Source organism: Ranitomeya variabilis, chromosome 7 (assembly GCF_051348905.1).
Source record: "Ranitomeya variabilis isolate aRanVar5 chromosome 7, aRanVar5.hap1, whole genome shotgun sequence".
NCBI lineage: Eukaryota > Metazoa > Chordata > Amphibia > Anura > Dendrobatidae > Ranitomeya > Ranitomeya variabilis.
The window spans coordinates 126884340-127128132 of record NC_135238.1 but is presented as its reverse complement, the minus strand read 5'-3'; the positions used below and the strand labels follow the sequence as shown (position 1 = coordinate 127128132).

Genomic DNA, 243793 nt, shown 5'->3' with positions numbered 1-243793 from the left:
CTTTCCAGCTGGCGCTTACACAGTGCAGAGAAGCACAGCACCGGGGGACAGACACCTGAATGTAAGTATGTAGTGTTTTTTTTTTTTATGTTTACGCTGGTAACCAGGGTAAACATCGGGTTACTAAGCGCGGCCCTGCGCTTAGTAACCCGATGTTTACCCTGGTTACCAGGGGACTTCGCATAGTTGGTCGCTGGAGAGCTGTCTGTGTGACAGCTCTCCAGCAACCACACAGCGACGCTGCAGCGATCGGGATCGTTGTCTAGATCGCTGCAGCGTCGCTAAATGTGACGGTACCTTTAGAATGTTCTTAAACATTTCCCACTTATTATCTGTATTCTTATTTCTAAAGGTACCTTCACACGAAGCGACGCTGCAGCGATAGCGACAACGATGCCGATCGCTGCAGCGTCGCTGTTTGATCACTGGGGAGCTGTCACACAGACCGCTCTCCAGCGACCAACGATGCCGAGGTCCCCGGGTAACCAGGGTAAACATCGGGTTGCTAAGCGCAGGGCCGCGCTTAGTAACCCGATGTTTACCCTGGTTACCAGCGTAAAAGTAAAAAAAACAAACAGTACATACTCACCTGCGCATCCCCCAGCGTCTGCTTCCTGACACTGACTGAGCTCCGGCCCTAACAGCACAGCGGTGACGTCACCGCTGTGCTTTCACTTTCACTTTAGGGCCGGCGCTCAGTAAGTGTCAGGAAGCAGACGCTGGGGGACGCGCAGGTGAGTATGTACTGTTTGTTTTTTTTACTTTTACGCTGGTAACCAGGGTAAACATCGGGTTACTAAGCGCGGCCCTGCGCTTGGTAACCCGATGTTTACCCTGGTTACCAGTGTAAAACATCGCTGGTATCGTTGCTTTTGCTTTCAAACACAACGATACACAGCGATCGGACGACCAAATAAAGTTCTGGACTTTATTCAGCGACCAGCGACATCACAGCAGGATCCTGATCGCTGCTGCGTGTCAAACTAAATGATATCGCTAGCCAGGATGCTGCAACGTCACGGATCGCTAGCGATATCGTTACAAAGTCGTTTCGTGTGAAGGTACCTTAAGGACATTGTCCCAGTCAACCAGATTAAGGGTATCTCTAAGTTGGTCAAACTTTGCCTTCCTAAAGTTCAGTGTTTTTGTGACTCCCTGACAAGTCTTGTAATTCCCTGACAAGCCCCAAGCCTGGATAATCCCTTTAAGTAAGGCACATCTATATAATTGACATTCATAATGTGTAAATGCAATTAACCTGCATATAAAGGTGTAATCTGCAGGTTAATAGTGTTCTACAGCTGTGCAGCCACATTGAAAGCTCAGCTATGGGAAGAAATGAACTTTAATCCTCCCGGCAACCACAGGCTGAGACACTGCTACAGTCACCACTCAGTACATGGTAAGCGGCAGGTGTAAGCATGTCCCGAAACTTTGACAGCTTGTTTTGCAGCACATCAGTACTCACTTGTCTCTACTGCTTCCATCTGCTGCTCACCATGTACTAAGCAGTGACTGAAGCCGCGTCTCCGACTGAACGTCAGATGCTGCCAGTAGGAATAAAGTTAATTTCTTCCACGTTGCTGGGCTGTCATTGTAGCAGCTGAATGGCTTTCTAAGGGTACGTGCACTGCATACAGCCAGGAATTGCTGCGGGTTTGACGTTGTGTACATCCGCAGCATCAATACCACAGCGGCCAGATGTTACAGCATAGTGGATGGGATTTCAAGAAATCCCATGTTTACTATGTGTCCACAGACACCCGCAGCTCACCTGTGGACACTGACATGTGGCTCATCTTTCAGGACTGCAATACGTCAGTTTATCTTGCGGAGATGCGAGCCTCCATAACAGAAATGACATCAATAGTCCAGTAGATTTTACTATAAAGCTTATTGTAACCTGAATTCTTACCCACATATACATCTAATTAAAACAATAATTTCAAAAACAATAAAATATTAAGCTCAATTAAATTCAGCCAATTGGTTCAGCCCTCCATAACTGTGCCAGCTCCTCATGTGGTCCCTTGAGCAAATTAATTGCCCACCCCTGCTCTACACCAATCTTGCACCATCTGGCCGTACCCTTATTCTGCCTGCTACCACCACTTTTTTGTTACTTCTAAAGGTACCTTCACACTGAACAACTTTACAACGATATCGCTAGCGATCCGTGACGTTGCAGCGTCCTGGATAGCGATATCGTTGTGTTTGACACCCAGCAGCGATCAGGATCCTGCTGTGACATCGTTGGTCGGAGCTAGAAGGCCAGCACCTTATTTCGTCGCTGGATCTCCCACAGACATCGCTGAGTCGGCGTGTGTGACACAGATTCAGCGATGTCTTCACTGGTAACCAGGGTAAACATTGGGTTACTAAGCGCAGGGCCGCGCTTAGTAACCCGATATTTACCCTGGTTACCAGTGTAAATGTAAAAAAAACAAACAGTACATACTTACATTCCGGTGTCTGTCGTGTCCCCCGGCGTTCTGCTTCCCTGCACTGTGTCAGCGCCGGCCGGCCGTAAAGCAAAGCACAGCGGTGATGTCACCACTCTGCTTTAGGGCCGACGCTTACAGTACAGGGAAGCAGAACGCCGGGGAACGTGGCAGACACCGGAATGTAAGTATGTAGTGTTTGTTTTTTTTTACATTTACACTGGTAACCAGGGTAAACATCGGGTAACTAAGCACGGCCCTGCGCTTAGTAACCCAATGTTTACCCTGGTTACCCGGGGACTTCGGCATCGTTGGTCGCTGGAGAGCTTTCTGTGTGACAGCTCTCCAGCAACCACACAGCGACGCTGCAGCGATCGGCATCGTTGTCTAGATCGCTGCAGCGTCGCTAAATGTGACGGTACCTTTACCCTTGTTTATGGGGGGAGTGCAGAGGCCCAGACATCTTGGCTGTATAGGGGCAAAAAAATCCTGATTGCTGGATAAAGCATACTACCCTTTTAAATAAAGTCACAAGTCTCCTTACAGAATATGTACTCTTTTCTTTAGAATTTAGGGATCTAAGGAGCATTTATGCCGATTATGGCTAAACAAGGAAACTTTTGTTGATAAAAAAAATAAAAAAAGTCACATGTTAACAGATTGACTTTTTTTTATTACTCAGCTTAAATTGAAGAGCTCAACCCTAACAATTTGGCAAACAGAGCAGTCAGTTGTTTACATAAACTCATTAAGAATTGCACAACACCCAAGAAGAAGAGGACAGGAAACTTTGCACTGCTGCTTAATTGAAGCTGGTGTATGATCTAACAACATTACTTCAGATACCGTAACTTTTTTTTTTGCTCCATTTTATGCATAAGGAAGTCATTAAACTGAAGGAGAAGAAAACACTGAAGAGATGAAGATTAAACATCTTAAAAATATTATCATTGTTTCATTTGGATTTCTCCTTCTATTTACAGCTTATGGAGGACTGCAAACATTACAGGTAATGTACACATTGTTATATAACTCTTGCTGCTGTTAATATTTTACCAAAGTCATTTATTGCTCTATTAGAAAAGCATTACCAGTATGGTTATGTGTTTGCTTGTCTGTTGCAGAACAATGTGGGAATTTATACTTAGAAACAAAATGATTAAAGGGGTGCTCTGCTTTTAAGCTTTATTAGCCCCAAGATTTGATCTTATAGAAAGTAATAAAAACACCATAACTGGCCTTTTGCCACCCTAGCACCACCTCTGCTGCTTCCCACCAGTTTTTGATGACATGGCAGCTGTAGACATCCCATCAACAAAACCATTACAGCAAAGCCCTAAGTTTGGCAGACATGCCGAGTTAGACGGCATGAGGTTGCCGAGTAGATTGATTAGCTGCTGGCACATGCTGCACACATGATGTCAGCTTGGCATCCAAGTCAGCAACACCCCCGGGGAGCAGTAAAGAGGCGGTATTGGAGTAACAAGTAGTAAGAAATGCTGATTTTGTAATTTTTAGGGAAATAAAGATTTTGGGCACTTTGACTACATTCCCAAGATGTGCTTTACGCACCGGTGTCCTTTGAAAAGCCGGCAATTCATGTGCGGTGTACAGCAAAGTCACACTGACAGGATAGAATAGAATATATATGTACACATAGAATAGATGTGTATATATAGAGAGAGAGTACAGACCAAAAGTTTGGACACATCTTCTCATTTAAAGATTTTTCTGTATTCTCATGACTATGAAAATTGTACCTTCACACTAAAGGCATCAAAACTATAAATTAACACATGTGGAATTATTTACTTAACAAAAAAGTGTGAAACAACTGAAATTATGTCTTATATTCTAGGTTCTTCAAAGTAGCCACCTTTTGTTTTGATGACTGCTTTGCACAATCTTGGCATTCTCTTGATGAGCTTCAAGAGGTAGTCTGCGGGAATGGTTTTCACTTCACAGGTGTGCCCTGTCAGGTTTAATAAGTGGGATTTCTTGCCTTATAAATGGAGTTGGGACCACCAGTTGTGTTGTGCAGAAGTCTGGTGGATACACAGCTGATAGTCCTACTGAATAGACTGTTAGAATTTGTATTATGTCAAGAAAAAAGCAGCTAAGTAAAGAAAAAGGAGTGGCCATCATTACTTTAAGAAATGAAGGTCAGTCAGTTCGAAAAATTGGGAAAACTTTGAAAGTATCCCCAAGTGCAGTGGCAAAAACCATAAAGCACTACAAAGAAACTGGCTCACATGAGGACCGCCCCAGGAAAGGAAGACCAAGAGTCACCTCTGCTTCTGAGGATATGTTTATTCTAGTCACCAGCCTCAGAAATCGCAGGTTAACAGCAGCTCAGATTAGAGACCAGGTCAATGTCACATAGAGTTCTAGCAGCAGACACATCTCTACAACAACTGTTAAGAGGAGACTTTGTGCAACATGCCTTCTTGGTAAAATAGCTGCTAGGAAACCACAGCTAAGGACAGGCAACAAGCAGAAGAGACTTGTTTGGGCTATAGAACACAAGGAATGGACAATAGACCAGTGGAAATCTGTGCTTTGGTCAGATGAGTTGAAATTTGAGGTCTTTGGTTCCACCCACCATGTCTTTGTGCGATGCAGAAAAGGTGAATGGATGGACTCTAAATGCCTGGTTCCCACCATGAGGCATGGAGGAGGAGGTGTGTTGGGGTGGGGATGCTTTGCTGGTGACCCTGTTGGGGATTTATTCAAAATTGAAGGCATACTGAACCAGCATGGCTACCACAGCATCTTGCAGCGGCATTCTATTCCATCTGGTTTGCATTTAGTTGGACCATCATTTATTTTTCAACAGGGCAATAACCCCAAACACACCTCCAGGCTGTGTAAGAGCTATTTGACCAAGAAGGAGAGTGATGGGGTGCTACGCCAGATGACCTAGCCTCCACAGTCACCAGACCTGAACCCAATCGAGATGGTTTGGGGTGAGCTGGATGGCAGAGTGAAGGCAAAAGGGCCAACAAGTGCTGCTAAGCATCTCTGGGAACTCCTTCAAGATTGCTGGAACACCAAGAGTGTGCAAGGCAGTCATCAAAGCAAAAGGTAGCTACTTTCAAGAACCTAGAATATAAGACATAATTTCAGTTGTTTCACACTTTTTTGTTAAGTATATAATTGCACATGTGGTAATTCACAGTTTTGATGCCTCCAGTGTGAATGTACACTTTTCATAGCCATGAAAATACAGAAAAATCTTTAAATGAGGATGTGTGTCCAAACTTTTGGTCTGTACTTTATATATATATATATATATATATATATATATATATATATATATATATACAGTGGGGCAAAAAAGTATTTAGTCAGTCAGCAATAGTGCAAGTTCCACCACTTAAAAAGATGAGAGGCGTCTGTAATTTACATCATAGGTGGACCTCAACTATGGGAGACAAACTGAGACAAAAAAATCCAGAAAATCACATTGTCTGTTTTTTTATCATTTTATTTGCATATTATGGTGGAAAATAAGTATTTGGTCAGAAACAAAATTTCATCTCTATACTTTGTAATAAATCCTTTGTTGGCAATGACAGAGGTCAAACGTTTTCTGTAAGTCTTCACAAGGTTGCCACACACTGTTGTTGGTATGTTGGCCCATTCCTCCATGCAGATCTCCTCTAGAGCAGTGATGTTTTTGGCTTTTCGCTTGGCAACACGGGCTTTCAACTCCCTCCAAAGGTTTTCTATAGGGTTGAGATCTGGAGACTGGCTAGGCCACTCCAGGACCTTGAAATGCTTCTTACGAAGCCACTCCTTCGTTGCCCTGGCGGTGTGCTTTGGATCATTGTCATGTTGAAAGACCCAGCCACGTTTCATCTTCAATGCCCTTGCTGATGGAAGGAGGTTTGCACTCAAAATCTCACGATACATGGCCCCATTCATTCTTTCATGTACCCGGATCAGTCGTCCTGGCCCCTTTGCAGAGAAACAGCCCCAAAGCATGATGTTTCCACCACCATGCTTTACAGTAGGTATGGTGTTTGATGGATGCAACTCAGTATTCTTTTTCCTCCAAACACGACAAGTTGTGTTTCTACCAAACAGTTCCAGTTTGGTTTCATCAGACCATAGGACATTCTCCCAAAACTCCTCTGGATCATCCAAATGCTCTCTAGCAAACTTCAGACGGGCCCGGACATGTACTGGCTTAAGCAGTGGGACACGTCTGGCACTGCAGGATCTGAGTCCATGGTGGCGTAGTGTGTTACTTATGGTAGGCCTTGTTACATTGGTCCCAGCTCTCTGCAGTTCATTCACTAGGTCCCCCCGCGTGGTTCTGGGATTTTTGCTCACCGTTCTTGTGATCATTCTGACACCACGGGTTGGGATTTTGCGTGGAGCCCCAGATCGAGGGAGATTATCAGTGGTCTTGAATGTCTTCCATTTTCTAATTATTGCTCCCACTGTTGATTTCTTCACTCCAAGCTGGTTGCTATTGCAGATTCAGTCTTCCCAGCCTGGTGCAGGGCTACAATTTTGTTTCTGGTGTCCTTTGACAGCTCTTTGGTCTTCACCATAGTGGAGTTTGGAGTCAGACTGTTTGAGGGTGTGCACAGGTGTCTTTTTCTACTGATAACAAGTTTAAACAGGTGCCATTACTACAGGAAATGAGTGGAGGAAAGAGGACATTCTTAACCCCTTCCCGACATGTGACGGTATAGTACGTCACATGTCGGGACCCCCGCTTTGATGTGCGCTCCGGCGGTGAGCGCACATCAAAGTCGCGACATGTCAGCTGTTTTTTACAGCTGACATGTGCGCGCAATAGCGGCGGGTGAAATCGCGATCACCCGCCGCTATTAACTAGTTAAATGCCGCTGTCAAGCGCAGACAGCGGCATTTAACTACCGCATCCGGCCGTGCGGCCGGATATGAGCGCATCGCCGACCCCTGTCACATGATCGGGGGTCGGCGATGCTCCTCCATTGTAACCATAGAGGTCCTTGAGACCTCTATGGTTACTGATTGCCGGTGGCTGTGAGCGCCCCCCTGTGGTCGGCGCTCACAGCACACCTGCATTTTAGCTACATAACAGCGATCTGATGATCGCTGTTATGTAGCAGAGCCGATCGGGCTGTGCCTGCTTCTAGCCTCCCATGGAGGCTATAGAAGCATGGCAAAAGTAAAAAAAAAAAGTTTTTAAAAATGTGAAAAAAATAAAAAAAACATAAAAGTTTAAATCACCCCCCTTTCGCCCCAATCAAAATAAATCAATAAAAAAAAAAAAAAACCTACACATATTTGGTATCGCCGCGTTCAGAATCGCCCGATCTATCAATTAAAAAAAAGCATTAACCTGATCGCTAAATGGCGTAATGAGAAAAAAATTCGAAACGCCAGATTTACGTTTTTTTGGTCGCCACGACATTGCATTAAAATGCAATAACGGGCGATCAAAAGAACGTATCTACACCAAAATGCTATCATTAAAAACGCCAGCTCGGCACGCAAAAAATAAGCCCTCACCTGACCCCAGATCACGAAAAATGGAGACGCTACGAGTATCGGAAAATGGCGCAATTTTGTTTTGTTTTGTTTTTTGCAAAGTTTGGAATTTTTTTTCACCACTTAGGTGAAAAATAACCTAGTCATGTTAGGTGTCTATGAACTCGTAGTGACCTGGAGAATCATAATGGCAGGTCAGTTTTAGCATTTAGTGAACCTAGCAAAATAGGCAAGCAAAAAACAAGTGTGGGATTGCACTTTTTTTGCAATTTCACTGCACTTGGAATTTTTTTCCCGTTTTCTAGTACACGACATGCTAAAACCAATGATGTCGTTCAAAAGTACAACTCGTCCCGCAAAAAATAAGCCCTCACATGGCCAAATTGACGGAAAAATAAAAAAGTTATGGCTCTGGGAAGGAGGGGAGCGAAAAACGAAAACGGAAAAACGGAAAAAGCTCCGGGGGTGAAGGGGTTAAAGAAGAAGTTACAGGTCTGTGAGAGCCAGAAATCTTGATTGTTTGTTTCTGACCAAATACTTATTTTCCACCATAATATGCAAATAAAATGATTAAAAAAACAGACAATGTGATTTTCTGGATTTTTTTTTCTCAGTTTGTCTCCCATAGTTGAGGTCTACCTATGATGTAAATTACAGACGCCTCTCATCTTTTTAAGTTGTGGAACTTGCACTATTTCTGACTGACTAAATACTTTTTTGCCCCACTATATATATATATATATATATATATATATATATATATATATATACAGTGCCTTGCAACAGTATTCGGCTCCCTGGCACTTTTCACCTTTTCATCATTTTACCACATATAATGCTTCAAACGTAAAGATACCAAATGTAAAATTTTGGTGAAGAATCAAAGAATCAACAACAAGTGGAACACAATTGTGAAGTAAGTTGAATGAAATTTATTGGTTCTTTAAAATTTTTGTGGAAAATCAAAAACTGAAAAGTGGAGCATGCAATATTATTCGGCCTCTTTAACTTAATACTTTGTTGTGCCACCTTTTGCTGCAATTACAGCTGTAAGTCGCTTGGGTATGTCTCTATCAGTTGTGTACATTGAGAGACTGAAATTCTTGCCCATTCTTCCTTGGCAAACAGCTCGAGCTCAGTGAGGTTTGATGGAGATCGTTTGTGAACAGCAGTTTTCAGGTCTTTCCACAGATTCTCGATTGGATTGAGGTCTGAACTTTGACTTGGCCATTCTAACACCTGGATACATTTATTTGTGAACGATTCCATTGAAGATTTTGCTTTAAGTTTGGGATCATTGTCATGTTGGAAGACAAATCTCTGTCCCAGTCTCAGGTCTTTTGCAAACTCAAACAGGTTTTCTTCAAGAATGGTCCTGTATTTGGCTCCATCCATCTTCCCATCAATTTTAACCATCTTCCCTGTCCCTGCTGAAGAAAAGCAGGCACAAAACATGATGCTGCCACCACCATGTTTGACAGTGGGGATGGTGTGTTTAGGGTGATGAGCTGTGTTGCCTTTACCCCAAACATATCATTTGGCACTGTTGCCAAAAAGTTCGATTTTGGTTTCATGTGACCAGAGCACCTTCTTCCACATGTTTGGTGTGTCTCCCAGGTGGCTTGTTGCAAACTTTAAACGACACTTTTTATGGATATCTTTGAGAAATGGCTTTCTTCTTGCCACTCTTCCATAAAGGCCAGATTTGTGCAGTGTACAAATGATTGTTGTCCTATGGACAGACTGTCCCACCTCAGCTGTAGATCTCTACAGTTCATCCAGAGTGATCATGGGCCTCTTGGTTGCATCTCTGATCAGTCTTCTCCTTGTTTGAGATGAAAGTTTAGAGGGAAAGCCGGGTCTTGGTAGATTTGCAGTGGTATGACACTGCAGCGCCCTAGAGTCCTGGTCGTTGCAGTACTGATGCTCCACCGCTAAGGGGGGCTATGGTACGTCTGATGGCACTGGAGTTCTTCTGACCAGGTATCACAGTCACCAATACACTTCACAGTCTGGCCTCCAGGGGGAGCTAAGGGTGCTATGTATTAGGCCACTCCTCACAGTCTGGTAAAACTGGGGGTTGGATAGGAAGTTAGAGAGAAGCTGACTGGGAATCGAACAGGCAACATCCTGTGGCAGAGGATGTTGCGGGGAGAGACTCAGGGGGGTCCCTGTCAGGGGTGGGATCCTGACAGAGGCCTATCGAACAGAGAGAACATTACGGGACCGCGCCTGCACTAGATAGCGGCGGTGCCCTAAGAAAGGACAAGAAGCGAGGTATATTGTGCTGAGTGAGAAACGAGATCAATGCAACAAGGAGAAATACCAGTAGGAGTCGTGCTGTAAGACGAGGCAACATTCTACTGAGGCGCGTAGCCGGTGGCCGGAACGCCGAGGAAGTACTAGGCTCCAAGCAATACTTCAAACCTATGGCAGGACAGGCAGCTATAGGCGGGCTGTCTCACACAAATCACCTACGAAGGCACAGGTGGCAACAACAGGAGAAGGGCAACACTAGGGTCCAGGAAGAGCTCCGAGCCTACCCGTCATACGGGTGCGTCCTAGCCATATCATCTGGGGGACGAAGAAGAACATCAGAATCGAGTTGTGAGGGAACACGAGAAACAGACACAACAGTTGTGGGGACTATCCCGTGAGCACAGCAGGGGAGGACCACAACACACAAGCGCTAGAAGGTAGGCACAGATTTCCACCTGCAAAGGGAACTCTGGAGGTGCCATCGGACCGGCCGGACTTGCGCAGCCTGGTTAACCGTATTCCGAACTGAGGATCCTGAAGCCTTCAGTAAAGAGGTAAAGAGACTGCAACCTGGTGTCCTCGTTATTTACTGTGACCAGCACCGCACCGCACTACCACCACCATCCACACCTTTCATTGGGCGCCCCTCAGCAGGGTCACGGACCGGGTCTAGCCACCGTGACAACCCCAGAGCAGAGACTCAGAGGCCCGGTACTGGGTACCCCTCGGCCCTGCGGCAGTGGGGGCGCTACAACTTGGCGTCACGAACAGGATCTACTTAAGCCTGAAGAATCAGGTCATGTGTGCCTTGGAACTGTGATTTATTATACTTGGACTGTGACTTATTGCAAAGACTGTGGATTGCCATTTGCCGCCAAAATCAGCCGCCATTACAGCGCTGAGGAGAGCACAGGAGGAGAAGAGGGGCGTGGAGTAGGCGTGGACCAGCTGAAGAGCGCGAAAGACAATGGCCGCCCAGTCTAAATATTTCTGCACCGTGAGGACGTGTCCGTCAGCAGCCGAGATCCGCCTCCTGATTCTCAATGGTGGGCGGAGACAGAGAAAACAAAACCGCCCACGAAGGAGAGAGCAGGAAAAAGACCAGGAAGCGACCCATGCGGAGGACGCCATGATGAGTCGCTCAGACCAGGAATGCGGGGTTGAAGCTGAAGACTCCCCCAGCCACCCGGATGAGCCCAGCGGCCAACTCTCCGCGATGGGGGCCGGCCTCCTGCAAATGGAGATGGAGGGCCTGATCGAACAATTCCTCCAGCTGCAGACAGAGGTGCCAGCGGAGGACCTTCTAACGTCGGACCCTGTGTTGCTGCCGGAACCCCAGCCGACGCTCCCATTGACCATACCGCCAGCAGAGCCGACCGAGGAGGAAGGGCACGCACCAACTGGTGAGTCCGCCGACCCTGTCCCGCTGGCTGAGGGTCTGTTGATAGGCCCCGTCGCGGCACCCCCTCTCCCTGGGATCCATAGACTCCAGCGCTTGTTACCGTGGGAGGAGACAACAGGTATGGAACACCTCTTGAAAGCCCCGATTCCACCAATTACCCCGCTGAGTGAGGTCCATGCGGAGCGTACAGTGTGCCGCTTGGTGAACCTAGGACCCAACCTCATGGGGTTTCCCGGGGTGAAGACACAGGAAGGGGAGATGGTGCAGGCCCTGAGCTGGGAGGAATACCAGGTCCAGCTGGAACAGCAGTGGGAGGAGAAGGAAAGGGTGTACCAGGCCGGGCTAGAGGCCTACCACCAAAAGAACTTGGCGGTCAAGGACCGGGCCCGCAAGGACCCCATCGCTCACCAGGCCCCGCGCAGGCAGGGCACCGTTGTCGCCTTCAAGCTCCGCAGAGGCTGGGGCTTTATAAAAGAGCCGGGCCTGTACACCGAAGTCTTTGTCAACCGGCGGGATGTGGAGGCTCATCTCAGAGAGGGCCACCCAGACCGGGATCTATACCCGGGGGACGAAGTTACTTATACCAGGCACTTTGGGGAAAAAGGGTGGTTCGCCCTGAATGTCCATAAGGAGCAAAACCTCATGACTAGTGTTGAGCGATACCGTCCGATACTTGAAAGTATCGGTATCGGAAAGTATCGGCCGATACCGGCAAAGTATCGGATCTAATCCTCCGATACCGATACCCGATACCAATACAAGTCAATGGGACTCAAGTATCGGACGGTATCCCTGATGGTTCCCAGGGTCTGAAGGAGAGGAAACTCTCCTTCAGGCCCTGGGATCCATATTACTGTGTAAAATAAAGAATTAAAATAAAAAATATTGCTATGCTCACCTCTCCGACGCAGCCTGCACCTTACCGAGGGAACCGGCAGCCTTCTTTGCTTAAAATGCGCGCATTTACTGCCTTCCGTGACGTCACGGCTTCTTATTGGTCGCGTGCCGCCCATGTGACCGCGACGCGACCAATCACAACAAGCCGTGACGTAATTTCAGGTCCTGAATGCCTAATTCTAGGCATTCAGGATTTGAAAATTACGTCACGACTTCTGATTGGTCGCGTGCCGCCCATGTGACCGCGACGCGACCAATCACAACAAGCCGTGACGTAATTTCAGGTCCTGAATGCCTAATTCTAGGCATTCAGGATTTGAAAATTACGTCACGGCTTGTGATTGGTCGCGTGCCGCCCATGTGACCGCGACGCGACCAATCACAACAAGCCGTGACGTAATTTCAGGTCCTGAATGCCTAATTCTAGGCATTCAGGATTTGAAAATTACGTCACGGCTTGTGATTGGTCGCGTCGCGGTCACATGGGCGGCACGCGACCAATCACAAGCTGTGACGTAATTTTCCAATCCTGAATGCCTAGAATTAGGCATTCAGGACCTGAAATTACGTCACGGCTTGTTGTGATTGGTCGCGTCGCGGTCACATGGGCGGCACGCGACCAATCAGAAGTCGTGACGTAATTTTCAAATCCTGAATGCCTAGAATTAGGCATTCAGGACCTGAAATTACGTCACGGCTTGTTGTGATTGGTCGCGTCGCGGTCACATGGGCGGCACGCGACCAATCAGAAGCCGTGACGTCACGGAAGGCAGTAAACGCGCGCATTTTAAGCAAAGAACGCTGCCGGTTCCATCGGTGAGGTGCAGGCTGCGTCGGACAGGTGAGTATAGCAATATTTTTTATTTTAATTCTTTATTTTACACATTGCTATTAATCCCGATACCGATTCCCGATATCACAAAAGTATCGGATCTCGGTATCGGAATTCCGATACCCGCAAGTATCGGCCGATACCCGATACTTGCGGTATCGGAATGCTCAACACTACTCGTGACACCCCCGACTAAGGTGCCAGTGAAGCTGACCCCCGTGGCAGAGGTGCCCCCTTGTGGTCAGCCCATTATCATCACCAAAACCACCGAGGTCACTCCGACGTACACCGTCATCAAAACCACGACCTGCAACATTGTCACCTCAACCACTGTCGTGGCCAAGGGGGCGTCTTCTCAGGTGGTCAGTGCACCAGCTGCCCCAGAACGGAAGACGGTGGGCATGCAGACCCCCAGATGGGACAGCGCTTCCCCTTACGCAGTACCAGGCGGCGGGCAATATCCAAGGGGGTTGCCTCCGCCGGTGCTGCCTCCTGAGTGGTTCCAGTAAATGTTCTAATCTTCCGAACATGTAAATAGTTAACTGTCCTCTTGCTGCTACAACCCGACCAGGGTAACTCTTAAAGGGATCCCTTTGTTTACCCGGGATCCCTTCTTCTGCTTTTTGTTTTTGTTCCTGTTTTATTATTGATGAAAGAACTGCTGGATCATGAACACTGCATGATTACAAACTCCTTGTAAATAGTTTGCACCTTCTTAAAGGTGCTCTCTACTGGTTTTATAAAATAAAGGACTCTTTGCGAAGAAACTGTTCCTGGAAGCAGTACCGGAGTCCTTGCTGCGTACGGACTTGCAGCTTGAGAAGTTGCACTACCTCATAGAGACTTGGTCCCCTCTTAAAGGGAACGTTCATCCATAGCACTTAAAGTATAAAGATGCCTTACGAGAAATAGTGATAATGCTTATATGTAAAGTTATATGTGATGTGTCAGAGAATGAGGACAGGAAGTGGACCCGTACGGGGTTAGTCGGTGAGTCCTCCTAGGAGCCATACAGAGATGGCTTGGTGATCCTGAACTGAGAGATGGAAGATAAGTTCTATACTGTGTATAGCAGCAGAAAGGCAGTAGGCCCGGGCTGAAAGGGGCGGTCCTGTAACAGAACGAGAGGCAGTAGGCCTGGGGCAGATAGACAGGCGGTCCTGCAGATGTAAAGATGGAAAATGAAGAAAAGTTGATTAGCCTTACAGTGTTTTATAAGGAGGTCTTTAGTGGATTCAGTGTGTATGTCCTTAAAAGCAATGTTAAATTATTGTTCAGAAATTTGCACTTAGTAGAATACCCGATTGGGTAAGAAAAGTTATTTATAATATGCTATTTAAAGTATTTAACCATGTTTGTAACGTTCAAGTGTCCTCACCTCCCATAAAGGGAAGTTCTGTTCAACTTTACTTATTGTTACTGCATTTTCAAAATTGTATGTCTTTTTGCTGACATGTATTGTTGTTTTCTTCCCAGTCCAGGAGTACTGGATTTAACCGGGGGGAGTGCAGCGCCCCAGAGTCCTGGTCGTTGCAGTACTGATGCTCCGCCGCTAAGGGGGGCTATGGTACGTCTGATGGCACTGAAGGAGTTCTTCTGACCAGGTATCACAGTCACCAATACACTTCACAGTCTGGCCTCCAGGGGGAGCTAACGGTGCTATGTATTAGGCCACTCCTCACAGTCTGGTAAAACTGGGGGTTGGATAGGAAGTTAGAGAGAAGCTGACTGGGAATCGAACAGGCAACATCCTGTGGCAGAGGGTGTTGCGGGGAGAGACTCAGGGGGGTCCCTGTCAGGGTTGGGATCCTGACAGAGGCCTAGCGAACAGAGAGAACGTTACGGGACCGTGCCTGCACTAGATAGCGGCGGTGCCCTAAGAAAGGACAAAAAGCGAGGTATATTGTGCTGAGTGAGAAACAAGATCAACGCAACAAGGAGAAATACCAGTAGGAGTTGTGCTGTAAGACGAGGCAACATTCTACAGAGGCGCGTAGCCGGTGGCCGGAACGCCGAGGAAGTACTAGGCTCCAAGCAATACTTCAAACCTACGGCAGGACAGTCAGCTATAGGCGGGCTGTCTCACACAAATCACCTACGAAGACACAGGGGGCAACAACAGGAGAAGGGCGACACTAGGGTCCAGGAAGAGCTCCGAGCCTACCCGTCATACGGGTGCGTCCTAGCCATATCATCTGGGGGACGAAGAAGAACATCAGAATCGAGTTGTGAGGGAACACGAGAAACAGACACAACAGTTGTGGGGTACTATCCCGTAAGCACAGCAGGGGAGGACCACAACACAAGCGCAGGAAGGTAGGCACAGATTTCCACCTGCAAAGGGAACTCTGGAGGTGCCATCGGACCGGCCGGACTTGCGCAGCCTGGTTAACCGTATTCCGGACTGAGGATCCTGAAGCCTTCAGTAAAGAGGTAAAGAGACTTGCAACCTGGTGTCCTCGTTATTTACTGTGACCAGCACCGCACCGCACTACCATCCACACCTTTCATTGGGCGCCCCTCAGCAGGGTCACGGACCGGGTCTAGCCACCGTGACAACCTCAGAGCAGAGACTCAGAGGCCCGGTACCGGGTACCCCTCGGCCCTGCGGCAGTGGGGGCGCTACAATACCCCTTCCATTTCAATATGATCACTTACACAGTGCTCCTTGGGGTGTTTAAAGTTTTGGAAATCATTTTGTGTCCAAATCTGGGTTTAAACTTCTCCACAACAGTATCACGGACCTGCCTGTTGTGTTCCTTGGTCTTCATGCTGCTCTCTGTGCTTCAAACAGAACCCTGAGACTATCACAGAGAAGGTGCATTTATACAGAGACTTGATTACACACAGGTGGATTATATTTATCATCATTAGGCATTTAGGACAACAATGAATCATTCAGAGATCCACAATGAACTTCTAGAGTGAGTTTGCTGCACTGAAAGTAAAGGGGCCGAATAATATTGCACACCCCACTTTTCAGTTTTTGAATTTCCAAAAAAATTTAAAATAACCAATAAATTTCGTTCAACTTCACAATTGTGTTCCACTTGTTGTTGATTCTTCACCAAAAATTTACATTTGGTATCTTTATGTTTGAAGCATGATATGTGGGAAAAGGTTGAAAAGTTCCAGGGAGCCGAATACTTTCGCAAGGCACTTTATGTCAATGACACACACATACTGTATATATGTATTTATATTCCATAGAGAGATAGATAGAAGAAAAGCTGACAATTCATATGCCGCATACAGTATAATCACAAAGTGACAAGTTAGCATTGAACAGATAGAATAGATATATACACATAGAATAGATGTATATCTATATGCCAATGACACACATGCGTCACCCCAGGAGTCCGGTTGCCACAATGGCATTGCCTTCCTCACGGGGGTGATGTCATGCCTGGAAGTAAGGAGTGATCCCCTTAGCAGGTAACACAAACATACAGCACCTTCCTGACTCCAGCCCAGAAGGGGAAGCTCTAAACCTGGTTTCAGGGAAACTTCCCTATAAGTTCTGGTCTGGAAGTGGGGTTAGGGAGTTCAATTTGAGCCAGTAAAGGAGAGGAAGCATCTGAGGAGAGGGACTGGGAGTGGAGCTGTGACTAGCTCAATCCAGGATTAAGTGCAAAAGAAACCGGACACCGGAGTCCGTGGTTGCACGGGTACTAAAGGCCCAGCAAGTAGAACCAGAGGGCAGGAGATTGCAGGTCCCCTGGCCTATCTAACACCTGGAGGCACCACAGCAATTCAGGAGCCTGGGGCTGCCAGTGAGAAAACAGTGCCCATGAAAGGCTCATGCTGTCAACCATACGAGTTAGGAGTAACAGACACTGAGAGGAACTTGTGTGAAGCTTCAGGCAGCAAGGGACAGAGAAGTCAGCGCAGAAGGAAGGCCTCTGAACCCATCTGGCTAGGTGGATCCCAAGTTACTCCCAGGCTGCCTGGACCCCATCAACACCTGCAACCTGTGCCCCGGACTGCACCTGCAATTCACTAGTAAAAGGTAAAGGAAACTGCAATCCCTGTGTCCTCCAATTATTTTCTGCACCCTCAATCCTGCACCCCACAGTCTATCATCCCTTACCAACTTCACTGGTAACCCTGGGGCCCTGCTCCACCTGTGGGAAATAGAACCACCCTCACTGCGTTACCACCTTCCCCAGCGGTCCCTTTAAGCAGCGTCGGCCATTCTGGCCGAATACCACAGGTGGTGTCACGAATTGTCCCCATAGACTTTATTGTCCACTTCCCTTCATCATTTCTGTTGGACACCCAGGGCAACAGACCAGGTCACCGCTTCCCTGACCACCCCATTAAGTACCGCCAGACCTGGCCCGAGTACCCCACGGTCCTAGCGGGTGCTCCACACACACACATATATATATATATATATATATATATATATATATATTGCATAGAGAGAGAGATAGAAGAAAAGCCAGTAAATCATCTGCTATGTTCTGTAAAATCACTGCAGGAGCCAACAGCATAGAATTTATGGATTACATACAGTAAATACAAATAGGATAGGTAGATATATAGATGTCTGTGACAAATACAATTAGTATAGTGTGAGTGCAAATTACTGTACATGTATTTAATTGATAAAATATTATTTTTCTGAAAAAAAAAATGGCGTGGGCTCCCGCGCAATATTCGTAACCACGATGACTGTGGGCAGATGCTTTTAGCCAGGGAAGAGGGTAATACCCATGGAGCTTCCCAGGCTATTAATATCAGCTCACAACTGTATACTTAGCCTTTACTGGATATTAAAATGGGGGACCCCACAGAAAAATGATGTGGAGTCCTCCTAGAATTGATAACCATCAAAGGCTATGCAGACAGCTGCAGGCTGATATTAATAGCCTAGGAAGGGGCCATGGATACTGCCCTCCAGGGCTAAAAATATCAGCTTTCAGCCACGCCAGAAAAGGTGCATCTCAAAGATGCACAAATTCTGGCTCTTAGCCTCGCTCTTCCCGCTTGCCCTGTAGTGGTGGCAAGTGGGGTAATAGTTGGAGGTGTTGATGTCACTGTCAGGTGACATCAAGCCCTGAGGTTAGTAATGGACAGGCATCAATAAGACTCCCCCATTTTAACACCCCATATCTGCAGGTTAATAGTGTTTTTCACGTGACTGGTTCCCTACAAGTTTTTCAAGGCAAAGTTGCTTCTGGAAAAAGCAGCGGCCTTTTTTCTGAATCAGCTTTGCTGGCAGTTTTCCTGTTGTTCTTGCAGTACTTCTTGAGTTGGCTTCCAGGCGGATTCTTCCTGGAAAAAACGCTGTTTGCACATACTCTTGGTTTGAATTTTACGCAGCAAATACAGAACTCTTTTGAGAATTATGTAGCCTGTCGCTAGTGTTTTGTCAGAGCGGGTTTTTAATACTGCTGGGGGTATTATAACCGATATACAAATCCGCTTCTTAACTGAAAATGCTGACAGGCTGACTCTTATCAAAATGAACAAGGGCTGGATTGGGCCAGACATTTCAACACCACCGAATGATAGCAGCGAAACATAAACTCAAATCCAGTGTCTTTTTTATGCCCATTCCCATGCACCCCTTCCCACCTAAACATGGGTATACGCTTCAGGATTTCATCTTTTTTGTGTCCATCTCCTCCACTAGCACCGTACCAACAGGGGGATCATGTTACCCTCGCTATGAATTTTTTAAGGGTGTTTATGATGCCTGCATTTGGAATTTTTAGAGCACTACCTCAAATATTCTTTGAAATAAATGTATACCCCCCAGGGGTAATTGTTTTTAGCCCATGAACTTACTGCATGTGTATGACCAGTCTAGTATACCCACTCCTTAATAATGGGAAAAAATGCTTTCTGAGACCCTCCACTAAGTCTCTTCAAGGGGGTATTGGAGTGCCTCCTTCAAATTTTTGTTACCCATTGCACTTAGTGCATACTTTTTACCAGTGCAGGAGACCCACTCCTTAGTAATGGTAAAAATGCTTTTTTGAGGCTCCACCTTCTAGTTGAGGGAATGTTTCTGGAAACGAAAAGAGCCAATGGGTTCTATTAGTAATGTATGATTCAGTGCCTTGCTCTACCACTAGGTTGAGCATGTGAGCCATGGAAGGCACATGTGTGAGGTTGCCTCGGCATAGGACCGCCACCATGTTTGCACCGTAATCTCACACGGCCTTCCCTGACTCCATGATTACTGGAGACAGCCATTGTTCTTGCAAGAATGGAGTAAGACAATCCACCAAAAGGATAAAAGAAGAGTATTTTTATTAGAATTAATACATAGAAGGGACTTGAAAAACAATTAAAAATCCATATCAATGACAGAGCTATTGAAGAAATGGAGTCCGGTGCAAGAAGAGATCAAGTGCAACACTGGAGGTACTGCATAGTTAGAGCCAAATAATCAGACCCGTAGATTGAGTAAAGTGACAGTGCATCAAGTCTATCCAGGAAAAATCATCAGTGAGACTCATGCGGCTGTGTCAACACAATAATAGTAAATAAGGTATATTCCATAAGCAATCATAGTATTGAAACATATAAGCGTTGTCTACAGAAGCACGAGAATCATACAAGATGGTTGCTCTTACCCATGACTGTCCTGTTACACTGCACACACGGCCCCAGGCAGGTTTAACAATGTAACCTCGTCGTCTTCTTCCACCTCCTCTGCTGAGCTACTCAGCTACGTACCTCTGGGTTCACACCAAGTGGGATCTAAAACCTCGTCGTCATCCACTCTGTTCTCACACTTTTCACCCTAATAATCACCCTCTTCCTCTTCCTGCCTTTCTGGCCTTCTGATTTGTCAATGAAACACAGTTTAATCATAAATTATTTGGATTAGCTAATTGGGCCTCGTTGCTGCACCCCAATATTAGTCTTAAAGGGAACCTGTCACCACGTTTTTGGAAGATGGGATAAAAATATCGTTAAATAGGGGCAGAGGTGGGCGTTACATTAGTGTGTTTGTTATGCGTTTATTACCCACCTAAGTTGCCGAAATACCTTTGCAAAGTCTCCGTTTTCGCCATCTGCGCACGCGCGGCATCCCGCGGCCATTTTCCTGAAGCCGCGGCCAGCAGAGCGCCGCTTCTGCGCACGCGCGGCCAAAGGAAGATGGCCGCGCCCACCGATCACCAATGAAATAACGAACAGCGCGCTCTTTTAAATCCCCTGGCAGAGGATTCGGGACCTTGGGCATGCGCACACCACTACGCCACCAACGGAAAACTACGCAAAATCTGGGGGAAGACAACGCCCTTTTGACCAGACCAGCCTGATTGACAGGCGAAAACGGAGACTTTGCAAAGGTATTTCGGCAACTTAGGTGGGTAATAAACGCATAACAAATACACTAATGTAACGCCCACCTCTGCCCCTATTTAACGCTATTTTTATCCCATCTTCCAAAAACGTGGTGACAGGTTCCCTTTAACGATTTTTAAGTGGAAATCTCACCTTCTGATTTGTCTCTGAAACACAGTTTTATCATAAACGATTCGGAGTAGCAAATGGGACCTGCTGAGGCTGCCATACAGTGTTAGCACAATCTAGTTAGGTGCTGGAAGATCGATTTTACACAGGACAGGATCCCATCTAGCTAACTGACAAGTTTACTTACAGTACTGTCAGGAGTGGTTTCTCTGCATTGTGACATTTAGCAAATGGTGCCAACCGAACAAGATGTCTGCTTTTCCTATGGCCAGGGACATGTGATTTCAGCAGTCAACCACTGCTCTCCTAACTTCTCCACACCCTCTCTCCTCATCAGACATGTCACACTGTCCAACCCCACTTATCATACAGCACCACTATCCTAACCAAAGTAATATCCACAGCATTAGTGGAAACGTGATGAATTAACAAACTGTGACCGAATTTTGCCGGCTTTGAGTAAAAATGCATGTGAAACTGAATACAAATCCGAATGTGCTACGGTCATGCTGAATTTGAAATTGGCGAACATTTTCCAAACTAATTCTCTCATCTCTAACTATAATGCAAACATTTTTGTATCTCTTCAAATCACGTCCTTGTCATGGCCATGCGGAATACTGGTGTGATCTTGTTTTCTGTTTATGCCCAAATGCAGCATGATGTCCCAAAATGTCATTATTTCTGCTCCATTTAGAGGGGTCCATCTGGCATTTGATGACCAGAGGATTTGGGTGAAAAATTGATGGGCATACAAATTTTTCTAGGCCGTTATAAGATTTATTATTTTCGTGCTGAAAAAGAATATGAAAAAGTCAATTTCAGTGATGTCTGTATTGTCAATTTGTGAAACAACACCGTGAGCTCAGCTACGAAGTGGTGCTATAGTTAGGCTCCCATGCCATATACTTAATCAACATAAAACTTAGCACTCAACTTAGGATGCTGGAACAGAAAAATTTATTTTGCAGTATACTCAAAACTATAAAGCAATCATAGTATTGATCACCCTATCTGCAGGGACAGGGGGAGTGGTACTTCATCCCAGGGGGGGTGGCTTCACCCCCTCATGGCTATGATCACTCTGATTGGCTGTTGAAAGTGAAACAGCCAATCAGAGTGATTTGTAATATTTCACCTATGAAAATGGTGAAATACTACAATCCATGATATTGCAGCATCGGCCATGGCTGGAAACCCTGATCTGCCCCCCCCACCGCCACCGATCGCCTCCCCAGTCCTCCGTCCTGTGCTCCGCTCCCCTCTGTCCGCCTGTCCGCTCCCCCGTCCTCCTGTCCGCTCCCCCTGTGCTCCGATCCCACCCCCGTGCTCCGATCCCCCCCTGTGCTCCGATTCCCCCCCCTCATACTTACCGAGCCTCCCGGTGTCCATCCGTCTGCTCCATGGGTGCCGCCATCTTCCAAAATGGCGGGCGCATGCGCAGTGTGCCCGCCGAATCTGCCGGCCAGCAGATTCATTCTAGGTACATTTTGATCAATGTAATAAAACCTATCACAGTGATCAAATAAAAAAAAAGTAAATGAACCCCCTTTATCACCCCCATAGGTAGGGACAATAATAAAATAAAGAAAATAAATTTACTTTTATTTTTACACTAGGGTTAGGGTTAGAACTAGGGTTAGGGTTAGGGCTGGGGTTAGGGCTAGGGTTAGCGCTAGGGCTAGGGTTAGGGTTAGAATTAGGGTTAGAATTAGAATTAGGGATAGGGTTAGAATTAGGCTATGTGCACACGGTGCGGATTTGGCTGCGTATCTGCAGCGTATTGGCGGCTGCGGATTCGTAGCAGTTTTCCATCAGGTTTACAGTACCATGTAAACCTATGGAAAACCAAATCCGCTGTGCCCATGGTGCGGAAACGCTGCATTGTATTTTCCGCAGCATGTCAATTCTTTGTGCGGATTCCACAGCGTTTTACACCTTTTCCTCAACAGGAATCCGCAGGTGAAATCCGCACAAAAAAACCCGCTGGAAATCCACAGTAAATCCACAAGTAAAACGCAGTGCATTTTACCTGCGGATTTTTCAAAAATGGTGCGGAAAAATCTCACACGAATCCGCAACGTGGGCACATAGCCTTAGGGTTAGGGTTGGAATTAGAGTTAGGGTTGGAATTAGGGCTAGCGTTGGAAATAGGGTTAAGATCAGGCTTGTGGTTAGGGTTATGGTTAGGGGTGTGTTGCGGTTAGGGTTGTGGTTAGGGTTGGGATTAGGGTTAGGGATGGGATTAGGGTTAGGATTAGGGTTGGGATTAGGGTTAGGGGTGTGTCGGGGTTAGGGTTGTGGTTAGGAGTGTGTTGTTGGGGTTAGGGTTGTGCTTAGGGTTATGGCTAGAGTTGGGATTAGGGTTAGGGGTGTGTTTGGGTTAGTGTTGGAGTTAGAATTGAGGGGTTTCCACTGTTTAGGCACATCAGGGGTCTCCAAACGCAACATGGCGCCACCATTGATTCCAGCCAATCTTGCGTTCAAAAAGTCAAATGGTGCTCCCTCCCTTCCGAGCCCTGACGTGCGCCCAAACAGTGGTTTACCCCCACAATTGGGGTACCAGCATACTCAGTACAAACTGGGCAACATCTTTTGGGGTCCAATTTATCCTGTTACCCTTGCAAAAATAAAAAATTGCTTGCTAAAACAATTTTTGAGGAAAGAAAAATTATTTTTTATTTTCACGGCTATGTGTTATTAACTTCTGTGAAGCACTTGGGGGTTCAAAGTGCTCACTCCACATCTGGATAAGTTCCTTGGGGGGGTCTAGTTTCCAAAATGGGGTCAATTGTGGGGGGTTGGTACTGTTTAGGCACATCAGGGGCTCTGCAAACGCAACGTGACGCCCGCAGACCATTCCATCAAAGTCTGCATTTCAAAACGTCACTACTTCCCTTCTGAGCCCCGACGTGTGCCAAAACAGTGGTTTACCCCCACAATTGGGGTACCAGCATACTCTGGACAAACTGGGCAGCAACTATTGGGGTCTAATTTCTCCTGTTACCCTTGTGAAAATAAAAAATTGCTTGCTGAAGCATAATTTTTGAGGAAAGAAAAATGATTTATTATTTTCACGGCTCTGCGTTATAAACTTCTGTGAAGCACTTGGGGGTTCAAAGTGCTCACCGCACATCTAGATAAGTTCCTTGGGGGGTCTAGATTCCAAAATGGGGTCACTTGTGGGGGGTTTCTACTGTTTAGGCACATCAGGGGCTCTGCAAATGTAACATGAAGCCTGCAGACCATTCCATCAAAGTCTGCATTCCAAAACGTCACTACTTCCCTTCTGAGCCCCGACGTGTGCCCAAACAGTGGTTCTGGAGCGCCCCCACGTAAGGGCAATGGGGTACTCGGTACCGGGTCCTTCGGTTTGGGGAATGTCACGGTGGCCCGACCCAGTCCGTGGCCCTTTGAGGGGCGTCCAATAAAAGGAAAAGTTTGTTTAGTGTATTAGGGTTGAACAATTAATAAAATGTTCAATTCTCTAGTTGCCTACTCCTGGCCTAATGGATATTGATCATGTGCACTAAAGAAATACACCAGACACAGTCAGCTGTAACTCTCCTTGATCAATGTGAGGCTCAGCTCCAAGAAGGAAAGTTTATTAGTCAAACACAATGTTATATATCTCCTGTAAGGGGGCTCGGTTAGTTCTCAAATGGGAGTGATCGAATGTATTTCATTGGTTAGTGGGTTGGGCAATGAGCAAGTCCATGGGCGGATCCATGAGGTCATCAGGGTGGGTTGGTCCGTGAGGTCATCAGGGTGGGCATCACTGTGGGTGGATCCATGAGGTCATCAGGGTGGGCGTCATCTTGGATACCAGAGCACACGGTCTGCTGATACTGGAAATGGCGGCCATCTTTAGTGTCTTCATTGTTCATCTTGGATACCAGAGCACATGGCTCTGGTACAGGAGATGGCGGCCATCTTTAGTGTCTCACTTTGATCTGAGGAAAACTTTTGTAAGGTTAAACAATACATGTTATGGGTTGCTTCTCTCAATTACCTTATGTCTTGTGGTTAATTAAGTATTTGATCTTATGGATCTTATGGCTCTCCTCAACAGTCCCCCCTAAATACTTTATTAACCACCTTTTTTTTTTTTTATCTTGATCCCATCGTGGTTCCCTAACCCACCGATGTTAAGTGTTATTATGACATCAGAAGCTTCATGACAATATGGATGCTATAGACACCAGAGAATGTGTGACTAATTATGGGTATACCGAGGAGGTATATCGGAGCGCCTTACCCATGTCCTCGGGACTTTACTACCTGCGGGATCTATTACTCTCCAATCTTCCATCTCCATGGTTACATAAAATACACATGTGCGACTAACCCTGATGTACACATCCTAGATCTGACCGTCTTGCCCGGGAGGGGGAATTGGAGTTTTCACCAGTTTGAGACAAGTTTTCCCTTGTGGAAAACCTCCCTTTGTAGCTGGACTTTGACAAGCAGGTCAGATCCTACTCTGTACCTAACTGTCTAAACAAGTTTATAATGTGAGAGATGGATCCAGGAGGCGCTCAGCAACCCTGACCGAAGTAGGAGTAGTCAGGAGCACTTGGTAGGGACTAGGGTTGAGCGAAACGGATCGTTCATTTTCATAAGTCGCCGACTTTTGGCAAAGTCGGCGTCTCATGAAACCGAGCCGATCCCTGTGTGGGGTCTGCCATGCGGTACGCGACTTTCGCGCCAAAGTCGCGTTTCAATGACGCTAAAAGCGCCATTTCTCAGCCAATGAAGGTGGACGCAGAGTGTGGGCAGCGTGATGACGTAGATCTCAGTCCCCACCATCTTAGAGAAGGGCATTGCAGTGATTGGCTTGCTTTCTGCGGCGTCACAGGGGCTATAAAGGGGCGTTCCCACTGACCGCCATCTTACTGCTGCGGATCTGAGCGTAGGGAGAGGTTGCTGCAGCTTCTTCGGAAGCAGGGATAGTGATAGGCAGGGTACATAAAGCTACAAACCGCTTGTGCTGTAGCGATTTCCACTGTCCAACACCACCTTTTGATTGCAGGGACAGTGGAAGCTACATTTTTTTTTCCTCAGCGCTGTAGCTCATTGGGCTGCACTAGAATGCTCCCTGACCCTGATAGCTGTGTTGTTGTGCCTGTGTGTACGCCGCTGTGCAAACCAACTGCTTTTTTCAAAGCACAAATCCTGTTTTTCCTTCCTTTCTGCACAGCTATCTTGTATGTTTGTCCACACTTTTGTGTGCAGCAGTCCTTTTTATAGCTGCCTGCCATACTTTTCTGAGATATCTGCAGGGAGATAAATATTGGCAAGTCTGCCTCCGTGCCATTGCTGTGTGTGGCATCTGTCTCTCATTGTGTGGCACCGAAAACACTGTGTAATACTTGGCCATTTTTTTTTTTGCTAAATTCTCCCTTTTCCAAAAAAAAAATTAGTGGGAGATAAATATTGGCAAGTCTGCCTCCGTGCCATTGCTGTGTGTGGCATCTGTCTCTCATTTTGTGGCACCAAAAACACTGTGTAATACTTGGCCATTTTTTTTTTTTTTTTTTGGTACATTCTCCCTTTTCCCCAAAAAAAATTAGTGGGAGATAAATATTGGCAAGTCTGCCTCCGTGCCATTGCTGTGTGTGGTATCTGTCTCTCATTGTGTGCCACCGAAAACACTGTGTAATACTTGGCCATTTTTTTTTTTTTTTGCTAAATTCTCCCTTTTCCCCAAAAAAAATTAGTGGGAGATAAATATTGGCAAGTCTGCTTCTGTGCCATTTCTGTGTGTGGCATCTGTCTCTCATTGTGTGGCACCGAAAACACTGTGTAATACTTGGCCATCTTTTTTTTTTTTGGAGTACATTCTCCCTTTTCCAAAAAGAAATTAGTGGGAGATAAATATTGGCAAGTCTGCCTCCGTGCCATTGCTGTGTGTGGTATCTGTCTCTCATTGTGTGCCACCGAAAACACTGTGTAATACTTGGCCATTTTTTTTTTTTTTGCTAAATTCTCTCTTTTCCAAAAAAAAAATTAGTGGGAGATAAATATTGGCAAGTCTGCCTCCGTGCCATTGCTGTGTGTGGCATCTGTCTCTCATTGTGTGGCACCGAAAACACTGTGTATTACTTGGCCATTTTTTTTTTGGGGGGTACATTCTCCCTTTTCCCAAAAAAAAAATGAGTGGGAGATAAATATTGGCAAGTCTGCCTCTGTGCCATTGCTGTGTGTGGCATCTGTCTCTCATTGTGTGGCACCGAAAACACTGTGTAATACTTGGCCACTTTTTTTTTTTTTTTTGGGGTACATTCTCCCTTTTCCCAAAAAAAAATTAGTGTGAGATAAATATTGGCAAGTCTGCCTCCGTGCCATTGCTGTGTGTGGCATCTGTCTCTCATTGTGTGGCACCGAAAACACTGTGTAATACTTGGCCATCTTTTTTTTTTTGGAGTACATTCTCCCTTTTCCAAAAAAAAAATTAGTGGGAGATAAATATTGGCAAGTCTGCCTCCGTGCCATTGCTGTGTGTGGCATCTGTCTCTCATTGTGTGGCACCGAAAACACTGTGTATTACTTGGCCATTTTTTTTTGGGGGGGGTACATTCTCCCTTTTCCAAAAAAAAAATGAGTGGGAGATAAATATTGGCAAGTCTGCCTCCGTGCCATTGCTGTGTGTGGCATCTGTCTCTCATTGTGTGGCACCGAAAACACTGTGTAATACTTGGCCATTTTTTTTTTTTTTTTTTGGGTACATTCTCCCTTTTCCCAAAAAAAAATTAGTGGGAGATAAATATTGGCAAGTCTGCCTCTGTGCCATTGTTGTGTGTGGTATCTGTCTCTCATTGTGTGGCACCGAAAACACTGTGTAATACTTGGCCATTTTTTTTTTTTTTTGGGGTACATTCTCCCTTTTCCCAAAAAAAAATTAGTGTGAGATAAATATTGGCAAGTCTGCCTCTGTGCCATTGCTGTGTGTGGCATCTGTCTCTCATTGTGTGGCACCGAAAACACTGTGTAATACTTGGCCTTTTTTTTTTTTTAGGGTACATTCTCCCTTTTCCAAAAAAAAAATTAGTGGGAGATAAATATTGGCAAGTCTGCCTCCGTGCCATTGCTGTGTGTGGCATCTGTCTCTCATTGTGTGGCACCGAAAACACTGTGTAATACTTGGCCTTTTTTTTGGGGGGGGGTACATTCTCCCTTTTCCAAAAAAAAAATTAGTGGGAGATAAATATTGGCAAGTCTGCCTCTGTGCCATTGCTGTGTGTGGCATCTGTCTCTCATTGTGTGGCACCAAAAACACTGTGTAATACTTGGCCATCTTTTTTTTTTTGGAGTACATTCTCACTTTTCCAAAAAAAAAAATTAGTGGGAGATAAATATTGGCAAGTCTGCCTCCGTGCCATTGCTGTGTGTGGCATCTGTCTCTCATTGTGTGTCACCGAAAACACTGTGTAATACTTGGCCATTTTTTTTTTTTTAGGGTACATTCTCCCTTTTCCAAAAAAAAAATTAGTGGGAGATAAATATTGGCAAGTCTGCCTCCATGCCATTGCTGTGTGTGGCATCTGTCTCTCATTGTGTGGCACCGAAAACACTGTGTAATACTTGGCCTTTTTTTTTTTTTGAGGTACATTCTCCCTTTTCCCAAAAAAAAATTAGTGGGAGATAAATATTGGCAAGTCTGCTTCTGTGCCATTTCTGTGTGTGGCATCTGTCTCTCATTGTGTGGCACCGAAAACACTGTGTAATACTTGGCCATCTTTTTTTTTTTGGAGTACATTCTCCCTTTTCCCAAAAAAAATTAGTGGAAGATAAATATTGGCAAGTCTGCCTCCGTGCCATTGCTGTGTGTGGTATCTGTCTCTCATTGTGTGCCACCGAAAACACTGTGTAATACTTGGCCATTTTTTTTTTTTTTTGCTAAATTCTCTCTTTTCCCCCAAAAAAATTAGTGTGAGATAAATATTGGCAAGTCTGCCTCCGTGCCATTGCTGTGTGTGGCATCTGTCTCTCATTGTGTGGCACCGAAAACACTGTGTAATACTTGGCCATCTTTTTTTTTTTGGAGTACATTCTCCCTTTTCCAAAAAAAAAATTAGTGGGAGATAAATATTGGCAAGTCTGCCTCCGTGCCATTGCTGTGTGTGGCATCTGTCTCTCATTGTGTGGCACCGAAAACACTGTGTATTACTTGGCCATTTTTTTGGGGGGGGTACATTCTCCCTTTTCCAAAAAAAAATGAGTGGGAGATAAATATTGGCAAGTCTGCCTCTGTGCCATTGCTGTGTGTGGCATCTGTCTCTCATTGTGTGGCACCGAAAACACTGTGTAATACTTGGCCTTTTTTTTTTTTTAGGGTACATTCTCCCTTTTCCAAAAAAAAAATTAGTGGGAGATAAATATTGGCAAGTCTGCCTCCGTGCCATTGCTGTGTGTGGCATCTGTCTCTCATTGTGTGGCACCGAAAACACTGTGTAATACTTGGCCTTTTTTTTTTTTTTTGGGTACATTCTCCCTTTTCCCCAAAAAAAATTAGTGGGAGATAAATATTGGCAAGTCTGCTTCTGTGCCATTTCTGTGTGTGGCATCTGTCTCTCATTGTGTGGCACCGAAAACACTGTGTAATACTTGGCCATCTTTTTTTTTTTGGAGTACATTCTCCCTTTTCCAAAAAAAAATTAGTGGGAGATAAATATTGGCAAGTCTGCCTCCGTGCCATTGCTGTGTGTGGTATCTGTCTCTCATTGTGTGCCACCGAAAACACTGTGTAATACTTGGCCATTTATTTTTTTTTTTGCTAAATTCTCTCTTTTCCAAAAAAAAAATTAGTGGGAGATATATATTGGCAAGTCTGCCTCCGTGCCATTGCTGTGTGTGGCATCTGTCTCTCATTGTGTGGCACCGAAAACACTGTGTATTACTTGGCCATATTTTTTTGGGGGGTACATTCTCCCTTTTCCCCAAAAAAAATGAGTGGGAGATAAATATTGGCAAGTCTGCCTCTGTGCCATTGCTGTGTGTGGCATCTGTCTCTCATTGTGTGGCACCGAAAACACTGTGTAATACTTGGCCACTTTTTTTTTTTTTTTGGGGTACATTCTCCCTTTTCCCCAAAAAAAATTAGTGTGAGATAAATATTGGCAAGTCTGCCTCCGTGCCATTGCTGTGTGTGGCATCTGTCTCTCATTGTGTGGCACCGAAAACACTGTGTAATACTTGGCCATCTTTTTTTTTTTGGAGTACATTCTCCCTTTTCCAAAAAAAAAATTAGTGGGAGATAAATATTGGCAAGTCTGCCTCCGTGCCATTGCTGTGTGTGGCATCTGTCTCTCATTGTGTGGCACCGAAAACACTGTGTATTACTTGGCCATTTTTTTTTCGGGGGGTACATTCTCCCTTTTCCAAAAAAAAATGAGTGGGAGATAAATATTGGCAAGTCTGCCTCTGTGCCATTGCTGTGTGTGGCATCTGTCTCTCATTGTGTGGCACCGAAAACACTGTGTAATACTTGGCCTTTTTTTTTTTTTAGGGTACATTCTCCCTTTTCCAAAAAAAAAATTAGTGGGAGATAAATATTGGCAAGTCTGCCTCCGTGCCATTGCTGTGTGTGGCATCTGTCTCTCATTGTGTGGCACCGAAAACACTGTGTAATACTTGGCCTTTTTTTTGGGGGGGTACATTCTCCCTTTTCCAAAAAAAAAATTAATGGGAGATAAATATTGGCAAGTCTGCCTCCGTGCCATTGCTGTGTGTGATATCTGTCTCTCATTGTGTGCCACCGAAAACACTGTGTAATACTTGGCCATTTTTTTTTTTTTTGCTAAATTCTCCCTTTTCCCTAAAAAAAATTAGTGGGAGATAAATATTGGCAAGTCTGCCTCCGTGCCATTGCTGTGTGTGGCATCTGTCTCTCATTGTGTGGCACCGAAAACACTGTGTAATACTTGGCCTTTTTTTTGGGGGGGGGTACATTCTCCCTTTTCCAAAAAAAAAATTAGTGGGAGATAAATATTGGCAAGTCTGCCTCCGTGCCATTGCTGTGTGTGGTATCTGTCTCTCATTGTGTGCCACCGAAAACACTGTGTAATACTTGGCCATTTTTTTTTTTTTGCTAAATTCTCCCTTTTCCCCAAAAAAAATTAGTGGGAGATAAATATTGGCAAGTCTGCCTCCGTGCCATTGCTGTGTGTGGCATCTGTCTCTCATTGTGTGGCACCGAAAACACTGTGTAATACTTGGCCTTTTTTTTTTTTTGGGGTACATTCTCCCTTTTCCAAAAAAAAAATTAGTGGGAGATAAATATTGGCAAGTCTGCCTCCGTGCCATTGCTGTGTGTGGTATCTGTCTCTCATTGTGTGCCACCGAAAACACTGTGTAATACTTGGCCATTTTTTTTTTTTTGCTAAATTCTCCCTTTTCCCCAAAAAAAATTAGTGGGAGATAAATATTGGCAAGTCTGCTTCTGTGCCATTTCTGTGTGTGGCATCTGTCTCTCATTGTGTGGCACCGAAAACACTGTGTAATACTTGGCCATCTTTTTTTTTTTTGGAGTACATTCTCCCTTTTCCAAAAAAAAAATTAGTGGGAGAAAAATATTGGCAAGTCTGCCTCCGTGCCATTGCTGTGTGTGGTATCTGTCTCTCATTGTGTGCCACCGAAAACACTGTGTATTACTTGGCCATTTTTTTGGGGGGGGTACATTCTCCCTTTTCCAAAAAAAAAATGAGTGGGAGATAAATATTGGCAAGTCTGCCTCCGTGCCATTGCTGTGTGTGGCATCTGTCTCTCATTGTGTGGCACCGAAAACACTGTGTAATACTTGGCCATTTTTTTTTTTTTTTTTTGGGTACATTCTCCCTTTTCCCAAAAAAAAATTAGTGGGAGATAAATATTGGCAAGTCTGCCTCTGTGCCATTGCTGTGTGTGGTATCTGTCTCTCATTGTGTGGCACCGAAAACACTGTGTAATACTTGGCCATTTTTTTTTTTTTTTTTGGGTACATTCTCCCTTTTCCAAAAAAAAAATTAGTGGGAGATAAATATTGGCAAGTCTGCCTCCATGCCATTGCTGTGTGTGGCATCTGTCTCTCATTGTGTGGCACCGAAAACACTGTGTAATACTTGGCCTTTTTTTTTTTTTGAGGTACATTCTCCCTTTTCCCAAAAAAAAATTAGTGGGAGATAAATATTGGCAAGTCTGCTTCTGTGCCATTTCTGTGTGTGGCATCTGTCTCTCATTGTGTGGCACCGAAAACACTGTGTAATACTTGGCCATCTTTTTTTTTTTGGAGTACATTCTCCCTTTTCCAAAAAAAAATTAGTGGAAGATAAATATTGGCAAGTCTGCCTCCGTGCCATTGCTGTGTGTGGTATCTGTCTCTCATTGTGTGCCACCGAAAACACTGTAATACGTGGCCATTTTTTTTTTTTTTTGCTAAATTCTCTCTTTTCCCCCAAAAAAATTAGTGTGAGATAAATATTGGCAAGTCTGCCTCCGTGCCATTGCTGTGTGTGGCATCTGTCTCTCATTGTGTGGCACCGAAAACACTGTGTAATACTTGGCCATCTTTTTTTTTTTGGAGTACATTCTCCCTTTTCCAAAAAAAAAATTAGTGGGAGATAAATATTGGCAAGTCTGCCTCCGTGCCATTGCTGTGTGTGGCATCTGTCTCTCATTGTGTGGCACCGAAAACACTGTGTATTACTTGGCCATTTTTTTTGGGGGGGGTACATTCTCCCTTTTCCCAAAAAAAATGAGTGGGAGATAAATATTGGCAAGTCTGCCTCTGTGCCATTGCTGTGTGTGGCATCTGTCTCTCATTGTGTGGCACCGAAAACACTGTGTAATACTTGGCCTTTTTTTTTTTTTAGGGTACATTCTCCCTTTTCCAAAAAAAAAATTAGTGGGAGATAAATATTGGCAAGTCTGCCTCCGTGCCATTGCTGTGTGTGGCATCTGTCTCTCATTGTGTGGCACCGAAAACACTGTGTAATACTTGGCCTTTTTTTTTTTTTTTGGGTACATTCTCCCTTTTCCCCAAAAAAAATTAGTGGGAGATAAATATTGGCAAGTCTGCTTCTGTGCCATTTCTGTGTGTGGCATCTGTCTCTCATTGTGTGGCACCGAAAACACTGTGTAATACTTGGCCATCTTTTTTTTTTTGGAGTACATTCTCCCTTTTCCAAAAAAAAATTAGTGGGAGATAAATATTGGCAAGTCTGCCTCCGTGCCATTGCTGTGTGTGGTATCTGTCTCTCATTGTGTGCCACCGAAAACACTGTGTAATACTTGGCCATTTATTTTTTTTTTTGCTAAATTCTCTCTTTTCCCAAAAAAAAATTAGTGGGAGATATATATTGGCAAGTCTGCCTCCGTGCCATTGCTGTGTGTGGCATCTGTCTCTCATTGTGTGGCACCGAAAACACTGTGTATTACTTGGCCATATTTTTTGGGGGGGTACATTCTCCCTTTTCCCCAAAAAAAATGAGTGGGAGATAAATATTGGCAAGTCTGCCTCTGTGCCATTGCTGTGTGTGGCATCTGTCTCTCATTGTGTGGCACCGAAAACACTGTGTAATACTTGGCCACTTTTTTTTTTTTTTTGGGGTACATTCTCCCTTTTCCCCAAAAAAAATTAGTGTGAGATAAATATTGGCAAGTCTGCCTCCGTGCCATTGCTGTGTGTGGCATCTGTCTCTCATTGTGTGGCACCGAAAACACTGTGTAATACTTGGCCATCTTTTTTTTTTTGGAGTACATTCTCCCTTTTCCAAAAAAAAAATTAGTGGGAGATAAATATTGGCAAGTCTGCCTCCGTGCCATTGCTGTGTGTGGCATCTGTCTCTCATTGTGTGGCACCGAAAACACTGTGTAATACTTGGCCTTTTTTTGGGGGGGGTACATTCTCCCTTTTCCAAAAAAAAAATTAGTGGGAGATAAATATTGGCAAGTCTGCCTCCGTGCCATTGCTGTGTGTGATATCTGTCTCTCATTGTGTGCCACCGAAAACACTGTGTAATACTTGGCCATTTTTTTTTTTTTTGCTAAATTCTCCCTTTTCCCCCAAAAAAATTAGTGGGAGATAAATATTGGCAAGTCTGCCTCCGTGCCATTGCTGTGTGTGGCATCTGTCTCTCATTGTGTGGCACCGAAAACACTGTGTAATACTTGGCCTTTTTTTTTTGGGGGGGTACATTCTCCCTTTTCCAAAAAAAAAATTAGTGGGAGATAAATATTGGCAAGTCTGCCTCCGTGCCATTGCTGTGTGTGGTATCTGTCTCTCATTGTGTGCCACCGAAAACACTGTAATACTTGGCCATTTTTTTTTTTTTTGCTAAATTCTCCCTTTTCCCCAAAAAAAATTAGTGGGAGATAAATATTGGCAAGTCTGCCTCCGTGCCATTGCTGTGTGTGGCATCTGTCTCTCATTGTGTGGCACCGAAAACACTGTGTAATACTTGGCCTTTTTTTTTTTTTTGGGGTACATTCTCCCTTTTCCAAAAAAAAAATTAGTGGGAGATAAATATTGGCAAGTCTGCCTCCGTGCCATTGCTGTGTGTGGTATCTGTCTCTCATTGTGTGCCACCGAAAACACTGTGTAATACTTGGCCATTTTTTTTTTTTTGCTAAATTCTCCCTTTTCCCCAAAAAAAATTAGTGGGAGATAAATATTGGCAAGTCTGCTTCTGTGCCATTTCTGTGTGTGGCATCTGTCTCTCATTGTGTGGCACCGAAAACACTGTGTAATACTTGGCCATCTTTTTTTTTTTTGGAGTACATTCTCCCTTTTCCAAAAAAAAAATTAGTGGGAGATAAATATTGGCAAGTCTGCCTCCGTGCCATTGCTGTGTGTGGTATCTGTCTCTCATTGTGTGCCACCGAAAACACTGTGTATTACTTGGCCATTTTTTTTGGGGGGGGTACATTCTCCCTTTTCCAAAAAAAAAATGAGTGGGAGATAAATATTGGCAAGTCTGCCTCCGTGCCATTGCTGTGTGTGGCATCTGTCTCTCATTGTGTGGCACCGAAAACACTGTGTAATACTTGGCCATTTTTTTTTTTTTTTTTTTGGGTACATTCTCCCTTTTCCCAAAAAAAAATTAGTGGGAGATAAATATTGGCAAGTCTGCCTCTGTGCCATTGCTGTGTGTGGTATCTGTCTCTCATTGTGTGGCACCGAAAACACTGTGTAATACTTGGCCATTTTTTTTTTTTTTTTGGGTACATTCTCCCTTTTCCAAAAAAAAAATTAGTGGGAGATAAATATTGGCAAGTCTGCCTCCATGCCATTGCTGTGTGTGGCATCTGTCTCTCATTGTGTGGCACCGAAAACACTGTGTAATACTTGGCCTTTTTTTTTTTTTGAGGTACATTCTCCCTTTTCCCAAAAAAAAATTAGTGGGAGATAAATATTGGCAAGTCTGCTTCTGTGCCATTTCTGTGTGTGGCATCTGTCTCTCATTGTGTGGCACCGAAAACACTGTGTAATACTTGGCCATCTTTTTTTTTTTGGAGTACATTCTCCCTTTTCCAAAAAAAAATTAGTGGAAGATAAATATTGGCAAGTCTGCCTCCGTGCCATTGCTGTGTGTGGTATCTGTCTCTCATTGTGTGCCACCGAAAACACTGTGTAATACTTGGCCATTTTTTTTTTTTTTTGCTAAATTCTCTCTTTTCCCCAAAAAAAATTAGTGTGAGATAAATATTGGCAAGTCTGCCTCCGTGCCATTGCTGTGTGTGGCATCTGTCTCTCATTGTGTGGCACCGAAAACACTGTGTAATACTTGGCCATCTTTTTTTTTTTGGAGTACATTCTCCCTTTTCCAAAAAAAAAATTAGTGGGAGATAAATATTGGCAAGTCTGCCTCCGTGCCATTGCTGTGTGTGGCATCTGTCTCTCATTGTGTGGCACCGAAAACACTGTGTATTACTTGGCCATTTTTTTTGGGGGGGGTACATTCTCCCTTTTCCCAAAAAAAATGAGTGGGAGATAAATATTGGCAAGTCTGCCTCTGTGCCATTGCTGTGTGTGGCATCTGTCTCTCATTGTGTGGCACCGAAAACACTGTGTAATACTTGGCCTTTTTTTTTTTTTAGGGTACATTCTCCCTTTTCCAAAAAAAAAATTAGTGGGAGATAAATATTGGCAAGTCTGCCTCCGTGCCATTGCTGTGTGTGGCATCTGTCTCTCATTGTGTGGCACCGAAAACACTGTGTAATACTTGGCCTTTTTTTTTTTTTTTGGGTACATTCTCCCTTTTCCCCAAAAAAAATTAGTGGGAGATAAATATTGGCAAGTCTGCTTCTGTGCCATTTCTGTGTGTGGCATCTGTCTCTCATTGTGTGGCACCGAAAACACTGTGTAATACTTGGCCATCTTTTTTTTTTTGGAGTACATTCTCCCTTTTCCAAAAAAAAATTAGTGGGAGATAAATATTGGCAAGTCTGCCTCCGTGCCATTGCTGTGTGTGGTATCTGTCTCTCATTGTGTGCCACCGAAAACACTGTGTAATACTTGGCCATTTATTTTTTTTTTTGCTAAATTCTCTCTTTTCCCAAAAAAAAATTAGTGGGAGATATATATTGGCAAGTCTGCCTCCGTGCCATTGCTGTGTGTGGCATCTGTCTCTCATTGTGTGGCACCGAAAACACTGTGTATTACTTGGCCATATTTTTTGGGGGGGTACATTCTCCCTTTTCCCCAAAAAAAATGAGTGGGAGATAAATATTGGCAAGTCTGCCTCTGTGCCATTGCTGTGTGTGGCATCTGTCTCTCATTGTGTGGCACCGAAAACACTGTGTAATACTTGGCCACTTTTTTTTTTTTTTTGGGGTACATTCTCCCTTTTCCCCAAAAAAAATTAGTGTGAGATAAATATTGGCAAGTCTGCCTCCGTGCCATTGCTGTGTGTGGCATCTGTCTCTCATTGTGTGGCACCGAAAACACTGTGTAATACTTGGCCATCTTTTTTTTTTTGGAGTACATTCTCCCTTTTCCAAAAAAAAAATTAGTGGGAGATAAATATTGGCAAGTCTGCCTCCGTGCCATTGCTGTGTGTGGCATCTGTCTCTCATTGTGTGGCACCGAAAACACTGTGTAATACTTGGCCTTTTTTTGGGGGGGGTACATTCTCCCTTTTCCAAAAAAAAAATTAGTGGGAGATAAATATTGGCAAGTCTGCCTCCGTGCCATTGCTGTGTGTGATATCTGTCTCTCATTGTGTGCCACCGAAAACACTGTGTAATACTTGGCCATTTTTTTTTTTTTTGCTAAATTCTCCCTTTTCCCCAAAAAAAATTAGTGGGAGATAAATATTGGCAAGTCTGCCTCCGTGCCATTGCTGTGTGTGGCATCTGTCTCTCATTGTGTGGCACCGAAAACACTGTGTAATACTTGGCCTTTTTTTTTTGGGGGGGTACATTCTCCCTTTTCCAAAAAAAAAATTAGTGGGAGATAAATATTGGCAAGTCTGCCTCCGTGCCATTGCTGTGTGTGGTATCTGTCTCTCATTGTGTGCCACCGAAAACACTGTAATACTTGGCCATTTTTTTTTTTTTGCTAAATTCTCCCTTTTCCCCAAAAAAAATTAGTGGGAGATAAATATTGGCAAGTCTGCCTCCGTGCCATTGCTGTGTGTGGCATCTGTCTCTCATTGTGTGGCACCGAAAACACTGTGTAATACTTGGCCTTTTTTTTTTTTTGGGGTACATTCTCCCTTTTCCAAAAAAAAAATTAGTGGGAGATAAATATTGGCAAGTCTGCCTCCGTGCCATTGCTGTGTGTGGTATCTGTCTCTCATTGTGTGCCACCGAAAACACTGTGTAATACTTGGCCATTTTTTTTTTTTTGCTAAATTCTCCCTTTTCCCCAAAAAAAATTAGTGGGAGATAAATATTGGCAAGTCTGCTTCTGTGCCATTTCTGTGTGTGGCATCTGTCTCTCATTGTGTGGCACCGAAAACACTGTGTAATACTTGGCCATCTTTTTTTTTTTTGGAGTACATTCTCCCTTTTCCAAAAAAAAAATTAGTGGGAGATAAATATTGGCAAGTCTGCCTCCGTGCCATTGCTGTGTGTGGTATCTGTCTCTCATTGTGTGCCACCGAAAACACTGTGTATTACTTGGCCATTTTTTTTGGGGGGGGTACATTCTCCCTTTTCCAAAAAAAAAATGAGTGGGAGATAAATATTGGCAAGTCTGCCTCCGTGCCATTGCTGTGTGTGGCATCTGTCTCTCATTGTGTGGCACCGAAAACACTGTGTAATACTTGGCCATTTTTTTTTTTTTTTTTTTGGGTACATTCTCCCTTTTCCCAAAAAAAAATTAGTGGGAGATAAATATTGGCAAGTCTGCCTCTGTGCCATTGCTGTGTGTGGTATCTGTCTCTCATTGTGTGGCACCGAAAACACTGTGTAATACTTGGCCATTTTTTTTTTTTTTTTGGGTACATTCTCCCTTTTCCAAAAAAAAAATTAGTGGGAGATAAATATTGGCAAGTCTGCCTCCATGCCATTGCTGTGTGTGGCATCTGTCTCTCATTGTGTGGCACCGAAAACACTGTGTAATACTTGGCCTTTTTTTTTTTTTGAGGTACATTCTCCCTTTTCCCAAAAAAAAATTAGTGGGAGATAAATATTGGCAAGTCTGCTTCTGTGCCATTTCTGTGTGTGGCATCTGTCTCTCATTGTGTGGCACCGAAAACACTGTGTAATACTTGGCCATCTTTTTTTTTTTGGAGTACATTCTCCCTTTTCCAAAAAAAAATTAGTGGAAGATAAATATTGGCAAGTCTGCCTCCGTGCCATTGCTGTGTGTGGTATCTGTCTCTCATTGTGTGCCACCGAAAACACTGTGTAATACTTGGCCATTTTTTTTTTTTTTTGCTAAATTCTCTCTTTTCCCCAAAAAAAATTAGTGTGAGATAAATATTGGCAAGTCTGCCTCCGTGCCATTGCTGTGTGTGGCATCTGTCTCTCATTGTGTGGCACCGAAAACACTGTGTAATACTTGGCCATCTTTTTTTTTTTGGAGTACATTCTCCCTTTTCCAAAAAAAAAATTAGTGGGAGATAAATATTGGCAAGTCTGCCTCCGTGCCATTGCTGTGTGTGGCATCTGTCTCTCATTGTGTGGCACCGAAAACACTGTGTATTACTTGGCCATTTTTTTTGGGGGGGGTACATTCTCCCTTTTCCCAAAAAAAATGAGTGGGAGATAAATATTGGCAAGTCTGCCTCTGTGCCATTGCTGTGTGTGGCATCTGTCTCTCATTGTGTGGCACCGAAAACACTGTGTAATACTTGGCCTTTTTTTTTTTTTAGGGTACATTCTCCCTTTTCCAAAAAAAAAATTAGTGGGAGATAAATATTGGCAAGTCTGCCTCCGTGCCATTGCTGTGTGTGGCATCTGTCTCTCATTGTGTGGCACCGAAAACACTGTGTAATACTTGGCCTTTTTTTTTTTTTTTGGGTACATTCTCCCTTTTCCCCAAAAAAAATTAGTGGGAGATAAATATTGGCAAGTCTGCTTCTGTGCCATTTCTGTGTGTGGCATCTGTCTCTCATTGTGTGGCACCGAAAACACTGTGTAATACTTGGCCATCTTTTTTTTTTTGGAGTACATTCTCCCTTTTCCAAAAAAAAATTAGTGGGAGATAAATATTGGCAAGTCTGCCTCCGTGCCATTGCTGTGTGTGGTATCTGTCTCTCATTGTGTGCCACCGAAAACACTGTGTAATACTTGGCCATTTATTTTTTTTTTTGCTAAATTCTCTCTTTTCCAAAAAAAAAATTAGTGGGAGATATATATTGGCAAGTCTGCCTCCGTGCCATTGCTGTGTGTGGCATCTGTCTCTCATTGTGTGGCACCGAAAACACTGTGTATTACTTGGCCATATTTTTTTGGGGGGTACATTCTCCCTTTTCCCCAAAAAAAATGAGTGGGAGATAAATATTGGCAAGTCTGCCTCTGTGCCATTGCTGTGTGTGGCATCTGTCTCTCATTGTGTGGCACCGAAAACACTGTGTAATACTTGGCCACTTTTTTTTTTTTTTTGGGGTACATTCTCCCTTTTCCCCCAAAAAAATTAGTGTGAGATAAATATTGGCAAGTCTGCCTCCGTGCCATTGCTGTGTGTGGCATCTGTCTCTCATTGTGTGGCACCGAAAACACTGTGTAATACTTGGCCATCTTTTTTTTTTTGGAGTACATTCTCCCTTTTCCAAAAAAAAAATTAGTGGGAGATAAATATTGGCAAGTCTGCCTCCGTGCCATTGCTGTGTGTGGCATCTGTCTCTCATTGTGTGGCACCGAAAACACTGTGTATTACTTGGCCATTTTTTTTTGGGGGGGTACATTCTCCCTTTTCCAAAAAAAAATGAGTGGGAGATAAATATTGGCAAGTCTGCCTCTGTGCCATTGCTGTGTGTGGCATCTGTCTCTCATTGTGTGGCACCGAAAACACTGTGTAATACTTGGCCTTTTTTTTTTTTTAGGGTACATTCTCCCTTTTCCAAAAAAAAAATTAGTGGGAGATAAATATTGGCAAGTCTGCCTCCGTGCCATTGCTGTGTGTGGCATCTGTCTCTCATTGTGTGGCACCGAAAACACTGTGTAATACTTGGCCTTTTTTTTGGGGGGGTACATTCTCCCTTTTCCAAAAAAAAAATTAGTGGGAGATAAATATTGGCAAGTCTGCCTCCGTGCCATTGCTGTGTGTGATATCTGTCTCTCATTGTGTGCCACCGAAAACACTGTGTAATACTTGGCCATTTTTTTTTTTTTGCTAAATTCTCCCTTTTCCCCAAAAAAAATTAGTGGGAGATAAATATTGGCAAGTCTGCCTCCGTGCCATTGCTGTGTGTGGCATCTGTCTCTCATTGTGTGGCACCGAAAACACTGTGTAATACTTGGCCTTTTTTTTGGGGGGGGGTACATTCTCCCTTTTCCAAAAAAAAAATTAGTGGGAGATAAATATTGGCAAGTCTGCCTCCGTGCCATTGCTGTGTGTGGTATCTGTCTCTCATTGTGTGCCACCGAAAACACTGTGTAATACTTGGCCATTTTTTTTTTTTTGCTAAATTCTCCCTTTTCCCCCAAAAAAATTAGTGGGAGATAAATATTGGCAAGTCTGCCTCCGTGCCATTGCTGTGTGTGGCATCTGTCTCTCATTGTGTGGCACCGAAAACACTGTGTAATACTTGGCCTTTTTTTTTTTTTGGGGTACATTCTCCCTTTTCCAAAAAAAAAATTAGTGGGAGATAAATATTGGCAAGTCTGCCTCCGTGCCATTGCTGTGTGTGGTATCTGTCTCTCATTGTGTGCCACCGAAAACACTGTGTAATACTTGGCCATTTTTTTTTTTTTGCTAAATTCTCCCTTTTCCCCAAAAAAAATTAGTGGGAGATAAATATTGGCAAGTCTGCTTCTGTGCCATTTCTGTGTGTGGCATCTGTCTCTCATTGTGTGGCACCGAAAACACTGTGTAATACTTGGCATCTTTTTTTTTTTTGGAGTACATTCTCCCTTTTCCAAAAAAAAAATTAGTGGGAGATAAATATTGGCAAGTCTGCCTCCGTGCCATTGCTGTGTGTGGTATCTGTCTCTCATTGTGTGCCACCGAAAACACTGTGTATTACTTGGCCATTTTTTTGGGGGGGGTACATTCTCCCTTTTCCCAAAAAAAAATGAGTGGGAGATAAATATTGGCAAGTCTGCCTCCGTGCCATTGCTGTGTGTGGCATCTGTCTCTCATTGTGTGGCACCGAAAACACTGTGTAATACTTGGTCATTTTTTTTTTTTTTTTTTTGGGTACATTCTCCCTTTTCCCAAAAAAAAATTAGTGGGAGATAAATATTGGCAAGTCTGCCTCTGTGCCATTGCTGTGTGTGGTATCTGTCTCTCATTGTGTGGCACCGAAAACACTGTGTAATACTTGGCCATTTTTTTTTTTTTTTTTGGGTACATTCTCCCTTTTCCAAAAAAAAAATTAGTGTGAGATAAATATTGGCAAGTCTGCCTCTGTGCCATTGCTGTGTGTGGCATCTGTCTCTCATTGTGTGGCACCGAAAACACTGTGTAATACTTGGCCATCTTTTTTTTTTTGGAGTACATTCTCCCTTTTCCCAAAAAAAAATTAGTGAGAGATAAATATTGGCAAGTCTGCCTCCGTGCCATTGCTGTGTGTGGCATCTGTCTCTCATTGTGTGGCACCGAAAACACTGTGTATTACTTGGCCATTTTTTTTGGGGGGGTACATTCTCCCTTTTCCAAAAAAAAATGAGTGGGAGATAAATATTGGCAAGTCTGCCTCTGTGCCATTGCTGTGTGTGGCATCTGTCTCTCATTGTGTGGCACCGAAAACACTGTGTAATACTTGGCCTTTTTTTTTTTTAGGGTACATTCTCCCTTTTCCAAAAAAAAAATTAGTGGGAGATAAATATTGGCAAGTCTGCCTCCGTGCCATTGCTGTGTGTGGCATCTGTCTCTCATTGTGTGGCACCGAAAACACTGTGTAATACTTGGCCTTTTTTTGGGGGGGGGGTACATTCTCCCTTTTCCAAAAAAAAAATTAGTGGGAGATAAATATTGGCAAGTCTGCCTCTGTGCCATTGCTGTGTGTGGCATCTGTCTCTCATTGTGTGGCACCAAAAACACTGTGTAATACTTGGCCATCTTTTTTTTTTTGGAGTACATTCTCACTTTTCCAAAAAAAAAATTAGTGGGAGATAAATATTGGCAAGTCTGCCTCCGTGCCATTGCTGTGTGTGGTATCTGTCTCTCATTGTGTGCCACCGAAAACACTGTGTAATACTTGGCCATTTTTTTTTTTTTTTGCTAAATTCTCCCTTTTCCAAAGAAAAAAATTAGTGGGAGATAAATATTGGCAAGTCTGCCTCCGTGCCATTGCTGTGTGTGGCATCTGTCTCTCATTGTGTGTCACCGAAAACACTGTGTAACACTTGGCCATTTTTTTTTTTTTTAGGGTACATTCTCCCTTTTCCAAAAAAAAAATTAGTGGGAGATAAATATTGGCAAGTCTGCCTCCGTGCCATTGCTGTGTGTGGCATCTGTCTCTCATTGTGTGGCACCGAAAACACTGTGTAATACTTGGCCTTTTTTTTTTTTTTGGGTACATTCTCCCTTTTCCCCAAAAAAAATTAGTGGGAGATAAATATTGGCAAGTCTGCTTCTGTGCCATTTCTGTGTGTGGCATCTGTCTCTCATTGTGTGGCACCGAAAACACTGTGTAATACTTGGCCACCTTTTTTTTTTTGGAGTACATTCTCCCTTTTCCAAAAAAAAATTAGTGGGAGATAAATATTGGCAAGTCTGCCTCCGTGCCATTGCTGTGTGTGGTATCTGTCTCTCATTGTGTGCCACCGAAAACACTGTGTAATACTTGGCCATTTTTTTTTTTTTTTGCTAAATTCTCTCTTTTCCAAAAAAAAAATTAGTGGGAGATAAATATTGGCAAGTCTGCCTCCGTGCCATTGCTGTGTGTGGCATCTGTCTCTCATTGTGTGGCACCGAAAACACTGTGTATTACTTGGCCACTTTTTTTGGGGGGGGTACATTCTCCCTTTTCCCAAAAAAAAATTAGTGTGAGATAAATATTGGCAAGTCTGCCTCCGTGCCATTGCTGTGTGTGGCATCTGTCTCTCATTGTGTGCCACCGAAAACACTGTGTAATACTTGGCCATTTTTTTTTTTTTTTTGCTAAATTCTCTCTTTTCCCAAAAAAAAATTAGTGGGAGATAAATATTGGCAAGTCTGCCTCCGTGCCACTGCTGTGTGTGGCATCTGTCTCTCATTGTGTGGCACCGAAAACACTGTGTATTACTTGGCCATTTTTTTTGGGGGGGGTACATTCTCCCTTTTCCAAAAAAAAAATGAGTGGGAGATAAATATTGGCAAGTCTGCCTCCGTGCCATTGCTGTGTGTGGCATCTGTCTCTCATTGTGTGGCACCGAAAACACTGTGTAATACTTGGCCATTTTTTTATTTTTTTTGGGGGTACATTCTCCCCTTTCCCCAAAAAAAATTAGTGGGAGATAAATATTGGCAAGTCTGCCTCTGTGCCATTGCTGTGTGTGGTATCGGTCTCTCATTGTGTGGCACCGAAAACACTGTGTAATACTTGGCCATTTTTTTTTTTTTTTGGGTACATTCTCCCTTTTCCCAAAAAAAAATTAGTGTGAGATAAATATTGGCAAGTCTGCCTCTGTGCCATTGCTGTGTGTGGCATCTGTCTCTCATTGTGTGGCACCGAAAACACTGTGTAATACTTGGCCATCTTTTTTTTTTTGGAGTACATTCTCCCTTTTCCCAAAAAAAAATTAGTGGGAGATAAATATTGGCAAGTCTGCCTCCGTGCCATTGCTGTGTGTGGCATCTGTCTCTCATTGTGTGGCACCGAAAACACTGTGTATTACTTGGCCATTTTTTTTGGGGGGGTACATTCTCCCTTTTCCAAAAAAAAATGAGTGGGAGATAAATATTGGCAAGTCTGCCTCTGTGCCATTGCTGTGTGTGGCATCTGTCTCTCATTGTGTGGCACCGAAAACACTGTGTAATACTTGGCCTTTTTTTTTTTTTAGGGTACATTCTCCCTTTTCCAAAAAAAAAATTAGTGGGAGATAAATATTGGCAAGTCTGCCTCCGTGCCATTGCTGTGTGTGGCATCTGTCTCTCATTGTGTGGCACCGAAAACACTGTGTAATACTTGGCCTTTTTTTTGGGGGGGGGTACATTCTCCCTTTTCCAAAAAAAAAATTAGTGGGAGATAAATATTGGCAAGTCTGCCTCTGTGCCATTGCTGTGTGTGGCATCTGTCTCTCATTGTGTGGCACCAAAAACACTGTGTAATACTTGGCCATCTTTTTTTTTTTGGAGTACATTCTCACTTTTCCAAAAAAAAAATTAGTGGGAGATAAATATTGGCAAGTCTGCCTCCGTGCCATTGCTGTGTGTGGTATCTGTCTCTCATTGTGTGCCACCGAAAACACTGTGTAATACTTGGCCATTTTTTTTTTTTTTTGCTAAATTCTCCCTTTTCCAAAGAAAAAAATTAGTGGGAGATAAATATTGGCAAGTCTGCCTCCGTGCCATTGCTGTGTGTGGCATCTGTCTCTCATTGTGTGGCACCGAAAACACTGTGTAACACTTGGCCATTTTTTTTTTTTTTAGGGTACATTCTCCCTTTTCCAAAAAAAAAATTAGTGGGAGATAAATATTGGCAAGTCTGCCTCCGTGCCATTGCTGTGTGTGGCATCTGTCTCTCATTGTGTGGCACCGAAAACACTGTGTAATACTTGGCCTTTTTTTTTTTTTGGGTACATTCTCCCTTTTCCCCCAAAAAAATTAGTGGGAGATAAATATTGGCAAGTCTGCTTCTGTGCCATTTCTGTGTGTGGCATCTGTCTCTCATTGTGTGGCACCGAAAACACTGTGTAATACTTGGCCACCTTTTTTTTTTTGGAGTACATTCTCCCTTTTCCAAAAAAAAATTAGTGGGAGATAAATATTGGCAAGTCTGCCTCCGTGCCATTGCTGTGTGTGGTATCTGTCTCTCATTGTGTGCCACCGAAAACACTGTGTAATACTTGGCCATTTTTTTTTTTTTTTGCTAAATTCTCTCTTTTCCAAAAAAAAAATTAGTGGGAGATAAATATTGGCAAGTCTGCCTCCGTGCCATTGCTGTGTGTGGCATCTGTCTCTCATTGTGTGGCACCGAAAACACTGTGTATTACTTGGCCACTTTTTTTGGGGGGGGTACATTCTCCCTTTTCCCAAAAAAAAATTAGTGTGAGATAAATATTGGCAAGTCTGCCTCCGTGCCATTGCTGTGTGTGGCATCTGTCTCTCATTGTGTGCCACCGAAAACACTGTGTAATACTTGGCCATTTTTTTATTTTTTTTTGGGGTACATTCTCCCCTTTCCCCCAAAAAAATTAGTGGGAGATAAATATTGGCAAGTCTGCCTCTGTGCCATTGCTGTGTGTGGTATCTGTCTCTCATTGTGTGGCACCGAAAACACTGTGTAATACTTGGCCATTTTTTTTTTTTTTTGGGTACATTCTCCCTTTTCCCAAAAAAAAATTAGTGTGAGATAAATATTGGCAAGTCTGCCTCTGTGCCATTGCTGTGTGTGGCATCTGTCTCTCATTGTGTGGCACCGAAAACACTGTGTAATACTTGGCCATCTTTTTTTTTTTGGAGTACATTCTCCCTTTTCCAAAAAAAAAATTAGTGGGAGATAAATATTGGCAAGTCTGCCTCCATGCCATTGCTGTGTGTGGCATCTGTCTCTCATTGTGTGGCACCGAAAACACTGTGTATTACTTGGCCATTTTTTTTGGGGGGGGTACATTCTCCCTTTTCCAAAAAAAAAATGAGTGGGAGATAAATATTGGCAAGTCTGCCTCTGTGCCATTGCTGTGTGTGGCATCTGTCTCTCATTGTGTGGCACCGAAAACACTGTGTAATACTTGGCCTTTTTTTTTTTTAGGGTACATTCTCCCTTTTCCAAAAAAAAAATTAGTGGGAGATAAATATTGGCAAGTCTGCCTCCGTGCCATTGCTGTGTGTGGCATCTGTCTCTCATTGTGTGGCACCGAAAACACTGTGTAATACTTGGCCTTTTTTTTGGGGGGGGGTACATTCTCCCTTTTCCAAAAAAAAAATTAGTGGGAGATAAATATTGGCAAATCTGCCTCTGTGCCATTGCTGTGTGTGGCATCTGTCTCTCATTGTGTGGCACCAAAAACACTGTGTAATACTTGGCCATCTTTTTTTTTTTGGAGTACATTCTCACTTTTCCAAAAAAAAAATTAGTGGGAGATAAATATTGGCAAGTCTGCCTCCGTGCCATTGCTGTGTGTGGTATCTGTCTCTCATTGTGTGCCACCGAAAACACTGTGTAATACTTGGCCATTTTTTTTTTTTTTGCTAAATTCTCCCTTTTCCAAAGAAAAAAATTAGTGGGAGATAAATATTGGCAAGTCTGCCTCCGTGCCATTGCTGTGTGTGGCATCTGTCTCTCATTGTGTGTCACCGAAAACACTGTGTAATACTTGGCCTTTTTTTTTTTTAGGGTACATTCTCCCTTTTCCAAAAAAAAAATTAGTGGGAGATAAATATTGGCAAGTCTGCCTCCGTGCCATTGCTGTGTGTGGCATCTGTCTCTCATTGTGTGGCACCGAAAACACTGTGTAATACTTGGCCTTTTTTTTTTTTTTTGGGTACATTCTCCCTTTTCCAAAAAAAAAATTAGTGGGAGATAAATATTGGCAAGTCTGCCTCCGTGCCATTGCTGTGTGTGGTATCTGTCTCTCATTGTGTGCCACCGAAAACACTGTGTAATACTAGGCCATTTTTCTTTTTTTGCTAAATTCTCCCTTTTCCAAAAAAAAAATTTGTGGGAGATAAATATTGGCAAGTCTGCCTCTGTGCCTTTGCTGTGTGTGGCATCTGTCTCTCATTGTGTGGCACCGAAAACACTGTGTAATACTTGGCCATTTTTTTTTTTTTTTATTTGGGTACATTCTCCCTTTTCCCCAAAAAAAATTAGTGGGAGATAAATATTGGCAAGACTGCCTCCGTGCCATTGCTGTGTGTGGTATCTGTCTCTCATTGTGTGCCACCGAAAACACTGTGTAATACTAGGCCATTTTTTTTTTTTTGCTAAATTCTCCCTTTTCCAAAAAAAAAATTAGTGGGAGATAAATATTGGCATGTCTGCCTCCGTGCCATTGCTGTGTGTGGCATCTGTCTCCCATTGTGTGGCACCGAAAACACTGTGTAATACTTGGCCATTTTTTTTTGGGGGGGGGTACATTCTCCCTTTTCCAAAAAAAAATGAGTGGGAGATAAATATTGGCAAGTCTGCCTCCGTGCCATTGCTGTGCGTGGCATCTGTCTCTCATTGTGTGTCACCGAAAACACTGTGTAATACTTGGCCTTTTTTTTTTTTTTTAGGGTACATTCTCCCTTTTCCAAAAAAAAAATTAGTGGGAGATAAATATTGGCAAGTCTGCCTCCGTGCCATTGCTGTGTGTGGTATCTGTCTCTCATTGTGTGCCACCGAAAACACTGTGTAATACTTGGCCATTTTTCTTTTTTTGCTAAATTCTCCCTTTTCCCAAAAAAAAATTAGTAGGAGATAAATATTGGCAAGTCTGCCTCTGTGCCATTGCTGTGTGTGGCATCTGTCTCTCATTGTGTGGCACCGAAAACACTGTGTAATACTTGGCCATTTTTTTATTTTTATTTGGGTACATTCTCCCTTTTCCCCCCAAAAAATTAGTGGGAGATAAATATTGGCAAGTCTGCCTCTGTGCCATTGCTGTGTGTGGTATCTGTCTCTCATTGTGTGCCACCGAAAACACTGTGTAATACTTGGCCGTTTTTTTTTTTTTGCTAAATTCTCCCTTTTCCCCAAAAAAAATTAGTGGGAGATAAATATTGGCAAGTGTGCCTCCGTGCCATTGCTGTGTGTGGTATCTGTCTCTCATTGTGTGCCACCGAAAACACTGTGTAATACTTGGCCATTTTTTTTTTTTTGCTAAATTCTCCCTTTTCCAAAAAAAAAATTAATGTGAGATAAATATTGGCAAGTCTGCCTCCGTGCCATTGCTGTGTGTGGTATCTGTCTCTCATTGTGTGCCACCAAAAACACTGTGTAATACTTGGCCATTTTTTTTTGGGGGGGGGTACATTCTCCCTTTTCCAAAAAAAAAATTAGTGGGAGATAAATATTGGCAAGTCTGCCTCCGTGCCATTGCTGTGTGTGGTATCTGTCTCTCATTGTGTGCCACCGAAAACACTGTGTAATACTTGGCCATTTTTTTTTTTTGCTAAATTCTCCCTTTTCCAAAAAAAAAATTAGTGTGAGATAAATATTGGCAAGTCTGCCTCTGTGCCATTGCTGTGTGTGGCATCTGTCTCTCATTGTGTGGCACCGAAAACACTGTGTAATACTTGGCCATCTTTTTTTTTTTGGAGTAAATTCTCCTTTTTCCAAAAAAAAAATTAGTGGGAGATTAATATTGGCAAGTCTGCCTCCGTGCCATTGCTGTGTGTGGTATCCGTCTCTCATTGTGTGCCACCGAAAACACTGTGTAATACTTGGCCATTTTTTTTTTTTTGCTAAATTCTCCCTTTTCCAAAAAAAAAATTAGTGGGAGATAAATATTGGCAAGTCTGCCTCCGTGCCATTGCTGTGTGTGGCATCTGTCTCTCATTGTGTGGCACCAAAAACACTGTGTAATACTTGGCCATTTTTTGGGGGGGGGGGTACATTCTCCCTTTTCAAAAAAAAAAATTAGTGGGAGATAAATATTGGCAAGTCTGCCTCCGTGCCATTGCTGTGTGTGGCATCTGTCTCTCATTGTGTGGCACCGAAAACACTGTGTAATACTTGGCCTTTTTTTGGGGGGGGGGTACATTCTCCCTTTTCCAAAAAAAAAATTAGTGGGAGATAAATATTGGCAAGTCTGCCTCCGTGCCATTGCTGTGTGTGGTATCTGTCTCTCATTGTGTGCCACAGAAAACACTGTGTAATACTTGGCCATTTTTTTTTTTTTTAGGGTACATTCTCCCTTTTCCAAAAAAAAAATTAGTGGGAGATAAATATTGGCAAGTCTGCCTCCGTGCTATTGCTGTGTATGGCATCTGTCTCTCATTGTGTGGCACCGAAAACACTGTGTAATACTTGGCCATCTTTTTTTTTTTGGAGTACATTCTCCCTTTTCCCCAAAAAAAATTAGTGGGAGATAAATATTGGCAAGTCTGCCTCTGTGCCTTTGCTGTGTGTGGCATCTGTCTCTCATTGTGTGGCACCGAAAACACTGTGTAATACTTGGCCATTTTTTTTTTTTTTTATTTGGGTACATTCTCCCTTTTCCCCAAAAAAAATTAGTGGGAGATAAATATTGGCAAGTCTGCCTCCGTGCCATTGCTGTGTGTGGTATCTGTCTCTCATTGTGTGCCACCGAAAACACTGTGTAATACTAGGCCATTTTTTTTTTTTTGCTAAATTCTCCGTTTTCCAAAAAAAAAATTAGTGGGAGATAAATATTGGCATGTCTGCCTCCGTGCCATTGCTGTGTGTGGCATCTGTCTCCCATTGTGTGGCACCGAAAACACTGTGTAATACTTGGCCATTTTTTTTTGGGGGGGGGTACATTCTCCCTTTTCCAAAAAAAATATGAGTGGGAGATAAATATTGGCAAGTCTGCCTCCGTGCCATTGCTGTGCGTGGCATCTGTCTCTCATTGTGTGTCACCGAAAACACTGTGTAATACTTGGCCTTTTTTTTTTTTTTTAGGGTACATTCTCCCTTTTCCAAAAAAAAATTAGTGGGAGATAAATATTGGCAAGTCTGCCTCCGTGCCATTGCTGTGTGTGGCATCTGTCTCTCATTGTGTGGCACCGAAAACACTGTGTAATACTTGGCCTTTTTTTGGGGGGGGGTACATTCTCCCTTTTCCAAAAAAAAAATTAGTGGGAGATAAATATTGGCAAGTCTGCCTCCGTGCCATTGCTGTGTGTGGTATCTGTCTCTCATTGTGTGCCACCGAAAACACTGTGTAATACTTGGCCATTTTTCTTTTTTTGCTAAATTCTCCCTTTTCCAAAAAAAAAATTAGTGTGAGATAAATATTGGCAAGTCTGCCTCCGTGCCATTGCTGTGTGTGGTATCTGTCTCTCATTGTGTGCCACCAAAAACACTGTGTAATACTTGGCCATTTTTTTTTTGGGGGGGGTACATTCTCCCTTTTCCAAAAAAAAATTAGTGGGAGATAAATATTGGCAAGTCTGCCTCCGTGCCATTGCTGTGTGTGGTATCTGTCTCTCATTGTGTGCCACCGAAAACACTGTGTAATACTTGGCCATTTTTTTTTTTTGCTAAATTCTCCCTTTTCCAAAAAAAAAATTAGTGTGAGATAAATATTGGCAAGTCTGCCTCTGTGCCATTGCTGTGTGTGGCATCTGTCTCTCATTGTGTGGCACCGAAAACACTGTGTAATACTTGGCCATCTTTTTTTTTTTTGGAGTACATTCTCCCTTTTCCAAAAAAAAAATTAGTGGGAGATTAATATTGGCAAGTCTGCCTCCGTGCCATTGCTGTGTGTGGTATCCGTCTCTCATTGTGTGCCATCGAAAACACTGTGTAATACTTGGCCATTTTTTTTTTTTTGCTAAATTCTCCCTTTTCCAAAAAAAAAATTAGTGGGAGATAAATATTGGCAAGTCTGCCTCCGTGCCATTGCTGTGTGTGGCATCTGTCTCTCATTGTGTGGCACCAAAAACACTGTGTAATACTTGGCCATTTTTTTTGGGGGGGGTACATTCTCCCTTTTCAAAAAAAAAAATTAGTGGGAGATAAATATTGGCAAGTCTGCCTCCGTGCCATTGCTGTGTGTGGCATCTGTCTCTCATTGTGTGGCACCGAAAACACTGTGTAATACTTGGCCTTTTTTTTGGGGGGGGTACATTCTCCCTTTTCCAAAAAAAAAATTAGTGGGAGATAAATATTGGCAAGTCTGCCTCCGTGCCATTGCTGTGTGTGGTATCTGTCTCTCATTGTGTGCCACCGAAAACACTGTGTAATACTTGGCCATTTTTTTTTTTTGCTAAATTCTCCCTTTTCCAAAAAAAAAATTTGTGTGAGATAAATATTGGCAAGTCTGCCTCTGTGCCATTGCTGTGTGTGGCATCTGTCTCTCATTGTGTGGCACCGAAAACACTGTGTAATACTTGGCCATCTTTTTTTTTTTTTGGAGTACATTCTCCCTTTTCCCAAAAAAAAAATAGTGGGAGATAAATATTGGCAAGTCTGCCTCCGTGCCATTGCTGTGTGTGGCATCTGTCTCTCATTGTGTGGCACCGAAAACACTGTGTAATACTTGGCCTTTTTTTTGGGGGGGGGGTACATTCTCCCTTTTCCAAAAAAAAAATTAGTGGGAGATAAATATTGGCAAGTCTGCCTCCGTGCCATTGCTGTGTGTGGTATCTGTCTCTCATTGTGTGCCACCGAAAACACTGTGTAATACTTGCCTTTTTTTTGGGGGGGGGGTACATTCTCCCTTTTCCAAAAAAAAAATTAGTGGGAGATAAATATTGGCAAGTCTGCCTCCGTGCCATTGCTGTGTGTGGTATCTGTCTCTCATTGTGTGCCACCGAAAACACTGTGTAATACTTGGCCTTTTTTTTTTTTTTTTGGTACATTCTCCCTTTTCCAAAAAAAAAAATTAGTGGGAGATAAATATTGGCAAGTCTGCCTCCGTGCCATTGCTGTGTGTGGTATCTGTCTCTCATTGTGTGCCACCGAAAACCACTGTGTAATACTGGGCCTTTTTTTTTTTTAGGGTAAATTCTCCCAGAAAAAAAAAAAAAAATATTGGGAGATTAAGATTGGCATTTCTGCTTGAGTGCTGGTCCTGTGTGTGCCATCTGTCTCAAATTATTGGGGCACAGAAAACCTAGTGTGTAACATTGGGCCTGATTTTCCTTTCAGTGTCAGGCACCTATAAAGGTATATATAAATCCTACAGAAGTTTGAGTTCACCTGATAAGTTGTTTTACAGCAACAAATAGCGTTACTTTGGTTACATTTTGCAAACAATGAGGAAGTCTAGTGGAAGAGGTCGTGGCCGTGGGCGGTCATTGTCAGCTGGTAATGATGGTAGTGGTGGTGAAGCATCAGGTGGTCATGGTAAAAGCAGTACAGCACCTAAGTCTCGAGTTGTTGAGCCAGGTTCGTTGTCTGGGTACACAAGGCCTCGAACGCTCTCTTTTCTGGGAGTAGGAAAACCACTTTTGAAGCCGAAGCAGGAGGAAAAAGTATTGGCTTTCATTGCTGACTCTGCCTCTAACTCTTTTGCCTCCTCCTCGGAAAGTGCCAAATGTCAGAGCAGTGCATCGTCAGTGGATGCTCCCGGTCAGGAACAAGTCGCTTCCTTGTGTCCTTCACTAAAAACAACAGTTAAGGATGCGTCAGTCGACACAACAGGTTACTCCATGGAGCTCTTTACACATACCGTTCCTGGGTTAGACAGTGAAACAGTTAACAGGCCATGCCCATTAGAAGTTGAATTGGACATGGAGTGCACAGATGCACAGCCACAGCCATATTACTATGCTGTTCCTTTGACTCAGACCAGAACATTGCCCTCGCAGTGTACTGAGGCAGAATCAAACCCAGCGGAGACTATAGTGCCCCGTCACGAACGCTATACCACCGGCTTACATGGTGACACAGACGAAATTGCACACGACGTAGAAGAGGAGGTCATAGATGACCCAGTTGTGGACCCCGATTGGCAGCCATTGGGGGAACAGGGTGCAGGCGGCAGTAGTTCTGAAGCGGAGGAGGAGGAGCCACAGCAGGCATCAACATCACAACAGGTTCCATCTACCGGGCCCGTATCTGGCCAAAAACGCGTGGCAAAAACAAAACCAGGTGGAGGACAGCGTGGCCATCCGGTTAAAGAAGCTCAGTCTGCAATGCCTGAAAAGGTATCCGATAGTAGAAAGAGTGCAGTCTGGCATTTTTTTAAACATCATCCAAATGATCAGCGCAAAGTCATCTGTCAAAAATGTTCAACTACCTTAAGCAGAGGTCAGAATCTTAAAAGTCTAAATACAAGTTGCATGCATAGACATTTATCCACCATGCATTTGCAAGCCTGGACTAACTACCAAACGTCCCTAAAGGTTGCAGCACCCTCGGCCAATGAAGCTAGTCAGAAACGCTACATCCCTTCCCTCCCTGTAAGCCCACCATTTCCCGCGCCAACTGCAGTATCTGTGCAGCTTTCGTCGCCAGGCCAAAGCAGTCAGGGAATCACCAGGTTAGTAGTAGGAAACACTGCATGTAGGGCACCGGCAAGAATACCATCTCCAACCCTCTCTCACTCACCCATGTCCACCGGCACCACCGCTAGTTCCACGATCTCCAGCTCTCCAGTCCAGCTCACCCTACATGAGACTCTTGTTAGGAAAAGGAAGTACTCATCCTCGCATCCGCGTACACAGGGTTTGAACGCCCACATTGCTAGACTAATCTTATTAGAGATGATGCCATACCAGTTAGTTGAAAGCGAAGCTTTCAAAGCGCTGATGGACTACGCTGTATTACGCTACGAGCTACCAAGTCGGCACTTCTTTTCTAGAAAAGCCATCCCAGCCCTCCAACAGCATGTTAAAGACCGCATCGTCCATGCACTCAGGCAGTCTGTGACTACAAAGGTGCACCTGACAACAGATGCATGGACCAGTAGGCATGGCCAGGGACGTTACGTGTCCATCACGGCACACTGGGTGAATGTGGTAGATGCAGGGTCCACAGGGGACAGCAATATTGGGACAGTTCTGCCTAGCCCACGGTCAAGGAAAGAGTTGGCTGTAGGCGTTCGCCCCCCCTCCTCCTCTTCCTCCTCCTTCTCCTGCAGAAGCGAGAGCTCGTCCACAGACCGCAGTCGCACATCCACTCCATCCGCAGCTGCCACTGTTGCACACCAGGTGTGCCATTATCGGACAGCTAGTGGCAAGCGTCAGCAGGCTGTATTGGCAATGAAGTGTTTGGGCGACAACAGACACACCGCGGAAGTTCTGTCCGAGTTCTTGCAGAAAGAAACTCAGTCATGGCTGGGCACTGTACATCTTGAGGCAGGCAAGGTAGTGAGTGATAACGGAAGGAATTTCAATGCTGCCATAGCCCTTTCCCAACTGAAACACATTCCTTGCCTGGCTCACACCTTAAACCTGGTGGTGCAGTGCTTCCTGAAAAGTTATCCGGGGTTACCCGACCTGCTCCTCAAAGTGCGCAGACTTTGCTCGCATATCCGCCATTCGCCTGTACACTCCAGCCGTATGCAGAACTATCAGCGTTCTTTGAACCTTCCTCAGCATCGCCTAATCATTGACGTTGCAACAAGGTGGAACTCCACACTGCACATGCTTCAGAGAGTGTGCGAACAGAGGCGTGCTGTTATGTATTTGTGGGAAGATACACGGGCAGGCAGTTGGATGGCAGACATGGAGTTGTCAGGTGTGCAGTGGTCGAAGCTACAAGACCTGTGTCAAGTCCTTCAGTGTTTTGAGGAATGCACATGGCTGGTTAGTGCAGACAACGCAATAATAAGCATGAGCATCCCCCTAATGCGTCTGCTGATGCAAAGTTTGACGCACATAAAGGAGCAGGCGTCTGCAGCCGAGGAAGAGGAAAGCCTTGATGACAGTCAGCCATTGTCTGGTCATGGCCGTGTAGAGGACGCGGTAGCGGGCGAAGAGGAGGAGGAGGACGAGGAGGATGATGGGGATGAGTACTTTTTTAATGAGGAAGCTTCTCCTGGGCCAACAGAAATTAGTGGCGTTGCAAGGCCGGGTTCTGTTTTTGTAAGGGAGACAAGTGACGTAGATTTGCCTGTAACTGCCCCTCAAACCAGCTCAACCGCAGATTTGCCAACTGGAACTTTGGCCCACATGGCGGATTATGCCTTACGTATCCTCAAAAAGGACCCACGCATTATTAAAATGATGAGCGATGACGATTACTGGTTGGCCTGCATCCTTGACCCTCGCTATAAAGGCAAATTGCAAAATATTATGCCACATGAGAACCTCGAACAAATATTAGCAACCAAACAAGCTACTCTTGTAGACCGTTTGATTCAGGCATTCCCAGCACACAGCGCCGGTGATGGTTCTCACACGAGCTGCAGGGGGCTACAGGGCAGAGGTGTTAGAGGTGCACAGATCAGAAGTGGCGTTGGACAGATGGGTTTTCTGACCAGGTTGTGGAGTGATTTCGCAATGACCGCAGACAGGACAGGTACTGCAGCATCTATTCAAAGTGACAGGAGACAACATTTGTCCAGTATGGTTACTAACTATTTTTCAGCCCTTATTGATGTTCTCCCTCAACCGTCATTCCCATTTGATTACTGGGCATCCAAATTAGACACCTGGCCTGAATTGGCAGAATATGCGTTGCAGGAGCTTGCTTGCCCAGCAGCTAGTGTGCTATCAGAAAGAGTATTCAGTGCTGCTGGTTCAATATTAACCGAAAAAAGGACTCGTCTGGCAAAATTATCTCGCACAGCTCCACCAATGTTTAGTCTATGCGCTGACATCATTCAATGCCTGGCACTGACAAACAATACCAATTTGTTGACATCTATGATGCTAGTTAAAGTAGTCTGGGTCAGTGTCCTATATTGACACCAGTAAATACTAATTTACTGCCAAATTACTTTGTCATAAACTCTGCAGATGAGCCCACCCCTGTACCTAAGCATGCCACCCTTTTTTTTATTTGTAGTTGTTTTGCGAGACATTAACATCTATTTATTTTTTGGGAGTACTAACTGTGTCAGACACTTCTTGCAATACTCCTCCACTGACCACAATGCTGCCTGCCTGTGTATCCATGTAACCGATATAAAACTGCCATGCCTGCCTATTGTTTGTTATTTTAGGCCTTTGATAGCCTGTCTGCGGCCCCTACTTGCAATACTCCTCCACTGACCACAATGCTGCCTGCCTGTGTATCCATGTAACCGATTTAAAACTGCCATGCCTGCCTATTGTTTGTTATTTTAGGCCTTTGATAGCCTGTCTGCAGCCCCTACTTGCAATACTCCTCCACTGACCACAATGCTGCCTGGAGTGCCTGCCTGTGTATCCATGTAACCGATTTAAAACTGCCATGCCTGCCTATTGTTTGTTATTTAAGGCCTTTGATAGCCTGTCTGCGGCCCCTACTTGCAATACTCCTCCACTGACCACAATGCTGCCTGCCTGTGTATCCATGTAACCGATTTAAAACTGCCATGCCTGCCTATTGTTTGTTATTTTAGGCCTTTGTTAGCCTGTCTGCGGCCCCTACTTGCAATACTCCTCCACTGACCACAATGCTGCCTGCCTGTGTATCCATGTAACCGATTTAAAACTGCCATGCCTGCCTATTGTTTGTTATTTTAGGCCTTTGTTAGCCTGTCTGCGGCCCCTACTTGCAATACTCCTCCACTGACCACAATGCTGCCTGCCTGTGTATCCATGTAACCGATTTAAAACTGCCATGCCTGCCTATTGTTTGTTATTTTAGGCCTTTGATAGCCTGTCTGTGTCCCCTACTTGCAATACTCCTACACTGACCACAATGCTGCCTGGAGTGCCTGCCTGTGTATCCATGTAACCGATTTAAAACTGCCATGCCTGCCTATTGTTTGTTATTTAAGGCCTTTGATAGCCTGTCTGCGGCCCCTACTTGCAATACTCCTACACTGACCACAATGCTGCCTGGAGTGCCTGCCTGTGTATCCATGTAACCGATTTAAAACTGCCATGCCTGCCTATTGTTTGTTATTTAAGGCCTTTGATAGCCTGTCTGCGGCCCCTACTTGCAATACTCCTACACTGACCACAATGCTGCCTGGAGTGCCTGCCTGTGTATCCATGTAACCGATTTAAAACTGCCATGCCTGCCTATTGTTTGTTATTTTAGGCCTTTGTTAGCCTGTCTGCGGCCCCTACTTGCAATACTCCTCCACTGACCACACCAATGCTGCCCGTGTACCCCTGGAACCTATTTAAAAGTTCATAGAGCCTAGTTATATATTTTATTTACTATTAATAAGGCCATGATGGACTACGCTGTACCACGCTACAATCTAACCAGTCGACACTTCTTTTGCGAGAAAAGCCATCCCAACCCTCCACCAGCATGTAAAAGACCGCATTGTCCATGCACTCTGGCAATCTGTGAGTACAAAGGTGCACCTGACAACAGACTCATGGACCTGTAGGCATGGCCACGGAAGATTACGTGTCCATTACGGCGCAATGGGTTAATGTGGTGGATGCATGGTCCACAGGGGACAGCCTACTAAGTCTGTCTGCAGTCCCTAATTCAAATTGTCCTCCACTGTCTAAATCGGAGCTTCCACCTTCTGGCTTTCGGCCTATAGTATCAGAAATTAAACTGCATTTGGCCTTCAACTTTGGTTACGGCCTACTAATGGTGTCTGCCCCTCCCTGGTGTTTGCCCTCAACTGAATAAAGCTGAGCTTCCACCTTCTGGCTTTCGGCTTATAGTATCAGATATTAAACTGCATTTGGCTTTCAACTTTGGTTACGGCCTACTAACGGTGTCTGCCCCTGCCTGGTGTTCTTCCTCAACTGAATAAAGCTGAGCTTCAACCTTCTGGCTCTCATTAAGTGCTGTGTTTTAAAAAATTGGTGGTTAGGGCCTACTAACGGTGTCTGCCCCTCCCTGGTGTTTGCCCTCAACTGAATAAAGCTGAGCTTCCACCTTCTGGCTTTCGGCCTATAGTATCAGATATTAAACTGCATTTGGCCTTCAACTTTGGTTACGGCCTACTAACGGTGTCTGCCCCTGCCTGGTGTTTTTCCTCAACTGAATAAAGCTGAGCTTCAACCTTCTGGCTCTCATTAAGTGCTGTGTTTTAAAAAATTGGTGGTTAGGGCCTACTAACGGTGTCTGCCCCTCCCTGGTGTTTGCCCTCAACTGAATAAAGCTGAGCTTCCACCTTCTGGCTTTCGGCCTATAGTATCAGATATTAAACTGCATTTGGCCTTCAACTTTGGTTACGGCCTACTAACGGTGTCTGCCCCTGCCTGGTGTTTTTCCTCAACTGAATAAAGCTGAGCTTCAACCTTCTGGCTCTCATTAAGTGCTGTGATTTTAAAAATTGGTGGTTAGGGCCTACTAACGGTGTCTGCCCCTCCCTGGTGTTTGCCCTCAACTGAATAAAACTGAGCTTCAGTCTTTAGGCTTTTGGCCTAAAGTATCAGATATTAAACTGCATTTGGCCTATCAGTGTGTTTGGGCCCTTAAAACAGTGTGTGCTGCTCCTGGGTTTGCTACTCCACTGAACAAAGCAATGCCGCCTGTTTAGTCCTGTTACCAATTTTGAACTGCATTTAGCCTACTTTATTCTTTGGCCCTATATCTGTTTCCTCCTCATCCTGCCCATTGCCCAGCCACTGCTAGATGAGTCTGCTGGTACATTGACCTAGACCACTACATTCCCCTTGCACTCTACACAGCCAGAATCTGACCCTGCTGAAAGTAAGGTTCCCCTTCCCGCATGTTATACCACCTTACACAGGGACAAAGAGGAAGGTGCAGATGAAAGTGCAGGTTCCTTCATCAGGTGGGGGGGCATACTCGTTGGCGACGTCACTGGCACAGGGCCCCTCAGAGTACGCAAAAGTGTCGCTGCTGGTGGGAGGCGCCCCAGCCATGCAAACACACCGCTGTACTTTGAGGGGCCCTGTGCCAGTGCCAATGCGAACGAGTGTGCCCCCCTGCTTGCTCAGGATCACAGCACTTGCAACGTTGAAATACTTACCTCTCCCTGCTCCACCGCCGTGACCTAGTCCACGATTCCTGGGCCCACTAAAACCTTGAACCAGCCCTACCCCCCACAACTTTTGCCAAATGACCCCCAAGTTCCATTGAACAACTATTATTATAAAGTTAATTAAGATTGACAAGCTTCAGAAACAAGAATGGATGTTTTTGGCATTAAAATGGGCACTGTAGGTGTTTTCCTGGCCTCCACTCACTGCCGACTATGCTTCCCCATTGACTTGCATTGGGTTTCGTGTTTCGGTCGATCCCCGACTTTTAGCGATAATCGGCCGACTGCACTCGACTCGACTCTGGACAAAGTCGGGTTTCACAAAACCCGACTCGATCTTTAAAAAATGAAAGTCGCTCAACCCTAGTAGGGACCCTCAAATCTCGACTCCAGGGATGCCTTTCTGATGAACTTCTTTGCAAGCACGTAGTCACCAGGTTGGAGAGCATGGGTACCTTCACTGGAATCTGGACCTGGAATGGATGATAAAACTCGTACATGTGTTACTGACAGTTCTTTAGTAACAACAATTACATATTTTACCAGAGTATCACTTCCTAAGGCTAGCTGTTGTGGAAAATATTGACCCAATCTTGGAGGCCCCCCAAAAAGAATCTCGTATGGTGTGAGTTTAGTGGGACCCCTTGGAGTGTTTCTGACTGAGTATAAGGCAACGGGCAAAATGTCTGTCCAAGTCTGACCTCCTAACTGGCTTTCAGTATTTTATTTTTGAAGGTGCCATTCAGTGTTTCTACTTTCCCACTGCTGTGTGGGTGATATGGAGTATGTAAACCCAAATAACCAATGTCCATAGTTCCTTAGACAGTGCTGCAATGAATACTACTACTACTTGGTCACTCTCAATTACCTCTGGGACCCCATATCTGCAGACTACTTCTGTCATCAGTCTCTTAACAGTCACTCTGGCAGTCATGTTTGTTACTGGATAGGCTTCGGGCCATCCTGAGAACATGTCAGTCACTACCAGTACATACTCGTACTTCCCTACTTTTGGCATTTGAATGCGATCAATCTGAATCCTCTGAAAGGGATAAAGTGGTTTAGCCAAATGTTTCTGAGTAACTTTCTAAGTCGGTGCTGGATTGCATGTTGCACACACAAGGCAGGATTTGCAATATTTTTGGGTGATAGTAGAGATTCCAGGTGCCATATAAGTCTTCCAAATTAGGTCATTCATCTGATTCTTGCCTCTGTGGGTGATACCGTGTGCCCATTCTGTCACTGAGGGGTACATATTACGGGGTAGACCTTTGTGTTCACCCTCCAGACTCCATCTTCATCCTTTTTTAGCTCCTCCTTCTTGCCATGACTTCTTTTCATCATCTGATGTCTTGTCTTGATGTAGATGGATAATCCTCATAAGAGAGGCTTTAGTCCCTTCTTCAGTGTCTTGTGACACATACACCGCTGCTTTCTCTTTCCTAAATGGATCCACAGCATAGGTCTTTGCTGTTTTGTCAGCAAAGAAGTTCCCCCTTGCTTCTGGAGAATCCAGTCTCCCGTGAGCTTTGATCTTGATCACTGCAACCTTTGAAGGTAGATCCAGAGTGACCACAAGTTCTTGCATGGTAGCAGCATGTTTTAGAGGAGTTCCACTGGACGTTGGGTATCCTCTGGTTGCCCAGATACTGCCGAAGTCACGAGCCACTCCAAAAGCGTATCTTGAATCCGTGTAGATGTTGACCACCTTCTCCGTCGCTTCCTGACAAGCCAACGTCAAAGCTTTAAGTTCCGCTTCTTGTGCAGATGTGCGGTGGTAGGGATCCGGCTGAGATGACCTGGTCATGTGTAACCATGGCATATCCCGTAGGGAACCTTCCTGTTTCATCTGCAAATCTGGAACCATCAGTGAAGAACGTCAGGTCAGCATGTGGGAATGGGTCTTCAGACACGTTTTTCTTGGAGGCTACTTCTTCCTGCATTTGTTCAAGACAGTCATGATCCTCCTTTGAGTGTGTAGAGGCATCTTCTCCTAGAGCATCAGTATCATCATCCACATCCCCCCTGGAAAAAGGAAGCAGCGTGGACGGGTTGAGGATGGTGCAGCGGACAAGAGTGACATTATCTGGAACCAAGAGTGAACATTGGAGTCTCATATAACGCTGCACCAACAGTTTAGGTTCCAAGAATAGCCATTATGTCATGTGGAGCCATTAAGAGAACTGGATGTCCTCAGATGATATCAGGATTTGGGATTCCAAGAGCTGGTGCAAACTGTATGGCCTGTTTAAGAGCGTAGAAAGCTTCCACGGATTTGGTACATAGTGGAAACTCTGACGTCTTGAGGTCATCGTACAATGGCTGCATCAGCTTGGAGGCATCTGGAATCCTTTGGCGACAATAAGTGATAGGTCAGCCAGCTCATCCGAGGCCCTTGTCTTAGGTTCTTGGCAGAACTCAACACCAGAGTCTCATGTCTCGTCACTGGCAAGTGAGTCATCATTGAACACGATATCCATAACAGGCCAATATGCATCGCCTGCTTTAAGATTTGGCAAGGAAATGAGATCTTGCCACGTGGCTGAGTGATTCCTTTGGATTTGAAGCATGCTCCTGTAGAAAGGCATCGGCTGTTTTTCTGGATCTGGAAGTTGGTTCAACAGAGTAGCAGCTTGCTGGGGTGTAAACTTGACATAGATGGTGGGCTCCTCAGACATGAGCATTAGCACTGTCGGTGGTGGCACCTGAGGCAGGAGTAGAGATGGCACCGGGAGTGCAGATGTAGTCCCTTGTATATGAGGAGCAGGAGGAGGTAACAGTCCTGGAATGAGGGGCTCTATTTGGGCAGCTCCAGTACCATGGTGTGGGGTCCAGGTGATGCAGGCAGTCTTAAAAGCTTTAACAGTCCTGTCCTCATTACTAATTAACCTGACTTCAGAATAGGGTCATAAGTAGGGGTCACAGCGTGTATGATCATTCTACACAGAGGATTGCCAGCTTTAGTCACCGCTATGTCCCCAACCGCTATCTGACCACATGACTCAACAATGATTTGACTGTCAGCTTGAATAGACGCCCCTCCTGCTTCCACTATAGCTCTAGCTACACCTCCATTGTGCTCTGACCGAGAATTGGCAGCATTAACAATAGTGTCTGCCTCCACTGTTGTTATATCACCCTTTCCCACCACTAACAAGGGTCCCTCAGGAAGTTCTTTTTCAAAAATAGGTTGCCAACATTCCCTTCCCTTTGTGCTTCCTGGGCTATTGGTATCCTCCTCCCAGATTGAGCCCCCTTGATACAGTCGCCACCGTCCCATACAGGTGTGCGCTTGGCTGCGAGACAGCCTGTGAGGTACTGGGTATAGGGTTATGTAGACTGCGTGAGAGTGCTGTTGTAGTGGAAGCATTGGGAGGAGAGACCGCTGCTTGGAGCATCTCATGTAGGTATGCGGCTAGATTGGCAGTGGAAGTGACAGTAGAAAGGGTAGGTGCCGGGGACGATCCAGGTGGGAGGATTGCTGGATTCACAACAGGAGTGATAGGGGAAAGGGTTGGTGCCCCATTGGAAACCACTGAGATAGGAAATACAGAATTACATTTGCCATCCACAAAATGGCCGCCGTCAGAATTACATTTGCCATCCACAAAATGGCCGCTATTAGATTTACATTTGCCATCCACAAAATGTCCGCCATCAGATTTACATTTGCCATCCACAAAATGGCCACCGTCAGAATTACATTTGCCATCCACAAAATGGCCGCCGTCAGAATTACATTTGCCATCCACAAAATGGCCGCCGTCAGAATTACATTTGCCATCCACAAAATGGCTGCTGCCAGAATTTACCATTTTTGCCATCCACAAAATGGCTGCTGTTAGCATCAACAATTTTTGCCATCCACAAAATGGCCGCCGTTAGAATTACATTTGCCATCCACAAAATGGCTGCTGCCAGCATCAACACTTTTGCCATCCACAAAATGGCCGCCGTTAGAATTACATTTGCCATCCACAAAATGGCTGCTGCCAGAATTAACAATTTTTGCCATCCACAAAATGGCTGCCGTCAGATTTAGCACATGGCTCTGGGCCACCATTATGGCTGCTATTACATTTAACACATTTGCCATCAACAAAATGGCCGCTATTACATTTAGCACATGGCTCTGGGCCACCATTATAGCTGCTATTACATTTAACACATTTGCCATCAACAAAATGGCCGCTATTACATTTAGCACATGGCTCTGGGCCACCATTATACGGTGGTGGCCGCTCACAGGATATATTTTTGTAATACACATAAGTCAAAACTCTATTCTTTCTATTCCTTTCCTCTTCTACCCAATTTCCAAATTTTTTTTTTCTCTATACAGACTTTCAGAGACTCTTTCTTCTGCCCTAGCAATACACAACAATCCATTATCTTCTAGGATACCTTTTCTTTCTTTTAAGACAATCTTCTACTCCAGGGGCTGTAACCATCCCCCCTTCTGGCATTCCACACAACTTCCACTAATTTACACGAGTCTAACTTGCCATCTGAATTTGGCTTAGTGCCCATACGGCAGAACTGCATTAATTTCTCCATCTTTCTATAGATACACAGTATATATATCTATCTATCAAGATAACAAACACCAAACAAACAATAAGACGGGGGAGATGACTCAAACCTGAGATTCTAAAGGGAACTGAGTCTGCAGTACTCAGTTCCTATTGCTTCTTGTCACGTGGTCCCTGCCTGACTTCCGTGCTCCGTACTTTACAAACCAATTATTCCCTACTTTGTCAAATTGCTCCCTAACTTACCGGTCCCCATGCAGAGTCACTCACTCGATGTCACGAGGCAAAAACTATAAATTTATTTATTTGGCTCAAACTGAGTCATTCACTCCAAGTTTTTAATGAGCCGCTACACAATTTATTATGCCCGAACTGAGTCAATCACTCCAAGCTTTACCGGGCCCCCCTAGGCCGAGTCAATCACTCCAGGTCCTAGTCTCTCTTATACAGAACTGAAAATCTTATCACAGGCGACAACCGTATACCACAGACAAAAATTTATTTTATTTTTTCTACACTTGCTTGCTTATCCTTCTCTAAAAAACCTGCTTTTCCTGTTTTAACACACATTGCTTAACTTGCTCATCCTGTTCCAAACACAATACTTTTCCTTCTGTAAACACTTGCTTCTTTTCTTTTCTAAAAACCTGCTTTTCCTGTTCCAAACACAATGCTTTTCCTTCTGTAAACACTTGCTTCTTTTCTTTTCTAAAAATCTGCTCTTCCTGTTCCAAACACAATGCTTTTCCTTCTGTAAACACTTACTTCTCTTAACTACCAGTCATCTCCCCTCTTCACAACATGCAACAGGCAGTAGGCAACTAAAACATGTGACGGTTCTTGCAATTAAATGACCAGCAGCGGAGAGACCTTTCTGCCGTCTTACAGATACCAAGAAAACCGGACACGGTCAGGCAATCTGCACAGGATACCCCGAAGGACAAAGGTAAAGACTGCAGATTATAAAAATCAGCAGACTTACCGTGTTCTGTTAAGGAGGTGATCAGTCTCCAGGTTCGGGGTATTCAGTGCTTCCAGCCATTCCACTCGCCAGTCCTCAGGGTTTAGGGCTCTCCTCTGCTGGCCCCAGGTTGGGCGGCCAAATATTAGGGTTGAACAATTAATAAAATGTTCAATTCTCTAGTTGCCTACTCCTGGCCTAATGGATATTGATCATGTGCACTAAAGAAATACACCAGACACAGTCAGCTGTAACTCTCCTTGATCAATGTGAGGCTCAGCTCCAAGAAGGGAAGTTTATTAGTCAAACACAATGTTATACACTCACTGGCCACTTTATTAGGTACACCATGCTAGTAACGGGTTGGACCCCTTTTGCCTTCAGAACTGCCTCAATTCTTCGTGGCATAGATTCAACAAGGTGCTGGAAGCATTCCTCAGAGATTTTGGTCCATATTGACATGATGGCATCACACAGTTGCTGCAGATTTGTCGGCTGCACATCCCTGATGCGAATCTCCCGTTCCACCACATCCCAAAGATTTCATGTTGTTTACGCCAAATTCTGACCCTACCATCCGAATGTCGCAGCAGAAATCGAGACTCATCAGACCAAGCAACGTTTTTCCAATCTTCTACTGTCCAATTTCGATGAGCTTGTGCAAATTGTAGCCTCAGTTTCCTGTTCTTAGCTGAAAGGAGTGGTACCCGGTGTGGTCTTCTGCTGCTGTAGCCCATCTGCCTCAAAGTTCGACGCACTGTGCATTCAGAGATGCTCTAGGCCTACCTTGGTTGTAACGGGTGGCAATTTGAGTCACTGTTGCCTTTCTATACGCTCGAACCAGTCTGCCCATTCTCCTCTGACCTCTGGCATCAACAAGGCATTTCCGCCCACAGAACTGCCGCTCACTGGATTTTTTTTCTTTTTCGGACCATTCTCTGTAAACCCTAGAGATGGTTGTGCGTGAAAATCCCAGTAGATCAGCAGTTTCTGAAATACTCAGACGAGCCCTTCTGGCACCAACAACCATGCCACGTTCAAAGGCACTCAAATCACCTTTCTTCCCCATACTGATGCTCGGTTTGAACTGCAGGAGATTGTCTTGACCATGTCTACATGCCTAAATGCACTGAGTTGCCGCCATGTGATTGGCTGATTAGAAATTAAGTGTTAACAAGAAGTTGGACAGGTGTACCTAATAAAGTGGCCAGTGAGTGTATATCTCCTGTAAGGGGGCTCGGTTAGTTCTCAAATGGGAGTGATCGAATGTATTTCATTGGTTAGTGGGTTGGGCAATGAGCAAGTCCATGGGCGGATCCATGAGGTCATCAGGGTGGGTTGGTCCGTGAGGTCATCAGGGTGGGCGTCACTGTGGGTGGATCCATGAGGTCATCAGGGTGGGCGTCATCTTGGATACCAGAGCACACGGTCTGCTGATACAGGAAATGGCGGCCATCTTTAGTGTCTTCATTGTTCATCTTGGATACCAGAGCACATGGCTCTGGTACAGGAGATGGCGGCCATCTTTAGTGTCTCACTTTGATCTGAGGAAAACTTATGTAAGGTTAAACAATACATGTTATGGGTTGCTTCTCTCAATTACCTTATGTCTTGTGGTTAATTAAGTATTTGATCTTATTGCTCTCCTCAACAAGTGTTCGTGACACCATCTGTGGTATTCGGTCAGGGTGACTGACGCTGCTTAGGGGTCTGCTGGGGTGATGTAATGGAAGCTTGATGGTATACCTTCCCACAGGTGAAGTGTATCCCCAGGGCTTCCTAAAGTGTAGATGGTGGATGGTGTGAGGCGCAGTGAATAACGAGGACACAAGGTTGCAGTCTCTTTACCTTTACTGAAGGCTTCAGTGTCCTCAGTCCAGGGCACCGGATCACAGGGTTGGCAGTCCGGCCGGTCTGAAGGCAAATCCAGAGTCCCCTTATCCAGGTGGAATGCAATAGCCTTCCTATGTGCACAGTAACACAGTAGGTCCTCACTTGCTTAAGCTCCAATAAGGTCCTCACTGTTATTACTCCTCTCTCTGTTCCCCGTGGTCGGATAGAACAAAACCCCTATGACTGATGGCCTGAGGCTTGTTTATAGGGACCCTAGAGATGCCCCGACCCCCGCAAGTTGCCACCGTGTCTTCTTAGGTATTTAGGTCAGGCAGCCAATTTGGAATTGACTGTCCTGCCAGTCTCTGAAGCAAGGCGTAGAGCACTTTACTCCCTCGGTAATCTGGCTACTGGATCATGCACCAGAAGGATGCCGCTTCTCTTCGGTCACTGTCCTCTCTGGTATCTACTTGTCCATTTCCTTTTAATGTCTCTTTCCTAGGATGCTGCCTCATGTGGGGCAGGTGCAGCTCTGTGGACCCTTGTCCTCCTCAGACCGCAGTCTGGATCTGACTGGACCTTGCTACAGCCAGCTCGGTCTGGAGACCTTTCTCTCTCGGCCTCCAGCCAGGAACTCTCTAACTTTCTAACCAACCCACCAGTTTTACCTATCTGTGAGGAGTGGCCTAATAGATAGAACCTTTGCTCCCCCTGGTGAACTGGAGTGTGAAGTGTGTGGTGTGGTTGTGATACCTGGACAGGAGATCTCCTTTATTGCCTCCAGACATAATATCACCCCTCCTGGTGGAGGAATAATACTGCTGCAGCAGCCAGGACTCTGGGGCGCTGCACTTCCCCCCCACATATGGGGTATCAGCGTACTCAGGACAAACTGGACAACAAAGTTTGGGGTCCAATTTCTCCTGCTACTCTTGTGAAAATAAAAAATTGAGGGCTAAAAAATATTTTTTGAGTAAAGAAAAATGATTTTTTATTTTCACGGCTCTGCGTTATAAACTTCTGTGAAGCACTTGGGGGTTTAAAGTGGTCACCGTTCATCTAGATTAGTTCCATGGGAGGTCTAGTTTCCAAAATGGGGTCAAATGTGAAGGAGCTCCAATGTTTAGGCACACTGGGGCTCTCCAAACACGACATGGTGTCCGCTAACGATTGGAGCTAATTTTTCATTCAAAAAGTCAAATGGCGCTCTTTCCCTTCCAAGCCCTACCGTGTGCCCAAACAGTGGTTTACCCCCACATGTGAGGTATCAGTGTACTCAGGAGAAATTGCCCAATAAATTTTAGGATCCATTTTATCAGGTTGCCCATGTGGAAATGAACAAATTGAGGCTAAAATAATTTTTTTGTGAAAAAAAAGTACTTTTTCATTTTTACGAATCAATTTGTGAAGCACCTGGGGGTTTAAAGTGCTCACTATGCATCTAGATCGGTTCCTTGAGGGGTCTAGTTTCCAAAATGGGGTCACTTGTGGGGGAGCTCCAATCTTTAGGTACACAGGGGCTCTCCAAACGCGACATGGTGTCCGCTAACGATTGGAGCTAATTTTTAATTCAAAAGTCAAATGGTGCTCCTTCCCTTCCAAGCCTTGCCGTGTGCACAAACAGTAGTTTGTGACCACATATGAGGTATCAGTGTACTCAGGAGAAATTGATCAACACATTTTAGGATCCATTTTAACCTGCTGCCCATGTAAAAATGAAAAAATTGAGGCTAAAAGAATTTTTTTGTGAAAAAAAGTACTATTTCTTTTTTACGGATCAATTTGTGAATAACCAGGGGGTTCAAAGTGCTCACTATGCATCTAGATAAGCTCCTTGGGGTGTCTAGTTTCCATAATGGGGTCAATTGTGGGGGAGCTCCAAAGTTTAGGCACACAGGGGCTCTCCAAATGCGACATGGTGTCCGCTAAAGATTGGAGCCAATTTTTCACTGAATAAGTCAAATGGTGCTCCTTCCCTTCTGAGCCTTGCCGTGTGCCCAAACAGTGGTTCCCCCCCATATGGGGTATCGGCGTACTCAGGACATATTGTACAATAACTTTTGGGTTCCAGTTTCTCTTTTTACCCTTGGGAAAATAAAAAAATTGTTGATAAAAGATCATTTTTGTGACTAAAAAATTAAATGTTCATTTTTTCCTTCCATGTTGCTTCTGCTGCTGTGAAGCACCTGAAGGGTTAATAAACTTTTTGAATGTGGTTTTGAGCACCTTGAGGGGTGCAGTTTTTAGAATGGTGTCACTTTTGGGTATTTTCAGCCATATAGACCCTTCAAACTGACTTCAAATGTGAGGTGGTCCCTAAAAAAAGTGGTTTTGTAAATTTTGTTGTAAAAATGAGAAACCGCTGGTCAAATTTTAACCCTTATAACTTCCTAGCAAAAAAAATTTTGTTTCCAAAATTGTGCTGATGTAAAGTAGACATGTGGGTAATGTTATTTATTAACTATTTTGTGCCACATAACTCTCTCGTTTAACAAAATAAAAATTCAAAATTTGAAAATTGCAAAATTTTCAAATTTTTCGCTAAATTTCCATTTTTTTTCACAAATAAATGCAAAAATTATCGACCTAAATTTGCCACTAACATGAAGCCCAATATGTCACGAAAAAACAATCTCAGAACCGCTAGGATCCATTGAAGCGTTCCTGAGTTATTACCTCATAAAGGGACACTGGTCAGAATTGCAAAAAATGGTCAGGTCATTAAGGTCAAAATAGGCTGGGTCATGAAGGGGTTAAAAACACTGGGAGTGTGTGTGTAAGTTGTGCTTTTACACATGTATTGTGTGGGGCTTGTCTAAAGGGTACTATTTATTATAAAAAGTAGAGAAAAAAGTGAAAAGTAAAAATTTAGACGAAACACTTAGAAGAAAAAAATGAAAAGAACAAGCAGGAGGTGTTAAAAAAATAAAGTTTGTATAAAAAATTTACAGTGACATTCACTACAATAATTGCCTACCTATAAAGTTAATTGGCGATAACTTTTTTTGAAAAAGAGAAACGGAGGACACTAACACTGTGACGTATGCTAGCTACTCTAATGCACTAGCTAAAAATTTACTCGCCGCTCTCTATTCTTTTTGTTTGCAAAAGAAAAACGGATGGCATTGAGACTGCGAGGTATGCTCCCCTAATGCACTATCTAAGAAATTACCAGGCGATAGCAATTCTTAGGCAGGGGTAACACTCACCGTATGGAAAATCGATCCGAGTCTACTTGCTGAGAGTGGCACAAATGTTCTCCGTATGATCATCTGTGTGTAATGCGTTTGCAATGCGATGATGCAATTTTCTCGCACCTATGTATCCGTATGACATTCGTATGCAGTGCCATTGCTATGCGATTTTAACATGAGCTTTTACATACAGAAATATTAGTCAAAACACACACACATATATGTATATATATACAGAATATATATATATATATATATATATATATATATATATACAGTATATATATACATATATATATATAATAGATAGATTAAAAGCTTAGAGATACAGTTAGGTCCATATATATTTGGACAGAGACAACATTTTTCTTATTTTGGTTATAGACATTACCACAATGAATTTTAAACAAAACAATTCAGATGCAGTTGAAGTTCAGACTTTCAGCTTTCATTTAAGGGTATCCACATTTAAATTGGATGAAGGGTTTTAAAGTTTCAGCTTCTTAACATGTGCCACCCTGTTTTTAAAGTGACCAAAAGTAATTGGACAGATTCAATAATTTTAAATAAAATGTTTATTTTTAGTGCTTGGTTGAAAACCCTTTGTTGGCAATGACTGCCTGAAGTCTTGAACTCATGGACATCACCAGACTCTGTGTTTCCTCCTTTTTGATGCTCTGCCAGGCCTTCACTGCAGTGGTTTTCAGTTGCTGTTTGTTTGTGGGCCTTTCTGTCTGAAGTTTAGTCTTTAACAAGTGAAATGCATGCTCAATTGGGTTGAGATCAGGTGACTGACTTGGCCATTCAGGAAAATTCCACTTCTTTGCTTTAATAAACTCCTGGGTTTCTTTGGCTTTATGTTTTGGGTCATTGTTAGTGTTGAGCGATACCGTCCGATACTTGAAAGTATCGGTATCAGAAAGTATCGGCCGATACCGGCAAAGTATCGGATCCAATCCGATACCGATACCCGATACCAATACAAGTCAATGGGACTCATGTATCGGACGGTATTCCTGATGGTTCCCAGGGTCTGAAGGAGAGGAAACTCTCCTTCAGGCCCTGGGAACCATATTAATGTGTAAAAGAAAGAATTAAAATAAAAAATATTGCTATACTCACCTCTCCGACGCAGCCTGCACCTTACCGAGGGAAGCGGCAGCGTTCTTTGTTTAAAATTCGCGCTTTTCTTTCCTTTACTGAAGTCCCGGCTTGTGATTGGTCGCGTGCCGACCATGTGGCCGGGACGCAACCAATCACAGCAAGCCGTGACGTAATTTCAGGTCCTTCAGGATTTTAAAATTACGTTCCGGCGTTGTGATTGGTTGCGTCGCAGTCACATGGGCAACGCAACCAATCACAGCAAGCCGTGACGTAATTTCAGGTCCTTAAGGATTTTAAAATTACGTCCCGGCTTTGTGATTGGTTGCGTCGCAGTCACATGGGAGACGCAACCAATCACAAGCCGTGACGTCACGGGAGGCTGGACACGCGCGCATTTTAAAATGAGCGCGTGTCCAGCCTCCCGTGACGTCCCGGCTTGTGATTGGTTGCCTCGCGGTCAACCAATCACAAGCCGGGAGGCTGGACACGCGCGCATTTTAAAATGAGCGCGTGTCCAGCCTCCCGTGACGTCCCGGCTTGTGATTGGTTGCCTCGCGGTCAACCAATCACAAGCCGGGAGGCTGGACACGCGCGCATTTTAAAATGAGCGCGTGTCCAGCCTCCCGTGACGTCCCGGCTAGGGTTGAGCGAAACGGGTCGATCATTTTCAAAAGTCGCCGACTTTTGGCTAAGTCGGCGTCTCATGAAACCCGATCCGACCCCTGTGCTTGTCGGCCATGCGGTACGCGACTTTCGCGCCAAAGTCGCGTTTCAATGACGCGAAAAGCGCCATTTCTCAGCCAATGAAGGTGAACGCAGAGTGTGGGCAGCGTGATGACATAGATCCTGGTCCCCACCATCTTAGAGAAGGGCATTGCAGTGATTGGCTTGCTGTCTGCGGCGTCACAGGGGCTATAAAGGGGCGTTCCCGCCGACCGCCATCTTACTGCTGCTGATCTGAGCTTAGGGACAGGTTGCTGCCGCTTCATCAGAAGCAGGGAGAGCGTTAGGCAGGGTCCACTAACCACCAAACCGCTTGTGCTGCAGCGATTTCCACTGTCCAACACCACCTTCGGTGTGCAGGGACTGTGGAAGCTATTTTTTTTTTTTTTTCCCCTCAGCGCTGTAGCTCATTGGGCTGCCCTAGAAGGCTCCGTGATAGCTGTATTGCTGTGTGTACGCCACTGTGGAAACCAACTGCTTTTTTCAAAGCACATATCCTCTTGTTCCTTCCTTTCTGCACAGCTATCTTTTCTGTTTTTCCACACTTTTTATTTAATTTGTGCATCAGTCCACTCCTATTGCTGCCTGCCATACCTGGCTTACATTACTGCAGGGAGATAGTAATTGTAGGACAGTTTTTTTTTTTTTTTTGTTTTTTTTTTTTGTGGGAGATTAAGATTGGCATTTCTGCTACAGTGCCATCCCTGTGTGTGCCATCTCTCACTGAGTGGGCCATAGAAAGCCTATTTATTTTTTCCGTGATTTGTGTTCTAAAATCTACCTCAACACAAAAACAGTACATCAATCAGTGGGAGAAAAATATTGGCCTCAGTCAGGGCTTGTGTGCCACTGCTGTGTGTGCTATCTCTCATTCAGTGGGCTATAGCAAGCCTATTTTTTTTTTTTTTTTTTAATATTATTTGGTTTCTAATTCTCCCTGAAAAAAAAAAAAAAAACCTAAAAAAACAGTGGGAGAATAATATTGCCCTTTCAGCTTGTGTGCCAGTCTTGACTCCTGGGTGTGCCACCTCTCTCCCTCTCATTCAGTGGGCCATAGAAAGCCTATTTATTTTTTTTTTTAAATATTATTGGGTTTCTAAAGTCTCCCTGAAAAAACAAAAAATACATAAAAAAACAGTGGGAGAGTAATATTGCCCTTTCAGCTTGTGTGCCAGTCTTGACTCCTGGGTGTGCCACCTCTCTCCCTTTCATTCAGTGGGCCATAGAAAGCCTATTTATTTTTTCCGTGATTTGTGTTCTAAAATCTACCTCAACACAAAAACACTACATCAATCAGTGGGAGAAAAATATTGGCCTCAGTCAGGGCTTGTGTGCCACTGCTGTGTGTGCTATCTCTCATTCAGTGGGCTATAGCAAGCCTATTTTTTTTTTTTTTTTTTTTTTTAATATTATTTGGTTTCTAAAGTCTCCCTGAAAAAAAAAAAAAAACATAAAAAAACAGTGGGAGAGTAATATTGCCCTTTCAGCTTGTGTGCCAGTCTTGACTCCTGGGTGTGCCACCTCTCTCCCTTTCATTCAGTGGGCCATAGAAAGCCTATTTATTTTTTGGTTTTTTTAATATTATTTGGTTTCTAAAGTCTCCCTGAAAATAAAAAAAAAAAATACATAAAAAAACAGTGGGAGAGTAATATTGCCATTTCAGCTTGTGTGCCAGTCTTGACTCCTGGGTGTGCCACCTCTCTCCCTCTCATTCAGTGGGCCATAGAAAGCCTTGTTTTTTTGTTTTTTTTTTAATATTATTTGGTTTCTAAAGTCTCCCTGAAAATAAAAAAAAAAAACATAAAAAAACAGTGGGAGAGTAATATTGCCATTTCAGCTTGTGTGCCAGTCTTGACTCCTGGGTGTGCCACCTCTCTCTCTAATTGTGGGCCATAGAAAGCCTATTTATTTTTTGGTTTTTTTAATATTATTTGGTTTCTAAAGTCTCCCTGAAAATAAAAAAAAAAAATACATAAAAAAACAGTGGGAGAGTAATATTGCCCTTTCAGCTTGTGTGCCAGTCTTGACTCCTGGGTGTGCCACCTCTCTCCCTTTCATTCAGTGGGCCATAGAAAGCCTATTTATTTTTTGTTTTTTTTAATATTATTTGGTTTCTAAAGTCTCCCTGAAAATAAAAAAAAAAAATACATAAAAAAACAGTGGGAGAGTAATATTGCCATTTCAGCTTGTGTGCCAGTCTTGACTCCTGGGTGTGCCACCTCTCTCCCTCTCATTCAGTGGGCCATAGAAAGCCTTGTTTTTTTGTTTTTTTTTTAATATTATTTGGTTTCTAAAGTCTCCCTGAAAATAAAAAAAAAAAATACATAAAAAAACAGTGGGAGAGTAATATTGCCCTTTCAGCTTGTGTGCCAGTCTTGACTCCTGGGTGTGCCACCTCTCTCCCTTTCATTCAGTGGGCCATAGAAAGCCTATTTATTTTTTGGTTTTTTTAATATTATTTGGTTTCTAAAGTCTCCCTGAAAATAAAAAAAAAAAATACATAAAAAAACAGTGGGAGAGTAATATTGCCATTTCAGCTTGTGTGCCAGTCTTGACTCCTGGGTGTGCCACCTCTCTCCCTCTCATTCAGTGGGCCACAGAAAGCCTTGTTTTTTTGTTTTTTTTTTAATATTATTTGGTTTCTAAAGTCTCCCTGAAAATAAAAAAAAAAAACATAAAAAAACAGTGGGAGAGTAATATTGCCATTTCAGCTTGTGTGCCAGTCTTGACTCCTGGGTGTGCCACCTCTCTCCCTCTCATTCAGTGGGCCATAGAAAGCCTTGTTTTTTTGTTTTTTTTTTAATATTATTTGGTTTCTAAAGTCTCCCTGAAAATAAAAAAAAAAAACATAAAAAAACAGTGGGAGAGTAATATTGCCATTTCAGCTTGTGTGCCAGTCTTGACTCCTGGGTGTGCCACCTCTCTCCCTTTCATTCAGTGGGCCATAGAAAGCCTATTTATTTTTTGGTTTTTTTAATATTATTTGGTTTCTAAAGTCTCCCTGAAAATAAAAAAAAAAAATACATAAAAAAACAGTGGGAGAGTAATATTGCCATTTCAGCTTGTGTGCCAGTCTTGACTCCTGGGTGTGCCACCTCTCTCCCTCTCATTCAGTGGGCCATAGAAAGCCTTGTTTTTTTGTTTTTTTTTTAATATTATTTGGTTTCTAAAGTCTCCCTGAAAATAAAAAAAAAAAACATAAAAAAACAGTGGGAGAGTAATATTGCCATTTCAGCTTGTGTGCCAGTCTTGACTCCTGGGTGTGCCACCTCTCTCCCTCTCATTCAGTGGGCCATAGAAAGCCTTGTTTTTTTGTTTTTTTTTTAATATTATTTGGTTTCTAAAGTCTCCCTGAAAATAAAAAAAAAAAACATAAAAAAACAGTGGGAGAGTAATATTGCCATTTCAGCTTGTGTGCCAGTCTTGACTCCTGGGTGTGCCACCTCTCTCCCTTTCATTCAGTGGGCCATAGAAAGCCTATTTATTTTTTGGTTTTTTTAATATTATTTGGTTTCTAAAGTCTCCCTGAAAATAAAAAAAAAAAATACATAAAAAAACAGTGGGAGAGTAATATTGCCATTTCAGCTTGTGTGCCAGTCTTGACTCCTGGGTTTGCCACCTCTCTCTCTAATTGTGGGCCATAGAAAGCCTATTTATTTTTTGGTTTTTTTAATATTATTTGGTTTCTAAAGTCTCCCTGAAAATAAAAAAAAAAAATACATAAAAAAACAGTGGGAGAGTAATATTGCCATTTCAGCTTGTGTGCCAGTCTTGACTCCTGGGTTTGCCACCTCTCTCTCTAATTGTGGGCCATAGAAAGCCTATTTATTTTTTGGTTTTTTTAATATTATTTGGTTTCTAAAGTCTCCCTGAAAATAAAAAAAAAAATACATAAAAAAACAGTGGGAGAGTAATATTGCCCTTTCAGCTTGTGTGCCAGTCTTGACTCCTGGGTGTGCCACCTCTCTCCCTTTCATTCAGTGGGCCATAGAAAGCCTATTTATTTTTTGGTTTTTTTAATATTATTTGGTTTCTAAAGTCTCCCTGAAAATAAAAAAAAAAAATACATAAAAAAACAGTGGGAGAGTAATATTGCCATTTCAGCTTGTGTGCCAGTCTTGACTCCTGGGTGTGCCACCTCTGTCCCTCTCATTCAGTGGGCCATAGAAAGCCTTGTTTTTTTTTTTTTTTTTAAATATTATTTGGTTTCTAAAGTCTCCCTGAAAATAAAAAAAAAATACATAAAAAAACAGTGGGAGAGTAATATTGCCATTTCAGCTTGTGTGCCAGTCTTGACTCCTGGGTGTGCCACCTCTCTCTCTAATTGTGGGCCATAGAAAGCCTTTTTATTTTTTTCCTTCATTTGTGTTTTAAAATCAACCTCAACACAAAAACACTACATCAATCAGTGGGAGAAAAATATTGGCCTCAGTCAGGGCTTGTGTGCCACTCCTGTGCGTGCCATCTCTCATTCAGTGGGCCATAGAAAGCCTTGTTTTTTTGTTTTTTTTTTAAATATTATTTGGTTTCTAAAGTCTCACAGAGAAAAAAAAAAAAATAAATTAGGTGGGAGATTAATATTGACATTAGTGCTTGAGTGACAGTCCTGCGTGTGTGTCATCTCTGTGATTTGGTGTCACAGAAAACAGAGTGTGTAACATTGTGCCTGATTTTCCTTGTGGTCTCACCAACCTGTTAAGGGATATTGAAATCATACTGAAGTTATAGCTCACCGTGTAAGTTGTTTGACAGCAACAAATAAAGTTAGTTTGGTTACGATTTTTAAACAATGAGGAAGTCTGGTGCAAGAGGTCGTCGTGGGCGTTCATTGTCAGCTGGTAATGATGGTAGTGGTAGTGGAGCATCAGGTGGTCGTGGGGATAAAAATATTCCACCTAAGTCTGGAGCTGTGGAGCCAGTTTCGTCGTCAGGCTACACAAGGCCTCGAACGCTCTCTTTTCTGGGAGTAGGAAAACCGCTTTTAAAGGCTGAGCAGCAACAGCAAGTTTTGGCTTACATTGCAGACTCAGCCTCTAGCTCTTTTGCCTCCTCTTCCGAAACTGGTAAATGTAAAAGCAGCGCGTCGCTTGTGGATGTTCACGGTCAGGGACAAGTCGCTTCCTTGTCCTCCTCAGCAAAAACTACAACAAGAGAGAAGGATGCAGCAGGCGACACAACGGGTCACTCCATGGAGCTCTTTACACATACCGTCCCTGGCTTAGAAAGTGAAACATTTAACAGGCCATGCCCATTACAAGTAGATTCTGACATGGAGTGCACTGATGCACAGCCACAGCCAGAGTACTATGCTGCTCCTTTGACTCAGACCACCACATTGCCCTCTCAGGGTACAGATCCACAATCAGACCCTGATGAGACTATGTTGCCCCGCCACGAACGCTATACCACCGACCGACACAGTGACACAGACGAAGTTGCACACGAGCTCGAAGAGGAGGTAATAGATGACCCAGTTATTGACCCCGATTGGCAGCCATTGGGGGAACAGGGTGCAGGCGGCAGTAGTTCAGAAGCGGAGGTGGAGGAGGGGCCGCAGCAGGCATCAACATCGCAACAGGTTCCATCTGCCGGGCCCGTATCTGGCCCAAAACGCGTGTCAAAGCCAAAACCTGTTGGAGGACAGCGTGGCCATCCGGTTAAAGCTCAGTCTGCAATCCCTGAAAAGGGATCCGAGTCTAGGAAGAGTGCAGTCTGGCATTTTTTTAAACAACATCCAACTGATCAGCGCAAAGTCATCTGTCAAAAATGTTCAACTAGCTTAAGCAGAGGTCAGAATCTGAAAAGTCTAAATACTAGTTGCATGCATAGACACTTAACCACCATGCATTTTCAAGCCTGGACTAACTACCAAACGTCCCTTAAGGTTGTAGCACCCTCGGCCAATGAAGCTAGTCAGCAACGCAACATCCCTTCCGTCACTGTAAGGCCACCATTTTCCGCACCACCGGCAGTATCTGTGCAGGTTTCTTTGCCAGCCAAAAGCAGTCAGGGTCAGGGAATCACCAGTTTAGTAGGAGGAAATATTGCATCTAGGGCACCGGCGGAAACAATACCGTCTCCAACCGTCTCTCAGTCTGCCATGTACACCGGCACACCCGAAAGTTCCACGATCTCCTGCTCTCCAGTCCAGCTCACCCTACATGAGACTCTGGTTAGAAAAAGGAAGTACTTATCCTCGCATCCGCGTACACAGGGTTTTAACGCCCACATAGCTAGACTAATCTCGTTAGAGATGATGCCCTACCGTTTAGTTGAAAGCGAAGCTTTTAAAGCCCTGATGGAGTACGCTGAACCACGATACGAGCTACCTAGTCGACACTTTTTTTCCAGAAAAGCCATCCCAGCCCTGCACCAGCATGTTAAACAGCGCATCGTCCATGCACTTAGGCAATCTGTGAGTACAAAGGTGCACCTGACTACAGATGCATGGACCAGTAGGCATGGCCAGGGACGTTATGTGTCCATCACGGCACACTGGGTGAATGTGGTGGATGCAGGGTCCACAGGCGACATCAATTTAGGGACAGTTGTGCCTAGCCCACGGTCTAGGAAACAGTTGGCTGTAGGCGTTCGCACCCCCTCCTCCTCCTCCTCGTCCTCCTGCAGAAGCTACAGCTCTTCCACAGAACGCAGTCGGCCAACCACTCCATCGGCAGATGACACTGTTGCACACCAGTTGTCCCATTATGGGCCAGCTACTGCCAAGCGTCAGCAGGCTGTATTGGCTATGAAGTGTTTGGGCGACAACAGACACACCGCGGAAGTTCTGTCCGAGTTCTTGCAACAAGAAACGCAGTCGTGGCTGGGCACAGTAGATCTTGAGGCAGGCAAGGTAGTGAGTGATAACGGAAGGAATTTCATGGCTGCCATCTCCCTTTCCCAACTGAAACACATTCCTTGCCTGGCTCACACCTTAAACCTGGTGGTGCAGTGCTTATTGAAAACTTATCCTGGGTTCTCCGACCTGCTCCTCAAAGTGCGTGCACTTTGCTCACATATCCGACGTTCGCCTGTACACGCCAGCCGTATGCAGACCTATCAGCGGTCTTTGAACCTTCCCCAGCATCGCCTAATCATAGACGTTGCAACAAGGTGGAACTCAACACTGCACATGCTTCAGAGACTGTGCGAACAGAGGCGTGCTGTTATTTATTTGTGGGAGGATACACGGGCAGGCAGTAGGATGGCAGACATGGAGTTGTCAGGTGTGCAGTGGTCGAAGATACAAGACATGTGTCAAGTCCTTCAGTGTTTTGAGGAATGCACACGGCTGGTTAGTGCAGACAACGCCGTAATAAGCATGAGCATCCCCCTAATGCGTCTGCTGATGCAAAGTTTGACGCACATAAAGGAGCAGGCGTCTGCACCAGAGGAAGAGGGAAGCCTTGATGACAGTCAGCCATTGTCTGGTCAGGGCAGTGTACAGGACGAGGTAGCGGGCGAAGAGGAGGTGGAGGACGAGGAGGATGATGGGGATGAGTATATTTTTAATGCCGAACCTTTCCCGGGGGCACAGGAAATTGGTTGCGTGTCACGGCCGGGTTCTGGTTTTTTGAGGGACACAAGTGACGTAGATTTGCCTGCAACTGCCCCTCAACCAATCACAACCGGAGATTTGACAACTGGAACTTTGGCCCACATGGCGGATTATGCCTTACGTATCCTAAAAAGGGACACACGCATTACGAAAATGATGAACGATGACGATTACTGGTTGGCCTGCCTCCTTGATCCACGCTATAAAGGCAAATTGCAAAATATTATGCCACATGAGAACTTGGAACTAATATTAGCAACCAAACAATCAACTCTTGTTGACCGTTTGCTTCAGGCATTCCCAGCACACAGCGCACGTGATCGTTCTCACACAAGCTCCAGGGGGCAGCAGACTAGGAGTGTTAGGGGTGCACACATCAGAAGTGGCGTTGGACAGAGGGGTTTTCTGACCAGGTTGTGGAGTGATTTTGCTATGACCGCAGACAGGACAGGTACTGCTGCATCAATTGAAAGTGACAGGAGACAACATTTGTCCAGTATGGTTACTAACTATTTTTCATCCCTTATCGATGTTCTCCCTCAACCGTCATTCCCATTTGATTACTGGGCCTCCAAATTAGACACCTGGCCAGAATTGGCAGAATATGCATTGCAGGAGCTTGCTTGCCCGGCAGCAAGTGTCCTATCAGAAAGAGTATTCAGTGCTGCAGGTTCAATATTAACCGAAAAAAGGACTCGTCTGGCTACCCAAAATGTTGACGATCTAACATTCATTAAAATGAACCACAACTGGATTTCGAAATCTTTTGCCCCACCTTGCCCGGCCGACACCTAGCTTTCCTATGAAAAGCTCTTGCCTGTGAATTACTTTTCTAATGTCTAATTTGCTGCAGCTGATTGTACAGCATACGACATGTTTACACCTCCCTAAATGGCAAAACTCCCCACACGGGGCCGTGGTATCGCGACTTGGCGCAAGCACCCGTGAGACTGCTGTTTGTCTGAAGAGGTGGGTGTGCTCGCTTTTGGTTGACGGCATTGCTACTGGGTCCCTCATAGTACAATGTAGTGTCTCTGGCGGTGGTGGTGCGCACCCAACGTCAGACACACCGTTGTAACATGAGGGGCCCTGGGGCGGTCCCGCCGGCCTCAAGAGAGTTCCCCCCTACCCCAGCTCAAAATGTGCTCTACCACGTCCAAAATTATGTCGCACAGCTCCACCAATCTTTAGTCTATTCGCTGACATCATTCAATGTCTGGCACTGACAATACAAATTTGTAGACATCTATGATGCAACTTAAAGTAGTCTGTGTCTGTGTCCTATATTGGCACCATTAAATAGTTACTGCCAAATTACTATGTCAGAAACTCAGTAGATGAGCCCACCCCTGTACCTAAGTATGCCACCTTTTTTTTTGTTTTGGTTGTTTTGCGAGACATTAACATCTATTTATATTTTGGGAGTACTGGGACAGACACTCCTTGCACTACTCCTCCACTCACCACCAAGCTGCCTGTGTATCCATGTAACCGCTGTAAAGCTGCCATGAGCCTATTGTTTGTTATTTTAGGCCTTTGATAGCCTGTCTGCGGTCCCTACTTTAAATACTCCTCCACTCACCACCACCAAGCTGCCTGCCCGTGTATCCATGTAACCGCTGTGAAACTGCCATGAGCCTATTGTTTGTTATTTTAGGCCTTTGATAGCCTGTGTGCGGTCCCTACTTTAAATACTCCTCCACTCACCACCAAGCTGCCTGCCCGTGTATCCATGTAACCGCTGTGAAACTGCCATGAGCCTATTGTTTGTTATTTTAGGCCTTTGATAGCCTGTGTGCGGTCCCTACTTTAAATACTCCTCCACTCACCACCAAGCTGCCTGCCCGTGTATCCATGTAACCGCTGTGAAACTGCCATGAGCCTATTGTTTGTTATGTTAGGCCTTTGATAGCCTGTCTGCGGTCCCTACTTTAAATACTCCTCCACTGACCAGACCACTGCTGCCCGTGTACCCCTGGAACCAATTATAAAGTGCCTACAGCCAGCCCATTTTCTTATGTTAGGCCTTTGAAGCCTGTCTGCGGTCCCTACTTTAAATACTCCTCCACTCACCACCACCAAGCTGCCTGCCCGTCTATCCATGTAACCGCTGTAAAACTGCAATGAGCCTATTGTTTGTTATTTTAGGCCTTTGATAGCCTGTCTGCGGCCCCTACTTGCAATACTCCTCCACTGACCACAATGCTGCCTGGAGTGCCTGCCTGTGTATCCATGTAACCGATGTAAAACTGCCATGACTGCCTACTGTTTGTTATTTTAGGCCTTTGATAGCCTGTCTGCAGCCCCTACTTGCAATACTCCTCCACTGACCACACCAATGCTGCCCGTGTACCCCTGGAACCTATTTAAAAGTTCATAGAGCCTAGTTATATATTTTATTTACTATTAATAAGGCCATGATGGACTACGCTGTACCACGCTACAAGCTAACCAGTCGACACTTCTTTTGCGAGAAAAGCCATCCCAACCCTCCACCAGCATGTAGAAGACCGCATTGTCCATGCACTCTGGCAATCTGTGAGTACAAAGGTGCACCTGACAACAGACGCATGGACCTGTAGGCATGGCCACGGAAGATTACGTGTCCATTACGGCGCAATGGGTTAATGTGGTGGATGCATGGTCCACAGGGGACAGCCTACTAAGTCTGTCTGCAGTCCCTAATTCAAATTGTGCTCCACTGTCTAAATCGGAACTTCCACCTTCTTGCTTTCGGCCTATAGTATCAGAAATTAAACTGCATTTGGCCTTCAACTTTGGTTAGGGCCTACTAACGGCTTCTGCCCCTCCCTGGTGTTGCCCTCAACTAAATAAAGCTGAGCTTCAACCTTCCGGCTCTCATTATGTGGTTTTAAAAAAAAAAAAGGTGGTTAGGGCCTACTAACGGCTTCTGCCCCTCCCTGGTGTTGTCCTCAACTAAATAAAGCTGAGCTTCAACCTTCCGGCTCTCATTATGTGGTTTTAAAAAAAAAAAAGTGGTTAGGGCCTACTAACGGCTTCTGCCCCTCCCTGGTGTTGTCCTCAACTAAATAAAGCTGAGCTTCAACCTTCCGGCTCTCATTATGTGGTTTTAAAAAAAAAAATGGTGGTTAGGGCCTACTAACGGCTTCTGCCCCTCCCTGGTGTTGTCCTCAACTAAATAAAGCTGAGCTTCAACCTTCCGGCTCTCATTATGTGGTTTTAAAAAAAAAAAAGGTGGTTAGGGCCTACTAACGGCTTCTGCCCCTCCCTGGTGTTGTCCTCAACTAAATAAAGCTGAGCTTCAACCTTCCGGCTCTCATTATGTGGTTTTAAAAAAAAAAAGGTGGTTAGGGCCTACTAACGGCTTCTGCCCCTCCCTGGTGTTGTCCTCAACTAAATAAAGCTGAGCTTCAACCTTCCGGCTCTCATTATGTGGTTTTAAAAAAAAAAAGGTGGTTAGGGCCTACTAACGGCTTCTGCCCCTCCCTGGTGTTGTCCTCAACTAAATAAAGCTGAGCTTCAACCTTCCGGCTCTCATTATGTGGTTTTAAAAAAAAAAAGGTGGTTAGGGCCTACTAACGGCTTCTGCCCCTCCCTGGTGTTGTCCTCAACTAAATAAAGCTGAGCTTCAACCTTCCGGCTCTCATTATGTGGTTTTAAAAAAAAAAATGGTGGTTAGGGCCTACTAACGGCTTCTGCCCCTCCCTGGTGTTGTCCTCAACTAAATAAAGCTGAGCTTCAACCTTCCGGCTCTCATTATGTGGTTTTAAAAAAAAAAAGGTGGTTAGGGCCTACTAACGGCTTCTGCCCCTCCCTGGTGTTGTCCTCAACTAAATAAAGCTGAGCTTCAACCTTCCGGCTCTCATTATGTGGTTTAAAAAAAAAAAATGGTGGTTAGGGCCTACTAACGGCTTCTGCCCCTCCCTGGTGTTGTCCTCAACTAAATAAAGCTGAGCTTCAACCTTCCGGCTCTCATTATGTGGTTTTAAAAAAAAAAAAGGTGGTTAGGGCCTACTAACGGCTTCTGCCCCTCCCTGGTGTTGTCCTCAACTAAATAAAGCTGAGCTTCAACCTTCCGGCTCTCATTATGTGGTTTTAAAAAAAAAAATGGTGGTTAGGGCCTACTAACGGCTTCTGCCCCTCCCTGGTGTTGTCCTCAACTAAATAAAGCTGAGCTTCAACCTTCCGGCTCTCATTATGTGGTTTTAAAAAAAAAAAAGGTGGTTAGGGCCTACTAACGGCTTCTGCCCCTCCCTGGTGTTGTCCTCAACTAAATAAAGCTGAGCTTCAACCTTCCGGCTCTCATTATGTGGTTTTAAAAAAAAAAAAGGTGGTTAGGGCCTACTAACGGCTTCTGCCCCTCCCTGGTGTTGTCCTCAACTAAATAAAGCTGAGCTTCAACCTTCCGGCTCTCATTATGTGGTTTTAAAAAAAAAAAAGGTGGTTAGGGCCTACTAACGGCTTCTGCCCCTCCCTGGTGTTGTCCTCAACTAAATAAAGCTGAGCTTCAACCTTCCGGCTCTCATTATGTGGTTTTAAAAAAAAAAATGGTGGTTAGGGCCTACTAACGGCTTCTGCCCCTCCCTGGTGTTGTCCTCAACTAAATAAAGCTGAGCTTCAACCTTCCGGCTCTCATTATGTGGTTTTAAAAAAAAAAAAGGTGGTTAGGGCCTACTAACGGCTTCTGCCCCTCCCTGGTGTTGTCCTCAACTAAATAAAGCTGAGCTTCAACCTTCCGGCTCTCATTATGTGGTTTTAAAAAAAAAAAGGTGGTTAGGGCCTACTAACGGCTTCTGCCCCTCCCTGGTGTTGTCCTCAACTAAATAAAGCTGAGCTTCAACCTTCCGGCTCTCATTATGTGGTTTTAAAAAAAAAAAAGGTGGTTAGGGCCTACTAACGGCTTCTGCCCCTCCCTGGTGTTGTCCTCAACTAAATAAAGCTGAGCTTCAACCTTCCGGCTCTCATTATGTGGTTTTAAAAAAAAAAAAGGTGGTTAGGGCCTACTAACGGCTTCTGCCCCTCCCTGGTGTTGTCCTCAACTAAATAAAGCTGAGCTTCAACCTTCCGGCTCTCATTATGTGGTTTTAAAAAAAAAAAATGGTGGTTAGGGCCTACTAACGGCTTCTGCCCCTCCCTGGTGTTGTCCTCAACTAAATAAAGCTGAGCTTCAACCTTCCGGCTCTCATTAAGTGGTTTTAAAAAAAAAATGGTGGTTAGGGCCTACTAACGGCTTCTGCCCCTCCCTGGTGTTGCCCTCAACTAAATAAAGCTGAGCTTCAACCTTCTGCTCCAAATTACCATTTTAAAAAATGCAATAGGCTTTTCCGGCCTACTAAAGGTGTCTGCCCCTCCCTGGTGTTGTCCTCAACTGAACAAAGCTGAGCTTCCACATTCTGGCTTTCGCCCTATACTATCAGATATTAAACTGCATTTGGCCTACTAGTGTGGTTAGGCCCTTGAAACAGTGTCTGCTGCTCTTGGGTTTGCTACTCCACTGAACAAAGCAATGCCGCCTGTTTAGTCCTGTTACCAATTTTGAACTGCATGTAGCCTACTTTATTCTTTGGCCCTATATCTGTTTCCTCCTCATCCTGCCCATTGCCCAGCCACTGCTAAATGAGTCTGCTGGTACATTGACCGAGACCACTACATTCCCCTTGTACTCTACACAGCCAGAATCTGTCCCTGCTGAAAGTAAGGTTCCCCTTCCCGCATGTTATACCACCTTACACAGGGACAAAGAGGAAGGTGCAGATGAAAGTGCAGGTTCCTTCATCAGGTGGGGGGGCATACTCGTTGGCGACGTCACTGGCACAGGGCCCCTCAGAGTACGCAAAAGTGTCGCTGCTGGTGGGAGGCGCCCCCGCCATGCAAACACACCGCCGTACTTTGAGGGGCCCTGTGCCAGTGGCAATGCGAACGAGTGGGCCCCCCCCCTGCTTGCTCAGGATCACAGCACTTGCAACTTTTAAATAATTACCTTTCCCTGCAACACCGCCGTGACGTAGTCCGCATTTCCTGGGCCCACGAAAAACTTGAGCCGGCCCTACTCCCCCCACAACTTTTGCCAAATGACCCCCAATTCCCTATGCCCAACTATTATTATAAAGTTAATTAAGATTGACAAGCTTCAGAAACAAGAATGGATGTTTTTGGCATTAAAATGGGCACTGTAGGTGTTTTCCTGGCCTCCACTCACTGCCGACTATGCTTCCCCATTGACTTGCATTGGGTTTCGTGTTTCGGTCGATCCCCGACTTTTAGCGATAATCGGCCGACTGCACTCGACTCGACTCTGGACAAAATCGGGTTTCCCAAAACCCTACTCGATCTTAAAAAAATGAAAGTCGCTCAACCCTAGTCCCGGCTTGTGATTGGTTGCCTTGCGGTCAACCAATCACAAGCCGGGAGGCTGGACACGCGCGCATTTTAAATTGCTGGTTTCGAATTTCCCTCTCAATCTCTGTTCTTTCTCCGTCGGATTATTACCGGCCCCTCTGCTGTAGCGGCGGTCGCTGTGTATACCGGTGGGGGCAGCTCTACCCCGCTGATAATACCGGGTCCTGTCCTTCCAGCTGTCTGCCCCCAAACACGGCCTCCCGTGACGTCCCGGCTTGTGATTGGTTGCGTCGCGGTCAACCAATCACAAGCCGGGAGGCTGGACACGCGCGCATTTTAAAATTTTTAAAATGCGCGCGTGTCCAGCCTCCCGGCTTGTGATTGGTTGACCGCGAGGCAACCAATCACAAGCCGGGACGTCACGGGAGGCTGGACACGCGCTCATTTTAAAATGCGCGCATGTCCAGCCTCCCGGCTTGTGATTGGTTGATCGCGACGCAACCAATCACAAGCCGGGACGTCACGGGAGGCTGGACACGCGCCCATTTTAAAATGCGCGCGTGTCCAGCCTCCCGTGACGTCACGGCTTGTGATTGGTTGCGTCTCCCATGTGACTGCGACGCAACCAATCACAACGCCGGAACGTAATTTTAAAATCCTTAAGGACCTGAAATTACGTCACGGCTTGCTGTGATTGGTTGCGTTGCCCATGTGACTGCGACGCAACCAATCACAACGCCGGAACGTAATTTTAAAATCCTGAAGGACCTGAAATTACGTCACGGCTTGCTGTGATTGGTTGCGTCCCGGCCACATGGTCGGCACGCGACCAATCACAAGCCGGGACTTCAGTAAAGGAAAGAAAAGCGCGAATTTTAAACAAAGAACGCTGCCGCTTCCCTCGGTAAGGTGCAGGCTGCGTCGGAGAGGTGAGTATAGCAATATTTTTTATTTTAATTCTTTCTTTTACACATTTTTACATTAATGTTGTTTCGATACCGATACCCGATACCACAAAAATATCGGATCTCGGGATCGGAATTCGATACAGCAAGCATCGGCCGATACCCGATACTTGCAGTATCGGAATGCTCAACACTAGTCATTGTCCATCTGTAGTATGAAACGACGACCAATCAGTTTGGCTGCATTTGGCTGGATCTGAGCACACAGTGTGGCTCTGAATACCTCAGAATTAATTCGGCTGCTTTTGTCCTGTGTCACGTCATCAATAAACACTAGTGACCCAGTGCCACTGGCAGCCATGCATGCCCAAGCCATCACACTGCCTCCGCCGTGTTTTACAGATGATGTGATATGCTTTGGATCATGAGCTGTACCACGCCTTCGCCATACTTTTCTCTTTCCATCATTCTGGTAGAGGTTGATCTTGGTTTCATCTGTCCAAAAAATGTTCTTCCAGAACTGTGCTGGCTTTTTTAGATGTTTTTTAGCAAAGTCCAGTCTAGCCTTTTTATTCTTGATGCTTATGAGTGGCTTGCACCGTGCAGTGAACCCTCTGTATTTACTTTCATGCAGTCTTCTCTTTATGGTAGATTTGGATATTGATACGCCTACCTCCTGGAGAGTGTTGTTCACTTGGTTGGCTGTTGTGAAGGGGTTTCTCTTCACCATGGAGATTATTCTGCGATCATCCACCACTGTTGTCTTCCATGGGCGCCCAGGTCTTTTTGCATTGATGAGTTCACCAGTGCTTTCTTTCTTTCTCAGGATGTACCAAACTGTATATTTTGCCACTCCTAATATTGTAGCAATTTCTCGGATGGTTTTTTTTTTGTTTTCGCAGCTTAAGGATGGCTTGTTTCACCTGCATGGAGAGCTCCTTTGACCGCATGTTTACTTCACAGCAAAACCTTCCAAATGCAAGCACCACACCTCAAATCAACTCCAGGCCTTTTATTTGCTTAATTGAGAATGACATAACGAAGGGATTACCCACACCTGTCCATGAAATAGCCTTGGAGTCAATTGTCCAATTACTTTTGGTCCCTTTAAAAACAGGGTGGCACATGTTAAGGAGCTGAAACTCCTAAACCCTTCATCCAATTTTAATGTGGATACCCTCAAATGAAAGCTGAAAGTCTGACCTTCAACTGCATCTGAATTGTTTTGTTTAAAATTCATTGTGGTAATGTCTATAACCAAAATAAGAAAAATGTTGTCTCTGTCCAAATATATATGGACCTAACTGTAGATAGCATAGAGAGATAGATAGAAGAAAAGCCGGTAGTTCCGTGTTCTGTAAAATCACTGCAGGAGCCTAGAGGATAGAAGACATGATTCCGTGGCACTCACTTAGACCCCCGCTGCCATGAGGAAGTGAACTTTATTCCTCCCGGTGATATTTGAGTTTCAGTCATGGGTCTGTCACCAGTGTGGGTTCAGTCACCACTCTGTGTTTAGACAGCGGCGGCTGTAATTGTGTCCCCAGCACTGACTGACCGCCAGCCCTAATGCTAAGGTGCTGTCAGTCAATGCCAGGGCCGAGGTTACAGCTGCTGCTCTCTGTACACAGAGCGGTGACTGAACCCACAGCAGCACTGCCCACATGAGAGAAATGAGTTACAATTATAAATAGAGAAGTGATGAATAAATGATAACTGGTCTTGAATATAATAAAATATTTTATCTTTACAGAGCAGTCTGAATCCTGAAAAAGGCCTGGGTGTTGCATCATTAAGCGTTGTCTACGGATGTCTAATATTATCTTCGCTTTTTCTACCTCCAATCATTATTAAGAAAATTGGATGCAAATGGACAATCGTTGCTTCAATGTGCTGCTATATCACTTATTCCATAGGAAACTTTAAACCAAACTGGTACATTTTTATCATTTCTTATTAACATTTTGGTTTGCAAATTTGTTCATGTGTTTTCTTTAAACAGATTTTTGCTACTTAATCTAAGAGCAGCATAATGTAGGGACAGAGACCCTGATTCCAGCTATAGATATCACTTACTGGACTGCTTGCTGTCAATCAATGGTGTGGGTGGGGTTATACACAACTCAGCATTGAACGTATTAGTAGTAGTTTGCATCAATTAAAACAATTTATAATCACACTTGCAGCACCCAGTAAGGTAAGTGATGAATCCTAGAATCAGGATTAGTGATGAGTAGTGTTGAGCGATACCGTCCGATACTTGAAAGTATCGGTATCGGAAAGTATCGGCCGATACCGTCACAGTATCGGAATCCAATCCGATACCGATACCCGATACCAATACAAGTCAATGGGACTCATGTATCGGACGGTATCCCTGATGGTTCCCAGGGTCTGAAGGAGAGGAAACTCTCCTTCAGGCCCTGGGAACCATATAAATGTGTAAAAGAAAGAATTAAAATAAAAAATATCGCTATACTCACCTGTCCGACGCAGCCGGGACTTCAGCGAGGGAACCGGCAGCGTTGTTTGTTTAAAAATCGCGCTATTACTTGGTTACGTGAATTCCCGGCTTGTGATTGGTCAGGTCGGCCATGTTGCCGGGACGCGGACCAATCACAGCAAGCCGTGACGAAATTACGTCACGGCTTGCTGTGATTGGTCCGCGTCCCGGCAATATGGCCGCCCTGACCAATCACAAGCCGGGACGTCACGGGAGGCTGGACACGCGCTCATTTTAAAATGGGCGCGTGTCCAGCCTCCCGTGACGTCACGGCTTGTGATTGGTTGCGCCGCGATCAACCAATCACAAGCCGGGAGGCTGGACGCGCTCATTTTGAAATGGGCGCGTGTCCAGCCTCCCGTGACGTCACGGCTTGTGATTGGTTGCGCCGCGATCAACCAATCACAAGCCGGGAGGCTGGACGCGCTCATTTTGAAATGGGCGCGTGTCCAGCCTCCCGGCTTGTGATTGGTTGACCGCGACGCAACCAATCACAAGCCGTGACGTCACGGGAGGCTGGACACGCGCCCTTTTTAAAATGAGCGCGTTTCCAGCCTCCCGTGACGTCACGGCTTGTGATTGGTTAATGGCGGCCATGTTGCCGGGACGCGGACCAATCACAGCAAGCCGTGACGTATTTTCGTCACGGCTTGCTGTGATTGGTCCGCGGCCCGGCAACATGGCCGCCCTGACCAATCACAAGCCGGGACTTCGCGTAACCATGTAAAAGCGGGAATTTTAAACAAACAACGCTGCCGGTTCCTGCGCTGAGGTCCCGGCTGCGTCGGACAGGTGAGTATAGCGATATTTTTTATTTTAATTCTCTATTTTACACATTTTAACATTAATGTTGTTCCGATACCCGATACCCGATACCACAAGAGTATCGGAATCCCGGTATCGGAATTCCGATACAGCAAGTATCGGCCGATACCCGATACTTGCAGCATCGGAATGCTCAACACTAGTGATGAGCGATTATACTCGTTAATCGAGATTTCCCCAGCATGCTCGGGTGTCCTCCAAGTATTTGTAAGTAATTGGAGATATAGTTTTCATCTCCTCAGCTGAATGATTTGCATCTGTTTGCCAGCCTGAGTACATGTGAAGGTTGCCTGGTTGCTAGGAAATCCCTACATGTAATCAAGCTGGCTAACAGATGTAAATCATTCAGCTGAGGTGATGAAAACTAAATCTCCGAGTGCTTACAAATACTCTGAGGACCCCCAAGCGTGCTCGAGAAATCTCGAGTACCGAGTATACTCGCTCATCACTAATCAGGATCTCTGTCCCTACATTATGTTGTTCTCAGATGGGGTAACAAGAAACTGGTGATAGAAATAAACATTAGCAGAGCTGTCTGCATGAAAAAGAAAAATGATAGTTACGAATAACAACTAATCAGGTAACTGCATTCATTTTATAAAAATCATTCTTAAAAAAAACCTTGAAGGGAAAATCCCCAACAACCCCACTAATTATCATTTGTCTAGGTCCATCTCTCATTTACCTCCACTCATCTACTAGTTTCTCTATCTCTGTCACCATACACACAAGCCACAAGCTTGTCCCATAAAAGTATATAGTCTGCAAATTACTGGGCAGCTAGACTCAGGGAGTTTGGTGACCCATGTAAGGGCCACACAGCCCCTTCAACTGATCCCTGAGAAGAAGGTGGGCATTCGCTGCATTCTTAGGGATGCTAAAGACTATCCAATGGTCAGAGTGATCATTGAGATAGCCAAAGATACGGAGTCCTTTGAGGACAGTGTGGTCAAGAATTTAGGATTTATTGCACCCAATTATCATAGGCTGGGACTTTGTGTTGTTTTGGGACTTGTGATAGAGGGGCAGAGGCCTTGATTTCTCAGATAAGAGACGGGTTGGCTCTAAGGAAATGTCACCACCCAAAAGCCTGATGGATTTCCCTTCTTTGTAATGGTAGGGGATGAGGAGGTAGTATCCCCAGAGGCTGACATTCCTGAGATAAAAAGCTAGACTGCAGTTTGCCAAAATGTACATGAGTCAGCCAAAATCGTTTTGGGAAAATGTCTTGTGGACAGATGAGATCAAGATAAAGCTGCTTGGAAAAGCACATAATTCTAATTTTTACCGAAAAGAGAATGGGACCTACAAAAAAAACACAGTAGTACCTACAGTCAAACATGGTGGATGTTCAAAGATGTTTTGGGGCTGTTTTGCTACCTCTGGCACTGGATACCTTAACTGTGTGCAATTCATCATGAAATCTGAAGATTACCAAAGGATTTTGAGACGCAATGTAGTGTCCAGTGTCAGAAACATGGGTTTGTGTCCTAGGTCATGGGTCTACCAGCAAGGCAATGACCCAAACATACTTCAAGAATCACCCAGAAATGGATGGACACAAAGCACAGGAGAGTCCTGAAGTGCACATCAATGATTCTGGATCTAAATCCCATTGAACACCTGTGGAGAGATCTTAAAATTGCTGTTGGGAGAAGACTCAAATATGAGAGACCTGGAACAGTTTGCAAAAGAAGAGTGGTCCAGAATTCCAGTTGAGAGGTGTAAGAAGGTTGTTGATGTTTATAAGAAGTAATTGATTTTACTTATTTTTTCCAAAGGGTGTGCAACCAAATATTAAGCTGATGGTGCCAACAATTTTGTCCGGTCCATTTTGGGGGTTTTGTGAGAAATGATGTCCAATGTGCCTTTCTTCTCTTTTGTTTTTTTGTTTTGTTCCAATTCACATAAAGGAAATAAACATGTGTATAACAATAAATGTAATTGCAGAAATTTTCTGGACTTTACTAAAGATAGTTTCTCCAACAAACAGGGCCGGCATCTGCCTATGCAGCATCAATAGTAAAAAGATATAATGTTAAAAATAATAATAATAAAAAAAATCGCGCTGTACTCACCTTCCGGCGGCCCTCGCAGCCTTCCCGCTCTTCGCGATGCTGCCGGCAGCTAGCGTTCCCAGTAATGCCTTGCGAAATGAACCGAGACCGCTATGTCATCACAGGTCATTGTCTCTCAAGGCATTACTGGGAATGGGAGCTGCCGCGAGCATCGCTAAGGCCTGGGCTGGATCCGGGGACCGCCAGAAGGTGAGTATATAACTATTTTTTATTTTAATTCCTTTTTTAACAGGGTTATGGTGCCCACACTGCTATATACTATGTGGCTGTGTTGTATGCTATGTGGGCTGTGCTATATACTAGGTGGGCACAGCTGTGCTATATACTATGTGGCTGTGTTATATACTACGTGGGCTGTGTTATATACTACGTGGCTGTGCTATATACTACGTGGCCTATGCTATATACTACGTGGCCTGTGCTATATACTACGTGGGGTGTGTTGTATACTACGTGGGCTGTGTTATATGCTACATGGCTGTGCTATATACTATGTGGCTGTGCTATATACTACGTATCTGTGCTATATACTACGTGGTTGTACTATGTACTATGTGGCTGTGCTATATACTGCGTAGCTGTGCTATATGCTATGTGGGCTGTGTTATATGCTATGTTGGCTGTGTTATATGCTACATGGCTGTGCTATATACTACATGGCTGTGTTATATACTACGTGGCTATTATATACTACGTAGCTGTGCTATATGCTAAGTGGGCTGTGTTATATACTACGTGGCTGTGCTATATACTACATGGCTGTGTTATATATACTATGTGGCTGTGCTATATGCTACACATTTTGCACTTTTACAAATGTTTTACGTTAATGCTTTCTAATGTTTACTTTAAAAAGTTTTCTATTAAAAAATTGTCATATTCAATGTATGCAGTTTTTTATTTGCAGCAAGTTTAGCAAACAATAAAATGCCTACTGGAACTGAAGAAGAGGGAGTAGGTCACAAAAATTGGCATATAAGGGGTTGACTTATATAAAGCCCCTCTGCTGTATGGTATTGTAGAATTTACAATAGCTATCACTCATGTAAGAAGTGAAATCTGGCATTGTACTACACCTATATTTCTCTGCTGTATCTGTGCATCATGAATCGTGGTATGTGTTAAAGGGGGGCCCACTGAGACTCTTTTGTCTGGGGCCCTCAAAAACCTGGAGCCAGCCCTGCAAGCAAATAATAATGTGTAAGCACACCCTGATACAGGTCCAACTGGCAGTTACTAACATCATATCAAGCTTTATTTATGTATTTGTTTACTAGCTGAAGAGCCTGGCGTTGCCTGGGCATAGCAAATATCTGTGGTTAGTTATAGCAGCTCACTTCTCTTATTTTTCCATCACGCCTCTCATTTTCCCCCTCACCTCTTTCATTTTCCCCCTCACATCTCTCATTTTCTCCCTCACACCTCTCATTTCCCCCCTCACTCCTCTTATTTTCCCCCTCACTCCTCTTATTTTCCCCCTCACTCCTCTCATTCCCCCCTCACCCCTCTCATTCCCCCCTAACACTTGTCATTTCAACCTCACATCTTTCATTTTCCGATCACTTCACTATTTTCCCTCACGCCTCTCATTTTGCCCTCACACCTTTTCATTTTCACCTCACACATCTCATTTTCACCTCACACCTCTCATTTTCACCTCACACCTCTCATTTTCCCCTCAGTATATACATGTTTGTCATCTCCCTTATATATACAGGTCCTTCTCAAAAAATTAGCATATAATGTTAAATTTCATTATTTACCATAATGTAATGATTACAATTAAACTTTCATATACTATAGATTCATTATCCACCAACTGAAATTTGTCAGGTCTTTTATTGTTTTAATACTGATGATTTTGGCATACAACTCCTGATAACTAGTGTTGAGCATTCCGATGCTGCAAGTATCGGGTATCGGCCGATACTTGCTGTATCGGAATTCCGATACCGGGATTCCGATACTCTTGTGGTATCGGGTATCGGAACAACATTAATGTTAAAATGTGTAAAATAGAGAATTAAAATAAAAAATATCGCTATACTCACCTGTCCGACGCAGCCGGGACCTCAGCGCAGGAACCGGCAGCGTTGTTTGTTTAAAATTCCCGCTTTTACATGGTTACGCGAAGTCCCGGCTTGTGATTGGTCAGGGCGGCCATGTTGCCGGGCCGCGGACCAATCACAGCAAGCCGTGACGAAAATACGTCACGGCTTGCTGTGATTGGTCCGCGTCCCGGCAACATGGCCGCCATTAACCAATCACAAGCCGTGACGTCACGGGAGGCTGGAAACGCGCTCATTTTAAAAAGGGCGCGTGTCCAGCCTCCCGTGACGTCACGGCTTGTGATTGGTTGCGTCGCGGTCAACCAATCACAAGCCGGGAGGCTGGACACGCGCCCATTTCAAAATGAGCGCGTCCAGCCTCCCGGCTTGTGATTGGTTGATCGCGGCGCAACCAATCACAAGCCGTGACGTCACGGGAGGCTGGACACGCGCCCATTTTAAAATGAGCGCGTGTCCAGCCTCCCGTGACGTCCCGGCTTGTGATTGGTCAGGGCGGCCATATTGCCGGGACGCGGACCAATCACAGCAAGCCGTGACGTAATTTCGTCACGGCTTGCTGTGATTGGTCCGCGTCCCGGCAACATGGCCGACCTGACCAATCACAAGCCAGGAATTCACGTAACCAAGTAATAGCGCGATTTTTAAACAAACAACGCTGCCGGTTCCCTCGCTGAAGTCCCGGCTGCGTCGGACAGGTGAGTATAGCAATATTTTTTATTTTAATTCTTTCTTTTACACATTTATATGGTTCCCAGGGCCTGAAGGAGAGTTTCCTCTCCTTCAGACCCTGGGAACCATCAGGGATACCGTCCGATACTTGAGTCCCATTGACTTGTATTGGTATCGGGTATCGGTATCGGATTGGATCCGATATTTTGCCGGTATCGGCCGATACTTTCCGATACCGATACTTTCAAGTATCGGACGGTATCGCTCAACACTACTGATAACCCAAAAAACCTGTCTCAATAAATTAGCATATCAAGAAAAGGTTCTCTAAATGACCTATTACCCTAATCTTCTGAATCAACTAATTAACTCTAAACACATGCAAAAGATACCTGAGGCTTTTAAAAACTCCCTGCCTGGTTCATTACTCAAAACCCCCATCATGGGTAAGACTAGCGACCTGACAGATGTCAAGAAGGCCATCATTGACACCCTCAAGCAAGAGGGTAAGACCCAGAAAGAAATTTCTCAACAAATAGGCTGTTCCCAGAGTGCTGTATCAAGGCACCTCAATGGTAAGTCTGTTGGAAGGAAACAATGTGGCAGAAAACGCTGTACAACGAGAAGAGGTGACCGGAACCTGAGGAAGCAGTGGACTGAGTCTGGTGTGGAAACATCCAGAGCCACCGTGCACAGGCGTGTGCAGGAAATGGGCTACAGGTGCCGCATTCCCCAGGTAAAGCCACTTTTGAACCATAAACAGCGGCAGAAGCGCCTGACCTGGGCTACAGAGAAGCAGCACTGGACTGTTGCTAAGTGGTCCCAAGTACTTTTTTCTGATGAAAGCAAATTTTGCATGTCATTCGGAAATCAAGGTGCCAGAGTCTGGAGGAAGACTGGGGAGAAGGAAATGCCAAAATGCCTGAAGTCCAGTGTCAAGTACCCACAGTCAGTGATGGTATGGGGTGCCATGTCAGCTGCTGGTGTTGGTCCACTGTGTTTCATCAAGGGCAGGGTCAATGCAGCTAGCTATCAGGAGATTTTGGAGCACTTCATGCTTCCATCGGCTGAAATGCTTTATGGAGATGAAGATTTCATTTTTCAGCACGACCTGGCACCTGCTCACAGTGCCAAAACCACTGGTAAATGGTTTACTGACCATGGTATTACTGTGCTCAATTGGCCTGCCAACTCTCCTGACCTGAACCCCATAGAGAATCTGTGGGATATTGTGAAGAGAAAGTTGAGAGACGCAAGACCCAACACTCTGGATGAGCTTAAGGCCGCTATTGAAGCATCCTGGGCCTCCATAACATCTCAGCAGTGTCACAGGCTGATTGCCTCCATGCCACGCCGCATTGAAGCAGTCATTTCTGCCAAAGGATTCCCGACCAAGTATTGAGTGCATAACTGAACATTATTATTTGATGGTTTTTTTGTTTGGTATTAAAAAACACTTTTATTTGATTGGTCGGGTGAAATATGCTAATTTATTGAGACAGGTTTTTTGGGTTATCAGGAGTTGTATGCCAAAATCATCAGTATTAAAACAATAAAAGACCTGACAAATTTCAGTTGGTGGATAATGAATCTATAGTATATGAAAGTTTAATTGTAATCATTACATTATGGTAAATAATGAAATTTAACACTATATGCTAATTTTTTGAGAAGGACCTGTAGTATACATCTGTATGTCATCTTTTCTGTAAATAGTATATACCTGTATGTCATCTCCTCCTATATATAGTCTATACTTGTATGTCATCTCCTCCTGTATATAGTATATACCTGTATGTCATCTCCCCTGTATATAGTATATACCTGCTGTATGTCATCTCCTCCTCTGTATGCCCATGTGTCATCTCCTCTTTTATATAGTATATACCTGTATGTCATCTCCTCCTGTATATAGTATATACGTGTGTCATCTCCTCCTTTATATAGTATATACCTGTGTGTCATCTCTTCCTATAAATAGTATATACCTGTATGTCATCTCCTCCTGTATATAGTATATACCTGTGTGTCATCTGCTCCTGTATATATTATATACCTGTGTGTCATCTCCCCTGTATATAGTATATACCTGTATGTCATCTCCTCTTGTATATAGTATATATGTGTGTCATCTCCTCCTGTATATAGTGTGTACCTGTATGTCATCTGCTCTTGTATATAGTGTATACCTGTGTGTCATCTCCCCTGTATATAGTGTATACGAGTATGTCTTCTCCTCCTGTATATAGCATATATCTGTGTGTCATCTCCTCCTGTATTAGACCTCATTCACACCTTATTTGGTCAGTAATATTTTTACCTCAGTAATTTAGCTAAATTGGCAACCGGATAAATCCCCAGCCAACAGGAAGCCCTCCCTCCTGGCAGTATATATTAGCTTACACATACACATAATAGACAGGTCATGTGACTGACAGCTGCCGTATTTCCTATATGGTACATTTGTTGCTCTTGTAGTTTGTCTGATTATTAATCAGATTTTTATTTTTGAAGGATAATACCAGACTTGTGTGTGTTTTAGGGCGAGTTTCATGTGTCAAGTTGTGTGTGTTGAGTTGCGTGTGGCAACATGCATGTAGCGACTTTCGTGAGATGAGTTTTGTGTGGCGACATGCATATAGCAACTTTTTGTGTGTCGAGTTGCATGTGACAGGTTAGTGTAGCAAGTTGTGTGCAGCAAGTTTTGCGCATGGTGAGTTTTGCGCATGGCGAGTTTTATGTGTGGTGCATTTTGAGTATGTGCAAGTTTTGTGTGAGGCAACTTTTGCATGTGTTGCAACTTTTGTGCATGTGGCAATTTTTCGTGTGTGCAAGTTTTGCGTGTGGCGAGTTTTCCATGAGGTGAGTTTTGCACGTGTGGCGAGTTTTGTGTGAGCCTAGTTTTGCATGTGGCGAGTTTTGCATGTGGCAAATTTTGCGCGTGGCGAGTTTTGAGTGGCGACTTTTGTGTTTCAACTTTTATGTGGTGAGGTTGGTGTATGTGTGGTGAAATGTGTACTGAGGATGATATGTGTATCCCATGTCGGGGCCCCATCTTAGCAACTGTAAGGTATATACTCTTTGGCGCCATCGCTCTCATTCTTTAAGTCCCCCTTTTTCACATCTGGCAGCTGTCAATTTGCCTCCAACACTTTTCCTTTCACTTTTTCCCCATTACTGTGTGTAGATAGGGGCAAAATTGTTTGGTGAATTGGAAAGTGCAGGGTTAAAATTTCGCCTCACAACATAGCCTATGACACTCTCGGGGTCCAGACCTGTGACTGTGCAAAATTTTGTGGCTGTAGCTGCAACAGTGCAGGTGCCAATCTCGGACATACACACATACATACACACACACACACATTCAGCTTTATATATTAGATTAATGAACAATCTAAAAATTAAGAAAAGTTTATACAATCTCTGTTTTTTACCCTTTACTGACAGGTATAGTTTATTGATTACTTCAGCTATTCTGGGTATTGGAGGAGGACCACTATGGGCATCAAAATGTACTTATCTCACCATCAGTGGCATTATGTATGCAAAGAACACTGGCAAGGATAAAATGGATGTTGTCAATCAATACTTTGGCTTATTTTTCTTAATATATCAGTCATCTGGAATTTGGGGAAATCTTATTTCATCTCTAGTACTTACCCAAAATCCCAATAAAGGTAAGTTCTTATTTAGATTAAGAAATACAGCTACTACTGCAATATTCTCCTCTGTGGCCTCTCTGCTAACACTCTTGCACCTCTCCACTCCATCATTAACTCTGCTCTACCTCTCTCTACGCTACTCATCTTCTTCTCCCCTCTGCAAATCCCTTCATTGGCTCCCAATTCTCCAACGCATCCAGTTCAAATGGCTAGCACTGACCAACAAAGTTATCCATAACCGGTCTCCTCCGTATATCTCCAAACTAATCTCCCAATATCTTCTAACACGCAACCTCCGGTCCTCCCAAGACCTCCTTCTCTCCTCCACATTCACATATTCCTCACCCAACCGCCTCCAGGACTTCTTCTGAGTGTTACCCCCTTCCTCTGAAATTCTGTGCCTCAACATATCCAACTATCCGCCACACTCGGCGTTGAGTCGCTCTTCAGGGCCGTGGCGTACTCGGTACTGGGTCCGGTCACAATTAAATGGGTGGTCATGGTGGCAGCAACCTGGTCCGTGGCCCTGGGTGCCCAAGTAAAAGGGACGGTCTTTATAGGGTTTGTAGAAATAAGGAAAGTTTGTGACGCCACCAGTGGTTCTCGGTCAGAGGTGACTGACACTGCTTACAGGGGTCCTCTGGGGGCGATGGTGCTGCAACAAAAGATGGTGTCGCTTCCCACAGGTGAAGCAGTGTCCCCAGGGCTCCCGGTGTATTTGGCAGGGATGGTGAATGCCGCAAATAATTGGAGGACACAGGGTGGCAGTCTTTACCTGGTTTACTGGTGTTAAGCAGCTTCAGTCCAGGGTACTGGCAACGGGTATAGATGGAGTACAGGCAGCCTGAAGACAAGTGGAAATCCCCTTGACAGGTCAGTTTGGGAGCCTTCCACTATGTGCTGGTCTACAGTCCCTTGCTGCCTGTAGGTGTCTACCAAGGTCCTCTTTCTTCCCCTGTCCAGGGACAGTACCAGCACGGTAGGCAACTTGAGCCATTTCTTTGGGGTCTCTGTCCACGGTGACTCTGGACTCTGATTGCTACTGTACCTCAGGTATTATGTGGGCAAGTCCCTTTTGGTTTCCTGCCCGCCGGTTCTGCCGTGGGACCTGTAGTTCCTCATGACCTCGAGCTCCCAGTGCCCGGTTTCTGCGCTCAGCTTAGAAAGGCCCAGTCGCAGCCTTTCTCTAGCTCCTATGTCCTTCTGTGCATCTTCACTGTCTGTTACCAACTGTCAACTCATCGCTTGTTTGCACCAGACTAACTGAATCCTCCTCCAGACCAGGATGTTTATAGGAAAAATCCCCTTAAACCTGGTTTAGAGCTCCCCTTTTGGCCTGGAGCCAGAATGTGTTGCATGTCAGGTTTCCTGCCAAAGAGATCCCTCCTGTCTCCAGGCATGGCATTACCATCCCCGAGAGGAAGGCAAATCCACTGGGGTACCTGAACTCCTGGGGTGCCATATTCCCCCCATTAAATCCAGTACTCCCGGATTGGGAAAAGAAAACATATCAAACAGGTTAGGAAACGTGCAAAACATTTTGAAAAATATTTCAACAGGTTAAACAGGTACAAACTTTTTCTTCCCTTACGGTAGGCATTTTGCTTAAACGTTGCAAACATATTTACAAAAGTATAACTGGTCTTATACCAGGGTGTCCTTGTTCATTAACAACAGTGCTTATGCGAGGAATCCGTCATAAACCCCCAACGTAGGATTGGGCGGGCTTTAAGGCGTATATCCAGACCCGGTGTTTACCATGCCAGGCGGTTTTAGCTTCAGGTCTGTGAAAGAACAAGGCCCTACCCACGCCGGCAATCTGGGCAGATCCAGGGTGCACCTTGAGGGTGCCACCTATGTACAATAACAGTTTTTGGGCAATTCACCATCCATTACCCTATTGTCCATCCAAAGGTTTTTTTGTTTGTTTTTTTTTTCTTTTTTAAAACATAAGCAAACATTTTAAAACAGCAACAATTATTGACAGCAATCCCTGTAACGGGCTGGGATCTTACCTCTGGTACTACAGGTAGATGTACACAGCTCCTGGTCTAACATGTCTGTTGTTGCTATTGTGAACCCACTAGTTTCTGTGCTACTTGTAGGCCTGTATTGTATTGGCAAATTGGGCAAACGTATGCAACTTCTTAGACTCACCATTAGTGTTGAGCATTCCGATACCGCAAGTATCGGGTATCGTCCGATACTTGCGGGTATCGGAATTCCGATACCGAGATCCGATACTTTTGTGATATCGGGAATCGGTATCGGGATTAATATCAATGTGTAAAAGAAAGAATTAAAATAAAAAATAGGGATATACTCACCTCTCCGACGCAGCCTGCACCTTACCGAGGGAACCGGCAGCCTTCTTTGCTTAAAATGCGCGCGTTTACTGCCTTCCGTGACGTCACGGCTTCTGATTGGTCGCGTGCCGCCCATGTGACCGCGACGCGACCAATCACAACAAGCCGTGACGTAATTTTCAGATCCTGAATGCCTAATTCTAGGCATTCAGGACCTGAAAATTACGTCACGGCTTCTGATTGGTCGCGTGCTGCCCATGTGACTGCGACGCGACCAATCACAACAAGCCGTGACGTAATTTTCAGATCCTGAATGCCTAATTCTAGGCATTCAGGACCTGAAAATTACGTCACGGCTTGTTGTGATTGGTCGTGTCGAGGTCACATGGGCGGCACGCGACCAATCAGAAGCCGTGACGTCACGGAAGGCAGTAAACGCGCGCATTTTAAGCAAAGAAGGCTGCCGGTTCCCTCGATAAGGTGCAGGCTGCGTCAGAGAGGTGAGTATATCAATATTTTTTATTTTAATTCTTTATTTTACACATTAATATGGATCCCAGGGCCTGAAGGAGAGTTTCCTCTCCTTCAGACCCTGGGAACCATCCAGGATACCGTCCGATACTTGAGTCCCATTGACTTGTATTGGTATCGGGTATTGGTATCGGATTAGATCCGATACTTTGCCGGTATCGGCCGATACTTTCCGATACCGATACTTTCAAGTATCGGACAGTATCGCTCAACACTACTCACCATGGGTCTGACAGATTCACCGATAGCAGAGGGTGGATTCTCTGGTTCCACTGCTGGTGCGATGTCTGTTGCTTGAGCCTGCTGGTCTAGATTCTCTTCTGCTTCAGGAGGATTTTGAGTCACATTTTCCTCTGGTATTCCCAACTGTGAAAAAGTCAAAACAGGTATCACTATGGCTTGATGTACTTGAGTCCAAGACTGGGGAAAATCTCCAAGAACAGTATGGGCATCCAGGACAGTGCATCGGCATTTGCATTCTTGTGCCCTGCACGGTACTTGATGGTGAATTCATAGTTGGACCACCGGGCCATCCATCGTTGCTTCAATGCACCTAGTTTTGCCATCTCCAGGTGGGTCAGCGGATTGTTGTCCGTGAAGAGGCTGAATTGTGCTGAGGCCAGGTAGTGCTTGAACCACTCTGTTACCGCCCAGACTGTGGCAAGGAACTCCAGCTTGAAGGAACTGTAGTTTTTGGGGTTCCTTTCCATGGGACAAAGCTTTCTGCTGGCGTAGGCAATTACTCTTTCTTTGCCATTCTGCACCTGGGACAGTACTGCTCCCAATCCCATGGTGCTGGCGTCCGTGTACAGCACAAATGGTTGGTCATATTCAGGGTAGGCCAGTACCTCATCTCCCATGAGAGCCAACTTCAACCAAGTGAAGGATCCTTCCAATCTGTCATTCCATTCAAACGGAGGGCCCTTTCTCTTTGTCTTCTTGGATTGGCCCAATAACAGGTCTTGCATTGGTGCAGCTATCTTGGAGAAGTCTTTAATGAACCTTCGGTAGTAGCCTACCAACCCGAGGAACTGCCGGACTTCATGGATGTTGCTGGGCTTCGGCCAGTCCCTGATCACGGTGACCTTGTCAGGGTCTAGTGCCACACCTTCGGTGCTCACCACATGGCCCAGGTACTTCACTTTGGGCTTTAGCAGGTGGCACTTGGATGGCTTTACCTTCAGGCCAAAGTTAGACAGAGCTTCAAACACCTCGGTCAGGTGCGTCAGGTGGTCTTCATATGTCTTGGAGAAAATTATGACATCATCTAGGTACAATAGGACGGTTTCAAAATTCTTATGCCCGAGACAGCACTCCATCATCCTCTGGAATGTTCCTGGTGCGTTGCACAGTCCGAACGGCAGGTAGTTAAATTTAGAGAGGCCCATCGGTGTCGTGAAGGCGGTCTTTTCTTTATCCGCCTCTGCCACGGGAACGTGCCAAAACCAACTAGTGAGATCCAAGGTGGAGAAATAGTTAGCAGATTTCAAAGCAGCTAATGACTCTTCGATTCTGGGTAATGGGTAGGCATCCTTATGTGTAATGCGGTTTATCTGCCTGTAATCAACTCACATCCTTATTGTACCATCCTTTTTCCTGACGAGGACTAATGGGGCTGCCCAGGGCTACAACTGTCTCGGATTATCCCAGCCTCCTTCATCTCTCGTAACATACTCTTAGCCCATTGGTAGTGAGCTGGAGGTACAGGCCGTTACCTCTCTTTAATGAGCGGATGACCTCCAGTGGGGATATGATGTTGAACCCCTTTTACCTGACCAAAATCTAGTGGGTGTTTGCTGAATACCTGCTCATACTCATGGACCACCCAGTAAGCCCCTTGTTTTTGGTGTGAAGTGGTAGAGTCAGTGCCCACGTGCAACTTCTGACACTAATCCTCCAACTGCCCTGCAGAGCCATTGTCCTCCGCCTGGTCAGACGAGATCAAGGGTTCTGTTGCCCGCATTGCATTATTATTAACAGTGAACAATTTAGCAGTGTGGCATATCTGGGTAAGTGGACCTCTTTTTCTCCACAGTTAAAGACACGTACAGGTACCCTCCCCTTGCGGACATCAACCACCCCTCTGGCTGTCAGGATTGTGTACCTACTATCTGAATACACAGGTTCTACCAGGGCCTGGTAGTCTTTACCTCTGAGGCCTATTGCTGCCCGACACCAGATTAACACTTCACTCCTGGGGGGTATTGCAATGGGGATCGGATCACTCACTGTGACACGGCCAATTTCTCCACCAGGCAATTCTACCTGTTGTCTCTGCACCAGGGCTCTGATTTCTTTTTACAGGACATGCTGCTTACTGGAACCAGCAGTTTCTGCCACCTGTTGTAACAAGACAATTACCTCGACAAGACAATTTTCAATTACATTAGTACCTATGGTTATCATGTGGTTACATTCACATTGGTCAATATCAACAATCACAAGTCCTTGGGCCTTCATTTCTATCCGCCCCACCTTAATGGTTACCTCCTTGTACCCCACTTGTGGCAAAGGCCGACCATTACTGGCCACTATTGTCAAATCACTATCTGGGCCACGGGCAATATCAGAGTCCGCCCAATACTGTTTATAGAGAACGTAAGGCGTAGTCATCTCCTGAGAGCCGGTGTCCAGTAAAGCGTTAATCGGGATACCATCGATCAGAATGGGGAGGACCTGTCGTCCTCCAACATACTTGGCTCGCCAGTTTTGTGGGCCTGGTCGTCTTACTCCTGGGGGTTGGCCCTCTGCCCCAGGGGTCGCTCATTTAAATAGCAGAACCTTTCGATGTGCCCTGCCTGGTTGCAGTGGCGGCAGATGGGTCGTTCATCCTGATGATAGCAGTCATCGTCTCTTCCTCTGGTCACCGGGATCCTCTTCTGTCGTCGCCAGGGGACGTCGTCCATCTGGAAGCCAGTTTGATCTTCTCCTTTGGGGATTCCTGCAGGGACTGAACAGTTTTAGCTATTGCAGCTACGCTTTTAGTCAATTCCGGAACCTGGAGGTGCAGTCCTGCGGAGGGGTCACCATCCAGGATCTGTGCGTCGGCATCAACAGGGACCGGATGACAGGGTGCCACCTCCTGATGGTAAGCGATTGCTGGATGCCTAAGGAGTACTGTGCGGCTGGGTTGAGGTTCATGCAGCACCCGGATGGCCCTGTCTTTAAATTGTGCAAAGTCCAGGTCAGGGTTTTGCAAACCCAGGATGCGCAGCTGCGTCCTGTGGGTGCTGGACAGGAGCCCCTCAATGAACTGCTCCTTTAATAGCTTGTCTCCAAGCCGTTAGGGTCAACCTGTTTAATGGCCCATAGTGCCTCTTGCAGATTGAGGGCATAGTCCTGTATGCTATCCTGTGCTTCTTTGTTTGCACCCGAAAAACCTCATTTTCATTTCTGCAGCGGTGCGGGTGTCAAAAGTGGTTTTAAGTTTAGCAAATATTGCTGCACAGTTCCTTTTTCCATATCCAGCCAGGATTTTATTTCTCTTAGGGCCGCGACAATTAGTTGGCCAGTTAAGATGCTGACCTTTTGATGCTCGGTCAGGGGATATACCTCAAATAGGCTGCAAAGCCTTTCCTTAAAGTCACTCAATGCATGAGAATCCCCTGAATATTGTGGAAGCCAGGCCGCTCCAGGTATATAAGGCATGGAGAGTGGCATTATGGGCGCTGTTACTGTGACGGGGTCCAGCCGGCTTGAAGGAGCTGCAGGCCCTGCGGGGCCTGGTGGCAGTATGGGGCCTGCGGCTGCATCGCCTGGAGATACCATGGGGCCTGCGGCTGCGACTGCCAGCAATCCTCCTGCCGGGTTGCACATGGCTTTTCCCCCCATGCTAACCTTGCAGAGGCCCGGCGTCTCTCCTCTGCAGTCTGCAGTGGTTCCTCCTGTGTGCGGTCTGCATCGGTTCCCCTGCGTGCAGTAAGTTGCTCCTTCCGGTCCTCCGTTCAGGGCTTTGCGGCGACCTCACTTGCGGTTCCACCCGCTTCCTCTTTGCACTCTCTCTTCAGGCTCCGCTCACAATGGCACACCCCTCTTTTCCTGCGCTCCTCGCGGGGATCTTTCTGGCGGCCGTTTTTGGTGGTTATTTTGAAAATAAAGTGCATGCACCGTGTGACACAGTTATGGTGATGTTTTGATGGCGATGTTTTAAAAGCTCATTAAATCTCTAGCACACAATTTAATAAAGTCTGTCTTTTAAGCAGTCTTTTAGGCGCACAAGTTGAGTTGCCCGTCAAGGCCATGGGGTACTCGGTACCGGGTCTGGTCACAATTAAAGGGTTGGTCATAGTGGCAGGGACCCGGTCCATGGCTCTGGGCGCCCAAGCAAAAGGGAGGGTCTTTAAAGGGGTTGTGGAAATAAGGAATGTTTGTGACGTTATCTGTGGTTCTCAGACAGAGGGGACCTACGCTGCTTAAAGGGGTCCTCTGGGGTGATGGTGCTGCAGCAAAGATGGTGTTGCTTCTCACAGGTGAAACGATGTCCCCAGGGCTCCCGGTGTATTTGGCAGGGATGGTGAATGCCACAGATAATTGGAGGACACAGGGTTGCAGTCTTTACCTGGTTTACTGGTGTTAAGCAGCCTCAGTCCAGGGTACTGGCAACAGGTATAGATGTGGTACAATCAGCCTGAAGACAAGTGGAAATCCCCTTGACAGGTCAGTTTAGGAGCCTTCCACTATGCGCTGGTCTGAAGTCCCTTGCTACTTGTAGTTGTCTAACAAGGTCCTCTTTCTTCCCCTGTCCAGGGACAGTACCTGCACGGTAGGCAACTTGAGCCGTTTCTTTGGGGTCTCTGTCCACGGTGACTCCAGACTCTGTTTGCTGCTGTACCCCAGGTATTATGTGGGCAAGTCCCTTTTAGTTTCCTGCCCGCTGGTTCTGCCGTGGGACCAGTAGTTCCTCACGACCTTGGGCTCCAGGTGCTCGGTTTCTGCCTTCAGCTTAGAGAGGCCTAGACGCAGCCTTTCTCTAGCTCCTAAGTCCTTCTGTGCTCCTTCATTGTCTGTTACCAACTGTCAACTCATCGCTTGTCTGCACTAGACTAACTGACTCCTCCTCCAGACCAGGATGTTTTTAGGGAAGTTTCCCTTAAACCGGGTTTAGAGCTCCCCCTTCTGGCCTGGAGTCAGAATGTGTTGCATGTCAGGTTACCTGCCAAAGGGATCCCTCCTGTCTACAGGCATGGCAGTACCCTCCCTGAGAGGAAGGCAATACCACTGTGGTACCTGAACTCCTGGGGTGCCACAGCACCTTCAGACAAAACTTGAAAACCCACCTCTTTAAGAAAGCTTACAGCCTGCAATAAAAAATAAAACTGCTGACACCTCACCAACACTAAAGCTGCCACAACCCCCTACCCTACTTTCTCCTTTCCCATTATACTGTAGACAGTAAACCCACAAGGGCAGGGCCCTCTCCTTTCTGTACAAGTCTGCAGGGCCGGTTTTAGACAAAGTGGGGCCCTAGGCAAAATTCAAAGTGGGGCCCCAAATTCTGAAACATTGCACTAACAACCGCACTACAGTCAATTCAGTGCATTAAAGTGAATTTTTAACTAGTAGCAACATATTTAACCCCCAAGAAGCCACTAAATAACAAAGACAAAATTTCTGTCCAAGGAGTAAAACATATCACAAGGTTGGGTTTGTTCTTTGTTGACTACAACTAGTTAAGTCACTAAAAACACATTTTCTCGGGTATCCTCACTCTAGTTGTATCCTACAAAGAACACAGCTTTGTAATATGTTTTAAATTCAGTACAAGAAAATGGATATGTAAAAAATATGTAAATTAAACAATATTATTACACCATTGAAATTTGCATTCTAGGTTTATTTATCACTTATTTCTCGCAAATGAGTATGAGCCCTAAGAATGGATAGAGTTGTTTTGCACCTGATCAATCTCTGCTCCACCATTCAGCTGGGGCTCTGAAGCCCTGATTCTTGGGAATAATGGGGGGTCTTGGCAGTCAGACCGCAGGGATCTGAAAATTATCCCGTGGATGAGTGACATCTTCTAACCTTGAGAACCCCCTTGAACAGTGATGTCTGAGCTAAATATAATATTGCATGGCAGCGTTAATTCACTAGAAATAATGAAATGAATGATACCTGCGGTCACTGATCAGGATCCTGCACAGGCTGCTCTGTGGTGTGCACTGTCACCAAGAGTGATGATGTCACTGATCGCTAGTGCCAGGACCCTGGGCAGAATGGAGACATATGGTCTATGTGTCTCCATCCTGCCGGCGAAACATATTGCATCTTGCTGCTTTCAATAAATATAATTTAAAAAAAAAAAAACTTTCTCCTTACCTGGCTGCGCTCCTGTGGCGATGACCCCTCCAAGCGTTTCAAGCTCGCACTCGCCGGCCAATGACAATGTTGTAATACGCCGGTGGCGTGCGTGCTGACGTCAGCTGTCAGCCTCCAATTGGCTGGCGCTTTATTGCCGTGCGGGCCCGCACAGCGATAGAGTAACTGAACCTGTGTCCCACTGGGGCCGGGAGCAGAAGAGATGGGGCTCAATGTGGTGTCATTAGGATAATCATCGCAATTATCTTGCATGAGAATATACACTAGTGTGAGCGACCCCTATAAGGATATATGCACACGTTGTGGATTTGGCTGCGGATCTGCAGCGGACTTGGCCCTGCGGATTCGCAGCAGTTTTCCATGTGGTGTACAGTACTATGTAAACCTATGGAAAACCAAATCCGCTGTGCCCATGCTGTGGAAAATTCCACACGGAAACGCTGCGGTTTATTTTCCGCAGCATGTCAATTCTTTGTGCGGATTCTGCAGCGTTTTACACGTATTCCATAATAGGAATACAAAGGTGTAAAAACGCAGGTGGAATCCGAACAAAATCTGCATAAAATCCGCAGAGAATCCACGGTGAATCTGCAGGTAAAACGCAAGGGTTTTACCTGCCGATTCTTCAGAATCCACGCGGAAAAATCCGCAGTGGAATCCGCAAAGTGTGCACATATAGCCTCACAGAACAAAGTGGTCCCGTGGCTAGCGATCAGTAACATCATCACTCCTGGTGCCAGCGCACACTGCAGAGCGGCCTGTGCAGGATGCTAACGAGTGACAGACAGTAGGAGGTATCATTCATTTTTTTATCACTTTTTTTTTCATTTCTTTTTTACGTTAATTACATTGGAGTTTTGGTTGCTGACTGCGCAGACTGTGTGACTGGTGTGGTAGTGCAGTGTGCAGTTGAAAAAAACTCACCAGTAAGCACCTAAGCAGTGAAGTGTCTTCTATATGGGAACACTTGTCTTCTGGGTGGCAGCACAGCTCCTGCATTGTGTCCCTGACAGGGGCTGCTGACTGCTGTGCAGCGTTAGGACAACGTCGGTGGTCACTGGTCAGGTGACCGTGTCACATAGGAAGGTCCTGCCGGCTGCCGCTGAACAGCAGCTGCCAGCCCAGGACCCAGTATAAATTATAACCTGGAGCCTGCTGCAGAGTGAGGATGGACGGCCACAGAGGAAGAACAGGAGAACATGCAGAGCGCAGGTCAGGTCAGTATAACACGCCTGACTGCTTCAGCCTCTGGGATTGCAGCCGCTGAGCCGACATAGATAACACAGACAAGGCAGTGCAGCCAGCGCCGCCAGGAAACAACTCACAATTGCAGAACAGATAAGAGACAGATGCACTTATGTCTGCCTCTTCTGCAAAGCAAAGCACTGCCTTGTCCTATTTTAATTGTAAGCAAGCTCCATTGTGGTCATGGAACCAGCAGGGGGCCCTTGGAGGAGCGGGGGCCCCAGGCAGCTGCCTGGTCTGCCTGTGCTTAACGCCGGCCCTGCAAGTCTGTCATTGTTAGTTTGTTCACCGTACTTTATATTTTGTTTGTAACCCCTTCTCATATACAGCAGGATGGAATAAATGGTGCTCTATAAATAAATAAGGATAATAATAATAATAATAATAGTGATAATGTATAGTCAATCCAGGATATGCAGTTCACATGTGGCTTATTGCTGAGACATACACAATCAGCAGACAGATGGTTAATCGCAGAATAGCAGTGATTAATAGGCAAATTGGATACTTACCTGCAGAGAAGATTACACACTGTTGTAGTGATTTATACAGTATGTCTGAACAGAACTAGTACTAACAGAGCAGAGTGAGTTATGAGACATCTGTGAAGCAGAATTGAGAGTGTAACAGCATCAGGATTTACAAGTTTAAACTAGGAAGACATTGCAGGTAGCTAAATAGCAGGTCGAGCTTGCTGACGAGATGTTTAGCCAGCTAAGAGGATAACTGGATAAGCAGGAAAACTGCAGTAGTAGACATGGCAGCTGGATGCAATGTTTACAGAGTATAAACGTGTGTTGCATGATTAACCTTGCACGGATTTGCACAAGGGAATCTGACCTTGAGACAGGACAGGGAGCAACTACTAATTTATCAGAGAAGATAATTATTTTTATTTTCTTAGCTTACATTAAATAGACAATGCTACTTGTTAAAAGAATCAGATCTGTGTTTTCATGAAATGCTACCTTTTTTTTCAAATTGAACTACACACATAGGCAGATTATGGGGTAACGTAGGCATCCGCACGTGGCCCATTGTCAGTGCACATATCTCGAGAGTGAACATTCCTAGTGATGCGCTACCGATGATACAAAATGGTAGCGCAGATACAGGGGAGCTCCCGTCGCCTCTGCTGTGACGTGCCAGCGGGAGTAAGGTGAGTATGTCTGTATGTGTTGTTTTTTTCTTAATGTGTATGGGATATGAAGACTCATATGACTCATATGAGGCTCAGTGCAGGCTTACACTGTATATAGGAGACTATATAGAGCTCATACTGTATATAGAAGGCTATATTGGGGCTCATACTGTACATAGCTAGCTATGTGCGGGCTCATACTGTATATGGGAGGGTATATATGGGGGCTCATACTGTATATAGGTAGCTATGTGCGGGCTCATACTGTATATAGGAGGGGAGGGTATATAGGGGTTCATACTGTATGTAGGAGGCTATATGGAGGCTCATACTGTATATAGGAGGTTATGTGCAATCTGAAACTGTATATAGGAGGCTATATAGGGGCTCATACTGTGTATAGGAGGGTATATTGGGGCTCATACTGTATATAGGAGGCTATATGGGGGCTCATACTATATATAGGATGCTGTAACATCCCTGATGACATCAATGCATGGCTTTCCATCTCCCTTTTACTCACCAGTCCAAGCCATGCTGTGAGTTCTGTCCTCTGCCAGCTCCATGCTGTGTACCTCATGTCTCTTGCCTGCTCTTTGCATACTTCCAGTCTGTTTGCTTAGGGCATCGGCCCCAGCACTTCCTGATTCTTGTAGTTACTGTGTGCACCTTTCTAATGTGTCCCCTTCCAATTGCCAAGAGGCATCAGGTACATAAAGCATTCCCACCCCTAGAGGGATGCCTGAGCAAACTTTCTTCCTCAGTTAGTGTCTTGCTGCTGAGGTGCCAGATCCTGTTTGCTAGTTCTCTCATGTCTCAACTTTCTACCTACCAGGAAGAAGAGGTTCCGATAATTTCATCTTCCATGGTGAGAGTTGACTTCGTCAGGCAAAGAGAAACTTGGCACTCTGGGATTCCTGATATCATGCCTGCCTCATTTTTCCCCAAAGATGTCTTTTGGGCTGGACTGTGTGTGGTCCTATACTCCTTCTGCAGATCATCAGAGGGGGCATAAAGGGGGGTACTGTAACATCCCTGTCAGCATCACTGCATGGCTTCCCATCTCCCCTCTTACTCACCAGTCCAAGCCATGCTGAGAGTTCTGTCCTCTGCCGGCTCCATGCTGGCTGCCTCATGTCTCCTGCCTGCTCTTTGCATACTTCCTAGCTATGTGCTTAGGACTGTGGCCCCGGCACTTCCTGATTCTTGTAGTGACTGTGTGCACCTTCCTAAGGTGTCCCCTGCCAATTGCCAAGAGGCATCAGGTACTTAAAGCATTCCCACCGGGATGCCTGAGCAACTTACTTCCTCAGTTAGTGTCTTGCTGCTGAGGTGTCAGGTCCTGTTTGCTACTTCTCTTGTGTCAGCCACCCAGAGGGGCTTTGTACCCTGGCCTGTACCTGTGTCTCTTGTTTCAGTCACCCAGAGGGGCTTTGTACCCGGGCCTGTACCTGTGTCTCTTGTTTCTGCCACCCAGTGGGGCTTCGTACCCTGGTCTGAGTACTTGTTTCTGTGCCTTGTCCCATTCCTGACCCTGTCTGAACCTAGTACTATGCCTGTGTCTGTTTGTATCCCTGCCTGTAGTCTTTCTTATCCTGCTATGTTTCCTTGTGTTCACTCCTTCTCCTCTTTGATCCGCCTACTTTTCTGCTCTTTGCTCCGCCTCCAGCAGTTCTGATCTTGGCTCCGCCTCCAGCGCTTCTGGTTTTGTCTCTGCCTCCTTCGGTTCTGGTCTTGGCTCCACCACTTGCGGTTCTGCCTTCCATCTGCTCCTTGCTGTTCAGCTCGCTGCTCTCCACTCCGCAATCTTGCGGTCCTGCTCTACTTCCGTTCTGCAACTTGCGGGTCAGGTCCCTACCTGTTCCCATATACCCTCCAGCCTGAACAGGTCCCTACCTGTTTTCATATACCTGCCCATATTCCTGTCCCTACAAAGTCAGTACCTGTCCTGCCAGAGTACCGGCCGTATCCGCCTGTCATGCCCACCTGCCAGTTTCTCAGCCGTTCCCGCCTGCCTGTGTCTCAGCCGTGCCCGCCTGCCTGTGTCTCAGCCGTGCCCACCTGCCTGTGTCTCAGCCATGCCTGCCTGCCAGTGTCTCAGCCTTGCCCCTCTGCCAGTCTTGCCTGTTGCCTGCTCCTGTCCTAGTGTTCCGTCCCCCAGTGGGATTATCAGTCACAGCCAGACACCACCCTGGAGTGGTACCTGGCAGCTAACTGCTGCACAAGCCTGACTTCACCTTCAGAAGCTCCAGTGAACATTAAGGTAGCTGGCTTAGTCATGCCCCTTCCAGGGTAGTCTGGTCTGTGGCACAGTGGGGCCACAATCCCCTCACTCACGCCACCGAGTCAGGGCATGAGCATAACAGTGGCTATGTGCAATCTCACACTGTATATACGAGGCTATATAGGGGCTCATACTGTATATAGGAGGCTATATACAGGCTCACACTGTATATAGGGGCTCATACTGTTTATAGGAAACTATATGGGGGCTTATACTGTATATAGGAGGCTATGTGCAGGCTCACACTGTATATAGGAGGCTATATGAGAGTTCATACTATATTGTATGTAGGGGCCTTTATGGTTGGTCATACTGTATATAGCGGATGTCAGCATACTTAATTCTGCTCAATATAAAAAATAATTATTTTTTATATTATATTAATATTGAGCAAAATGTATTTCAGCCTATTGGTTTGGCCTCCACAATAGTCACCGTCTGTCATATGGCTCCAAAGGAAAATTGATCTCCCACCCCTGCTCTATTATGTATAGCGCCATGTTATGTATAGTGCTTTACATAAGGGAAATATTTGTCGTTTCCGTGGACGAATGTGCAGCTGAGCATCTGTGTGTTAGGCCGGGGACACACTTAACGTATAAAAAAATGGTCCGTTTTTCACGGCCGAGAATCGCACAAATGTTTCAAAAACAGTGATCCGTGTGCAGTGCGAGGATGCGATTTCCTCGCATCAAATGATCCGTGTGACATCCGTGTGACATCCGTATGCCGAGTTTTTCTCGCAAGCTTGCAAAACCGACATCTAATGGATTTATGTGCTCAAATGTTCGGGAAAACATATATACAGTATATATATATATATATATATATATATATATATATATATATATATATATGTCATTGAGACACATATATATATATTCTGTATTTAGATTTCATTCAGCGCGAAATCTGTGAAAAGCCGGTAATTCAATTGCCGGCTTCACATTTCTCCTGCCTAAACCCGACAGGATATGAGACATGGTTTACATACAGTAAACCATCTCATATCCCCCTTTTTTTTGCATATTCCACACTACTAATGTTAGTAGTGTGTATGTGCAAAATTTGGCCGCTGTAGCTGCTCAAATAAAGGGTTAAATGGCGGACAAAATTGGCGTGGGCTCCCGCGCAATTTTCTCCGCCAGAGTAGTAAAGCCAGTGACTGAGGGCAGATATTAATAGCCTAGAGAGGGTCCATGGTTATTGGCCCCCCCCATGGCTACAAACATCTGCCCCCAGCCACCCCAGAAAAGGCACATCTGGTAGATGCGCCAATTCTGGCACTTGGCCACTCTCTTCCCACTCCCTGTAGCGGTGGGATATGGGGTAATGAAGGGTTAATGCCACCTTGCTATTGTAAGGTGACATTAAGCCAGATTAATAATGGAGAGGCGTCAATTATGTCACCTATCCATTATTAATCCAATTGTTTGAAAGGGTTAAAAAACACACACACATGATTCAAAAGTATTTTAATTAAATAAACACACCGGTTGTTTTAATATTTTATTGCTCTCTCAATCCATTTTAAGACCCTCGCTTGGCAAAATAATAAACCCACAAAATACATACCCTCAGATGAACCATCACGTCCCACGAGGTAATCCATCTGAAGGGGTTAAAATATTTTACAAGCAGAAGCTAATGCAGCTGTGCTCCGTGTCTGTAAGCCCTGGCGAATGAAGGAAATGTAGGTCAATGACCTATAGTTACCTTCAGTCGCGGTGATGCGCCCCCTGCAGGTTGTCCTCATATGAGCTCGAGCGTGGGAAAAAGTTCCCAGGCTGCAGTTCATGAGGACATCCACCAGAGGGCACATCACCGCAACTCAATGTAAGTACAGATCACTCAGATTTCCTTTCATTACCCGGGGCTTACAGACACGAGCGAGTGCATTAGCACAGCTCATGGCTGTAAAATAATTAACCCCTTCAGATGGATTACCTCGTTGGACGTGAAAGATCATCGGATGGTATGTATTTTGTGTGTTAATTATTTTGCCAAGCGAAGGTCTTCTGATGGATTGAGAGAACAATAAAATACTAAAACAACCGCTGTGTTTATTTCATTAATATCATTTTTAATAATGTGTGTGTGTCTTTTTTAACCCTTTCAGACAATTGGATTAATAATGGATAGGTGACATAATTGACGCCTCTCCATTATTAATCTGGCTTAATGTCACCTTACAATAGCAAGGTGGCATTAACCCTTCATTACCCCATATCCCACCGCTACACGGGAGTGGGAAGAGAGTGGCCAAGTGCCAGAATAGGCGCATCTTCCAGATGTGCCTTTTCTGGGGTGGCTGGGGGCAGATGTTTTTAGCCATGGGGGGGCTAATAACCATGGACCCTCTCCTGGCTATTAATATCTGCCCTCAGTCACTGGCTTTACTACTCTGGCGGAGAAAATTGCGCGGGAGCCCACGCCAATTTTTTCCGCCATTTAACCCTTTATTTGAGCAGCTACAGCGGCCAAATTTTGCACATACACACTACTAACATTAGTAGTGTGGAATATGCAAAAAAAGGGGGATATGAGATGGTTTACTGTATGTAAACTGTTGTGTATCCGCTTTTTGGGCTCCCCTGGTGGTTGCTGGTGGTACTGGTGACTTGTTTGCACTTTGCTTCTTCTGTTCACCTGCTTCCATCAGTGTTTGGGAGTTTCCTATTTAGCCTTGCTCTCCAGTCATTTCCTTGCCGGTCATCATTGTAACCAGAGCCTTCGGTTGCATGTTCCTGCTACTAGTCTGCTGATCAGCTAAGTGGACTTTGTCCTTTTGTTTTGTACCTTTTGTCCAGTTTGCAGTTTTTGTAATTCTCTGTAGCTGGAAGCTCTTGCGGGCTGAAATTGCCACTCCTGTGTCATGAGTTGACACAGGAGTCTTAAAGTAATTTCAGGATGGTTTTTGAAAGGGTTTTCAGTTGACCGTGAAGTCCTCTTTTGTATCCTTCTGCTATCTAGTAAGTGGACCTCTCTTTGCTAAATCTACTTTCATACTGTATGTCTTTTCCTCTTAATTCACCGTTATTACATGTGGGGGGCTGCTATCATCTTTTGGGGTATTTCCCTAGAGGTAAGCCAGGTCTGTTTCTTCCTCTACCAGGCGTAGTTAGTCCTCCGGCTGGCGCGTGGCATATAGGAAGCCGTAGGTATGCTCCCTGGCTACTGTTAGTTGTGTGGTAGATTTAGCTCACGGTCAACTCGAGTTTCCATCACCCGAGAGCTCGTTCGTTACTTATGTGTTTTTTACGTTCCCTTGCCATTGGGAACCATGACAGTATGACCGGCCTACAAAGTGTTAATTGTTTGGGCTGAAGCAGGAGAAAAAGAAGTGTTGAAAGGAAATTTTTTTTTTTTCTTTCCCTCAGAGTTTTGCTGCCTAGCCCTTAATTGCTGTCTAGCTGCTTCTTACCTCCTCTTAACCCTTGAATGGCTCTGACCTTAGCTGTTTAACATGGATGTCCAGAGTTTGGCTGCAGGTTTAAATAATCTTGCTACGAAGGTTCAAAATTTACAAGATTTTGTTATACATGCTCCTATTTCTGAACCTAAAATCCCTACACCAGAGGTGTTTTCCGGAGATAGATCTCGGTTTTTGAATTTCAAATATAATTGTAAATTATTCCTTTCTCTCAGACCTCACTCCTCAGGAGATCCTGTCCAGCAGGTTAAGATTGTAATCTCTTTGCTGCGAGGTGACCCTCAAAATTGGGCATTTTCATTGGCACCAGGGGATCCTGCGTTGCTCAATGTGGATGCGTTTTTCCTGGCTTTAGGGTTGCTTTATGAGGAACCTAATTTGGAGATTCAAGCTGAAAAAGCTTTGATAGCCCTATCTCAAGGGGAAGATGAAGCGGAGATATACTGCCAAAAATTTCGTAGGTGGTCTGTGCTTACTCAGTGGAATGAGTGCGCCTTAGCGGCAAATTTCAGAGAGGGCCTTTCTGATGCCGTTAAAGATGTTATGGTCGGGTTCCCTGCGCCTACAGGTCTGAATGAGTCCATGACAATGGCAATTCAGATTGATCGGCGTTTGCGGGAGCGCAAACCCGTGCACCATTTGGCGGTATCTTCTGAAGAGACGCCAGAGAAAATGCAATGTGACAGAGTTATGTCCAGAAGCGAGCGGCAGAATTATAGGCGTAAAAATGGGTTATGCTTCTATTGTGGTGATTCTGCTCATGTTATATCGGCATGCTCTAAGCGTACTAAGAAGGTTGACAAGTCCATTTCAATTGGCACTTTACAGTCCAAATTTATTTTGTCTGTAACCTTGATTTGTTCATTATCAGTTATTACCGTGGATGCCTATGTGGACTCGGGCGCCGCTCTGAGTCTTATGGACTGGTCCTTTGCCAGGCGCTGTGGGTTTGATTTAGAGCCTCTGGAAGTCCCTATAGCTTTGAAGGGTATTGATTCTACACCTTTGGCTTGTAATAAACCACAGTTCTGGACGCAAGTGACTATGCGTATGACTCCAGACCATCAGGAGGTGATTCGCTTCCTTGTGTTGTACAATTTACATGATGTTTTGGTGCTTGGATTACCATGGTTACAGTCTCATAACCCAGTCCTTGACTGGAAGGCTATGTCTGTGTTAAGCTGGGGATGTCGGGGGGCTCATGGGGACACTCCTATGGTGTCCATTTCGTCATCTATTCCATCTGAGATTCCGGCATTTTTGTCTGATTATCGTGATATTTTTGAAGAGCCTAAGATTGGTTCACTCCCTCCTCACAGGGATTGTGATTGCGCCATAGATCTGATTCCTGGCAGTAAATTTCCAAAGGGTCGTTTGTTTAACCTATCTGTACCTGAACATGCTGCTATGCGCGAGTATATTAAGGAGTCCCTGGAAAAGGGACATATTCGTCCTTCTTCATCACCTTTAGGAGCCGGTTTTTTCTTTGTCTCTAAAAAGGATGGCTCTCTGAGGCCTTGTATTGATTATCGTCTCCTGAATAAAATTACAGTCAAATATCAGTATCCGTTGCCTTTGCTGACTGATTTGTTTGCTCGCATAAGTGGGGCTAAGTGGTTCTCTAAGATTGATCTTCGTGGGGCGTATAATTTGGTGCGAATTAAGCAGGGGGATGAGTGGAAGACCGCATTTAATATGCCTGAGGGCCATTTTGAGTATTTGGTAATGCCTTTCGGCCTTTCTAATGCACCTTCTGTCTTTCAGTCCTTAATGCATGATATTTTCCGGGAATATTTGGATAAATTTATGATTGTGTACTTGGATGATATTTTGATTTTTTCTGATGACTGGGAGTCTCATGTTCAGCAGGTCAGGAGGGTTTTTCAGGTTTTGCGGGAGAATTCTTTGTGTGTAAAGGGTTCAAAGTGTGTTTTTGGGGTTCAAAAAATTTCATTTTTGGGGTATATTTTTTCCCCTTCTTCTATTGAGATGGACCCTGGCAAGGTTCAGGCTATTTACGACTGGACGCAGCCTACTTCTCTGAAGAGTCTCCAGAAATTCTTGGGCTTTGCTAATTTTTATCGTCGATTTATAGCTGGTTTTTCTGGCGTTGCTAAACCTCTGACGGATTTGACCAAAAAGGGTGCTGATGTTGCCAATTGGTCCCCTGCTGCCGTGGAGGCCTTTCGGGAGCTTAAGTGCCGCTTTTTGTCTGCCCCTGTGTTGCGCCAGCCTGATGTTTCTCTTCCCTTTCAGGTTGAGGTCGATGCTTCTGAGATCGGAGCGGGGGCGGTTTTGTCGCAGAAAAGTTCCGACTGCTCAGTGATGAGACCTTGTGCGTTCTTTTCGCGAAAATTTTCGGCCGCCGAGCGAAACTATGATGTTGGTAATCGGGAGCTTTTGGCCATGAAGTGGGCATTTGAGGAGTGGCGTCATTGGCTTGAGGGTGCCAGACATCAGGTGGTAGTTTTGACTGATCACAAGAATTTAATTTATTTGGAGTCTGCCAGGCGCCTGAATCCTAGACAGGCACGTTGGTCGTTGTTCTTTTCCCGGTTTAATTTTGTGGTCTCGTACTTACCGGGTTCTAGGAATGTGAAAGCAGATGCTCTTTCTAGGAGTTTTGAGCCTGACTCTCCTGGGAATTCTGAACCTGCTGGTGTCCTTAAGGATGGAGTGGTTTTGTCTGCTGTCTCTCCAGATTTGCGAAGTGCTTTGCAAGAATTTCAGGCGGATAGACCTGATCGTTGTCCGTCTGGTAGACTGTTTGTTCCTGACGAGTGGACCACTAGAGACATCTTTCGCTATCCATAATGTGTTCCATCGGTCGTTGTTGCGGAGATATGAGGTACCGGTGTTTCCTTCTACTGAACCTCCTGCTCCTGTGCTGGTGGAGGGTGAATTGGAGTACGTCGTGGAGAAGATCTTGGACTCCCGTATTTCCAGACGGAGACTTCAATATCTGGTTAAATGGAAAGGCTATGGTCAGGAAGATAATTCTTGGGTAACTGCCTCTGATGTTCATGCCTCGGATTTGGTTCGTGCCTTTCATAGGGCTCATCCAGATCGCCCTGGCGGTTCTTGTGAGGGTTCGGTGCCCCCTCCTTAAGGGGAGGGTACTGTTGTGTATCCGCTTTTTGGGCTCCCCTGGTGGTTTCTGGTGGTACTGGTGACTTGTTTGCACTTTGCTTCTTCTGTTCACCTGCTTCCATCAGTGTTTGGGAGTTTCCTATTTAGCCTTGCTCTCCAGTCATTTCCTTGCCGGTCATCATTGTAACCAGAGCCTTCGGTTGCATGTTCCTGCTACTAGTCTGCTGATCAGCTAAGTGGACTTTGTCCTTTTGTTTTGTACCTTTTGTCCAGTTTGCAGTTTTTGTAATTCTCTGTAGCTGGAAGCTCTTGCGGGCTGAAATTGCCACTCCTGTGTCATGAGTTGACACAGGAGTCTTAAACTAATTTCAGGATGGTTTTTGAAAGGGTTTTCAGTTGACCGTGAAGTCCTCTTTTGTATCCTTCTGCTATCTAGTAAGTGGACCTCTCTTTGCTAAATCTACTTTCATACTGTGTATGTCTTTTCCTCTTAATTCACCGTTATTACATGTGGGGGGCTGCTATCATCTTTTGGGGTATTTCCCTAGAGGTAAGCCAGGTCTGTTTCTTCCTCTACCAGGCGTAGTTAGTCCTCCGGCTGGCGCGTGGCATATAGGAAGCCGTAGGTATGCTCCCTGGCTACTGTTAGTTGTGTGGTAGATTTAGCTCACGGTCAACTCGAGTTTCCATCACCCGAGAGCTCGTTCGTTACTTATGTGTTTTTTACGTTCCCTTGCCATTGGGAACCATGACAGTAAACCATGTCTCATATCCTGTTGGGTTTAGGCAGGAGAAATGAGAAGCCGGCAATTGAATTACCGGCTTTTCTATAGAACACCGCTGCGTATTTCTCGCAATGCACACGCATGGTCCGTGTATAATCCGATTTTTTTCGCGCACCCATAGACTTGCATTGGCGAGTCTCGGCCGAGATACGCTGACAATCGCAGCCTGATGCGAGTTCCCTCGCATCCGAAATACAGTGGAGAAAATATTGGATGATGGGAGCTGGACCATAGATTAACATTGGGCCGAGTGCTATGCGATATTTTATCGCATAGCACTCGTCCGTATTACGGTCTAGTGTGACCCCGGCCTTACTCGCATTAACTATCACATGATCTATCAAAACGAATCATGTGACATGTCATGTGAATACATTAGGTACCTGGGTGGGGAGCTGACTTTTAAACTGCCCGGGGCCTTGACCTTAATCCGTCCCTGACTCCACAAGTGATTTTATTGTAATTTTGCAACAGTTTTTTTTTTTAGCATAATTTGAAAAAAATCTGCAGATGTAAATCATATAGGTACAGTCATTATGTGTAAAGCATGTCATACTGTTTGCATTAGTAATAGTAGTTCTAGAAATGTTTTTGAAAAACGTTATTTACAAAAGCTGTGACTAATTTTGTTAATTAAAAAGTTGGAAGTCAGGCCGCATCCTAAATAAATAACGTCTCTATGGACAACAGGGTGCCCGTCCACACCAGGGGATCCATCCCAGTATAAAGTCCAAATGCAAAAGAAGAAACGGACAGCACCACAGCAATTGTGACAGAACAGCTTACGTGTTTATTCTGCCATCTGCAACGTTTCGGTCCTGAGACCTTTATCAAGCATAGTGAAAAGACCATATAACCACCATTATATACCATCTGACCCAACCCATCAATTAACTAGTAACCAATGGGGTAGCCATGTGCAATTAGAAAAAACAACATTAAATATAACAGACATATACACAGTAAAAAACAATAAACAATAACCAGCCCTCTGTATATACTAACTACTAACATAGTTCAACTTACTCTGATCGTTCTCTACTATTGAATTGCGCCCATAAATCCACATAAACATCCCCAGAGTCCATGGTGTAAACACCAATCGCACCAATCAGAGCATAGCATCAGTGATTGCCATAGCAGCATGGGAGTGTTCCTAGCGGTAACAGTCCAATCGATTCTCCAGCTCTCGCATCATGTGACCGCCAGCTCCCCAGCATGCAATGTTCAGCAGTCCACCAATCCAAGGAGTGATTTCTCCAATGAGTACGCCCACTCATGTCCATCACTGTGCGCACATCATCGGCTTACAGGAATCTTATGCGCATGTCACAGATCCGAAATTACAACACTACACCGGTGCGCACCTTTGATCCTGGTGTAGTGTTGTAATTTCGGATCTGTGACATGCGCATAAGATTCCTGTAAGCCGATGACGTGCGCACAGTGATGGACATGAGTGGGCGTACTCATTGGAGATGACACGTCGAGAAATCACTCCTTGGATTGGTGGACTGCTGAACATTGCATGCTGGGGAGCTGGCGGTCACATGATGCGAGAGCTGGAGAATCGATTGGACTGTTACCGCTAGGAACACTCCCATGCTGCTATGGCAATCACTGATGCTATGCTCTGATTGGTGCGATTGGTGTTTACACCATGGACTCTGGGGATGTTTATGTGGATTTATGGGCGCAATTCAATAGTAGAGAACGATCAGAGTAAGTTGAACTATGTTAGTAGTTAGTATATACAGAGGGCTGGTTATTGGTTATTGTTTTTTACTGTGTATATGTCTGTTATATTTAATGTTGTTTTTTCTAATTGCACATGGCTACCCCATTGGTTACTAGTTAATTGATGGGTTGGGTCAGATGGTATATAATGGTGGTTATATGGTCTTTTCACTATGCTTGATAAAGGTCTCAGGACCGAAACGTTGCAGATGGCAGAATAAACACATAAGCTGTTCTGTCACAATTGCTGTGGTGCTGTCCGTTTCTTCTTTTTAATTTTGTTAATTGCCCATATAAGAGCAGTGTAACACACAATTTCTGGAAATTATATGTTTCTTTACTATCAAACAATTTATTATTATTTTCTTTTGTTACAGCAGTATCTGATAATATAAGTCACACTTACTGCGGAGCAAATAACTGTCCCGTGTTCACAGTTGAAATTAGCAATGCCACATCATCAGATTCTGGAATATCAGACAACCTGCATTATACTCTAATGGGCATTTATACAGGTAAGTGTCATTATAACAAATAGTATTTTAAAAATATCAGGAAATAATATTCAGACAATGTCGGGAAATGCATATTTCTATTTCCATATAAATAACAGAAATACAATAAATAAAAAAGTGCCTGACATACCTGCATGCCAAAAATCAGATTCTCCAGATAGACCCCATTACAGTCATTGGCGTCTATTTGATTTCTGTCATGGTGTCAGGCATTTACTAGACAAAATTGCACAGAAACACCTGCTGACAGTCAGGACTCCTAACAGAAGAGAATGCAGATTTATTGTGACTAAAGAGACAATTAACCCATAACAAAAGATATCATTACATCTGTAATAGTGCAAACTAATTAACTGTCACATTAGTTGCCATGAAGAAAATACATTATCATGAGTGCAGTGAAGTAAAAAATAAACTAAAATTGCTACATTGTCAATATTACACTAAAAAATTTTTTAACAGCAATGAAAAGCACAATTTCATCAATTGTAAAAGTAATTAAAAAAAAAGTGTTTCAAAATACGAAAAAAAAATGTTCATACAAATAAACTAAAACATTTGATTGTACAAGTGTTATATAAAGACATTTTTAGTATCAGACTTCATAATAGTATCTAATATATAATTGCCTAGAATACTACTTCCTGCAATTTGTGCCAACTTCCGTGGCTTTGTCCGGAGCTAATGTCCGGAGCTAATGTCCGGAGCTAATGTCCGGAGCTAATGTCCAGAGCTAATGTCCGGAGATAAGTGACGTCACCAGTGTCCTACACCCAGGCAGAGCACAGGGGCCCCAGGCAGCATATGGGGCCCCAGGCAGAGCACAGGGGCCCCAGGCAGCATATGGGGCCCCAGGCAGAGCACAGTGGTCCCAGGCAGAGCACAGGGGCCCCAGGCAGCCTATGGGGCCCCAGGCAGAGCACAGTGGCCCCAGGCAGAGCACAGGGGCCCCAGGCAGCATATGGGGCCCCAGGCAGAGCACAGGGGCCCCAGGCAGCATATGGGACCCCAGGCAGAGCACAGTGGCCCCAGGCAGAGCACAGGGGCCCCAGGCAGAACATGGGGCCCCAGGCAGAGCACAGGGGCCCCAGGCAGAGCACAGGGGCCCCAGGCAGCATATGGGGCCCCAGGCAGAGCACAGGGGCCCCAGGCAGCATATGGGGCCCCAGGCAGAGCACAGTGGCCCCAGGCAGAGCACAGGGGCCCCAGGCAGCATATGGGGCCCCAGGCAGAGCACAGTGGTTCCAGGCAGAGCACAGGGGCCCCAGGCAGCTTATGGGGCCCCAGGCAGAGCACAGTGGCCCCAGGCAGAACATGGGGCCCCAGGCAGAGCACAGTGGCCCCAGGCAGAGCACAGGGGCCCCAGGCAGAGCACAGGGGCCCCAGGCAGCAAATGGGGCCCCAGGCAGAGCACAGGGGCCCCAGGCAGCATATGGGGCCCCAGGCAGAGCACAGTGGTCCCAGGCAGAGCACAGGGGCCCCAGGCAGCCTATGGGGCCCCAGGCAGAGCACAGTGGCCCCAGGCAGAACATGGGGCCCCAGGCAGAGCACAGGGGCCCCAGGCAGAGCACAGGGGCCCCAGGCAGCATATGGGGCCCCAGGCAGAGCACAGTGGTCCCAGGTAGAGCACAGGGGCCCCAGGCAGCCTATGGGGCCCCAGGCAGAGCACAGGGGCCCCAGGCAGCATATGGGGCCCCAGGCAGAGCACAGTGGCCCCAGGCAGAGCACAGGGGCCCCAGGCAGAACATGGGGCCCCAGGCAGAGCACAGGGGCCCCAGGCAGAGAACAGGGGCCCCAGGCAGCATATGGTGCCCCAGGCAGAGCACAGGGGCCCCAGGCAGCATATGGGGCCCCAGGCAGAGCACAGCGATATTTTGGACCACTGTGCGGTGTTTCAGACCCCCTGTGTGATGTCTGGGGCCCTGTTCTTAAGTATATTAAAGATTAAAGTAACGTATATTAAAGTATATTATAGATCAAATTTGACACGTTTATGAGCACCATTGAGTGATATACTCAAGAATGACATAATTTTTCAACATTTTATGGTTTCAAACTGTAAACACTCAGAGTTTTTTTTACTTCAACCAGAAAACCTTAACGGTTCATAAAAAACTTGACTGTTCAGGATATGATAAAAGTCATAGTATTCTGAATCTTTAACTTATAAAGATACCTTTACATGGGGTGATTATTGGTTCCAGAGAGGCTTTCGGCCGATAATCGTACACATGGCTGGTGACAGGACAATACAATATAAACGTTCAAAGGTAAACACTGATAACATTAAAATCTAATATATAATTGCCTAGAATACTACTTCCGGCAATTTGTGCCAACTTCCGTGGCTTTGTCCGGAGATAATGTCCGGAGATAAGTGACGTCACCAGTGTCCTACACCCGCTCAGGGTGGACAAAGATATATGCCTTCGTGGTGCGCGGCACTTTTCTGATTGGTTGCCGCCTGCCGCGAGTGACCAATCAGAAATGTGCCGTACTGTCAAGAATTGTCAAGAGCTGGTGAGTGCAGCCATTTTTTGTTCTTTCTTACTATTATTTATTAATTGTATTATTCTTACATTTGAATAAATAAAGTATATATGGATTCTAGACTCCCGATTCTTTAGAATCGGGCTGCCATCTAGTATTACAATAAATATTTTAAAACATGAGGCAAATGGTAATATAAACATTTTCTCTAACAAATTAATATATGCCCCCCAGGCAGTGGACTACACATGCACAAACATTTTGTGATTTGTTAAAAAGAACCTGTCAAGTGAAAAAACACTATTAAGCTGCAGATATGGAGTTATTCTGTAAGTTAATAATACTCTGAACCTGTCTGGCACCCACACTTAAACCCTCACTGCCTTAGGGCTGTCCCACACGTCCAGATAATTCCGGTACCGGAAAAAATCGGTACCGGAGTTATCCGTGTCCGTGTGCCCCTGCGTTTCTGGTGAACATCAGTGTGGCACACGTGTGCCGCCCGTGTGCCCACTGGGTACCACACGCACTGTGCTGGGTACCACACGTACTACCAGCATCTGGTGCTGAATCCGCAATTCATATGTTCCCTGCAGCAGCGTTTGCTGCAGAGAAAATATGAATAATAGTGTTTAAAATAAAGATCTATGTGTCCGCCGCCCCCCCACCCCCTGTGCGCCCCCCCACCCCCTGTGCGCCCCCCTGCTGTTCAGAAAATACTCACCCGCTCCCTCGTTGGCTGTCGGTGCTTCCTGGTCTGGCCACGGCTTCCAGCCTTCCACTGTATGCGGTCACGTGGGGCCGCTCATTTACAGTCATGAATAGGCGGCTCCACCCCTATGGGAGGTGGAGCCACATATTCATGACTCTAATCGTCGGCCCCACGTGACCGCATACAGTAGAAGGGCCGGCCAGCACAGAACACTGCGAGGGAGCGGGTGAGTATTTTCAGAACAGCGGGAGGATGCACAGGGGGTGGGAGGATGCACAGGGGGTGGGAGGGCGGGGGACACATAGATCTTTATTTTAAACACTATTATTCATATTTTCTCTGCAGCAAACGCTGCTGCAGGGAACATATGAATGGCGGATTCAGCACCAGTTGGGGGGACAGCGCTTACTGCAGCGCTGTCTCCTGCATGCCACACAGACTGCAAACGGAGAAGGTCCGTGTGTGGTCCGTGTTTTACACGGACCCATTGACTTTAATGGGTCCGTGTAATATGTGCGCTCCCACGAACACTGACATGTCTCCGTGTTTGGCACACGGAGACACGGTCCGCAAAAAATCAATGACATCTGCACAGATGCATTGATTTTTATGGGTCTACGTGTGTCAGTGTCTCCGGTACGTGAGGAAACTGTCACCTCACGTACCGGAGCCACTGACATGTGAAACCGGCCTTACTGGAGAAAATGCACTTTATTTTCCCTGGCAGTGTTTGGATTTCAGTATTAAGGGTGGCCCCAGCATAGTTTCAGTAAAGCACTTGGCACTCAGAGATTCATTTGCAAAAAACGTAAGAGTTTTGTTTATTTATGCGACCAGTTCGAGAGTGTCTAAACGTTTTCGGTCATAAGACCTTCATCAGAAACATCTCTCATGGAGCTCGGAGGTTCTGAAGGTTGTGAGGGAGGTAGAGCGCTCTTGGGAGGGCAAAAAGGCCGCTGCAGGAGATGGCGCGAATAATCCGGGTCCGGGGAGCCGAGGTACTGAGGGGCCGGTGTAGCCAGAAGCCGAGCGGCTTCTGGCTACACCGGCCCCTCAGTACCTCGGCTCCCCGGACCCGGATTATTCGCGCCATCTCCTGCAGCGGCCTTTTTGCCCTCCCAAGAGCGCTCTACCTCCCTCACAACCTTCAGAACCTCCGAGCTCCATGAGAGATGTTTCTGATGAAGGTCTTATGACCGAAAACGTTTAGACACTCTCGAACTGGTCGCATAAATAAACAAAACTCTTACGTTTTTTGCAAATGAATCTCTGAGTGCCAAGTGCTTTATTGTCTATATACGGGTTGGATACCCTACTTGTGCACCACCCAGGAACCTTGAGTGCCGTGAACTCTTGACATACCCAGCATAGTTTCAGTCACTTTTCTGTGTACAGAGAGCAACGGCAGTAACCACACTCCCGTCACTAACTGACAGCTCGCTCATCATTATGGTCGGCTGTCAGTCAGTGCAAGGGGCGTTCGTTACAAATAGTGTTGAGCATTGCGATGCTGCAAATATCGGGTATCGGCCGATATTCGCTGTATCAGAATTCCGATACCGAGTTCCGATATTTTTGTGATATCGGAAATCGGAATCTGAAGTTCCTGGGATCCATATTCATGTAAAAAATAAAGAATAAAAATAAAAATATGGTTATACTCACCCCTCCGACGGCCCCTGGCTCTCAGCGGTGCAACTGGCAGCCTCCGTTCCTAAGAATGCAGTGAGTCACACCAATCACAAGACCGCGACGTCATCGCAGGTCCTACACTCACTGCATTCTTAGTAACAGAGGCTGCCGGTTGCACCGCTGAGAGCCAGGGGCCGTCGGAGGGGTGAGTATATCCATATTTTTATATTTATTCTTTATTTTTTACATGAATATGGATCCCAGGGCCTGAAGGAGAGTTTCCTCTCCTTCAGACCCTGGGAACCATCCAGGATCGCTTCCGATATTTGTGTCCCATTGACATGCATTGGTATCGGGTATCGGTATCGGCGATATCCGATATTTTTTGGATATCGGCCAATCCAATCCGATACCGATACTTTTGCATATCGGAAGGTATCGCTCAACACTAGTTACAAATATTGATGGGTGAACCCGAGCAGTAAATTTTGGGTGTCCGTACCGAACACCTAGTGTTCAGGCACGGCCCCCGAACACAGACTACTCCAGGAAGTCCATGTTACTGTTTGGGTTCAGCACCCCGATTATAGGGTGTTTCCCATGCTGTCATGACAGCATGAGAAACACTGGCGGCTCTGATCGTCTGTAAAATAATTACCACCGGTCAGAGAGCTGCGATTCCCATGCTGTCAGATGACAGCATGAGCAAGCAGCTGTGACTGGCGGTAAAAATGTTACTTCTGGTCACACGCATCAGCTGATGAAAGAGTACTACTCCCGTCAGCCTATACCTGCTGTCGCTGATAACAGCGAGAGCAGGCACCACTGATGAGAGTATTCATCAGCCAGCGCCAGCGCTAAAAATAAAAAAATAAAATAAAATGACGTGAGATCTATTCTATTTTTGATAACTAGTGCTGGCAAAACTGACAGCTGCGGGCTGCAACCATCAGTTGTCAGCTTCATCATGGCTGGTTATTAAGAATTTAGGGGTACCCATGTCATTTTTTAAAATTATTTAAATAAATAAATAAAAAAGTGTGGGGTCCTCTCCATTTTCGACAACCAGCCAAGCTAAAGCAGACAGTTGGGGGCTGGTATTCTCAGGCTGGTAAGGGGCCATGGACATTGGCTCCCACAGCCTAAAAATAGAAGCCTGCAGCCTCCTAGAAAAGTCAACAGCAGGAGTAGGGTGATGGGATAAGTACTTGCATCAGCCGACACCTTTGTGACCAACGGTAAACTTTTATCGCCAGTCACAGCTGCTGAGAAACGCAGCTCTTGCGATAATGATCTTACTGCCAATTATAGGCAGTGTTTCTTGTGTTGTCATGCAGATGGCAGCATTTCAAACAATGTATGTTCAGGCCCCCCTTTCATCTAAATGGGGTCTGGTTTGGGGTTCAGGTACCATTCTGGTACCAGAACCAAAAATTTTTAAAATGTTTGTCTGAACCCGCCAGACCCGAATATCAGTAGTTTGCCCATCACTAGTCACAATCACCGCTCTCTATTTACAGAACAGTGACAACCCATCCAATCACACAGACAAATAAATCAAACCACAGCTATCCATAAGTTATGTGTAATAATGAGAAATGCCACAGGGAAAAAGTATTGAACTTGCTTACTGAAATTTATTTAATTCTTCACAAAATAGCCTTCATTGGTGATGACTAGGGTTGAGCGACTTATTTTTATAGGATCGGGTCGGGTTTCACGAAACCCGACTTTCTCTAAAGTCGGGTCGAGTGAAATCGGCTGATCCTATAAAAAAAGTCGGGGTCGGGGTCGGCCGAAAGACGAAACCCAATGCAGTGCAATGGGTTACTCTGGTTCCCAGGGTCTGAAGGAGAGGAAACTCTCCTTCAGGCCCTGGGATCCATATTAATGTGTAAAATAAAGATTGGTCGCGTGGCGGTCACGTGACCGCTCCGCGACCAATCACAGGTCGCGACGTCATCTAAGGACTTTCAAGCGCTTGAAAGACCTTAGATGACGTCACGGCTTGTGATTGGTCGCGTTGCGGTCACGTGACCGCTCCGCGACCAATCACAGGCCGCGACGTCATCTAAGGACTTTCAAGCGCTCATTCTTATGAACGGAAGCTGGCGGTTAGTACCAGGGCGCATCCGAGGGTGAGTATATCAATATTTTTTATTTTGATTCTTTATTTTACACTTAAATATGGATTCCGATACCGATTCCCGATATCACAAACATATCGGAACTCGATATCGGAATTCCGATACCAGATTCAGAAGATCGCCGACCTCATGGCCGACCCCACACAGGGGTCGGGTCGGGTTTCATGAAACCCGACTTTGCCAAAAGTCGGCGACTTCTGAAAATGGCCGACCCGTTTCTCTCAACCCTAGTGATGACAGCTTCAATACACCTCCTGTAAGAAGAAACTTGTTTCACGCGTTGCTCAGGTGTGATTTTGGCACATTCTTCAAATACTGAAGGTTCCGTCGCACCTATGAACGCTGTGCTTTAGTTACTTCCAAAAATGTTTATAGGATTCAGGTTAGGTGATTGGCTAGGGCATTCCAGCAGCTTTATATTCTTTCTCTGTAACCAGTTGAGAGTTTCTTTGGCGGCGTGTTTGGGATCATTGTCTTGCTGAAATGCCCACCCTCGCTTTATCTTTCTCTTTCTGGTAGATTGAAGCAGATTTTTAGCAAGAATGTCTCGGTACATTTGTCCATTCACCCTTTCTTCAATTACGTGAAGTTTGCCAGTGTTGTAAGTTGAAAAAAGCTCAACATTATAATGTTCTCACCTCTAAACTTCAGTGTTGTTATGGAGTTTTTGAGAATATATGCAGTACTTTTTGGCCTACAAACATGGTGTGCATTATGTCATCCAAAGAGTTCAATTTTGGTCTCATCTGACCAGACTATATTCTCCAAGTATTTCTCAGGCTTATCTAAATGTTGAGCAAACATTCAATGCACTTGAATATGTTTTTTGCTCAGTAATGGAGCCCTACATGGTGAGCCTGTGCAATGGGCATGGAGGTTGAGTACAATACTTATAGTTTTCTTTGCAACAATTGTACGTGCTTGTCACGGTTCACATCGTGCTGCCAACAATATGTCAGGGATCCCAACAATATGTCAGGGATCCCGGGGAGGATACCTGTATCGCTCCCACTACTCACACTAATTTGTCACAAACGGGGTTTTTGGTTGCCCCTGGTTCCTTCCGAAAGGGGATTTATCTATATCCCACTTCCCAGTTCCGGCTAAAAACTTGCAGCTCTCTGGCACACCTTTACCCTCAGGGCAGATTAGGTACTGCACCTATGGTAATTAGTCGCCAGAAAGGTTGCCAGCTATGTACTGGCTATTGGGCATGCTGCAGCAAGGGCGATATAACTACTCCCACACAGGCGGGAACAATAATTATCAATGCCGCCATCACTACAAAGATTCCCAATCGCACAGAGCAAAGTATGCTGCCACCAGCTCCAATTCCACAAGGGTTAATGGGTCTGGAGCCAACCCAAAACAGTAGTGTAATTCACTTCAGAGGAAGCGGCAGTTCATTTATAGAGCAGAGAGTGACAAGCTAGCAAATTATATGTTTTACTCCATAAAAAGGTAGGCAGTGTTTACAAAGTATAAAATATATTATAAAGAAGACAAAATCATGTGTACATTACCGATTACAAATAAAAAAGGATTAACATTGAAAAGAGAACTTACAGGTCGTTTTCTCATGGCATCATCATGGCAGCAGTGTGCTGGGGGGAAGGGTGAGCATATATCCAGATGCATAACACCCCTCTTTTTAGTAGCTAGACCCCTGGACAAAAGACACTGCAAACTTCTGTCTCACTAGGTTATCTCACAGTCCAAAACCAAGGCACTCCCCCTGTGGTGACATCACTTAGTGGCTGATGCCTCTCCCTTTACTTAGAATATGAAAGCTATTTTTATGCATATCTTGCTGTATGAAACTCGTTCAATAAATACCCAGGATCATGAGGTGCAGCACGTCGGGGCGATTATTTTAAGTGTAAATACGGATTAATTACATGACCTGCTTATGAAGAAATCCACTCTTTGCACTCATTGTGCTTAGCTTCTAGCGGTTTCATTGAGTGATAGATCTATCGAGGGACATCCGGAATATCTAATATATAATTGCCTAGAATACTACTTCCTGCAATTTGTGCCAACTTCCGTGGCTTTGTCTGGAGCTAATGTACGGAGATAATGTCCAGAGCTAATGTCCGGAGCTAATGTCCGGAGCTAATGTCCGGAGCTAATGTCCGGAGATAAGTGACGTCACCAGTGTCCTACACCCAGGCAGAGCACAGGGGCCCCAGGCAGCATATGGGGCCCCAGGCAGAGCACAGTGGTCCCAGGCAGAGCACAGGGGCCCCAGGCAGCCTATGGGGCCCCAGGCAGAGCACAGTGGCCCCAGGCAGAGCACAGGGGCCCCAGGCAGCATATGGGGCCCCAGGCAGAGCACAGGGGCCCCAGGCAGCATATGGGTCCCCAGGCAGAGCACAGTGGCCCCAGGCAGAGCACAGGGGCCCCAGGCAGAACATGGGGCCCCAGGCAGAGCACAGGGGCCCCAGGCAGAGCACAGGGGCCCCAGGCAGCTTATGGGGCCCCAGGCAGAGCACAGGGGCCCCAGGCAGAGCACAGGGTCCCCAGGCAGCATATGGGGCCCCAGGCAGAGCACAGGGGCCCCAGGCAGCTGATGGGGCCCCAGGCAGAGCACAGTGGCCCCAGGCAGAGCACAGGGGCCCCAGGCAGAACATGGGGCCCCAGGCAGAGCACAGGGGCCCCAGGCAGAGCACAGGGGCCCCAGGCAGCATATGGGGCCCCAGGCAGAGCACAGGGGCCCCAGGCAGCATATGGGGCCCCAGGCAGAGCACAGTGGCCCCAGGCAGCATATGGGGCCCCAGGCAGAGCACAGTGGCCCCAGGCAGAGCACAGGGGCCCCAGGCAGCATATGGGGCCCCAGGCAGAGCACAGTGGTCCCAGGCAGAGCACAGGGGCCCCAGGCAGCTTATGGGGCCCCAGGCAGATCACAGTGGCCCCAGGCAGAACATGGGGCCCCAGGCAGAGCACAGTGGCCCCAGGCAGAGCACAGGGGCCCCAGGCAGAACATGGGGCCCCAGGCAGAGCACAGGGGCCCCAGGCAGAGCACAGGGGCCCCAGGCAGCATATGGGGCCCCAGGCAGAGCACAGGGGCCCCAGGCAGCGCACAGTGGCCCCAGGCAGAGCACAGGGGCCCCAGGCAGCATATGGGGCCCCAGGCAGAGCACAGTGGTCCCAGGCAGAGCACAGGGGCCCCAGGCAGCCTATGGGGCCCCAGGCAGAGCACAGTGGCCCCAGGCAGAGCAAAGGGGCCCCAGGCAGCATATGGGGCCCCAGGCAGAGCACAGGGGCCCCAGGCAGCATATGGGTCCCCAGGCAGAGCACAGTGGCCCCAGGCAGAGCACAGGGGCCCCAGGCAGAACATGGGGCCCCAGGCAGAGCACAGGGGCCCCAGGCAGAGCACAGGGGCCCCAGGCAGCTTATGGGGCCCCAGGCAGAGCACAGGGGCCCCAGGCAGAGCACAGGGTCCCCAGGCAGCATATGGGGCCCCAGGCAGAGCACAGGGGCCCCAGGCAGCATATGGGGCCCCAGGCAGAGCACAGTGGCCCCAGGCAGAGCACAGGGGCCCCAGGCAGAACATGGGGCCCCAGGCAGAGCACAGGGGCCCCAGGCAGCATATGGGGCCCCAGGCAGAGCACAGGGGCCCCAGGCAGCATATGGGGCCCCAGGCAGAGCACAGTGGCCCCAGGCAGCATATGGGGCCCCAGGCAGAGCACAGTGGCCCCAGGCAGAGCACAGGGGCCCCAGGCAGCATATGGGGCCCCAGGCAGTGCACAGTAGTCCCAGGTAGAGCACAGGGGCCCCAGGCAGCCTATGGGGCCCCAGGCAGAGCACAGGGGCCCCAGGCAGCATATGGGGCCCCAGGCAGAGCACAGGGGCCTCAGGCAGCATATGGGGCCCCAGGCAGAGCACAGGGGCCCCAGGCAGAGCACAGGGGCCCCAGGCAGAGCACAGGGGCCCCAGGCAGCATATGGGGCCCCAGGCAGAGCACAGGGGCCCCAGGCAGAGCACAGGGGCCCCAGGCAGCATATGGGGCCCCAGGCAGAGCACAGTGGTCCCAGGCAGAGCACAGGGGCCCCAGGCAGCCTATGGGGCCCCAGGCAGAGCACAGTGGCCCCAGGCAGAGCACAGGGGCCCCAGGCAGCATATGGGGCCCCAGGCAGAGCACAGGGGCCCCAGGCAGCATATGGGTCCCCAGGCAGAGCACAGTGGCCCCAGGCAGAGCACAGGGGCCCCAGGCAGAACATGGTGCACCAGGCAGAGCACAGGGGCCCCAGGCAGAGCACAGGGGCCCCAGGCAGCTTATGGGGCCCCAGGCAGAGCACAGGGGCCCCAGGCAGAGCACAGGGTCCCCAGGCAGCATATGGGGCCCCAGGCAGAGCACAGGGGCCCCAGGCAGCATATGGGGCCCCAGGCAGAGCACAGTGGCCCCAGGCAGAGCACAGGGGCCCCAGGCAGAACATGGGGCCCCAGGCAGAGCACAGGGGCCCCAGGCAGAGCACAGGGGCCCCAGGCAGCATATGGGGCCCCAGGCAGAGCACAGTGGCCCCAGGCAGAACATGGGGCCCCAGGCAGAGCACAGTGGCCCCAGGCAGCATATGGGGCCCCAGGCATAGCACAGTGGCCCCAGGCAGAGCACAGGGGCCCCAGGCAGCATATGGAGCCCCAGGCAGAGCACAGTGGTCCCAGGCAGAGCACAGGGGCCCCAGGCAGCTTATGGGGCCCCAGGCAGATCACAGTGGCCCCAGGCAGAACATGGGGCCCCAGGCAGAGCACAGTGGCCCCAGGCAGAGCACAGGGGCCCCAGGCAGAACATGGGGCCCCAGGCAGAGCACAGGGGCCCCAGGCAGAGCACAGGGGCCCCAGGCAGCATATGGGGCCCCAGGCAGAGCACAGGGGCCCCAGGCAGCGCACAGTGGCCCCAGGCAGAGCACAGGGGCCCCAGGCAGCATATGGGGCCCCAGGCAGAGCACAGTGGTCCCAGGCAGAGCACAGGGGCCCCAGGCAGCCTATGGGGCCCCAGGCAGAGCACAGTGGCCCCAGGCAGAGCACAGGGGCCCCAGGCAGCATATGGGGCCCCAGGCAGAGCACAGGGGCCCCAGGCAGCATATGGGTCCCCAGGCAGAGCACAGTGGCCCCAGGCAGAGCACAGGGGCCCCAGGCAGAACATGGGGCCCCAGGCAGAGCACAGGGGCCGCAGGCAGAGCACAGGGGCCCCAGGCAGCTTATGGGGCCCCAGGCAGAGCACAGGGGCCCCAGGCAGAGCACAGGGTCCCCAGGCAGCATATGGGGCCCCAGGCAGAGCACAGGGGCCCCAGGCAGCATATGGGGCCCCAGGCAGAGCACAGTGGCCCCAGGCAGAGCACAGGGGCCCCAGGCAGAACATGGGGCCCCAGGCAGAGCACAGGGGCCCCAGGCAGAGCACAGGGGCCCCAGGCAGCATATGGGGCCCCAGGCAGAGCACAGGGGCCCCAGGCAGCATATGGGGCCCCAGGCAGAGCACAGTGGCCCCAGGCAGCATATGGGGCCCCAGGCAGAGCACAGTGGCCCCAGGCAGAGCACAGGGGCCCCAGGCAGCATATGGGGCCCCAGGCAGTGCACAGTAGTCCCAGGTAGAGCACAGGGGCCCCAGGCAGCCTATGGGGCCCCAGGCAGAGCACAGGGGCCCCAGGCAGCATATGGGGCCCCAGGCAGAGCACAGGGGCCTCAGGCAGCATATGGGGCCCCAGGCAGAGCACAGGGGCCCCAGGCAGAGCACAGGGGCCCCAGGCAGCATATGGGGCCCCAGGCAGAGCACAGGGGCCCCAGGCAGAGCACAGGGGCCCCAGGCAGCATATGGGGCCCCAGGCAGAGCACAGTGGCCCCAGGCAGAGCACAGGGGCCCCAGGCAGCATATGGGGCCCCAGGCAGAGCATAGTGGCCCCAGGCAGAGCACAGGGGCCCCAGGCAGAGCACAGGGGCCCCAGGCAGCATATGGGGCCCCAGGCAGAGCACAGTGGTCCCAGGTAGAGCACAGGGGCCCCAGGCAGCCTATGGGGCCCCAGGCAGAGCACAGGGGCCCCAGGCAGCATATGGGGCCCCAGGCAGAGCACAGGGGCCCCAGGCAGCATATGGGGCCCCAGGCAGAGCACAGCGATATTTTGGACCACTGTGCGGTGTTTCAGACCCCCTGTGTGATGTCTGGTGCCCTGTTCTTAAGTATATTAAAGATTAAAGTAACGTATATTAAAGTATATTATAGATCAAATTTGACACGTTTATGAGCACCATTGAGTGATATACTCAAGAATGACATAATTTTTCAACATTTTATGGTTTCAAACTGTAAACACTCAGAGTTTTTTTTACTTCAACCAGAAAACCTTAACGATTCATAAAAAACTTGACTGTTCAGGATATGATAAAAGTCATAGTATTCTGAATCTTTAACTTATAAAGATACCTTTACATGGGGTGATTATTGGTTCCAGAGAGGCTTTCGGCCGATAATCGTACACATGGCTGGTGACAGGACAATACAATATAAACGTTCAAAGGTAAACACTGATAACATTAAAATCTAATATATAATTGCCTAGAATACTACTTCCGGCAATTTGTGCCAACTTCCGTGGCTTTGTCCGGAGATAATGTCCGGAGATAAGTGACGTCACCAGCGTCCTACACCCGCTCAGGGTGGACAAAGATATATGCATTCGTGGTGCGTGGCACTTTTCTGATTGGTTGCCGCCTGCCGCGAGCGACCAATCAGAAATGTGCCGTACTGTCAAGAATTGTCAAAAGCTGGTGAGTGCAGCCATTTTTTGTTCTTTCTTACTATTATTTATTAATTGTATTATTCTTACATTTGAATAAATAAAGTATATATGGATTCTAGACTCCCGATTCTTTAGAATCGGGCTGCCATCTAGTGTAATTCATATATTTCTAGCCCAGGTCCGTGCCCATATATATCACGTTAATAGAACAAAGGAACTCAGGGCTTCTGTACCAGTTTTGGCTGGTATTCGATGGGAGGGGGAATGAGTAGTTTTAGGGAGATGTCTGCTATTTGCAGCTAAAAGCAATAAAAAAAAATTTGGGAGGCAGAAATGAGGGGTTTAGGATTCACACACACACAAGCAGGCAGAGTGAGAAGAAGGGTGGTCAGGATGGTCCACAGCGTGTGTCGGCTCAGCTTTAATGGACTTAGCAGAGCTCAGTGTGCATGATAATACACAATCAAATATCTCATGTTCCTGACACTGCTGCTTCCAGGTATTTCTGCAGCTCTCAACTGGTGGCCCTTGGCTCTGGAACAAATCTTCTGATTATTTTCACTCCTCTGTCTGAATCTTGTGCGGAGCACCTGGTCTTGGCCTGTTTATTTTGAAATTATTTGATTTCCACTTCTGGATTAGGGCCTCAACAGTGCTTACTGGAATTTTCAGTAGTTTAGAAATTCTTCTGTAACCAAAGCCATCAGTAAGTTTTGCAACAATAAGGTTGCAAATGTCTACAGATAGCTCATTGTTTTTACCCATAGTGATATGTTTTTCTCTGGCACCTTTATTAATGAGACACCTTTTTATAGGCCATTAGTTGAACCAGTTATTTTATTTTTCACTAAGTGGCAGGATTGCTTTCTAATTATTGCTAGATTTCAGCTGGTGTCATGACTTTCCATGGCATTTTGCACCTCTCTTTCTTCATGTGTTCAATATTTTTTTCCCTCTGTCATTTCTCATTATTACATATTTACAGTATTTTGTGACAAACATTTTTGGTTCAGATTCTAATTTTAACTATCTGTCTTTCTGTCTATCTCTTGTCTGTTTTGTGTAGGAAGTGGAGTAATTGCTGTAGTATTGGTTATATTTTTTTTGGACCAAATTGATATATCAGAGGACCAAAAACTAGAAAACAACAATTCAACTATTTGGAACTCACTACTTGGAACCATATATCAACTCAAAGACAAACGACAGTGTCTTCTTATACCTTTAACAATGTTCAGTGGTTTTCAGCAGGGGTTTCTTTCCAGTGACTACACCAAGGTATGTAAAATAGAAAAAATCTTTTAAAATTTGCTTTTTGCCATCATTTTGTCTTGATTATATATTATATATAATATCTTCTAGTTAGCAGAATTGCATAACTTTCCTTTACACCTACATGAGATTGGAACCCCAGCTTTTTGCTCTCCTCAGCCACAAACTGTTGCTAGGAGGCATTTGAATTAAAGGGCATCTCCATTCATAGACTTTAGCTGTACTGGAAAGAGATGATCATTACTGATTGACAGTTTTGTCTTTATTATGGTGCATAGAGAAAAAGCTGTCTGTCAGTAATGGATTGGAGGAGACAACCTTTAGAATATGAATAAAATACACTCCGGATAAATCACCGCATCGTATTAATAGACCAGGTTATTTATCTTGCAGAGACGGAGCATCTCCACAGATAAATAGACATGATGCAGTCTATAAAGACACGCCACATGTCCGGGCATGCAGGGCCGCTGAAAGCCCTGCACGCATAGTGGGGACGGGAATTCATAAAATCCCCTCCACTATGCTGTAACATCTGGATGCTGCGGATTGGATGCGGTGGCTGTACGCAGAGTTCAATCCACAGCAAATCCTGAAGGTTTCCTGAACATGGGAACATACCCTTAATAAACTTTTTGAATGTGGTTTTGAGCAGTTTAAGGGTTGCAGTTTTTTAAAGGGACTCTGTCAGCTCAAATTGGCGGGATATTAAAATGATTTCTTACGGTCAGATGGGCGGCGTATCCTCTTTATTTCTCCAACCCGTCCGTCCCTGTTTTCTGCATTATTTTCAGGAACAAGAGTATGCGTGCGCCATAGTTGGCGCGTGCGCCATGCAGTCTTCGGTGCCGCACGCGCAGTATGCTTTGCCCTAGTGCGGGCAAAGCCGAAAAGCATTATTGCGCATGTGCCCGTGCACTATGTCCCGGAACACAGCAAAATACTTCCGTGACATAGTGCGCAGTAATGCTTTTCGGCTTTGCCCACAAGACTGAATGGCGCACGCGCCAACTATGGCGCACGCATACTCTTATTTCCGAAAATGCGGAAAACAGGGACGGACGGGGTGGAGAAATAAGGAGGATATGCCGCCCATCTGACTGGTAAGAAATCATTTTAATATCCCGCCAATTTGAGCTGACAGAGTCCCTTTAAATGGTGTATTTTTAGGGTATTTTTTGTCACATTGGCCCCTCAAAGCGACATCAAATCTTATGTGATCTCTAAAAAATGGGTTTTGTAAATATTGTTGGAAAAATGAGAAATTGCTGATAAACTTTTAACTCCTTAACCCCCAAGGGTGGTTTGCATGTTAATGACAGGGCCAATTTTTACAATTCTGACCACCGTCCCTTCATGAGGTTATAACTGTGGAACGCTTTCTTGGATCCCGGTGATTCTGACTTTTTTTTTTACTCATGACATATTTTACTTCATGTTAGTGGTAAAATTTATTTTATATGACTTGCGTTTATTTGTGAAAAAAACGGAAATTTGGCAAAAATTTTGAAAATTTTGCAATTTTCCAACTTTGAATTTTCTTGCCCTTAAATCACAGAGATATGTCACACAAAATACTTAATAAGTAACATTTCCCACATGTTTAATTTACATCAGCACAATTTTGAAACCCATATATTTTTTGTTAGGAAGTTATAAGGGTTAAATGTTGACCAGCAAGTTCTCATTTTCACACCATTTTTTTTTTTTAGGAACCACATCACATTTGAAGTCACTTTGAGGAGTCTATATGATAGAAAATTCCTAAAAGTGACACCATTCTAAAAACTGCACCCCTCAAGGTGTTCAAACCAACATTCAAGAAGTTTATTAACCCTGCAGGTGCTTCACAGGAATTTTTGGAATGTTCAAAAACAAATTAACATTTATCTTTTTTTCACAAAAAAATTATTTCAGATCCAATATGTTTTATTTTACCAAGGGTAACAGGAGAAATTGGACCCCAAAAGTTGTTGTGCAATTTGTCCTGAGTAAGTTGGTACTCCATATGTGGTGGTAAATCACTGTTTGGGCGCATTGCAGAGCTCAGAAAGGAAGGAGCGCAGTTTCACTTTTCAATGCAAACTTGGCTGGAATTGAGATTGGACACCATGTCGCATTTGGAGAGCTCCTGATGTGCCTAAACAGTGGAAACTCCCCACAAGTGACATCATTTTGGAAAGTAGACCCCGTAAAGAACTTATCTAGATGTGCAGTGAGCACTTTGAACCCCCAAGTGCTTCACAGAAGTTTATAATGTAGAGCCGTAAAAATAAAAAAAATCATATTTTTTTCACAAAAATGATCTTTTTGCCCCCAATTTTTTTTTCCCAAGGGTAACAGGAGAATTTGGACAGCAAAACTTGTTGTACAATTTGTCCTGAGTATGCTGATACCCCATAAGTGGGAGAAAACTACTGGTTGGGCACACGTCGGGGCTTGGAAGGGAAGCAGTGGCGTTTTGGAATGCAGACTTTGATGGAATGGTCTGCAGGCATCATGCTGCGTTTGCAGAGCCATTGATGTGCCTAAACAGTAGAAACCCCCACAAATGACCCTATTTTGGAAACTAGACCCAAGGAGCTTATCTAGATGTGTTGTGATAACTTTGAACCCCCAAGTGTTTCACTAAAGTTTAAAACGCAGAGCCGGGAAAATAAAAAAAATATTTTTTTCCACAAAATTATTTTTTAGCCCCAATGTTTTACTTTCCCAAGGGTAACAAGAGAATTTGGACCTCAAAAGTTGTTGTGCAATCTGTTCTGAGTATGCTGTTACCCCAAATGTGGAGGTAAACCACTGTTTGGGAGCACGGCAGAGCTCGGAAGTGAAGGAGCACCATTTTACTTTTTCAAAGCAGAATTGTCTGAAATTGAGATCGGACACGATTTTGCGTTTGGAGAGCCCCTGATGTGACTAAACAGTGGAAACCCCCAATTCTAACTCCAACCCTAACCCCAACACACCCCTAATCCCAACCCTAACCATAACCCTTACCACACCCATAACTCTGACACACCCCTAATCCTTATCCCAACCATAATCCCAACCGTAAATATAATCCAAACCCTAACCCCAACTGTAGCCTCAACCCTAACCCTAACTTTAGCCCCCACCCTAACCATAACTCTAGCCCCAGCCCTAACCCTAACTATAGCCCCAACCCTAACCCTAACTTTAGCCCTAACCCTAATAGGAAAATGGAAATAAAAACATTTTTTAAATTTTATTATGTTTCCCTAACTAAGGGGGTGATAAAGGGGGTTTTGATTTAGTATTTATAGCAGGCTTTTATGTTTGGCAGCTGTCACACACTAAGACACTTTTTATTGGAAAAATAGTTTTTGCATCACCACATTTTGAGAGTCATGTGAGGTCTTATTTTTTGCGGAGCGAGTTGACATTTTTTATTGGTACTATTTTTGGGAACATTACTTTTTTATCACTTTTTATTACGATTTTTGGGAGGCAGAATGAACGAAAAACAGCAATTCATGAATTTTTTGGGGGCGGGGCGTTTATACTGTTCCATGTGTGGTAAAATTGATAAAGCAGTTTTATTCTTCGGATTATTACCATTACAGTGATACCTCATTTATATCTTTTTTTTAATGTTTTTGCACTTTTATACACTAAAAACTATTTTATATTATTTTATTTTATATAAAAAATAATTATTTTTGCATCGCTTTATCCTGAGGGTTAGAACTTTTTTATTTTTTTGCTGATGATGCTGTTTGGTGGCTCTTTTTTTGTGGGACAAGATGACTTTTTCAGCGATACCATGTTTATTTATATCCGTCTTTTTGATCGCGTATTATTCCACTTTTTGTTCGGTGGTATGATGATAAAGCGATGTTTTTTGCCTTGTTTTTTTAATTATTTTTTTATGGTGTTCACTGAGGGGGCTAAATAGTGGGACAGTTTAATATGTCGGGTCGTTACGGACACGGCAAAACTAAATATGTGTACTTTTATTGTTTTTTTTTATTTACATAATGAAATGTTTTTATTGGAACAATATTTATTTTTTGTTATTTAGGAATTTAAAAAAATATATTTTTACACAGTATAATATTTTTTTTTAAACTTTTTTACATTGTCCCAGGGTGGGACATCACTGTATAAAGTCAGATCGCTGATCTGACACTTTGCAGAGCACTGTATCAGATCAGCAATCTGACAGGCAGTGAAGGAGGATTCTCAGGTCCTGCTCTCAGCAGGCACTGACAAGCCACCTCACTGCAGGACCCGGAAGGAACCTGTGGCCATCTTGGATCCAGGGGTCTGCAGTCAGGGAGAACCTCAGAACAACATGATCACATCGCGTTGTTCTGAGGGTCCCAGGGAAGCACGCAGGGAGCCCCCTCCCTACATGATGTTTCTCTAAGCCCCTGGAATGCTGCAATCTTGTTTGATCACAGTGTTCCGGGGGTTAAAGTGCCGCGAGCGTTCGTGACTGCTCCTTGCACTTAGTCCGTGACTGCTCCTTGCACTTAGTCCCTGGTGTCAGCTGTAATAATCAGCTGACACCCAGCTGTGATCGGCTGCGCTCCCTCCGTGAGCGCGGCTGTTCGCTTATGACGTACTATCCCGTCCATGGGAATTAAGTCCCAGGTCACATGGACGGGATAGCACGTATGATGTCAGAATGGGGTTAATACTTCTAACTCTGTAGCAGAAAAATACATATTTTCAAAAATGATGCTGATGTTAAGTAGATATGTGCTAAATATTATTTCTGAACTATTTTGTGTCATATAACTCTCTGATTTAAAGGCATACAATTTCAAAGTTTGAAAATGTAGAAATTTTCTAACTTTTTGTCAAACTTTTGATATTTTTATAAATAATTCAAATGCTATCAACCTAAATTTACCACTAATATGAAGTACAATATATCAAGAAAAAGTGTACCTAAGTTACTGCCTTATAAAATGGCTCTGGTCAGAAATGAAAAATTTGCTAGGTCGGGAAGGTGAAAATAGGTTTTGGTGTGAAGGGGTTAAAGTATTCAATACCACATTTAGAAAATGTGTTAACCATTGAGGTGCTTCACATGAACTAATGCAAAGAAAAACGAAAAAATCTAAAATTACCTGATTTTTAACTAAAATGTTTTGTTTGCCTCAATGTTTTTATTTTTACAAGGTGTGATGCGAGAAAATGCACCAATTTGTTAAGCAAAATAAGCTGAATATGCTGATACTCAATATGTCAACAGAATCTACTGCTTAGGCACAGAGCATGGCATAGAAAGAAAGGAGTGCTAATTCACTTTTGAAGCAAATTTTGGCTGGAAATTGTGTACATGTGTAGCGTGACGGGGGGGGGGGCGATAGCCACGGGCGAGGCACTCATCTCCTTTTTTGCCCCGGAGTGCTACAGTTGAAACCAAAAGTTTACATACACTATATAAAAAGACACATATGCATGTTTTTCTCAGTATCTGACATGAAATTAGGATAAACCTTTCCTGTTTAAGGTCAATTAGGATTACCATAATTATTAATATTTGTCAAATGCCAGAATAATGAGAGTGAAAATGTTTTAAGGCATTTTTATTACTTACTGCAAAGTCAAAAGTTTACATACTGTAGTGCAGCGGGGTTGGTGCAATGTGACAGACAGGCAGTGACCCAGGAATGTTTAAAACAAATATGGTTTAATATCCAGAACTAACAAAGTAAACAGCACACGGTATCCTCCGGATCTCAGCCGGGAATGAAGATAGTCCATATCTGAGACTAGTTGCCGTGGGCGACTGCACCACCACTCTATGCTGAGGGGTGCCAGGCCTTTTGGCTTTGCTAAGCTCCATGTTACTTGACACAGGCTGAGCTTTGCAGAGACACCTGCTCTGCAAGTTTGCAAACCAAGACTGACACACCCAACCCTTTCCTGAAATGGAGTTTGTGGCAATGGGCCACTTGTAGGACCCAGCCTGGAGAGAGCTAACTGCCCCCACTACCATCCTGTAGTTTGCTCCGAAAATAGAAGCCCATGCCGGGTTTTCTTAAATCTGCCTTTGGCACATAGCTTGACCAAGACCAAACTTACTTTTACTTTGCACTCTTAATACGCTTCTATGCCAATCCTGGGGGACACATAGCGACCCCCACATATAACACCTGTCAAAGCCTCACATACCCCCCTCTGTTCAAACTTGTGGAGTTGAACATTTGTCACCATTAGTGATGAGAAAACGTGCTCGCCACTACTCGTTACTCGCCCGAGTATCACTATGCTCGGTGTACTCGGCGAGCACCGAGCATTTCCAAGATTATTTGTCGGTAACTGGTGTCTCCACCCAGCATTTTTGGCAAACTTCATAGACCCAATCATGATGCAGGGATTGTCTGCCAGGCCATGAAACGCCGCAGCCATCTTTGTTGTGGTCGTGCAGTGATTGGCTTGGCCACACAGTATCATTCCGAATATAAGAGACCTGGAGCCGCCCTGCTCACCGCATTCTGCTCCAGATTCAGTGAGTGTAGGGAGAGCTGCTGCCGAGATAGGGTCAGAATAGTCTGCAAATCTTAAATCCACAACTCCTGAGAAACCAACAGTACTTTTTAGGCTAATTCGTGGGTCCTGATATTGCAGCGCTAGGTGGGCAAGGCACAGCATGTCCACATCAGTGCAAGGCCTGCAGGCACTGTATCCATTGCTCCCATTGCATCCCTCCCAAAGCTCCATAACTGTCTTCTGCTGTTGCTGCAGTTTCTTTACTATATACCTAGTTGCATTTTTTTTCCTCGAAAAATTCATCCCCCCAAAAAAATATATACAGTGTGTTCTGTCAGACTGAGGCCTGTTTAAAAATCATAGTTTGTGAGGCATACATAGCATAGTTGTGTGCGCTAGCCTTGCGCCACTTTTTTTTTTTTGGTGTTTTAAATTCACCAAAAAAGGCCTCATATATCTGCGTGCTCCAAGTTTTTGCATTTTAGGCCATTTTACCGCTGTTTTTGCTGTCTTTTACTCTAATTATATACAGCACTACTTGGCATTTCTAAAAAAAACAGACCACATACTGCATTTGCCAGTGTGGTATTTCTGTGACAGCCCTCATATATCTGCATGCTCCAAGTTTGGTCATTGTAGGCCGGAGTAACACTTTTTTTGCTGTCTGTTACTCAAATTATATACAGTACTATTTAGCATAAAAAAATAAAAAGGCCACATATTTGCCAGTGTGGTATTTCCGTGACAGCCCTCATATATCTGCGTGCTCCAAGTTTGGGCATTGTAGGCTGTATTGCCACTGTTTTTGCTGTTTGTAACTCTAATTATATACAGCACTATTTGGCATTTAAAAAAAACAGGCCACATATTTGCCAGTGTGGTATTTCTGTCACTTGCCTCATATATCTGCGTGCTCTAAGTTTTGGCATTGTAGGCTGGTGTACCCCTTTTATTGCTGTCTGTTACTCTACTTATATACTGCAATATTTTGCATAAATTTACTTCACAAAAAAAGCCCCCCAAAATTGAATACAGTCTGTTATGTCAGGCTGAGGCCTGCCTGGTGTTTGGGTTTGAAAAATCGTAGATTTGCAGGCATACTGATCAGATATTATTTCCCTACTAATAAATATATTTGTGTTGAGCATTTGAAATAGTGTAGTAGTCCATTTAAAATGGGCAAGGCAAGGGGCAAGGGATGGGGAAGTGGACGTGATGATGATGGTGCATGTAGAGGACAAGGCCGTGGCCAAGGTGAAAGTGGGCAACAACAAAGACCCACATCTTCTCGCTCGACCTTCCTGTCCCAGTTTCAAGGGGACCGCAGCACACCACTATTGAAGTCAGAGCAGTGTGAAATGGTTGTTGGTTGGATAGCGGATAATGCTTCCAGTCACGTAGCCACCACTATATCTTCCACACGGTCAAGTCTGAGTAGCCATGAGTGTGGCCCGGATATTCCTCACCCTGATCCTCCTTCCTCCCACGATGCCGAGTGCCCTGAGACAACTGATCCCACACTTGGACACTCTGGAGAACTGTTCAGTTTTCCATTTTAAGATTCAGAACTATCGGCCAGTCAGCTTGAAGTGGGGACAGATGAGATCGCATGTAGAGATGCCCAAAGCTTTGACCAGCGCCGGTCACATGAAGGCGATGGTGGGAAAGTGTCAGAAGAGGTGAACAATGATGAGACACAATTGCCAGAAAGTCAGAAGGAGGTGCAGGATGCGGATGTGGAAGACGAGGTGGTGAATGACTATGTGACTGACCCAACCTGGCAGGAGTAGGGTTCAGCGACTTTTATTTTTATAGGATCGGGTCGGGTTTCACGAAACCCGACTTTCTCAAAAGTCGAGTCGAGTGAAATCGGCCGATCTTATAAAAAAGTCGGGGTCGGCCGAAACACGAAACCCAATGCAGTGCAATGGGATACTATGGTTCCCAGGGTCTGAAGGAGAGGAAACTCTCCTTCAGGCCCTGGGATCCATATTTAAGTGTAAAATAAAGAATAAAAATAAAAAATATTGATATACTCACCTCTCCGACGCAGCCCGATATAACCGGCAGCTTCGGTACCTCAGAATGAGAGCTTGAAAGACCTTAGATGACGTCGCAGCCTGTGATTTATTTTACACTTAAATATGGATTCCGATACCGATTCCTGATATCGCAAACATATCGGAACTTGGTATCGGAATTCCGATACCAGATTCAGAAGATCGCCGACCTCATGGCCGACCCCACACAGGGGTCGGGTCGGGTTTCATGAAACCCGACTTTGCCAAAAGTCGGCGACTTCTGAAAATGGCTGACCCGTTTCGCTCAACCCTAGGCAGGAAGACATGCAGAGCGAGGGCAGCAGCACATATGGGGAAGGAGGCATATCACCCTAACAGGCAGGAAGAAACACTGTGGTGGCCACAGACAGAAGGCGTGCATCCGTTCCCTGTAACACCAACACGAGGGAAGTTGTCATTCCAGCTGTTAGATCTTCCCAAGTCTGGTTATTGTTTAAAGACCCTGCCGATAACCCCAAACAGGCCATTTGCAGCACTTGCCATGCCTGCATCAGCAGGGGTAGCAAAACAACCAGCCTGACCACCACCAGCATGATCAGGCATATGGCAGCAAAGCACCCGACTTTGTGGGACGAACGCCAGGCTCCAGGACCACTGCCTGCAGGTCACACCACTGCTTCTTCCACTGTTTTGCATAGAAGCCAATCCCCAGTACACCGTGCATGTGAAGATGCCTCTAGCCCTGCACCTGTTGTGGCCCACAGTCAAGCAGCACCATCATCAAGCCAGTCCATGTCCTTGTCCCAGCACAGCCTTCAGTTGTCTATAACCCAGTCTTTGGAACGCAAGCGGAAATACCCAGCCAATGCCCCACTGGCCACAGTCCTAAATTCTAATATTTCTCTTCTGCTTGTGTTAGAAATGCTACCTTTTAGGCTAGTTGAGATGGAAGCTTTCCACATCCTGATGGCGGCTCCGTCCCCAGTCGCCACTATTAATCCTGGTGTGCCGTTTCGGCATTACACCAGCATGTGTCCCACAACATTACCCATGCCCTCAACAATACTGTTACAGGGAAAGTCCACCTAACCATGGACAAGTGCTTGTGGGCAGGGACGGTACATCTCACTAGCACACTGGGTTAACATAGTAGAAGCTGGGACCCAGTCGGACCTTGGGATGGAACACATCCTCCCCACACCGAGGATTGCTGGCCCTAAGTCAATCAGGGTTGCCCCCACAGTCTACAGCTACTGCACCTCCTCCTCTTCATCCTCCACCTCAGAAATCAACACAACAGTCAAAAGCTGGAAGCACTGCAGCAGTGCCTCAGCCAAGCAGCAACAGGCTGTGCTGAAGCTAATCTGCATAGGCGACAAACCGCACGATGCAGAAGAGTTGTGGAAAGTGCTGAAACAGCAGTCAGATGTTTGGATGACACTGCTGAACCTACAGCCAGGCATGGTCATGTGTGACAATGGCTGTAACCTGGTGGCGGCTCTGAGGCAAGGTGAGCTCACACACGTACCTTGCTTGGCCCATGTGCTTAACCTCATGGTTCACGGTTTTCTGAAAAGCTACCCGAAGCTGCCGGATCTTCTAGTGAAAGTACACCGTCTGTCTGCCCATTTTAGAAAGTCAGCTACAGCTTCAGCCACCCTTGCCTTTCTTCAGCAGTGTTTGCAGCTTCTAGCTCACCGGCTGGTGTGTGATGTCCCCACGTGCTGGAACTCTACGCTGCATATATTAGAAAGGATTTGTGAGCAGAAGATGGCAGTTGTTGACTGCCAACATCAACAAGGCCGTCGATATTCAGTTCAGACTCCACACATAAGACCTCAGGAGTGGACGTGGATGTCCGACATATGTACCATCCTCCAAAACTTTGAGGACTGCACCAAGGTGGTGAGCGGCGATGACGCTAAATTAGCATCACCATCCCTCTTCTCAGCATTCTGAAAACCTCTCTGCTCACAATTAAAGAGGATGCATTGCAGGCAGAGCACAAGGACATGGAGCGAGAAACCATACAGGGGGATTACACTCAGCCCAGCCTCATGTCTTCTCAACGTGAATTGGTAGTCAATGAGGAGGAGAAGGAGGAAGAACAGGAGCTACTTTCATGCACTGTAGACGGTACTACAAACACAGCTGTCATGCCGTCTGTTCAGCGGGGATGGCCTGAGGAAAGGGAGAAGGAGGATGAGGATAAGGAGGAGGACAGCATGGTCAGTCATCTTGTTGGTGAGGATACGGAAGTCTTTCCTGCTAGCCCTGCGTTTCACATGACCCTCTGTTATGACCTGGTGGGTACGGAGCGGTACTGAGATGACCTGGTGGGCAAAACCAATCATGAACTCACTAAGGAGCAGCACTGAAATGACCTGGTGGGTAAAACAAAAATAGGACTAGCTCTGAGGAGGTGGTAACTTTACTGACCGCAATTCCTACTCCTAACACCAACACTAGAAATAGCCGTGGAGCGTTCCTATCTCTGCCGAAACGCCTCTGCACAGCCTAAGAACTAGCTACCCCTGAAGATGGAAACGGAAAGCTATCTCGCCTCAGAGAAACCCCCAAAGGAAGATAGCCCCCCACAAATATTGACGGTGAGTGGAGAGGGAAAATGACAAACTCAGAAATGAAACTAGATTTTTTAGCAAAGGAGGCCAATACTACCTAAACATACAGAGATAGAAAAGGTTACTGTGCGGTCAGTATAAAAACTAAAAGTCCACGCAGAGTTTACAAAAATAACCACCACACCGACTCACGGTGTGGAGGGGCAAATCTGCGACCTCAGAGCTTCCAACTAGCCAGAATATTTCATAATGACAAGCTGGACAAAGAGACATAAATTGAACTGAACAGAAGGTCATAAGCAGGGAAACACCCAAAAAGTAGCAGACTTATCTTAAGCTGAAAATGGACTGGCCAACAGAGAACTTCCAGGAAAGGACTGAATCCACAAGAAATACATTGACAGCTGGCATCAACTAAAGCCAAAAGCCCAGTTAAATAACAAGGCCAGGAAACCGATTAGTGAACGCAGCTGCTAAGTTCCACTTGAAACCACCAGAGGGAGCCCAAGAGCAGAACTCCCAAAAATACCATTCGCAACCACAGGATGGAGCCCAAGAACAGAATTCACAACAGTACCCCCCCTTGAGGAGGGGTCACCGAACCCTCACCAGAGCCCCCAGGTCGATCGGGATGAGCCAAATGAAAAGCACGTACCAAATCAGCAGCATGGACATCGGAGGCAAAAACCCAAGAGTTATCCTCCTGGCCATAACCCTTCCTCTTGACCAGATACTGAAGTTTCCGCCTTGAACGACGAGAATCCAAAATCTTCTCCACCACACATTCCAGCTCCCCCTCAACCAACACCGGAGCAGGAGGGTCAACGGAGGGAACCATGGGCACCACATATCTCCGCAACAAAGATCTATGGAACACATTATGAATGGAAAACGAAGCTGGAAGGGCCAAACGAAAAGACACCGGATTGATAATTTCCGAAATCCTATAAGGACCAATAAAACGAGGTTTGAACTTAGGGGAAGAGACCTTCATAGGAACATGACGAGAAGACAACCAGACCAAATCCCCAACCCGAAGCCGGGGACCAACGCACCGACGGCGGTTAGCAAAACGTTGAGCCTTTTCCTGAGACAATGTTAAATTGTCCACCATATGAGTCCAAATCCGCTGCAACCTGTCCACCACAGAATCCACCCCAGGACAGTCCGAAGGCTCAACCTGCCCTGAAGAAAAACGAGGATGAAAACCGAAATTGCAAAAAAAAGGCGAAACCAAAGTAGCCGAACTAGCCCAATTATTAAGGGCAAACTCGGCCAACGGCAAGAAGGTAACCCAATCATCCTGATCAGCAGACACAAAGCATCTCAAGTAGGTTTCCAAGGTCTGATTGGTTCGCTCCGTCTGTCCATTTGTCTGAGGGTGAAACGCCGAGGAAAAAGACAAATGAATGCCCATTCTACCACAAAAGGACCGCCAAAACCTAGAAACAAACTGGGTACCTCTGTCAGACACAATATTCTCCGGAATACCATGCAAACGAACCACATGCTGGAAAAACAAAGGAACCAAATCAGAGGAGGAAGGCAACTTAGGCAAAGGTACCAAATGGACCATTTTAGAAAACCGGTCACAAACCACCCAGATGACAGACATCTTCTGAGACACAGGAAGATCGGAAATAAAATCCATAGAAATATGCGTCCAGGGCCTCTCAGGGATAGGCAAGGGCAAAAGCAACCCACTAGCACGAGAACAGCAGGGCTTAGCCCGAGCACAAATCCCACAGGACTGCACGAAGGAACGTACATCCCGTGACAAAGAAGGCCACCAAAAGGACCTGGCAACCAAATCTCTGGTTCCCAAGACCACCGAGCCTGTCTAGGATTCAAGCGCTTGGCCGACTCAAGGTAAATCAGATTCTTATGGTCGGTCAAGACCACAACACGATGCTTGGCTCCCTCAAGCCAATGTCGCCACTCCTCGAATGCCCACTTCATAGCCAACAACTCCCGATTGCCGACATCATAATTACGCTCAGCAGGGAAAACTTTCTGGAGAAGAAAGCACACGGCTTCAACACAGAGCCATCAGATCTTCTCTGAGACAGAAGAGCTCCTGCCCCAATCTCAGAAGCGTCAACCTCAACCTGAAAAGGGAGAGAAACATCTGGCTGACGCAACACAGGGGCAGAAGTAAAACAATGCTTAAGCTCTTGAAAGGCCTCCACAGCCGCAGAGGACCAATTCACCACATCTGCACCTTTCTTGGTCAAATCGGTCAGAGGTTTAACCACAGTAGAAAAATTAGCATTGAAGCGGCGATAAAAATTAGCAAAGCCCAAAAATTTCTGAAGGCTCTTCACAGATGTGGGCTGAGTCCAATCATAAATAGCCTGGACCTTAACAGTGTCCATTTCAATAGCCGAAGGAGAAAAAATGAACCCCAGAAAAGAAACCTTCTGAACTCCAAAAAGGCACTTAGACCCCTTCACAAACAGTGTATTAGCACGAAGAATCTGAAATACCATCCTGACCTGCTTCACATGAGTCTCCCAATCATCGGAAAAAAGCTAAATATCATCCAAATATACAATCATAAATTTATCCAAATACTCCCGGAAAATATCATGCATAAAGGACTGAAATACAGATGGAGCATTAGAGAGCCCGAAAGGCATCACAAGATATTCAAAATGGCCTTCGAGCGTATTAAATGCTGTTTTCCATTCATCACCCTGTTTGATGCGGACCAGATTATACGCCCCTCGAAGGTCAATCTTGGTAAACCAGCTAGCCCCTTTGATCCGAGCAAACAAATCAGAAAGCAAAGGCAAAGGGTACTGGAATTTGACCGTGATCTTATTGAGAAGGCGATAATCTATACAGGGCCTCAAGGAGCCATCCTTCTTGGCAACAAAAAAGAACCCCGCTCCCAACGGTGACGAAGACGGGCGAATATGCCCCTTCTCCAAGGACTCTTTTACATATGTCCGCATAGCGGTATGCTCTGGCACAGACAGATTGAAAAGTCGACCCTTAGGGAACTTACAGCCAGCAATCAAATTAATAGCGCAATTACAGTCCCTATGAGGAGGCAGAGGACAGGATTTAGGCTCCTCAAATATATCCTGGAAATCCGACAAAAACTCAGGAACTTGAGAAGAAGGGGACGAGGAAATTGACATCAGAGGAATGTCACTATGTATCCCCTGACAACCCCAACTAGTCACGGACATAGATTTCCAATCCAGCACTGGATTATGTACCTGTAACCATGGAAACCCCAGCACAACCACATCATGCAAATTATGCAACACCAAAAAGCGAATATTTTCCTGATGTGCTGGAGCCATGTTCATGGCTAACTGTGTCCAGTACTGAGGTTTATTCTTGGCCAATGGCGTAGCATCAATCCCCCCTCAAGGGAATAGGACTCTGCAACGGCTCCAAGGAAAAACCACAGCGCTTGGCAAATTCCAGGTCCATTAAGTTCAGGGCAGCGCCAGAATCCACAAATGCCAATACAGAAAAGGACGACAATGAGCAAATCAGGGTAATAGACAAGAGAAATTTAGGCTGTAAAGTACTGATGGTAACCGACTTAGCAACCCTCTTAGTTCGCTTCGGGCAGTCAGAGATAGCATGAGTAGCGTCACCACAGTAAAAACACAGCCCATTCTGACGTCTGAACTCCTGCCATTCTGCTCTCGTCAAAACTCTATCGCATTGCATAGGCTCAGAACTCTGCCCAGAGGACACCGCCATATGGTGCACCACCTTACGTTCACGTAAGCGCCGATCAATCTGAATGGCCAGAGACATTGATTCGTTCAAACCAGCAGGCGTGGGAAACTGTTGTGAATTCCGTTCTCGGACTCCCTCCTGTGGTCATGAATGGTACTTTGGTTAGTTCTGCTCTTGGACTCCCTCTGGTGGCTTCGAGCGGAACTGCTGGTCACTGAGGTTGGCTTTATCAGCTGCTCTCGTTTATTGCTATGCGGGCTTACCTATTTAACTCCACTCAGATCGTTACTTCATGCCAGCTGTCAATGTATCAGTATTGGTTCAGATCTCTCTTGGACTTCTCTGAGGACCTGTCTACTCCAGCAGAAGCTAAGCTCCTGCTAGTTCATTTGTTGTACTGCTGCCTGAATATATTTCTTAGTACTGCTAAATTCTAGTCCAGCTTGCTATCATGATATTTCCTTGCTAGCTGGAAGCTCTGGGGTGCAGTGTTGCACCTCCACACCGTGAGTCGGTGTGGGGGTCCTTTTGCATACTCTGAGTGGTTTTTGTAGTTTTCTGTGCTGACCGCATAGTTTCTTTTTCTATCCTCTGACTATTTAGTGAAGTCTGGCCTCCTTTGCTGAAACCTGTTTCATTCCTGTGTTTGTGACTTTCCTCTTAACTCACAGTCAATATATGTGGGGGGCTGCCTTTGCCTTTGGGGAATTTCTCTGAGGCAAGGTTAGGCTTCTATTTCTATCTTTAGGGGTAGTTAGCTCTTAGGCTGTGAAGAGGCATCTAGGGAGAGTTAGGTACGCTCCACGGCTATTTCTAGTGTGTGTTGATAGGAGTAGAGTTTGCGGTCAGCCGAGTTCCCACTTCCCCAGAGCTAGGCCCGATTTTTGAGTTTACTCATCAGGTCATTCCGGGTGCTCCTAACCACCAGGTCCATAACAGGAAACCCCACCATAACATCTTTAAGAGCTTCAGAAAGACCCTTTCGGAAAATAGCCGCCAGGGCATGCTCATTCCATTTTGTAAGCACAGACCACTTTCTAAATTTCTGACAATATATCTCTACTGCTTCCTGACCCTGACACAGAGCCAGCAAAAATTTTTCTGCCTGATCCACAGAATTGGGTTCGTCATAAAGCAGTCCAAGTGCTTGAAAAACGAATCTATATTGAGCAATGCAGGATTCCCTGGCTCAAGGGAGAATGCCCAGTCCTGCGGGTCGCCACGCAACAGAGAAATAACAATCTTCACCTGCTGAATGGGGTCACCAGAGGAACGGGGTCTCAGAGCAAAAAATAATCTGCAATTATTTTTAAAATTCAAAAACCTAGATCTATCCCCAGAAAACAAATCAGGAATAGGAATTCTAGGCTCAGAAACAGGAGTTTGAACAAAATAGTCTTGGATACTCTGTACCCTTGCAGCGAGATGATCAACACGCGCAGACAAACCCTGAACCTCCATATCAGCACCAAGCTCCTGCACCATCCAAAAATCAAGGGGAAAAAAAAGGACAAAACAAGCAACACAAAAAAAAAAAAAAAATGACTCAAAACTTTCTCTTCCCTCTTTTGAGATGCATTTAACACATTGTGGGCCAGCTGTACTGTTATGACCTGGTGGGTACGGAGCGTTACTGAGATGACCTGGTGGGCAAAACCAATCATGAACTCGCTAAGGAGAAGCACTGAAATGACCTGGTGGGTAAAACAAAAATAGGACTAGCTCTGAGGAGGTGGTAACTTTACTGACCGCAATCCCTACTCCTACACCAACACTAGAAATAGCCGTGGAGCGTTCCTATCTCTGCCTAGACGCCTCTGCACAGCCTAAGTACTAGCTACTCCTGAAGATGGAAATGAAAAGCTATCTCGCCTCAGAGAAACCCCCAAAGGAAGATAGCCCCCCACAAATATTGATGGTGAGTGGAGAGGGAAAATGACAAACTCAGAAATTAAACTAGATTTTTTAGCAAAGGAGGCCAATACTACCTAAATAGACAGAGATAGAAAAGGCTACTGTGCGGTCAGTATAAAAACTTAAAGTCCACGCAGAGTTTACAAAAATAACCACCACACCGACTCACGGTGTGGAGGGGCAAATCTGCGACCCCAGAGCTTCTAACTAGCCAGAATATTTCATATGTATGCCGTATGTCCCAAATCCTGCCGCTCCCTGTCGATCTCTGGATCGTTGTCCGAAAAGGAGTCTTCAGCGCCACAGCGCTGCTCCTGGCCTGCGCCCCTGGCCTCCACATCACCAGGGGGGACCAGAGCGTCTGTTGTAATCCGACCGACCGACCTCAACCTGGATCTAGACCATGTTTGTGCTGCCGTTTGGGTCTCCCTGACCGACTCTCGTAATCTGCTTCTGCCAGGCAGCGGAGCCCTGCTGCCCGCCGCGCCATCCGACTGTAGCCCTTCGCCTCCATCTTGGTCCCTGGACGCCCTTGTAACAGCCATGCCCGCAGAAATCCTTCTGTCCGCGCTCCTGCTTCCTGGACCTGGTGCTGCAGCAGCGCTGCTGGAACTCGCCGCTCTGGTGCCCCCATAACCGGTGGCCACCGGTCCCTGCGTGCCACCTGCCTCCCTCTGTGTAGCGGTGATGCTGCTGCGGACCGGTCTCCTCACCGCCGCTCCCCGGGTCCTGGATGTGGCCTGCTGCGGAGCCAAAGGCCTGTCTTCAGGTGCGGCCCTCGATTCCGGCGCGGCCCGCACCGCTGCTGCACTCCTTTGAACTGCGCCGGCCGGCATGTAGGATTCCTGCCGGAGGGGGCACAGCGGGGGGACGCCACACCGCTGCACCCGGCCTACGCAGGGTCCCCTGAGGGGCTCCTAGGCCTGCGCCTGCCGCGCGTGCTCACCTCTGGAGACAATCTCTGCGGTGGCCTAGTCCTCCTGCCGCGCCTGCCGCTGGTGTCCTGGCCTGCATTGCCGAGCAGCGAAGTAAGCTGCTCCTCCAGCCATCCTCCCCGTCTGGATCGTGCGATGTCCCTCAGGCGTCCTACCAGCTGGTCCACCGACTCCATGGCAGTTAAAAGAAGAAAAAACAACCGGCTGTGTGGTAGGAAGGGGGATGGGTGGGTCACCTTCCTCTTGCTAATCCAGTGACACCTTTTTCACGCACTTTCCCTTATATATACCCCCGCCCCCCTTAACTATAAAACCCCTCCCTGCACTCTCCTCTCACCCAATAAGATTAAACCGGCACACTTTTCAAATAATGCCCATGTCCAAGCACAGTCATGGGGGCCTACATTAAGCTGCGCCTATTCCTGCCCCCTCCTTTCTGTGCAGATATGACATCAACTGCTTTGTGTTATATTCAGTTGTTAAGTATGGAACTTAAATTTATTATTTAGAGTTGATAGTTGTGTTCTAAACTGATAATAAATATTACAACCTATATGTTTACATAACTTTGTTGCAATATGGAGGGAGGGGGGCGGGAAGATTTCTTGCACAGGGGCCCTCTGCAGTCTGTGTCCACCCCTGCACCACTTATACCTCTAATCAAGAATTTGCAATATATACTTATTACTAGCATACCAAGTGACTATATGAATAAGATTCGGGAGAGTCGAAACGTCAATGTTACCTGCTTGGTCGCTTAATATATATTTGCATTTTGCTCCCATGTGCTGTTTATGTTGAATACCTTTATCCTATTTTTGCATATTCAATTACTAGACTGTGCGGTGTCTTCTAAATTAATACCACCAAGTGAAAACAGCGAAACCATAACCTTAAATACATTCTCTCTTTTGGGAGATGTATTCTCATGCCCCTCTTCACAACCACACATGGGTATACGCTTCCAGATTTGGTCTTTTTGTTGTTATCCTCCTCCTCATCCTCCTCCTCATCATCCAGAACCACTAGATGACCAGGGTGTTGTGAATTCCGCTCTTGTGCTCCCTCCAGTGGTTATAAGTAGTATTTTTGTGAATTCTGCTCTTGGGCTCCCTCCTGTGGTTTTGAGTGGTATGGCTGCTTCTCGGATTTAGCATCAGCAGCTGTTCTCACTGATCGTCTTTCTGGCTCGGCTATATTAGTCTGGCCTTATCCCTAATTCAATACCAGTTGTCAATTGTTGAGCTTGGAGTCATGGCTCTCTGAGGATTTCCCTGCCACTCTGACCATTTCAGCAAAACTAAGTCCTTGCTTGTCTTTTTGCAGTTCACTTGTTGTGGACTTTGTTGTTTGGCATTTTCTATGTTTTGCTCATTTGTCCAGCTTATCAGTATGGATCTATTTAGCTAAGCTGGAAGCTCTGGGCAGCAGAGTTTGCCCTCCACACCTTTAGTCAGGTGTGAAGATTTTTGCATTTCTCTGCGGTGGACTTTTTCTAGTTTTTATTACTGACCGCACAGTTTTCTGTTCTGTACTAATTCTGTCTAGCTAGTAGTGGCCTCCTTTGCTAAATCTTGTTTCATACTACGTATGTCATTTCCTTCTCCTCTGACAGTCATTATTTGTGGGGGGCTGTCCTATCCTTTGGGGATTTTCTCTGAGGCAAGATAGCTCTCCTGTTTCTACCTTTAGGGGTAGTTAGATCTCCGGCTGTGACGAGGTGTCTAGGGAGTGACAGGAACATCCCACGGCTACTGCTAGTGTCTGTGTTAAGATTAGGAACTGCGGTCGGTATAGTTACCACCTGCTCAGAGCTAGCCGCATGTCGCTCCTTAATCACCAGACCATAACAGTACAACTGGCCAAAAATGAGCTGAATGCATCTCAAAAGAAGGAAAAGAAAAAGAGTTCTGAGCCATTTTTTTTTCTTTAGTCTGTTTTGTCTTTTTCCTTCCTCTTAATCTCTGGGTGATTCAGGATTTGGATGCGGGCATGGATGTTCAGGGGTTGTTTTCTCGTGTGGATCAGCTTGCTGCAAGAGTACAGAGTATTCAAGATTATGTTGTTCAGACTCTGGCCTTAGAGCCTAGAATTCCTACTCCGGATTTGTTTTACGGGTATAGAACTAAGTTTTTGAACTTTAAAAATAACTGCAAATTGTTTTTTGCTCTGAAACCCCGTTCCTCTGGTGACCCCATTCAGCAAGTAAAAATAGTTATTTCTCTGCTGCGTGGTGACCCTCAGGACTGGGCATTCTCCCTTGAGTCAGGGGATCCGGCATTGCTTAATGTAGATGCATTTTTTCAATCGCTCGGATTATTGTATGACGAACCTAATTATGTAGAGCATGCTGAGAAAACACTGTTGGCCCTGTGTCAGGGTCAGGAAGCGGCAGAATTATACTGCCAGAAATTTAGAAAATGGTCTGTGCTCACTAAATGGAATGAGGACGCTCTGGCAGCAATTTTCAGAAAGGGTCTTTCTGAAGCCCTTAAAGATGTTATGGTGGGGTTCCCCACGCCTGTTGGTTTGAGCGAGTCTATGTCTCTGGCCATTCAGATTGATCGGCGCCTGCGCGAACGCAAAGTGGTGCACCATATGGCAGCGTCCTCGGAGCAGAGTCCTGAGCCCATGCAATGTGATAGGATTTTGACTAGAGCGGAACAGAGGGGATACAGACGTCAGAATGGGCTGTGTTTTTACTGTGGGGATTCTGCTCATGCTATTTCTGATTGCCCTAAGCGTATTAAGAGGGTCGCTAGATCTGTTACCATTAGTACTGTGCAGCCTACGTTTCTCCTGTCTGTGACCCTGATTTGCTCATTGTCATCTTTTTCTGTCATGACATTTGTGGATTCGGGCGCTGCTCTGAACTTAATGGACTTAGAATTCGCTAGGCGCTGTGGTTTTTCTTTGCAGCCTTTGCAGAGTCCCATACCCTTAAGGGGTATTGATGCTACACCGTTGGCCAAGAATAAACCTCAGTATTGGACTCAGCTGACTATGTGCATGGCTCCAGCACATCAGGAAGATTGTCGTTTTCTGGTGTTGCATAATTTACATGATGTTGTTGTTCTGGGTTTTCCATGGTTACAAGTACACAATCCAGTGCTGGATTGGAAATCAATGTCTGTGACTAGTTGGGGTTGTCAGGGGGTACATAGTGACGTTTCTTTAATGTCAATTTCCTTTTCCCCCTCTTCTGATGTTCCTGAATTTTTGTCAGATTTCCAGGATGTATTTGATGAGCCCAAGTCCAGTTCCCTTCCTCCACATAGGGACTGTGATTGTGCTATTGACTTGATTCCTGGCTGTAAGTTCCCTAAGGGCCGACTTTTCAATCTGTCTGTGCCAGAGCATGCTGCCATGCGGAGCTATGTTAAGGAGTCTTTAGAGAAGGGGCATATTCGGCCATCTTCGTCACCATTGGGAGCGGGATTCTTTTTTGTTGCCAAGAAGGATGGCTCCTTGAGACCCTGTATTGATTATCGCCTTCTTAATAAGATCACGGTCAAATTCCAATACCCTTTACCTTTGCTCTCTGATTTGTTTGCTCAGATTAAGGGGGCTAGTTGGTTTACCAAGATTGACCTTCGAGGGGCATATAATCTTGTTCGTATTAAACAGGGTGACGAATGGAAAACTGCATTTAATACGCCCGAAGGCCATTTTGAATACCTGGTGATGCCTTTCGGGCTTTCTAATGCTCCTTCTGTATTTCAGTCCTTTATGCATGATATTTTCCGCAATTATCTTGACAAATTCTTGATTGTGTATTTGGATGATATTTTGATTTTTTCCAATGATTGGGAGTCTCATGTGAAGCAGGTCAGGATGGTATTCCAGATCCTTTGTGATAATGCTCTATTTGTGAAGGGGTCTAAGTGCCTATTTGGAGTTCAGAAGGTCTCTTTTTTGGGGTTTATTTTTTCTCTTTCGTCTATAGAAATGGATCCTGTTAAGGTCCAAGCCATTCATGACTGGATTCAACCCACATCTGTGAAGAGCCTTCAGAAATTTTTGGGCTTTGCTAATTTTTATCGCCGTTTCATTGCCAACTTCTCTAGTGTGGTTAAACCCCTGACCGATTTGACGAAGAAAGGCGCTGATGTGACTAATTGGTCCTCTGAGGCTGTTGAGGCCTTTCAGGAGCTTAAACGCCGATTTACTTCTGCCCCTGTCTTGCATCAGCCGGATGTTTCTCTTCCTTTTCAGGTTGAGGTTGACGCTTCTGAGATTGGGGCAGGGGCCGTTTTGTCACAGAGGAATTCTGATGGTTCCTTGATGAAGCCATGTGCCTTCTTTTCCCGAAAGTTTTCGCCTGCGGAACGCAATTATGATGTCGGCAATCGGGAGTTGTTGGCTATGAAGTGGGCATTTGAGGAATGGCGACATTGGCTTGAGAGAGCCAAGCACCGCATTTTGGTCTTGACCGATCATAAGAATCTGATTTACCTCGAGTCGGCCAAGCGGCTGAAGCCTAGACAGGCTCGGTGGTCCCTGTTTTTCTCCCATTTTGATTTTGTGGTCTCATATCTTCCAGGATCTAAGAATGTTAAGGCAGATGCCCTCTCTAGGAGTTTTTTGCCTGATTCTCCTGGAGTCCTTGAGCCGGTTGGCATTCTTAGGGAAGGGGTGATTCTGTCTGCCATCTCCCCTGATTTGCGGCGGGCGCTTCAGGAATTTCAGGCTGATAAACCTGACCGCTGTCCTGTGGGGAAGCTGTTTGTTCCTGATAGATGGACAAGTAAGGTAATTTCTGAGGTCCATTGTTCTGTGTTGGCCGGTCATCCTGGGATTTTTGGTACCAGAGATTTGGTTGCTAGGTCCATTTGGTGGCCTTCCTTGTCGCGGGATGTGCGTTCTTTTGTGCAGTCCTGTGGGACTTGTGCCCGGGCTAAGCCTTGCTGTTCCCGCGCTAGTGGGTTGCTTTTGCCTTTGCCTGTCCCGGAGAGGCCTTGGACGCATATTTCCATGGATTTTATTTCGGATCTTCCTGTGTCCCAGAGGATGTCTGTTATCTGGGTGGTTTGTGACCGGTTCTCTAAAATGGTCCATTTGGTACCTTTGCCTAAATTGCCTTCCTCCTCTGATTTGGTTCCATTATTTTTTCAGCATGTGGTTCATTTGCATGGCATTCCAGAGAATATTGTGCCTGACAGAGGTTCCCAGTTTGTTTCCAGGTTTTGGCGGGCCTTTTGTGCTAAGATGGGCATTAATTTGTCTTTTTCTTCGGCGTTCCATCCTCAGACAAACGGCCAAACTGAGCGAACTAATCAAACCTTGGAAACCTATTTGAGATGCTTTGTGTCTGCTGATCAGGATGATTGGGTGACTTTCTTGCCGTTGGCCGAGTTTGCCCTTAATAATCGGGCCAGTTCGGCTACTTTGGTTTCGCCTTTCTTTTGTAATTTTGGTTTCCATCCTCGTTTTTCTTCATGGCAGGTTGAGCCTTCTGATTGTCCTGGTGTGGATTCTGTGATGGACAGGTTGCAGCAGATTTGGACTCATGTGGTAGACAATTTGACATTGTCCCAGGAAAAGGCTCATCGTTTTGCTAACCGCCATCGGTGTGTTGGTCCTCGGCTTCGTGTGGGGGATTTGGTCTGGTTATCCTCTCGTCATGTTCCTATGAAGGTTTCTTCCACTAAGTTTAAGCCTCGGTTTATTGGTCCTTATAAGATTTCTGAGATTATCAATCCATTGTCTTTTCGTTTGGCCCTTCCAGCCTCTTTTGCCATCCACAATGTTTTCCATAGATCTTTGTTGCGGAGATATGTGGTACCCGTTGTTCCATCTGTTGATCCTCCTGCCCCGGTGTTGGTTCAGGGGGAGTTGGAATATGTGATTGAGAAAATTTTGGATTCTCGTTTTTCGAGGCGGAGGCTTCAGTATCTTGTCAAGTGGAAGGGTTATGGCCAGGAGGATAATTCTTGGGTGGTTGCCTCCGATGTCCATGCCACCGATTTGGTTCGTGCTTTCCATTTGGCTCGTCCTGATCGGCCTGGGGGCTCTGGTGAGGGTTCGGTGACCCCTCCTCAAGGGGGGGTACTGTTGTGAATTCCGCTCTTGGGCTCCCTCCGGTGGTTATAAGTAGCATTTTTGTGAATTCTGCTCTTGAGCTCCCTCCTGTGGTTTTGAGTGGTATGGCTGCTTCTTGGATTTAGCATCAGCAGCTGTTCTCACTGATCGTCTTTCTGGCTCGGCTATATTAGTCTGGCCTTATCCCTAATTCAATGCCAGTTGTCAATTGTTTAGCTTGGAGTCATGGCTCTCTGAGGATTTCCCTGCCACTCTGACCATTTCAGCAAATCTAAGTCCTTGCTTGTCTTTTTGCAGTTCACTTGTTGTGGACTTTGTTGTTTGGTATTTTCTATGTTTTGCTCATTTGTCCAGCTTATCAGTATGGATCTATTTAGCTAAGCTGGAAGCTCTGGGCAGCAGAGTTTGCCCTCCACACCTTTAGTCAGGTGTGGAGATTTTTGCATTTCTCTGCGGTGGACTTTTTCTAGTTTTTATTACTGACCGCACAGTTTTCTGTTCTGTACTAATTCTGTCTAGCTAGTAGTGGCCTCCTTTGCTAAATCTTGTTTCATACTACGTATGTAATTTCCTTCTCCTCTCACAGTCATTTGTGGGGGGCTGTCCTATCCTTTGGGGATTTTCTCTGAGGCAAGATAGCTCTCCTGTTTCTACCTTTAGGGGTAGCTTGATCTCCGGCTGTGACGAGGTGTCTAGGGAGTGACAGGAACATCCCACGGCTACTGCTAGTGTCTGTGTTAAGATTAGGAACTGCGGTCGGTATAGTTACCACCTGCTCAGAGCTAGTTGCATGTCGCTCCTTAATCACCAGACCATAACACCAGGGTGAACGTGCTCTGTACTGTTATAGGCCAGTGCATTTTGGGCAAGAGGACTGTGATTGGCACTATTTTATTTAGTATAAACAGGACCCCACATTGGGGAGTTGAGCATTACATTACATTGGGCCTACTTCTTAACTCTGTCTCCTGCAATGTGTCCTTTACCTGCCACTAGATCACCAAGGTGAACGTGCTCTGGTAAATTTTGGGCAAAGGGGCTGTGATGGCACTATTTTGTTTAGTAAAAACAGGACCCCACATTGGGGAATTGAGCATTACATTACATTTGGCCTACTTCTTAACTCTGCCTCCTGCAATGTCTCTTTTGTACCTTCCACTAGATCATCAGGGTGAACGTGCTCTGTAAAGTGAATTTTGGGCAAGGGGGCTGTGATGGCACTATTTTATTTATTAAAAAAAGGACCCCCCATTGGGGAATTGTTTGTCAGCTCATCCCCTCCATTATAAGTCTCAGAGACCCAGACCCCTACATTGGGCCTACTTCTTAACTCTGTTTCCTGCAATGTCTCTTCCTTATCTCTGACGACATGACCTGGGTGAACGTGTTCTGTACTTTTACAGGCCACAGAATTTTGAGCAAGGAGGGCTGTTATGGCAATAGTATATTTTTTAAAAAGATAACCCCATTGGTGAAACCACATCCTTGTTGGCAAAAACTTCATAACATATGTGTACCTTTAAGATCTCACTTGAAAAGTTCCTTTTTGTGTTGCCTGGTTGCTCACATTGGACACAATACACTTCTTATATATTTGATAAAGCAATGCTGTTAGTTTGGCTCAGTAGTTCATTGTAAAACATTAAGGTTTACTGAAACTCTACCTGTACTGGCTTGATGTAACTCCGTGTGGCTTTTATTTTCTAGGGGTTTATGGCCCCTCGTCTGATGACTCCATGATATCTCAGTTTCATACAACCTTGAAAGCTGGCCACTTGAAGGTCTGTGTGAAACTGGAGTTACTACATAGTGTAAATCACTATATAAGACCAGAGAAACATGACTAAGACAGATGCCAAAACTGGGGTACCTGTACATGTACAGTGTGCTGATATCTGCATAATTGGGGACGCCCATGCAGTGTAGGTAATCTCCCAGGGATTCTCTGTCTTGGCCTTGCTTCTCTGATATTCCAGACGGATGATGTTTAAAAGCCTCTTGTGGATGATGTAAGTATACTGTATGTAGTTAACCTTCATATATACTGTAGGGATTTCACTCACTCAGGTGCGACGGCTGACACTTAGGAGGCAGGTTCCAACAAAAGTTCAAGGGTTTATTGCTTCATAAACCAGTTTAGCATAAACAGGAAAAACAAATAGCCTTAAACTCAGGCAAAAGAGAAAAACAACTGTCCGTTCCTTCAGGCTCCGTGCTGGAGCCTAACACACTGGAGGCTAGCAGCTCCACACATATCCCCCTGTGTTAAGGATCAGCTTGTCTTATATAAAGCTAACCACACCCAGTAACCCATCACATGATTAGCATTGTGGTCTGACATCACCACAGGTCCTGAACACACATATATACATGGTAATATACAATCAAGAAATACTCCGGGCTACATTACAGCAACAAGGCACTTATGTGGCACATACCTCCCATCGACTACACACCCTTTAGCCATGCTACATACCTCCCCCCTCTGCCTAAAGCCGTGGGGCTTGGCACTTTTTCCCACTAAACAAGGGATTCTTGATAGGGCATCCGCATTACCATGCAGCTTTCCGGCCCTATGTTCCACATGGAAACTGAAGTCCTGCAGGGCTAAGAACCAACGGGTGACCCTAGCATTTCTACCCCTTGTTTCCCTCATCCATTTTAGTGGGGCATGGTCAGATATCAGTCTGAATTTATGACCCAGCAGATAGTACCGTAACGTGTCCACCGCCCACTTTATGGCCAAGCACTCCTTCTCAACGACTGAGTAGTTCTTTTCAGACGAGGACAACTTTCTACTCAGATAGAGGACAGGATGCTCCTCCCCATGTAGCTCTTGGGAAAGGACTGCTCCCACCCCGACATCTGAGGCATCTGTCTGAAGAATAAACTCTTTTTTGAAGTTTGGGGCCATCAGAACGAGTTGCTTACACAAAGCCTCTTTCATTTCTTGGAAGGCTGACTCTGTTTCTTCGGACCACTTAACCATTACTGATTTTGTCCCTTTTAGCAGGTCAGTCAGAGGCACAGCCATCGTGGCGAAGTTTGGGATGAACCTCCTGTAATATCCCACGATTCCCAGGAAGGCTTTAACTTGCTTCTTGGAAACTGGTTTTGGCCATGTTTGAATTGCCTCCACTTTACTGATTTGGGGTTTTATTTCTCCACGACCCACTATGTATCCAAGGTACTTAGCTTCTTCTTTACCCAAGGCACACTTCCTCGGGTTTATTGTAAATCCGGCCTCTCTTATAGCATCAAACACCACTTGGACCTTTTCCAGATGACTCTCCCAGTCCGGGCTAAAGATGACGATATCATCCAGGTACGCAGCAGCGTATGCCTTATGGGGGGCAAGGATTCTATCCATAGCCCTCTGGAAGGTCGCCAGAGCTCCCTGTAGGCCAAATGGCATCAGGACATACTGAAAACATCCATCTGGTGTAGAAAACGCCGTCTTCTCCTTGGCTTCCTGTGCCATGGGGATCTGCCAATACCCCTTCGTCAAATCCAAGGTGGTTATGTACCTGGCGGGCCCAAGCCTTTCGATGAGCTCATCAACGCGGGGCATGGGATAAGCGTCAAACTTGGAGACCTCATTCAACTTCCGATAGTCGTTGCAAAACCTCCACTCTCCATCAGGTTTTGGGACCAGGACAATTGGGCTCCACCAACCGCTCTTGGATTCCTCAATGACTCCGAGCTTCAACATACGCTCCACTTCCTTGGAGATAACTTCTCGACGAGCCTCAGGAATACGATAAGGCTTCACGTTCACCCGCACATGTGGCTCTGTTAGGACCTCGTGCTCTATGACCTTCGTCTGTCCTGGCAACTCTGAAAACAGGTCCCTGTTTTTCTGGAGTAACTCCCGGCACTGTTGTTTCTGGGTCTTCGATAGCGTCTCTGCTATAGTAACCGCTCCAACCTCTCCTTCTGGGTTGCTTAACAACGATGGAGTTACTGTCGGCTCTTTATCTTGCCACGGCTTGATGAGGTTGACATGGTACACTTGGAATGGTTTCCTGTTGTGAACTCTATTTTTGGGCTCCCTCTAGTGGTCACAAGCGTTACTGTGTAGTGTTGTTCTTCTGCAGGTTGCAGCATCAGCTGGTTCGTTATCCTTGGTTGGTTTCCTATTTAGCTCACCTGGATACTCAGTTCCTTACCTGCTATCAATGTATTCAGTGCTCTTCAGATTCCTTGTGGCTACCTTGCTCCCAGTCTCTCCAAGACAAGCTAAGTTTTTGTTTGATCATTTTTTGATTATCAGCGTTCATTATGTTTTTAGTCCAGCTCGCTAAAATGTATTTCCTCGCTTGCTGGTTGCTCTAGGGGACTGAGTTTCTCCCCCCACACCGTTAGTTGGTGTGGGGGTTCTGGAAATCTCAGAGTGGATATTTTGTAAGGGTTTTTTACTGACCGCATAGATTCCCTTTTCTATTTTCTGCTATCTAGTATTAGTGGGCCTCATTTGCTGAATCTGCTTTCACCCCTGTGTATGTGCCTTCCTCTTACCTCACCGTTATTATTTGTTGGGGGCTTCTATATCTTTGGGGATTATTTCTCTGGAGGCAAGAGAGGTCTTTCTTTCTCTCTAGAGGTAGTTAATTCCTCAGGCTGGCTCGAGACGTCTAGGATTTTTAGGCACGTTCACCGGCTACTTCTAGTGTGTTTGGATAGGTTCAGATTTGCGGTCAGTCCAGTTTGCCACCTCCCTAGAGCTTGTCCTATGTTTGTTACTTAGCTGGAGTAATTTGTGATCCTCAACCACTAAGGATCATAACAGTTTCCGTCTTCCTGGTTGGTGAATTTTATAATTTACTTCACCAAGTTTCTCGACAACCCCATATGGCCCTTGCCATTTGGCCAAGAACTTGCTTTCCACCGTCGGAACTAACACAAGAACTCGGTCTCCCGGATTGAACTGCCTCACTCTTGCAGACCGGTTGTAGATTCTGGCCTGAGCTTCTTGTGCCTGGAGGAGGTGTTCTTTCACAATAGGCATCACCTTTGCAATCCTCTGCTGCATCAGGGCCACATGCTCAATGACGCTTCTGTGGGGCGTGGCTTCGGCTTCCCAGGCTTCCTTGGCTACATCCAGGAGTCCTCGCGGATGTCGGCCATATAGAATCTCAAACGGTGAGAACCCTGTGGAGGCCTGTGGAACTTCACGAATGGAAAACATCAGATAGGGTAAGAGACAATCCCAGTCTCTACCGTCTTTCTCTATAGCTTTTCTCAGCATGCTCTTCAGTGTCTTGTTAAATCTCTCAACAAGACCATCTGACTGGGGATGGTACACCGAGGTCCTCAACTGGGAGATTTTCAGGGCTTTGCATAACTCCCTCATCACCTTGCTCATGAAAGGTGTCCCCTGGTCAGTCAGGATCTCCTTCGGCAGACCTGTCCGGGAAAAGACATGGACAAACTCGCGGGCTATACTCTTCGAGGAAGAATTTCTCAAGGGAATTGCCTCAGGATAGCGTGTGGCATAGTCCAGGATGACTAATATATACTGATGGTCCCCGGCTGATTTAACTAAGGGACCAACCAAGTCCATGGCAATTCTCTCGAACGGTACCTCAATAATGGGCAGTGGCACAAGGGGGTTCCGGAAATGAGGAGTGGGAGCAGTTAGCTGACAAGTAGGGCAGGACCTGCAATAGTTCACTATTTCTCGGTGACACCCAGGCCAATAGAATCTCTGCACAACCCGTTCCTGCGTTTTTTCCACCCCTAGGTGTCCACCCAAGATGTGTGAATGGGCCATGTCCAACACCTTCCGTCTATATGGACCCGGCACTACCAACTGCTCTACCAACTCCTCCCTTATTTTCGTGACCCGGTACAACAACTCCCTTCTCATCAGAAAATGGGGAAACCTTGTGTCTGCCCCCGGCTCCTGTACCACCCCGTCAATAACTGTGACATTATTAAAGGCTTCCCTCAGAGTGGGGTCCCTATGTTGGGCAGTCCCAAAATTTTCACCGGTTACCTCTAACTCCATAGTGTCAGATGCAGGGGACACTTCCTCCTCATCCCCAACCAGCACTCAAAAAGGAAACCTGTCTGTCTCTGGGTGTGGTGACACCCTTCCAGGGTTCACTGGTCCCTACTCTTGCTAGGGAGCTCAGAACCTTTTCCCCACAAATCCCAAAACAGACAGAAATCCCGGCCAATAATTATAGGGTGCAACAAGTCCTGCACGACGCCGACTATGTGGGACTCAGTGCCACATGCAGTTTCAATGTCCACCCTGGCCAAAGGGTAGTCCTTGGCATCACCATGTATGCACCGCACGCCGACCTTCTTTCCCGGGAGCAGGTGGAGAGTGGAGAGGGAAAGTGGCCCTCACCAGGGTCACTAAGCTCCCTGAGTCTAACAGCGCCGTTGCTGCTTGACCGTTCACCTTTACGGGACACGCTTGAGGTCCCTCGTTGGGCGGAGAGTTCACACTGCAGGCAGGATACGCATAGTATGAACAACGGTGTCCCATGCTGCAGTCCATCTGCTCAGTGGTCTGGGAACAACGGGCAGCTATATGTCCTGGCCCGTGGCACTTCCAGCAAATAATATCACCCGTAGGGACCTTGGGCACCACCTCCCCCGCCCTTTGTGACCTTGGACGCGCCACCCCTTTTTGGGACTCAGCAGCTTTCTGGGACCCCCAGTACGGCACGGGCTGCCTCCCAAAGGAGCCGTCCATCCCTTGGTATCTCTCGACCAGTCCGATCAGTTCGTCGGCATTCTGGGGATCACCCTGGGCAACCCAAGTCTGTATGGACCTCGGGAGGGAATGCACAAACCGATCCATCATTACCCATTCCACCATCTGTGCAGGTGTACATGACTCTGGCTGCAGCCATTTCTGGACCAGGTGCAACAGATCAAACATTTGAGAGCGAGGCGGTTTGTCCCGGTGATAGGCCCAGCTGTGAACTCGCTGTGCCCTGACAGTCAGTGTCACCCCTAAACGTGCGAGAATCTCGACTTTCAACTTGTGATACTCTTTGGCATCCTGCAAGGTCAAATCATAGTATGCCTTCTGGGGTTCTCCCATCAGGTATGGGGCCAGTACCTCTGCCCACTGCTCTGGTGGGAGTTTTTCCCTCTCAGCGACCCTCTCAAACACCGTCAGGAAGGCCTCAACATCATCCCTGGGGGTCATTTTTTGCAATGCGCGTCTTACCGTCTTCCGGACGTGGGTGTCATCAGCCAAACCTGGGGTTGGGGCACTCGACTTGCCCTGGATGGCGGTTGCCAGAAGCTGCATCTGCTGCCGTTGCTCCTGCTGGCTCTGTTGTATCTGCTGCTGGCTCTGTTGTATCTGCTGCATCAACAGCCTGTTGGTCTCTTGCTGCCGTTGCTCCTGCTGGCTCTGTGACTGGACCAAGTGTTTCAGCAGTTCCTCCATTTTCCCCGGCTGGCTTACAACAGACTTGACCCAGGACATTCAATAACAGACTTTTCGTCTCCGCTGGGAACGCTGCCCGCACGTCTACCACCAATTGTAGGGATTTCACTCACTCAGGTGCGACGGCTGACACTTAGGGGGCAGGTTCCAACAAAAGTTCAAGGGTTTATTGCTTCATAAACCAGTTTAGCATAAACAGGAAAAACAAATGGCCTTAAACTCAGGCAAAAGAGAAAAACAACTGTCTGTTCCTTCAGGCTCCGTGCTGGAGCCTAACACACTGGAGGCTAGCAGCTCCACACATATCCCCCTGTGTTAAGGATCAGCCTGTCTTATATAAAGCTAACCACACCCAGTAACCCATCACATGATTAGCCATGTGGTCTGACATCACCACAGGTCCTGAACACACATATATACATGGTAATATACAATCAAGAAATACTCCGGGCTACATTACAGCAACAAGGCACTTGTGTGGCACATACCTCCCATCGACTACACACCCTTTAGCCATGCTACAATACGTAATCACTATATGTATTTAAGCCTTATATGTACTTATTAACCTTTGTATGTTAACATATACAAAAGTGTACACACTCACACTATTCAATCATACTATTCCTTGAATTTTTTAGTTTGAAATAAAATTGCATTGTATTGCAAGTATTAGCCTTATTTAAACCATATCTGAACCTTAGTGTTAAAAACATGGCAAATTAAATTGCCAAATTCTCCTGTAAATAATTCTGCAAAGAGGGAACCATCATACCATTAAAAAATAAGTGGATTTTCATGGGCTCGTCCAGTATGTGGGTTACAAGCCGTAATGGGGTGCATATGACTGACTATGCAGCAGGGCTGGCTTTGCTGCCAATGTGTAAAGCAAAGGAGTACGGAGTACAAAATGCATATTGTGAAGTGGATTTTGAGGGGCTCATCCAGTATGTGGGTTCAAAGGCTTATTGGGGTGCATATGAATTGGTAGCAGGGCAGGCCTTGAATTCAATGCAACACTTTTTCAGGAGTCCCCCCTGGACATCTTATGAAACGGGTATTGTGGTGCGTCGTAATTCTTGGCAGCCCATCCACTCACAGCAGAGGCTACAACAGCGTAGGAGACCCACTGTTTAATAATTACCCTTTAAAAAGAGTAATGCCGCCTGATGCACCAGTAAAAAAAGGCTCTGTGACTTTAAGAGTCCCTCCATCATAAATGAAACAAGATGGGTCTGCTTATGTGTCACACACGACATCGTCAGCTAGGGGTGTTAAATGTTACAATGACATTTCCCAGTGAATGCGTTTGTAGTGGTTGAAAGCAATGTTAAAGTTGAAAAACACTTCAAAAACGCTGCGTCTGATCTAAGCCCAAGTGGGGGAGGAAATTTTCGGTCTAGTGTTAAATATGCCTTACAGGCAAGTCATTAACCTGCAAAGGATGTACCTTAATATATTTCCCAGCAAAATACTTTTTGGTTTCGTTTTAGTGTGTTTTTTTGTTTCACCGGGAAAAATGGCATGAATCTCGGAAAAAAATGATTAAAGCTGTGACCTAGGAGTCAGGAATGCTTCCAGGGGCGATCCCCATGATGCCCCTGTGTCATTTGAGCAGTGTTTCCATCATTTTCAGATGTTTTTAGACCTTAAAAGGACCCCCGGGGGGGATCGCGGTAAAAATACTCGGGTCTCCCATAGACTTACATTGGGCTCGTTTTTCTGGCCGAGTACCCGACTATTCCAATCTGCTCGACCCGAGCAACGAGCACCTGAGCATTTTAGTGCTCGCTTATCACTAGCTGTCATTCATATTCTGAAAAATGGCCAAGAAAGCAAAAATTCTGGCAGGATATGTAAACTTTTGAGCACAACTGTAAATCGATAGATAGATAGATAGATAGATAGATAGATAGATAGATAGATAGATAGATAGATAGATAGATAGATAGATAGTGTAAAACCTGCCAATGCATGTGCCGCGTACAGTAATATCACAGCGTGACAGGTTAGGCTAGAATAGAATGAATAGATGAATAGTGGGGAAAAAAAGTGTTTAGTCAGCTACCAATTGTGCAAGTTTTCCCACCATAGTGGAGTTTGGAGTGTGAATGTTTGAGGTTGTGGACAGGTGTCTTTTATACTGAGAACAAGTTCTAACAGGTGCCATTACTACAGGTAATGAGTGTAGGACAGAGGACCCTCATAAAGAAGAAGTTACAGGTCTGTGAGAGCCAGAAATTTTGCATATTTTTAGGTGACCAAATACTTATTTTCCACCATAATTTACAAAATAAATTTTGCCAAATCAAACAATTTCTGGATTTGCTTTCTCATTTTGAATTTAATAACTGTGGTCTACCTATGATATCAATTGCAGGCCTCTCACATCTTTTTAAGTGGGAGATCATGCACAATTGCTAAATACTAAATACTTTTTTCCCCACTGTATGCATATAGAATACATAGATAGATGTCAGTGACACACACATATATCTGTATATATATTACATACATTGATAGAATAAAAGCCGGCAATTCAACTGCCGTGTACTGTAAAATCACTGCAGGAGCAGACAGGATATAAGAGATGGATTACATACAGTAAATAGATATTGAATAGATAGAAATATAGATGTCGGTGACATATACAATTAATGTGTGTGCAAAATACTGTATATGTATTTCATAAAAGATTCATTTTCTGAAAAATTGGCGAGGGCTCCGCACAATTTTCGTAACCAGTAGAGGGAAAGCCGACGGCTGTTTGCTGATGTTTATAACCTGGGAAGGGGTAATACCCATGGAGCTTCCCTGGCTATTAATATCAGCTCATAACCTTTCTGACATCAGCAAGAATTTCCCACAGTGCTCGCATTGATGTCAGAAAGGTGAAGTGAGTTCATTGGCTGTGAACTTGCAGGACCTGTCTTATGGCACCGCAAATAGGAAACTTTGTCACACTCGCGCTACCGTCAGATAGGTAATAGGAGTTCACAGAGAGACACTGAGCACACGGTGCTCAGTGTTTGCTGAATGACAGAGTGTATAGTCACATCATGCAACCATGCAGCCTGCCATCTAGATGTAGCAGAGCTGGACCTGTTGTGGGACAAATGGATTAGCAGCATCTCTACAGAAAGGTGAGAAATATTGTTGTTTGTTTATTTAACTCTTTTGCAGATGACGAGGGCATTGGGGGGATGGGCGAGGAAGTAAGTATGGTTTAATTAAGAATATTAAAGAAGTCTGTGTCATTCTTTCAATTAAAGTACTTTTTTTGGGGTGTCTGTGTTTTCATGCAATTTGACTATGGGGTTAGTATTTGGGGTCATCTTATTGACACCTCTCCATTGCTAACCTCGGGGCTTGATGTCCCTTGACAATACAAAGGTGATATCAACCCCCCCAACTATCACCCCACTTGCGACTGCTACAGGGCAAGTGGGAAGAGTGAGTGTAAGTGGCAGAATTGGCACATCTTATAGATGCACCATTTCTGGGGTGGCTGATAGCTGATGTTTTTAGCCTGGGGGTGGACAGTATCCATGGCCCGCAGCTGTCTGCATAGCCTTTGCTGGTTATTAATTATAGGGGGACCCTACGTCATGTTTTTAAGGGTCCCCCTTTTAATAGCCAGTAAAGTTTAAGTATACATTTGTGAGTTGATGACATTAATAGCCTGGAAAGCTCCTTGGGTATTAACCCCTTCCCAGGCTATAGAAATCATCCCCCAGCCGTCGGCTTTCTCTCTGCTAGTTACAAAAATTTGGCGGGAGCCCACACTATTTTTTTTTTAAAACTAATCTTTTATGAATTGTACTAATTGTATTTGTCACAGGCATCTGTATAACTATCTATTCTATTTGCATTTACTGTATGTAAACCATCTCTTCTATCCTGCCGGCTCCTGCAGTGATTTTACAGTACACGGCACATGAATTGCCGGATTTTCTTCTATCTGTGTAATATATATGCTGTGATGCCAGCCTAAGAGTAAGAAAACACAGAAAGCAGAGAGGTCATACAATACAGTCTTACCAAAGCTTTAACAACTTATGCCGTCTGCTATCAATGCACCATAACTGTAGCACTTGCCATTACTCATACAAAAACAACCCCGGATTTGGCCACATTGATTGAAAAATAAAACAATATTGCAACTTTTGGAATATGGCTAAGAAATAGAAAAAAAAACTATTTGTCAAGTCCTGAAGGTGCTAAATACATGGGTCCTTAAAGAGAATCTATCAGCAGGTTGTTGTTATGTAATCTGAAGACAGCATGAAATATGGGCTGAAACACTGAATTCAGAGATATGTCATTTATTAGGCTGTGTGCTGTTTACTTACAATGAAGGTTTTAGCACTAGAAAATTATCACTGCCAGGTCTGGTGCTCATGTGACTGCTAGTCCAGTAACGCTTATGATAAGAAGCTCACTGTCAATAGATAATGTACATGTAGAGCCTTTTCTGGATGGGGACAGCTATATCTAAGAACTCTGATTGTATCCTAACTGCTGCATCCAGTAAACTAAGTGGTACATTGCTGGAATCAGGGTCTCTTTTCCTACGCTATGTTGCTCTCAGAGAAGGTAGCATAAGCCTGGTGACAGATTCTTTTTAAGGGTTTAAAGTAATATTTTTTGAATTGATTACTGTATGTCTTTTTAGGCCTACGTTACTTGCGCATTGGGTATACACTTTGTAGGATATGTGATGATTTGCTTTGGAGCAACAAACTCCATCGCCTCCATGGCCTTTGGAAAACTTTCTCAATATACAGGACGGATTGCCCTTTTTTTGCTAGGTAGGAAATTAAATAAATAATACACTTTTTATGCAATGTTGAACCAGTTTATTTATTGGCTCAATTTGAAATAATGTGTATAGTGTCATGAAAATATACAGCTCTGGGAAAAATTAAGAGACCACCACATCAAAACCCTGTCATGGGCAGCCTAATGTCCAGACCTGAACCCCATTGAAAATCTCTGGAATGTAATCAAAAGGATGATGGATAGCAGGGCCGGACTGGCCATTGGGCAATTCTGGCAAATGCCAGAAGGGCCTGCCTGGCTGTGGGCTGCCTTGTCTGCTACATTGATAACAGATTCGATGTTCTTAGGATACCCATACTGTTAAGAGTTGTGATGGAGCACAAAGTTGCTGACTCCGTCACTTACCCCAGCAGCCATGGGTATCATTACAAATATTGGTCTTGTAGTAAATCTTTCTTTCCTCCATCCAGGGTAATATTAGTAATATATCCCATCTGGTTCTTGGGGACGGGGACAACTTGGGCCTGTGTGATTTCAAATGCCAGGGTTGAATTTCAGCCCCAGTCCGTACCTGATGGATAGCCACAAGTCATCAAACAAAGAAGAACTGCTTACATGTTTGCACCAGAAGCAGTGTGAAAGACTGGTGGAAAGCATGCCCAGACCCATGAAAGCTGTGATTAAACATCATCATGGTTATTCCACAAAAAAAGATTTCTGAACTCTTCCTGAGTTAAAACATTAGTATTGTGTTTCTAAATGATTATGAACTTGTTTTCTTTGCATTATTTGAGGTCTGAAAGCACTGGGTTTGTTTTGTTTTTATTTTGACCATTTTTCTTTGTCAGAAAAAAAAATACAACATTTATTGCTTGGAAATTCGGAGACATGCTGTCAGAAGTTTATAGAATAAAAGAACAACTTACATTTTACTCAAAAGTATACCTATAAAAAGAAAAAACAGACAAACTGAACATTTTGCAATGGTCTTTTATTTTTTGCTAGAGCTGTATATGCCAAATATTATATGTGGAATATTTTCATATTAAATGCTGTTTTAACATAAGGTATAACAACTAGAGTTGAGCGACTTTTACTTTTTTCGGATCGAGTCGAGTTTCGCGAAACCCGACTTTGTCAAAAGTCAGGCCGGGTGAAATCGGCCGATTATTGCGAAAAGTTGGGGGCCGACTGAAACACGAAACCCAATGCAAGTCAATGGGGTATCAAAGTCGGCAGTGAGTGGAGGACAGGAAAACACCTACAGTGCCCATTTTAATGCCAAAAACATAAATTCTTATTACTTAAGCTTGTCAATCTTAATTTACTTTATAATAATAGTTAGGCATTGAAAAATGGGGGTCATTTGGTTAAAGTTGTGTGGGGGGTAGGGCTGGCTCAAGATTTTCGTGGGCCCAGGAAACACGGAATACGTCACGGCAGTGGAGCAGGGACAGGTAAGTATTTCAACTTTGCAAGTGCTGTGATCCTGAGCAAGCAGAGGGGGGGCACTTGTTGGCACTGGACCAGGGTCCCTCATAGTATGGCGGTGTGTTTGATGGCGGGTGGCACCTCCCACTGGCAGAGACACTTTTGCGTACTATGAGGGGCCCTGTGCCAGTGACGCCGCCAACGAGTATGCTCCCCCCACCTGATGAAGGAACCTGCACTTTCATCTGCACCTTCCTCTTTGTCCCCATGTAAGGTGGTATAGTATGCGGGAAGGGGAACCTGACTTTCAGCAAGGCCAGATTTTGGCTGTGTATAGTGCAAGGGGAATGTAGTGGTCTGTGTCAATGTACCAGCAGACTCATCTAGCAGTGGCTGGGCAATGGGTAGGATGAGGAGGAAGCACAAAATAGGCCCAAATAATAAAGTAGGCTAAATGCAGTTCAAAATTGGTAACAGGACTAAACAGGCGGCATTGCTTTGTTCAGTGGAGGAAAACTGTAATGAGTGGCAGACACAGTTAGTAGGCCCAAATAATAAAGTAGGCTAAATGCAGTTCAAATGTGGTAACAGGAATACACAGGCGGCATTGCTTTGTTCAGTGGAGGAAAACTGTAATGAGTGGCAGACACAGTTAGTAGGCCCAAATAATAAAGTAGGCTAAATGCAGTTCAAATGTGGTAACAGGACTAAACAGGCGGCATTGCTTTGTTCAGTGGAGGAAAACTGAAAACTGTAATGAGTGGCAGACACAGTTAGTAGGCCCAAATAATAAGGTAGGCTAAATGCAGTTCAAATGTGGTAACAGGACTTCACAAGTGGCTTTGCTTTGTTCAGTGGAGGAAAACTGTAATGAGTGGCAGACACAGTTAGTAGGTCCAAATAATAAAATAGGCTAAATGCAGTTCAAATGTGGTAACAGGACTAAACAGGCGGCATTGCTTTGTTCAGTGGAGGAAATCTGTAATGAGTGGCAGACACAGTTAGTAGGCCCAAATAATAAAGTGGGCTAAATGTCTGCCAAAAAATTGTTCATAAATAAACAGGTGACATTGCTTTGCTCAGTGTCAGAAAATTGTAATGAGTAGCAGACTAAGTTAGTTAGGGAGGTATAAAAATGGCCTATGGTGGACATTCAGCAGCTGCAAATGGAGGAATTGTCAGTAAGGCTGGTTTCACACTTGCGTTTTTATCTGCATGCGTTTTTGAAAAAAACGCATGTGTGAAAAAACGCATGTAAACGCGGTAAAACGCATGCGTTTTTAGACGCGTGCATTTTTATAGAAAAACACAAGAAAACAAGAAAAAAACAAAAAACCCTAACCCTAACCCTAACCCTACCCCTAACCCTACCCCTAACCCTAACCTGAAATGCGTGGCACTGAAATACGTTTATATACGTATATACGTATATACGTATATAAGTGCCACGATATTTCAGTGGCCACGTATATAAGTGCCACGTATTTAAGTGCCATGTATTTAAGTGCCACGTATATAAGTGCCACGTATTTAAGTGCCACGTATATAAGTGCCACATATATAAGTGCCACGTATTTAAGTGCCACGTATTTCACGTAAATGACACGATATTTCAGTGCCACGTATTTCAGTGCCACGCATTTAAGTGCCACGTATTTACGTGCCACGATATTTCAGTGTCACGTATAACCACGTAGTTATAGTATTTACAGTACGTGGCACTTAAATACGTGGCACTGAAATATCGTGGCACTGAAAGACGTGGCACTTAAATACGTGGCACTGAAATATCGTGGCAGTGAAATACGTGGCACTGAAATACATGACACTTAAATATGTGGCACTGAAATACGTGGCACTGAAATACGTGGCACTGAAATATGTGGCACTGAAATACGTGATACGTGGCACTGAAATATGTGATACATGGCACTTAAATACGTGGCACTTAAATACGTGGCACTGAAATACGTGATGCGTGGCACTTAAATACGTGGCACTATGACTGTCAGAAAATGTTCATTAAACGGTTAGGGGTGAGGTTAGGGGTAGAGTTAGGGTTAGGGTTTGGATCCCTTTATCACCTTGATGGTGGTGGGTGGCTTTTCAGTGTGTTTTCTGTTTTTTTTCTATAAAAACGCATGCATTTTTAACGCAAACAAACGCATGTGCTTAAAAACGCATGCGTTTACATAGACAGCAATGCATTTTTTTGCCGCGAAAAAACGCATGCGTTTTTTCGCGGCAAAAAAAAACGCGCAAAAAATGCTACAGGTTGCATTTTTGAAAATGAACGCATGCAGAAAAAAAACGCATGCATTTACAAACGCGACCAAACGCGTACAAAAAAGACGCATGTGTTTTCAATGTTAAATATAGGGGAAAAAACGCATGCGTTTTTTGTGCAAAAAACGCTGCAGACGAAAACGCAAGTGTGAAACCAGCCTAAGATTGGCAAATCAGCATTAGTGCCAGTCCTGTGTGTGGCATCTGTCTTTTTTTTCTGCCACAGAAAACCTACTGTATAACAGTGTGCCTGATTTCTTCCTAATTCTCCCATAAAAAAAAAAAGTGGGAGATTAAGACTGGCAAATCTGCATTAGTGCCAGTCCTGTGTGTGGCATCTGTCTTTTTTTCTGCCACAGAAAACCTACTGTATAACATTGTGCCTGATTTATTCCTAATTCTCCCATAAAAAAAAAAAAAGTGGGAGATTAAGATTGGCAAATCTGCATTAGTGCCAGTCCTGTGTGTGGCTTCTGTCTTTTTTTCTGCCACAGAAAACCTACTGTATAACAGTGTGCCTGATTTCTTCCTAATTCTCCCATAAAACAAAAAAAAGTGGGAGATTAAGATTGGCAAATCTGCATTAGTGCCAGTCCTGTGTGTGGCTTCTGTCTTTTTTTTCTGCCACAGAAAACCTACAGTATAACAGTGGGCCTGATTAAATCACTTGTCTCCCATATCCCAAAAAAAAATTAAAAGAAAGGGAGAATAATCTTGCAAACTCTGTGCATCTGTGCAAGTGCGGTCTGTGGTATATGTCAGTCATTTTGTGCCACAGGAACTATACTGTGATATAGTGGGCCTGATTAAATCCCTTGTCTCCCATATAAAATAAAAGATGGACATTTCTATTGCCAGTGTGTGCATCTGCGTCAGTCCTGTTAGTTTCATATCTGCCAGCCTCTGTCTGCCAATCAAACAATATAGTGTAATACAGTGGGCCTGATTTTTCCCTGCATTCTCCCACACATAAAAAAGGGAAATTTAAATTCACAACAAGTTCACGTACACCTTCTACCTGGTTTTACAGGACCACCTAATAGTTGTTAGTTAGGTTCAATTTTTCCAATAAAGAGGAAGTCTGGTGGAAGAGGTCGTGGCCGTGGGCGTTCATTGCCAGCTGGTAATGATGGTAGCGGAGGTGGTTGTGGAGCATCAGGTGGTCGTGGCCGTGGGAAAAGCAATATAGCCCCTAAGTCTCGAGTTGTTGAGCCAGCGTCATCGTCTGGCTACACAAGGCCTCGAAGGCTCCCTTTTCTGGGAGTAGGAAAACCGCTTTTGAAGCCGGAGCAGCAGGAACAAGTATTGGCTTTCCTTGCTGACTCTGCCTCTAGCTCTTTCACCTCCTCCTCCTTGGAAAGTGCCAAATGTCAGAGCAGTGTGTCGTCAGTGGATGCTCCCGCTCAGGAACAAGTCACTTCCTTGTGTCCTTCACCCAGAACAACAGTGAAGGATGCGTCAGACGACACAACTGGTTACTCCATGGAGTTCTTTACACATACCGTGCCTGGGTTAGAAAGGGAAATTGTTAACAGGCCATGCCCATTACAAGATGAATCGGACATGGAGTGCACAGATGCACAGCCACAGCCAGATTATTATGCTGTTCCTTTGACTCAGATCAGAACATTGCCCTCGCAGTGTACTGATCCAGAATCTGACCCCGATGAGACTATGGAGACCCGTCACAAACGCTATAGCACCGGCTTACACGGTGACCCAGAGGAAGGTGCACAGAACATAGAAGAGGAGGTCATAGATGACCCAGTTGTTGACCCCGATTGGCAGCCATTGGGGGAACAGGGTGCAGTCGGCAGTAGCTCTGAAGCTGAGGAGGAGGAGCCGCAGCAGGCATCAACATCGCAACAGGTTCCATCTGGCAGGCCCGTATCTGGCCAAAAACGTGTGGCAAAACCAAAATCAGTTGTAGGACAGCGTGGCCATCAGGTTAAAGTAGCTCAGTGTGCAATGCCTGAAAAGGTATCCGATAGGAAGAGTGCAGTCTGCAATTTTTTTAAACAAGATCCCAATGATCAGCGCAAAGTCATCTGTAAGAAATGCTCAAGGACCTTCAGCAGAGGTCAGAATGTTAAAAATTTAAATACAAGTTGCATGCATAGACATTTAACCACCATGCACTTGCAAGCCTGGACAAACTACTAGCGTTGAGCAAAACGGGTCGGCCATTTTCAGAAGTCGCCGACTTTTGGCAAAGTCGGGTTTCATGAAACCCGACCCGACCCCTGTGTGGGGTCGGCCATGAGGTCGGCGATCTTCTGAATCTGGTATCGGAATTCCGATACCGAGTTCCGATATGTTTGCGATATCGGAAATCGGTATCGGAATCCACATTTAAGTGTAAAATAAAGAATTAAAATAAAAAATATTGATATACTCACCTCTCCGGAGGCCCCTGGACATCGCCGCTGGTAACCGGCAGCCTTCTTTGCTTAAAATGAGCGCGTTCAGGGCCTTCCATGACGTCACGGCTTCTGATTGGTCGCGGCCGCCCATGTGACCGCCACACGACCAATCACAAGCCGTGACGTAATTCTCAGGTCCTAAATTCCTAGAATTAGAAATTTAGGAACTGAGAATTACGTCACGGCTTGTGATTGGTCGAGTGGCGGTCACATGGGCGGCCGCGACCAATCAGAAGCCGTGACGTCATGGAAGGCCCTGAACGCGCTCATTTTAAGCAAAGAAGGCTGCCGGTTACCAGCGGTAAGGTCCAGGCTGCGTCGGAGAGGTGAGTATATCAATATTTTTTATTTTAATTCTTTATTTTACACATTAATATGGATCCCAGGGCCTGAAGGAGAGTTTCCTCTCCTTCAGACCCTGGGAACCATAGTATCCCATTGCACTGCATTGGGTTTCGTGTTTCGGCCGACCCCGACCCCGACTTTTTTATAGGATCGGCCGATTTCACTCGACCCGACTTTTGAGAAAGTCGGGTTTCGTGAAACCCGACCCGATCCTATAAAAATAAAAGTCGCTCAACCCTACAAACTACCAAACATCCCTTAACGTTGTAGCACCTTCTCAGAATGAAGCTAGTCAGCAACGCGACATCCCTTCCCTCACTGTAAGCCCAGCGTTTACCACACCACCTGCAGGTAATGTGGCGGTTTCGTCGCAAGGCCAAAGCAGTCAGGGAATCACCAGGTTCGTGGTCGGAAAAACTGTATGTAGGGCACCATCAAGAATGCCATCACCAACCCTCTCTCACACACCCATGTCCACCGGCACCCCCGCTAGTTCCACCGTATGCAGCTCTCCAGTCCAGCTCACCCTACATGAGAGTCTCGTTAGGAAAAGAAAGTACTCATCCTCGCATCCGCGTACACTGGGTTTGAACGCCCAGATTGCTAGACTAATCTCGTTAGAGATGATGCCCTACCGGTTAGTTGAAACCGAAGCTTTCAAAGCCCTGATGGACTACGCTGTACCACGCTACGAGCTACCCAGTCGACACTTCTTTTCGAGAAAAGCCATCCCAGCCCTCCACCAGCATGTAAAAGACCGCATTGTACATGCGCTCAGGCAATCTGTGAGTAGAAAGGTGCACCTGACAACAGATGCATGGACCAGTAGGCATGGCCAGGGGCGTTACGTGTCCATCACGGCACACTGGGTTAATGTGGTGGATGCAGGGTCCACAGGGGACAGTAATATTGGGACAGTTCTGTCTAGCCCACGGTGTAGGAAACAGTTGGCTGTAGGAGTTCGTCCCCCCTCCTCCTCCTCGTCCTCCAGCAGAAGTGAGAGCTCGTCCACAGACCGCAGTTGCATGACCACTCCATCCGCAGCTGCCACTGTTGCACACGAGGTGTCCAATTATGGAACAGCTTGTGGCAAGCGTCAGCAGGCTGTATTGGCAATGAAGTGTTTGGGCGACAACAGACACACCGCGGAAGTACTGTCCGAGTTCTTGCAGCAAGAAACTCAGTCATGGCTGGGCACTGTACATCTTGAGGCAGGCAAGGTAGTGAGTGACAACGGAAGGAATTTTATGGCTGCTATAGCCCTTTCACAACTGAAACACATTACTTGCCTGGCTCACACATTAAACCTGGTGGTGCAGTGTTTCCTGAAAAGTTATCCGGAGTTACCCGACCTGCTGCTGAAAGTGCGCAGACTTTGCTCTCACATCCGTGGTTCGCCCGTACACTCCATCCGTATGCAGAACCATCAGCGTTCTTTGAACCTTCCCCAGCATCGCCTAATCATCGACGTTGCAACAAGGTGGAACTCCACACTGCACATGCTTCATAGACTGTGCGAACAGAGGCGTGCTGTTATGTATTTGTGGGAGGATACACATACATGGGCAGGCAGTTGGATGGCAGACATGGAGTTGTCATCTGGGCAGTGGTCGAAGCTCCAAGACCTGTGTCAAGTCCTTCAGTGTTTTGAGTAATGCACACGGCTGGTTAGTGCAGACAACGCCGTAATAAGCATGAGCATCCCCGTAATAAGCAAGTGCATATAGCCACTTTTTTTAATTGTAGGCTTACTAAGTCTGTCTGCGGTCCCTCCTTCCAATAGTCCTCCACTGACCACACCAATGCTGCCCGTGTACCCCTGGAACCTATTTTAAAGTTCGTAGAGCCTATTTTTTAATTTTATTTAATATTAATAAAGCCATGATGGACTACGCTGTACCACGCTACGAGCTACCCAGTCGACACTTCTTTTGCGAGAAAAGCCATCCCAGCCCTCCACCAGCATGTAAAAGACCGCATTGTCCATGCAATCTGGCAATCTGTGAGTACAAAGGTGCACCTGACAACAGACACATGGACCTGTAGGCATGGCCACGGAAGGTTACGTGTCCATTACGGCGCAATGGGTTAATGTGTTGGATGCATGGTCCACAGGGGACAGCCTACTAAGTCTGTCTGCAGTCCCTAATTCAAATTGTCCTCAATTCAGGTTTTCGGGATTTTTTAAAAAATAGGAAACTGCATTTGGGCTACTAGTTTGGTTGGGGCCTCCTAGCGGTGTGTGCCGCTGCTTGCTGTTCTCCTACACGACTAGCTTCAATCCTCAGGCTTTCGGGCTATTTTTAAAAATAGGAAACTGCATTTGGGCTGCTACATAAGTCTGCTGGTACATTGACCCAGGTCCCAGACCACCACATTCCCCTTGCATGCTACACAGCCAGAATGTGTCCCTGCTGAAAGTCAGGTTCCCCTTCCCGCATACTATACCACCTTACACGGGGACAAAGAGGAAGGTGCAGATGAAAGTGCTGGTTCCTTCATCAGGTGGGGGGGAATACTCATTGGCGAAGTCACTGGCACAGGGCCCCTCATAGTACACAAAAGTGTTGCTGCCGGTGGGAGGTGCCCCCGCCATGCAAACACACCGCCGTACTTTGAGGGGCCCTGTGCCAGTCCAATGCCAAAGAGTGGGCCCCCCTGCTTGCTCAGGATCACAGCACTTGCAAAGTTGAAATACCTCTCCCTGCGCCACTGCCGTGACGTGGTCCAGATTTCCTGGGCCCACAAAATACTTGAACCAGCCCTACCCCCAACAACTTTAGCCAAATGACCCCCAATTTCCAATGCCTAACTATTATTATAAGGGAAATTAAGATTCAGTGGTTCAGTTTGCTCTTGGATCTTTCTGATGACCTGTCTACTCCAGCAAAAGCTAAGTCCCTGCTTGCTTATTTGTTTACCACTGTTTTTTGTCCAGCTTGCTATCATGATTCTGCCTGGCTAGCTGGAAGCTCTGGGATGCAGAGTGGCACCTCCACGCCGTGAGTCAGTGTGGGGTCTCTTTTGCACACTCTGTGTGGTTTTTTGGTAGTTTTTTATGCTGACCGCAAAGATACCTTTTCTATCCTCAAGTCTGTTTAGTTAAGTCTGGCCTCCTTTGCTGAAACCTATTTCATTCCTGTGTTTGTGACTTCCATCTTAACTCACAGTCAATACGTGTGGGGGGCTGCCTATTTCTTTGGGGAATTTCTCTGAGGCAAGTTAGGCCTTATTTTCTATCTTTAGGGGTAGTTAGCTCTTAGGCTGTGAAGAGGCGTCTAGGCAGAGTCAGGTACGCTCCACGGCTATTTCTAGTTGTTTTGATAGGTTTAGGGGTTGTGGTCAGCAAAGCTCCCGCTTCCCAGAGCTTGTCATGTATTACTAGTTTGCTCATCAGGTCATTCCTAGTGCTCCTAACCACCAGGTCATCATAACAGTACAGCTGGCCCGTAAAGGGTTAATGCATCTCAATAGAGGGATAAAGGAAGTTCTGAGACCATTTTTTTTTTCCTCTGCAGCGTGTTTTGTTTTTTTTTCCCCCTAAATCTCTGGGTGGTTCAGGACACAGGTGTTGATATGGACATTCAAGGTCTGTCCTCTTGTGTGGATCAACTCACTGCAAGGGTACAAAACATTCAAGATTATGTAGTTCAGAACCCGATGTTAGAACCCAGAATTCCAATTCCTGATTTGTTTTCTGGAGATAGATCTAAGTTCCTGAATTTCAAAAATAATTGTAGACTGTTTTTTGCTTTGAAACCCCGCTCCTCTGGTGACCCCATTCAGCAAGTAAAAATCATTATTTCTTTGCTACGTGGCGACCCTCAAGACTGGGCATTTTCCCTTGCGCCAGGAGATCCTGCATTGCGTAATGTAGATACGTTTTTTCTGGTGCTTGGGTTGCTTTATGATGAACCAGATTCAGTGGATCAGGCAGAGAAAATCTTGCTGGCTTTGTGTCAGGGTCAGGATGAAGCGGAGGCATATTGTCAGAAGTTTAGAAAGTGGTCTGTGCTTACTCAGTGGAATGAGTGTGCCCTGGCGGCAATTTTCAGAAAGGGTCTTTCTGAAGCCCTTAAGGATGTTATGGTGGGATTTCCCATGCCTGCTGGTCTGAATGAGTCTATGTCCTTGGCCATTCAGATCGATCGACGCTTACGTGAGCGCAAAACTGTGCACCATTTGGCGGTATCTTCTGAGCAGAGGCCTGAGCCTATGCAATGTGATAGGACCTTGACCAGAGCTGAACGGCAAGAATACAGACGTCAGAATGGGCTGTGTTTTTACTGTGGTGACTCCACTCATGCTATCTCTGATTGTCCTAAACGCACTAAGCGGTTCGCTAGGTCTGCCACCATTGGTACGGTACAGCCAAAATTTATTTTGTCCGTTACTCTGATTTGCTCTTTGTTGTCCTATTCGGTTATGGCATTTGTGGATTCAGGCGCTGCCCTGAATTTGATGGACTTGGAGTTTGCCAGGCGCTGTGGTTTTTTCTTGGAGCCCTTACAGTATCCTATTCCATTAAGAGGAATTGATGCTACGCCTTTGGCCAAGAACAAGCCTCAGTACTGGACTCAATTGACCATGTGCATGGCTCCTGCACATCAGGAGGATATTCACTTTTTGGTGTTGCATAATCTGCATGATGTGGTCGTTTTGGGTTTTCCATGGCTACAGGTCCATAATCCAGTATTGGATTGGAAATCAATGTCTGTATCTAGTTGGGGTTGTCAAGGGGTACATGGGGATATCCCATTGTTGTCAATTTCGTCTTCTCATCCTTCTGAAGTCCCTGAGTTCTTGTCAGATTACCGGGATGTATTTGATGAGCCCAAATCCAGTGCCCTACCTCCTCATAGGGATTGTGATTGTGCTATTAATTTGATTCCTGGTAGTAAGTTTCCGAAGGGCCGACTGTTCAATTTATCTGTGCCAGAACACGCCGCTATGCGGAGTTATGTAAAGGAGTCCTTGGAGAAAGGGCATATTCGCCCGTCGTCGTCACCGTTGGGAGCAGGGTTCTTTTTTGTGGCCAAGAAGGATGGTTCTCTGAGACCTTGTATAGATTACCGCCTTCTCAATAAAATCACCGTTAAATTTCAGTACCCTTTGCCGCTACTGTCTGATTTGTTTGCTCGGATTAAGTGGGCTAGCTGGTTCACCAAGATAGATCTTCGAGGGGCGTATAATCTTGTGCATATTAAACAGAGCGACGAATGGAAAACAGCATTTAATACGCCCGAGGGCCATTTTGAGTACCTGGTGATGCCATTCGGGCTTTCTAATGCTCCATCTGTGCTTCAGTCCTTTATGCATGACATCTTCCGAAAGTACCTGGAAAAATTCATGATTGTATATTTGGATGATATTTTGGTCTTTTCGGACGATTGGGAGTCTCATGTGAAGCTGGTCAGAATGGTGTTCCAGGTCCTTCGTGCTAATTCCTTGTTTGTGAAGGGGTCTAAATGTCTCTTTGGAGTTCAGAAGGTTTCATTTTTGGGCTTCATTTTTTCCCCTTCTACTATCGAGATGGACCCTGTTAAAGTTCAGGCCATTTATGATTGGACTCAGCCTACTTCTGTGAAGAGCCTTCAGAAATTCCTGGGCTTTGCTAATTTTTACCGTCGCTTCATCGCTAATTTTTCTAGTGTTGTTAAACCATTGACTGATTTGACCAAGAAAGGTGCGGATGTGGTCAATTGGTCCTCTGTGGCCGTTGAGGCTTTTCAGGAGTTGAAGCATCGTTTTTCTTCTGCCCCTGTGTTGTGTCAGCCAGATGTTTCGCTCTCGTTTCAGGCCGAGGTGGATGCTTCTGAGATTGGAGCAGGGGCTGTTCTATCTCAAAGAAGTTCTGATGGCTCGGTGATGAAACCATGTGCTTTCTTTTCTAGAAAGTTTTCGCCTGCTGAGCGCAATTATGATGTGGGCAATCGAGAGTTGTTGGCTATGAAGTGGGCGTTCGAGGAGTGGCGACATTGGCTTGAAGGAGCCAAGCATTGTATGGTGGTCTTGACGGATCACAAGAATCTGACTTATCTCAAGTCTGCCAAGCGGTTGAATCCTAGACAGGCTCGATGGTCGCTGTTTTTCTCCCGCTTTGATTTTGTGGTTTCGTACCTTCTGGGTTCTAAAAATGTGAAAGCTGATGCCCTTTCAAGAAGTTTTGTGCCTGATTCTCCGGGAGTTCCTGAGACGGCTGGTATTCTCAAAGAGGGGGTAATTTTGTCTGCCATCTCCCCTGATTTGCGGCGGGTGCTGCAGGAGTTTCAGGCTGATAGACCTGACCTTTGCCCAGCGGAGAAACTGTTTGTCCCTGATAGATGGACTAGTAGAGTTATCTCTGAGGTTCATTGTTTGGTGTTGGCTGGTCATCCTGGAATCTTTGGTACCAGGGATTTGGTGGCTAGATCCTTTTGGTGGCCTTCCTTGTCATGGGATGTGCGTTCTTTTGTGCAGTCCTGTGGGACTTGTGCTCGGGCTAAGCCCTGCTGTTCTCGTGCCAGTGGGTTGCTTTTGCCCTTGCCGGTCCCGAAAAGGCCCTGGACGCATATTTCCATGGATTTTATTTCAGATCTCCCTGTCTCTCAAAGGATGTCGGTTATCTGGGTGGTTTGTGATCGCTTCTCTAAGATGGTCCATTTGGTGCCTTTGCCTAAGTTGCCTTCCTCCTCTGATTTGGTTCCGTTGTTTTTCCAGCACGTGGTTCGTTTACATGGCATTCCGGAGAACATCGTGTCGGACAGAGGTTCCCAGTTTGTTTCGAGGTTTTGGCGGTCCTTTTGTGCTAAGATGGGCATTGTTTGTCTTTTTCTTCGGCTTTCCATCCTCAGACAAATGGCCAAACCGAACGAACCAATCAGACTTTGGAGACATATCTGAGATGCTTTGTTTCTGCTGATCAGGATGATTGGGTATCCTTCTTGCCTTTGGCTGAGTTCGCCCTTAATAATCGGGCCAGCTCAGCCACTTTGGTTTCGCCTTTTTTCTGTAATTCTGGTTTCCACCCTCGTTTTTCTTCAGGACAGGTTGAGTCTTTGGACTGCCCTGGTGTGGATTCTGTGGTGGACAGGTTGCAGCAGATTTGGACTCACGTGGTGGACAATTTGACATTGTCCCAGGAGAAGGCTCAATGTTTCGCTAACCGCCGTCGCTGTGTTGGTCCCCGACTTCGTGTTGGGGATTTGGTTTGGTTATCGTCTCGTTATAATCCTATGAAGGTTTCGTCTCCTAAGTTTAAGCCTCGTTTCATTGGTCCTTATAAGATTTCTGAAATTCTTAATCCTGTGTCATTTCGTTTGGACCTTCCAGCTTCTTTCGCCATCCATAAAATGTTCCATAGGTCTTTATTGCGGAGATATGTGGCTCCTATGGTTCCCTCCGTCGACCCTCCTGCCCCGGTGTTGGTTGAGGGGGAGTTGGAGTATGTGGTGGAGAAGATTTTGGATTCTCGTATTTCGAGATGGAAACTTCAGTACCTGGTCAAGTGGAAAGGTTATGGTCAGGAGGATAATTCTTGGGTGGTTGCCTCTGATGTTCATGCTGCCGATCTTGTTCGTGCCTTTCATTTGGCTCGTCCTGATCGGCCTGGGGGCTCTGGTGAGGGTTCGGTGACCCCTCCTCAAGGGGGGGGTGCTGTTGTGAATTCTGTTCTCGAACTCCCTCCGGTGGTTATGAATGGTACTTCGGCGAGTTCTGTCCATGGACTCCCTCTGGTGGCTGTGAGTGGAGCTGCTGGTTCTGAGGTTCTGTCCTCAGCTGACCTCGTTTAGTCCTAGGCTGGCTGCTCTATTTACCTGATGCCAGCTGTCAATGTCCTAGTACTGGTTCAGTTTGCTCTTGGATCTTTCTGATGACCTGTCTACTCCAGCAAAAGCTAAGTCCCTGCTAGTTTATTTGTTTACCACTGTTTTTTGTCCAGCTTGCTATCATGATTCTGCCTGGCTAGCTGGAAGCTCTGGGATGCAGAGTGGCACCTCCACGCCATGAGTCGGTGTGGGGTCTCTTTTGCACACTCTGCGTGTTTTTTTGGTAGTTTTTTATGCTGACCGCAAAGATACCTTTTCTATCCTCAAGTCTGTTTAGTTAAGTCTGGCCTCCTTTGCTGAAACCTATTTCATTCCTGTGTTTGTGACTTCCATCTTAATGCACAGTCAATACGTGTGGGGGGCTGCCTATTTCTTTGGGGAATTTCTCTGAGGCAAGTTAGGCCTTATTTTCTATCTTTAGGGGTAGTTAGCTCTTAGGCTGTGAAGAGGCGTCTAGGCAGAGTCAGGTACGCTCCACGGCTATTTCTAGTTGTTTTGATAGGTTTAGGGGTTGCGGTCAGCAAAGCTCCCACTTCCCAGAGCTTGTCCTGTATTACTAGTTTGCTCATCAGGTCATTCCTAGTGCTCCTAACCACCAGGTCATCATAACAGCCTCCATAATCATTAAATGGAAGAAGTTAGGGATCGTTGGAGAAGAGCCTTGGTGAGAGAGATAAAGAAGAACCCCAAGATCACTGTGGCTGAGCTTCAGAGATGCAGTAGGGAGATGGGAGAAAGTTCCACCAAGTCAACTATCACTGCAGACCTCCACCAGTCAGGTCTTTATGGCAGAGTGGCCCAATGGAAGCCTCTCCTCAGTGCAAGACATATAAAAGCCCGAAAAGAATAATGAGAAATAATATTATCTGGTCTGAAGAGACGAAGATAGACATTTTTGGTGATAATTCTGAGTGGTATGTGTGGAGAAAACCAGGCACTGCTCATCAACTGCCCAATACAATCCCAACAGTGAAACATGGTGGTGGCAGCATCATGCTATGGGGTGTTTTTCAGCTGCAGGGACAGTGTTCTGTCTTCCTACACGTTGATACGGTGTGTGATCCGACATACGGCATAAACCACTTCTGTCTCCCAAATAAGCAGACTGTTCTCTGTAGTCTAACTTGTTTATTGGTAAACATGAGCGCGGTAAAACTATAAGAATACAAATGATTAGGGTAAGTATTGGGCAAATAACAGCACAACTGGTACTTATAACTAGCAGTGAAAGCATACAGGATGATGCAAATTCTACATGTAACTACATACAGTAACTCACAGATAATAGATTTCCCAGGTACTAGTTGCTATACAGTAATCACATTCTGTAGAACACTATATTTCAAGAACCGGGATAACAATCTTACCGGATAAACTTAACCAGATGGCATGTAAGTGAGGTAGTTCCAAGACAACAGATTAACACGAGTGTCCAGGGAAAATACACAGAGAGAAAATGGGGAATTCCCTGTCCCATGATACCTTGGTGCAACCCAGAATGCAACACTCTGATTATTACTGAAAAACACAGGTAATAAATTTAACCACCACTGGGTGGTGCTATAACACAGCAAACCAAAACTATAATAGTGAAACTTTAAAGCTTGAAACGAACCCTGTCCTTATTAGAAAGGACAGAACCCTCCCCACTTGGCATCAACCGATGCCACCTACAGGCTCTTTTGGTGAGAACAGTAGGACAAGTTCCGCAACTGGTCTGAGGAATAGTTTACTCTCCCCGGACTTGCCTACTTTGACCTCGACCTTGCGCACCTTCCCATCCTTGCTTGGGAATATTTTAGTGATGAGGCCTAGTGGCCCCTCATTACGGTGAGACTGGCTGTCTTTCATGAGAACGACATCACCGGTTTTGATGTTTGGTCTGTCGGTCTGCCACTTCTTCCTTGGTTGTAAGGTGGAGAGGTACTGCTTCCTCTATCTGTCCCAAAAGGTATTGGAGAGACTTTGGACTTGTCTCCATTGCCGTCTGTAAAGGTCCTTGTTGCTGAAATCTCCAGGTGGGGCGCTGAGGACGCTGGCTTTCTGAGTAAGCAACATGGCAGGAGTGAGAATGGTAGGATCCTCAGAGTCGCTAGAAAGTGAAGTCAATGGTCTAGCATTAATGATGGCTAAAACTTCTGCAGAATGTGGTCAAACTTTCATGTGTGAGTCTTGTGCTATCTGTTTGCAAGAAAATGGAGTCAAGGATTCTGCGTGCCATTCCTATCATCCTTTTCCAAGCACCTCCCATGTGAGAAGAGTGTGGAAGATTGAAAGTCCAGGTACATCCCTGCTCACTCAAGTATCTTTCCACACTGGTGGTGTCTAGGTTGGAAGGAATTTGAAGTTCTTTCACTGCTCCTACAAAGTAGGTACCTCTATCGGAGCGTATGTGCTTCAGGGGGCCTCTGATGGCGATGAAACGTCGGAGTGCATTTATAAACCCTGAAGTGTCCATGGACTCAATTACTTCGATGTGGACTGCTCTGATGGACATACAGGTGAACATAACCGCCCAATGTTTTGCGTTGGCTTGGACTCTTCTAGTGTGCTGTGCCACCACAGACCATGGCCCGAATACGTCCAGACCGACGTTGGTAAAGGGAGGTTCTGTACTAAGTCTGTCCGATGGGAGGTTGGCCATCTTCGGCTTTTGAGTCCCGCCACGGAGTTTGCGACAAATCACACAATTGTAAATGAGTTTACTCACGCATCTCTTTGCTCCAACTATATATAGTCCAGCAGTTCGTAGATTTCCTTCGGTGAACAGTCGGTCCTGATGTTTCACCAAAACTTGGTGGTGTTGCACAAGCAGGGTCGTGACATGATGATGTCCAGGAATTATTATAGGGTGTTTCTCCCCAAATTCCACTTCAGCTTCTTGAAGACGACCTCCAATTCTTAACAGCCCATCTTGATCGATGATTGGATCAAGCATCTTCAAGACACTATCTCTAGAAACAGGTTGGCCTTTATTGAGGTTATCTAATTCTTTGGCATAACATACACGTTGTATGGTGCGAATTATAACGTTCTTGGCATTTTCCATGTTTGGAACGGTAAAGGCAAGCTTGCAGTGATGCCAACCCTTGCAAGGTTTCTGAATGGCGGGTGATGTTGACTTATAGGACCGGGCCACATGAATCAAACAAACGAGGGCACGAACAAGCGAGTTCCAAGTTGAGAACCTGTTGAAATGGTGGGATTTGAGGTGATTGTCTTTAGTCACTGTACGTAGAACGGATACCTGAGGGTGAATTTCCTCATCTGCCTCTGGATCTACCAGTTCGAAGATGTTTGACTCGTCCATGTATGGTATCAAACGGTATAAGAATGTAGGGCCAGTAAACCAGGTTGTGTCCTTAAGGTGTTTTGCTTCAACGTATCTGGTTGCGTGGTCCGCCGGATTGTGGTGCGTGGACACATAGTGCCACTGTTTAGGGTCGGTGGATCTCCTGATCCTTAGCACCCGATTGCTGACATAGACATAGAAGCGACGAGTTTCATTGCCAATGTACCCCAACACTACCTTGCTGTCTGTGTAGAACTCGACTTCCTTGACCTCCAGGTCCATCTCTGTCAAGATAAGCTCAGCTAACTCTACAGCTAGCACAGCTGCACAGAGTTCCAGTCTGGGTACTATGTGTTCACGGAGTGGGGCCAGTTTTGTCCGGCTCATAACAAGTAGTGTTGAGCATTCCGATACCGCAAGTATCGGGTATCGGCCGATACTTGCGGTATCGGAATTCCGATATCGAGTTCCGATACTTTTGTGATATCGGGAATCGGTATTGGAACCATATTCATGTGTAAAATAAAGAATTAAAATAAAAAATATGGATATACTCACCTCTCCGGCGGCCCCTGGACCTTACCGCCGTAACCGGGAGCCTCCGTTCCTAAGAATGAGCGCGTGAAGGACCTGCGATGACGTAGCGGCTTGTGATTGGTCGCGTGAGCGGTCACATGAGCGCTCACGCGACCAATCAGAAGCCGCAACATCATCGAAGGCCCTTCACGCGCTCATTCTTAGGAATGGAGGCTCCCGGTTACATCGGTAAAGTACAGGGGCCGCTGGAGAGGTGAGTATATCCATATTTTTTATTTTAATTCTTTATTTTACACATGAATATGGATCCCAGGGCCTGAAGGAGAGTTTCCTCTCCTTCAGACCCTGGGAACCATTCCGATACTTTGCGTTCCATTGAAATGCATTGGTATCGGGTATCGGTATCGGCGAGATCCGATATTTTGCCGGTATCGGCCGATACTATCCGATACCGATACCAATGCATATCGGAAGGTATCGCTTAACACTAATAACAAGCCTTACGTGGCATTGTTCATTGATGTCGGTAGTTTTCAAATACGCCACTGCTGCAATTGCTTTGGTTGAGGCATCGCAGAAGATACAAAGCCTTTGCATCTTGATTTCTGTAGATGGCACAGAAGCATATGGTCGTGCCACATAGAGACTTGACAGGGCTTCTAAAGAGTTCTTCCATCTCACCCACAAGTCTCTTTTCTCGCTGGGAAGCGGATTATCCCAATCGGACATCTCTTGGGTGAAGTCTCTCAACATCATTTTACCTTGGATAGTTACAGGGGTTACAAATCCCTAAGGATCGTACAAGCTGTTTACCACGGACAGGACACCTCTACGCATGAAGGGTTTCTCTTCTTCACTGATCTGGAAGGTGAATGCATCCTTTTCAAATCCCAGAGTAAACCGAGGCTCCGCTGCATGGGAAGGGAGTCCGTGCTTAAATCCAAGTCTTTTAAATCGGTTGAGTAATCTTGAGAGGGAAAGGCTGCCATTAGTTTTTGGCTGTTGGAAGCAATTTTATGCAACCTCAAATTGGATGAAGCGAGCATTTCTTGTGCCCTTTTCAGGAGACTGACTGCTGACTCCTCTGTGGGTGTGGATTTCAGGCAATCATCTACGTAGAAATCCTTTTCCACAAACGATCTTACATCCGATCCATACTGTGCTTCACCCTCTCTGGCTGAATGTCTAAGGCCATAGATAGCGACAGCAGGGGAAGGGTTGTTCCCAAAGATGTGTACCTTCATACGATATTCCACGATGTCCTTGTAGGGGTCATTATCGCGGTACCAGAAAAACCTCAAGTAGTTTCTGTGTTCTTCTTTAACAAGGAAGCAGTGAAACATCTGTTGTATGTTGGCCATAAATGCTACTGCATCTTTGCGGAAATGAAGAAGTACTCCCAGAAGTCTGTTGTTGAGGTCTGGACAAGACAGGAAGACGTCGTTTAAAGAAACACCTTCGTATCTGGCACTTGAGTCAAATACCACTCTTATCTGACCTGGTTTGTTTGGATGATACACGCCGAAAATAGGTAAGTACCAACATTCCTCGCAATCTTGAAGTACAGGTGCAATTTCCTGCGTGGCCAGTCTTGAATGTTCTCTCAATGAAGGTAAAGAAGTGTTCTTTTGTTTCTGGTGCCTTCTGCAGTTTGCGTGTAAGGGAGACAAATCGACTGTAGACAAGTTCTCTGTTGTTGGGTAAGCGTTGCCTCCGTGGTTTGAATGGTAAAGGTGCGACCCAACTCTTTGATTCATCTCTTACTATCTCTCGCTCCATGATGTCCAAGAACAGTCTGTCCTCTATGGACGTTGCTACCTGGTTGTCTTCTCTTGTCCTGTGGAAAACTGTGCACCCTATATGATCTTGCTCACCGTCGCATGCATGGTCTTCACAGGAAGGATCAGCTAACGGACAAGGTGGAGGGGTGTGGTGTGGCAATTCTTTAATCAGGAAACTGCTCTCGCATGGCTGGAAGAGAGACGGACGTCCATTCTCAAGGGTATTGGTGAGCATGCTGTTGACTGAAGTCGGCCTATGTGCTCCACCCAAACAGACGTCTCCCACAATGACCCATCCTAGGTCAAGTCTTTGAGCATATGGGGCATTTTGTGGGCCGTTAGTCTGTCCTCTAGCCTTGTGGACCCGTAGTATGTCTCTTCCGAGGAGTAAGACGATAGGAGCTCCTTGGTCAAGCTCCGGTATCAGGTGAGCTATACACCTCAAGTGGGTGTGATGAGCTGCTACCTCTGGTGTAGGTATCTCAGACCTGTTATCGGGAATCTGGTTGCACTCCAGTATTGATGGCAAGGATAAGCAGGTTTGACTGTCTATAGACTCTACTTTGAATCCGGTCGCTTTTCTCCCCGCCGTCTCGACAGTACCTGCACATTTCTTCAAGGAGTACGGAGAGCCGGGACCAGCAATGTTGAAGGTGTCGAAGAGAAAGGACTTAGCTAGAGACCTGTTGCTCTGATCGTCCAAGATTGCATATACCTTGATTGCCTTATCCCGTTGGCTTGCTGGGAATACTCTGACAAGACAAATCTTTGAGCAAGATCTTCCTGCTACGAGTTCCTTGCAGATCTCTGTACACTGAGAAGTGACCACTGGGGTGTCCATGTCAGTGTCCATCTGTTTTTCGTCAGACTCTTCTAATCGCAATGATACCCCTGAGGGTGGTCCAGGATGTAAGGCCGTGTTGTGCTCCACACTACTACATTCTGTGCATTTCACACTGGTTTCACAGTTCTTGGCGAAGTGTGAGGTCGTCGTGCAGCATCTGAAGCATATCTTGTTTTCCTTTAGGAAACTCTTACGGTCTTCTAGAGACTTCTCCTTGAAGGCTCTACATTTTAGCAGAGGATGAGGTTTCTTGTGTAGGAGGCAGTGTTTGCTGAGATCCTGCGGTTTGTCCTCTTCTGGAGAGGACTTACTTGCCCTGTAAGGAAAACCTGTGGAGGTAACATTAGTTTTGTGTACTGCCACTGGTGTTTTACTGGGTTTTACACCAGAGGCAGTGGTACATGACATAGTGAAATCGAAACTGGGGTCATTTCTAACTTTAGCTTGCTGAGCAAGAAAGTCTACAAACACCCTGAAAGGAGGAAATGGTACCTTATGAGCCTGTTTGTAACGGGACCCGTGACTGACCCACTTTTCTTGTAAGTTGTAAGGGAGCTTTTGGACAATCGGGTTGACACCTCTGGCAGTGTCCAGGAATGCCAACCCTGGTAGGTCTCCTTCTGCCTGAGCAGCATGTACCTCCATTATCAAGTCGCTCAGTTCCCTGAGCTTTTGATAACCCTTATTTGCTATCTTGGGGAAATCATCAATTCTTTTATACAAAGCGTTTTCTATAGCTTCTACTGACCCATAACATTCTTCGAGTCTCTCCCACACCATGCAAAGTCCTGTGTGTGAGTACTTTATGGTAATGTTCCTGATTCTTTTGGCGTGTTCAGCTGACTCGCTCCCAAGCCACTTAACCAGTAGATCTAACTCTTCACTACTGGAAAGATGCAAGTCTCTGATGGCATTCTGGAAAGAGGCTCGCCATGCTCTGTAGCTTTCAGCTCGATCAGTGAACTTTACAAGTCCCTTGGTCACCAGCTCCTGGCGGGTAAAGAACCTTGCAAAGTTCATAGTGGCTGAGTCAGTGCCGTGAGCTGCTGTGCTGTTGTCATGCGGTGTGTGTGTGTGGTGCATCCTCATACCTGGTAGGAGCTTCTGGCTTAGGAAAGTCTCTATAAAACCGTTCTGAAGCGAAGGGTGTCCCTGTCAGTCTGGGAGGAGGCCATACCTTCTGTTCTGTAAGATGGTATTGGTGGCCGACGTCGTTTCGCAGTATACCTTCCTGCTTCCAGTACGGTGTTTGGAGGAAAGATCTCTGGTAATCTGTATCGGCTGGTTGGTGTAACGGATCAGAGTTGTCTTCTATTCTGGGATGTTGGTGGACATATTCTGAGACGCGTTGAGCAGGGTCCTGGCGATCAAGGTCTGGTCCACGTACGTCGCTGTCATGCTCAGATTCAGGAAACTCCACGGCTTCTAAGAACTCAGCTTTGGCTATTGCGGCTGCTGCTTCTTTTTCAGCGGAAAGCCTTTCTAAGGTCGCTGGCAGGCGTGCTGTATCTGCGTCTCTATCGGCTTGCAGGCGGGCTCTTTCTGCTTCGTGCTCTGCTTGCAGGGGGGCTCTTTCTGCTTCTTGCTCTGCCTGCAGGCGGGCTCTTTCTGTTTCTTGGTGGGCTCTTTCTGCTTCTCTGTCGGCTTGCAGGCGGGCTCTTTCTGCTTCTCTATCTTCTTGCAGGTGAGCTCTTTCTGCTTCTTGCTCTGCTTGTCTTAACTTTAACTGCATCTCTTGTGCAGCGAAGGAGGATCTTACTTTCGCCGCCTCAGCTTCTGCTCGGGCGAGGGTGACAGACTTTTTCGAGGAAGACTTGCTAGAGCGGCTTGTTTGGGACCTTGTCCTGAGTGAAGAAGCTCGACTTGCAGACATTTTATGTCCGTTTGCAGGCTGTAGGATGTCTCAGAGCGGGTAGGGATTACTTCAGCGTGGACTGAGACGTGTGGTGCTTGGTGGGCTGCACTCTCGGTACTTGTGACTGTATAGCGGCCGCTGCGGTATCTGCAGGCAGTGTGGTGTGGTACAAGCGGCTGCTGTTCTCCACTGGTATTTAGCCTCTGTTTTACTGTACCGCCGGCGTCTAGCTTCCGTTTTACTGTTCTGTCTTCATACACGTTGATACGGTGTGTGATCCGACATACGGCATAAACCACTTCTGTCTCCCAAATAAGCAGACTGTTCTCTGTAGTCTAACTTGTTTATTGGTAAACATGAGCGCGGTAAAACTATAAGAATACAAATGATTAGGGTAAGTATTGGGCAAATAACAGCACAACTGGTACTTATAACTAGCAGGGAAAGCATACAGGATGATGCAAATTCTACATGTAACTACATACAGTAACTCACAGATAATAGATTTCCCAGGTACTAGTTGCTATACAGTAATCACATTCTGTAGAACACTATATTTCAAGAACAGGGATAACAATCTTACCGGATAAACTTAACCAGATGGCAAGTAAGTGAGGTAGTTCCAAGACAACAGATTAACACCAGTGTCCAGGGAAAATACACAGAGAAAATGGGGAATTCCCTGTCCCATGATACCTTGGTGCAAACCAGAATGCAACACTCTGATTATTACTGAAAAACACAGGTAATAAATTTAACCAAAACTATAATAGTGAAACTTTAAAGCTTGAAACTAACCCTGTCCTTATTAGAAAGGACAGAACAGACAGGATAACTGGTTGTCATTGAAGGAAACATGAATGCGGCCAAGTATAGAGATATCCTGGGTGATAACTTTTTCCAAAGTTCTCTGGACCTCATACTTAGCTGAAGGTTCACCTTTCAACAAGACAATGACCCTAAGCACAGAGCTAAAATAACAAAAGAGTGGCTTCAGAACAACTCTTTGACAATTGTTGACTGGCCCATTCAGCCCTAACCTAAGCCCAATTGAGCATCTCTTGAGAGACCTGAAAATGGCAGTCCACCAACGTTCACAAGGAAAAACGGAAGAGGATCCCCAAATACAGGAGTGAAAAACTTGTTGCATCATTCCCAAGAAGACTCATGGCTGTACTAGCTCAAAAGGGTGCTTCTGCTCAATACTGAGCAAAGGGTCTGAATTCTTATGACCATGTGAAATTTCAGTTTTTCTTTTTTAATAAATTTGCAAAAATAACTACATTTCTTTTTTTTTCAGTCAAATGGGGTGCAGAGTACACATTAATGAGAAAAAAATGAACTTTTTCGAATTTACCAAATGGCTGCAATGAAACAAAGAGTGAAAAATGTAAAGGGGTCTGAATACTTTCCGCACCCACTGTATATTGTGCTATGGGAATTGTATTGCATTTTTGTGTTTGCCTGAGTAATGTATAGTATGTGATAAGTATTGTTATTATAATATGCTTGGTGTGTAACAGTGTTATAGGGAACATACAGGGTAAGATAAGTAATATAGTGCATAGTGTGTAGTGTAAGGAAGTTCTGCCCAGCAACAGACAGCAATGTCAGAAGAAGCTAAGTGTTGGGAGTAGCCCACAGAGGGAGGGGTTAGTGATATACACAGTACTGTGCTTTCAGGATATAGAGTTAGTTAAAGTTTGGAGACTGTCACGACAATGTAAAAAATGCCATATTCGGAGTAATTTTTCAGAAGGTGCCATGGTTCCAGACACACGCTGTGGGCTCTCTGACCCCCCTCTCCTCTCTGCCTACCAGCACAGGATGAAATTCTAAGCCACTCTTTTTCCCCCTCCCTCAGTAATGTCTTTGTTTGCAACTGTGAAAACGAACGTAAAGAGTATCAGTGCATGGCAATTTCTTTGTGTAGCTACAGTGGTCCTTTAAAACCAAATATATCAAACAGGATATTTACAGAAATAGGCTTTTCATATTTCCAGAAACTGCAGGGACAGGGCTCCTAACTGGTGGGTTTGAGGAGGCCAGCTCTTAGCCGAAAGTGAGAAATGCATTACTGCTTAACTGGGGCTCCTAGCCTAGACGTGTTTCCACTTAAATTCACCTCTGGACTTGCTGAGCATAGTGATAACTTTGTCTTTCTGCTACAAGGTTCATACGCCAAGATATGAGTAAAAATGGCTTTTCATAATGTTAAGAAAGGGGAGTATTCAGCCTCTGATTGAGGTCACCACAGGGGCAGTGCCTTGGTTTTGGGCACGGAGATAAGTGAGTGAGATATCAGTCTTCACTAGTCTTTTGTTCGGGGTCTAGCTGAGAGTTGCATCTGTCATGTACTGGGATAAATGCCCTTCCCCCGAGCCGCATGGTCAGCCATGATATGAAAGAACCATAAGTCGATTTTCTTCTGTTAATCCCTTTTTATTTGTAATTATTTGTACATACGATACTTGTCTACTTTTATAATATCTTTTCATACTTTTGTAAACACTGCCTACTTTTTTGGAGTAAAATATATAAAATTACTAGCGCCGGTACAACGTAAGGCAGCCTTTCTGATGACTAATTATCCTAGGTGCAGTACCCTGTCTGTCCTGAAGGTAAGGGGGGGCGCCAGAGAGCTGCAAGTTCCAAACTGGAAAAGGGAAGTGGGATATAAATAAATCCCCTTCAGAAAAGAACTGGGCAACCAAACAACCCCGGTTCATGAAATATTAGTGTGAGCGGTGGGGGTGATAAAGTTATCCCCCTGTGATTCGTGACATATTGGTGGCAGTGGCGGGATGGTAAAAATATCCTCCCTGGGATCCGTGACAGAGACTAACAAGTGTGCAGTGCTGCCAACAGGGGATCCACAGCTTGAAGGGGCTTAGCGAGGAATAGCAAGATCCTTATGAGAGTTACTAATGAGACTGAGAGACCTTCCAGAAGGCGATATCTGATAAGACTCAGAGTCACAAGAAACCAAAGAGCTTGTTAGTGCCTATGGTAATGGACCTAAAGAGGACCGAGAGAGTGGGACTAGTAAGGATCCTTAGCAATAGATCTAGGGCATCCATATTGATAGGATGCAGAATCACTGAGTGAGTAGAGAGAAACTTGGTGATCTGGAATGTGGCATGGAATCTCTGTTGTGGCGATGTAGAGACTAAACAGATAAGCTGCAGTAGCCTACGGCGGAAGGATACAGTGGGAATGAAAAGGCTTCTTACTGTGAAGTACCCATGTTTGAGTGGACTTTTCCTTTGATAATCTAAAGATGGTCTGCAAGGGTGTAAGGCCCACAAAGCACTAACACCAACACCAAGCCAGGACCCACTCTTCCATGTAGTGCATTGGGACATGACAGGAAAAGATCAGTACCTCGCCCACGGCTACAGACCCTCTGCGCCACACTAAAGATGTCAAACACCTATCAGAAAAGAGAAGAATTAGCTGGGTAGAAAGGCAAAATGAGCAATTTTAAGTACGCATTGCTACAGTGGGGAAAAAAAGTATTTAGCCAGCTACCAATTGTGCAAGTTCTCCCACTTAAAAAGTTGAGAGAGGCCTGTAATTGACATACGATACAATAAACTTTATTGATCCCGAGGGAAATTATGGTATTACAGCAGCGTTACAAACAGCATTTCAAACATTACAACATTACAACATTACAAATAGGTATCATCATATACATCATAGGCAGACCACAACTTTGAGAGTTGAGAGGAAACAAATCAATAAAATCGCCTCATCTGATTTGGCAAGATTTATTTATTTTGCAAATTATGGTGGAATTACGGTGGAAAATAAGTATTTGGTCATTAATAAAAGTTCATCTCAATATTTTGTTATATATCTTTTGTTGGCAATGACAGAGGTCAAACATTTTCTGTAAATCTTCACAAGTTGGCACACATTGTTGGTGGTGTGTTGGCCCCTTCCTCCATGCAGATCTTCTCTAGAGCAGTGATGTTTTGGGCCTATCGCTGGGCAACATGGATTTTCAACTCCATCCAAAGGTTTTCTATGGGGTTGAGATCTGGAGAAAAAATATAAAAGTATACAAAAGTGATTATGAATTCCAATTATCAATGATCCATAGCTCCCCAGAACTCCAACTCCAATGTACGTTTCGCCAGTGTGGCTTTTTCAAGGACTCCTATATATGTATACTTTTCATGCACTTTACTTCACATTTTGTATTCAGTCTGTTTATCTACTTTTTGCACTTTATGAAGATTACCTAACGATTAGATGTTACTATGTTCCGTGGTTTGCTCCTAATTATGAATGTGACTTATCTCCCTGTACTATGGTATTTTTTATGTCATTTTTGTCAGTTTCCCCTTCTTTTTTAAGTTTTCCAAATTTTGGATTCCTTTTATATTCACTCTTTGAGTAGATTTTGTATTTGATTTCAGTGAATATATTTCTTTGTTTGTCTATTTTAGTGAGTTAATCTTACTATGTTGTTGGTTTGATGGTAGCTTTTGTAACGGGGGTCCCAGCTCTATTCAGGTCATTCACTAGGTCCCCCCATGTGGATCTGGGATTTTTTCTCACCGTTCTTGTGATAATTTTGAACCCACGGGGTGAGATCTTGCGTGGAGCCCCAGGTCTTGTATGTCTTTCATTTTCTTATTATTGCTTCCAAAGTTGATTTCATCACACCAAGCTGCTTGACTATTGCAGATTTAGTCTTCCCAGCCTGGTACAGGGCTACAATTTTGTTTCTGGTGTCCTTTAACAGTTCTTTGGTCTTCAACATAGTGGAGTTTGAAGTGTGACTGATTGAGGTTGTGGACAGGTATATTTTATACTGATAACAAGTTAGGAGCCTTTTAAAGAAGAAGTTACAGGTCTGTGAGAGCTAGAAATCTTGCATGTTTTTAGGTGACCAAATACCTATTTTCCACCATAATTTGCAAAATAAATCTTGCCAAATCAGACAAGGTGATTTTCTGGATTTGTTTTCTCATATTGACTCTCATAGTTGTGGTCTACCTATGATGTCAATTACAGGCCTCTTTCATCTTTTTAAGTGAGAGAACTTGCACAATTGGTGGCTAAATACTTTTTTCCCCACTGTTTATAATATGTTGATTGCAATATATTGAGAGGATAAGAATTTTGATAAGCAAGCATAAGGGATTTCTTGACTAAACTGTATAAAAAAAAATACTTTTTTAGTATTTCAAAAACGGTTGCAAGGACATTTTGAAATAACTTGAAATGCTGCAAGGCTAATCACAACTGAAGATTGTCCTAGTTAAAGTCTAGTTTATAACAATTTTTTTTAAAAAAAAATTTTTTATTGTTTATAACAATGTTTTTTTATTTTTTTTATTCCAGCTGCAGCGATAAATGTGTCCTGTATAATTGCCTTGTTGCTATGGAGTCCAAATTCCAACCAGTTTGCAGTATTTTTCATTTTTCCTACTTTGTGGAGTATCTCTGATGCCATCTGTCAGACTCTTCTAAATGGTAAGTACCTAACAGCAAATATTGTTCTAATTAATTTGTAGACCCTGTCGGGGCGTGCATTTGAACCCCCCGCAAAACGAGATTCATCGTATGAGCCGACTGAGCCTAGACTATGGCACCATAGACAATGGTACCAGCAGAGAGAACGTATATTCTGCTGTGCATAATTTTTAGGCGTATTTGCACTGACTGGAACCGCTGAACAGGTGCCTGACTGCAATGTGCAAGCACCCTTAGTCATATATGGAAATAATACTACATAGTAAGAATGCTTGAAATAATAAAAATATGAATTGTTTATTTTTATAATTTACTCTTTCCCTGAAAACCTGGCTGTACTGCATTGCATCACATTTTGGTATATGTATGTATTTGTATATAAATCCACATACAAATACATACAAATTCCCCAGGAAGAAGCAACACGCGAAACACACGCTGGGCTCAGTGCTACAGCTTCAGGTTGTTTACCTTATCTTACCATTACATATTCTTTGTTGCTGCTTTGCCTTATTTGATCTTGCTATCATCTGCCACCTCCCTAACAGCACTTGATGGGGTAATTCCTCCTCTACTATGCCTTATACATACTTTCACTATGCTTTGTATTTATTGCATTTTGTCTAACAAGACTTAATGTTGTACTATTTGCACTTTATACCTTCTGGTTACCTCCATGTAATGACCTTGTTGAAATGTAAGGCCTGACTATAGAGTGTTTTTTGGTGGCAATTATTATCGTCTTGTAGTATCTTACCTGTCTTTCTATTTTGTCGTAGAAAGGTACATAGACCTCTATATGTATCTAAAATTGTATATGCTGCCTATCAGGGTGCATGAAGCACTTGGCCCTTTACTGTTTTTTAATTAAATAGACCCACAGGCCTGTGCATTTAAATTAGATAAATTACAGTACATGTGCTTAACTTTTCTGTTGTTATTCATATAGTAGTCTATCTTTCTTAATATCTTGCAGCTTTTTGGTGATTACTTTTAGGATCACATACTGTACTAATAGGCATTGATAAATCCCTGACTATTGGATATTTAACCTGAATAGGGCTATGGTGTGCACTTTGTAGCATTCTCTGTATTGTGTACCCCATTTTATATCTAATTGATTCTTTTAACTATTATTTCATACATTTGTGTTAATAAAAAATTATTTTGTATATTTGGTATATGCTTCCCCTTTTCTTGTGGGTATATACTGTATATCTACCTATTCTATGTGTTTATACTGTATGTAATCTTTCCTGTCGGGTCCCGCTGTGATTTTACTGTACGTGGTAGATAAATTACTGCCTTTTCAAAGGAGATTATTGTGTAAAAATCAAACAACATTCCCATGGTCCGAGTGATGTATGATTTTTTTTTCTCGCACCCATTGACTTCTATTCTGTTTATAATCGCAGCATGCTGCAATTTTTTCCAGTCTGATCGTGATCCGATCCAAGCTTAAAAAAACAAAAACACAGATGAGCACACAGTGATAAAATAATATTGGTCCGAATGCAATCTGATTTTTAATTGGATTGCATTCGTAAGATTTCATCGCAGTAGGGAATGAGCCCTAAGTGTTGCTAACAGCAGTAATACCATTTATCATAATTAGCCCTAAGGAGGGCTGTTGCTGTACTTAACAGAAATATAAATGTTGTTGAAAACCTGGATAATACACAGCTACAATTCTGTCCCTCTCTCACCAGCACCTCTCCCGCTCTTCCTGTGTCAGGGGTACAGAGTATCAAGCATGGGGCCGAGGGTCTTATATAGACCTAATGACGCTTTGTGGCCAGAAAATCACAGTAAGGCTGCTTTCACACATCATTTTTTTGCCGTCAGGCTCAATCAGGCGAATTTTGAAAAAAACGGATTTGGTGAATGATGCCGCCGGATCCGTTTTTTTTCTCATAGACTTATATTTGCGCTGGATTGCGCCGGATAGCCTCACGTTTCATCCGTCGTTCGATCCGGCGAAAATTGTTTATCCGGCATCTGGGAAAAATGTACAAGGTTACGTTTTTTGTATCCGGAGAAAAAAAGGATAGCTCTTGCTAGAATGGAAGCCTATGGGCGCCGGAAGGTGCCAGATTCATCACATGATGGTATCTTGTGCCGGATTCCGTTTTTTTAAGTGCACATGCTCAGATACAATTGGCCAGCCCCCAATTAGGAAAGGTGTATATAAAGTCTGGTAATAGGGCTTCACTCATCCATTTACCAGCCAGCAAGCAAGCAATCAAGACACAGACCTGCCACCAAAGCTAAAACCAGCCACCAGAGATGAAACCTGCCACCAGAGCTGAAAGAAACCTGCCACCAGAGCTGAAACCTGCCACAGGCCAGCCAGCCACAGCCTGCCAGGCCAGCAGCCAGTCGCAGACAGCCACAGCCTGCCAGGCCAGCAGCCAGCCCCAGCCTACCAGGCCAGCAGCCAGCCACAGCCTACCAGGCCAGCTGCCAGCCACAGCATACCAGGCCAGCAGCCACCTGCAGCCAGCCACAGCCTACCAGGCCAGCAGTCAGCCACAGCCTACCAGGCCAGCTGCCAGCCACAGCATACCAGGCCAGCAGCCACCTGCAGCCAGCCACAGCCTACCAGGCCAGCAGTCAGCCACAGCCTACCAGGCCAGCTGCCAACCACAGCATACCAGGCCAGCAGCCAGCTGAAGCCAACCACAGCCTACCAGGCCAGCAGCCAGCCACAGCCAGCCACAGCCTACCAGGCCAGCAGCCAGCCGCAGCCAACCACAGCCTACCAGGCCAGCAGCCAGTTGCAGCCAGCCAGATCCTACCAGGCCAGCAGCCAGCCGCAGCCAACCACCGCCTAACAGGCCAGCAGCCAGCCACAGGCAGCCACAACCTACCAGGCCAGTAGCCAGCTGCAGCCAGCCACAGCCTACCAGGCCAGCAGCCAGCCACAGCCAACCACAGCCTACCAGGCCAGCAGCCAGCTGCAGCCAACCACAGTCTACCAGGCCACCAATAAGCCACAACATGTCTTCTAGGAGCCCTCCCCTGCGCCGTCAGCGCTGTGAGGTAAATAAATGTTTTTTTTTTCTTTTTGGTGATGTTTACATAATATATATATTATTTATATATAATTTTTGTATACCAGGAAGCTGCAGCATCAGAGGTGCTTCCAGAAGGAGACGGACAGGGTGGAGAATTACCCGGAGTGGGCTCGCAATTGGTAAGTTTCTTACATGCATCGCAGAACCACATCATCACAGACATCACAGTACACACAACACATAAAAACAGATCATTACAGACATCACAAAACACACAACACATAAGCCTACATCCACGCACATAATGCTTTTTTTTTTTTTAGTCATCTGATTCTCGGGCTCGATCAAGAGGTCCTCAAAGCACCTCCCAGGGTCGTCGGCGTGAGCGTCAGGGCGGTCGCCATCGAGTAAGTACCTTTTTTATTTATTTATATTTTTTTATTTTCCACTTCATGTTGAGGATTTCAGTGTAAAGTTTTTCTTTTTTTTTTCTTTTTTTACAGGCTTCACAGCGTTCTGCTGACTTGGATGGTGAGGAGGCCGGTCTAGACATTGACCTCCTCATCGATCTAATCAGAGAGCGGAAGCTGCTGTGGAATATGGGGGACCGCCGCCACGCAGATCTTGGTGTGACCCGTCGGCTCTGGGAGCAAGTATGCAACGAGGTTGTGGACCAGTGGGAGGACCTTGATGTTCGGGCCCAAACTCAAGCGCGTAAGTATTCCCAGTTCAGTTATGTTGCTGGATGTAATGTGTTGTATACTAACCAATTTGTGCTTTCACTTTACAGGTGAAAGAGTTATCAGGGATCGCTTCAAGGAGTTCAACAAGGAGATGCAGGCCCCGAGTTCATCGGGTGGACGCAGGAGCAAGTACAAGTATGCAAGAGCCCTGTCATTCCTCTGGTCGATGATGGTAAGCAGAAGGAAAATATTCCCCAGCCCGTTTACTAAGTAAAAATGTTTACATGTCTAACCTTTTTGTTTTTATTTCAGCCAGGGCCAAGCAATAACAATATATCAATTACATGTTTTTCCTTTGTTCCACAGCACTGTCTGCAGCACTCGGGAGCCTGCAGAGTTGAACCCTTCAGAAGAGATCCCACAGGATTCCGCCACCGCGGGCCACTTCGACAGAACTGACCTATCTACACCTTCCCAGCCTTCCCTCACATCTGGCCCCTCGGTCCCATCCACCAGCACTGGAGCATCACGGCCGACTTCGTTACATGAAGCTGCTGGTGAGGATATAGCTTTTCCTTTACCCCACCCCTCTGACACTGCTGCCACCTCTCCTCTAGAACACCTGTGGGTTCTGGGTGGCAGTGCCAGAGGGATCAGGAAAAGAGCTATGTGCCCGAGTTCTTGCATCTGAATGCAGCCTTCCAGAACTGTCTCAAACTGTTGTCGGAGCAAATGACTGCAGGATTTAACCTCCTGAACAACAGTATTCTTGAGTTGCACACGCGTCTTGATAGGATGCATTCAGATGCAAGTAAATCACCCAATCAATCCTTTTTCCAGGCAGTAGTCGAGTGCATAGACAAGCTATCGCCTGACCAACAGATGCATGTAATCATGTCCAAGAAGAAAAAGCAATGATCCGCACCACAGATCTGTCAGGCTGCGAGCATGTGAGTAAATTAACTCCCGCTGGTCTGCTAAGTGTCGGGTGCTATAGCCAGAGCAATACGTCGTAGTTCATATAAATAATGAAGAAAGCGGCAGCACTCACCAAACTTCTTGTGCAGGTCACTTTATTGTGTCAATATCTTCACAGCACGGGGGTGTATATACAAGGTAATGTGGCAGCTGAACAATGGTTGGTTCAGATGCATGTAATGCAAGCCTGACAGTTTGCTCTAGCACAGGTTAGCTCCTAAGCCCCTCCACCCGCCCTGGTATTTCCTCCCGCACCTGCCCCCCCTCCAGCCACTGTCCCTCCTCCCCTTCCTATACAATACCATCTTCCTGCCTCATACTAGCTTGCTGCCCTGTACCAGCTTATTGCCCCATACCAACATTCTGCCCCATACCAGTTCCCAACCACATCATCTGTGCCTCCACTCCCTGCCCGACCTGTACTCCCTGCCCACTACCACCAGTCTCCCTCCACACCCATCATGCCCCAAACACAACCCTCTTCTCCACCCACTACCTCTTCTGCCTCCCAATACCTCCACTCCACCCCTCAAACCTTCCAAATTCCCATCACTACTCCTGGTTTTATGTCCACCAGTTCTCTTTCTTTCTCCACCCCTTCACCCTCTGTTTTACCTTCTGATCCGTCACCACCACAATTCTCTCTACACACTCCTACTGTTGAAGTGGTTCAATCTGACAGCCCCTCCAGTATTATCTCAACCCCACACTACCTAAATTTATAACAGTTGCTTAAAAGTTTTAAATAATAAATAATTTTTTGGTTTAAATTTTTTTGTCTTTCATTTATTTAATTATAAGGTTAAATACTTTGAGTAAAACAAGGTACAATACTTTAGGTAAAACAGGTACAATACTTTGGGTAAAACCCAACCAGGTACAATACATTGGGTAAAACAGGTACAATACATTGGGTAAAATCCAACCAGGTACAATACATTGGGTAAAACCCAACCAGGTACAATACTTTGTGTAAAACAGGTACAATACTCTGGGTTAAACCCAACCAGGTACAATACATTGGGTAAAACAGGTACAATACTTTGGGTAAAACTCAACTAGATACAATACATTGGGTAACACAGGTACAATACATTGGGTAAAACAAGGTCCAATACTTTGAGTAACAAAAGGTCCAATACTTTGGGTAAAACAAGGTCCACGGTCCAAGACAAAGCTTTCAAACTATATCATCCTGCCAGTGTACTCTTCCTTGAGGTGAAATAAAGTATTCTGCAAATTTGTCCCTCATTCTGGAATCTGACACAGAACTTCTAAAAGTAATGTTATGGTAATCATTCAAGGTAGTTTCTTCAAAGTGGTCATCAATGGCAATTTGTGCCTTGCATATTACGAAATTGTGAAGGACCACATAAGCTTTTACCACCTCGTCCACTGTGTCAGTCTTCAGGTTTATAGCAGTCAACAGAACTCGCCTCCGTCGCTGTTAGAATCCCAAAAGTGCACTCCACCATTCTTCATGCTCGTGTTAGGTGGTAATTAAAAGCTCTTTTAGTTGGCATCAATCCACTACTTGAGTATGGCTTCAGCAGGTGTTCTGAGAGTTTGAACGCTTCATCTCCAACACATACAAATGGCATTGGTGGCCCAGAGGTTTCAGACAGCAGTCTTGGGGGTGGAAATTGGAAGGTGTTTGCATAGAGATGACGCCCCATTGCAGACACTTTAAAAACTTGTGAATCATTGGAGCCACCATAGGCCCCAATATCGACCGCTACAAAATTGTATTCTGCATCTGTGATGGCCATGAACACAATGGAGAAATATTTTTTGTAGTTGAAATATTCTGAGCCAGATGCAGCAGGATATGTTTCCCATCCACTGCACCCAAGCAATTGGGAAACTGACAAATTTGTTGGAATTTTTCTGCAATCTCCAGCCAACTCTCCATTGTGGGATGTGGGTTAAATTCTTTATGCAAACAGTCCCACAATGCACGGCAGGTTTGCTTAACAATCCCCGATATGGTGGACATGCCGAGTCTAAACTGAAAATGTAGTGAGGAAAGTGATTCTTCAGTTGCAAGGAATCTGTGAAAAAAGGCAAGGCAAAAATTAGTACAAAATACCACCAACAACATTACAGTTATAAGTGTGCTTTAACAGTAGGAGATGCAATAAAAATTGCTTACCGAAGAGTCACCATCAGACGCTCTGCTTTGTGAAATGGAGAAACGGCAATATGTGTCACTTCTTCGGATAAGGTATCCAATCCGTTCCACCAAAAAATCAAAGTTCTCTGTTTGCATATGCACGTAGCTGAAAAACTTCTTGGGGTTTCCTCTTAACGCCATGTATAATGTTGAATACACTTCACGTGTCATTCTCTGTGCTGTGATTGGGTGGATCCAAAAACGTAGTCGGCGCAGATGCATGATGCCTGTCTTTCTCGCTCCTTCTCCATAACAATCGCTTTCAAACGTTTCACCTCAAAAGTGAAATCCACAGAAATCTTCAGAATATTTGCCATTAGGGTTGAGCGAAATGGGTCGTTCATTTTCAAAAGTCGCCGACTTTTGGCAAAGTCGACGTCTCATGAAACCGAGCCGATCCCAGCGTTGAATCGGCCATGCGGTACGCGACCTTCGCGCCAAAGTCGCGTTTCAATGACGCGAAAAGCGCCATTTCTCAGCCAATGAAGGTGAACGCAGAGTGTGGGCAGCGTGATGACATAGGTCCTGGTCCCCACCATCTTAGAGAAGGGCATTGCAGTGATTGGCTTGCTGTCTGCGGCGTCACAGGGGCTATAAAGGGGCGTTCCCGCCGACCGCCATCTCACTGCTGCTGATCTGAGCTTAGGGAGAGGTTGCTGCCGCTTCGTCACAAGCAGGGAGAGCGTTAGGCAAGGTCCATAAACCACCAAACCGCTTGTGCTGTAGCGATTTCCACTGTCCAACACCACCTTCGGTGTGCAGGGACAGTGGAAGCTAAATTTTTTTTTTCTCTCAGCGCTGTAGCTCATTGGGCTGCCCTAGAAGGCTCCGTGATAGCTGTATTGCTGTGTGTACGCCACTGTGGAAACCAACTGCTTTTTTCAAAGCACATATCCTCTTGTTCCTTCCTTTCTGCATAGCTATCTTTTTTGTTTGTCCACACTTTTTATTTAATTTGTGCATCAGTCCACTCCTATTGCTCCCTGCCATACCTGGCTGAGATTACTGCAGGGAGATAGTAATTGTAGGACAGTCCCTGTTTTTTTTTTTTTTTTTTTTTCTGGGAGATTAAGATTGGCATTTCTGCTAGAGTGCCATCCCTGTGTGTGCCATCTCTCACTCAGTGGGCCATAGAAAGCCTATTTATTTTTTTCCTTGATTTGGGTTTTAAAATCTACCTTAACAAAAAAACACTACATCAATCAGTGGGAGAAAAATATTGGCCTCAGTCAGGGCTTGTGTGCCACTCCTGTGTGTGCCATCTCTCATTCAGTGGGCCATAGAAAGCCTTTTTTTTATTTTATTTTATTATTTGGTTTCTAAAGTCTCCCTGAAAAAAAAAAACAAAAAAAAACAGTGGGAGATTAATATTGCCCTTTCAGCTTGTGTGCCAGACTTGACTCCTGGGTGTGCCACCTCTCTCTCTCAAATTGTGGGCCATAGAAAGCCTATTTATTTTTTTCCTTGATTTGGGTTCGAAAATCTACCTTAAAAAAAAAAAACTCCATCAATCAGTGGGAGAAAAATATTGGCCTCAGTCAGGGCTTGTGTGTCACTTCTGTGTGTGCCATCTCTCACTCAGTGGGCCATAGAAAGCCTATTTATTTTTTTGCTTGATTTGGGTTCTAAAATCTACCTTAAAAAAAAACACTACATCAATCAGTGGGAGAAAAATATTGGCCTCAGTCAGGGCTTGTGTGCCACTCCTGTGTGTGCCATCTCTCACTCAGTGGGCCATAGAAAGCCTATTTATTTTTTTCCTTGATTTGGGTTCGAAAATCTACCTTAACAAAAAAACACTACATCAATCAGTGGGAGAAAAATATTGGCCTCAGTCAGGGCTTGTGTGCCACTCCTGTGTGTGCCATCTCTCATTCAGTGGGCCATAGAAAGCCTTTTTTTTTTTATTTTATTATTTGGTTTCTAAAGTCTCCCTGAAAAAAATAAAAATAAAAAAAAAACAGTGGGAGATTAATATTGCCCTTTCAGCTTGTGTGCCAGTCTTGACTCCTGGGTGTGCCACCTCTCTCTCTCAAATTGTGGGCCATAGAAAGCCTATTTATTTTTTTCCTTGATTTGGGTTCTAAAATCTACCTTAAAAAAAAACACTACATCAATCAGTGGGAGAAAAATATTGGCCTCAGTCAGGGCTTGTGTGCCACTCCTGTGTGTGCCATCTCTCACTCAGTGGGCCATAGAAAGCCTATTTATTTTTTTCCTTGATTTGGGTTCGAAAATCTACCTTAACAAAAAAACACTACATCAATCAGTGGGAGAAAAATATTGGCCTCAGTCAGGGCTTGTGTGCCACTCCTGTGTGTGCCATCTCTCATTCAGTGGGCCATAGAAAGCCTTTTTTTTTTTTATTTTATTATTTGGTTTCTAAAGTCTCCCTGAAAAAAATAAAAATAAAAAAAAAACAGTGGGAGATTAATATTGCCCTTTCAGCTTGTGTGCCAGTCTTGACTCCTGGGTGTGCCACCTCTCTCTCTCAAATTGTGGGCCATAGAAAGCCTATTTATTTTTTTGCTTGATTTGGGTTCTAAAATCTACCTTAAAAAAAAACACTACATCAATCAGTGGGAGAAAAATATTGGCCTCAGTCAGGGCTTGTGTGCCACTCCTGTGTGTGCCATCTCTCACTCAGTGGGCCATAGAAAGCCTATTTATTTTTTTCCTTGATTTGGGTTCGAAAATCTACCTTAACAAAAAAACACTACATCAATCAGTGGGAGAAAAATATTGGCCTCAGTCAGGGCTTGTGTGCCACTCCTGTGTGTGCCATCTCTCATTCAGTGGGCCATAGAAAGCCTTTTTTTTTTTATTTTATTATTTGGTTTTTAAAGTCTCCCTGAAAAAAAAATAAATAAAAAAAAAACAGTGGGAGATTAATATTGCCCTTTCAGCTTGTGTGCCAGTCTTAACTCCTGGGTGTGCCACCTCTCTCTCTCAAATTGTGGGCCATAGAAAGCCTATTTATTTTTTTCCTTGATTTGGGTTCTAAAATCTACCTTAAAAAAAAACACTACATCAATCAGTGGGAGAAAAATATTGGCCTCAGTCAGGGCTTGTGTGCCACTCCTGTGTGTGCCATCTCTCACTCAGTGGGCCATAGAAAGCCTATTTATTTTTTTCCTTGATTTGGGTTCGAAAATTTACCTTAACAAAAAAACACTACATCAATCAGTGGGAGAAAAATATTGGCCTCAGTCAGGGCTTGTGTGCCACTCCTGTGTGTGCCATCTCTCATTCAGTGGGCCATAGAAAGCCTTTTTTTTTAATTTTATTATTTGGTTTCTAAAGTCTCCCTGAAAAAAAAATAAATAAAAAAAAAACAGTGGGAGATTAATATTGCCCTTTCAGCTTGTGTGCCAGTCTTAACTCCTGGGTGTGCCACCTCTCTCTCTCAAATTGTGGGCCATAGAAAGCCTATTTATTTTTTTCCTTGATTTGGGTTCTAAAATCTACCTTAAAAAAAAACACTACATCAATCAGTGGGAGAAAAATATTGGCCTCAGTCAGGGCTTGTGTGCCACTCCTGTGTGTGCCATCTCTCACTCAGTGGGCCATAGAAAGCCTATTTATTTTTTTCCTTGATTTGGGTTCGAAAATTTACCTTAACAAAAAAACACTACATCAATCAGTGGGAGAAAAATATTGGCCTCAGTCAGGGCTTGTGTGCCACTCCTGTGTGTGCCATCTCTCATTCAGTGGGCCATAGAAAGCCTTTTTTTTTATTTTATTATTTGGTTTCTAAAGTCTCCCTGAAAAAAAAATAAATAAAAAAAAAAACAGTGGGAGATTAATATTGCCCTTTCAGCTTGTGTGCCAGTCTTGACTCCTGGGTGTGCCACCTCTCTCTCTCAAATTGTGGGCCATAGAAAGCCTATTTATTTTTTTCCTTGATTTGGGTTCGAAAATCTACCTTAAAAAAAAAAACTCCATCAATCAGTGGGAGAAAAATATTGGCCTCAGTCAGGGCTTGTGTGCCACTCCTGTGTGTGCCATCTCTCACTCAGTGGGCCATAGAAAGCCTATTTATTTTTTTCCTTGATTTGGGTTCTAAAATCTACCTTAACAAAAAAACACTACATCAATCAGTGGGAGAAAAATATTGGCCTCAGTCAGGGCTTGTGTGCCACTCCTGTGTGTGCCATCTCTCACTCAGTGGGCCATAGAAAGCCTATTTATTTTTTTCCTTGATTTGGGTTCGAAAATCTACCTTAAAAAAAAAACACTACATCAATCAGTGGGAGAAAAATATTGGCCTCAGTCAGGGCTTGTGTGCCACTCCTGTGTGTGCCATCTCTCACTCAGTGGGCCATAGAAAGCCTATTTATTTTTTTCCTTGATTTGGGTTCGAAAATCTACCTTAACAAAAAAACACTACATCAATCAGTGGGAGAAAAATATTGGCCTCAGTCAGGGCTTGTGTGTCACTCCTGTGTGTGCCATCTCTCACTCAGTGGGCCATAGAAAGCCTATTTATTTTTTTGCTTGATTTGGGTTCTAAAATCTACCTTAAAAAAAACACTACATCAATCAGTGGGAGAAAAATATTGGCCTCAGTCAGGGCTTGTGTGCCACTCCTGTGTGTGCCATCTCTCACTCAGTGGGCCATAGAAAGCCTATTTATTTTTTTCCTTGATTTGGGTTCTAAAATCTACCTTAACAAAAAAACACTACATCAATCAGTGGGAGAAAAATATTGGCCTCAGTCAGGGCTTGTGTGCCACTCCTGTGTGTGCCATCTCTCACTCAGTGGGCCATAGAAAGCCTATTTATTTTTTTCCTTGATTTGGGTTCTAAAATCTACCTTAACAAAAAAACACTACATCAATCAGTGGGAGAAAAATATTGGCCTCAGTCAGGGCTTGTGTGCCACTCCTGTGTGTGCCATCTCTCACTCAGTGGGCCATAGAAAGCCTATTTATTTTTTTCCTTGATTTGGGTTCAAATATCTACCTTAACAAAAAAACACTACATCAATCAGTGGGAGAAAAATATTGGCCTCAGTCAGGGCTTGTGTGCCACTCCTGTGTGTGCCATCTCTCACTCAGTGGGCCATAGAAAGCCTATTTATTTTTTCCCTTGATTTGGGTTCGAAAATCTACCTTAACAAAAAAACACTACATCAATCAGTGGGAGAAAAATATTGGCCTCAGTCAGGGCTTGTGTGTCACTCCTGTGTGTGCCATCTCTCACTCAGTGGGCCATAGAAAGCCTATTTATTTTTTTGCTTGATTTGGGTTCTAAAATCTACCTTAAAAAAAACACTACATCAATCAGTGGGAGAAAAATATTGGCCTCAGTCAGGGCTTGTGTGCCACTCCTGTGTGTGCCATCTCTCACTCAGTGGGCCATAGAAAGCCTATTTATTTTTTTCCTTGATTTGGGTTCGAAAATCTACCTTAACAAAAAAACACTACATCAATCAGTGGGAGAAAAATATTGGCCTCAGTCAGGGCTTGTGTGCCACTCCTGTGTGTGCCATCTCTCACTCAGTGGGCCATAGAAAGCCTATTTATTTTTTTCCTTGATTTGGGTTCAAAAATCTACCTTAACAAAAAACACTACATCAATCAGTGGGAGAAAAATATTGGCCTCAGTCAGGGCTTGTGTGCCACTCCTGTGTGTGCCATCTCTCATTCAGTGGGCCATAGAAAGCCTTTTTTTTTATTATTTGGTTTCTAAAGTCTCCCTGAAAAAAACATTTTATCTTATTTGGTTTCTAAAGTCTCCCTGAGAAGAAAAAAAAATTAAAAAAAAAAATAGGTGGGAGATTATTATTGACATTTGTGCTTGAGTGACAGTCCTGCGTGTGTGTCATCTCTGTGATTTGGTGCCACAGAAAACAGAGTGTGTAACATTGTGCCTGATTTTCCTTGTGGTCTCACCAACCTGTTAAGGGATATTGAAATCATACTGAAGTTATAGCTCACCGTGTAAGTTGTTTGACAGCAACAAATAAAGTTAATTTGGTTAAGTTTTTCAAACAATGAGGAAGTCTGGTGCAAGAGGTCGTGGACGTGGGCGTTCATTGTCAGCTGGTAATGATGGTAGTGGTAGTGGAGCATCAGGTGGTCGTGGGGATAAAAATATTCCACCTAAGTCTGGAGCTGTGGAGGCTGTTTCGTCGTCTGGCTACACAAGGCCTCGAAAGCTTTCTTTTCTGGGAGTAGGAAAACCGCTTTTAAAGCCGGAGCAGCAACAACAAGTTTTGGCTTACATTGCAGACTCAGCCTCTAGCTCTTTTGCCTCCTCTTCTGAAACTTGTAAATGTAAAAGCAGCGCGTCGCTTGTGGATGTTCACGGTCAGGGACAAGTCGCTTCCTTGTCCTCCTCAGCAAAAACAACAACAAGAGAGAAGGATGCAGCAGGCAACACAACGGGTTACTCCATGGAGCTCTTTACACATACCGTCCCTGGCTTAGAAAGTGAAACACTTAACAGGCCATGCCCATTACAAGTAGATTCTGACATGGAGTGCACTGATGCACAGCCACAGCCAGAGTACTATGCTGCTCCTTTGACTGGGACCACAACATTGCCCTCTCAGGGTACTGATCCGCAATCAGACCCTGATGAGACTATGTTGCCCCGCCACGAACGCTATACCACCGACCGACACAGTGACACAGACGAAGTTGCACACGAGCTCGAAGAGGAGGTAATAGATGACCCAGTTGTTGACCCCGATTGGCAGCCATTGGGGGAACAGGGTGCAGGCGGCAGTAGTTCAGAAGCGGAGGTGGAGGAGGGGCCGCAGCAGGCATCAACATCGCAACAGGTTCCATCTGCCGGGCCCGTATCTGGCCCAAAACGCGTGTCAAAGCCAAAACCTGTTGGAGGACAGCGTGGCCATCCGGTTAAAGCTCAGTCTGCAATCCCTGAAAAGGGATCCGATGCTAGGAAGAGTGCAGTCTGGCATTTTTTTAAACAACATCCAATTGATCAGCGCAAAGTCATCTGTCAAAAATGTTCAACTAGCTTAAGCAGAGGTCAGAATCTGAAAAGTCTCAATACTAGTTGCATGCGTAGACACTTAACCACCATGCATTTTCAAGCCTGGACTAACTACCAAACGTCCCTTAAGGTTGTAGCACCCTCGGCCAATGAAGCTAGTCAGCAACGCAACATCCCTTCCGTCACTGTAAGGCCACCATTTTCCGCACCACCGGCAGTATCTGTGCAGGTTTCTTTGACAGCCAAAAGCAGTCAGGGTCAGGGAATCACCAGTTTTGTAGGAGGAAATATTGCATCTAGGGCACCGGCGGAAACAATACCGTCTCCAACCGTCTCTCAGTCTGCCAGGTCCACCGGCACACCCGCAAGTTCCACGATCTCCATCTCTCCAGTTCAGCTCACACTACATGAGACTCTGGTTAGAAAAAGGAAGTACTTATCCTCGCATCCGCGTACACAGGGTTATAACGCCCACATAGCTAGACTAATCTCGTTAGAGATGATGCCCTACCGGTTAGTTGAAAGCGAAGCTTTCAAAGCCCTGATGGAGTACGCTGAACCACGATACGAGCTACCCAGTCGACACTTTTTTTCAAGAAAAGCCATCCCAGCCCTGCACCAGCACGTTAAACAGCGCATCGTCCATGCACTCAGGCAATCTGTGAGTACAAAGGTGCACCTGACTACAGATGCATGGACCAGTAGGCATGGCCAGGGACGTTATGTGTCCATCACGGCACACTGGGTGAATGTGGTGGATGCAGGGTCCACAGGGGACATCAATTTCGGGACAGTTGTGCCTAGCCCGTGGTCTAGGAAACAGTTGGCTGTAGGCGTTCGCACCCCCTCCTCCTCCTCCTCCTCATCCTCCTGCAGAAGCTACAGCTCTTCCACAGACCGCAGTCGGCCAACCACTCCATCGGCAGATGACACTGTTGCACACCAGTTGTCCCATTATGGGCCAGCTACTGGCAAGCGTCAGCAGGCTGTATTGGCTATGAAGTGTTTGGGCGACAACAGACACACCGCGGAAGTTCTGTCCGAGTTCTTGCAACAAGAAACGCAGTCGTGGCTGGGCACAGTAGATCTTGAGGCAGGCAAGGTAGTGAGTGATAACGGAAGGAATTTCATGGCTGCCATCTCCCTTTCCCAACTGAAACACATTCCTTGCCTGGCTCACACCTTAAACCTGGTGGTGCAGTGCTTATTGAAAACTTATCCTGGGTTCTCCGACCTGCTCCTCAAAGTGCGTGGACTTTGCTCACATATCCGACGTTCGCCTGTACACGCCAGCCGTATGCAGACCTATCAGCGGTCTTTGAACCTTCCCCAGCATCGCCTAATCATAGACGTTGCAGCAAGGTGGAACTCAACACTGCACATGCTTCAGAGACTGTGCCAACAGAGGCGGGCTGTTATGTTTTTGTGGGAGGATACACATACACGGGCAGGCAGTAGGATGGCAGACATGGAGTTGTCAGGTGTGCAGTGGTCCAAGATACAAGACATGTGTCAAGTCCTTCAGTGTTTTGAGGAATGCACACGGCTGGTTAGTGCAGACAACGCCGTAATAAGCATGAGCATCCCCCTAATGTGTCTGCTGATGCAAAGTTTGACGCACATAAAGGAGCAGGCGTCTGCACCAGAGGAAGAGGAAAGCCTTGATGACAGTCAGCCATTGTCTGGTCAGGGCAGTGTACAGGACGAGGTAGCGGGCGAAGAGGAGGTGGAGGACGAGGAGGATGATGGGGATGAGTATATTTTTAATGCGGAAGCTTTCCCGGGGGCACTGGAAATTGGTTGCGTGGCAAGGCCGGGTTCTGGTTTTTTGAGGGACACAAGTGACGTAGATTTGCCTGAAACTGCCCCTCAACCAATCACAACCGGAGATTTGACAACTGGAACTTTGGCCCACATGGCGGATTATGCCTTACGTATCCTAAAAAGGGACACACGCATTACGAAAATGATGAACGATGACGATTACTGGTTGGCCTGCCTCCTTGATCCACGCTATAAAGGCAAATTGCAAAATATTATGCCACATGAGAACTTGGAACTAATATTAGCAACCAAACAATCAACTCTTGTTGACCGTTTGCTTCAGGCATTCCCAGCACACAGCGCACGTGATCGTTCTCACACGAGCTCCAGGGGGCAGCAGACTAGGAGTGTTAGGGGTGCACACATCAGAAGTGGCGTTGGACAGAGGGGTTTTCTGACCAGGTTGTGGAGTGATTTTGCTATGACCGCAGACAGGACAGGTACTGCTGCATCAATTGAAAGTGACAGGAGACAACATTTGTCCAGTATGGTTACTAACTATTTTTCATCCCTTATCGATGTTCTCCCTCAACCGTCATTCCCATTTGATTACTGGGCCTCCAAATTAGACACCTGGCCAGAATTGGCAGAATATGCATTGCAGGAGCTTGCTTGCCCGGCAGCAAGTGTCCTATCAGAAAGAGTATTCAGTGCTGCAGGTTCAATATTAACCGAAAAAAGGACTCGTCTGGCTACCCAAAATGTTGACGATCTAACATTCATTAAAATGAACCACAACTGGATTTCGAAATCTTTTGCCCCACCTTGCCCGGCCGACACCTAGCTTTCCTATGAAAAGCTCTTGCCTGTGGACTACTGTGAATTACTTTTCTAATGTATAATTTGCTGCAGCTGATTGTCCAGCATACGACATGTTTACACCTCCCTAAATGGCCAAACTCCCCACACGGGGCCGTGGTATCGCGACTTGGCGCAAGCACCCGTGAGACTGCTGTTTGTCTGAAGAGGTGGGTGTGGCCTCTTTTGGTCGACGGCACTGCCACTGGGTCCCTCATAGTACAATGTAGTGTCTCTGGCGGTGGTGGTGCGCACCCAACGTCAGACACACCGTTGTAACATGAGGGGCCCTGGGGCGGTCCCGCCGGCCTCAAGAGAGTTCCCCCCTCCCCCAGCTCAAACTGTGCTCTACCACGTGCAAAATTATGTCGCACAGCTCCACCAATCTTTAGTCTATTCGCTGACATCATTCAATGTCTGGCACTGACAATACAAATTTGTAGACATCTATGATGCCACTTAAAGTAGTCTGTGTCTGTGTCCTATATTGGCACCATTAAATAGTTACTGCCAAATTACTATGTCAGAAACTCAGCAGATGAGCCCACCCCTGTACCAAGGTATGCCACCTTTTTTTTTTTGGTTGTTTTGCGAGACATTAACATCTATTTATATTTTGGGAGTACTGGGACAGACACTCCTTGCAATACTCCTCCACTGACCACCAAGCTGCCTGTGTATCCATGTAACCGATGTAAAACTGCCATCAGCCTATTGTTTGTTATTTTAGGCCTTTGATAGCCTGTCTGCGGTCCCTACTTTAAATACTCCTCCACTGACCACCAAGCTGCCTGCCCGTGTATCCATGTAACCGATGTAAAACTGCCATGAGCCTATTGTTTGTTATTTTAGGCCTTTGATAGCCTGTCTGCGGTCCCTACTTTAAATACTCCTCCACTGACCACCAAGCTGCCTGCCCGTGTATCCATGTAACCGATGTAAAACTGCCATGAACCTATTGTTTGTTATTTTAGGCCTTTGATAGCCTGTCTGCGGTCCCTACTTTAAATACTCCTCCACTGACCAGCAAGCTGCCTGCCCGTGTATCCATGTAACCGATGTAAAACTGCCATGAGCCTATTGTTTGTTATTTTAGGCCTTTGATAGCCTGTCTGCGGTCCCTACTTTAAATACTCCTCCACTGACCAGCAAGCTGCCTGCCCGTGTATCCATGTAACCGATGTAAAACTGCCATGAGCCTATTGTTTGTTATTTTAGGCCTTTGATAGCCTGTCTGCCGTCCCTACTTTAAATACTCCTCCACTGACCAGCAAGCTGCCTGCCCGTGTTTCCATGTAACCGATGTAAAACTGCCATGAGCCTATTGTTTGTTATTTTAGGCCTTTGATAGCCTGTCTGCGGACCCTACTTTAAATACTCCTCCACTGACCAGCAAGCTGCCTGCCCGTGTATCCATGTAACCGATGTAAAACTGCCATGAGCCTATTGTTTGTTATTTTAGGCCTTTGATAGCCTGTCTGCGGTCCCTACTTTAAATACTCCTCCACTGACCAGCAAGCTGCCTGCCCGTGTATCCATGTAACCGATGTAAAACTGCCATGAGCCTATTGTTTGTTATTTTAGGCCTTTGATAGCCTGTCTGCGGTCCCTACTTTAAATACTCCTCCACTGACCAGCAAGCTGCCTGCCCGTGTATCCATGTAACCGATGTAAAACTGCCATGAGCCTATTGTTTGTTATTTTAGGCCTTTGATAGCCTGTCTGCGGTCCCTACTTTAAATACTCCTCCACTGACCACCAAGCTGCCTGCCCGTGTATCCATGTAACCGATGTAAAACTGCCATGAACCTATTGTTTGTTATTTTAGGCCTTTGATAGCCTGTCTGCGGTCCCTACTTTAAATACTCCTCCACTGACCAGCAAGCTGCCTGCCCGTGTATCCATGTAACCGCTGTAAAACTGCCATGAGCCTATTGTTTGTTATTTTAGGCCTTTGATAGCCTGTCTGCGGTCCCTACTTTAAATACTCCTCCACTGACCAGCAAGCTGCCTGCCCGTGTATCCATGTAACCAATGTAAAACTGCCATGAGCCTATTGTTTGTTATTTTAGGCCTTTGATAGCCTGTCTGCGGTCCCTACTTTAAATACTCCTCCACTGACCAGCAAGCTGCCTGCCCGTGTATCCATGTAACCGATGTAAAACTGCCATGAGCCTATTGTTTGTTATTTTAGGCCTTTGATAGCCTGTCTGCCGTCCCTACTTTAAATACTCCTCCACTGACCAGCAAGCTGCCTGCCCGTGTATCCATGTAACCGATGTAAAACTGCCATGAGCCTATTGTTTGTTATTTTAGGCCTTTGATAGCCTGTCTGCGGTCCCTACTTTAAATACTCCTCCACTGACCACCAAGCTGCCTGTGTATCCATGCAACCGATGTAAAACTGCAGTATTTTGCTTATAAAAAAGAAAATACTGGAGAGATATCAAATGCAGACATTTTAACATTAAAAACAAAAACACATACAACAAAAAACTGGTACAGTACAAAAATTGGCCACCAGCTACAAAAACTTTCTCCTGCAAGTAGTTAACTGAAAGGTTTTTTTCCATTGAAAACACAGATATGGCATCCACCGAGTGTTGTCCTGTCGCGTCTTCTTTATATTATTGCCAAGAAGCTGCAACTGAATAAAGCTGAGCTTCTACCTTCTGCCTCTTATTAACTGCTTTTTAAAAAAAAAATTGGCCACCAGCTACAAAAACTTTCTCCTGCAAGTAGTTAACTGAAAGGTTTTTTTCCATTGAAAACACAGATATGGCATCCACCGAGTGTTGTCCTGTCGCGTCTTCTTTATATTATTGCCAAGAAGCTGCAACTGAATAAAGCTGAGCTTCTACCTTCTGCCTCTTATTAACTGCTTTTTTTAAAAAAAAATTGGCCACCAGCTACAAAAACTTTCTCCTGCAAGTAGGTAACTGAAAGGTTTTTTTCCATTGAAAACACAGATATGGCATCCACCGAGTGTTGTCCTGTCACGTCTTCTTTATATTATTGCCAAGAAGCTGCAACTGAATAAAGCTGAGCTTCTACCTTCGGCCTCTTATTAACTGCTTTTTTTAAAAAAAATTGGCCACCAGCTACAAAAACTTTCTCCTGCAAGTAGTTAACTGAAAGGTTTTTTTCCATTGAAAACACAGATATGGCATCCACCGAGTGTTGTCCTGTCGCGTCTTCTTTATATTATTGCCAAGAAGCTGCAACTGAATAAAGCTGAGCTTCTACCTTCGGCCTCTTATTAACTGCTGTTTTTTAAAAAAATTGGCTGTTCCGGCCTACTAAAGGTGTCTGCCCCTCCCTGGTGTTGTCCTCAACTGAATAAAGCTGTGCTTCAACCTTCTGTTCCAAATTACGATTTTTAAAAATGAAATTGGCTGTTCCGGCCTACTAAAGGTGTCTGCCCCTGCCTGGTGTTGTCCTCAACTGAATAAAGCTGTGCTTCAACCTTCTGTTCCAAATTACGATTTTTAAAAATGAAATTGGCTGTTCCGGCCTACTAAAGGTGTCTGCCCCTGCCTGGTGTTGTCCTCAACTGAATAAAGCTGAGCTTCTACCTTCGGCCTCTTATTAACTGCTGTTTTTTAAAAAAATTGGCTGTTCCGGCCTACTAAAGGTGTCTGCCCCTCCCTGGTGTTGTCCTCAACTGAATAAAGCTGTGCTTCAACCTTCTGTTCCAAATTACGATTTTTAAAAATGAAATTGGCTGTTCCGGCCTACTAAAGGTGTCTGCCCCTGCCTGGTGTTGTCCTCAACTGAATAAAGCTGTGCTTCAACCTTCTGTTCCAAATTACGATTTTTAAAAATGAAATTGGCTGTTCCGGCCTACTAAAGGTGTCTGCCCCTGCCTGGTGTTGTCCTCAACTGAATAAAGCTGAGCTTCTACCTTCGGCCTCTTATTAACTGCTGTTTTTTTAAAAAATTGGCTGTTCCGGCCTACTAAAGGTGTCTGCCCCTGCCTGGTGTTGTCCTCAACTGAATAAAGCTGTGCTTCAACCTTCTGTTCCAAATTACGATTTTTAAAAATGAAATTGGCTGTTCCGGCCTACTAAAGGTGTCTGCCCCTGCCTGGTGTTGTCCTCAACTGAATAAAGCTGTGCTTCAACCTTCTGTTCCAAATTACGATTTTTAAAAATGAAATTGGCTGTTCCGGCCTACTAAAGGTGTCTGCCCCTGCCTGGTGTTGTCCTCAACTGAATAAAGCTGTGCTTCAACCTTCTGTTCCAAATTACGATTTTTAAAAATGAAATTGGCTGTTCCGGCCTACTAAAGGTGTCTGCCCCTGCCTGGTGTTGTCCTCAACTGAATAAAGCTGAGCTTCTACCTTCGGCCTCTTATTAACTGCTGTTTTTTTAAAAAATTGGCTGTTCCGGCCTACTAAAGGTGTCTGCCTCTGCCTGGTGTTGTCCTCAACTGAATAAAGCTGTGCTTCAACCTTCTGTTCCAAATTACGATTTTTAAAAATGAAATTGGCTGTTCCGGCCTACTAAAGGTGTCTGCCCCTGCCTGGTGTTGTCCTCAACTGAATAAAGCTGTGCTTCAACCTTCTGTTCCAAATTACGATTTTTAAAAATGAAATTGGCTGTTCCGGCCTACTAAAGGTGTCTGCCCCTGCCTGGTGTTGTCCTCAACTGAATAAAGCTGTGCTTCAACCTTCTGTTCCAAATTACGATTTTTAAAAATGAAATTGGCTGTTCCGGCCTACTAAAGGTGTCTGCCCCTGCCTGGTGTTGTCCTCAACTGAATAAAGCTGAGCTTCTACCTTCGGCCTCTTATTAACTGCTGTTTTTTTAAAAAATTGGCTGTTCCGGCCTACTAAAGGTGTCTGCCCCTGCCTGGTGTTGTCCTCAACTGAATAAAGCTGTGCTTCAACCTTCTGTTCCAAATTACGATTTTTAAAAATGAAATTGGCTGTTCCGGCCTACTAAAGGTGTCTGCCCCTGCCTGGTGTTGTCCTCAACTGAATAAAGCTGTGCTTCAACCTTCTGTTCCAAATTACGATTTTTAAAAATGAAATTGACTGTTCCGGCCTACTAAAGGTGTCTGCCCCTGCCTGGTGTTGTCCTCAACTGAATAAAGCTGTGCTTCAACCTTCTGTTCCAAATTACGATTTTTAAAAATGAAATTGGCTGTTCCGGCCTACTAAAGGTGTCTGCCCCTGCCTGGTGTTGTCCTCAACTGAACAAAGCTGAGCTTCCACATTCTGGCTTTCGGCCTATACTATCAGATATTAAACTGCATTTGGCCTACTAGTGTGGTTAGGCCCTTGAAACAGTGTCTGCTGCTCTTGGGTTTGCTACTCCACTGAACAAAGCAATGCCGCCTGTTTAGTTCTGTTACCAATTTTGAACTGCATTTAGCCTACTTTATTCTTTGGCCCTATATCTGTTTCCTCCTCATCCTGCCCATTGCCCAGCCACTGCTAGATGAGTCTGCTGGTACATTGACCTAGACCACTACATTCCCCTTGTACTCTACACAGCCAGAATCTGACCCTGCTGAAAGTAAGGTTCCCCTTCCCGCATGTTATACCACCTTACACAGGGACAAAGAGGAAGGTGCAGATGAAAGTGCAGGTTTCTTCATCAGGTGGGGGGGCATACTCGTTGGCGACGTCACTGGCACAGGGCCCCTCAGAGTACGCAAAAGTGTCGCTGCTGGTGGGAGGCGCCCCCGCCATGCAAACACACCGCCGTACTTTGAGGGGCCCTGTGCCAGTGCCAATGCGAACGAGTGGGCCCCCCCTGCTTGCTCAGGATCACAGCACTTGCAACGTTGAAATACTTACCTCTCCCTGCAACACCGCCGTGACGTAGTCCGCATTTCCTGGGCCCACGAAAAACTTGAGCCAGCCCTACTCCCCCCACAACTTTTGCCAAATGACCCCCAATTTCCTATGCCCAACTATTATTATAAAGTTAATTAAGATTGACAAGCTTCAGAAACAAGAATGGATGTTTTTGGCATTAAAATGGGCACTGTAGGTGTTTTCCTGGCCTCCACTCACTGCCGACTATGCTTGCCCATTGACTTGCATTGGGTTTCGCGTTTCGGTCGATCCCCGACTTTTAGCGATAATCGGCCGACTGCACTCGACTCGACTCTGGACAAAGTCGGGTTTCACAAAACCCGACTCGATCTTAAAAAAATGAAAGTCGCTCAACCCTATTTGCCATCATGCCTTCCATCTTCACCACTTGCTCTACAATCTGTCAAAGATGGGCTGTAGGAACACTGTATATATACGTTTTCAGTAGCCAATCACGTTTGGGAGCCTCCCATGGGCGATTTTTAAAAAACGGATCTGTCGTAATCCATCGTAAAACGGATAAAAATACGGATGAAATGGATGAACAACTGATGTAATGAATCCGTTTTTTTGCCGGATCCACTAGTCGGCTCCGGTGGAAAAACGGATCAGTCACATCAGTTTTTCAGAATTTACGACCAATCTGTCGAGCCACCAGATTGAGCCTGGCGGCAAAATACTGATGTGTGAAAGCAGACTAATGCAACAACCAAGATGGTCACGGCATTACAGTGACTGTCAGGTAATGCCCACATGTTCATTGGCTGTCTAAAAAGCACTAAACATGTGGAGCTGGGACTCAAGATCCCGCTTGAGCATTAAAAAAATAATCGCCGAGTAATGAGCATCCCTAGCACACTGATGCTCGAGCGAGTAACGAGTAGTGTGGAGCACGCTCACTCATGACTACTAACCACAGATCTGTGTACATAGTCTTGTGCAAATCCTTCTGTTTATTCCTATAATCCCAGGGACACTTGATGATGTTGAGAACAGGTCTATGTGGGGGCCAAAAAAATAAAGGGATGCTTAATTTGTTATAATTTTAAAGCTCATAGTCTTTGTTACCGCCAATCTCTGCAGGCTGGCTATACAGCCGATCAAGTGCAATGCTTACATACTCCGCTCAATAGAACACTGTAAGCACTAATCTAAAGCCGGTTCACTAAAATGGTCTGGGAAGCTTTACTTTTCATATGATCCTTGATGCTTCTGGCACGACTTGTAAACTAATTCCATAAATTCCCATAAAAACGCCTTTTATTATATAAATATAAAAAATTCCAGAAAAAATTATATATATATATATATTGTATATACTCGAGTATAAGCCAACCCGAGTTTAAGCCGAGACCCCTAATTTTGCCACAAAAAATGGGAAAACTTATTGACTCGAGTATAAGCCTAGGGTGGGAAATGCATTAGCTACGGGTAAATTTCAAAAATAAAAATAGATACCAATAAAAGTAAAATTGATTGAGACATCAGTAGGTTGTTTTTGAATATCAATAATGATCAGGAGCCCTATATAATGCTCCATATAGTTCATGATGGGCCCCATAAGATGCTCCATATTAAAATATGCTCCATATAATGCTGCATAAAAGGTTAATGATTACCCCATAAGATGCATCATAGAATATTATGCCCCATATAATGCTGCACAAAGGTTAATGGCCCCATAAGATGCTCCATAGATCATGCCCCATATAATGCTGCACAAAGGTTGATGGCCCCATAAGATGCTTCATAGCATATTATGCCTCATATGATGCTGCTGCGATAAAAAAAAATGACATACTCAGCTCTCATCGCTCAGGCCCCCGGCACTTGCGATATTCACCTGCCCCCTTTCCACCGCCGCGCGCCGCTGTGTATTCTGGCTCTCTGCAGTGACTGTTCAGGCAGAGGGCGTATACTGAACACGTCATCGCGCCCTCTGACCTGGTGGACATCACAGCCATAGGATGTGGAAGACGGAGCCCGGAAGTGGAACGGGGACAGGTGAATATCGCAATGCTCACCCTCCCCCGTCATACTCACCCCCTCCTGATGCGGTCCCTACTTCTCCGATGCGATGGTCTCTGGCGCCGGCAGCTTGTTCCTGTGTTCAGCGTCACATGGTACAGCTCATTAAAATAATGATTATGTGCTCCACCCCTATGGGAGTGGAGTCGCATCCATATTCATTACTTTAATGAGAGGCACCACGTGACCGATGAACACAGGAAAAGCTGCAGGCACCAGAGACCATTGGAGAAACAGGTGAGTATGATGTGACAGCCGCTGTTCTCCCTCCCCCACCAAATCCCTGGGACAATGACTCGAGTATAAGCCAAGAGAGGCACTTTTAGCCTAAAAAAATGGGCTGAAAATCTTGGCTTAACCCCTTCACCACCAAGGGTGGTTTGCACGTTAATGACCGGGCCAATTTTTACAATTCTGACCACTGTCCTTTTATGAGGTTATAACTCTGGAACGCTTCAACGGATCTTGGCGATTCTGACACTGTTTTCTCGTGACATATTGTACTTCATGATAGTGGTAAAATTTCTTTGATATCACTTGCGTTTATTTGTGAAAAAAAAGGAAAATTGGCGAAAATTTTGAAAATTTCGCAATTTTCCAAATTTGAATTTTTATTCTGTTAAACCAGAGAGTTATGTGACACAAAATAGTTAATAAATAACATTTCCCACATATCTACTTTACATCAGCGCAATTTTGGAAACAAAATTTTTTTTTTTTAGGAAGTTATAAGGGTTAAAATTTGAACAGCAATTTCTCATTTTTACAACAAAATTTACAAAACCATTTTTTTTAGGGACCACCTCACATTTGAAGTCATTTTGAGGGGTCTATATGGCAGAAAATACCAAAAAGTGACACCATTCTGAAAATTGCACCCCTCAAGGTGCTCAAAACCACATTCAAGAAGTTTATTAACCCTTCAGATGTTTCACAGCAGCAGAAGCAACATGGAAGGAAAAAATTAACATTTTACTTTTTAGTCACAAAAATGATCTTTCAGCAATAATTTTTTTAATTTCCCAAGGGTAAAAAGAGAAAATGGACCTTAAAAGTTGTTGCCCAATTTGTCCTGAGTATGCTGATACCCCACATGTGAGGGAGAACCACTTTTTGGGCGCACGGCAGAGCTCAGAAGGAAAGGAGCGTCGTTTGACATTTTCAAGCTAAAATTGGCTGCAATTGAAATCGGACGCCATGTCGTATTTGGCCAGCCCCTGATGTGCCTAAACAGTGGAAACCCCCCATAAGTGACCCCATTTTGGAAACTAGACCCCCTAAGGAACTTATCTAGATGTGTCGTGAGCACTTTTATCCCCCAAGTGCTTCACGAAAGTTTATAACGCCCGGGTGTGAAAATAAAAAATCCTATTTTTTCTACAAACATGATCGTTTAGTCCCCAATTGTTTATTTTCTCAAGGGTAGCAGGAGAAATTGGACCCCAAAAGTTGTTGTCCAATTTGTCCTGAGTATGCTGATACCCCATATGTGGGGGGTAATCACTGTTTGGGCGCATGGCAGGGCTCAGAAGGAAAGGAGCGCCATTTGACATTTTCAAGCTAAAATTGGCTGGAATTGAGATCGGATGCCATGTCGTGTTTGGCGAGCCCCTGATGTGCCTAAACAGTGGAAACCCCCCATAAGTGACCCCATTTTGGAAACTAGACCCCCTAAGGAACTTATCTAGATGTGTCGTGAGCACTTTTATCCCCCAAGTGCTTCACGAAAGTTTATAACGCCCGGGTGTGAAAATAAAAAATCCTATTTTTTCTACAAACATGATCGTTTAGTCCCCAATTGTTTATTTTCTCAAGGGTAGCAGGAGAAATTGGACCCCAAAAGTTGTTGTCCAATTTGTCCTGAGTATGCTGATACCCCATATGTGGGGGGTAACCACTGTTTGGGCGCATGGCAGGGCTCAGAAGGAAAGGAGCGCCCTTTGACATTTTCAAGCTAAAATTGGCTGGAATTGAGATCAGATGCCATGTCGTGTTTGGCGAGCCCCTGATGTGCCTAAACAGTGGAAACCCCCCATAAGTGACCGCATTTTGGAAACTAGACCCCCTAAGGAACTTATCTAGATGTGTCGTGAGCACTTTTATCCCCCAAGTGCTTCACAAAAGTTTATAACGCCCGGGTGTGAAAATAAAAAATCCTATTTTTTCTACAAACATGATCGTTTAGTCCCCAATTGTTTATTTTCTCAAGGGTAGCAGGAGAAATTGGACCCCAAAAGTTGTTGTCCAATTTGTCCTGAGTACGCTGATACCCCATATGTGGGGGGTAACCACTGTTTGGGCGCATGGCAGGGCTCAGAAGGAAAGGAGCGCCCTTTGACATTTTCAAGCTAAAATTGGCTGGAATTGAGATCGGATGCCATGTCGTGTTTGGCGAGCCCCTGATGTGCCTAAACAGTGGAAACCGGGGGGCGTGGTTTGCCAGGGGAAAGGAGCAGACGTGTTCCTTAGGAGCTCCTGCCAATTCCCCTATAAATGCTACTTAAAGCTTACTAAAAAACAGAATATCTGCCTTTAATCCTTGCCGGATCATAGCAGGAATGGGACCCTCTAAGAAAAACGCTGGCACAAGGAAGATATCTCCCTTAACGGGAGTGAAAAAGCAACAGCTGATATCTAATGGAGGACGACTTCCCTCGGGACAAAGGCAAAGTAGTCCTACACCTAACAGACAGAATTTCATCCAGCAACTGGAGGAGCAGAGATCGAAGTCGCAACCTAAGAAGACCCACAAGAAGATACAGCAACCTACAAGCAAGAAAATCGCAAGTTTGGGGACAATCACAGGAATTACAATGAGAGACAGGATGGCAGTGGAGCAGCACATTGTGAGGAATCGGCGGATGGACACTAAAGCCGAATCTTCATGCACACCTGGGAGAGGAGCGCTTCCTCCTGCAGCAGCTGCGGCTCTGAAAGGAGTGAGTAGGGAGAGCCGGCGGACTGCAGAGGAGCCGCAGACCACCCGGATGCAGCAGTCAGGAGCCGGTGAGTGTCGGCGGGACCGGAGCTTACAGAGGGGCAGAGGGATCTCCCCGGCGCCCGGAACTACTTACAGCAGCCTCAGGCATGACGCGCCGGAGTTCGTCCCGGTGAAGGAAGAAAGGGGTGTGTCCTGGATGTCAGCTGATCGGGCTGACGAAGAAAGCTGTGAGGTACAACGGAGCGAGAGGGGTGGAGGAGCTGGGATACAGGGCAAGTGGCAGATTAATGTGACAGAGGATTTAACAACATCTGCCACAGCCAGGGAGTTCAATGGAAAATATAATGTGCAGGAGTTTGGGTCTCATAAAACACTGCTACCCACCCTCATTAAAGCAGAGTCTATATCTACAGAGCTGGGAACACAGCCTGATACCACCAATGATATCCTCCATTTAAATAAAGAATCCTCTTTGAGTGGGGGTAAACCCCTTCCAGCAGGTGATACGCCAAAGCTAATTGAAAAGTGGTCTGAGGCGTGGACTGATTCGTGCATCTCATACTTTGTGGAGAGGGTTAAGCTGGATGTTAGAGAGAAATATGACCATTCACCTAAAGATTGCAGAGACACGGATAGGAAATCAGAAACAAGCGACAATATTGTTACATCTCCATCAGTCTCTCTCCTGCCTATCATGTCAAAAGGTGAAGAATGCTATGAAGATTCTTCAGTTTACTCTGACCAAGAGGATATTAACTCCATCAGTGAAGCTGTCTTTGAGGATACTACCTACTCAAATATTCCTTCCGAGGAGTTTAGTGACACCGAGGACTCAAAATGCTCAAGCAGATTATCAAAGGACTCAAATTCCAGCGATTCAGAACAGGAACAGTCGTGCTCTGAGGCTTCTGATCACTCATTATTAGATAACATTTTAGCCTCTGATGAACAACCTTCTGAGAGCTTTTTGGTCAGTTTATCTAAAGCCCTCCTAACCTCTATGAGTTTAAAAGGGGCTCAAACCTCTGAAAAATTTATTAAAAATCTCTTCAAAGACACTTTCTCACAGATCAGTGCTACCCCACACTCTGATATAAAAAAAACTCCCAATAAATCTCTATTCACTCAAAAAGGACCGGTCCCTCAAAAGTCTCATCGGGGTGTTAAAAGTGATGTAGAGGGTGTCTCCGGGGGCTCGGACTCACTGGATTATTTAGAAACTGAAGTGGTTGCATTTAGGACTGAACTAGCTAATTTTGAGAACTTTAAAAGGAAAAACAATTTAAAAATTCGTGGGATTCCAGAATCAATTAAAAAAGCGCAACTGGGAGATTATGTCTCCTCTATGATTCTCCATCTTTTCCCTGAAACTCAAGGTAGAAATATGATTCACAAAATCTTCAGAATCCGCAGACCATCTACTTTACTGCCGAACATAGCGGCAGATGTGGTTGTTTCTTTCTATCCCAACTGGCTGAGAGACTCACTGCTTAACGTAACAAAAGAACCAAAATTCGTCTCTTCTCCCTATGGCCATTTAGCCTTTTATAAAGACTTATGCAAGGATACTTTGCAAAAACGTAGGTCGTTCCAACAATCTACTCAAAGATTGCAACAAGCTGGAATCCGGTATAATTGGCATCATTACTCAAATCTGAGGTTTTATTACGCATCGAAATGGAACATTTTCTCTTCCTCAGCTGAAGCAATGGTCTTCCTGAACTTTGCGGGTGTGGACTTCTCCGGGTCTTCGCCTAGTCCCAATTCCTCAATTTAATACAAAACTTCGTTAAGAATTCCGGACATTTTTTCTTTTTCTTTTTTATACAGATATTCTATATTTTAGCATTTAATAGAACCATCTTTTTTTGCCCACCGGGTCAGAGGGTTATCTTTGATGACCCAGACTCAACAGGCCTTCTTATAAAATTTTGTATCTCTTTGGTAAACCGTTATAGCCTTTGATATTGATTTGATAGTATCATTTTTGTGAAAACATAGTTGTATCCTTTTCTTTACTCGGCCCAAACCTTGTTTTCCACTTTTTTTTTTGTCTTTTATTAGGCCAACTTTCGAGTTGGCTTACTAAGCTTCTACTAAATATTTTACCGTATATATTATAGCTTCTTGTATTTGGATGCTAACTCTTGTGAATTATGTGTAACATTATCTATGTTTTTACATTTTACTCAACTTTTTTAGGTAACGATTATAGGCTACATCGCATTGTCAGTGAGCCAGAGCTGAAATAATCTAGCTTTCACTGCTCTTTTATGAGAAGTCATACCAAACTAATTTTGTTTGTATTTTTGATTACGTTACCAAGTACTGTATGTGTGCCTGTTTCCCCTATTGTATAGGGGCCAATTTTCTTTTTCCTTCTTCAAATCCCAACCCTTCTCCCCTCCCCTCCTGGTCTACCCTTTCCTTTCAGAAAATGTTAAAACTCCCCAATAAAAATGTTTGAACATAAACAGTGGAAACCCCCCATAAGTGACCCCATTTTGGAAACTAGACCCCCTAATGAACTTATCTAGATGTGTCGTGAGCACTTTTATCCCCCAAGTGCTTCACAAAAGTTTATAACGCCCGGGTGTGAAAATAAAAAATCCTATCTTTTCTACAAACATGATAGTTTAGTCCCCAATTGTTTATTTTCTCAAGGGTAGCAGGAGAAATTGGACCCCAAAAGTTGTTGTCCAATTTGTCCTGAGTACGCTGATACCCCATATGTGGGGGGTAACCACTGTTTGGGCGCATGGCAGGGCTCAGAAGGAAAGGAGCGCCCTTTGACATTTTCAAGCTAAAATTGGCTGGAATTGAGATCGGATGCCATGTTGTGTTTGGCGAGCCCCTGATGTGCCTAAACAGTGGAAACCCCCCATAAGTGACCCCATTTTGGAAACTAGACCCCCTAAGGAACTTATCTAGATGTGTTGTGAGCACTTTTATCCCCCAAGTGCTTCACGAAAGTTTATAACGCCCGGGTGTGAAAATAAAAAATCCTATTTTTTCTACAAACATGATAGTTTAGTCCCCAATTGTTTATTTTCTCAAGGGTAGCAGGAGAAATTGGACCCCAAAAGTTGTTGTCCAATTTGTCCTGAGTACGCTGATACCCCATATGTGGGGGGTAACCACTGTTTGGGCGCATGGCAGGGCTCAGAAGGAAAGGAGCGCCCTTTGACATTTTCAAGCTAAAATTGGCTGGAATTGAGATCGGATGCCATGTTGTGTTTGGCGAGCCCCTGATGTGCCTAAACAGTGGAAACCCCCCATAAGTGACCCCATTTTGGAAACTAGACCCCCTAAGGAACTTATCTAGATGTGTTGTGAGCACTTTTATCCCCCAAGTGCTTCACGAAAGTTTATAACGCCCGGGTGTGAAAATAAAAAATCCTATTTTTTCTACAAACATGATCGTTTAGTCCCCAATTGTTTATTTTCTCAAGGGTAGCAGTAGAAATTGGACCCCAAAAGTTGTTGTCCAATTTGTCCTGAGTACGCTGATACCCCATATGTGGGGGGTAACCACTGTTTGGGCGCATGGCAGGGCTCAGAAGGAAAGGAGCGCCCTTTGACATTTTCAAGCTAAAATTGGCTGGAATTGAGATCGGATGCCATGTCGTGTTTGGCGAGCCCCTGATGTGCCTAAACAGTGGAAACCCCCCATAAGTGACCCCATTTTGGAAACTAGACCCCCTAAGGAACTTATCTAGATGTGTCGTGAGCACTTTTATCCCCCAAGTGCTTCACAAAAGTTTATAACGCCCGGGCGTGAAAATAAAAAATCCTATTTTTTCCCCACAAAAATGATCTTTCAGTCCCCAATTTTTTATTTTCCCAAGGGTAACAGGAGAAATTGGACCCCAAAAGTTGTTGTCCAATTTGTCCTGGGTACGCTGGTACCACATATGTGGGAGAAAACTACTGTTTGGGCACACTTCGGGGCTCGGAAGGGAAGTAGTGACGTTTTGGAATGCAGACTTTGATGGAATTGTCTGCGGGCATCATGTTCAATTTGGTGAGCCCTTGATGTGCCTAAACAGTGGAAACCCCCCATAAGTGACCCCATTTTGGAAACTAGACCCCCTAAGGAACTTATCTAGATGTGTCGTGAGCACTTTTATCCCCCAAGTGCTTCACAAAAGTTTATAACGCCCGGGCGTGAAAATAAAAAATCCTATTTTTTCCCCACAAAAATGATTTTCAGTCCCCAATTTTTTATTTTCCCAAGGGTAACAGGAGAAATTGGACCCCAAAAGTTGTTGTCCAATTTGTCCTGGGTACGCTGGTACCACATATGTGGGAGAAAACTACTGTTTGGGCACACTTCGGGGCTCGGAAGGGAAGTAGTGACGTTTTGGAATGCAGACTTTGATGGAATTGTCTGCGGGCATCATGTTCCATTTGGTGAGCCCCTGATGTGCCTAAACAGTGGAAACCCCCCATAAGTGACCCCATTTTGGAAACTAGACCCCCTAAGGAACTTATCTAGATGTGTCATGAGCACTTTTATCCCCCAAGTGCTTCACGAAAGTTTATAACGCCCGGGCGTGAAAATAAAAAATCCTATTTTTTCCCCACAAAAATGATCTTTCAGTCCCCAATTTTTTATTTTCCCAAGGGTAACAAGAGAAATTGGACCCCAAAAGTTGCTGTCCATTTTGTTCTGAGTACACTGGTACCCCATATGTGGGAAAAAACTGTTTGGGCACTTCGGGACTCAGAAGGGAAGCAGTGACGATTTGGAATGCAGACTTTGATGGACTGGTTCTGAGGGCGTCATGTTCCGTTTGCAGAGCCCCTGATGTGCCTAAACAGTAAAAAAAACCCACAAGTGACATTATTTTGGAACCTAGACCCCCATGGAACTTACTTAGATGTGCCCCCTCTTTGGAACTAATCTACTGGTTCCTAATTAGTAGTGCATGGAGGTGTGGTACAATTTGAAGCAGTCCTTCATACACAGGCCAGGTTTGTCGGGGCAGGTGTCGCATTGATAGATGGTGTCCTTGCGTACTCCTCGTTTGTAGCACACTCGGCACCTTTTTTGTGGCTTACCTTTTCTACCAGTTGGCGGGACCACCCCCGGAAAATGCTGACCTGGTACAATACGAGCACCCTCAGTTCCGGAAGTACTGGGGCCCGCTCCTTCCCTCGTGCCAAACATCAGGGCCTTAATCACTACCTCCTGGAACTGAAGGTACGTCGTATCGGTGTGGCGTGCACATCGTGACAGCAGGAAAGCGTTAAGTATTGCCATTTGTACGATGTACACCGACAGCTTTTTGTACCACACCTTGGCCTTCCTCAAAGCACTGTACGGTTGGAGGAGTTGATCGGAGAGATCAACGCCCCCCATGTTTTTGTTGTACCCCAGTACACAGTCCGGTTTGCAGACCTGTGTAGAGGTACCCCGTACAGTGCTGAGGGCGCTGCCATCACCGTGTATGGTGGTCAACAGAAGGACATCCCTCTTGTCCTTGTACTTGACCACCAGCAGGTGGTCGCTACATTGGGCTTTGCTCTCACCTTTTCTGAGCATCTGCCCAAGTAGCGTCTTCGGGAGGCCTCTCTGATTTTTGCGGACAGTACCGCAGGCTGCGGTACCTCGCGCAGAGAGGGATTTGTAGAGTGGGATGCTGGAATAAAAGTTATCGGTGTAGAGGTGATAACCTTTATCCAGCAGTGGGTGCACCAAATCCCACACTATTTTCCCACTCACTCCCAAGACAGGGGGACACTCAGGCAGTTCAATCCTGCTGTCCTTCCCTTCGTAAACTCTAAAGCTGTGGGTGTACCCTGAGGTACTCTCACACAGATTGTAGAGTTTGATTCCGTACCTGGCCCTTTTGCTGGGCAGGTATTGACGGAATCTGAGCCGCCCCTTAAAATGAACCAAGGACTCATCCACACAGATGTCCCTTTTGGGCACGTACACTTCAGCAAACTTTTTCCTGAAGTGTTCGATGACCGGCCGAACTTTGAACAGACGGTCAAAATTGGGGTCATCTCGTGCGGGACACTGTGCATTATCGGAATAATGCAGGAATTTGTGGATGGCCTCAAAACGCGTCCGAGCCATGACCATTCGGAACACTGGAGTGTTATATAAAATATCCACACTCCAATATTGCCGAAGGTCTGGCTTCTTCACGATCCCCATGTGGAGGACCAGGCCCCAAAACTGCATCATTTCTACTGCATCTACAGGAGACCAGTTAGAAAATGATGAACTGGGGTTTTGCTCCAAAAATTGCCGAGCGTACAAATTAGTTTGCTCCACCATGAGGTTAATAAAATCCTCAGAGAAAAAGACTTTGAAAAAGTCTATTTCTGTGAGGCCGGTGGTGTCAAACCTGATTCCTGATTCTGCCACAAAATCAGGAATCAGTGGCTCGTAATTTTCGGGGGGCGAGGTCCATATGGGGTCCGAAGAAGGGCGCGCTGGTTCATCTTCAGGAGTGGGTGCTGCGTCATCTTCTCTCCTGGGGCGTCTGCGAGGCGGTTCCGCAGGACCCGAGGAGGAAGATGAGGAGGAGGAGGAGGAAGAGGATGAAGAATCTGAAGAGTAAAGGAATGTGGGATCCTCTCCCTCGCTATCAGTGTCGGAGGCAAGAAAAGAATATGCCTCCTCTGCTGAATAGCGCTGCTGGGACGAACGGGACGAACGGGACATTTTTTGTGTGAGTATGGTGCTTGGGTGCAATTTATTGGAACTATGTGTACATGTGGGGGGGGGATAGTGTTTGGTGCAAACTTCTGAAAAGTAAAAGAAAAAAAGCAAATAGGGAAAAAAAATACCTGTGAAAGGAAAAGTCTAAAACAGCAGGCCCTAGCTCTGATAAGTGAACTGCGTCACTTATCAAAGTTCGGCGCCTGCTGGGTGTGTGAATGGGGATGTGGAAAAAACACCAGGCACGAGAGCTCTGATAAGTGAACCGTGTCACTTATCAAAGTTCGGCGGCGGAGGCTGGGTGCGCGGACGGGGATGTGGAAAAAAAAAAAAGAAACGAAAGGCACGGGTTCAGACGCAGTGGCGGGGTGCGCGGACGGGGATGTGGAAAAAAAAAAAAAGAAACGAAAGGCACGGGTTCAGACGCAGTGGCGGGGTGCGCGGACGGGGATGTGGAAAAAAAAAAAAAGAAACGAAAGGCACGGGTTCAGACGCAGTGGCGGGGTGCACGGACGGGGATGTGAAAAAAAAAATAAGAAACGAAAGGCACGGGTTCAGACGCAGTGGCGGGGTGCACGGACGGGGATGTGGAAAAAAAAAAAAGAAACGAAAGGCACGGGTTCAGACGCAGTGGCGGGGTGCGCGGACGGGGATGTGGAAAAAAAAAAAAGAAACGAAAGGCACGGGTTCAGACGCAGCGGCGGGGTGCGTGGACGGGGATGTGGAGGAGAAAAGTGAGCACGAGTGTTGATCGGTGAACTGCGTCACCAATCAACGCTCGGCGGCACTAAGGGGGGTGAAAAAGAAAAGCGAGCACGAGTGTTGATCGGTGAACTGCGTCACCAATCAACGCTCGGCGGTTGCTAAATTTGGGCACGGACGGACGCGGCGCAAAGTGAGGGTGAAGGGGGAAGGGGGGATGGGGGGGGTAAGGGGGGGATGGGGGGGTAAGAAAGATCGGGCCGGGATCGGGGTATCAACACTTACGGTTGTAGTCTCTCTTCTTTCTTCTGTCTTCTTTCTTCTGTCTTCTTTCTTTCTGTTTTTTTAGCGAGAATTATGGTGTCACAGGCTACTGTGGCACCACAAGTCTCAGCACAGGAGGGGGATCTGACAGCGTGACCGCTCTGCAGGAACCCTCACCAAGTGTGAGGATTTCACGAGCATTTCACGAGCATTTCACGAGCATTTTCACTCAAAGTCGGCAAAATTCAGTCACAGTTCGTTAAATCATCACTTTTCCACTAATGTTTTTTATATTACTTTGGCTAAGATAGTGGTGCTGTATGATGAATGGGGCAGACCGAGGGAAGTGTTTGATAGGGGGAGGGGGTGTGAAGAGGTTAGAGGATTGGCACACTTTTTTTCCCCTTGACTTTATGTGTGTTGATTCTGGCAGGCAATCAGGGAACAGAAACCATCCACAGCACCATAAAGGTACCTTCACACGAAACGACTTTGTAACGATAACGATAGCGATCCGTGACGTTGCAGCGTCCTAAATAACGATATCGTTGTATTTGACATGCAGCAGCGATCTGGATCCCGCTGTGATATCGTTGGTCGGGGCTAGAGGTCCAGAACTTTATTTGGTCGTTAGGTCGGCTTGTATCATCATGTTTGACATTAAAAGCAACGACGCCAGCAACGATCAAGCGGGGAAACACACCTATCTGGCTAGGTTCGCTATCTATCACATCGTTACAACCACTGCTGTTTGACATGGAGCAACAACCAGCGAGAACGATATGTGAGTCGCTGTTACGTCATGGTATCGCTCCTGCATCGTTCATAAGTTGGTGTGTTTGACATCTCTACAGCGACCTAAACAGCGACGCTCCAGCGATCGCGTTTTGGGCGGATCGTTGTCTATATCGCTGCAGCGTCGTTTCGTGTGAAGGTACCTTAACACAAGGTCTTCTGTGATTGTCCGCCAGTCACATATGCCTGGCCTTATAAAAAGTGGACATCTTGTTTTGTTGGTGCCATTTTCTCAGTATCACAGTGCAGAGAAGCTATTCCTGATAGTTCTGCAAGTGAACTTGCCAGTTAGCTATATAGGATCCTGACCTGTGTGAAATCAATCTTTCAGAATCTAACTAGATTGTGCAAAAGCTGTGTGGCAGCCTCCGGAGGCAGACCCTTGTCACAAGACGGTAACCACCAGGGGTGGAGGTGATCCTGATGAGACTCAGATACCGGAGGTGAACGTGGACGGCACTGTAGTGTCAGGACAGGAAGAGGAGGAGGGTGGCTCTTAGGGTGAGAAGTGTGAGAACAGAGAGGAATGGCATTGAGGTTGTAGATCCCACTTGGTGTGAATCCAGAAGCACACAACTGAGTAGCCCAGCAGAAGAGGTGAAGGAGGAGGAAGACAAGGAGGTTACATTGCAGCTTCTCACACAGACATGAAGTGATGCAAACACGACAAGCACTGCATCCTCAGCCCAACTCTGGCTGTAGCCAGCAACATTCACGAGTGAGCAGTTTGCAGGGGTGGCAAGAGTTGCCTAGCCTGGGCCTTTTTTGAGACCACAAAGGATGATTCAATTCACGTATTCTGCTAACTTTGCAAAAAAAAACTCAGTAGAGGCAAAAATGTGCAATAATTTGACTACTACATGCATGAACTGACACATACGCTATCAACATGCCATAGTCTGGCAATATCACTGCCCTAAAATGAGGACTAGCGGATCTCAACAACCACCGGCCGTCCCATCAACCACATCTCCTTTTTCTTCCTCCTCCTCTGTAACCGGGCCAACTAATGAGACGCAGGTCTTTGATCACAGAACCTTGGGTTCTTTACCCGCTCCAGTCATGCTGAGTGAGAGCCCACATCAGCTCTAACAGATGCGGACATGCCTGCTGTTTTAGACCCATCTCAGAGAACGATTATACCACAACTTTCGCAATCCATCGTAACATCTCTGCCTGCACCTCTGTCACCATGCCAGGTTTTCTCACACTGGTCTCCTGCCGCAGAAACTCCACTTGTTTACCCCCTAGAGTTAGGGTAAGTGAAAACCCATCAGCTGTTATGGAAGTAGATATGAATGTTGTTTATGTGTCACTAGCTACTAGCACAACACATCTTTCTCACTCCACAAAACATCTCCACCTGCACCTCACTTACAATTTAGCAGTATGCCCTGTTCTCTATATTACAGCCTCTATTAGCACAGCAGCCAGCCTTCGGTCCTGCAGTTGTGGTCATGAAAATGAATGTTTTCTCCTACAAATGCCAAAGCTAAGAGCTTGAACTCCACCATCTCCAATCTGTTAGCCTTGGAAATGCTGCATTTCAGCCAGGTGGATACAGACGGTTTCAGAAAGTTGATGGCCATCGCAGTCCCCAGTACCAGTTGCCCAGTCACCATTACTTCTCTAAGAAAGTTGTGCCTGCACTACACCAGCATATCACCCACAATATCACCCATTCCCTGAAAAAAATGTATGTCTGCCAGGGTGCATTTTACCACTGACACCTGGGCGAGCAGACATGGGCAGGGGCGCTACATCTTAATGACTAAGCACTGGGTGACTTTGGTAGCTGTGGGGGCAGGCGGTCAAGGGGCTGCTCCACAAGTATTTGAATCCCCAATGCTTGCTGGACAAACCTCTGTATCTAACACTTCCTCCACTGCGTCTGGCTCCTCCACCTCCTCTAGGGTCTCCACCTGTGCCCTCAACCTCTCCCTTAATCAGACACGCATTCTAACTGTGCAGATAGAAACACCCCCACCTCCGTACTGCACAGACATGGATCACTGCAATCTGGCTTTGTTCAATTTAATATACTTTGGAGATTTCAGTCAGACAGCTATCCAGGCCGAGTTTGAGCAATGGCTGTCTCCACTGAACCTGGGGTCAGGGAAGGCTGTGTGCGATAATGGTGCAAAAATGATGGCAGCCCTACAAGGAGGCAACCTCACACAAGTGCCTTGCATGGCTCAGGTCCTCAACCTGGTGCTATAGCAATTTTTCTGCCACTATCCCACCCTGGATGCGCTGCTGGGGCTCTTTGACCTTTTCCAGCATCTGCACACTGCAATACTTTTCTCTGCCCTCAACAGGGCATAGAAGTACACCTGTGCAGGAGCACAATGGCGAGCAGACTATGTATCAAAGTCAGCTTTGATAAAGATTGCCTGTGCGATTGAAACTCGTCACTTGCTTTCCCTTTGTGCATCATTGGTGTGGTCTTGGAGCATGTCCATTGTCACATTTTAACCATATGAATAAAATTTGAAAAGATTTTAATCCAAGGAGCTGGAACAAAGACTTTGTTTTTTTATGTGGATGATGCAGGGTCGCGTCATTCACATAAAGCAAGAAGGAGGACGGGGATCATAAGAAGATGGGAGGTGCTGGACCAAGACCAGCGACACCCATCGGACCGGACCGTCCCGCAGGTGAGTATAATAAAACTTATTTTTCAGTTCTTACAGGTCGGTTAAACATTTCAGTTAACATGGTTACATTTTGTAGCAATTTCTTTTACATGGATCATTATAAACCCAATAAATATACAAAACACTAAGAAATATATATTTGTATATATAAATCTGTAAAACATCAGTTATGTGTTTATTTGAAATAATTGTCTTCTTTTATTTTTTCACAGCTTTTTATGGAGTTTTATTTGATGATCATAAAGAAGCCGCTTTTGCAAATTATCGCCTCTGGGAATCTCTTGGATTCGTTATTGCATTTGCATATAGTAACTTTCTGTGTGTCTATGTAAAACTATATGTAGTACTTTCCATCTTATTAATTGGGATTATTCTTTATCTTGTGGTTGAATATTTAGAATACAGAAAACAGAAAACGTGCGCTAAAGATACAATTTCAGTAATTATGATAGAAAGCACAAATGATCAGAATGCATCACAGTAATATGGCAAAAATCTGTCACTGTTATGTTATATAACAATAATGGCTGCAATGGATGATTAATAATTAAACATCTATACAACTCCTTGTTAAATTTCAATTATGAATGATTGATGGAAATTAGTGATGAGCAAGGGTACTCATTGCTTGGGTTAGCCCAACCAAGCTCGGGTGACCTCCAAGTATTTATGACTGCTCGGAGATTTAGTTTTCATGGTGGCAGCTGAATGATTTACAGCTATTAGCCAGCTTGATTACATGTGGGGATTCCCTAGCAACCAGGCAACCCCCACATGTACTCAGCCTGGCTAATAGCTGTAAATCATTCAGCTGCCGCCATGAAAACTAAATCTCCGAGCACTAACAAATACTCGGAGGTCACCCAAGTGTGCTCTGGAAAACCTGAGCAACGAGTACACTCGCTCATCACTAATGGAAATCACAAACTATTCTACATAAATAATCCGATGCCTCCTTCCCAGTTACTCTCCGTATTTTAGCTGTATTAAAAAATGTAGTACGCACAACTTTTTTGGTTTAGCAATAGGGTGTTTTTTTACATTGAAGTATGCAGGAAACCTCATAATGGATGGAGATCTATTAATAAATCCACTACTTAGCACTGCATATGTCCAGAACACTAGAGTCGTTCAAACACTTTGATTAGACTTGCTTTTATTTTGAAGAAGTATCCATTTAAAAACATGAACTTTGGTTTCCATTTTGCATCAATTTTTGCTCTGTTCGTAATAAATTCTTTTTTACTGTTACTAGAAACAAAGTTTACTAGTTTCGTTAAAAAGATGCCAACTGAATATGTGAACATAGTCATAAAAGTAAGCCCAATCAAAGAAAACTCCTCACCACGATGCTCATTTCATTCCATCATGGCCACTTTCAGTTTATAGCCGATGACAACTTTCTATCAAGGTTACAAAGCGCTTAAGATAACAGTGCTCAGCTGCAATATGTAAAAAAAGCCATTAGACAAGAAAAGACAATGAGGCCTAAAAGAATGTGTGTGTGCACGTGAAAAGTGTTGGTTAAAAACACACATTTTATGGCATATGAAGCATATTGAAGAATTTTTGAAAAGTTCATTTATTCCTTTTTATTTTACATTACATGTATAAGTCAGCCAGAAACATTTACACATCATGCTGCTAATAAGAATAATTTTATTATCTCACAATATAGAATTATCAGTGCTAAATAATATTTTTTAGCATCTATTATTGAACTTTTTCTACATTTACACAAGCTAATTACTGTGAAAAAAATTCCTATTTTGCCATTGATTTATGGAAACTGTTATCATGGTGATCATTGTATAGCTAAAGTGATCTTGAAACATAATTATGCATACAAAGTTTTTTTTTATTTAAGTTGTGAAAAAAAATTGAGAGCTTATAAAAAATAAAAAATTTTGAAATTTGAAATTGTGTTGAAATTTCCTGAGACCAGTGACAATTTTATTTTTCTCTTGCGGGAGTTGTGCAAAGGCTTGTCTATTGTGTGGAAAGCAAAAGGCTTTATTGATACCAATTTGGGGTACATAAAATGTTTTGATTGCTGACCACATCCAACCTTCTGGCTGTTCTGGTCCAGATTGTGGGCTGAGACAGTCAAAGGGCTGAAAACACTATCAGGATACAGATATTGCTGAGTACAATGATGGAGGAGGGGACATCTTAGTCTCTCATGTGGCATCTTAGGAAAAAGAATTGCCCACCCCTCCATTACACCATTCATTTTACCATAACATGTACTGGATTAGAAAAAAATCCAATTCAAAGGTGAAAAAAAAACTACTCAGAATTCAACCATTGTTTTCGGCCCTGTTTTTACCACATTCAGTCTGCTGTAAAAGTGCAAAAAAAAGTACCACAGCATTCAATTTACTATAATATGCAATCTAAGTTTTATTAATAAATCAGAACATGGAATAAGTTAGCCTATGGTTCATAGTAGTCAGCCCCTATATCTCGCTATTAATCATTGTCCATGACTGGGAATGAGAGGACCTGTGTAAGTTCAGGTTCTGGTACCAGACCCAAAATTTATTCAAAAAATTCCAGAATTTTCTCTCTCTTATCCAATTTCAGAAATATTTCTCTTTTATCCAAATATTTTGCACAGTTGATTGAAGGGACATCTCCTACTACAGAGCACCATTGTCTCCTAGCTGCAAGTTTTGACTGTGCCATAAAAGTGACCTGTTATAATAGATGAATTTGGATAAAATCCGCGCTGCTGTGACAAATAATGGATCCAGATATAGCTGTAAGGTGTTCGGGTGGTTTATTCAACACGTTTCGTAGCTCATGGCTTCTTCTTCAGGAAGTTTCCACACAAAGATGTTTAAAGGGAACATGTCAGCAAGTTTTGCCGATATGACTTGTGGCTACCACAACCTTTCAGGGCTGATATACATAATTCTATAATGCTGTACAAAAGCTCCAAACCTGACCTGTAAGAGAAGAAAAATAACTTTTGTTATGCCTGCGGGCAGTCTGGGCTGATGGGTGTTGCTCTCTTTGATCCTGTGTATCCCATCTTCTTGCGATGCCGTCTTCCTTCTTGGTTTGTGTGGATGACGTGTCCCTGCATCATCCACATATTCGTATCCACATCACGCTCCCAAGCAGGTGTACGTTTCAGCTATGTTGAAGGCAGAAAAAAGTGCGTATGCCTGCAAAGCCAAGATTTTTCCACCACAGATACATCAGGTGTCTGATGGAGATAACAGAATGTCTACTTTTTTATGTTTTTTGGTAATTTTGGAAAAAAAAAGTAGAACATCTCTAGCAGACTGAACTATGCAACGTATGCCTGCGAAGCCAAGATTTTTCTACCACAGATACACCAGGTGTCTGACGGAGATAACAGACTGTCTAAATTTTTTAAATTTTTTTTTGTAGTTTTGGAAAAAAAAGCAGAGCAAGGCTAGCAGACAAAACTATGCAACATATGCCTGTGAAGCCAAGATTTTTCCACCACAGATACACCAGGCAGCTGACAGAGAGAACAGACTGTCTACATTTTTTTAAATGTTTTTTGGTCATTTTTTTGGACAAGAAAAAAAAGTTGAACAAGGCTAGCGTCCAGAGCTATGCAATTTATGCCTGCGAAGCCAAGATTCTTCTACCACAGATACACCAGGTGTCTGACGGAGATAACAGACTGATAAAAATGTGGCCTTGATTTTTTGGGACGCAAAAAAATTAGGTCAACAAGTTGGCTATGACTCTGAAAAACAATTGAGTATTAAAATTCTCAGATATTTAGCGCAATGATATGTGATGTGTGTGGTGTACAACTCACAGTGATAAATATAAGAACTGTAGGTAAATATTTTTGGGCCAGCTACAGATTTTTGGCTCAGCAAAATGGTGTCCAAAAATGTTGTAGGACACTACAAAATATTAGATAGTACCAAAAAAAGACAGATTTTTGGCGCACTCACATCTGGTGCCTGGGACAAAAAAAATTTAATTCTTAGATTTGCACACTCCTCTATTGCAATGACCTGGCTGTAGTCTGCAGCGTGATCAAGCAAATAAATGCAGAAAAAAGGGGGCTATGTATTGCTTTAGAATAAAATGAGCAGGTGTAAGCTGCAAAAAAAAAATTCCCACAGATAACTGCAGCTAGGTAGATATTTAATAGGCACCAGCAGCAGACAGTAATGGAGCTTTTTGAGGTATGTTGTGAGATCTATGTACTCACATACAGTGCCTGCAGGTCTTGCACTGATGTGTATATGTGCACACAGACTCCCCTGCCTACCTAGAGCTGCAATCTCTCTACACCCGAATTAGCCCTAAAAAGGACTGTTTTCTCAGGAGTTGTGGACTGAACACTAGCAGACCCACACTAACTATTAAAAGGACAATTCTGAGTCTGGAGAAGAATGCGGCGGCGAGCAGGGTGACGCCAGGTCTCTTATAGACCTGATGATGCTGTGCGGCCAGCCAATCACTGTAATACCTCAACAAAGATGGCTGCGGCATTACAGCGCATGGCAGCCAATCCCTGCATGGTCATTGGCGCTCTAAATAGCGCCAAAATTGCAGGGCGGAGACCTGAGCTCCCACCGAATAATCCCGGAAATACTCGGTGCTCGGCGAGTACACCGAGCATAGGGATACTCTGGCTAGTACCAAGTAGTGGTGAGCACGTTCTCTCATCACTATCTGCCACTTTTACCCGAGTCAGCTTTACTGAACTCTTTTCAGCTTTCATCACCATCTGAATGGGAGTCACCACCACCTGATTGGTCATCCTGGTCCCAGCGTTCCCCATTTCTAATGGTGTCGGACCCCATTCCTGGAGCTTCCCTGTCTTCAACGGTCACATCTTGTGGAGCACTGTCGTCCCACTGTGTCAGTGCTTCTGTCAGCACACCATTGTATTCAGCCCTAGCGGTTGCTACTGGCAAAGACACGTCACAGTCACCCATGGAGTCTGGGTTACACCTCACAGTATGGTGAATTCTCAAGTTCCTCTCTATCTGGTTGTCAGCTCCGCTCTTTTTAACTACCACATCATTATCAGTCATCTTGTGGTACACGTCAGG

General features: G+C 45.3%; 1 protein-coding gene across 2 annotated transcripts; it reads left to right on the top strand.

The window, feature by feature from the left end:
- The first annotated feature begins 3173 nt into the window (after positions 1-3173).
- LOC143786371 (protein unc-93 homolog A-like) lies at positions 3174-240650 on the top strand. Of its 2 annotated transcripts, XM_077275708.1 has the most exons (8): positions 3174-3450; positions 88019-88200; positions 97857-98086; positions 121319-121456; positions 136238-136449; positions 172203-172338; positions 200270-200401; positions 238946-240650. In XM_077275708.1, the coding sequence occupies exons 1-8, from the start codon at positions 3361-3363 to the stop codon at positions 239215-239217; spliced, it is 1392 nt and encodes a 463-aa protein (XP_077131823.1). In that variant the 5' UTR covers positions 3174-3360; the 3' UTR covers positions 239218-240650. The 2 variants fall into 2 exon arrangements, with proteins under 2 accessions (XP_077131823.1, XP_077131825.1); XM_077275710.1 differs by lacking the exons at positions 3174-3450; positions 88019-88200 and adding an exon at positions 91134-91345.
- Positions 240651-243793: the final 3143 nt, after the last annotated feature.

Excerpts from the sequence above, each read along its gene's own strand:
- LOC143786371 (XM_077275708.1), top strand. The coding sequence starts at position 3,361 with ATGAAGATTAAACATCTTAAAAATATTATCATTGTTTCATTTGGATTT. Across the intron at positions 88,201-97,856 it reads GGAAACTTTAAACCAAACTG|GTATAGTTTATTGATTACTT; the intron begins GTACATTTTTAT and ends CTTTACTGACAG. Across the intron at positions 200,402-238,945 it reads CTGTCAGACTCTTCTAAATG|CTTTTTATGGAGTTTTATTT; the intron begins GTAAGTACCTAA and ends ATTTTTTCACAG.